The sequence below is a fragment of the Python bivittatus genome, unplaced genomic scaffold, assembly GCF_059951505.1.
Source record: "Python bivittatus isolate LINGU-HERP-01145 unplaced genomic scaffold, Pbiv_v1 ctg000070_np1212, whole genome shotgun sequence".
In the NCBI taxonomy this organism is placed as follows: Eukaryota; Metazoa; Chordata; class Lepidosauria; order Squamata; family Pythonidae; genus Python; species Python bivittatus.
Window position 1 is genome coordinate 5,011,848 of NW_028277034.1, and position 240,727 is coordinate 5,252,574.

At 37.5% G+C, this 240,727-nt stretch overlaps 4 protein-coding genes across 12 annotated transcripts; 2 read left to right on the forward strand and 2 right to left on the reverse strand.

The window, feature by feature from the left end:
- Nucleotides 1-7,762: 7,762 nt before the first annotated feature.
- On the forward strand, nucleotides 7,763-49,496 carry SLC7A2 (solute carrier family 7 member 2). 4 transcript variants are annotated; one of them, XM_007426906.3, is made up of 12 exons: nucleotides 7,763-7,957; nucleotides 31,267-31,657; nucleotides 33,649-33,804; nucleotides 34,775-34,940; nucleotides 36,685-36,821; nucleotides 37,932-38,154; nucleotides 41,805-41,941; nucleotides 43,552-43,654; nucleotides 44,424-44,626; nucleotides 44,884-45,050; nucleotides 45,978-46,086; nucleotides 47,328-49,496. In XM_007426906.3, exons 2-12 carry the CDS (start codon nucleotides 31,282-31,284, stop codon nucleotides 47,519-47,521), a joined length of 1,971 nt encoding a protein of 656 aa, XP_007426968.2. In that variant the 5' UTR covers nucleotides 7,763-7,957; nucleotides 31,267-31,281; the 3' UTR covers nucleotides 47,522-49,496. The 4 variants fall into 4 exon arrangements, with proteins under 4 accessions (XP_007426968.2, XP_007426966.2, XP_007426967.2 ...); XM_007426904.3 differs by lacking the exon at nucleotides 41,805-41,941 and adding an exon at nucleotides 41,378-41,517 and having other exon boundaries at nucleotides 7,765-7,957; XM_007426905.4 differs by lacking the exons at nucleotides 7,763-7,957; nucleotides 41,805-41,941 and adding exons at nucleotides 19,202-19,527; nucleotides 41,378-41,517.
- A 5,685-nt stretch (nucleotides 49,497-55,181) lies between these two features.
- On the forward strand, nucleotides 55,182-79,569 carry PDGFRL (platelet derived growth factor receptor like). Its single transcript, XM_088131293.1, has 6 exons — nucleotides 55,182-55,539; nucleotides 56,811-57,105; nucleotides 69,074-69,225; nucleotides 71,025-71,318; nucleotides 74,518-74,657; nucleotides 76,712-79,569. The coding sequence occupies exons 1-6, from the start codon at nucleotides 55,485-55,487 to the stop codon at nucleotides 76,898-76,900; spliced, it is 1,125 nt and encodes a 374-aa protein (XP_087987419.1). The 5' UTR covers nucleotides 55,182-55,484; the 3' UTR covers nucleotides 76,901-79,569.
- A 4,827-nt stretch (nucleotides 79,570-84,396) lies between these two features.
- On the reverse strand, nucleotides 84,397-182,919 carry MTUS1 (microtubule associated scaffold protein 1). 5 transcript variants are annotated; one of them, XM_007426897.3, is made up of 16 exons: nucleotides 182,703-182,919; nucleotides 157,801-159,941; nucleotides 155,399-155,579; nucleotides 144,396-144,575; nucleotides 140,017-140,148; nucleotides 138,479-138,583; nucleotides 136,374-136,424; nucleotides 113,748-113,965; nucleotides 104,322-104,388; nucleotides 93,104-93,318; nucleotides 92,140-92,245; nucleotides 91,843-91,916; nucleotides 91,401-91,496; nucleotides 89,899-90,015; nucleotides 87,318-87,415; nucleotides 84,397-85,989 (listed from the first exon to the last, which is right to left on the reverse strand). In XM_007426897.3, exons 2-16 carry the CDS (start codon nucleotides 159,808-159,810, stop codon nucleotides 85,773-85,775), a joined length of 3,867 nt encoding a protein of 1,288 aa, XP_007426959.2. In that variant the 5' UTR covers nucleotides 159,811-159,941; nucleotides 182,703-182,919; the 3' UTR covers nucleotides 84,397-85,772. The 5 variants fall into 5 exon arrangements, with proteins under 5 accessions (XP_007426959.2, XP_025021630.2, XP_007426960.2 ...); XM_025165862.2 differs by having other exon boundaries at nucleotides 182,699-182,919; XM_007426898.3 differs by having other exon boundaries at nucleotides 144,396-144,572; nucleotides 182,703-182,918.
- A 13,534-nt stretch (nucleotides 182,920-196,453) lies between these two features.
- Nucleotides 196,454-231,265, reverse strand: FGL1 (fibrinogen like 1). Of its 2 annotated transcripts, XM_007426896.3 has the most exons (8): nucleotides 231,188-231,265; nucleotides 227,151-227,226; nucleotides 219,237-219,429; nucleotides 216,455-216,614; nucleotides 215,542-215,639; nucleotides 213,441-213,529; nucleotides 212,406-212,593; nucleotides 196,454-204,371 (listed from the first exon to the last, which is right to left on the reverse strand). In XM_007426896.3, the coding sequence occupies exons 2-8, from the start codon at nucleotides 227,214-227,216 to the stop codon at nucleotides 204,212-204,214; spliced, it is 954 nt and encodes a 317-aa protein (XP_007426958.1). In that variant the 5' UTR covers nucleotides 227,217-227,226; nucleotides 231,188-231,265; the 3' UTR covers nucleotides 196,454-204,211. The 2 variants fall into 2 exon arrangements, with proteins under 2 accessions (XP_007426958.1, XP_087987433.1); XM_088131307.1 differs by lacking the exons at nucleotides 227,151-227,226; nucleotides 231,188-231,265 and adding an exon at nucleotides 224,651-224,672.
- Nucleotides 231,266-240,727: the final 9,462 nt, after the last annotated feature.

The window sequence follows — 240,727 nt, forward strand, 5'->3', positions numbered from 1 at the left end:
CTCTAACCTGTGTTCGGTCGGATTCAGTCTTTGTTTTCCTCCAGTGGTGCTCTAAACGTCTCTTAACCCTTTTCAGCACCCTCAACTCCTCCATAAACCACAGGGAGTGTAGGGGCCGATGTGGCAAGAGAGGTTGGATAGGCGCGATCCTGTCCAAGGCCCCAGCCGCCTCCCTATTCCAGGCCTCCGCTGGACCGTGCAGCAGATCCATGGGAATAGCCCCCAGCTCCCTCTGAAACCCTGATGGGTCCATCAATACGATTTATAGTATTTCATCAGGTGTACCTGACAGTTATTGTTTTTTTGGGTCCTTAAGATTGTTTTAAATATTATTAATTATCTCTGTTTGTCATCAATTTTCTTCTTAGGTAGAAAGTAGTTGGAATATAAACTTTAAAATTTAGTCACGTTGTTTTTAACCTTCTTGCTCCATTCAGTTTTTCTTAGAAAGGAGAAATTCACAATTGCATAGATGTGATTTAACTGCTGTAACACCAAAGGATGAATTTCATAGAAGAAGAGACTAAGTTATAACTGTGCCAGGTAAATCAGTGAAGGGCTTCCCTCGTAACTGAGTTTACACATTGCACTAGATCGTCATATTTGTTGGATTTAAACCCAGTCACCGTGGTTTAAAAATGATTTTTTCAGGTGTGTTATGCAAACTTAACCCATTGTGGTTTATTCAGTACACTGGCATTAAACAGATCATAGCTTTGCATAATGTGCAGACTCGGCCCCATTCTTCTTCTCCTGCCCTTAGCCAAGAAATGGGGCACTGTTTAGGCTTTGAACTAACATTCTTAAGCATCACACTCTGATCAAATGAGCTAGTTGGCCACACACATGTGCCTTAATAGGACAGCCTCAGAATTTATATTTACAGTCTGGGGCTCCTTGTTTTAATGTCAAATGGGAAGGTGGCATGAGAACATTTGTACTAAGCTTTTCTCACCATCCCTAAAAGATGTTGTTGCAGCCTTGCCTGACTTCCCACACAGACTTCCAAGACTTACAAAATAATTCCCTGTTCCCCCTTGGGACATTTTAATCTTATTGGTTAAGCACCACCTAGGCACAGAATCCAAAAGCATAACTCAATTATAAATTAAGTACTAGCTTGAATTTCCTACACTTTTGCAATAGAACAACTAGAAATAGAACCTAGGCTTTAAGCAGTCCTGTTCCAGAAGCTCAGAATGTCAGCCACCACATCAGAGGGTCATTCACCTGCTCATCTTACAGTGTGATATATGTGTCTGTCTGCCCACAGATGCTCTTCCGCAAAGAACAGACCAGTCTGTACCAAAGGATAAGACGACAAGCATCTGACCTCAGAAATGGCAATATTAAAAATATTGGTTAGAGAGCATTTTCAACTTCCTAGATGCTTCATCGCTGGCCTAAATGGATTAAGTCTTGAACAAAAGCTTCAAAGGGGGACTCCAAGATGAAAAGGTTGAACAATAACTTATTGAGTAGTTTTGTCATATCTGGTTTGAATCAAGACAGTAGATTCTTATGTTGTCAATGAGTTTACTAAAGACAGAATATTTGCACTGCCAGTACTACTTGGTGAATAGTCACTCAATTATTTTTATTCATTCAAACCATTTGAATGCATTTTTAGCCCATCTGCTACAGTCATGTGTGTCTTTAAGTGCATGTGTGTATGCACATTGCAAGCTTCTATTACATGTATCCACTAGCAGGGAGTTGGCAAAGCTTACACACTGTGATACGGTGATAACACATTAAAGCTCATACAGCATACTAAGCCAAATTCAAATAAACCATAATACTGTAAGGATGCTGAATGAACATCCTTAAAGTCATGCCTAATTTACCTGTCACACAGCCTATCTTGATTAATATATGTTTAAAGGATTCTTATTAATTTGAAATTATTTTACAATTACCTGTATCTTTATAATCTAAAATTAAAATAATAATTCACATCCACCAAACTCAAGATAACTACAGGAAATTCAGAAAAAGATCAAGGAAAAATCCAGTTTATGATCCAAATTACTGTAGATTTTAGGCCTTTCATTTTTTCTTAGCCTTATTAAAACATATTCATCTGATCTTAAAAATCATCTCATTCCCAAAATGGTTACTATTAGAATTAACCCCCTGTACTGCATTTATTATCTACTGGCAGTTTTTATGGAACACTTAATATTTGCTGGTATCATTTTTTTCATTTCTATTGGAAGCCTTGAACATTTGGACATTGTCTTCTGGGAATATGTTGAAACAGAATGTCCATTGTTCCCAGTGTGAGGACCATTCATGCTGATGTTCTGATGGTAGATGGGTCTTTCAGCAAAATTCAGCCAATTAGTACTCTCAACATAAGATAAACTTTTTTGAAAAGTACATTAAAATACATATTTATACATTTTTTGCCAAAGATGTCCAAATTGTTGAAACTTTGCATCTGATTTGACCATGTTTTCCTGTGGGAGTCTTACTTTTAAATTCTCTTAAAACAAAATAAAACAAAACTATCATCATTAACAGGCAACAGAAAAAGTCAAAATGAGATCTTGATTTTTCTTTCATGTCTTTACCACAGATGTACTCTGTATGTCAGCTAAGCTGAGACAAAGGTTTGGCATGGATGATGGCTGCTGTGTTAATCCCAAACAGTAAGAGATATATAAGGATGTGAAGATAATCCAGAGATTCATGATGGCCAAATATTAAAGCAAAGGGGATTCTTGAATAAAATAGGGAGGTATACACTGGAGTGCATCTGTTCTATTTTACTTTCTACTTTGAAGTGTAAATTGATACTCCACCAAATTTATGTCTGGTTATATTAGGGCATAAATTCAATGGTCCTTCAGGAAAAAAAACTATATAAAAATGAAATAAATTAAAGAAATAAAAATATACACATGATGGTTCTCCACAAATCTGCATTGTCTGTGAAAACTAATGCTTCACTGGCATCACAACTCAACTAGAACAAAGGGAGGCCAGATCACTGCTACTCCATGGTGAGTTTAACATTCCTTCTTCATGTGACCATTCAATATCCATATTTATTTTCCTTCAGAAGAGTGTATATTAGCTGGATTTCATTCCTACTAGTTTTCATCCCAGTATGGTTCTGTTAAAGTAAAACACTGAGTTGGGCCCCCTAGTAAAAACTGTGCTGAAATACTTTTACATATGTTGAAGAGGAAGCTGGAATTCTCTTTGATGCAACTGTGAAATATGCATAAGCACTCGCCTCTTTGAATTTGACCATATTACAAAGATGGACTCTGCTTCCATGTACTCCTAAATGGTGTTGAATAACCTCCACACCCAACGTTCACAAAAACTTGAGTTTATAACTCTCAAAATAGTACGTCAACACTACAGTCTAAATTGCAGCCATTCTAAAGAGAGTTCTGTTATCTGATCCCAAGGGCATCCAGACCTCTTTTGATCACAGTGTGAAAACATCCTTATCAGAGCAATGGTTCAATCATGATGGTCACTGAGGTGAAGGTACCATATCTAAAGTATTCACTAACAGCATTTTGTTGGAGGTGCAATAAGGACAATGCTTCTTTAAAACATGTTTTTACAATGTCCTATACTTATTAAGTTTTGGGAAAAAGTACTGGACTATATAAGTATGATTGTATGACAAAAGTTAAAATTTTCAGAGGATAATATTCTTTTGAACTATATACCCAATACATGGAACTTGACAACTGGACAACGTAAATGGATTCTCTGTGCCCTTACTGTGGCCAAAAGACTGATATTGCAACATTGGAAAGATAAATGTATGACCTCATTCACTCAATGGATTGAAGACCTGATTGCACTTGCCACTTATGAGTGGATTGCCTATAGATGTAGACTTTGTATGGACAAGTATAATGAAATATGGGAGTCATTTATACAAAATACACTGGGTTAAAAAAAAAAGTTATATAACTATCAGAAATATATATGTACTTGAATAATATTTGTATTAGATAACCATATATAGAATTGGAACTGTGTACTATTATAATGCTATATTAACTTTTTTGTTGTATTTTTTCACTTTTATGTTAAAGCACTTATGTACTTTTTCCTTTTTTGTAATTAAAAAAATAATAAAAAAGTATTGACTTGTCATGCATAGAACTACTGAGCAGCTGATGAATAGGTGTGACTGTAATATCCTATCCAATTTCAACCATTAGTACTCCAATTTTATTGTGTTCTTCATTTCCTTTTTGCTTTGAATTATTAAATTATTGCACTTTGGATCATTAATTAAAAAAAGATGTTATGTTAAAAAAAAAAGCCAAGAAAAAGCAACTTATGAATGTAGCAAGCTAGGGCAGCAACAAGATTTAAAAATGTATTAAAATCCAATCTATATACATAAAAATATGTATACCAAGCTGAATAGTTTTTTTGCCAAAGTGTATTAAAAAATATGTAATTAGTCAATAGGCTATTCGCAAGTCTGATTTGTTTCTGGAGAAAAGATAATAGCACCATTTCTGTAACTCTTTCTTGTAAGCTTCCTTTTTACACATTTGGTATTCTTACCTGCCAAATTTGATACTTACCATAATACATTTTGCTGAGGAAATAAATATATTTTGTTCACTTTCTTTTTTGTATAATGAGAGGGGAAAAAAACCATCCGATTTTCAATGTTTATATTTTCAAGTGGGAAAAAAATGCTATGAATTATAAATGGCAACTGTATCTATTTATAAACTTCTAATAATTACTTCCAAGATCTTGTAGAGTTACAGAGCGGAGATATATATACATAACCAGAAAAATTCCTGCTGAACACAAACAAATTTGTTCCCAAGTAAATTGTGCATAAATGCAGTCCGAGGGCAACTGAGTTTCCTTTTCGTTGCCCTCAGTTTGAAATCTACGTGCTCTAATTTGTTCTGTAGCAGGTAGACGATAAATTGCAGCTATACATAAAATTCTTTAAAAAAAGTTCCTTGTTCATTTTTCCCTCAGTGTGTATGAGATTCCAAAAAGGTTAAAGGACACAATGTGCTTGTTATATTTGTCTTATTTTTCAAACAGCCCCGTAAAAAATTGCACATGTTGTCCTGCCAAATAAATGTGTTTCATGCCCCAAAGGGCAATGCCTTCTTTTCTAAAAGAGATGTACTGATCTGACATGATTTTCCTCTCCCAGACATGACTGATTCAGAATCAGGGCAGGAGAAAAAGGTAAAATATATATTTTACTTGCAAAGCAGCCATTTCTCGAGAGACTCCTTGTGTTATATTGGATTCTCCTAGCTTCTTCAACTTATAGATGTAGGTAAATGTTGTACAGATAAGCTTCAGTTGCATGAAATGAGAGGAAGTACCAGAAACTCTCAAAAGGGCTGATTTGTTATTTAATTCATTTCCCAGTACAATGTTGGTTTCTCGCTTTACCTCCTAAGCCTGCCTAGCTGAGCAACTAGCAAGCTGTATATTGAAGAGGGAAGAAGAATAGGAGTTAATACTTGGATGGGAGGTGACTTCCCATTCAGGGAAATCCCTGGACAGACTGAGAAGCTGGGAGAATGTCCAGAAAGGCAGCAACAGCAAGCCACTTTTATACTGTGGCCAAGAAAACAAGATGCCAGGAGACAAGGCTAAATAATAGACTTTATTTTAAGGAACTTATCACTGAGTACACCTATCACACTAAGCTCTAATATGGGTTAGCTGGCTTTTATTATGTGTAGACAGACACTGGGATTTGTAAAGTTTGGTTAATGGCTTGGCATGTATAGTGAATCCAGCCAGTTTATTCAGTAGATCACAATTAAACAAATCATGGCTTGGTATGATTGGATGAACCCAGGTTGTGTATGTGAAGCATTTAGCCCACAAAGGCTGAAATCTAATATTCACTTATAACTGATCTAAATGGGACTTATTTTTCAGAAGCTATTTATAGGATCGTGTTGTAAACTGCTATGCAGTGGATAGTTCCATTGAGTATTTATAGGCCATAGCTTGTTCAATGGGCTATTCTATTCTGCACTGCAGTAGCAACATAACTTACATTATTGCTGGTTCGGTACCGTTAAACACAAGGTGTCACTCATGAATTTAAGGAAGGCTACAAGATCTGAGCTTGCAAAGTTACTGTTGACCATTTGATGGCAACAAAGAAATACAGAGAACTCTTGTGGCTGTCATATGGAGCTCATCTGGATTCCTGCAGTCCAGATGTGGTAGCCCTAGTGGAGAAGAGGTGTTGAAGGGAGAGTAAGCAATCTTCCTAGATAAATTGAATGGCCAAATAGAGTTTTTGCATGCCTCAGCTGGAGTGATTTGTGAACTGTCTTTTAGAAGTACCACCTTTGGTTCTCAGGATAGCATGCTGGAAAGAAATCTGGATAATGCTCTGTAGCAGAAGGAAGGGACTGCTGTTTTAAAAGTATTTTGTAGTAGCTAAGGTAGTTGGACAAAGCCTCCCTTTTTCCCATTGCATAAATCTAGATGACATGCTGTTTTAAGTCCTGTGGACATTTAATGCAAAGGCCTGGCAATCAGACTGGGAGACAGAGGCAAATGGAGCAGCTGGAGAACTGAAATGACAATTCACTAATAAATATGCAATTATGCCTTCCTATTATCACATATAATTATTATAAAATAAAATAATTACAATTATTAGACCAACTGAAGATTTCCAAAATAGTTAAGTTTTCAATTCCTTGATAAGCAAGATGGCTAAAAATCCAAAAAAGGAAGGAAACATTCCCCCCTTTTTTTCTGGAATGGTCACCGACCTGAATGGTCATTTATTGGAAACTCAGATCACTGGGCTATGAATTCCCAAACTTGGCAACTTTCAAATGTGTGACTTCAACTCCCAGAATTCCCTAGCCAGAATGGCTATTGCTGAATAGCTGGGAAGTCCCTACATCTGGAAGAGGCCAAAGTTGGAAAAACTGATGCAAGCTGTTTGTTTCTTACATTTGAATTAAGAATGTATGTAATTAGGAGGTTGTATGCCACTCAAAGTCTGCTGACTAGAGAGGCCTATGAGTCTTGTAAACTAACAGCCAACTTAATTAACAAAGATGTTTGGAGAATAGGTTTTTGTTTCTTTTGCAAAACAGAGAATTCTGCAAAAATCAAGGCAAACATATACCAGGAACTGCACTTCTCAGGAGTTCTTCTTCTTTTAAAACGTATTTTGCAAAGAAGAGGGGTCGGCGTCGGAAAACACCTTGCCTCCCTCTTCAAAATCTTGATCCTCCGACTATCTGCTTGTACTTTCCGCGGAGATAAAGGCTGATGCCACAGAGACGTCTCAAATTAAGTCTGCCTTCGATGGGATCTCCGCGATGAAAGCTTATCTCGTTGCGTCAACACAAGGCGTCCAGGTGCGTTCACAGCCCGAGGAATGTTTAGTACCGTACTACAGATTCAGTGCGTCATCACTGGATTTACTTTCCGTGAATGAGTAGCCTATTAATTCGGGAGGAAGGGCGGGAGAGAGGGCTGGCGGGCGTGTAGGCATGCCAATGAACAGGAAGGGTGCCGACACGAAACTCGCAACTTTTTAGGGCACTCCACGCAACTGAGTCAAACGACCCCTTCCCCGTTCCAGCACAACTTCGGAGGTCGCCCAGTTCCTGCGGGCGGCCAGCTCCGACAGCGCCCGGGGACCCGCCAACCACCACCTCGCCTCGCCTCGCTCCGCCATTGGCTAGAAGGACTGGGCGGACTCTCGCACTCATCCAGCTCTCCGCGGGGAGGGCCGGGCAGAGTGGGACGCGGGGCGGGGCCAAGGCGCCGGCCGGGGACGCGCCAGGGGTCCGGGATCGTCGCGCTCTTTCTTCGGCCCGCTCGCTGTCGAGTGAGCACGAGCGCGGGACAGGCTCCCCTCTCGAAGCCCCGGCTGCGCCGCGCGTCCGCTTGCCACAAGCCCGCCTCTCTCCACCCGCCAGCGCTTCAGACAGCTCGTGTGAGTGGAAGCATCTCTCCGCCCTCCCGCCCCTGATTCCGTTTTTTCCCTCTGCACACACGCGCGCCCAGATTGCTTTCTGCGGGCGCCTCGCCTAGAACTGTCGGGCGGCTGCAGCTGCGGAGCGAGGTTTCGCTCCCCTACGCTTGAAGAGGCTTCCCGCTGGGAGTTGGGGAGGGATAAAAAAGCGGCATTCCGTGGAAAGCCTTCTTCTCTCCATGAGCACGTGGGGAGAGTTTGTTTAGGCTCGGGAGGTGGCCGGGAGGGCTGGGCAGTGGAATGAGGGCGCGCTTGGGAAACGCGGGTGGCGTGGCAGGGAAGCGGGGAGAAGAAGGCGGGCCTCGCTCACGGAAAGGCTGAGAAGTGTGCAGGGGGATAAGTGCCGGGGTATAAATAACCTGCTGGGGTTTCTGAACTTTCTCTCTGCCGCGGGCCTGGATGCCGTCGCGTCTGGTCTTGTGCCAGCAGTACCCGCATGGCAGGCAGATGTTCAGCTGATGCAATTTCCCCCGTCGCTGAATCTTTGCGCCAGGGAAAAACCACCTGTCGAATCTGGGCTCTTAGGTCATTGATTTAAAAGAAAACCGGAAATTCCACCCCAGGAAAGCTGCCTAGCTTAGGATCCCCTGCAAAGATCCCGCTGGTTGCACTTTCTAGTCTGCTGCGCTGTTTAAAAAGCTTATGCTGCGAGGCACCCGTGCTGCAGCCAGATCAGAGGAGCGGTGAAAGCCAGGAGAGAGGCGTGCAAGTCCGGATGAAATGCATAAGATGGAAGGAATGTTAGCAAGGGTGTCCCCCCACCCCTTGTTTACGTTTGCTGAGCCTGATCAGTACTGTGGGTGAGGTGAAGGACAGCTTGGGGTGATTCGGTCCTGTTTTCAGGGTTGAGCTGGATCAGGCTGGTCACAGTGTATATTTATTGTTGAACTTCATGACAGCGTGTGCTGTTTATGCAAGAACCATGTTAGGCATTCATTGGCCTCTCTGATTCAGAATGGAAACTGTCATGTCTCACCTAAGAATGAAATAAACTACCAGGACATTTCACTTTAATCGGAAGCATGAGTTGGAGGAAAGGGAAGCCAGAAATATTCTAAAGAAAGTTCAAAATTGTTGTCATAATGACTCCATCCTGAAAGGTCCTATGAACTATTTTAACTAGCGGTTAGTGATTGTACACATCACTAAGAGGTATATCTGGCCTGGGGAAAGCTCTGTCTTTCTCTGGAATCTCTGTTCCCAGAGCAAGAACAGATAAATCCTTTTTCCTTGTTAGGATTGGGTTTGCTGGAGGAGATGAATTGTCTTCATTCTCCCTCTGAGGTACTGGGTCAGTTGGTCTTTGGGAAGCATAAGGCCACCCAAACCTGTTTTTTCCCCCCCCTTTAACCACAGTCCATCATACAGACTTTAAATAAAGAAACCAATGAACACAAAAGGAACCCTTTTAGGGATCAGAAAATTCCAGTAAACTGGTCTAGGTCTGTTTTGCAATAACCAAATTTGAAAAAGGATGTGAGAGAGGCAGATCAGTGCCGGAAATGACTGTACATTGAACAGCTTGTATTCTTCCTGTAATAAAAATACGTAATCTGTGTTTACCATCACAGCCTATACCACTGATTTTTGCTGTTAAAACAGACTACTTGGAGGATCACGCTTCCTGCTGAAACATAGATCATTTTAACAAGCCTTAGTGGCCTGGTTCATGCATGGTTCATAAAATGTCCTATAAAAAAACAGCGGCAGGCTTCACATACGGTACTCTTTCAAAACCAGTTGAGCAAAGAGTGCAGTGCGTTCAGCATTTTTATGAATGTGGTATGTGTGTGTGTGTATAGATAGATACAGATATAGATATTCCTTGTTCAATAAGAATCAAGCAACATGCACATAACTTACATTCACCTCTTTTGTATGTGTGCATTATTTGTTTTTTTATGAATACTTCAAGTAGAGTCGTGATTACAAGTCACATTGTTTATGTAATTTTGGCCAACCATACTCAGTGGCATTTCAAGTCATAAGGCAATACAATACTCCTTTGTTGAGGCCTGCATTTCTTATGTTTGCATTGCTTGGCCTCTTGGCAAGAAATTGGGAATAAAATCTGAAAGCTGTGCTAAATTTGCTGTAAGTCACCAAACCAAGCAGCTGGTGCGGTTCTCTTGAACACCTTGTTCAAGATGGTTCTCTCTGTTCCAGAGGGCAGGCCTGAGATTGATTTAAGTTGGAGTGTGTGTGTGTAGGGGGCAACACCCTACCAGTAATCTATCAGAATAATATATACAGTTCACCTTCTCTTAAGCTCTCAGAACAGAGAAATACAGATGTTACATTATGTAATGTCTGCATGTAGAAGGTTTTATATGACTTCAACCGCTCTCTTGGGGTGGGGGGTGGGGTTTCTCTATTTTTACACAGTGCATATATTCTGTTTTGTTTTGTTTCAGTTACATGCAGGACAAAACCTGTATTAGACATATATACTGCTCCTAACAATAAGAACAGTATAACATTGGAACCAGTTACTCAGAGAGGTGTTGTGTTCCCCTTCATTGGATATGTTCATATGCAAGCTGGACAGCTATCTTTTAATTTGGCTTCTGGCACTGAGAAAAGGATTGGGTTTGATGGCTTAAATAGACCACTGCATATTTGGTATAGTTTAATATAATTACTGGCCTCAAGGCCTTTCAGAATATATTGTGTTTGCAACTAATTTTGGATGCCACCCCCCCAAAAGCTAAAATATTTGCATTTTTGCCTGTGAATATGTTGCATTAATTTATTTGTTTTGTCCTTCTGAAAGAATAACCACATTAAACCATAATGCCAAAGCATGATTTTGTCTAAATGTGCAAGAACAAAGAAAGCGTACATTTGGGGCTAGGAACATTTTGTTTTTTTTTTTTAAATGAACTTCTTAGTGTCATCTTGGTTGCTTTGATGATTATAATGCAGCATCTTAAAATTAAGAAAAGACTGCTCAGTTCATAATGTAAACAGATCCTTTGGTTCTTTTGAGATTTACCAAAAAATCTCAATCTTGAGATTGAGTTCTATAATCTTGAACAGCTCATATGGTTGGAATCTTTATTTAGATTCAAAACATCATGATATTGAATATGTAATTACAAGTTTTATTTCTCACAAAATAAATTGTAATTTGATTAATTGTTACATATGTGAAAATGTATTTTCCTTTATGAAAGCCCAAATCCACATTATAAAATAGTCTTTAGAGATAACATGGTTTGGTTGTTCACTTGGCTGGTTAAGAACATGATTTCAGTAGGATTTCTAGCACTTTGGTGAATTTTTTTTTTTTTACCCCTTGTGTACTGACAGATGGGGGTTACACTTAGCCCAGTGAGCCAAATTAATGAGCAGAACTTGCATTAAATTACTGTTGATGTTGCACTTTGTGTAGGCACACAAAGATGATACAGAACTAATCTGCTTAAAGTGAATGTTTATACAGTATTTGCTTTCCCCTTTGGCCTGTCAGCCTAATTTTAGATACTGGGGCTGGCTGGGGTAGGTCTGTGGATTGGTAAGAAATCAGGATGTGAAATCAGACATTGGTAATGTTTGCAGTGTTTCTGCTTTACTGAAACCACCAAGGACAGCAGTAATTTCACTACTAGGTTGTTCCATAGTCTCATTGCATAGAACCAAGGATGCTATTTTTTTCTAATGTGTTATATTTATTTTTCACTGGGATAGCCGGAATTAATATTTCAAATCAATCCATCTTCTGTTTCGTATTATAGATTAAACTTTTAGTAGAAAATGTGATATTGAACAGGTGGCTTTTTAAACATTCTTGCTTTGACACCAGCACCTTCCCTGTCTCATAATAACAGATTCCCCCTTCCCCATTGAGAATTATCTCACTTATATATATATATGCTCTGTCTTCCTATAAAGTCATTTTTAGAAATTCTGTATGGTTCCAGTAGCAGTCTACTATCTGCTGTGCTATTTAGGTTCAAAATGACAGATTCATAAGCCCTTTTGGCATGTGTCTTTGGATATTGGCCAGTGTTTTAAATGTGGTTATATTGAACCATAAAACAACTGCATTTTAATTAAATTTTTAGGCTAAAACTAACTTAAAATGAACATGACAATCCACAGTTTGTGTTGTTTTCAATAAAAAGTAATAGTTCCTATCATTTTAAAGGTACAACTTTATTGAAAAATGATTGCATTTTTCTCTTGCTAAATAATAGGGCAGAGTTCCATTTTTAGAGCCACGTTCCAGAATCTGGGTAAGTTGGAAGGAGCTACCGTGATGTAACACGCGATAGTTTGTGTAACTGTCTTTGCTGAGTTCATAGTAGGGTGAGTTGAGCTGACCTTGCACAGTTCTAATAGATTATGATCCACCCCACCCCACTCATTTCCCCTAAAAAGCACAGAGCAGAGGGAGGGACCTGGACTTCATATTGGAGACTGGATCTTGGCATCTAAAAAGATAAAAGCTGTTTGAGTACTATAACAAATGGTGATGTGACAAATGTGGTCAATTTACAAACGTTTAAAGAGCCAATTGTGCAAAAACCATCTGAACCTGAATTGCATAACTGTCCCTTCTTTTTTACATAAACGTGTGTAGCTGTTAAATATTATTAAATCTGTTACCCAAGCAAACTCTGTCAAACAGGAACTTTGAGAAGAGTACAGATAGATTTCATTGCCTATTACTTTTAAAAAAGGCTTAGAAAATAACTCTTTGAAAATTAAATAGTTCACAGTCAATAGCCCCATCTTTCATTGTTCTTTGTCAATAGCTTTATTGCCAGTTTATTGAAGCTTCCCTACTCAACCTAATCTAAATATATCACTTGGGCTTCTGTTATTCCCATGTAAGTCAGGATTTAGGACTTCCATTAGTCTTTGTACGTGTCTATTAACCAGTTCAACAATTTATCTATTAAAATGCTTAATTACAGACTTGTTTTCAAAAATCTTCAGTAGTCTGAATGAAGATGTTTGTAGCAATGCTGCATCTTTCCAATATCCCCATTTACAGAACTCTTTACAGATTTATATATTAGACTGTGGCTTAATTGATTGGGACTCTATCTGCCTTAGACTCCAAATATGTTTGAAAGGACATCACATTGAATTTAGTGGGATTTAATGTATAAACAAACATGTTTAGAATTGATCTGCTAAATAATAATAACCACATAAATTTAATAATAAATAATAGACCATCAAGAAATATTTGAGGTTATATTTTTTACACATAGGAAATACTTGCAAATGAAATGTGATGGTGATTTTTATTTTCTGTTGCTATTTAGATACTTAAAATTTGATTGTCATAATCATGTTAAAGACTTGGTTCACATTATGCTGAATCATAATACAGTTAGCATGCTGTATGATCTCAAACAGTGTGATTTCTAAACCACAGTTTATCACATAGTATATTGTGTGAAACCAATCAATTATACTATTAACAATAAGCTAGTTAATCAAACTAATGTATGTATCAAGTCAGCATCTGTTTCAGATTAAAGATAATGATGATAAAATAGGAAATTTGTGTCACTGATTTTAATAGCCTCCTTTGCAACTTGAGGATTTTCCCAACACATCTCATTCCTCATGATCCCCCCTCATAGAATAGCAAAAAATCTGGAAAGTTTGATAAACAGATTGCATGACATGATCTTTAAACTTTCCTCTAATGTTACTCTACAAAATTTGTATGTTGCTCATTAATGTTTGGATGTAAGATAGATCTTGATGTATTTCTAAAATAATTCTTTGCTGAATTTTATCAATATTTTCCTTAGGTCATCTAGTACTAACTTTTGTGACATGCTGGATTTTGTCACAAAACATCCTTACAATATTGACTTTTGAGAATTACCATCTGTTCTTTTACTGAACAAGCTTATGCAATAATGAACATGTTATATTTTTAGATTCTTCTATACCTATGCCTCTAGGTGTGTTTAAATGCTATAAATATAAGCAATAGTTATACTAAATATGAACACACACACACACACACACACACACATTGTTTGAGCATCCTCAAGGCACTAACCACCCCCAGTGTTGGGAGCCCCCATTGGATCCCCAAGCTAGTCAGCAGAGCCAGGTTTTAATGCTCTTCCAGAAGGCCAAAAGAGTGGGGACCAATCTCACTTCAGGGGGCAAGATATTCCACAGGGTGGGGGCAACAGCAGAAAAGGCTCTCCTCCTAGACCCCACCAGCCAAAATTCTTTAGCTGATGGGGTCCATAATATGTCCTTCCTGCTGGACCTAGTGGGATGGGCCAATGTAACTGGGACAAGGTGGTTCCTCAGATAACCTGGGCCCATGCCGTGAAGGCTCTAAAGGTCATAACCATCACCTTGAACAGGACCCGGAAGCAAACCGGCACCCAATGCAGCTCACACAGCAGAGGTGTTATATGCACAGCTCTAGGGGCACCCAAAACTGCCTGTGCCGCCACATCCTCTACCAGCTGTAGCTTCCAAATACTTTTCAAGGGTAGTCCCATGTAGAGTGCATTGCAGTAGTCTATGTGGGAGATGACCAGGGCATGAGTGACTTAGAGAAGGGCTTCCCGATCCAGGAAGGGGCACAGCTGGTGCACAACACGAAGTTGAGCAAAGGCCCTCCTAGCCACAGCTGCCACCTGCTATTCGAGCAGGAGTTGTGAGTCCAGGAGGACCCCCAGATTGCACACTGGGTCTGTCTGGGGTAGTGCAGCCCCATCCAGAACCAAAGATGATAAAACCTCAGATACAGAAGAGCCCCGAACCCACAGCTGCTCCGTCTTACCAGGGTCCAGTTGAAGCCTGTTGTTCCCCATCCAGGCCCCCACAGCCTCCAGGCCCCGCGAAGGAACAGCCACATCCATACAATATATATAATGTTATATTAAATATGAATCTTCTGGATCACGGTTATTTAAAAATTAGATAAATCGAAATTTAAGGATATTTTGAAAAGCAAGTTATTAATTAAAATTCCAGAGTGTCAGATCTGTGTACTTTTATATGGCAAAGAACACAGTTAAATATATTACTTAATATTTAAGTAAGATTTATTATTCAAGTAATACTTATTATGTAATACAGTTTTGTTGAATTGAAATTACATTACTATATTCATGAAAAATGGCAGTCATGTGTGAATAGGAAAAACAATCACATGTTTAGGCTCTGTGCCATCCAGGACCACAAATTTGGTATCTTAGTTGGAATACAGTAATACATGAGAGTCCACTAGGACAGAGAAAGAAACATCAGGCAAAGAAAGAAAGTTTCAAGTTTTTTTTATTAGTAGTAGTTATGCTTGATGACTGATCTTTAGTGAACATGCTTAGAAATGCACAGACTTGAGATCTGAAGCTCACTGGTTCAATGGGAGATTGCTATGATTAACTTTTGCAGAAACATGCACTCTTGATGCTTCACTATGAAATTATCACCGTTCATATCATGCAAAGTGCAGCTCCTTTTCTATCAAACTGACGCTGTGTAAGACCTTGTATCAAATCTGTGTTTCATAGTCCGAATATAGCTGGCACCCTCCACCTGTACCTGGCAACCCCCAGAAGACGGGAGAAGAGGAAGACTAGCTAAGTAGTCCATTTGTCAGAATGTGCTCTTGCTCCTGTGCTTGGCATACTTCATTTAAGCCTCTCAGGTTCCCTGTGATGCAGTTATTTTACAGAACGTTAGCCTCTGACATTAAAAAGCATACATCCAGTCCATTCCTGCACATGTAATATGTAATAGTCATTTCAAGATAATATAAATTATCCTTGGAAGTAAAAGAAACATTTATTTATAACTTAGGCAACTAAAGCCAGAGAGTTCCATTTTCAAGATGCATTCTTTACTTTAAATAGCACTTAATATATCAGTAACATATGTGAAATATTTTTCCCTACCAGCCTAAAAGCAATTACTTGAATGTTCGGCTTCCTATACAAAGTTGTGAAATAGAAGTTGGGGTTCTCACTCATTTCAACTGTTACGTGCAGGTACAATTATATGGGTATACATTTTAAACACCGCACCTTGTGAAACACACTGGGAACTCGATCAGAGGTTTTCAAGCTGACCACATAGTGCCTGCGTCAAACGACCTTCTGCTAACCTGAGCATGTGTTGCAACTTTCTCCGCTGACTGAAATAACCATGGGGCAAGGCAAAGTACAGGATGCCTGCCTGGGGCTGAAAGAAGGCTACATGCATTGCATTCAATGCATAGAGAAAATGTTAGATTTGAGATCTTCCCATTACGTGGTAAAGATGCTAAGCATTTCATGAACCACATGCTATAGAAACAAATGATACTGTACCTCCAAAAGTGGCTGAAAAATAATGCTTACTTTGAACATCCTGTTTAAAAAAGATAGTAAGAAGTACTAAGGGAATCAGGATTTGAGCATAAACAAAGCCTGTAGAAGATTCTGTTCCCCATTCTACATCATGATTCTTTTAACAGCATACTCATCACATTATTACTACTACTACTACTACTACTACTACTATTTTTGGCTGCAAAAAAATAGTCTTGAGCGCAGGGGTGTGTGTGTCAAAAAACCCTCTTCTACATATGGCATCTAGAGGAAGCATAAGCTTTCACTTCTGTTTTAAGCTAGTCACAAGACTAGGTAAGGTCACCCACCCATCCATGGTTATCATTATGATTTGTTGAACAAGTCCTGGTGGCTTAGTTCACATATCATCCTAAACTGCAAGCCACCAGAATAAACAGAATAATCGTGTGGGGGTTATTTTATTGCAAGGATCAGCAGCATAAGGCCTACCAGGTTCCTGAAATGTATGTCTGATTCTTCCACTAGACACTGTAGCAGAAGGCATCTGGAATAAGCTGATATATGGTACATAAGTACAACTTGACCTCCTGAACAAATCACTAAAAGTTCCAAAAATACCATTTGAACAACAGCTAGTATACAGGAAAAATGGTGGTCCTTATATGATTATTTTCTTTTTTAAAAAATCACTCTATTGATTAGATTTTGCTGCCAGATATTCCATGTGAGATCACCATCATGTTTTTTTCAAATTAGATTGATTTTTTTAAAATGTATCAAAATGGTGGAATGATGAGAATGTGAGTTCTGTGCCAAGATTCTAATGGCAGTATATAAGATGTAATGTTCAGATATTTTTAATTATCTACAAATGACTTACTAGATCATGCTGTCTGCCCCCTTCTTTTTTTTCTGACTTGCCTCTTTCTGTCAGTGGAATAATTAAAAAAAAAAAAGACTGCTCTTTTCTAAAGGAGACAGAGATAACCTTGGAGAAGTTATGCGGAGACTGTCAGTGAAACATGGGTGGCCTGGTTTGGTTAGCAAGCCCTGGAAGCTGGAAGAATTAAGCATGAAGAATGTGGCATACGTCATTATTAGGTCAATATCCTAAAGAAGTATAGCTGTCAATTCAAAACACAGTCTGAATCATATAACTGATGTCTACCAATCACTGTTTTCTTTGCAATATTATTACTATTACTATTATTATTATAAATTATTATTATTTCTTCATGTTGGAATACAGTTGATTGGTAACACTTCACCTAAAATGGAGCTGACATGGGTACCTTTGAAGGAAAAAATATATTTTACTTGAATCAATAAATGCTATGAGATAACATAAATGAAATTTATGTCACCTTGTTTCTTGCTATTACCACAAATCTTCGGCACATTTGAGATCTTGCCTAGATTTTAATGGTTTCTCTATCACCTGTGGTCGGAAGGAATGCTTTCTTTACTGTATCCAAATCCAGCATATTTACAATAATCAACATTCCAACAAATCAATTTAAAATCTTGTTTTCTTAGCTTCTTGTATAGTGCTGAGGTTCTGTAATTACCTGTCAAACTGTGATCAAAGAGAACCTAAGACACTGGGAATAAAACAAAGCTGCTGACCGCAAAAAATGCTGTTATGATAACCCATGGGAAAAAAGAAGAATTAAGGAACTGGTCGGTAGTTTACCCAACAACTATACAGATAAAATGGTCAGGTAATTCACCAGCTTATCTGTATCAGGTCTCAGGATAACATCCACAAATGCAGGTACAAATAGTACAATGGAAATGCAATAAAAGCACAGTTAGTTCCTTAAATTTGCATGAAGCAGAAGTGATCTGTCACTGACTTTATCCTATTGTTTACTGCAATGTCAATAAACAATACTGTGAAAACACATTTCAGAAGCTTTTTAAATTTCATGCTGACCATGTAATTTTAGATATAGATGTAGTATTTGTTGGATGGACGGATGGACAGACAGACAGACAGATATTCCCAGAAGTTTTGCAAGAATATCTTTTCGTTATAAAAATGCCACTCTGTAGAAAATCATCACAGTGTAGACTATTATTTTCAACTACTGAATATTCCTAGAGAATATTATCCTCAGGCAAGAAGGTGAGGCTGCAAAATGATTGCCCGTGTTGCTTTTAAAGTTAAAACTTTTAAAGTACAGGCTACTGTTCTTTATGTTTGTTGGGAAAGATCACAGAGCTGTGACTGTTTGTTTCTGGCTGGCACATTCTTGTACAAAATATTTGGATTTTGCAGCTGATCTCATCCTGAAGTCCTAAGATTGGCTTCATTATGGGCAGAAAGGGTAAATTTAGCAGCTTACTAACTATTTTGCCATCTGAACTTGGTGAAATTTGTCACCACAAGTCCTCTTACTGGGATAATCTGGGTTCAGTTTCCTGGAATGAAAATGCATCTACTTCCCCCCCCCCCAACATCTTGGTTGACTAAATCAAAATTATATACAAACAGTGAAGGCAACAGAACCAACTTGGGGGTTGAGGGAGGGAATTACTATATATGGGCGCCAAAGTGTTATTCTGTTCTCGGGGTAGCAGTTTCTAATTTTTTTTTACTCCCTCTTCCTTGCATCACTCAGACCACAAGTTTTCCATTATGGTTTAAGTCAGGGTGAGCTTACTTGAACTTTCAGTTTCCTGAGCTTCTCCCTCCTTATTGTTACACATTTTGCCATAGGTAACATGTTTTTTGTTTTTCTTCCAAGTGGGTTTATTGAACTTTGACTACAAGGGTTTATTTAATGTCTGTGCCTTTAAATAGTAGTTCCTCCTCCAGCCTGATTTTAAAAAAACGTGGTGTGAGGTGGAGCTGAGTATGACACTGCCAAGAAAATTATAAGTAGTGGCCTCAGTTTGGGAACATCTGGAGCTTGGAGGATGATATAGTAGTGGTCTCTGTAGCTGATTTACATATCTTGAAAGCCAGAATAAATCACTGGTTTCTACAGTTTTGTAGCTTCTAGAGACTTCGGTCAGTGGAATAAATACTTTTTTTTCCCCCTGTAGAGGCAAAACTGCTGCCTAATGAAATAATTTTCTGAGATTGCCTTTAAGTTGGCAGTACCTCCTATCAGTTACGCTGTTGTGACTTATTTTTGAAAACATAGCCAAGGAAAAGGAAACAGCTTACAAGGTACCTTTTTCTTGCCCTGTTTATGACCAAAGAGAATTTGAAAGTGCAATTCGAAAAAATTGGTGAGTTTTATATTTATAATTTTGTTTGCTGTGTATCACAAAATGGGGGCTCCATTGGAAGTGGAACATAACAAATGATCTTGATTGCTGGAGGGTTTTTTTTTTTTTTAAATAAAAGAGGGAAACAAATGCTGTTTGTTCTGTGATCTGTACTAATTGTTCAAGTGGCGGTGTTGTATATAGGATGACATGATTACTATCAAATGCTGTTCCTTCACAGTTGACTTTCAGTATATCAAATTGAGTTTTTCTGTACCACATGATTACCACCTTATCTCTTTCTGAAATCAGTAGCATATTCACTGATTTTCACAATGGTACATTATAAGTCAGTGCTATTTTTAATGTTGCCCTCATTTATAAGAACTTTGGGCATTGGGTATGTCTTTCATTCAGGAGTTTTGAGTTTTTTTCTGCTTTGTTTAAATCTGAAGCAGGAGTCGTATCCTGAGAATGACTTAACTTTCACTGATTTCAGTGGAGCTTGCTTGTACAGTACATTGTGATATGTTTAACTGCTGTAGACATTTTAGCAGTACTAGACATTACATTGTGTTTGATTAATCATTTTCATTTCTGTAATGGCATGTCTTTATTGTTGCATGAGATACAAAAATGTTTTTGAAATATAATGGTTCTGGTACCATATTTTAAAATACAGTTTGAGATAGTAGGGGGTATAATGGATTTGACAAATCACAGTAATATTCTTTGTTCAGATAGTCCTTTTTGGGAAGGGACAGAGAAAAAGAAAAGCTTTGCTGCATGTATTTGTGGCAGAGGAAGAAAGCAACATATAACACTGTTAGGAATTTCTTTTCCTTGAGAGAAGTTGTAAGCCAAGATGAAGCAAGTGATATGGCTCATAGAAAAAAGCTTAAGTATCCCACTGGCCAATTAAGGAAACTATGCAGCATGGAGATCTTTCTTAAAGTGAGTCTGAACATCCTAGAAGCCTCTTACATGCAGAGTTTTGAAGTCATGAAGATCCTTCTTGGAGAATTACAAGCAGTTGTACAGCTTCAAAACTTTTGTTTGAAAAGTAATAAGTTGAGGCGAGATGAACAAGTTCATGAAATAGATTATCATCCTTTCACGAGACTAGATTATAAGATAGTGGAGGCAGGTTTAATAATTAAGGAGCTTTATCTTTCTATAATGGTGCAAAAGAGATAGGAAAGATGGGGGAAAAATCCTGTAAGAGTAGGGAGTAGAAGAGAAAAGCTAAAGATATGCATATCAGAAATAGATTAGCTGAAGCTATGAGAGAGAGGGAGAAGTTGGAATTTTTCCTCTTGTGTAACTCTACAAAGAGTATATACAGAGGTGGGAAATGTGTGGCCTGAGGCTACATGTAGTTCCTGATTACCTGTGTGGCACCCTACATTGTCCTATAATTGCCATTGCTGAAATTGGGGACACAAATCCTCACCACATTTAGGGAGGAACCAGATTGAAATTCTAGTGTATGTCCTACAATAAGGTTAACGCAGCTTTTAAAAAAGTAAGAAACCTACAAAAGCTCCCCAATCCCAAGCTAAGGGGATAAAAAAAATAGCTCCATTGAGTTTTCATCATTGCCCTTCTACTGTGACCCCTGGACTCCCAAACATGTGAAATCACCAGGAGGCTGGAGACCATTGCTTTAATGGATGGGACCAGGCTTCTAAACTTCAACAGTAAATGCTATAGCAAGAATAATGTCAGAGCCCCATGAATTATTGGGAGAGATTGACTTGGAAACATAAGTGACTAGGAAGATAAATGAAAAGAAGGATTGCTGACAGCTGATCTGAGTGGTTCAGTGCTTCTGATGTAGCCCAGTATGAATGTGAAGACACCCTTGAGCCAACCTGGAATGATACAGAAGTGGTGTACCATTGACTTCTTGATGGATTTTTTTTTTAACTTCCCAGTCTAGTCTACAACTCTGGAAGTATGGATGGACTCCGATCCATGTACTAACCAGTCCAATCTTGCTTAGTTTCTTTGTTGGACAAGATCAGCTAGAGACTTCTACCTGCTAAGACCATCATAAGTATTTATCAACATTTCTGGTCAAAGTATGGGATATTAGGCTGACTCTGATCCGTGATGTATTTCAATCTATCCCACAGCCTCTCTTCAACCTTGTAGTTCTCAGCAGGCTGCAGTCTATTTCTTCTTTGACATCCGCTGCATTTTTATGTTGATCTGGGAGAAAAAGATGCTGCCTCACTTACAAGCATAGAAGAATTCTGTATATACGTTAGTGCATGTGTGAATGGATTATTTGTATTGCCAAAAAGCCTACATGAATGTGTCCATGTAATCATCAGGAATCAATCTTGAGTGAAGGGACTCTTTACCCTTGTGGCAGTACAATGAGGTAGGGAGCGTAAAATAGCGATTGAGGAGTCTGTTTGTATATATTCTCTGCTAATAATATGTTTTTGAACAAAGAAATATTACAAAAGAAACCACTGTTTTTCAAAGGTCTGCTACCACAGTGTGTGACAGATTTTACACAATATAGCAGGTATGATTTTGCTAAAATGGGTAAAATTATCTCACCCACACCTTTAAAGAAAAAACAGTGTCTAAGGGGGCTGTCATAGAAAAGAAGGTGGATGAATTCTCTTCCTTTATAATTTAACCAGTATTGCCAGACCATGAATCTGCCTCCTAGAAAAGTCAGTATGAATGTATACATCACTCTGAAAAAATATGTACACAAGGAAACAGACTCATGGGGTTGGAAGGGATCTTGGACTCCTGATCCAGCCCCCTGCCCAGGGCAGGAATCTTCAGACCATATCCAGCCTTAGCTTGAAAACCTCCAATGATGGAGCCCCCCACAACTTCAGGAGTCTGGCTCTTCCACTGCTTCATGGGCTTTCATAGTCAAGAAAATCTTCTAAATTGAGTTTAGCTTTCTCTTTAAAAAGCTTCCATTCACTGGTTCTTGTCCTAATCTCAGGAGCAATGGAAGATAAATCCAAGATAAATCTACATCCTCTTCCCTGTGAAGATACTTCAAGTGTTTGAAGACTGCTATTATGTCATGTCTCTCCTTAACCTTTCCACCTTTGTGCTAAACATACCCAGTTCTTCTAATTCTCCTTCATAGGACTTAGCCTCCCGCATCCTCACCATTTTTGTTGATCCTCTCTATACTCTTTACAGTTCCTCAGCATCCTTGTATTGTGACAATCAGAAGTGGACATATTAGGAACAGTCTGACCAGTGCTGCTTAAAGCAGAACTACAATTTCCCATGGATTTTGATGCAGTGCTGCTGCTGATTCAGCCCAAGACTGTGATCTTGAGTTATGAAAAAAAAAAAATACACTGTGTATTGATTAATTCATCAAGCATTTTCTTATTCTAAAGGTAGTAGACACAGCATGCATGCTATTCTTGGAGAGTTTTTTCAAAGGATTCATTTATACTGCTTTCTTAGCTGTTAAATTTCAGAATTCTGATTTAACTAATTTAAAAGCTATATGCTATTCATTGGTTTCAAACCACTATGATTTGTGTGGAGGGTGCTGTAGCTCACAGAAATGTTTAGAATTTTTTTTTTCTGAGCCAACTTGTACTCAAAAAGCTGATCACTGGCTTAAAAATTTTAAGAAAACTGTGCATATATTATAACTGGAGTTACATAACTATGCAGAATTATAATAAGTTGCAAATAATAGGAAACTAGAGCAAGGTGACCTTGTGTATTTATTCTCATGATTGATATGATTTGGTGTAGTCTTATCTCCAAGTCTGAAACCATTCCAGATTTTATTGGAACTGCAAGTTCCAATTTAACTAAAGGTTATCTGCTTGCAAAAGGCTGATGTTGCTGCTAGAAATTGTTCTCTTTGATCACACAAACATTCATTTGCCTCTCTGTACAACATGTGATAATTCTTGTACCTTTTGAATCTCTTGATGCATTGTTAATCACTCATGAGCGGAAGTGGTTTAGTTTTTGGAGTTGTGTGAAGCATTTTAAAGATGCACTTTACAAATGTGATTTGCCAGGCATCTCTCATTGAACCATTACAGCAAGTCTTGGAAGGATCACACAGCCACTTCAGAGGCCTCCTGCACTTGCATGCATGTACAGACCTCTCCATTGCAGTCCCAAGGGAAGTGTTTATGCTCAGAGAAGTGGGGAAAGCTTTCAGAGCAGTAGGAACCTTCTAAGGAAGTGACTGCCTTAACACTTCAAGGAAAACCTTTTTCCACATGCTGACGTACTTCGCAGATCACCTTTGCAAACTCTTTTGTCTTCCCTCTTTTACTATGCTTGTTAAGGTTGCTTTCCTGCAGTGAAGAATTATCCTATTAGTACTACCCATTCTTTATCATCTTCAGTTTATCTAGAAATTGCTTGGAGCGATTTTCCATCTAGCCCTGTAGAAAGAAAAGTAAAAGATAACCTGGAATAGTAAATAACATTCTGGAGGTTACTCCTGGAATCAGGAAAGACAAAGGAATTTTTTTTTACGGAATGCTTAATTAAACTTTGGAATTCACTACAAGATGTGCTGGCCACCAGCTTGGCTGGCTTCAAAAAAGGATTGGAGCGATTCATGGAAGTTACAGGGATCAGTGGCCATTAGCCTTGATGGCAGTGTGACTGGCTCTGAAGGCCATCTCCCGGGAGACTAGTGGGCTTCCTTGTGCAGTTGGTTGGCCTCTGTGAGAACAGGCTGCTAGACTGGATGGGCCAGGGGTCCAATCCAGCAGGGCCCTGCTTATGCTTATGTTCTTACCATTGCAGTTCTGTAAATAAGCAGATCCCTCCTCATGACTACCGTTTTGTGAGAGTGCTTGTGACATTGCATAAAAATTCTTCTCAGTTGCCCCAATCAGTTGCCTTCCCAGTCCTTATCAACATTGTTGTACTGCAAACATGTTTAAAAGTGAGAGTTTGCAGAATTTCGGAGTTGTTGAGAATCAAGTGGCATATAGGTTTAATCAATTATTACTATTATTAAATATATACTTGTCTATAAAAATTGTGCATGAGCTGCACTTACTCCTAGTAGATTTCTGGTTTCAGTTCAAGGTCTGGTTCTTAGCTTTAAAACTGTACATGACGCAAGGCCAGGTTACTGTAGGACTGCCAGCCTCCAGTGGTGTCTGCTCAACCCACCAGGTCTGGCAGGGTAAGCATGTTCTGGATCACTTCTCTGAAACAGTGTCATCTAATGTGACCCAGGAGGGTGCCTTCTCTGTCACAACACCTGCCCTTTGGAACAGCCTTAAGATCTGGATAGTCCTAACCCTGTTGGCCATCTGGAATGCCTTGAAGACCTGACTTTTCCCTCAGGCTCTGGGGCCGGGATATTAGTGAAGCCTGGTATGTATGTTTTGTTGGGTGCTGTGAGACAGTTTCATGAGGAGCCTCAGTTATTTTGAATTATGTATTGCCTTATTGCTTTTATATTATGTTATTTTATGCACATACTTGTTAGCTGCCCAGAGTTATTTGGTTAAGATGGGCAGACATATAAATAAATAGGAATGAACAGAGTCGGGATTTCAGCTTGACAGTGAATTTCTGTACATACCTACTTAATTAAATCCAGTTGTGTTCAAAGAAATTATCCAAGATTGCCCTGTAAGATCACATGCATTAAGCAACTACCTTCAGTTAGAGTCTATAAGGATTAATTCCAGGTATGTTTGTTAACTACCTGGATTCCTAGAAATGACAGTAGTTCTAATTAAACTATGTTTTGGTATTTATTTAATGCATAATGTATATAATATCTTCCTGCAGAAACTGTACTCAAGGCAACCCAGATCAGTAAATGTATTAAAATAGAAGACACCTAAAATAATATAGAAGAGTCTGTATTGAATGGAAAACATGCTGGAATGAAATGCTGCATTGGAAGCATGCTGGGATAAAAATGTGAACGTAATTATCCAAGGATTTAATCTTAATGGAGGGGCAAAAACAACAGATGCTATTTTGCTACTCCCAAGATAAACATGACTGCAGTGGAACATTTTGATTGTGTGTGTGAGTGCAGTGGTGAGTTTGCCTTGTGACTTGCAGTCATTTAACAACTTTGTGCACTGGAAAGACTGTTTACTTTGTACTGCTTAAAAGTAAATACCTAGTTAATAGATCATTTGCTTTGGAAAAATTCAGAACTATTTGGGGGGAAACCTTGTATGGAATTGCTCTGGAAGGCACCAGATCTTACACCAGTTACCTGGGAGTAAACCCACTGAGGTTAGTGGGATTTACCTCTGAGTAGAATGCGTAAGTTAGAGTAAAGTCAAGTGATTTTCCAATACTTGCTCGGCACTGTTGACCCGGGTTTTAGTCTTCTGAATTTATGGCATTCAGATGAAGTTTCTGGGACCCTATAATGTGATTCTACCTTCCTGAAAGCCCTACTGGTTTCTTGTGACCTAGATCTGTATAAATGGCAGTTGTACAATAAGTTCTCATTCAAACTTCCCCTTCTAGCTCATGCGATTGATTTTTTTTTCCTAAAAAGAGAAATGGTTGAAGCAGTAGGTTGGGGAAAAAACTGTCAAATAAAGTTATTCTGGCCATGAAGGTTTGGATTAGTGGTGAGGAGAGAAGAAATTTTCTGGGTTATCTGCGTTAGGGATAAGCAGGGTCTGTTTAGTATTGTATGGGAGACCATTAGAAAATGCCAGGTTATAGGTTAGAAATTGGAAAAACATTCTGGAAGAAGACAGTGGCAAACTACTCCTGTATTATTACCAAGCAAATTACATGGACATGTCCATGCATCAGTCAGAAGTCAAGCTCATCTTGGAGTATTTACTGTTATATGCTACAATAAAACCTTCCCCTGACCTGATGACCTTCAGATGAGTTGACTTCAGTTCTCATATTCTCAATTAGTATGGCTGTTGGCTGCTATATTCCTTTGCACGGTTCTTAGTACAAAAACAGGAAGAGGCCCTTCCTCTATTTCATCCTTATTGTGCATTCGCTGTTCATGCAGATGGTAGATGTATGGTCATTGCAATTCTATGTTCAAATCTATGGATCCCCAGTTCATCATGCAATTTGTAATGATGTCTTAAGGATTTCTGCCAGTGCTAAAAGCATAGTCTCAAATCTATGGATCCCCAGTTCATCATGCAATTTGTAATGATGTCTTAAGGATTTCTGCCAAAAAAATGGCATAAAAGCATAGTCTCACTGACAATTGGAGGAAGCACCTTGCTGATTTTGTTTGATCTGGAAATTGCTAACCCATGTTAACCTGGTTGGTACTTGAATGGAAGGCCACCAGGAATAGCCTCATTTGGGAAGTGAGAAAAAAAAAAAAATCCCAGGAAGCAGTGGTGGGAAACCACTTCAGCTTGGCTTCCAAGAAAACCACTTGATGTGTCCATGAAATCTTCAGGAACTGAGCTTGACTCAAAGGAAACTTTATCTCACTCTGTAACAACTTTTCTCAACCTAGCATCCTCCATATGTCTTGGAACTGCAACTATAATTGGCTGAAACATCTGTGTTATGTGTGAGAACTTAATTGTTCTGTTCCATTAAAACAACAGGGGTGGTATCGTGGTATCTTTCTTTAGCATGGGAAGTTAAGAACTTTCTCTCTCCACTAACCTGAACTTTACTGCTTTTCTCCAAGTCTTTTGCTCTGATTCAGGCATACCTCCTCAGAAATGAGAGCAGGATCTGATGGCCCACAGTGGAGTAATCTTTAGGATGCTAAAAACTGATTAATGGCTAGAAAAAGTGTCACTTTTTAACGTATCTTTTCTTGACCACATATAAAGGAATACATACCTGCCACTTTTACTTGTAGCTTGGCTTCAACTGGCTGAAAGGCCAGATTTATTCCCAAAATATTTTGGGTGGCCTCACAAAGTCATTGTCTCTCCAGAACATTGCCTCCATGGACAACAGTGTTCAGTGACAATGGAAGAATCTCAATTGCCTCTATTAACAGATCTTGTCCTCCACAACAAAACCCAGTGTCTCTTTCTTGGTGACTCCGTATAGCCATGGAGTATATGGCTTAGCTTCTTTGCTCTGCAGATAACCCTTGGCTGTATGTTTTAGAAGCAAAATAGGCGTTTCAACGGACTGGATGGGAAGACCTCATCCAGCCTGTGGGCCAGAAGATCCCCAATTCTGAATTAGCAATAGGTAAAATATATTTATTAGATTTATACCTGCACTATAAAAATGCCAGTTATCCAAATCCATAGTAAAAAGAGCAGCTCCTCAAATTTTAAAGGGATATCAAATTAATATTGGGTAAGAGCAAGCAGAATTGGCTCCTGATTAAAAATGTAATTAATTTAGAAATGTAAATTATGAACACAGAATAGTACTGAAGAAGCCAAGATCTGTTTAGAAGTCTGTTTAAATAAGTCAGGGTTTTGCCTGACAGTGCGAGGCCATCAACCAAGGAAAATAATTGTCAAGCCTCATTATTTATGTTTGATAGTTTTTGAAGCCTAATGGTGTTGAACTTTCCTTAACAATAGTGTGGCAGCTCACAGGGGGTAGTGTCTTAGCATTGCATTGCTCCCCATAAGAAATTTATCTTCATGGTTTAGCACAACTGAGTATGTATAAGCTGGAATGAATTGTAGAGTGTTTATAGATTTACCAGTTCAATCAATTACAATATTAATCAATATTAAACATGCATAATTCTTAGTCTCACATTTGCGGACCTACATTTAACAAACGCCCAGCTTGCTTTTTAAACAGGAAAAGAAGCCGGTGTGGCTTCTTAAATGACTTAAATGAATAGCATAGCTTTTTTTGTTTGCCAAAAAGGTGGGTAAGGTCGGTGCCATCCAATCACCTGTAGCTGATTTTTCTCCACCCCCTGAAAGCAAGCAGCTTCACACAACCTACCCTTTCAATTTTTTAAAAGGCAGTTATCTAAGTAAAATCTTCCCGAAGCTCACATCTTTCTTACTGCTCTACGCCTGAATGATACAGAACTCTTAAAACTTGAATATTATTGTCAGGTAAGTAAAGGCTGGGCTCAAAATAAATCTATGTTGAAGTAGGTTTGCAAAAAAAAATGTCCCTTCTAAGTAAGATGGAGTGTTAAATCTCAATTTGATATAAATGGATCGGTAACTTAGAAATATTCATAAAACGGATTGCTGATAGAAAATAGCATTTAAGCATAAAGTTGCATCAAAAAAGAAAAATATAAATAAAATACTTTTCTGGAGATTCTCTTCTACCCACCTGCTGAATGTGGAATGCTTGCTCCTCCTAACAAATCTGTTTCTTCTAAAGATGTTTTCTTATTAATGTTGATTAGAAATGTGACATCTGGCATATTCATATTCTAGTATCACTTTGTGTAGTGTAAACATTCAAAAGAAGCAAAAATTAATATTTTAATCCTGGAAGTTTAAATTATTTCTAAATATGCTGCAGTTAAACTTATTTAAGGATACTACTGGAATGATTTAAAAGTTCTGCAAAGTTTTTTAAACATTATTTTCAATATTTTGTAAAGGGACTTTTTTAAACTCACTTTAGTAGACGGAGACTACTAAACGTTCCCAAGAACGTTTACTTGAAAATATATTTTACTAACCTCAGTGAAACTAACTGTAGAAGAAATTTTTTTAGGATTACACAATTGATATTTTATAGTAGCATTTAGTAGGATCAATAAATGTGGTACAATGGGAAATGTACAAACTATTTTGTAAATATTTTAAGAAAGACAATAGCTTAACAAATGAGCTTTGTGAATAACACTTCAAGCTAGCTTTTCTCCTATAACTTAAAAATGGGTTTGGTCTGGTTGGAAGATGTGGGAGAGGAGAAGGCTCAGGACCTAACAATTTTTAAAAAGATAACAGATTGATGGATTATGGGAAAGAGAGTTGTTTGCTAATGACACACATTTTATAGTAACAGCCTTGACTCATACAGCCATAAAACAGTCACATAATCACAATTGCATTCCCCTGCAAAGAGTTATATGCAGAATTATGGGGGTGTTTGTACAATTTGTATTTTACAGTTCATGTTTCCGTCCTTACTGCAGGGTTGTGGATCCTTTGGAATAGATTCTGGAAGTGTGAGAATCTGTTCCATTAAGAGAGATTGTTCTGTTGATTGAGAAACTGATCCCACAGATTACAATTTAAAATATTGATTTTGGATGCTAGAAAACTTGCTACATGTGCTATTTTGAGAGCAGGTATCTGAGACTCAGAATGGGAAGCAACAGCACTATTTATTTTAGCTGTTTGGGAGTCCCATGCTAGGGAGAAAGAGGACACAGTAGCTAGCTGGTTTAATCTAGGGGTTAAGGCACTGGATTAGAAAGAGAGAAACCTGAGTTCTAATCCTGATTTAGGCATGGAAGCCCACTTTGGGCCAGTCAGTCTGTCTCAGCCGCAGGAAAAAGACCACTTCCGAAAATGTTACCAAGAAAACTTCATGGACTTGTCCATGTAATTGCCAGGAGTCAAGAGTGACTCAAAGCTCCCTTCTCATTCTCTGCTATGATGTATAGTTTCTTATGAGAATTGTGTAGATTATATAATAGCTAGGTGTGAGAAGAAAATTATTTCATACTTAGATGATGAAGGCTGCAATGGGAATGTTTAATAAGCTACAACAGAGAGAGCTTTTTTGTGGTAGAATCATAGTCTTTTCAGTTTATAATTGTGACATAGTCTTATCTTACCAAACCACCCAATTAAAAGTAATGCAGGTAAAGCAATTAACTGTTTTAAAATGTTACAGGAATTATACATGATTTGATATGTGATAATCACTATTAACATAGTGATAATCACACTATGTTAAAATAGAGTGGATGTGTCACTCAGAATGACATGTTTATGTGCAACACTGCCTTCATCGCTTTGGTGAAAGGAGCAAGATCCTGCAGACTCAGGAAGCAGGAATATGTGAGCCTGTAGAGAATGTTTTTATTTGACACCATAATAAAAAGGAGCAGATTGTTGTATCATTGTTGAATATGGCTAATCAGGCTGTAGGTAATGGCTAAAGTGTGGTGCATTGACCTGGTCCATTTTGAAAGACCTTGGCAATAGGGATCGTAAATGTTTCCTCTTTCCATGCTCATTGAGAAAGGTTTTGTTGGTAATTCCTCTCTGCCAATGACATGTCCCCCAAATCCAGTTGCAAACGAAGCAGATCTTAAAGCCATTTTACACACTGTTGCTTTTGGAGTAGCATCTATAGATGCATACATTGTAGGGGAGACTTGATTGGATAGATACAATGAATTCCTGCTTGTGAAAAGAATGTGCATTAGGAAAAACATAATATGAGAGATTAGACCAAATGCTGAGCCACCAGTTGTCTTCTTAAGCTTCAACATATTAGAGTATATTTTCAGTAGTCAACCTAACTGAAAATAGGAATAATCACTTAATTTTGTGCCACTTCTTATTTACTGTGTGTAAACTATAATTTTACTTAACTATAGCAAACCTTTGATTGAATGGACCTTGGTTTAATAGACTCTGGACACAATGGGCAACATCTGTCCATAGCTAAAATCTTGTTCACCGTTTTAAACTTGTACAAAATATTTAAAACACTTGTGTGTAAAATCTCATTTGGATTTAACAGACATTTGGTTTTTACAGATACCCCTCTCCCCCGTAAGTCTGTTAGAACAAGCATTTGCTGTACACAAATTGTTGTGTTATAATGAATCTGAAGATGATATTTTGGGTTTTTTGTATTACAGTCATCTCCTTCATTTTTCAGGCTTTTTCATCCAACATGATGACCTGTGGCCCAGCTTTGTCATTTGCTCGGTGTCTGTTGAGGAGAAAAATCGTCACTGGGGACAGCCTTGAAGATTCCAAGCTATGCCGCTGTTTATCAACTGTGGATCTTATCGCTTTAGGAGTAGGAAGCACCCTTGGTGCTGGCGTTTATGTTCTTGCTGGAGAAGTTGCAAAAGCAGATTCTGGACCTAGTATTGTCCTTTCTTTCCTCATAGCAGCCCTAGCTTCCGTGATGGCTGGACTCTGTTATGCAGAATTTGGTGCTCGTGTTCCAAAGACTGGTTCCGCGTATCTATACACATATGTAACGGTTGGCGAAATCTGGGCTTTTATCACTGGCTGGAATCTCATTTTGTCCTACGTTATAGGTATGTCTGAAAGTTGTCAGGTTTATAGGGAAAATTCAACAGCAGCCTTCTGGCTTTGCATCCTGGCTGCTGCTGATTGCTTTGAGTAAGCCTCTACCGTTTCTGACTGATGAGGGAGCCAGAGGGGGAGAGAGGCAGATCTATACATACTCTAAAATGTATTTGACCTTGACCTGTCTGTTGGCAGTGGTGAGGATAGGACGGAACGCAGCAGGCAGCAATATGAGAAGGGCTTTAACTCATTATATGTTGCAGTGTTTCTCTGGGATGATGAGATAGAAACGATATTTGAGCTAAGTAGCAGATACTTAGAACTCAAATATAGGTCTTGAATTCCTGCAGAAATTCTGGAAACCAAATACCTTCAACACTTTGACTTTCTTAGTACATAGGATTGAATATAGTATATAAGTTGGTTACATGATCTGATTTTTCAGGCACTAGTGTGAATGAACAATTGATGTAGGATTTGTTATGTAGGATAGTGTGAATGAACAAAAATATGTAGAATTTAAAGTATAAAAGTAGCAGATTGTAGGAGGTACCATTATTCTTTCTGATTATTATTTGGAGCACAATGTTCATGTATTACATGCCATTCTTAAGAGGTAAGAAGCTTTTACAAATATATGACACAAATAAGTAAAATTGTGAATCTCTGTAGTCTGCTTAATATACTATATTTTTCCTTATCTCAGTGAGTATCTCATCAAGCATGATTTAATTAAACCAGCTTCAGTTACTAAAGCTATTTATTGTGGAATTTGTATGGGTCATTCACTCACATCTTGGAAGATGTCCACACATTATCAGTAGTGTGGTTACTGTTCCTATTTTTTCCGTACCAGAATAGATACAGCTTCACTTTCTCTTAGTTCTTCTCTTTTTTCTTTTTAAAGAAGTGTCAGTTTGACATGGACATTGCTCTGTTGGACAAGGAGCTTTCATATAATTCAAGACACATTCAGTATAGTGTGCAGTTGTTGTTTACAGTTGTGTATAGTTGTTTACATATTTTAAAAAAGTTTAAAGCTAAAATGTTTTTTCCAGTTAACACACCTCCCCCCCCCTGCTTTTTTACTTTAAATAGCATGCATCCAGCTATCTAAATCTACTGATAAAATAACCTATCCTCTTTGGATGAACCCCATCTCCCCCAAATTTGGTCAGTAAATTCTGTTGTGTGAGGAAAAATCTATTCATGTAGCCCGGTGTGGAATATCGGAGAAGTGAAGCAATGCTGTCAACTTATATCCCTTACAATGAGTTGTACCTGTGTGTGTATACTAAAGATATGAGGTCTGTTTCACGTTTGAACTGATTTTTTTACCAGAAGTGTTGGTCTTCACTTTCAAACGGTTATGCTTTGACTTTTAAAAGGTTGTTTTGATATTCATATGAATATTTATTATAAAGTAAGACTGCTACATTTATGCCTCTGTCCACTCTGAAGCAGCTTTTCCTAATTACTTCTGAAGCTCTGCGCAGCACTAATATCTTTATTTCTGTATCTGTATAAGGGATAAGCTGCCTACAGGCTACGTGTAGTCCTCATAGCCCTTATGCTATTTATTCACCATTGAAATTTGGTAGTGTAATCTGCTCCCAGTATTTGGCAATGAAAGAATTGCATTGTTCTTCTAGTGTTCATGGTGAGTGTGTCCATATGTGTTTCCAGAGTTTTGAGTTTTACATTTTTTATTTTCCCCATGGCCAATTACAGAGTCTTTGCACATAAAAGGTTGGACGCCTTTGGAATATGAATGAACAATTTACGGTTCCTTTTCATTTGGTGTCATTTTAGCAAGATGGTTTAGGCATAAGACTAGAAAGGTTTTTTGAAATTAGCGTGATAACATCATTATAGGATTTCATAACAACTTTAAAAGACTGGATGATGCTATGTTACTACAGTGAATTTGTTGTCGAGAGTTTCAGTGATGCCCTTGTGATCTGCCAAATATATCACATTTTTGTTGCTTATGTTAAAGGTACTTCAAGTGTCGCAAGAGCATGGAGTGGAACCTTTGATGAACTTCTTGGAAAACAAATTGGTTATTTTTTCAGAACCTACTTTAGAATGAATTATTCTGGTCTAGCAGAATATCCTGATTTTTTTGCAGTGTGTCTAATATTGCTCCTAGCAGGTATAGTACGCTTAATGTTCATTTTTCTTTTACAATAATCTCTGTTAAGTGAAAATCTTATTTAGTAGATGAATCTTTAAATTTTTAAATACTGCTTTGGCACATCATACATACTTTAGCATATTTTATATCGTTTTGCATGTACTATATATGGCATGTACAAGAATACAATCTGATTTAGGTAATTGCAGTCAAAATTCTAATCTTGTGCTGCAAATCTATGAATCAGTCCATTTTTCAAATGTATCCATTTACACCTGGATTATTCTACTGCATTAAAAATTAAGTGGTTAATTTTGTTTTTAATAGCAGTTTTAGGTAAAGGGCTTCTTTTAGGCCCTTTGTTTATTTGTCAATGACTGTGTTTGGGGTTTCTCCATATATTCATCAGAATAACAGTTGTATACAGGTAGTCCTTGTTTAGCAACCACAATTGGGATCAGGCACTCGGTTGTTAAGTGAAGCAGTTGCTAAGTGAAACTGCAACCCTGCTTATGATCTTACTCCAGCTTTCCTTTGCTTTACAGATCTGCAAAGGTCATAAATACAAGGATTAGTCATAAAGTTACATTTTCATCACCATTGTAACTGTGAATTGTCACTAAACAGGGCAGTCATTAAACAAGGCCTACTTGTATTCATAGCAGCTCAAAACCCAGTGCTGCCTATAGTATGGATAATGCATTATCTGCATCTGATGATATTAGCAGTCTGCATACCTATGTTTTCCACAGTCCTTCTAGCTCAGAGGTTAAGTGGCAGTATTACAGGAACCAGACACTATGCATATACATCCAATGGAGGCTTACATTGTGCATATTATATGCATGGACAAGTATATTTTTGTGTCCAATTTTCAGCTTAGTGAGTGGGTGTTAATAAGTATTAGACACACAATATGGTTAATTAATGGTAATTGTATTAGGAACATTAAGAAATCTTGTTTGTGATTAAAACATCTGTTTTATAGGACTTTTATCATTTGGAGTAAAAGAATCTGCATGGGTGAATAAAGTCTTCACTGCTATTAACATCTTGGTCCTGCTCTTCGTTATGATTTCTGGTTTTGTGAAAGGCAACATTAATAACTGGAAGAAAACTGAAGAATTTCTGATAAACTATACTGCAGAAATTAAGTAATATGGGCTTTTTTGTTCTGTATTCCCTTTCTTTTTCTCGTCTTTTCTGTTTTGAGAGCATTTACAGATCACACGAAAGTAAAAATTAGGAATCTTTGTCCACAGCCCAGATTTGGTTCATGTAGCCTCCCACCTGATATGGATGGTATACTGAAGACTGGGTGGAGGCTATGAAAATTCTATCTCTCATATTTGATGTCTGGTGATGGAGGATGCAGGGGAACAGGGATTGCAGATAGATTAGGAATTATGGGTGTAGGAATGGATTGTGACCCAATCCAGTAACATTATTTCTTCTTTGGAATGCAGTATGGCCAGATTTTCTTTGGAAGGCAGTGTTTTAGTTCCTCATTGGATATTGTAGGAAACCTAAGCAAAATACAAAGCTTGCTTGGCTGGCTCTCTCTTTCCCTTATAATAAGCCAGAGATAACATTCCTTTGGGTAGATTTTTAGCTTGTTGTTATATACAAATTGGGAATCATAACATAAAAGACAGTAGTTCTTATCAAACTACAGTAGTGGTGGCACCTGGCTGACCTTGAAAAACTAAGCAGATTGAGATTTGGGTGGGAAACTACAAGGAAATCCCAGAGCTAAGGGCTGGGTTGGAAAATTTAAAGTCTCAGAAGAAGGCAGTGACAAACCATTTCCATATTGTTGCCAAGAAGACTACATGGATGTATCTGTGAAGTCACTGGAGTCATGCTTGACCCAAGGGAGATCTTTTACCAGTGAATAACAAATCCTGGGTTATTTTGTAGGCATAATTAAGTAATTAAAGTTATGTTAAATTCCTGGTTTCAACTTAAGAATAAATTCAGGAATTTATATAATATCATTATTAGATATTAAATTCAGGAATTTACCCAAATGAAACTGAAGTTTGATTTATTGCTTCAAGTAGCATAAAGTGTGGGGGTGGGTTAAGGGACAAGCATGCTACTTTGTACAATCTTCTTTATGTTTTTGTGTGTACATGTTTTTGCCTTGTACATGCTAAATTACAGTGTTAATGGATAGTATCCCTTTGAAAAAATAAGAATTGGGGACATATAATGTACTCCCATTTACTTCACACAGCAAGGTTTGGACTGAAGTTGCAATTTTATTTGCCTGGACATGGGAAATACCTAGGGTTCCTGACCAGGCAGAAGATGGGACTGGGTTCGACCAATCATTTCAGATCTTCCCCCTCAACTCAGGGAAGTTACAAGCAACACTAGTCTTCATTTCTCCTCTTTGTTGTCTTACCACTAAAACTGGGAAGAATCCTGTGAATTAATACCCTTTGAGCTTTGTAATGTGATTCTGTTTTTCATTTGATAAGTCTTAAAAAGAAATCACAGCTGTTATGGAAGATCTGCCACAGATCTGCCATTCCCTTTTATAACAATGTATAGGCCCTCTTCATCTAGGTATAAATAATGAGAATTTGCAGGATTATAGAAAAAAATTGATGCATTTGGGGAGCACTGATACTCTAGACGAAACAGGGAAGAAAAGTTTCATTTCTATCAGGAGACTTTGCCAGTCATACTACCTTATGAAGTGGATTTGAAGATCCATGAAGAAGGCAGGAAACTCTGGTACTTGTGATATTGCTGGGTTAACATCACCAATATATGGAGTGCCACAACTGTTGAAAGAGAATAACATTCTACATTGCTTTAAGATGATTTGATAGCCACAATAAGTGATTAATAGCTAAAGTTCTTGTAAATTATTAATTGTATATTTAGGAATCTGTCATCCTCTGAGAATGTGACAAGTATATTTGGAGTTGGTGGCTTTATGCCATATGGCTTTACTGGAACGCTAGCTGGTGCTGCGACCTGCTTTTATGCTTTCATAGGATTTGATTGCATTGCAACTACCGGTAAGGTTTTAAAATTTTGATGTTTTAATGGAAATTGTAACTTAGATGTACTTGACCTATTGTGCGTATCTTCTGAACTCTTAATAGTTGCATATTTCCTCATATCTCGTTGGGGAATACATGCATGATATGCTCTTTGCTTTATAATATCTCAAGTTGAAGCAACATTAGCACTAAGATTGAGATCTCTGTCTGAAATGTTGTTGGTTGCTCCCAGAACCATGTTGGACGAAAGTATGGATGTGTTCTGCTTTAAGGGAGAATCCTATTTTTACACAGATGGAGGTCCCACTGAATTCCCAGTATGTGAAACTTCCTTGGGGAAAAAAAAATACCATGTATTACTTCACCCCACTGATAATTCCCCTTTTGAAAGAGCAAGGCTGGAAGCTCCATATCTTTACAACAGTAGTGATAATTACAGGATTAGCTGCTGTTTTTTAAATCCAGACAAGGAATAAGGTTGGAGAGGTAAATTTGCCACCTGGTATAATCTCTTCTTGGAAGACAGCAGTAGATTTCACACAGAGAGGCCATTGCAGTGCTTCAGTCTAACACAGCAAGAACAGCAAAACAACTTGCTGTCGAGAGAGCTTTGTCATTCTGTGCAGTTCTTTTTTTCTCCATAAAGGTTCTTCATGTACTTTCCCAATGCTAATAGTATCCAAGCTGCAATGACCAACTTGTTTATTTATTTGTTAGACTTAGGTCTCACCTTTTTCTTCTTTTCTAGAAGGTAGCTCATAAGCAGTTCTCCATTTTATTTCCACAACAGCCTGTGTGGTAGATTGTGCTGAGAGAGATTGAGTGGCCCAAAGTCAGCCAGTGAGTTTGAGAGTAGGCATGACCACAATGCGTCTTCTGAATAAACATGCATGAGGTATGTGCTCTAAATCAAATAGATGAGCACACTTCCCTGCTGTTTTTAGTCAAGAATATTTTTTAACCATTGCAACTAGAAATAAGTTTTCCAGTAGATTTGGATAATTGTTGTTCTGGGTACATCTTCTTAGATGTTTCTTTCTTATTGACCTTTTTTCATCTGGGTACTAAATCCCAACAACTTCCACATTTCATATTTACTGTAGTTGTATTTTTTTCTCTCCATAGGGGAAGAAGTTAGGAATCCCCAGAGGGCCATACCTATTGGAATTGTAGCATCTCTACTTGTCTGTTTTCTGGCCTACTTTGGAGTTTCAGCTGCTTTAACACTTATGATGCCATACTACTTAATTGATGAGAAAAGTCCTCTCCCTGTAGCATTTGAGTATGTTGGATGGGGTCCAGCAAAATACCTTGTAGCAGTGGGATCTCTGTGTGCTTTATCAACAAGGTAAAATAAGGAAAATTAAGAAATTGTCAGTAAATAATTTGAGTGAGGAAATAAGGCTGCTTAAATTTTTAATTCATTACATGTATAAAACAGAGTTGTTATGAATAGTTGTTATAAACATTGTACCTCAAATTCTGCTGGGTAACATGACGATAAGTTTTTAATCTCTATGCTACTTAGTATGAAGAAGTGAATGAGTGCACTATTTATTCAGCTAGACAGTCACAATCTGATAAATATAGTCTAAAAAGTATGCTAGAATAATACAAACTATGCATAGTGGATAGTATCAATACACTTCAGGTCTTTGCTCAGCCCCATTTTTTAAAAACTAAGAGATTGATTGAAAAGATCTGTCAAAAACTGCAGCAAAACCAGGAAGAGTCCAGTTCTTTTTAGAATTATTCAATGGAAATTCCTAAAATATTTGCTTTTAAGTGTTAATAGCTGCATCAGATTTTGCCTCAGAAAGTGCACATTCTGGTTGCATTGTCTGCTGATACAGTTTTCCTATTAAAAATATAAGGTTCAAAGCAACCCAAAGATTCTACATATTACTGAAACCAGCCCTCCTGTTTTAGTTTAAAGTAAATGTGGTTTCAGTTGATATCAAACAGAAATCTGAATTTATTTCTGAACTTTATTTCTCCTGTGAAAGACACATCCGTTTTTCTGTCTCATTTTCTCGTTACTGCCACATATACTCATTTAGTGTGGAATTTTTCTGATCACGTTTTTGAACTTTATGATTGTATTGTATATTTTTTCCTATTCCAGAACTTTCCATCCTTCTGCAGCCTCCCTAGCTGCTACTGCTTAATCTGGCAATACAAAACAAAAGCACTGGTTTTTTTCCCAGATGTAATTGAAAGGTGGGAAAACTTTAGGCTGTAGATCCTAAGGAGACAATCGTGCAATGAAATACAGGAAATACCTTGGCTATTTAACTTGGATAAATGCAATAACATGTATATCACCACTATAGATTCACCAAATTTTATTCTTCTTTGAAATATTTTTTTTAAAAACAATATTCCGTAACATTGAAGATTGGCTGGAAAAAATGTAGAACAAAGGTTCACTACAGTACTAGTCTAAATACTCGTATCTGCAAATTTGCAGATACAACGTTTGGTTTAAAATAGCAGCAATGCACTAGCTTCCTAATGCTTCCATAAGCCTGTTTGCTAATAATGCTGAGGCTATTAGCCAATATATTTTAAATTGGCATATGCTGTCAATATGTGTAAACAGTCTCTTCAGCATGCTAACATTAATTAAGTTGCCCATTCTAATGTAGACATGATATTCCTAATATATGAACCATAATGATAAGATTAGAACTTACAGTAATGTTATGGTCTCCATTTCCCTTGTTTAGATTGTTCTAACCATTGTGTTTCATTTATTTATTTCTTAATGTTAATCGAGATTGTCCTTGTAACCAGATTTTAATTGCAGTGACTTTGTAAATCCTGGTTAAAAGACAGTCTGATTAATGTTGGCACAAATATTGTGGAATTCCATAGTATGACTTGGAAAGGTTAGAAATGAGAGAATGGAGGCGTGCAACTTCATATCATAATATCAGTCTTAAACATGGCTAAAAAAAACCCCAGAAATGTTATGTCTGCATTAGATCAAAAAGTTTCCTTAGCTGTTTAAAAATTGCTTTTGTTATTTAAAAAGTATCTCACAAACCACGGTCAAAGAATAAGAAGTATAATTCTTTTCTTCCATTAATTATGCTCAAGTTCCATATAACTAGTAATGAGGAGAAATAAAAGAAACGTACTGCAAAATGAAACTTCATAAAGTTCACTGTTGATAGGATTAGTCTTCATTGAAGGTTATATAATAGACCATTCTATTTAAAGAGAATGGCATGTCATTTCAACTTATTTAATATGTCATTTGTTATTGATATTTGTGGGTAAGAATTTAATGACTGCAAGGATATTTGTTGCCTGTTTTTAATTCTGCTGCCTGATGCAATTGTTCAAGATATGATGATGCTTAATTACATTATTCCAAGATATATCCTATTGGTACATTATTTTGGAAAAACTACAGTGAAAACACAAGTTACTTTAGTTATTAAAGTAAAGCTTTAATTTTAAGGTAAAATTGGGAAGGTGTGTCCATTGAAGCTGAAAGTTGGTTAAAGCCAAATCTATATAAATTATCTAAACTGATTCAGCAAACACTAGACAGATCAGTTGTTTGATGAAACAGTATTCATATTTTGTCCATTGCACCCAAAGATCTGCTGAATTGGATCCATAAAATTGAGGTAGTTGTGAATATTTTATTGCAAACTTTATGGTTGTAGAACCAGTCATTATTCACCTTCAGAGAATTAAATCAAGATATTTCTCCCCAATTTATAAACATACTTGTAGGAAATATCTCATGTATCATACAGCATGTTCACAATAATTAATTAGGATAATCTCTTTTTTTTTCTTCTTAAAGCTTTTTGACCAGTCATCACAAGTCTGGTTGATATGGCCATAATACACTTACATTGGCTAGATGGGGGAAAAATAATTTGGGTTTGGTTATTGACACTGTCAGATGTGTTTTTATTTGAAACAAACTTTATTCATAGACCAGAATGATATAAAGGACAATATAGTAGATATCAACACAAACCTATACTATAATAACAACAATAATAATTTATTTGATTTAGGCACTGCCTGACTCCAGAATGACTCTGGGCAGTGCACAATAGAATAAACAAAATAGAATACAATATGAATAAGAAAAGAAACAAGATAAATAAGAACAAGTACAAATATACTACAGTGTGATATTGTCCAACATCTCCAGATGTTGAGGAAAATGTTAGCACGCATTGATCATGACCTACATTATATAGTCTGTATGATGAATGAGATTGGGGTGAATCTGATATTCAATCCATGAAAATAAATGATCTGAATCAGATGTTGGAACCAGACTATAATGCCTTCCAAAAGGCCTTAGACTATAATATAGGTCTGCATATTAATATAGTATTTTAGATACCATTTAAAAATCAATGGGAGATTCAGAGAACTTGTATCTTAACTGTAGTATGTCTTGTATACCATATCACCCTTTGCCAAAGTCACATGTTCCAAATCACTTTCTGTTAATTAGCATTGTTTCGCTTTTCTATAATGAATTGCATGAATTGGTGTTGGCCATGTTGCATGTTCTTTTGCTTTTTATTCAGTCTCCTTGGATCCATTTTTCCCATGCCTCGTGTAATCTATGCTATGGCAGCGGATGGCTTGCTTTTCACATGTCTAGCTCAAATCAACCCCAAAACGAAGACTCCGCTTGTTGCGACTTTATCATCAGGGGCTGTTGCAGGTGAGATCCTAAGTGAATGTGTTGTAAGGCTGCCTTCGTCCATTACAGCCTTCAGAGGGATAGATGGACAGTTACGATTGTGTTCTATTACAACTCAAATTATAAATTGCGATTCTCTGGGTAAAAATAATATTTTGCCTGTCACAAACATTGTCGTTGGAAATCTTGGATACAAGTGCATTTGACGGAGAAGGTGCACCCATTTCTACCCACGTCTGTATTTTGGGTTAGTTTTGGTGTTTAATATTATTACTGCAGCACTTGAACAATTACATTTTTTGTTCTAGTCTTCTGGGCTCTATGTTTCCTTTGCCTCGCATTCTGTTTGCCATGGCACGAGATGGTTTGCTCTTTAGATTTCTTGCCCAAGTGAGCAAGAGGCAGTCTCCCGTCGCTGCCACATTGACAGCAGGGCTCATATCCGGTAAGCTCTGTATATTCAGGTCTCTCACCGGGGACCTATTTTCCCGTGCTGTGTGATGCGATGGGCCTGCTTGCTAACTGTTCGTGCATGTAAATTGGGAACAGAAGTGCTGACTAATCAGAAGGCATGTTTCATTTCAATTGTGATGGTGGTGGTGGTGGTGGTGGTGGAAGAACAAGCTCCTTGGAGTCCTTCTCCAAAGCTTTCTCCAGTGTGAACAGTGACACTGCTCAGCACATGTATGAAATAAAGAGTAAGTGAATACCTCGATCCTTCCCTGTTTTTTCAATGTTGCCATTGCACTGTGCTTTTTGTGCAATTTCCATATACACTTTTCCTAAACCAATCTCTGCATCTCCTCTTAAGCCATGTTCAACAATTTAACTTTTGCAGAAGGAATGTGGCATGAAAGCTATGCTTTCCCCCCCTCCATCTGGCACAGTTGCAATCTCAGTGTATATAATGTCTCCAGTTTAAACAGTGTTAAGTTTAAATGTTGAATTTTTCATAAAAGTTGCCAGTTCAGATTTAAACAGTTGAAAAAAGTGCTGATTATCTTTTGCTCCCATAATATAGACCATGCATTCAACAGCAAAAAAAAAAAGCAGCCAACAAATAATATCATTATAGTAGAACTACAGAAGAACTTTTTTGTTATTTGAGGGATTTGTGCAGTCTCTCTAATTCTATTTGAAAGTAGTTGTTTTATATCCCTTCTTCACAACTTCCTTCTTTTGCCCTCTTAGTGGTAATAGTAGTTGCATGTTACACTTGAACCAACAGAGGCTGTGTTTCATCATAAACAAGAGTCTGATTCTGTGATTTGAAGTGTGATTGAAAACTCTGGCTAAATAGTATCTTATTTCTTTTAATCGTGGTACTAAACCACAGGAAATTTTAGGAAAAAAGACACTACTTGAAAATCTGGTTCTTGTTTCATAAACAAGTAATATGCCTGCAGAAGACAATGTGACTGATTTTCTTTATTCTTAACAGTCTGTCTTCCATGTCTTTAGTAAACAGCCCAATATGTTTTATCTCTTTTAACACTGTTTAAAGAGGGATGGTCTTTTATGAATGCTTGACAGTTCAAAATTCTTTGCATGAGCTTTCTGCAAGAAATGGAAGATTTAACATGGGCATAGTTTACCAGAATACTTCCTATCTATCTGTATCCTATCAAAATAAATACTATTTGATCCAAAATATTACTTAATTTGTTCAGATGGGTCATTCGCAATAGATTTTGCTTGAAACCTTTGCATGCTTTTTAAAGTTACAGTGGTTTTCATGAAGAATAGGGACTTGTTTTTTGCTTTGTCCACTTTGAAACCCAAACATTGCAAATGATTTTAGAATAATTTTTAACTCAGCAAAAGCTTTCATGAATGAATTATTTATCTCAAATATGTTATAAAAGATTGCTATCATGGACAAATGTTAATGGTCATAAAGCAATGCTTCATCCTATTCAAAATGTATAAGATTATAATTTGCCTGAGACTGCAAACAGTTCCAAAACTCTGAAAACAAATATTAAATGCTTAAGCATATGATGGTAAGAAATATATATGCTTTTTTAAATACAAATTATGTTTGTTTTCTTCTAGCTCTAATGGCTTTTCTCTTTGACCTAAAAGCCTTAGTAGACATGATGTCTATTGGTACACTTCTTGCATACTCACTGGTAGCTGCTTGTGTTCTCATTCTTAGGTGAGTTCTGATATTGAGTTAATTAAATAATTTGCAAAGTAATTTTTCTCTAATAAGTTCTTACACAGTTTTGTTTCTGCCTCAGTTATGGAAGCAGACAAAATATTTAAATACTGACCTTGTGCATGAGATCAACATAAAAGGATGTCAGACCATGTGTGGTTCCTATATTTCTGCAGATTTTAAAGTGAACACAACTATGTATTGATGGAGATACAACCCTGGGGAAAATCTGTACACTGAAGACAGTGGTTGTGTTACCTAATTATTCAGCTGACAATCTAGTGCAGTGTTTCTCAACCTTGGCAGCTTGAAGATGCGTGGTCTTCAACTTCCAGAATTCTGGGAGGAAGTCCACACATCTTCATGTTGCCAAGGTTGAGAAACACTGATCTAGTGGCACTAAAGGTGCCATGCTGTCCTCAGAAACTTTAGCTGGCATCTGCTGATCTTAAAAAATAAATTGTATAAGTGCTTTATGCTCTCAGGTGAGATTTTGTGAGATGGGCGGCCATATAAATTTGATAAATAAATGTCATAAGATTTTATCATTTCAAACTATCATATTAAAAGAATAAATTAAATTATTTTAAATGTAATTTAGGATTGTCCAGAATATTGCACAGTGGTCCTTACTCCCTGAAAATGTTGCTGATCCCTAATCTGAATTTAAACACTGTATCTAAACAAGTGCTAAGTAGAATGTATTCTAGAACTAATTTTGTTTTTACACTGATTTTACATAAGCAGCCTTTGTGTGCACACACAGGTACCAACCCAGTTTAAACTATGAGCAACCAAAATATTCAGCAGAAAAAGAGGCTCTTGCAGGATCAGAAAGTGAACATAAAAGTGAATCTCAAATTAGCATGATACCAAGACAGAGTTTTAGTCTACAAATGCTGATTAATCCATCAAGTTTACCAACCGAACAGTCTGCTACTGTGGTTAGCCTTCTTGTGGGTCTTTTGGGTAAGTCCAAATCTGTAACTTCTTTCTTCTTTCTTTAGCTATAAGCAAAGTGAAGGTAAAAGAGCAGTTTCATATATTTTATAGTAAATTAGTCCTTTGATTCAAGTCTGAAGAAGGGAGGGAGGAAAAGAAGGATTTGTGTGTTCTGCATATGAATCTAATATATGGTTCTCTTTTTTTGAAGGTTTGAACCTCTAGTTTTTGTATATGTCACAAATTTCCAGAGTTTTGAAATACTATTATGTCTTTTCTTTTAGCTTTCCTGATTTGTGGATTAAGCATTCTGACAACCCATGGGATTCATTCACTTGCAAATATGGAACTTTGGAGTATTTGTCTTCTTGTGTCTCTTTTCATACTATTTGTGATGATTATGTTTATTATCTGGAGACAGCCTCAGAATCAACAGAAAGTGACATTTATGGTAAGGGGTGCTTGTGGATGCCAATTTTTCATTTTTAGCAAGGAGGAGGAGTGTGACCTGTTTTGCTTTTATTTATTTATTTGGGGAAAGTTGCATGAAATGGTGCGATCACTTCTGCAGTTTTGGTGTGAACATAGATATGTAAATGTTAACAAATGTCATAACAATTTACTATTGGCAACTTTGGAGGTCCAGAAAAGAGCCAAAGGAGCATCTGAGAAACTACACATAAATCATCTTTGGTAAGGTCCTCCAACAGATGGTCAAGCAGCACGTTTCTGAGCATTTGGATAGGATGCTACAATTAACAGAACCAGTGTGGGTTTGTAGCAAAGAAAGTAGAGCCTCTAACTCAAAATGCACATTGTAGTATAAAATATGATACTATTCACCATATTAGATCGTTACTCCACCTAGACCAACTTTCTCTAAACATTTAAGTTGCCAACTCATAATTTTTCTATCTAGCCTGGGATTTTTTATGAATATAAAATACATCTGAAATCTCTGTTTTTGTGTGAGCCAATGGTGTGTCTTTGGACGCTACTGTGAAAGGTCTCCTGACATTCAGAAGTGGCTTCTGAATCCTAGAACACCCCAGTGCCTATGAAGGGCCTTGTGCACTGGCATTTGTTCCTCCATCCATGTGTGCTTCCTTTGCTATTTCAAGTGACATATTTAGGCAATTATTTCGCTGAATAATTTCTCTAGAAGTGTAATTCAGATTGGGATCATGTTTATGGCAGTCCTATGGAAAAGAAGTTGGTTCCGCTCTAGTTTTTGTGTTATATTGACATATCTGTGCTTCCATTCCATAGATTTTGAAACTAACGTTTAATTAAATGTTACAAATTTTAATATGAAGTGAAATTGCTGCGCATGGGTATTTTGGTAAAAAAATACATACCGTGAAATATTTATTCTTAGGTGCCATTCTTGCCATTCTTGCCATCTTTGAGTATCTTAGTGAACATATACTTGATGGTACAGCTAAGTGGAGAGACATGGATCCGGTTCAGCATCTGGATGGCACTTGGTAGGTATTCTTAAGAATTAAAAGATTTGAAGATAGCTTGGTTTATCAACATTTCTAATATAGCGGTAGGATTTGCTCTGCTAGATGGTCCTGGCTTATGATAATAGACAATGTGTTAAAAAGCAATATATTTGGTTTTAAGGAGGGATCCCTTATTGAAAGAAATCTTCTTGGATTTGGGAAGCTGTAAGCAAGACTCTAATCTTCCATTTTTTGTTAATGTACTTGAGGGCCTGCACCAATAACAGTTGATGTCTGGAGCCATTTCAGTATCACTTCAGGCTGAGATTTGATGATAACGTCGCTTTAGCCTTTCTGATAGATAGGAGAAATGGAGCTTGCCTCTCCTCAGTAGTATAATTATGCAATATTTATTATATATTACACTGCTTTTACTAGTATATTGTTTTTGTTGTTTTATAGCTTTTAGTATCACTCTGTAACTTCCCTAGAGAAATCAGATTGTCACAGAGTTATTGGGCAGATATTATCATCATCATCAGTACCAGTAATAATAAACCCCTCTTACTGGCTTTTATGCTGTAATTTTTTAAAAAGAAGATCCTGCTTAACTGCTGTTTGGAAATGTTTTATGAACGTGTTTAACCAATTAAATTATTTTAAAGTGTTCATGGAGATTTATTTCAATCCTTGCCTTTATGTAGATTTGTTTTAATCCTTGCCTTTTTTTGTACTGTGGCTTCTGGCCGTGTGCATGTGTTTACTACAAATATTTGCACGTATGTGTGATACGTGTGCATATTGTTGGGGAGAGGGAAATTTCTAGAACTGGTTTCAGCTGCCTTTGGCAACCATAAGCCAATAAGGTGAGGAAACTGGTCATGACATAAAATTTTTGTTTGTCTTTATTTTTTCCTGTCTGCTCTTTCTTTTGTGGTGTGTGTATGTGTATATGTCATAAATGTAGGGTTATCTTTCTTTTGCATAAATACAGTAAATACTCTGCTTCCAGTTATTGCTAAAGTTCATTTTGTATCGGTTTTCACCTATATGCTGTATGTTGATAGACAATAAGAATTCCAATCCAACAGTATATGGAGACCCTCTTGCATATAAATGTTAAAATAATATTCAGGTACTAGCTTGATATATATGGGAAAGAATCTGTATACCACAGTCAGAGCAAGTCCAAAATCAAATTGTAATCTTCAGTAAAGTTGTAGAAAGATAACTGAGCATATGACAAGTCTAAAAACTCATTGGTTGCTTTGTTTTGAAAGGACTCCTCATTTACTTTGCATATGGCATCCGACATAGTATGGAAGGCTGTCCCAAGGAGGAGGAGGAAGATGATGACAGCTGCTCAGAAAGAAGTGAAACTTCAGAAAAGAAGCATATGGGAGATACAAGTGAATATGAACATGCAAGTGAAAATGCTCAGTTTATTCTACATGAAAAGACAAGTGAATGTTAGGGATCATTGACCAATCTATTGTGTGTGCTTTCAAGCAGTGATGGCAGCAGAATGGAGTTGCTGGAGAAATGGTGAAATACTTGCTCCCCAAAAATCAGCAGTAACCCACTTTTGCTTTATGGAAATATCTGCTAGAATACATGAAAGATGATCTAAATTAGCTACTAGATGTCTCTTCCAACAGAGACGTGCCTCAAATGGTTGTGATCTTTAAAAAAATGAGCAAGAAAGTGGAGGGAAATAAAATTTTCAAGGGGGCCAATCTGATTCATCTGTCATGTTCAATAAGTTGGTGATTTCCTTAACAACATCCTCCAACTTTAATTGGCAGGTACTATATAACTAATTCTTTAGGAGTATCTAAAGAAGAAGAGTTGAATATTATGGTTTATAATACTGGAGTCATGTTCTTATTGTGTTTTTAAAATAGGGTAACATTGCTAAATAATCACACGACTACTTGATTTCCATCACTCTCTCTACCTTTCCACACCTTGTTTCTAACCCAGCCACCTCTTTTGTGGTATCTTCTTCTGTGTTATTGCTCCATCTTGTCCATATCCTATGAGTGAGAGCGGCTGAGGTTATCCTTAGCTGTAAATTATATCAGGGGCAGCCTCAAGCTGTATAAACTCAGTTATACTTTGTCATACATTACCTTCAAGGGGAGTGAGGTGATGGTCAGTGACTGGGAACAGAGCAACCATGACAGGATAAGGGTTGGCAAGAAAGATAGCAAATGTAATTCAATACAGTTTTGTGCTGATTTAAGGATGAGTGGAGATGACTTCAACTCAGCAGCAAGGAAAGTCCCAGATTCATAGAAATTCCTGGAAGAAAAATACAACTATCCAAGCTAACTTCTGCTTTGCCGTTATAAGGTAGTCCCCAGTTTAAGAATGAGTTCCGTTCCCAAGGTCTATTGCTAAGTCAGATTTGGATGTAAGCTGGAACAGTATTATTGTTTAATACTGTATAAGTAGTACTGTGTAATGAACTCAAACCATTATGTATTTAACCCAAGTCATTGTATATTTGACTTGAAATTTGCTACAGTAGGCTCTCTTCTTAACTATGGGTTGTCTTTCAACTGGGCATTCTTAAACCAGGGACTACCTGTGTCTGTAAGCAATATAAATTATGAACATCCTTTTGTTAAAAAAAAAAATTAGGAACAGTATTTGGAATGGATATATTTCATAGAAAAGCTAGTTTGAAATTCCGTTTAGATCAGTTCTATTCCAAGTTCTCCATCCTTGCCAGGAAAATGAAAAATGTGGATGAATGATTAATTCAAACAAATGATGAAGCACTAGCAAAATGGCAAGTCTGTGGAATTCAGGTTGGTGAAATGCTGATATGTCTGTTGACTTGCTTAATATATGAATATTCTGGGCTCGTTGATACTGCCAGAGTTTGGGCTGCAGAACTGTGCACCCCTATATTACTTGGTAGATTATTCAGTCAAATATAGAATATAAAACTTGTATTCCAAAACTGGCTGATTTTGGGATGTTGTGAGTAGAGTGAGCATTGAACCTACATGCTCTACTGTCCTGCTCCAGTTACAAAGAACTTGGAACATTGCATTTAGGTCATTAATGGCTGTTTGCACATTTCATCAGATCCTTAGCAAACTGTAATTCATGTTAACTCATTTAAAATGTCAGCTTCAAACCATAGTTTATAAAATTAATTTAAATAATCCACAGTTAATAGGAATAAAAGTGAAAGGTGAAACATGATGTTAGATTGGAAACGAAAGATTGTTCTCTCCAGTCACTTCAGGAGAGGGGAGCAGGCAATGCAACTTTTGGACCTATTACAGCTTGTCCTCATCACAATAAACTATGGTTTCTCTATGACACCCAAACACAGCCATTAGATTCTTCTTCCTATCTAGGAAATAGTACTCTTCAGAATATTCTTTTGTCATCATGATATAATATTTATTAAATAACTCATGAATAAATTTTTATTTTTGTGATGTTCCCTCTGTTTATGAGATAGAGGTATGTATATATTGGAGGGGGGGGGGGAATGAAAAAATATAGTTCAAAGAAGTTGTAGCAACACTAATATTTAAGCGTGATAGGTCTTTTTTTAGTTTAGATAGCTAAACATAGGTCTTTTTTTAGTTTTGAGATAATGTATGTTTACCAACAAATGTAGGCACCTTCTTCAGTGCTGGTGCCTATTGCTGACTTTACCTTTTGGGTATGATTGTGGCTTGACACAGTGGCAGACGGACAAGTTAGTTCCCAGCATACCGTTTGGGGTAAGGCAAGATACTGAACCCATTTTAAGAAGCAATCTATGTGTCAGAGTCAACAAGTCCCAAGGAAAAGATTTTTTCTTATGTCCGAGAGTGTTCATTTCCATCTTCCTTTTTGACCATGTAAGGATTTTTTTTTAGTCTTCAGGTTCTTTTTCCTTAAACAACCAATAAAAGACTAACAAAGGTAATGAATAATAAAAAAATCCACTTCTAATTATATGTTGCTTTAAGATACTTAGTTTGCATTGATTTTTCCGACTGCAGCCTTATTTATATGTAACTTGTGAAACCAATATGTCCTTGCAGACATTAGTGAGGATGGCAGATGTGGAAGCACAACTCTTTTCTTTAAAAATGTAAGCATACAATTTTAACTTAGCTTTCTATGCCCAAGCTTACATAAATGGCTACAGAAATATGCGTGCAGTGGGGCGGCAGTTTGAAGATAAACTGGGCTCTTACCACAGATATACTCAGATCAGAACACTGAAATTCTACATGTGCAAAAAACCCTATAAATCTAAATATATTACTTGTGTTATTGCTTATAAAACAGGCAAGCATACATGGGCTTTAAAAAGAGTAGTTTTTTTCTTTAAATGTAATTTAAAGAAATACTCACCTAACTATCTGAGAGGTACTTTCAAGGAAACTGGATTGAAAAGTAGAGAACTAGTTCTTTAAAATTTTAAGAACCAGGTCTGGAAAAACAAACAAGCTTCTGACTGAAATTTTGTGTAAATTATGTTATATATCATTATTTAGGACCATACAGTTTAGTTCTCCTCATCCAATTCCAAACTCTTGTAAAACTAGGTGGATGATTTAGTATGGGAAGTGAAAAGAAAACCAAGGAATTTTTTTGCATCTACATTAGCTTTTTAAAGTAGTTATTTAAAATTCTTTTAAACTATTTTTATACATTTTCCAGATATTTTTTCATAACAAATATGTCTTTGTTTTATTTAATTTTAATAGAAATATGTACATTGTAGATTACTTACACAAGCTGTGAGACAGAACAAAATTTAGAGAAACCTTCAAAAAGAAGGTTCAAAATATGCATATTCTGGACTGGGCCCAAAACTGATGATGAAAGAGCTTCTTAGACAAAATTCCTTCTAAATGAGAAAGGAAATATTTCTAATTAAATCTGTACATACATATTTTAATATTTTTTGGAAAAGGCCACAGTGAAAATAAGCATGGCACGCAGTTCTTTAGGAGTAAAGAATTATTGTTAGACTCTAGGTAATTATTAGAGTCTAGGTAATTCTAGATTTTCATCACTACAGAAGCACTGGAATACATTTCATGTGCCAATTTTTTCATCTTGCAAGTAAATGCCTCTCTACCAGGCAAATAGAAAATGTTAACCCAAATCCAAAAATGCTAGGGAATTCCTGGACACTTGGCATTCGGACATCAATAGACGCATAGAGATAAATCACATTTATTCACCATTCAAAAGAGACAGTAAAAAACCTGGGAAGGAAACAAAAAGACCACAACACGTCCACTCCAGCAGCCCACATTCAGATAAGCGGGGCTTAACACCAAACAATCAGGCTGCAAACAATATCCTAATCAATGAACCACCAAGAAGGAAACCATACCCCCACCAAAACTGACAGGGGAAACAACTTTATATAAACAGGCAGCAAACCCCACACTCATGCTGATGATGTCACCAAGTTGGGTAATGAAACTTCTGCAAGCAAACAACCAAGCTCGGAGAGCACCAAGAATTTCACAGAAAATGCTATATCTAAGACATATAAATAATCATGTTAGATCAAAACCTTCATACAGTTCTTGGAGTTCTTGATTTTGATGGGTTCAGGTGGCTTTGCAGTGACTTTACCATTCATTCCATTGATAAAAGCTGAGTGATATGCAATATTCCTTGGCAGAAAAAGATTTTCAGGCCCATAGTCAAGTACATCTGGGAGTAATCCCTAAATGCACATATTCTCTTATTAAATGTATTACCTAGTGATACTAATATATTTAATAAGAGAATATGTGCATTTAGGGATTACTCCCAGATGTACTTGACTATGGGCCTGAAAATCTCTTTCTGCCAAGGAATATTGCATATCACTCAGCTTTTATCAATGGAATGTTATCACTGCCAAAATGCTTCTCATTGATGACATACAGAGGAATAGTCATCCCTGAGCAATTAGATCTGTGAAGGGGAAAAATGGTTCCAAGCTAGGAACAAAACAGCCCAGCTCAAAGCATTTCATTGGAATGTTTTCAGTAGGTTGTATTCCACAGGGACAAAACTCAAAACTTTCTGCGTGTTCCATATAGGGAACGATGGGAACTTGACACAATCCCCTCACTGTCTCATATTTCACCCTACAGTTATGAAAGTAGAGTGCTACCTCTCACTCAACCTATAGAAAAATTGGGCAGGGAATTTTGTTGTTGTTCTTCAAATGCAAACATTTTAAAACCCTTATAGTAAACTACAGATACAACAGTCAAGCACACTGTTTGCACAAGTGCTTGCCATGGAATTGAGCCCAATAATGAATGAAGAAGTTGCAACAACAGATTGACCTTAGCACAGCCCGTGAGCAACAATAATAGCAAAGACCCAGCTCTTTGGCAATTATGTTGGGGATTCTTCCTCATGCACATGCTTGCACTGTGCACACACTTTGCACTTGGCAGCCTGAAAGCTCAGCACATGCAGAGTGCCCACTGCTGCATGTGGAACTTGCTTGAAAAAGAAACCATAACCCCATAAGACAACATATTATAACCCGTGAATGCTAGCTTCCTCATAGCTGAGATTATAGAAGAAGCAGTAGACTTGCCTACCAGGCAGGCAGCAGTCTTCCTGATGTTCACAGATGTTCTTAATCTGAATATGCACTAGACAGAGCATTGGACTAAATGATCTCCAGGGTCCTTAAACCTTACATTTTATGATTAATTCTGCTTCCCTCCCCTCTCAATCTGCCTCAGCCAGTGATAATATGGAGGGAACTTGTGTATGGTGTTTTATTGGCTAATGCACTTCCTAAATCTCAATAGCTAGGGGCTGTTAAAAAAATCAAGCCAATCATGGGATATTTGAATGCTCAAAACTATGTGAAATAAAATACCTTGTTTGTCCTGGGACAAAATTCTGGAATATGAAGTGTTTGTTCTGAGCTGAGAAGACTCAAAATGTCCTTGTGGAATGTATTTCACACTTCTAATTTAAATACACTTGATTCTCTTAATGGGTTCCTGTGCTGAGTGGTTACAGCTGTCTCTTGAAATTGCTCTAATTAGTGCTGTTTTTTAAATTAATTCTTCAATATTTTCCTGTATCTCATGACAACGATGATTCACTTGCCCTATCAAAAACTATAAGCCAAGTACCATTCATCATTTTCTAGTACCCAAAATGTTTCTGTGTTCATCTGTTACGTTACTGACCTGTGTCCAATTATTGGAAACACAAATGCTTTCTTAGGTTCATTTCCACCAAAAATTAATTTTACTTTAATTGTTGGTGGTTTCAAGAATGATGTCTCTTAATGTCCAGTCCATAATGTCCATAATGTAAGAGGAAATCATTTTGGAATTGAATGCACATTTGGATCAGTTTGGTAGTTTTCATTACTTGAAAATTATGGAAAACTTAAAAAGTGTTGTCAACATCCAGCCTTGTATCTTTTTCTCAACTACATCTATATCTACATATTTTTTGGTATGTATATGGAATTGGCTGAAATATTAAGTATTTTCTAAGGAACCAGGACAACGTAGAATGTTGAAGATCTCTATCAAAGGCCACTGTGTTTAAAGCAGGTCACAAAAGGATCCACAAAATATCACAAACCACTAGGATAAAAATGTGAAGAATCATTAATATAACCAGCTTTGGTTATATTTCTACACTACCCTGAGAATAAGCCCCATTAAAATTGAAGGCATTTACTTCTGAATCAACGTGCCTGCAATGCAATAAATAGTTTCCATGCGCTTATGGCTGAGCAATAATAGCTCCTCTGTTTTTAATAGAATAAAAAATGCATTTATATTTTGCCTGCAGTCACTCTTAAAACACGTAACTTTGGTTGGATTATATCCGATGTGATCACTTACTGTACTTACCTTGAATCAAATATTAGCACTATAAATGAGTCTAAGCGAAGATACACATATATAGATAACAATCTGAGGATTTCATAACTTTTCATAGCTTTTATTCTGCGTAATGCAGCATTGAGTGAAAAAGTGTATAAATTTATTTTATTTGCAACTGTATTGGCTGAATCCTTACCCCAGCTACAAGCCATTCTTTCAGAAGGTCCAAACATTTTTAAAGAGATCTGGTTATAAAACACGGATTTGTATATTGATTTTAAATTTCATTCTCTAGAAACAGCATTTTATATGTATACCCCTTTGTGTGCGTGGGAGGGGGGATTCAGTGTAGACATTTTACTATATAGGAAAGGATGTTTTCATACAAATATATTTTGGAGTAAATTTCACTATAATGGGCCTTGTGTAGGGTGACTTGTAGTAGATCAAGGTTTCTGTAAGTACCTTTTTTTCTTTCTGTTCCTGGCAAACCTCCCATAAAACTGAGCTGAGTGGGAAATTTGTGGAACTAGAATAGAAGGAACCTTGTAGCAGGTCACACTCTTGACAGTTCTAACATTTTATCCAAAGTTAGCTGTGTCACTGCCTCTGTATATATGAGTAGATAGATCATTGTAATCATTATTACTGTGTATATGTTTGTTGTTTACTAAAGGGGATAATCTTTTTGTAAACATTAGGCACAATCTTGTGTAAACTAGAGGAACTGAAGGAAAAGAAATCCACTTTTATTTATGTATAATCACTTGCAACATGTGAAATGGTAAATAAAAATAAATTGGTGCTTTGGGTTTTTCACGTTTAAAATAAAATGCCAGACTGAGAAGAAAATGTTCTTGCTGGTGTTGACTGTAAAATGCTGCTTGGAAGAGGGTTGTGCATTTGTTCTCTTATTTTTTAAAATAAAACTGAAAAAAAATAACGTTGCATAGGTCACTTCGTTGTCCTTATTTGAGGTTGGGGTGAAAGTTACAAAGTGGCATAGAGAAAAAGACATTTATGTTCAAATATTGTAAAAAAAAAATGCATAGGAACTTAACCAATGCTCAATAAGCTTTTGATTTTCATTTTAGTAGTTTGCCACCTTGTAAATAAGAAGAGTTATGCAAGCACATACTGGTGGTTTCATAAAGTATTACCGCAAGTGTGGCGTCGGTCCATCCATCCATCCATCTGTGGCTCGCCATATGAATTTTTTTTTAAAACGTTCAGGAATTGGAAGAATTGAAGCGTTGTCTCACAGCTGTCCGGGGTCTGTCTGTCTCTGCCTGCCTGCCTGCCTTTCTTCCCTCCCTCGGCGCTCGCTCCCCCCATGAAGCGGGGGCGCCCCGCGTCTTCTTGCTGCGTCGGAGGACGCCCCCGCCCTGAGAGCCCCTCCTGACAGACAACTCCGGGGGGGGGTTGGGGGCGGACGGGAAAAGGAAGGGCTGCTCCCCCTCCCCGCCCGCGCTCCCCGCCGCAACCCAGGCGCGAGTTCCCGTCGCATCCCTCGCGCCAGAAGGCGGCGAAGAGGCTTCGGGACGCTTTCCTTCCTCCCTTGCTTGCTTCCTTCCTTCCCTCCCTCCGGCCATGAAGCTGTGGTTCCTGCTCAGCCTCCTGCTGCTGCAGCAAACGCTTCAGAGTGGTAAGTCCAGCGGTGTCTCGGCCGGCGGGCTTGCCTCGCCTCGCCTCGCCTCCCTGCCTCCCTCTCCTCCTTCGCTCTGCACCCCGGTTCTTCCTTTCCCGCTCGCAGCATCATTTAAAAAAGTCTCTCGCCCCCCCCCTTTCCCACCACCTTTCCTCACACTTGAGAATAAATTTGGCCGGGGAGGGGTGATTTCTGCCGTGCCGAGAGGGCAAAGGGCGGCCGTCGCTGCCCGGGCCGGAGACCCCCTTCTTGAAACGGCGCTCGAAGGAGACGCCAAATTCTTCCGAAGTCGCCCCGCGCACAAGGGTGCCTAGAAGTAATGGAGTCGGATGACCGCGACCCACGCCCCGTTGAAGAATTTTAAGAACTTGGAAACTTCATTCTCATTTAGTCAAAATCAGACTGTACAGCGTAGGACCTCTCACTTTAAAAATTGATTTCCTTTTATTGATTTAAAAACTTTGTCTTTTTTTAATTATTTCAATAATGGGAACATTTTTGGGGAAAAGGAAGGGTGTCTTAGCTTTCTGGAAGGGCAGTGTTCAGTGTTGTTTATTTACACAGTTTTATAGCCCTCCGTCCAGCTGGAAAGGCCTCCAGCTTACAAATCAACCCAAACAAGACAGCCCCACTCTTCAGGTGCAACACAGAAGGAAGACGTGATGGAAGGAATGCAAGGAAATTGGGGCATGAAAAACAGGCTCCTAAGAGTTAAATAGCAGATCTTAGGAAATCTGTGGGAAATGTCTGTGATCTCTTGAGATCTTGAGCATTGATAGGTGGTTCCTGCCAAAGTAAAATTATTCTGATTATTCAGGTTTTACATGCACAAAGCAAGTTTAGTTATATAGCATTCTAAGCCAAATATCTATAATCTCAGTGTTTTTCCCCTATAATTTCATATTCAAGGGGGAAAAAACATTTTTGTGTTATTTTTCCTGTTTACCTCGTAGGGTTAATTGTTAATTGTTCATATCCACCCCTTAGGTAATGGTTCATATGCATGAGTTTAACTGAAATCAATTCAGCTTTAAAATTGTTTGTTGGTGAATGTCCTAGCTGATGTGGCAGAATTAATTGTTGTTAACAATACGATGCATGCCGCTTTGACCTATATAAAACCAGATTGGATACAAACTTTACATCAGATATAGATTAATTATGGGGGGAGTAGAATTGTACCCATAAGAAAATAGAATAGCAGAAATGTTCCTACCCACGTGGCACTGTGTTTTCTTTCTCCCCCCCCCCCCTTTTCTTTGTAATAGCTGTTGGTCAACCTGCAAAGAGCAAACATCCGAAGGAACCTGGAGAGAACCGGATTAAGCCCTCTAACAAAAAAGTCAAACCCAGAACTCCCAAATTAAAAGAAAGAAACTCCGCAGACCCTTCCCCAAAGGCCAGCTCCATAATGACACGAGTGATGGAGAAGGGCCACTTCCAGAAGCCCATGGCTACTTTAAGCCTTTTGGCAGGTCAAAGTGTAGAGCTGCGGTGTAAAGGGAATAGGATTGAATGGAACTACCCTCCTTACCTTGACACCTTTAAGGATGCCCGGCTTAGGTAAGACTTGCCAGATGAAAGTGGATGAAATGGCCCTGGCGCTTCATTGAAATTCTGAACAATCAAGGCAAACATGGATGGTCTTGCTCGGGTAAAATACATGGGATAGATAGAAAATGAAAGCTAAAGTAAGATCTGCTTGGTTTAGGAGAAAGCATCTAGTTAGATGCATCCCTCTTCAGGTGGCCATGGTAGCCAGGAATTATGAGAATTATAATCCAACACATCTGGAAGACATCAGGTTGGGAAAGGCTCCCAAAGCCTTTCACCTAAAGCAACATTCCGCTGAAGGGGATTGCAGTTTGCACCATTCTTTTGGCTTCCTCTCGTTTCCAGCAATATTAGACGAAAGTTAGAAAATTAGGATTTCTTTCCCAGTGGGCATGATTGCACCACGAGCCCTGAGGTGCATCGCAAATTTCAAAATTACATAGTAGCTGTGAGCAGGGGAAAAAAAACTGCTTATATTGTAGGACAGGAAAACACAATTTCTGAGTCCAGTGGCACTGCCAGGCTCTGTTTAGTATTTTGAAGGCTCGATCCCATTTGGGCAAGATTGTTTGCATGAATCAAATGTGCTCTTGAAAGTATCTGCAAAGTTACGGCACCCATTTTGCCCTGAGAGCCCTGCAAGCCCTCCAAACGGGAAGAAAGGGTGTCAGGTTTTTGGCTCCACCCAGCCTGGAAGGATGCTGGCAGGCAGCGTGTGGCCACGGAGCCTCACTTGTTGAACTCTTGTTCTAGGATACGAAGCCAGCTGCTCTTATTTGAACTGGATGTTCTTTGCGTGAGTACTTTACAAAGAATGTCAGTGCTACAATAGGGTTTTACTTTTTAAAGCAAAGAGCTAGAACTATGGTGAAAAATTAAATATGGGCCTTAACTCTATGGCTAGAGAATTAATGGTGTCCCTCACTGGATGCATTTATTTTTATTTATTTGACATTGCTTCTGTACCGCACCAGTGGCAGTTCTTTACCACAATTAATACAAATCACAGAATTGTAATTGAAGAATTAAATAAACCCAGCTGGAAGAAAATAGTAACCACAGCTCCCATATGTTAAGATCCAAATGCTTGGCAGAAGCATATGATTTTAAGTTCTCTTCTAAGTATGAACAGGGAGAGGGCCATCCTGATCTCAGGGATCAGCAACAGAAAAAGGGCATTTCCAGGCCCCGATTCCTTAGTTCCTTAGATGGGTGGGAACATATTTCTTACCTTGCTGACTCAGATTGTAGAATGAAGCCAGCCTTCAGCTAACAGGTAGAGCTGGATGCACTACAAGAAATCCAAGAACTTGTAACAAGTAATATTTGTTGAAGAAAGTTAGGAAGCCATGATGGAAAAAAATACAACTTCTGTAATTCAAGAACAAGCTTTGTGGGGGTGTATGTGTGTATGTTAAAGAACAGTGTTCAAATGCTCTTGCATTTTGCGTTTCTTTCCACCTTGCATAGCCAACTGCTTCTCCTCCCTTTATTTATTTACTTACATATGTAACTTATTATATTTGTTAAGCCCCACTCCCTATTTTTGGGGCAGGCTGGCCTATTTCTATCTGTCCTTTATTTCTGCAACCATTAAGCAGGACATACTTCTAATTCTCTTACTAGACTTTGAATAAAAGGTGTCAAGCGCTGAGCAAATGCAAGCAATGTTATTTCCAAAGTGTTTCACAAATAAATCCTGGTGATATGTGTAAAACCAACTGCTCTAGGAATGAAACATTCTGAGGAACTCAAGAATATTCTGTTGTTTTTTTGGAACATGCAGATCTGGCTGTTCTGAGGTGATTGGGTGGTTATCCAGAAGTTTTTTTTCCCCTTTATTTATAGTAAATACAGTCAGTGACCAGCAAGTCCAAAAATACAATTAAAGGGAAATAAAATACAATAAAGTACAAATATAATACAAGTAAAGATGAAATAAAAATAAAAATCTAAAGGGGGGGGAGAGAACTAGGGAGTAAAAATATCAATGGTGTCAATGTAAAACCAGTATTTTCTTTCTGACTGATAAAGCAGCCAATAAAAACTTAGCAACTCTATTTCTCACATTTATCTCAAAGTGAAATTAATTCTATTCATGAGGGGTATTAAAAGGGTAGTACATATGGTGTCACAGAAGAGACAGTGAAAAAGAAATGTGGGCAAAGATGTCAGGCAAGAATGGACTCTCTCCAAAGGGGATCTTCTGGAACTCCAGTATTGCTATGGGGAACATAATCTCTGAACCGGCATTCTGGAAGAAAGGGGAATGCACCCCACTGCTTCCAGTTCATAAAATTATGTTCCAGAAAATGGCAGGCCCAGTCCCCAAACATCCAGATCATCATGGTCTGGAGGAAGAATGGACCTTCTGGAGTTCCTTGGATCATTCTTTTCTAGGAACAATACGTTTTGCAAATCATATACCTCATTATGTAATATGATAATGTGGTCTGAGAAAGTAACCAATATTTTAGTTATTAATTGAAGCAGATGAAGACCTTTGAAGAATAATTGTACAAACAAACATCATACAGGCTTAAATTTAGTATTGTTAGAAAACAAAGACAACAATAGTGAGATCCAGCATCTCTTCGTAAAGCTCCTGGATTGCTTGTTTATTTATTTAATGTATACGGCCACCCATCTCACAAATACAACTCTGGGAGGCTAACACATTAAAACAATAAGAAACAATATTAGCAGAAATGAAAAACCAACCATGGTCACCAAGGATGAACCCAGCAAGACCACAGACAGAAACCTCTCAATGGGAATCTTGTTATAGTGGTGTCCTTCTCCTCCTTTTCTTTGAAGCCAGATTAGGCAGAAAGCAGCAAATCTAAAATAAATTAAATTACTGTCTTGCATACCTTTGTCCAAAATATCTGTGCTTTAATCAAGATAATTATTATTTTATTTTCATTTAGGTCCCTCTGGTGACTATATTTGACAAAGAAAGAAGAATCCTTGTAATCATGTACTATTAACTTCAGCCGGAATTTAATTGATAATAGCATCTTGTTCACTTTCTATACCCAAAGTTTCTAGATGTCATGGGGATGAATTGAATGAGTACTTCAGCATAAAGATGTTTGCAAATGAAATATATTGGAGCAACAATTTAAGTTAATAAAGAAAAAACTTAGGAGGACAAAATATGATTGAATGGGGAGAAAGAAATATTAGAGGAACTTTCACCTGGCAATGAGCAATAACTACTTTTGTACCATGAAGTTGGATTTGTTGCAGGTTATATATATTTCTGTAAAAAAGGTTTATTTGGAGGAAGTTAACTAGTTAAATAAAACTTTAATATTTCAGCCTGACCATTTATTAAATGACCTGCAGAAATTAGTTATCTTTCAACTTGAGCTATTGTTTTTCAACACTCATTGTGGTTTGGGGGCTAGGGGAGAGGTCCTCCCAAATGTGGCTTTAGTCTTTGTGTTGTTGTTGCTCTTTCTTAAACTATACTAATTATTATTAGTCTGTTGTGATGTACTTCAGCCAGAGTCTGTGGGTTGGGGCAGGTTACAAAAACTGTAGAATAACATTGCCAGGTTGGCTGTCTGCTGAGAATTATACTTCAGCTTTAAGGAAGATATATGCTGGTGTAGGCTTTCACAGCCAGTATCTGTTGGGCAGTGTTTAAGGTTTAGTGACCGTGTTCTAGACAATGATTTCCTGATGTTTTGCCAGCAACTGTGGCTGGCATCTTTAGAATCATAATGCCTAGCAGACCAAGATGCCAGCCACAGTTGCTGGCAAAACATCAGGAAATCTATTGTCTAGACCATGGTCACTAAACCCTGGAGCTCAACCCTATCCAAGGGAGGTGTTGGTTTCCCATCTCTGGATTATTTTTCTGTGGGAAACTACTAAACATGAGCCAGAAAATGTAGCCCTTTTCAAAAGTGTTGCACTATGTAGACATTTATCATATCGAAACCAAAGAAACTATTAATATTTTTGAATGGAAATTATGTTATCCAAAAGGATTTAGGGTTTATTTTACTGTTGGAGCTATAGCACAATGGGTCACTAGATGGCAGATTTCACCTGTAATACTAATCAGATCTGCCTTTAACCAGAGGACATGAACCTAATCAAGCTTTCCCAACTTGATGCCTACTTGGTGTTGGAATTTCTAGAACTTCCAGCGAAGGACCACATTGGCTAGTGATTCTCAGACCCCCCCTTTATAGAAGGTTGATAGAAAAATATGTGGCTTCCCTGTTTGTTTCTGGACATGTACTTCATTCAAATGTCCATATTCCCACCTCTAAAAGCAAGCTGCATATTTCAAAAACTTAAGGTTGTCTTTAGCTTGGAGATCCTAGTCTACATAATATAGCATACATATGCTTGGACTTTGGATGTGAATACTGGCTAAAATGTGTCCAAATTGACCAGTACTGTCCTTTCCATTAGGAGGAGATAATATGTAGTAAGGTGGTGGTGTGGTAAGGTACAAGTAATGTGGCAAGGTACAAGTAATATTCCTAGTTTATGCCATCCCTAACTTATTAAAAAGCCTTATATGAAAGCCTCAATTGACCAAAGCCATAATGAATGGTGGAGATCCATATGAGCCTATCTGGTGATGACTATGACATTTGGAAGATTGCAACTTGGAAAGTAAAAGCTATAAAGTAACAAGTGAAATAAAAGAAAGAGTTATAGATAAGTCATGTGTTTATGAAACTAAGAAATGTGAAACATTTAGATGATCTGAGTGAAGGTGACCTGATCCTAGGGGATAGAAGCAGGAAAGTGAAGGTATAGGTTCAAATATGAATGAAAGGGCTTGAATGTATGTCAGAAAGTATGAATTGTCTCATGGTTGTAAGTGTATATGAAAACAGGAATTTGTAGGTTGGTGATAGTAGCATTTTTGTTCCAGGGAATTGTGACAATGGAAGAAACAGAGATGAAGTTTGGAGAAAATTCTTCAATATCCTGAATTAATGTGATCCAGGAGTAAAAAAATGTATGTGTGAGGTCAACATGAATGGATAGGTAGGAAAAAGTGGTTTAAGGTGCTGGCCTAGAAGCCAGGAAACTATGAGTTCTAGACCTGCCTTAGGCATGAAAGCCAGCTGGGTGATTTGGGGCCAGTCACTCTCTCTCAGCCCATACCACCTCACAGGATTGTTGTGGGGAAAAGAGGAGGCAGGGGTATTAGGTATGTTTACCACCTTAAGTTATATATAAAAAAGACAGGATAAAAAAATGAGATAAAAGAGTATAGAAAAAGTAATTGAACCATGCAGAGAATGGGAAATGAATGTAAAGAAAAAGAAAGTGGGAAATGCTTGGAGTAGAATGAGAAAAATTACATTTCAGAGCATTAACTGGAAGTATGAAAAACAATGTTTAGTGGAATGACAAAATAAAGGAGGCTGTGGATGACAAAAAATGCATATAACAGAATGATTACTGCAAAATATGTGCATATACCTTAAAATGTTAGATGTCAACAACTGCTGGAACTCTTTTTCAGGCCCTGCTGTATATTTTGAGTTTCGCTAATTAAATGCAGTCTTATTAACATAATTTTCTGGAGGTAAGTAAATCTACAGTATACAAATATATATATATATATATATATATATATATATAATTGTTCCCAAACAGATTTAAATTCTTCTATAGTAAAACAATGTTCCTCCATTATGTTAAGAAATATCTTTTCCTTCCTAAGTTTCCTTTTCCTTTCCTTTTCCTCTAGATAACCTTCCATTCTTAACTCCCTTTCACTGTTTTCCAAAAGTTAATTTTTTTCTTTTTAATCTTTAAATTTACTTAAAACTTCTTTCTCACAGGATAGAAGGAAATTAACCTCGTATACAGCAACCTGCCTTTCAGAAAGTTTTTAATTTCCAAGTAAATCATTATTAAGTCATTTCTGATGTTAATTAAAAGAGGAAGAGAAAGCAAATCTCTGTCTCTTTGGGGGCTCCGAGCCGCAGCCTGGGTTTGATGTTTCCCACAACTCCCAGAGCGCTCAGCCTGCTGGGGATTGCAAAATTGTGATTTCTTCACAAGGAGCCTCTGTAAGGAGTACTCGTGGGTGACCCAGACATCCCCTTTGGCCAGAGATGGTTCCAAAGCTGGACCTTTCGCCGGCTTCTCTTATCTGCTGTGGTCATTGGCTCTGCGAAACTGAAGCCGCCTTTAATCTGCCATTACTCCCCCAGAGGTCTGACCAGTCCTGTACTTTCTTAAGGAGAAACAAGTCTTTGTAAAACCCTGGTGGATCACATTTGTGTAACGCCAGCATAGCAGGATTGCCAGGTCCTGAGGTGATGTCATTTAAAGCCATGGTCATTTAAAGTAGAGAGCAATCTAATATCAAACGTGCATCTAGATAGTTGCACATAAGACTCAGCAGAGGGTTGCAGGCTCTAAAAATTACGCTGGATTGCTCTTGAAATGGGCTGCTTGTATTGATCAAAAGTAACACAATTCAGCAGTTAAATTTATATTATTAAATTTCTATTCTTTGTTGTTTCTTACATTGAAATGACTACAGCTAAAACATTTTAAACAGATATGATTGATGGAGCAATTTTTCCCTTGATCCCTACAGTCCAATGTCTGTGATATTTATATATATAGGCAGCCACTGCTGTTTTATTAACTATTACATAAGTGTTTATAGTCAGATTGTGCATTGTAACCCTTCAGTCCCTTCCAAATTTTGCACCAAGGAAAACTGGACTCTGCAATATGCATTAAGTATGCTTTATTATTTGTATTGCATGGAGGTGAATCTAGTATTAGATAAAGCAAGGTAGTGGCCTCAAATGGCAGATGCTGCAAATCAGGACATAGTTACCATACACTAATTGTTTGCCTGGTTCCCATCCCCACTCCCAGCTAATTTGCTCCCTGCAGATGCGGTCCCTGTCAATCCATGGCGCTTCAGTATATGTAATGGAAATGCAATCTTGGTTTTATCTCAGGCAACCCTTGTTCTGCTTAAGATCTACTTTTACTAGTCACCAGAAGAGGCAAAGCACTATATGAATCTGAAGCCCTGCTTCTTGCTTGCTAGAAATCCTAGTATTCCAGTATTCTCCCAGTCTTTTCCTGGCATTGCCCTTCTCGAGTAAATGGTTGAAAACATGCAGAGAGAGAGAGAGAGAGAGAGAGAATTATTCAATTTATGACCACCCATCTCATCTAAGGAACTCTGGGTAGCTCACAACAGGTAAAAACAATCCAATAAAAACAAGTTAAAAATCAATATACAAACATGTAAAACTCATCCATAATCGATTTAAAACAGAAAAGTATGATCTATAGCAGAATATATCCTTGCAGAAGCTCAGCACAGCTGTAGCTCCCTACATTTGTAATAGCTCCCCACCACTATCAGACCCCCAGGCATGGCGGCAGAACCATGTTTTCAGGGCCTTCCTAAAGGCCAGGAGGATTGGCGCCAATCTAAGTACCAGGGGGATGATGTTCCACAGGGTGGGTGCTGTGGCAGAAAAATGCTGCAATTTCTATTATTTTGGGAAATTTTTACACAGCATTCACATAGTGCTTGCATAAACTAATTTTAAAAATGCATACAGGCCTTCATAGATAATACCTGTATACATCCGTATAAAAATCTCACTGTCCTAGGTTTGATATGATTAGTATGCTCATTGTACTTCAAGTGTACATTGCTACTGTGGGTTGCACCAGAAATGCAGACAATATCTTGACCCAGTGTCTGGAGGCTGTGTGGGTTTTGAGGAACCAAACAGGCTGAATCTGACCCTTAGTTGCTGTTTATCCAGCATGAGTTCATGATGTCTCCTGTTTTGTCACTTGACAGGGTGACATTGTCCCTGAAGGAGCAGGTTTGCAATTCAGGACTCCTCTTGGTCTCATGACTCTTCTAAAGGAGCAGGTAGAAGCCATGGTCCAGGGTAGGTTTGACCCAACTTTGGCTGGTACTCCAGTTGCAACTTTGTTCATTTGTTTCTTTGTTCAACTGATAAGCAGCCCGAGTAGTCCAAGTAAATTTAGGTGATTTACAACAGATTAAAAAAAAAAAACTAAACAGAAATCTTATCTGGAAGGAGAAGACTTTGTAACAGTGACTCATGTTTTTGTCATCACTGATGTCATTTGTGATTTTAACTTTTATTTGATTATATTGTGGATATTTGTAATTTATTACAAATTACTGATTATAACCTGCTAAGAGTCTACTGATTGCAATGGGCTAAAATCAAATCAATAAATCAGTGAATCTCCATGCTAATGACTGGCTTTTTAGTAGGATCGTTTAAGCTTTAGCAGCAGCTTTCCTTCAAGTACACAACCAATAGCCTATGCTGACTTTGTCATTTTACCTGATCTACCAGGAGAACCAGCAAGGATTGCTTTGGAGAAAAAGAAAAATTAGAATCAGGGAATAAGAGGGGAAAAGGAACTCTAGAAAAGATTATGCACTTTGAAAGTAAAAATAGCCTCTGTAGAGTTGCAGGAGAGTTTTTCTCTGAAGTCTGTTGGTTTTGTCCTCTATTTCAAGCTAGCACTTAAAAATTCTTCTCACCCCTCACATATTCCCTACAAGGAGTTTCAAATAAGAGTTTGATGTTGGGGCTTTGTTCCCTATTTGTCAATGTAATAGATATGACCTGCAAGCTTTAGTAATAAAGTAATAAAACTCAAGGAGCACAATGAAAAAAAATGGGACTAAAATTAAATATAAAGACAAACTAATGACAGAAGGTAGAACAATCGGCCTTAGAATTGACAATGAAGAAATCAAAGTGATATTTTAGGAATAATCATCAATAGTAAAGGAACAAGCCGTCAAGACATATGCTGCAGACTAGTACTTAGTAGGATATTCATGAAGGCCTTGGAAAAGATAAGCCATCATGTGACTATACCTACAAAGATCAGGATTGTGCAAGCAATGGTATTCCCTGTGACACTCTATGACAGTGAAATTGGGACTTTAAAGAAGTGGGGTAGGAAGAGTACTGACACTTTTGAGCTTTGGTGTTGGAGAAGAGTCCTGAGAATACCATGGACAGACAAGAAAACAAACAAATGGATCACCAAACAAATCAATCCAGAGTTCTCACTTGAGGCACAAATGACCAAGCTCAAATTATCCCACTCCAGACACAAATACCTAGCTCTCTAGAGAAGGTTTCAATGGTGGGAAAAGTGGAAGGAAAGATAAGAAAATGACCAGCAGCAAAATGGATGGACTCAGTTACAGCAGTGATGAGCACACCATTCAAAGAGCTGAACGACCACGTTAGGGAGAAAACCTATCTTTGCAGTCACTAAGAGTCGACACCAACTTGATTGCACATAATCATAAATTAGGATCAGAATGATAATACCTAAGATTGGGAACAAATTATTCAAACTAGGAGAAAAGTATTTTTCTTAGTGATAGTGGATAGATGTTTTATATGTCACATCTGCCTACCCACAAACTTTTAAAATTTATCATCCTTTTTCAATTGTGTAGGATGACTTTAGGATGGATATCATCATTCAGTGTTGGGCTTTGAATACTAAAGGCATAATCTAACAAACATTAGCCATGACTACATACAATTGAAAGGAATGGAATTACATTGTCTTGTATAAGTCCTCTTGATTTTAAAGGAGTTCATTTTGATTAATTTCTGTTGGAATGTGCCTGGTAATACTGTTGTTCTAGGCAATGCCTGTAGCTTCCTCAGTTCCTCGAAAGTTTTCATCTTAGTAGACACTGATTTTGTATTTATCCAAAGGCCTCATGGCAAATAGCATCAACTGCACATACCAGACAAAAAAGGATTGGGACTTGTCAGGAGAACAGGAAAAGGGTCCAAATGGTGCAACAAAACTGGATTTCTTGCATTCGTCATTTTTAGAAGGGGGCTCTGAAAAAAACGTTGAAGTACAATTCTCATTGGCTTTGCTTAAATGGGGCTGATGGAAACTGAAATCCATCAGTATCTGGACAGCCACAGATTCTTCAATTGTATATACGTAACAGCATCACTATATTAGTACAAATACTTTGTAATTAAAGCTCAAGAATAAACAAAAATGTAGATACATGTTCAACTACCAATGTCTCTCTCTTCTGCAGAACAGGCTGCTGATATCCTGGAAGACACCGATCTTTTTATTTCACATGCCTGCCCAATGTATTTCATCCCTTCAGCAAAATAGATTAAAAGGAGGTTGTACTAAGCCAAATAAATACTTTCAGTTTAAAGCAGGCCTACTCAGGTTAATGTTGCCCACTAGGTGTATTTATATCTTTTCTTCTCAAGATTATGAGAATGCTGTTCTCAACACACCTGGAGAGCATCAGATGGCAGAATGTGGGTTTAATGCTTAATTTTTTCAATATATAGTTTGTAAAAGAATACCAGGAGTCCATGTACATGCTGAAAAATTAGATTCTTTACCAAGAAATTAATAATGATTGCAGTATGGTTTATCTGTAGGCCCAGACACTGTAGTAAACTCATTAATGCTGACCTTGTCTCATCTAAGGGGCACTCTAGCCATTTTTAAAAGATTCTGCTAATACATGCAATCACAATTCCTCAGGCGTATTTGCATTTCCATAATGTAGATATTTGGCACTGAATATCATCCATTTGTCTTGCAAACATGTACTCACTAACTTCCAATTTTCAAGAAGTTGTGAGGAGGCTCTTAGAAAAATGTTCTTTTTACTGACTTTGCTTGATATCATCTACTCTTTTTTACTTGAATGTACAAATGCTAAATTGTCTGATAGCCTGTGCCAATTCAGTCATTCAGATAGTTACAGGCTATTTTTCTCCCCATACATCAAAACTATATAAAATCAATGATGGTTAATTTGGTATATGTGTAGTGCTCTTACTTTACATTTTTTTAGATTAAGGTTATGACTCCATGATATTTAATTAAAATAAAGATCATATGTATTTACAATTAAAAAAGAATTACTATTGTATTAAAGTAAAACTTAAAATAATAGAATCTTATGCATTGTAAGCGGTCAAGCCTCCTATGCTAGCCATTTTGAAAAGCATTACAAAGTACAGTGGTACCTCGGGATACGAACGCCTCTACTAACGAACATTTCGGGTTACGACCAGCTTCGGCAGGAAAATTTTACCTCGGGTTATGAACTTGCCTCTACTTACGAACCAGATCCGCGGCCATTTTCCCTGCTGTCACACAGTCGCGGCTTCCTGTGGGCGAGGTCGCGGTAGCAAGGAGATGTTCGGTGAGGCTCGTGGTGTGTTTTGCGGTGTTTTGTGAAGGTTTTTGGTGTGCGTGTTAGCATGGCTCCAAAGAAAATGCAGAGCAGGCTTGGCGGGAGTCAGGCTCTGAAGAGGAAATTGCCTCGGGTTGTGACCAAATTCGGGCGGAGGGCGGAACGGATTAACCGGATTTACATTGCACCCTATGGGGAAATTCGCCTCGGGTTGCGACCAAATTCGGAGGGCGGAACAGATTAACCGGATTTACATTGAACCCTATGGGAAACTTTACCTCGACTTGAGACCAACTCGAGTTGCAACCAGAGTCACGGAACGGATTAAGTTCATATCCCGAGGTGCCACTGTATTATGATATGTTGGAGAAAGATATGGAATGTTTGGAGCAAATGTCTCCATTTTCTGAAATTTTGATTGACATTTCACAAGTTAAAATTATTCAAACAAGTGTGGAAATATTCTCATTTATACTGAAAGCCTTGTGCAAATATTTCATGAAGGATAAAGAAGACAGTTGGCGCTTTTTTGGACCCAAAGAAAATATTGAAAACACTAAAATTGACAAATGGCTTTCCTGCCAACTTTTGTTCCACCTTTTAATGTGACATCTCATTAACAAAAGTGGATTAAAGTTACAGAGGAAAAATCCAAATAATAACACAAGGCAATAGGGGAACATAAGATCAGCAGAGGAGGCTGATTTTTTCATGTGTCTCTGTTTTTGCTAGCATCAAACAACATGAGAGATATGGTCAGCTGATCCTGGAAAATGCCACTGCAGCCGATACTGGTGAATACAGTTGCTGGCTCCTGCTATGCAAAGGCTACAGCTGTAAGAAGGATGAGTCAAAAACAGGTTCAACGTACATATTTTTTGCAGGTAATAAACTGGGCAATGATTTCCAAAGAAACCAAGATTATTTCTGTTTTTCCCTCTCAAATATTCCTCTATCCAAATCTAGAGCTCTGGTCTATCCTCAGATTGCTTGCATCTTGCTACTCTTAAGTAGACTGAATTAGCATAGTGCATAGGATATGGTTAAAATGCAGCTCTGTATTTACCAATTTAGAATATACAACACATGCTTTCAGATTTCCAGTAAACCTTTAACAATAACAACACAAAAACGTTCCTTCCCTCCCTTTACTAAATTATACTGCTGAAACGAAGAAAGGTTGAGTCAGCAGGAATGGGGTTTTGGGCAGAAAAAACTGAATTTCATTTTTGATACTCAGCAAATATATGGTCCCTTTTTTTTTTTGTTACTGCTTTGGTTTTTGTGCTAGACAAAAACGAAGTAGACCCCAGAAACCCAAAGTCTACCCACATAGTTTTAAGGGAAGAGAGAGAGAGAGAAAGAGAGAGAGGGGGGGACAGGGAGAGGGGAACCTTGTCTACCCAAGTGGAGAGCCATTTGATTAGCACATGTCAGACATGAGCTGGTTAAACCATGTACTTATCGACATTTTCTGAACAAGATTTGGCTAACTTCAGTCAGTTCACCCTTTCTTTGTTATAATACTGGAAGTGCTTCTAGGAAGTAATCTAAACCAATCTTAAATTTCATTCCATTCCTTAAATATTTAGCAGATACATTAAACAGAATGAGCAGCAAATGTTCAAGTATTCATTGTTTGCTTTTTCCAACCAGACTTGCTGTCACTCAACATATTGCAAGAGGTCTTTGAAATTAGGCTGTTTTAAAAACTTCTGACAGGGAAGTTGTGGTTCTGTGGAGCATGAGACCATATGTAATAAAGGACTTGCACTGGGGCTATAACTATGATTTTGAAGCCATCATTAAGACCTATTTCTTTTAGCAATACTATATTGCCTTTCTGTTAAATCAACAGACTTGAAGAACTGATGTCCCACTAGGTTAAGTATAGCTCAATAAACCGATTGTGAGTTTGTATATGCACACACACACACACACACACACACACACACACACACACACCCTTCCTCTTTGTTTAAGACTGCAAAACAATATTTGACAAGCACCAGACAGGCCATAAATACATGGCTGGCAGGGTGTTATTGCAAGCAGGCCAAGCCTGAATGCTGCATTTGAATTTGAAAAGTAATATACTTATTTCTGTCCCTGAGATATGATAGGCATTTTGCCCATGATTGGCAGCTAAATTAGAAATGCTACTGTTTAGAACGTCCTTGAAAATCTGGCTGTTTCCTCAGGCCTTGGGTTAAGGTGGGCGGTGAGCCCCTTATAGGCTCTTCTATGTTAGTTTAAATGTTTTTCTCTGGATGTACATCCAACTTTTCTAGTTTTGTTTTGTTTTTTTAATTGCTGTTACTAGTTTTAATGTTTAATGCTGCCCAGAGTCTTTATGGAGTTGGGGGCCTTCTAAATTTTAATATATATATAAATTTAGAAGGCCTCCAACTCCAATGTCCCCAACAATATTCTGATGGAGATATATAAAATATTGTTGTCTCATTTTGTTTATTTTTAAAGGAAACAACTGGTAAATATCATTAGATACGTTTATTGTTAATAAAATCCAGAACTGTGGTAATTATTTTCTTCCCTGGGGAAATTTAACCCAAACTTAACATTGTAATGAAGTGTACAATACTTACACATAATATACGCGCGCGCGCACACACACACAAACACATATATACACACACACACCTTGGATTGCTTCTTTATACAGATAAAGAAGAATTATTTGTTCCTGCTCCCAGCTATTTTGAAGTGGTCTACCTCAACCCAGATAAACCTGCTGTGATTCCCTGCCGAGTCACCAACCCATCAGCAAAAGTGACTCTTCACCAGGAGTTTCCAGCAGAAGAGATCAAAGTGGATGGAAGCAACGTTATCTATGATGCCAAGAAGGGGTTCGTCTACCAACACCCAACCTCAGATCAGAAAGGAGTAGTTTACTGCAGAGCTGAATTATGGGGAGCACCTCAGATTTCTATTAAATACCAATTGCTTTATGAAGAAGGTGAGTTAATTCCAAGAGACTTGGTGTGCAGTAGAATCCTTTTGATGTTAATCAGTGGCCGCGGCAAAATGTCACACTTTGTCCATGTTATTTTTCTTTTTTCTTTTTTTTTCTTTATATATCAATACTCAGAAAAACATCGTGTCAACTGGTTCCCTTTTCAGGTACATAAATCATTCACCCTGTTTTAACAACAACAACAACAACAACAACAACAATAATAATAATAATAGTAAGTCAGAGTATTGCTCCTTACATTGATTTGTCTCACATCATAACAGTTCATTTTTTACTTACAATATTTAAAGTGTCAGAGTAGTTCTTCATATAAATCATTGATCAACTCATAACAATAATAATAAGATTAATATAGTCTAGTAATGCTTCTATAATTAATAATCCTACCAGCTCATCTATCAATATAGATTGTTTACCAACTTTTAACCACAATAATAATAATACTTAAGCTATCAGGATAGTTCATGTATTACTCATGTATAATAGTCATCTTCTAACTTATAACTTCCACCTCTTTTATCAAGCCATTGATAAAATCTATCCCATATCAAATAATATTCTGTATCCTCTTTATCTTTTATTTTTAAAGTCAATCTGTCCATCTCCACACAGTCCAATATTTTCTGAATAACACTTTCATCTGTAGGGGTGTCTTCATTTTTCCAATATTGCGCGAATACAATTCTTGCTGCTGTCAATATGTGCAATATTAAATATACAGTTGCTTTGTCATAATGCCCCGGGATTACGCCCAGTAGAAATGTCTCTGGTTTTAAGTCTATATGTTGCTGTATCATTTTTTCTAACCAAATATGTATATGTGTCCAAAACCTTTTTGCTTTGGTACATGTCCACCACATATGATAATAAGTACCTGGTATTTGCTTACATTTCCAGCACTTGGTGGACATGTCTTTGAACATCTTTGCCAGTCTTGCTGGTGGCAAGTGCCATCTGTAAAACATTTTATATAGGTTCTCTTTATATGCCGTGGCCATCGTTAATTTATGGTTTCTCTCCCAAAGATTTTGCCATTTATCTAAATCAATATTATACCCAAAGTTTTTAGCCCAGACAATCATTGTTTCTTTCACTTGTTCATCTTCCATTTTAATGTTTAACAAATAGCCTTATAGCTTCTTAATCAGTTTTTCTTCTGTAGCCAATAAAGTTTGATCAAGTGATGTTAGCTCCTTATAGAAACCCCATTCCTTTGCATCTTTCACATATCTAGATTGTATCTGCGCATATGGCCACCGTGCTAAGTCTACCCCTTGATTTTGTAATTCCTGTCTGTTTTTCAATCCCCCTGTCTCATTCAAAATATTCTTGTATGTTACAATTCTTTCCAAATTAACCAGGTTTGGATGTGTTAATGCTTCCATAGTCGATAGCCAAATTGGTATTTTCCTATAGTTTTTTACCTTTATTTTTTCCCAAGTCCTAAGTAAAGCATTTCTCACGTAGTGTCTTTGGAAATATCTATGTGCAGTGTTTTTCCCATACCAGAGAAAAGCATGCCATCCCAATAGCAAGTCATGTCCCTCCAGCACCAATAATCTTTTGTGCCTCAAAGTTATCCAATCTTTCACCCAAGTTAATACTGCTGCTTGGTAATGCAACTCCTAGTCAAGGAGCCAAAGAAGCGATGGAATGATATCATGCAAGCCGGCAGACCAATTTTGGTAGTTTCTGGGAGTTCCTATTTTAATTTTCTTGTGGAAAACATAAGAAATCACATGTGCCAGGTTTTGGAGATCTGCCACCAAATAGCAGTGTGATTTTGAGACTCCAAGGGTACAAAGGAGATATGGGGACTACATAGGAGGAATCCCTATTACAAACCATGACCCAGTTTCACACATTTAACTCACCTTAAAAATAGCTCTTGTAAACAGAGCAGAAGGAGAGCCGTGTAAGTCTGTGGTGGCAAAAAAATCAGGAGTCGTCTGGTAGCACCTTTTCCAACTAACAAAACTTAAACCTTGTAATGAAATCTGTTAGTCAAAAAACTAAGAAATCAGGCTCCTTGAATGAACTCTTATGCCTCCAATAAATAATTTTGTGGCATCCTAAAAATTAAGCTTTGTTATTGCATAAGCATTTGTAGCTCACAATTCACTGCATCAGATCCATAGGTGTGGTCTTGAGAAATGAGCATTATATACAAGGGCTGTGCAAGCTTTCAGTAGAGGTGTTTTGCAGAGCACGTACATGCAAGTGATGCACTTGTTGATGCTTAAAGAAGCCACCTTTGGAAGAGTTATGTGGCTACTCCAAAGACTGCCTACCCCCTACCTAGGCTTCTGTTTTGTACATGCACAACAACACTTCTGCTGGGACAGTCCTCGAAGCAATCATGTTTTGGAGAATGCTTTGCATAGTCCTGTTATCTATATACAGAGTTGTTCTGGAGGGGAGGAAAAGGGATATGATAGAAGATGAGAGAAACAGTATAAATAATGATTATCAAAAAAACAGAGTTGGGCACAGAATTATTATGTGCTTAATAAAGGCACAGTTCTGTTTAAGTGCCCCCATAGTACAGTACAGGTAGTCCTTGGTTTATGACAGCAATTGGGACCATAAAGCACAGTGTCACGGGACTGCATAGCTTAGTGATGGCAGTTCTGGCAGTCCTGGTTGCCACCATTAAGTGATGACCATGTGGGTTGTTAAGCAAGGACCGCATGTGACTGCAACTTCCAAATTCCTGCCAGCTTCCTATTGACTTTGCTGGTGGGAAGCTGGCAGAGAATGTCAGAAATCACGATCACATGACTGTGGGATGCAATAACAGCCAGAACCCTGAGGACCAGTCATAAGTCCCCTCATTCATTGCTGTCATAAATTTGAAGAGTCGTTGAATTAATGAATGTAACTTGAGGACTACCTGTATAACCAGTCCTGAAAGCAGTATTATTAAAATGGGATATTGAATAACTCAGGTGTGAGACAATTCCAGAACTGTTTACTAGATTGGTGAAACCACATCCGCCCTTTCAGATTCTAACAATCTTTTGCACATGGTAGGAGTGTGATAATTGAAACATACATTTCAGTTGATCCATTCTTGTCTTGTGCAACCTAATTTTTAATCTATGGGAATATAGTGGGGCCACCTTCGAAGTAACCTCATCTTTCTTCTTTTCATTTTATCTCATCCTTTGCTTTGAATCAGTTCCTCGTGGACCTCCTTCAACTACAATCAAAGCATCGTCCAATGAAGTAGAAGGTGGCAGTGATGTTAATGTTTTGTGCACAGTTTTGGGGCAGCCAGATGTAGAAGTGGAATTTAATTGGATATATCCAGGGAAACAGGTATGCACTGTAGATTTTGTTTTCTTTGCTTATTTCTTGAAATCTAAAATAGAACTTTGTATGTATGTGTACTATTAACTGCAGAATGGATTTTAGACAATTTTGGAGACATAGCTATTCGCTGCAGAAATATACTCAATTGCTAGAAGAGGTTTCAACTATTTTATCAGATAACATATAAGATTAAATATTAACCTATGTTTCCATTACTCTCGGTCTAGAAAGATGATAGATTATTTAGCACAAGATGATAAACAAACTGGCTATCCCTGTTTTGGACAAGCCTAGAGGGAAAAAAACATCAGAAAAGGGCATGGAAAGACAGTGAGATTGCGTAGAATTGGCAGTCAAAATTAGATTATGCAACTGTCTTTCATGTGTATTTTACTGCTAGTCTTGCTAGAAATTATCTTTGAAGTTCCCCAACAATCATTATTTTCTTACAGAAAAAAAAATCATGATGCCTGCTAAAGTTTCTTTACCAGCAAAACAACTAGTAGCATAAAATGTTTTGTGTGTTTTTATTGCTTAAGTAGTTCTTTTGCATGCTATTATTGCTTAAGTAATGCAGTAGTAAGGCAGTTGTGGTAAAAATGAACTGCGTCTCATATAAATACTGAATTTGTGATGTTAACACAACTAACTGGACTGCACACCAAATCTTCATATAAAGATTTGAGATCTTTGGTAAGGGTGGAAGGTCGCTTCCAATTGTTGCATTCATGGGGATTTTTCAGTGGTGATTGATTTCAGATCTAAATCCCTTGATGAATCTTGAGACACACAAGCTTAGCTGAAGTCTAATTTAAGTATCTAAATCCAACAAAAAAGCAATATAAAGTCTTGTAGCCACTTAAAGACATCTGTGATGGCATAAGTGGTTGTATTGTTGCTGGGGTGCATTAATGGCTCAGTGTGGAAAAAAGGAACAGGCTACATGCACAGGCCCATTCTCACTTGTTTAAGCAATCTTTCCACTCTGTGAGGGGGGGAAAAAAAGAAAAAAAACAAGCAGTCTCTGTAGGCAATCTCTCCTGTGGGTGACCCACTTTTTTCTCTCCTCCTCGCAGAGCAGAGAGATTGGAGAGGAAGGGATTACAAGAGAGTAAGCAAGCACACAATGGGGATTACATGGGGCTGTTTGCATAGCATGCTCAAGGCGGCTGGTTCCACCACATTGCTTTTGAAGTGTATTCCCCATTGTGTCCCTCCTTGCTCTCTTATAATTCCTTCCTCTCCAGTCAATGTAAATACAAACATTAATTCTCTTCTTGCTAATTATTCCAGTGCCTGGTAAGCATTCCAAAGGGGCAGGGGGAGGGAAGCTAACATTGTTAGGAAGTAACATTGTTAGGAAGCAAACAAAAGCCAAAGGGGGATCTCGTCAGTTACAGGCAGTCACTGCGAGCCGGCTATCCCAGCACCAGAGTGAGCATTCCGAAGGGTAGGGGAGTGGGGAAAAGGAAAGCAGAGTCATAGTCACATGATTTCCGACTTAGCAACTGCTTTGTTTAATGACAGAACTGCTGGTCCCAATTGTCACTAAGCGAGGACTACCTATACTTGTGTACAAGCGAGGAAATATAGTTCCCCTTCAGACTTCCTGCCTGAATGTGTGGAGTCTGCAAACAAGAAATAGAAAGATTATTGCAACTTTAATCGTTACTCCTTACACAAAGCCTGCTGTTGGCCTTATCAGATTTATAGTAAATGGTGCAAAATCAAGATATGCATAATTTAAACACTGAAATTCTGAATTAAGTGGTCTAGATCTGGCATGAATACAAGGGAGGCCGCTCTTAAATTGTGTTATATTTTCCTTCCAAATATTAAACCTAATGTGAATTATCAAATACATACACACACACACACACACACACACACACACAGAATTAGCCAAATCATCTGCCTTAGTCTGCCTCCTTTATTGGTTGTAATTGAGATTAAAATTCCTATGTATGCTTTAGATTAACAGAAAATAATGTTAGCAAAATTAAAGGAGGTTGTTTTTTTGCAGAATTCTACACTAGGTAATGTATTTTTCCCCTTTTCAGTATAAAAGGCCAGTGGTTATCCAAGACTCTTGGAGGCTGATTGATAGAGGAATTGGTCATACTACAAGAATCTCTGAGAGCATTATTACTGTTGAAGATCTGGAAACCACTGATGCTGGAAACTACATCTGTATTGCTCAGAACCTTCAAGGACAAACCACAGTTGCTGCTCACATTGAACTGATCTGAGTTCTGCAGGCAGATGGAACAAGAAACGAAAGAGACTGCTTCTGACCAGCTTTAAAACTGGAACTGGAAATGCACCGGACCAAAATCTTAATATACTACATTTTTTATCATATATGAATTAAAACTGAGCATATAAATATGGCAACCAGCATAGTGCAGGAACATCAAAACTGAACTGCAGTGAGGAAACTTATAATTCAGAAGTTGCTTCTACTGTTCCCTAGGTTGCTTTAGAGATGTTGCCATCGGCATCAGTCTTTGCATAGCTCTTGCCATATTTTCATTATGGAAATGCTGACCTACTTTACAGAATTTGTTGTAAAGGTTTACACAATAATATATCTATCACTACAAAGCACTGAACTAAGAGAATAATTTTGTGTGTGTATGTGTGTGTGTATGAATTATATTCAAACCTTTTTCTCCAACAGTAATTTTGGGAGTTCTTAGAGGATAATGCTGAGTATACAATATTTTAGTTATGTTTCTTATTCTATTTTGCATCAGGAAAAGCAAGAGTAACACATTTGTAAGATTTACTGTATTATTTGCTGTCAAATAAGTATGTAACAGACTGCAATATAAGAGGATTTGTTTGAATCCTTTCTCATGGTTCAAAAATCTCATGGAACAGACATTGTCAAAGCTCTACTAACCACAGATTGCATTATTTACTTTCTGCTCAGAGTTTTGTAGTGTTTTTGTTCTATCAAGCCTGGGCTTACACGTCCTTCTCCTGAAATATGTCAATGATATGCTCTTTTTTACAATCATTGTCAATTTACATTTCTGGTGCTTGTTTGGGGCCATTAAGGCCCTGTTGGTTTGGGGGAACTCTACAGCTCCCTGCAGGGGGAGCAGATCAGTTACAGATATGCCTCATTTAGTGACTGCCTTGTTTAGCAACCGTTTGCAGTTACAACAGTGATGAAAAAGTAATTTTATGACCAATCCACTCATTTACAGTCTTCGCAGGACTGTCAAGCAAAGGAAAGCTGAAGTTAAGATCGTAAGCACAGTTGCAGTTTCACTTAGCAACCGCTTTGCTTAATAACCAAGTTGCTGATCCCAATTGTGGTTGCTAAACAAGGACTACCTGTACTTGCTTTTGCAAAAAAAATAACGGATCCTTCAAATTGAGCTCAAATGCTGGTGATCTCATGGGCACATTCTGTATCATTTTCTTGGCAACAATTCAGAAGTGAGTTTCCTGACTTCCCAATCTAGCCTACAAGCCTGGTATTTCCTGGTGGTTTCCCAACCAAGTACTAGCCAGGGATGTACACCCACACTGACAACTGGTATAGCTCTTGGAACAGCAGTATGAGCCCTGCAAAGTACAGAGCGGTTTTAATGGTTGGAATAGACCTGCTTCATTTGTGTTCCCAAATGTTTTGCACAGGCCTGTTTGAAATAGCACAGTGCGATCTCAGATCTTTAGGACTACACTGCATAACTAACTTTTGAACATGCAAGATGACTGTGCTATGAAACCCAATATTTACATTTATCTTCTTCAGCCTGATGTTCCTTTAGGAACAAAAACACTGTTTGATAATGCTTCTTACAAGTAATGTTGAAAAATGCAAATGAAGACATTTTATTTGTTTGAGTAACCATTTGTTGATTAGATTTCTATCTTGCCTTTCTTTCTTGCCCTCCTTTCTCTGATTCTTCCCCACAATAACCACCCAGTGAGATAGGTTGGGCTGAGCGAGAATGACTCGTTCGGTCTCCCGGTGAGCTTTTGTGGCTGAGAATAAACTAGCACGTGGGTCTCTCCACTCCTAATCCAACACAACAACAAATTACAATAAGGCTGCTTATTATTGAAATTCAACGAAGGAGAGGAAAGAACCTCCTGACGCCGTTTAACTCCTTTATTCTCTAAGGAAAATATGAAAAACAAATTAACAATTTGTCTATAGCAAGGCAATTTCATCATCTTCAGCCTAGCCGTGGTCCTTGCTGCAAAGTGTTGAGTAGAATATTCCAGATAAATTGCACGTTAACAGTGGGGAGAACATTTGCAGACGTTCATATGAACCTTTTAGCATGAAGTTCAGCAAACATGCTGTGTTGGGTGATCTATGTCCATGTTATTCACCAGGACTGCTTAGAAGAACAGTTCATTTCCCCCCCCCCCCCCCCTAAATCTCCTACGGTCCACTGCAGTGACATTTCTGGGTTTTTATTAATGTAGCCATGTACACAATAAAAGCATTCACATTCTGCCATGCATTCATGAAAGAGCAGTGGCATGTTGGTTATACGCACAATTAAAATTTAATTAACATTTAACCTTAGATCCTTGTTCACAAAAAGTGTGCATAATGAACACAGTTATAGCACATTTGCTCTGAAGGATTACAGAGGTTAATAAATATATTGATAAAAACAATGACACAAAGAAGGGAATCTCTATATATGTTGTCTCTATAGGGCAAAAATGTCTCTATGTCCTAATCAAAGTGATCAACTTGTTTGAGACATATTGAAAACACCAAAGGTATTCTAAGATACAGCTTTTGAGATTTTTTTATTAGCTTTTATTTGGGATTTATTGCACATATTTGTATTTGTATTCAAGTGTTTTTATTGTTTTGTATTGTAAGCTGCCTAGAGCTGTTTGCTTAAGATGGGCAAATACATTTCCTAAATAAACAAATATTTTAAAAAGTGTTTTGATAGATTTAGAAAGCCAAATCTTTTTGTCCCCTCAATTATTTTATCGTTTATTTGCATCACAAATACATGCTTTGTGTTAGAAGAAGGTTCAAGGTATACATGGAAGTTTAAAGTAAATATTGTATTTACCTGAAAGGCAGATGACCAGGAATTTAAGTCAGTGCCTTCCACTCCCACAAAAGGAACTATAGACAGAAACAAAATTTTAAACAGAGACAACCCCCCCCCCCCAAAAAAAATCCTACACAATGCTCATTTTCACCACTTTAACAAAAGGTTGACAATTCCAGCTAAGAATCATCTTGGGGATATCACCCTCTAATAAATATGGCCATGTGACACATTTCACTCTCTTTCAATGTATGTATTTTAACAGACCTATATGTTGTTCCATTCATGACTAACTCTAAGCAGCTGACATACCCAATACATGAATAAAGTTAAAGCATACCCAAAAATAATCAAAATGCACCAGGCATTGCTGAACAATTAAACCCTTAGCATTGAACCCACAGTATGCACATTCTTCCAGATCCCTCCCTCCCATCCTATGGTAGAAAATATGTCTAGCTTAGGGTGTTGGGTTGTATGAATTCTCTGAGCTTAATTTTTCATTTGCAGATGTTTCATTACTTGTCTAGATAACACTGAAGTTATATAGAAAGATAACAAAATGTCTGCAGATGAAGTTCTGAGAACATCCATCCATCCATCCATCCATCCATCCATCCATCCATCCATCCATCCATCCATCCATCCATCCTATTGTAGAGAACATATGTAGCTCCAAGTGTTGGAGTACTGAGTTACAGGAATTCTCTGAGTTTTGGATTTTTTTCTCCCCAGATGTTTCATTACTTGTCTAGGTCAGGGGTTTTCAAATTTTTCAGGTCACCAAATCTGTTAAAAAAACAATCCCAGAATGCCTGATCCAGAGGCAAAACTCTAATGATAGGAAATTGTCTGTATCTGAGTTAACTTTTTTTTGGCCTTAGCTTCTCATGGAACTCCAAGTTCTTCTGGAACCCTAGGGTTCCATGGAACACAGTCTGAAAAACTCTAGCCTTAGTGAACAAAAGATTTTACATATATGGGTAAAGAAATGCCTGAGATGAAAAAGCTAGCTCAGAAAACTTCTGCAATCAATCCAGTCAATGAATCAATCTATCCATCCATCTATCCATCCATCCATTCACCCACCACCCCACATTCCAAGGGAGATTAGATAGATAGATAGATAGATAAATTACTGCAAAATAAGGTAATTAAATGATCTCCATCTGCACACACCATCCATTCTGCATATATAATCTATTTCCATAAGTATATGCACATACTCCTTCCTTCCTTCCAGCAGAAACAGCAAAGAAGAAGAAAATCAAGATGAAGGCAATGCAAGAGGAAGGGAAAGCTGAATTGGGAAAGGAAGTAAACAAAGGGAAACAAAGATGTATGGAAAAAAATGACTGAAGGGATAATAAAAGAGAAAGCAGCACTATTTAGGCCTAATAAAAGGGTTAAAATTCAGTTGGCAAGCAGCTCCTTGCAAGTGTTATCTTCAAAGGAATCTGTACTTTTCAGCAGTGGTGTCTGCAGTCATTTTCATGCCCCAGTCATTCGTTTTTAATCAGCAATTTAAAACATCTCCCCACTTCACACTCATATGCACTTCTACACATAAGGTTGTCTGGATCTACATAACAACAACAGGCAAAGATTGTATATATACAAGTTATTATTCTCTAATCTGACATGGGATATTTAACTGCAGAATCCACTATCCATGAACAATGGGTGGGGATGTATGTCCCAATATATATATCCCAAGCTATTTCATAATGCTGCCACTTCATCTTCAACTTGAGTTGATCTGGGTGCCATTTATTACTCATGGGTACATGATCTTTTCCACCATGTCTGGATCTCGCTGGTCCTTGAAGATCCAGTTCTACAGGACAAGATTTGATGCATGAGATGAACGTTGGAATCCAAATAATTGGGAGGAGGGGTGGTTGCAAGATGGCCTCCACTATAAGGTATTTTTGCATGCCAATGTTTCCTCTGCATAACCTAGAAAGGCATTAGAGGAGCCTGTAGAGAAGTTGCAATTCTACTCCTTTTGTAACATATCTGGTTCTTGCATGTCTTAATCAGCCTATGCATTGTTCCGGTAGCTAACCTAGAACTTAACTGAAACGCAAATTGAAATACAGCAAGAAACTCCACACAGTGAACATATATAATAAAGTTTGATGTTCAACTCCCAGGATTCCCTAGCCTTGGGAATCTTGGACAATATATCAGCATATGGCTTGGTGGAGAAGATAACTGTACATTACCCTCAGAGAAATCAACTGGGTAATTTCGGATAAATGAAAGTATTTTTTCCAAGAATTTTATGAAGAGTTTTAGATAGAACAATAAAAGAATACAAGTGAAAAAAAAAGAAAAGAAAAAAAGTTGTAAGAAAACGAAACGAAACAAACAAAAAAAACCCTCTGCTCCCCTAAAAAAGTGACTTCCCATCCTCATCATGACAACTATAAGCAATTCCATAATCTCTTTACCTCTTATTTAGCCAATATACATCTCGTCACCCCATAACCCATCTCTTAGCAATAGGCAAATCAAATAAGTAACCTTTTCTCCCATGCACTTCTCAGCAAAAAGTCCAAAGCTCTATAATATTAACACTAGTTAACTTATATAAAATTCAACATTCCATATCTCCACTCTTAGCTACAACAAAATCTCATTTAAAAGGCATAAAATGGTCCCAATATCCCAATATAAACCAAGTAAAAGAAAGGTTTAACATAACAAGAGACCATTTACAAAAGACAAGCTGCAACACATTTTTACTCTAAATATCAACTTATCCCATTCTGATAAACATTCCATGTCTCAACTCTAAACTATAAGCAAATCCACAAAAGAGTGAAATTTAGCATAACAGAGAGAAATAGTTTCTCCTTTAAAGAAAACAAATCAAACTACCTTATTTTAAGTAAAAAGACAATGAAATACAAAGCCAGTTTGAGTACTATGAAATTAAAGTACATAAAATAGCAGGAGAGAATTTAAACACCTTATTAAATATAAACAAATCCAGCCTACCACATTTTTTTTCTGCTTAAGATATTTGCAAATCCAAAAAGAACCAGCCAGAATAACAACATAACAAACTTTCTCTGTAATCCATTCAGATGTTCGTTGACCTTTGTTTAAAGTACTGAAGAAAGTTCCAACAATTTCCCTTGTGACTCCAACAAAAAGAAATTATTCCAATTGCTCTCTAGGATTGTCATTTTTTTCCTTCTTAATTTTCAATTTCTCATCCAGTTTTTTCTTTATGTCTGGTGAAAAGTTAGTATTCAGATTCTCATCCATGTTTTCCTCAGGTAAGTTTTGCTGCATATCAGAAAAACATGACATAGCCAACATAATGGATTCAATATCACAATGCAGTTCCTCAAAGGCATCTCTAAACACCATTTTAAATCACTTATGTCTTCAGTCTCAGAAACAATTTCTCTTTCCCACAAATATGCAATTATTCTTTAAGAGTAATTTCAGAGTCTTAATATTCAAAGTCCAATTTCCAATGCTTTCTGAGCCCTTAATCTGTTTAAAAACTTTCTATAGCCAAAACCTTGTCTTATTTTTTGCTGTTTAAATTCTTAAAATTTATAAAAATAAATCTTCATATTCTTATATTAAGGATTGAAGGCACTCACAGGTTATTTTCCAGCCTTGTCACTTTGCAGGTATCTAACTTCTCTGAAGCAGTTAATAGGCTATTAGAAGTGTACACTCTTTGTGTCCTTCAAAAAAAGGCTGTTTGCACCTTGAACAATTATGGAGAATTCCCCATCTCCCAATTCCCACCAACCCCACCTGAGATTGCTGTCTTGCAGTCTCTCCATGAGAAAAAGGAACAATCATAAGGAGAAACAGCTTGGGCAACCTCACCATCTCTTTTATCCAGATAGAATTGTGATATGTTAATCGGCTCCTTATTAAAGTCCACAGACATCGGCTCCGCTTTACACGGAGCTGTCTTCAATCTGCTAGCCCCAATGAAAGCCTTTTTTTCAAAGGCTTTACGAAATCTGAAATTGTTTTGATGTCTGCAAATCTAAGCTCAGTCTAACAGAAACCACTTCTGTTTAAAAGACTCACAACCTGGAAGGAAGGCTTCTCATAGATATAACCTTATACTTTATGTTAGCATTTACATTAGTTCGGCTTCAGGGATTTGCTTGCGCTTAAAAAGGCAAGAGTCTTAAACCAGTAAAAAAAATTTATTTTAATTTTCAACACTCAATACATGTGATCAAATATGACCTTACCAAAGAAATAGATTGCTTCAAGACATATTTCTAAGCCAAATTTCAGCCTACAGCTCATGGTTATACAAATCAATCTCTGGACAACAGTTTATTTAGAAGTGCTGGCGTCTCTAGCTACAATGGCATGTACTGTTCCTTAAATGGGTTTGGGCAAGTAAAATATTCCATATACAATGCAGAATTAAAATATTTTATCTTTGACTTTTTCATATTACCAAGTATAATATGCTTTCATAATTACAAAATAACTAAAACCTTTCTCCTTTCAAGCCAACCATTTGCCCTCTAGACAAATATTTAATCTGACATTTTGTTTTCCATGTTTATAGAAAATTATTCCAAGACCCCCTTCTTTAATTTTATGAAAGGGACAAAGCAAATCTCTGAAAGATCATTCTTAACCTCTGACTAGCCCGTTAATCACTCAATAACAAAGAGATACCAGTGCATTGTTGGGTTGTACTACTGATAACAGACTGAACCATAGCACTTGCCAGTCCCATCTATATCAGAAAGTAGAGACAACTTTTAACTGTATTAGAGCTCATTTGTACATATAAGACATTTTAAATCTCAAAAAAACTAAAACTAAAAACTGAACAGGTCATTAACAAGAGCAGACATGCACTATGCTGTTTTTAAATTTGTAATGCAGAATTAAATGCTACCCAGATTTTAATTTATGAAAATCAAAGAAAGCCTCCTATCAAATGAAATTGAGGGTATTGAATTCTGCAGCTAATTGGAAAAAGGGAATAAATCTGTTACTGATGAATGTAGTGAACAGATTGCTCCTCATAGCATTTACTGATTAAAGTGCACATAGATAAATTATCAGTTCAGGATGTTTGTTACAAAGCAACATGGAGAAAAGTAATTGGTACATTTCTACAACCTCTTGCTCCTATTCAAATAAGCACATCAGCATTTTTTCCCCTGTACTCTGAAGTCCTGCTATCTTGAGTCAGATAAGACCCTGTAGCTGCCTTCTGCAGCCACTGATACTGAAAAGGACTGTAATGTTTGAATTTTCTATCACCCTGATGTGCTTTTTTTTTTTTTTTAAAGGGCTACATAATATAGCTAGGGGAAAACAATTTAATGCTGACATATATGTGGGGAAGATGAAAAATAATATTTTGGATGATGTAATTATACGTGGATAGGAGATGATCAGACTCATTACATTCCACAATGAAACAGGCAGACAATGATGAAACCAAACAGAAATAGCATCTCCTTTCAATCATTTACTAAACTGAAGTACAGAGATAATGGAGAACATATAGTACACGTGGCAGTTTTTCTTTAGTCCCAGGAAAGGGAGAAATCCTTGATAAAACATGCATAATGAGAATACTTTATTCATGAAGTACATGACCCTATTTTCTTCTGTGTTTGTCCTTTATCATATACATGGCAAAGGTGGTATGCTACATCTAAGTCATTTATGCACACCCAGAGTCTCAAGTACATATCTATAATGAGGAACATATTAAAGGTTGCGATCTTTTATTTATAAGCCCCTGAGCATTTTTTTTCCCTAGAGTTAGGTGAAAAAGGCAAAAGTGAACAAGACATTTCTTGCTCTTTAAGTGCTTTGTGCAACAACATTTGGAGAAGTTATTTCCGAAGTCCTTTTTTCTTTAACGAGGAGCAGAGTTTGGTTTCCTGCTCCTGTACCTTGAACATGTTATAGATATTTCTCAATGCAGTACTTTCCAGTTATATTTCAGACACAGTGAACTCATATAGCTTTCTGCTCCCTTAATCCACGTTTTCAGTTCTGCAGAAGGAAACGCTTGAAGGGACAGCATCTCTTCTCAGTGGTGTCATCTGGGTGACACAGTGGGGCTGGAGAAGGAGCTGGAATTTCTTGGTGACTGAAAAGGCATTGGTGGAGTACCAGGGGAGAGTTTTCTTGGACTACACAGGTCCCCGTTGTGTAGCTTCCACAAAAGTTCTTCATTCTCCATTGATAGGCGTTTATTTACCTTGGATTCTTTCTCCAAAGACTCTTGTAAAACTGCTTGCTCAGTGGAAAGTTGCCTGTTTAATTTAAAAGGAAAATTACAAGTGAGATCTTCTCACCTTCTAACAGATGTGCCCTATTCTTCCTTTAAAACATTAACAAGCTATAAAGGATTCAGTTGGACAATTGTCTAGTTCTCCACCCTTCCTTGATGGAGTGGTGATGGTTCTTCTTCCCACCTATTCTGTAGCTCCTGGAGAATTCAGAAGCTATGAAGTCCTCATTGGACTTATGGAACAGCAGTGGACAGATTATCCCCCTTTCAAAATTATTGCTTCTTTTACACTCTTGGATACCTCAAGGTTCAGCTGAGCACACTGATACTTTCAACTTCTTTCTCATTTTCTCCAATCTTATTGGTGCCTAGCTATCTGAGTACTATTAGAAGAAAATTATAATATGGCCATACTAGGATTTTCTACTCAGATGCTTGTAGTGCAAGTAATTTTCCACAGGAAAAAAGTGAGTTGGGAAACTTTATCATACTCCACTCTCATTCTTCTTAGCTTAAAGCAATACTACCATTTTCACCCTTAAGATGGAAAGGGGGCAAAACTGAGCCCCAGATGCCACTTTCCCATACCCCCAAATGATGCAGCAGGAAGCCTAGAGCCCCTGTAGTTACAAGAAGGGAATGCCCACATAAAATGCATTTCTCTTAGGTGCAAGAGATGACAGCAAGCAAAGGAGGAAAGAGCGAACAAGAAAATAACTTTTTAAAAGTTGAATTTAAAATTTCAATAGTGCCCAGCTACTTATGAGAATGCTACTTCATTGTGCTGGCCTTCAAAAGTTGCTTCTACTTTTAGCAATAATCACAATCCATTGAATATAGTAATTCTGCCAGATTGAAGCAAATGCATTTCTATGCAGATGGTGGTGCTCTTGTTTATTTGAATTTCAGTCCCACCTTATTATCCTAGATTTAGGATAGCTTGCATCATGCCTCTTTTCCTGACATACTGCTGGATCTACTAAAATTTAGAAATATCTGTGATCCCAGAGTCAAATGTACACCTCCCCACAGTGAATTTTAGATGTGGCCACCACAGCATATCTGAATTGTAAACTTTAATGGGCCAGAAGGGAAATATGATTAAATATAAGAATCATTATATTCCTCTATTTAATTAATTTAAATTCAATTAAAGTTTGTTTCATGTGACTCTTCTTTTTATTCATCCCGGTCCTGTCCATTTTTTGAATTACTATTCTTGATATTTCACTCAAAGTCCAGGGGCAATTCTGGAAAAAGGTTGCATGCACCCTGTTCTAAATTCCTCCTTCCCCCAATGAAGGATAGACATCTAGAGACTGGCCAACTAGAGCTGAACTTTTAAAGTACCTGGAAAGCTCCATGTGTTTGTCCATCCGAGCTTTTAATTCTTCATTTTCTTGCTGAAGTTTTCGCATTTTCTCTACCAGGGCAGTGTTGCTCTCCACCTTGGATAAAAAGTCAAATTGCAGATTTTTTTGTTTGACAAACACAAGACTATTGCATTGATTTTGTTAATTCTATGAACTATATTTTAAAGCATTTTTGCCAATTACAATCAAAAAGTTACCCTGAATGTGTGTTTCTAAAGTGTAACACAATAAAAAAATCTACAGCCTCTAGCATAACCCCAATGGTGATAACTCTGTTAGCCTGTTGCTCTGACAAAGGACACTCTCGTCTGTGAAGGTTTTTTCCCACTACCTTTAGTTTTTAAACTGCTATAAAACCAATGGTTTCAATAAAATCCAAAAGACTAACAGTGACTTTTCTGCATTTAAATGGCTCTAGTCCCATTTAAAAGACCTGGACTCTTAATTGAAAAATATAGGAAAAAAGGTTTAGATTCAGTTTATCCCTGTGCTCATGAAAGTTGGGAAGTTAATCATGAGTATCTGTTTGAGAGAGCGGTAGCTCAGGTTCATTATACATACATCTTTGTTGGTGGCCTCTGGGCTCACGGAGATTAGCACCAAGGTGCAGCCCATGAAATCTGTTCCACATAGAATATAGATTGAATTCCACATAGAATATAAATTGATGTGTCATCAAGTTGTTGACTCTTTACAACCACATAGATAGATTTTCTTCATGATGATCTGTCCCTAACTTGGTCTTTCAGGTCTTCATAAACAATATATTAATACAGTAAGGCAATCTCCACTTCTAGACTGTTGCGCTGAGGAAGCCTCATTGGAAGACAGGGCAAAATGTTTGCTGAAAATGTGATCTGCACCTCACTGCTGATGTCCCTGAGCCCAAAGGGCAACAATGAAAAGGTATGTGTAATCATGAATGTCCTCTGCTACCATCTTGTGTGGAAGGTTAAAGTCTTCTGCCTACCAAAGTGCCACCAAATCAAGCAAGGACTTTCCACTGGTGCTGCAGATGAGTCCAAGGCCAGCAGCTCTGTGATGGGAGTCGTGCACGTGCAAACGTTCTCATAGTTTCATTCAGCAGCGTGGCAGTGAAGGAGCCCCGAAAGGGTGCAGAGCAACAGAAAGGCAATCTAGGAACATCTATCCAACCAAAGAAGTCTCTGGATGCCCTCCACTCTGAAGCAATGTGAGGAATCACTAGCTTCTGCAGGTGGGGGTGGGGGTGGTCAGATGAAGTTTCCCCCCAAAAGGCAAAGTCAGGAAGCCCTTAGGAAAGCTGCTCATTCCCAAGTTGCTGGGTAATTTCCATTCTCCCCACCACTGCAGTGAAGCAGTACCAGACATTCTCCAGTTGAGCTGTGTGTATAGCACATAGATATGTATGCATGTGGTGGTGGGGAGAAGAGAATGAATGAATAGCTGGGATTTAAACATAATTGTAGCAGTGAGAAAGCCTTCCATCTGAAACCCTTTCTATCTGAAAGCCTTCTGGTCCACTGAAAAGACATCAAGCAGGCAGATGTAAGCTCTAAACAGCACCAGAACCCATCACAGAAGATAGGGAAACTCCCAGTAATTCCTATTCCTGCTCAGAGTTTGCAGTAGAAGAAAAAAAAGAAATGAAATTCAGGACAAGCGTCCCAGAATCTATATACACTTTGTCTTGTATTTTTTTATGGCATTTGGAAACTTTTGTACTTGTTAAGTTAGTATAGTACTGGTTTAGTCTAAATATTTTGTCCTCATCAATGCTATTACAATAATGCAGGACAGATACATATAGCATGATTCTTTGAGTTCAAGCCATGAATGCAAAATAAAAATATGACTCTGATAGACTGAGAAATACCACTACTATATACTATAATTTTCACCTGTTTTTAGCAAGGAAGCTAGCTGTTCAGGGCCTCCTGCTGAATACTTTTTAGACTATTTAATTTCAAAAAGCCAAGAGCAATTTGATCATAACTTGGGTGGTGGAATTATGGAATGGATGCATATTTGGCCCGAAGACAGAGTACTGTGAGCTCAAAAGTCAGCTAATTAATGAAGACAATTCTCCTTTCTGATAAACAAACTGGAATTCTTAGGCCAAATAATTATCGTTTTGTTTAAGTTATCTGAAAGGAAGAAATAATTTATACTTCACATTTTAAACAGAGAACTGCCTGTGTTTTATCTCCGTAATCTTTAACCAGCAATGTTTATGTTACAAAAAAGGGTGAAGTGGATAGAGAATCACAGTTGGCCTCCAGGCACATTGCAGATTCATGGCTAATAATGAAATCTGAACCAGGGACTTCCATCTCAATTTTAGCTGGTGCAATAGACAGGCTTTAGATGGGATCACAAGCTTGTGCTGAAAGCTTATCCTCTCTCAAGGTTAACTTTCCTTCCTGAAATTAGCTACAGGCTAATTTATATGCATTTGTTCCATATTAGAGGAAATTTTTGGTGCCCCTTTCCAATTTTATGCTTCAGTGATATAAGTCCTTTTGCATTATCAGCACAAATCCAGATTTTGGAGGCCAGCACTTCAATGAAAAGCTCACCAGTTTTTCCATCTTCAACAGTTTGATATCTTGCTGATGCAGTTTCTCATTCTTGATCTCCAATACTGCTTTCAAACTTTCCAATTCTTGTTCCAGATACATAATCTGAGGGTTTTTCTGAAAAAAAATATTATACACAGAGATGTTTAGGGAGGCCCCTCAACACTGCCATGTGTTTTAAATTATGTTTGTGATATATTGACTGGCTATGGATTTTCTTGGCCATACTTGGGGGCAGGGGATGGGGATCAAAATACAGACACTTGCATACCACTACAGACCCCTTCAGGAACACTTGCATGGGATAGAGAAATACATGAAAAATGTCTTTGCATTGGCTGCAAATATCCATACATTGCCCAGTTCCAAACAAATGGTGCTCTTGCAAAATGTGCAGGGATTAAATGCACTGAGTGATAAGGCCAACCCAAATGACACAAAATAGTGTTCAAGCTTTTGAGTTATCCAGATCTTTCACCAGGCAAGAACTCAAAAGCTTGCACACTCTTCGGTGCCAATTTGTTTCTTTAAAGTTATATAATTTTGGATTTTCTCCTGCCATCCCTCCATCAAGATGGCTAAATAGTGTTTTATCTATATACAGATCATTTTCAGTTGCTGAGGCATGTGCCATTGCACAAGCTAAAGATCTAAACTGGAATTCACACGTAACCCTAAATACACTTCAAATGGAGCTTCCTGGTTTTAGAGATCTTCCTGTCAGTGAGAGAACTAAGCAGGAGCGTTTGAGCTGTGCGCCCATGTAACCAATGTGTGCTATTCTACCAGATGGTGGAATGCCTCAAATTTCATTTGGATGAGATGCTTCAGAAGAGGGAGGACAGAGCACCCTGCCCGAGACTCATTAAAGCAGCCACCTCTGTTTCTAGGTTCATGAGGCTGCAGCAGAAACATTGCCCTATGATTCTATCCTCAAAATAAATATTTTGAATTCAGCTATGCATGTTTAAACATATTCATAAGCATACTGAACACGCACCCATTTGATAGTGGCTCATTGATATATAAAGGGTGTAAATGTTGTTCTTTCCTGAAAATGCTATGCTTCTGCATTTGTATCACCTGTCCTATTTATTGAAAACTATGTAACACTCCTCAATATTTAGGACAAAAAACATTTTTGTTAGGCCAGATACCTCCCACTAGCTTTTGCACAGAATGTTGAGAGCCAAAACCTAAAGTAGACAGGAGCAGGATTTGGGTTACTTGGTGGTGCTGGTGGTGGGATTTTAGTGGTCTTAAGGGATGAAATTGGTGCCTTAAGCTCCTACAAGCTTTATGCAGTCCCTAAATGCGCCCATCCCCACCCGAAACAAAATACAATGAGTTTGTAGTCTGGAATCTGTAAAAGGATGAAATGAATTGCAGCTTCTGGGCTGTGTTTTTGCACCTGGTCATAGGGTCTGAAAAGTCCCTGGCATCAGTGAAAGACTTCCACATTTATAATATTTACAATATCTACAATCCAATATCTTACTTACAGAGTTTGCTTTTTCTTTGGCTATTCGTTTTTGTTCTTCCAACTTGAGCTTTTCATTCAAGCAATTGTTTTCACTTTGTAATTCAGCTATTTTTTTCTGAAATATTAAATACAGCCCAATATAATAACCAAGCCTCTAACATAAAGCCAGAAGTCTTTTTAAGAAATACCATCAGAATAAAGTAAGTTGGCACAAGTCAGAAATGAAGATGTGCCAATATTCTTAATACTAAAAGTTGAGTACCAGAGTAAGACAATCTGTTAAGCCAATTAGTATAAGCAAGAAATATATGTAATAAAAACAAAACTGCTATGCCATATTAATAAGGACCAAGTAGAAATACAGATTTTTTAAAAGAGCAAAGTAAAGGTAAGATTTTCAAGTGGCGGATCTTGAAATGGATCTTAGAATGTATTAATAAACTTAAAGAGATATTTCAGACCTCCAGTTCTTCTTGTTTCTCATGGAAAGATTCTTCAAGTAACTTTCTTTCTGATTCATGGGTAGCCTTGAGTTCTGAAAATATTTAGAGGTTTATTATTATGCAGGTAAGATTCCTTAACATCCCATTAGTTACTACAACTCAGCCACAGCAGCAAAAGTTCAGATTAAATTTCTGTTAAAAGTAGTAAACTTCTCTGTATCAGGCTGTTGAAATGATTTTAGATGTATTTATTTGCATATCTTTCTAAATATAACACCCTTAGTCACAAACAAGGAAAGATATGAGACAATTTACCTGAACAGGAAGATTCGTATTCCTTCTTCAACTCCTCTATCTTTTCTGTATGACTGGTTTCAAGTTCTAGCTTAAAATTTTCATGTGTTATATTCAAGTTGTCAACCTAACAAGTAACAATATTTTAAAGATATATAAGTGAAAACAAGTTCTTATTTGGGGGTGAGAAATAAACTTGTTTTCTTTTTAACCCAACATAAATGGAACTTAAAAAACAAATTACAAAGGCAAGTCAACTAGCCAAAATTAGACTAACGCCATGTCAGCATGCCAAGGGGTCTGCATTAAAGGAGATCAGCTATTAGCTTCTCCAGATGCTTCAGAATATTCTCCTAAAAGGCACCTAATTCTGGAGGGAGCATTTTTCTCATCAATTTAGAGGAGATCCTAAACAAACCAAAAGATACAGTTTGGTGCAGTGGTTAAGACATTGGGCTAGAAATTGGGAGAGCATGAATTCTAGTCCCACCTTAGGCATGAAGCCAGCTGGGTGATCTTGGGCCAGTCACTCTCTCTCAGTCCCAGGAAGCAGGCAAAGGCAACCACTTCCAAAATCTTGCCAAGAAAACTGCAGGGACTTGTCCAGGCAGTCACCAGGAGCCAATACTGTCTCCAAGGAACATGTACACTAAACAAAACACTTCTACAAGTGTTTCACAAGCCCACCATATATATTCATACGGCTTTGGCTAAACAAAGTTCCACCATGGATTGCAATGTGAGGCCATCCTAGAAGGCTGCTGCATTCCAATCAGTGAGGTTGTTAACTTTACTGCAAAATGAAAAATAAAGTTGACTCTCTGAAGATATATACACACACACTTTTAAACTCCCTTCCTGCAGAGGCTCCAGATGAATGCATTAATGTAGAAGTTGACACTTGCTTGAAGAATATTGCAACAATCAAGCATTATGCTAAAAAATGCCCTTACAGCATCCCCCATCCAACTCCAGCTCCACTAACCTGCTCCTGAAGCTGCGCTTTATATTTTTCAGCTTCTTCAATGCAGATACTCTGAAGTTTTTCACACTCAGCTGTGTAGAACTGTTTCAACCGCTCTTCCAGTTCCAGTACATCACTTTGGTGCTGTTGGTTCAACTTCTGCACAAACCCTTCATAAGCTGCTTGTAATTCAGTTCGGTCCTTCTCCAATTTCTCACAGGCAGTGGTAGTAGTCACTTGATGTGACAAATAACAATAATTTCCTTTTACAATCAAGTAATTTTACAAACGCATCTTTCGGCTGTTTCAGTACTTTTTTCCAAAGAAGATACCTAACACAGTCATTTTAAAGAAAGCTGCCAGTGAGGAGAGAAATGGTATTATCTTTAATTTACAGAGGGTTAAAGATTTCCAGGCTTAATCCTAGTTTAAAGGGTTAGATAGCAGGTAATGGGAAATGCCTTGCTAGAAAACTTGAAAAGCTATTGCCAATCTAGGCTAGCAAATAAACAGTCATATAAATCAGATTCTCATTTCCAAATACACAGCATCTGTATCCAGAATAATACAATTGATTCAAAGACACATCTCAAAGAAAGCTTTAACAAGCAACAGGTTTTTCTAGCAAAGCTAGAAAACCTTTCCCAGTGCTATCAAGTTGCTAGAAACTGGATTTGGGACTTCTCCTTAGAAAGCACATGGTCTGTCTAAATGATGTTCTTGCCTTCTGGGGTCTGTTCAACTTCTCAGTAGCTTCCAGTACTATTGATCTGATCTTGGCAATAATTCTACTGCAATGGTCCCAGCCCTTGTTGCAGATGCAGAAACCAATGTTGGGGAACCCATCCATATGGGACACTGCAAGGCTCCAGTTCTTTCTCATACTCTTTTACATCTCTGTGAAACTGCTGGGAGAAATTACCAGGCCATGAAGGATAAGGATTTTTCAGTAGAAGCTGCTTACATTGTGAAAAAATTTTTTTTCCAGAAAATATGCAGCCCTGCTATTCAAAACTGTATGGGAGACTGCATGTATTTCCGATATATAACTTTGGTCTCTGGTGATTATTCTACACTGACAAAATTATATTTTAAGCTGTTCTTAATTCCAAACTTCTGGTTCAGCAGTAATGCTAAATATAATCCTATGGTTTAATATATGTCTATTACCAGGAGCCAAACATGCTTCAAAAGAGACTTAAAATAATCAGTTTGAAAAGACTTAATCTTGAATAGCAGCTTAAAATTTTTAAATAAATCACTTTAGTTAGGAACAAAATTACCCGCATGAAGTCTTAGCTATACATAGTAGGTTTAAAGTTTGTCTTTACTTTGACTTGAGTAATAAAGGCAAACAGCTTGGAGCTAAAACTCAGAAGGAGAAAGCCCTGTGTTCTCAAATTGGCTTATTCTATATTACAGAATTAAGATGACATCAGATCCTAGCTATAATGTGAAAGCCTCCTTTTCTTTCATTTTGTTACTAGAGAGTGAGTATAGAACGCCAGAAGTCAGTAAGTATGGCTAGCACACCTATTTCAGATAGCAAATTTATTTATTTTTATTTATTTACTTATTATTAAACTTGTATGTATGGACTGGCAATTTGCCACTTTGGGGTACAGGTGGTCCTTGTTTAATGACTACTTGTTCAACGACCATTTGAACTTCCAATGGCAATGAACGAGTGGCAGTTATGACCAGTTTTCAAAGTTCTGTCAGGATTGTGATCTAGGTGCTCAGCAACTGGCCCAGATTTCCCACCGTTGCAGTGTCCTGTAATCATGATTTGTGACCTTCGGCTTCCCACAAACAAAGTCAATGGGGAAGCCAGTAGGATGTTGGAAGTCATGATCATGTGAGGTCCTTGCTAACAATGGGGACTGCTGGAACTGCTGTCACTAAGAGGCGCAGTCATGCTTTATGACCGCATCGCTTAGTAACAGAAATTCCGGTCTCAATTACTGATGTTAAGCGAGGACTACCTGTTTTTTCACTTGTTAGGAATGGAGAACTGAGGCGCAACGTATCTTAAGATTTGCTAGCAAAATAAATTTACTCCCCTGGTGAGGCATTTTTCTAGACTACCTACTATCTATGTAGGTATCTTTTCAATGCCAAACAAGACTCCTTTATTTTTCTAGGTTTTGACCTATGAGGTTTTAATGCCGATTTAGACATTCTATCTTGGTATCATTTGTTATACTTCTTCTTTTATAACTTTTATTTTTAAACTGCTCCAAGCATTTGTTAAAGCATAGTTTATGTTTTGGAAAACTATTCTGGTAATTTGTTAAAAAGTATAGATAACGTAATATTAGTATCACTGCAATTGGTAATCTTTTAAAAGGAAAAAAAGAAAAAGAGAAAGTAAAAGAGGAAACAATTAAAAATAAATATAAAAGAGAAAATGCAATAATAGGAAACTATAGAGTTTGAAATTTCCTTCCTTTGTCCCCAACTGATAATTGCATCAACTTATTTATAAACATTGAAATGGTTTCTAATCACTTTCTTTACACTGATTGTTTCCCCCTTAAAAGCCACACTCTAAGTGTTTGCCTTGTTGTATGACATATGAAATATGGGGGAATCATTCTTGCTTAAATTTAGTCAAACTTTTGCCTGAATGTTTGTTCATGGAAAACTATTCTGGTAATTTCTTAAAAGAGAGCCAGTGTGGTGTAGTGGTTAAAGCATCAGGCTAGAAACCAGGAGACCATGAGTTCTAGTCCTGCCTTAGGCATGAAGTCAGCTGGGTGACCTCGGGCCAGTCACTGTCTCTCAGTCCTAGGAAGGAGGCAATGGCAAACAACTTCTGAAACCTTGCCAAGAAAACTACATGGACTAGTCCAGGCAGTCTCCAGGAGTCAACTCGAAGGGCACACATACACAATTTGTCAGAAGGGCAGAGATGTTTACTAAAATACAGAAACAGGGAATGCCATCCCTTATATTATAGTTACAAATCACATGATCAAGTTATGGCATTCTTAGTGCTAATCTAGTTGCTTATCCCTGGCTAATGTACTCTGACAACTTTCTGAAGCCCTCCCTAGTGAAGCCCAGATTTCACTCTATTAGTCTAGCAGAAGCCTTCAGGCTTAGAATGTCACTTGTATTTATCTTTGGAGCTCTTGTTTCATATTCTACCAAGAGAGATGTTGCAGTGAGATAAGGCAGTCTTTTGGGAAGCAATTCTCCAAACTTTTAAGTGACTGATATATTTTTATTCTGCTTTTCCTTTAGTTCAATTATTATTTATGGATTGTGCAATTGCCAAGTTTCTATGCTTTTCTGGGCTAAAATATAGTGTACACACACAAACACACACACTTTTATTGATAAGAACAAACATTTTAAAAGCTGCCTTGAATCTTTCCAATTTGGTAGCCATAGAAGTCTAATAAATAACAATATTTTTAATAAATTTAATAATGTTCCTTTGCCAAAGGCCAACTAAAGAAATGTCAGCCAAATGAATGTGATCTTAACCTAACCTCTTTTAACCTATTTAACCTATGTTAAATAATTTTTTCAGGGGATGGACACAATGTTCAGCTGTTCCTGACAAGCATAAATCAATAAAATTTCAACATCTAATCCAGGAAAATGATTACTGAGTGGAAATTACTATATATTCTCTTCAAATGAATACAGCAGATTTCTACAACATATTAGCTAACAAGCAACTGAATGTGTGTGTACAGTTCTGCTATTCAAGGAAAGGTGACAAGTGATGGCAACTGTTATTATTTAAACAGAAATGAGATGTGACCTCATATACCATCAGCGTTTCGAGGTAGACCAGTTCAGGAAAAGGACATGAGAAATACTAGGATTCTACTTTACAGGTGCAGGATATAACAACAGAATCTTGAGAACCTGACAGTGTTCACGCTTTCCAAATATTTCCTGCATATTTTCTTCAAGGCCTTCTTCCCTACTCCTCTACACAAATGGAGGGAGGGATATCTGATTTTTTTCCCAAATCTCTAGCTTGCTGACAGTGGCATAAAAATTGAACTTCTGCTTTCAGCATGACCTCAAAAGCTGAAGTTATTAGAATACATCAGCCAGATGTCCTAAACAGGAACAAATCTCAGTTAGGGCACCAAATGGTCTAGCGCTATAGAAGTTGAAAAACACCTGGAGGGCACTAGGCTGCCTGCCCCTGATTACTAGATATTATCAGAGACATCTGGAAGGGTGCAACTTCCTCAAGAGGAAAGGAAGTGGACGTGAAACAATTTCACCATTCTGGGATGCTTTCATATCTTTCCAAGATAAAATTTCATGCATGTTAAAGAATAAGGAGGACAATACAAAAGTTAAGGGTTTTTTTTAAAAAAAATATCTGGTACAAAAAGCTGGAATATGCTTATTTATTTCAGAAGGCACCAGTCCAGCCTTGAATAAGCTAAGTTGTTTGCAGGCCAAAAAGTTGAGTTGCGGGAATTCTTTTGCCTCTTCACCAGGGAAACAGAAAATATTACTTGGCTTAATAACCAGTCATCGTGGTTCCTAGCTATCTGCTCCATGAAGGCCTTTGGCATATGAAGAAGGGTTAGGAAAGGATGGGCTGCTTCTTTCATTTGCCATGGAAACTGAAAAAGAAAACATGACTATCACCTGCAGTTTGGAAAAGAGCCCTGTTGTTTCTTAGCTTTTCTAAACTAGAGAACAAATTAAAAAAAAAAAAAAGAGGAAGAAGGATATGTATCTGCTGGGTGACCTTTAGCTAGAGAAGCAAGGACATCTGGCTTGGCAAACCAATTTCAGGACAACTATCTGAAAAAAGTACATAAATCAACAGAGGTTTTTGAATCAGAAAGCCATATCCCAACTATAACTGATCTTAGCTGAGGATTTGATCATAGCATTTTGGGCCAATTAGAAGTGCTGACCGTTTTTTCAAGGAGGTTGCAAATGGAAAAAGCTATACTAGTCCGAATAGGATGCAGCTAAAATAGGCTTCACTGTAGACAGCTCACAGATCTCTTAGATGTTAGCCCAGCGAGGTAATCCAGACAAGAAGCACAACCAGGATACTAGCTCTATCTTTATTGTGAGATTACATTGACAGAATCTTGCAACACTGAAAGTATTTCTCCCTTCCTTTCCTTTTACTCTCTGGAAAACTAGGGAGGGTCCCTTCTGAAATATTTCCCACACCATCCTCCCTTCTGTGGGTTGAGACATCTTTTACAATGGAGCAAAAAAGTATTTAGTCAGCCACCAATTGTGCAAGTTCTCCCACTTAAAAAGATGAGAGAGGCCTGTAATTTTCATCATAGGTATACCTCAACTATGAGAGACAAAATAGGGAAAAAAATCCAGAAAATCACATTGTCTGATTTTTAAAGAATTTATTTGCAAATCATGGTGGAAAATAAGTATTTGGTCACCTACAAACAAGCAAGATGTCTGGCTCTCACAGACCTGTAACTACTTCTTTAAGAGGCTCCTCTGTCCTCCACTCGTTACCTGTAGTAATGGCACCTGTTTGACCTTGTTATCAGTATAAAAGACACCTGTCCACAACCTCAAACATTCACACTCCAAACTCCACTATGGTCAAGACCAAAGAGCTGTCGAAGGACACCAGAAACAAAATTGTAGACCTGCACCAGGCTGGGAAGATTGAATCTGCAATAGGCAAGCAGCTTGGTGTGAAGAAATCAACTGTGGGAGCAATAATTAGAAAATGGAAGACATACAAGACCACTGATAATCTCCCTTGATCTGGGGCTCCATGCAAGATCTCACCCTGTGGGGTCAAAATGATCACAAGAATGGTGAACAAAAATCCCAGAACCACATGGGGGGACCTAGTGAATGCCTGCAGAGAGCTGGGACCAAAGTAACAAAGGCTACCATCAGTAACACACTATGCTGCCAGGGACTCAAATCCTGCAGTGCCAGATGCTTAAGCCAGTACATGTCTGGGCCTGTCTGAAGTTTGCTAGAGAGCATTTGGATGATCCAGAAGAGGATTGGGAGAATGTCATATGGTCAGATGAAACCAAAGTAGAATGTTTTGGTCTAAACTCAACTCGTCGTGTTTGGAGGAGAATGCTGAGTTGTATCCAAAGAACACCATACCTACTGTGAAGCATGGGGGTGGAAAAATCATGCTTTGGGGCTGTTTTTCTGCAAAGGGACCAGGACGACTGATCCGTGTAAAGGAAAGAATGAATGGGGCCATGTATCGTGAGATTTTGAGTGAACACCACCTTCCATCAACAAGGGCATTGAAGATGAAACGTGGCTGGGTCTTTCAGCATGGCAATGATCCCAAACACACTGCCCAGGCAACGAAGGAGTGGCTTCGTAAGAAGCATTTCAAGGTCCTGGAGTAGCCTAGCCAGTCTCCAGATTTCAACCCCATGGAAAACCTTTGGAGGGAGTTGAAAGTCCGTGTTGCCCGGCGACAGCCCCAAAACATCACTGCTCTAGAGGAGATCTGCATGGAGGAATGGGCCAAAATACCAGCAACAGTGTGTGAAAACCTTGTGAAGACTTACAGAAAATGTTTGACCTCTGTCATTGCCAACAAAGGATATATAACAAAGTATTGAGATGAACTTTTGATATTGACCAAATACTTATTTTCCACCATGATTTGCAAATAAATTCTTTAAAAATCAGACAATGTGATTTTCTGGATTTTTTTCCCCATTTTGTCTCTCATAGTTGAGGTATACCTATGATGAAAATTACAGGCCTCTCTCGTCTTTTTAAGTGGGAGAACTTGCACAATTGGTGGCTGACTAAATACTTTTTTGCCCCACTGTACATGTTGGTTGTTCTGTCTATGGCTCTCCCTCTTGCCTCCCAAGGTCATTCCCACATACCTTTACACTAGGTGTAGGTGCAATTGGCATCCTAGCATTAGTCACAAGAAGGCCCTCCTAGTCCGTGTCAACCCTGGCTTTCCATGTTGACAGCTCAGACCCACCAGCATAGCCAACCAGCAAACTTGAGTCTATTGCAGGATTATAATCCCATCTAGCCCCTGTTGAATCCCTATTCTCTTACTTAACTGTCCAGAAGCATCTCTGATTTATCTAAATCTTCCATTTGTTTGTTTTCACCTCATCTGTTACTGACATCAAAAACTGATTTAGCATATGAACAGCTTTTTTGGATTTCTATGGGAAAAGAGATATAGAGTTGGATATCATTTGCAAGCTGGTATCACAAAGCAATAGGCAACCTCACAGAGTATGGGTTTATATATCATAGCCCCAAAGACTGACATATATCCTAACACAAAATCAGATTCTTCCAGCATCCCTTTCTACACTGTCCCTTTAAACATGACTAAGCTTTTGCTAGGGATTCCAAGATCTTCCAGCAATCTTGACACCAGAGACAGAAAGAAACTAAGTGAAAGTTTGAATGCTTTTTCTACAGTGTTGGTGCCCACAAGACCAGGAGTGCATCACTGGTAGTCTGAATCCTCAGTTACTGCTTTGTCAATGGGGGAAAGAAGGTAGTATGGGGCGAGCGGGGGAGGAAAAATCGATGGTGGTGGTTGTGATGGTCAAGGACAATGGGTAGTTGCAGGTTCAAGAGAGCTCACCAGAACATATCCAGAGAACAGAATGGACAGCTGTTTCTGTCCAAATAAAGCCAGGAACAAGTTTAGGCAGGACTCCAGCTTTGCACGCACAGACCTAACGCATAGAATTGCCCAACCAGTACAAAAATCCCCACCCAACTTGAGAAAGATTAATTCTTCCAACAGCATTTGATATTCATATTATTAATATTACTCTTATTATCAAAGTCATTATCTGTGGGGGGTCATAAAGATTCATTTATTATTCTAGGGATTGTCACCGAACCAGAAAGTTTGAGAACCCCTGCATAAACGTTTTCTCCTCTTCCTCCTTTAGCCTTTTTGAAAAGAATAAATCCCAAAAGGTGTTGATTTCCCTTTAAAGCCATTCAAGCAAAAAGGGACTATTTGCAAAGTGATTAGAATTCAGTAGCACAAAAATGTATTAGATATTTTGGGGAAAAATATTTTTAAAAGCCTGGTATCTCAAAGAGGGGGGAAAAAACACTCTATCTGCTAATTAAGAAATCTACCAAACATTCATGATCACAATGCCATGCTTTGACAAAATTGTCCTCCCAAGGCAATGTAAGCACTATTAAGTCAATACACCGATTAAGTGAAGGATAAAAATTTTAAGCAATTTCACACTGCAACTTGTTTCTTTTAAGAAACAAATCAAAGCTATCTATAGATGTTCATAAAATAAAAGATTTATGTTTTATGGTAATATACTGGAATTTTCTAAGTGAGTAATTAGTTCAGGGGCTTAGACATTCAATTAGCCAGTATTACTGCAATAAAAACAGTCAATTTTTGTATCTACTGCAATAGCATCTTTAAGCATACATAAAGTAAACATATTTACTTTTAACCTTGTAATCTAGGAGAAAGTTTTTTTTTAAAAAAAAAAGATGTACGCACCATCATTAATGAGAAATGGAAGTCTCAATCCAACTCTTTTCACTGAATTACATTTTGAAAATGCTATTCCCATCCTCAAGCTTTCCAATTCTATTCATTTTATTCTGTACAACTCAGCAGGAAAAAAAAAAAAGCTTGTTCTTACTCAATGGCCGTACCAGAAGTTCGCTGGTAGACTGGTTAATACAAACCTGATTTGGAAGACACTTGCTTTCAATAGACAATAGTCATGCTACAACTTCAAAGAGATCATTCTCTCACAAAGCTCATTCAGCTATTCCTACCACCAGCACGTTTCAGGACACATATGCAGTCCTGCCATATAGTTGGATCCTTTTGCCACTGTCCTTGGTACTCCAACGGAATAAGAGCTGAGAAGAAATAGGTCTGCCATGTAAACTGTGGGCAAGGTGGACTAATTCCTCATAATACAGGAATTAACTATTTAAAATCTCATATTTTAATGGTCATATTCATTTTGACTGTAGTTGACCCATAAGCCTCTGAAACATTATTCTAGCATGTTTTCAAATAAGCACATGTTTTCAAATAAACACAAACACACACTAGAACATAAATTAGGGACCACTTACCCCAAAGAACGCACACATAACAGAGCCTGTTCTGATTTACAAAATTAGATTTGCAGCCTAGGTTGGCACATATATGCAAGTTTTAAAATGTATTTTCTAATATACATACAATTTTAAATGTATTGTTAAGAAAGTCGCTATAAGGCTTTTAGGAAGACACTGAAGACCTAGCTCTTTCCTCGGGTCTTGGGGTCAGAAGTTGAGTTCCCAACTGATGAAGATTTCGGGTCTAATCACCATCTTGTTGTTTTAGTATGTTTTAATGAAATATGTTTTTTTTAATTGATTATGGTTTTCTCTTCTTTTTTGTACACCACCCAGAACCACATGGTTTGAGTTGGGGAACCATATAAATGCTTAAATAAATAAATAAGTAAACAAACAAACAAACAAGATGGACTGTCACAAACTCGCAGTTTGAGATCTCTGAAATAGGTGTTATGGTGTTGCCCACAATAAGATCTGTATCAGGTGACCAGAAGGTATTTCAGTTTTCATTCACAGATGAGATTTACAATTCAAAAATGCACCTTTCCTTTCATCAGCCTGGACTTCCCATACTTCATATAAACATGGCCTCTCATCAAAAGTGACACACACACTCAAACTTTGCCATTCTTACTCTTCATTCTATAACTCAGAACTGTCTCAAAAAATCAGTTTTCTCAAAAGACGGAAAGGACTTGATTTTTTTAAAAAGTTGCCATCCCTGCCTAATGCTTAATCCACTGATCCAAGTTGGGCAACATTTGTTACTCAACACCTTCATATTATCAATGGGCAAGGGAGTAAGAGAAGAGGGAATGACCTCCAAGATCAACAGACACACAAAATATTCTGTTTGTACAAAGTAAAACAATTAGAACCATGAGTAGCTAGCAAAGCCAATATTTCATTCTCCCATGTACATAATTGTATTACTACCACTTGAAAAATAATCCCTTTCAAAATGTTATGCTTATACATGATTTACATAAAACATCTTTTCAAAATATTCATGACCCCAATCAGAAAAAAAGCCTCTTTGTTTAATCTACTGTATGCTTCTAGTAGCAGTAATCATTCAATGCCAAGAGTTGATAACGTATGAATCTTCTTAAATATACTAAGGTAACACTTCTCCAATCTGGCACCCTCCAGATGTCTTGGTATCTCCAAATAAGTTCAGCCATAAGTCTGGAAATGGTGGGTATTGTAGTCCACATGCAGTGAGACACCAAGATAGAGAAGGCCACATGAACAATGGTGAAAAAATATAACCGTTGCTTAAAACATTGACCTGCATTAAACTTGTGATAGTCATTATTCTCATAATAAAATATCTGAAATGAAAAAGGGACTTCAATCAAGTTTCACGGGCTGAGTGTCAATCAACTTACAGAGCAAATTGCTTAAGTGTTTCACATACATGATCTCATTGACTCATTCCATTAATCCATAAAGTAGGCCAGCTTCAGCTCTGTGTTACAGAATGGCTGAAATTAAATGTCAGCAGCTTGCCTTAGGCCAGCTAACAAGCAACAGAGAGGTAAGATATAAAGTGAAACCCATTTTATTCTCTGAACCATAATGTTATAACCAACTCATGATTTAACGTTAAACATACTAAAGCTCTCGTTAAGATGCAGAGCTCCTCTTGGCACATTTAAGCTGAATCTCATTTTGGACCATTTATGGTTCTCTGCCTTGAAGCATTTAAACTGTTTACAGAAAGTGATGTTTTCCTATTTTCTTGCGCACTTTAGTTTATTGTGAACAGGCTCAGCGTGATACACCACAATGAATAAAATATAGCATATGTTACCATTGTTTCCTCAATGCCAAGAGGAAAATAATGCCTATATAGCCTTACCAACAAAACCAACAAAAAAGAAAAATGTGAGTTGCACAGCCTATCTCACCATCCACCTTCTCCACAGTGGATGTTTGGACCATCAGAGACATGTTTCCAGAAGCAGTTCTCTGGAAGCCAGATGAACTCAGGGTCATGCAACCAAGGCTCTGGAGAAATGTAGACCACAAAGATTTGAACCAAATGAAGTGGGGGGGGGGGTCTGAATGTGCTGATTCAGGTCTATGACCTTTTATGACTCTGCCTTATTGCTGCATTCATTGCTTAAAAAAAAAAAGAAGGGCAGCATGGATTAACACTCACCCAGTTCTCCACGCAGATTGAGAAGTTCTAGTGATAACTCTTTACGCTGGGAAAGCACTTCCTCTCTCTGTGGGAAGAACACAGCACAGAGGCATACAATGTTATTGAAAAAAACATGACACTTTCCAGTAGTTACATTTGCAGGCTATCTGCTGAATGACAAGAGATGGAGGAAAAAAAGATGCCAATGTATGAATCATCCAGAACAGCAGCTTTTTAACACTGGAAAAACACAGATGGTTCTGAGTTAAGGAAGCAGATGTGTTTAAATAAGGTTTTCACCTCTTGTTAAGTACTTTAAAGTTAGTGAGACCTTAGTTTTCAGGTTAGGTGTGGACTCCCTAAGGATTAAATTAACATCTTCTAACTGTATTCAACAAACTTGTAGGACCTCTTACTCATAACTTTGAGGACCACATGGGTGACAAATAAAGTGTAAAGTACTTTGTAACAAAGGTAAATAGAGCCTGAAGTCTTCTACACTTAATGCTGAGTCTTCTACAGGCTGATAAAGCCCAGTTACAAAGTTTAGGAGCAACACAGAATGTGTCAAGATGAAGTCAAAACGTTCTCTTTAGCAGGATTGTTTTTTTCTTAATGCGAATGCTGGTGCACTTTAAACATCACATAAGAAGCCATCTGCTTTTCTGCCTATTTCCAATTACTGAACAAGTTCCAGGACACAGCTCACCCTGGAGTTCAGCTAGACAAGAACCAAGCAGCCCCCCACCCCTAACAGAATTTATAAGGTGCAATGAGCCCTTTGCCTCCTTGATGCGATCACTACTTAGAAAGCCCAATGGTGCAGAGATTCCAAAATCCAGGCTGCCTGCTGCGGGAAGCATTTTCACCTTGCTTGCAGCAAGCCCCTGCTCAAAACTCCTTGATATTATTCCAGAAGAGCACTACAGAACAAATACCAATTACCTTTTTTGCAGCACACGGAGAATACAAGCATAGTTTGCTGCTAGAGCAGCCCATTGTATAGCTTCAGTCCCCAGCTTGTTTTCTGTCCCCAGCATACGCAGGCAGGAGTGTACAGGTGGCAAGCAGTACCACAAAGCAAACTGGTTGGGCCACATTTAACTCACAACCAGGTCGCACTTCATTGGCCACTGCCTCAGCTCGACTTCATCATGCTTTGCAGTTTACCGTAGTCCTTCTACTGGTTTCTCCCAATACAGAGACACACTCGCTGCAGCCTCTGCACTTGGCACAAGCAGCCAGTGATTACTTAAAGCTACAGCTCTTTCGTTTCTGAAAAATGAGAACCAGACATTACGAAGATCGATTGCCACTTACTCAAATATCAGTTGGTACAATGCCTGGGAGGGTGGGGTGGGGGGGAGAAGAAGGGGGAGAAAACATCCTCCTGACCACCTCTATGGATAATGGCTTTTATTTTTAGCTTTTCTGAATTAGTTATTCTAGGCTTTCACTCTTAATTTATCAGAAAGGCTGGTGGGGAAATGACATGATGTAAGCTGAAAAGAGAAAAAAAGAAAGAAACCTTGCCAAGATTTGCTGCATGCTTGTCATGCAGCTCTACCAAGTATATAACAGCAAATGAAAGAGACATATCCCTGCTCCCAGGAGCTTCCCACTGGGACAGCAGGGGTGAAAAGAGCAGCATGAAAAGATGCACTGATACTTTCATCTGTATTTTAACCTCAGTTCTATAGATACTCTCTGCTTTAGGTTGACTGATGATGCCCATTTTGCAGATGGTCAATGACAGCCTTACTGGAGCCAGTTTGGCCTAGCGGTCAAGGCATCAGGCTAGAAACCAGGAGACTGTGAGTTCTAGCCCCACCTTAGGCATGAAGGCAGCTAGATGACCTTGGTCCAGTCATTCTCTCTCAGCCCTAGGAAGGAGGATTCAATGGCCAACCACTTCTGCAAATGTTGCCAGGAAAACTGCAGAGACTTGTCCAGGCTGTTGCCAGGAGTCAACATTGACTCGAAGGCATGAAAAGAAAAAAAAAGGAAAAAAAAAGGTGACAGCCTTGAGTTGATCTCATGAGGGTTAGGGATGACCAGGAGTCAAATCCAGCCTTGCATTTACTGGCTGGGTGAATGGGTGAACTTGGCCACCATGATTAAATGTATGTATGTATGTATGTATGTATGTATGAATGAATGAATGACTCAGCATAGTGTGGAAGCCTAGCCATTTTCTCTAAGTTTAAAAAAATGCCTGATATTCTTAAGGACCAACATAATAACAAAGTCCTGTGACTGTGGAATCTTTTTCTTTCTCTAAGGGACTAACATGGTGACTTGTTATTTCAAAATCAGGATTTATATTGCATCAGTATTTATTCTGCATACCTAATCAGTATTTATATTCCAAAGCATGAGAGCTCCTGCAATCACATTTGGGCTGTTATTATAAACAGAGTGGGCTCTTATTGGCTGTGAACTGTTTGAATAGGTTGTCATAGATCACACCATGATCCATGAAAAACTATGCAATATAAACTAATTAGTCTTAGAGGTTCCATAAAACTTCCTGTTATTTGGGGAATAAGTCAGTCTTCTCTGCCTCTGTTCCCCAGGAATATATAGGCAACATTAAAACAAGAATATTAATGACTTATTTACATGGATTAGAATGCACAAAGGAGCATTGTGTGCATACTCTAAACTCTATATATCCTAATTTTATTATCAACAGTCTAAATAATTTATAAGCAGCAAGTATACAAGGAAATACGGTAGTTGAATTCAAGACAGAGGAACTACCTTGCAAATAGATAAGAGAGAAAGCCCCACCTTGAGAATATATTTGTTATTTTTGAGATATTTATTCAAGTGCAAATTAGTTTAGACTCACAATAAGAGAAATCCACTTATCTGATAAACTGATTAGTTAGCCAGGAGCTCCTATCAATTCTAGGTAAGAGCAACAATTCTCATTGTTTTAGGAACAACAGAGTTCCATTTCCTAGGCTGAGAAGAATTTATGTTAAAATAAAGGACCCAATAAAAGCCAATAAGTGAGATAATCAAAATCACTGAACCAATTACTAGAGACTTGACCCAAAAACCCCAAAGTGCACCAAAGAAACCAACATAGAATCAAACCCATCAGTAGGTATTGGATGGTTCATCTGAGCTGCCCAAATCAAGAAATGTTAAAGGGCCCCTCAAAATATTTGTTAAATTGAAATACAGGCACTGCACTGCAGAGAGCAGAATGAAAATGAATGCTTCATAGGTTGTTAGGAATAACTGGACACTTTAAATTTAGTAAGCTCCAGAGGGCTGTTTAGCAGGGAAGTATGCCAACCCAATGGACTATTGGGGTGGGGGTGGGATTAAAAAAACCCTGAAAATTGATCACCCTCCATTTTAAAAATAAGTGTGCTATCAAGGGGAGGTAATTCTCCTCAACAGCTTAAAGGTTCTCTTGGAGAGAATTGTTCCACCTAGTCCTTACATTATTGACATTATACAAAGTACAGGAGGGCCCAATGCAGCAGAAATGGAAGCATGTGATTTTATCACTCACTATCAGTATTTATTTTTCAGGGTTTATAGGCTGCTCCAATTACAGCTGACTCTGAACAGCATACAATTTCCCTTCCATAATTTGATTCAAGTAAAACAAAATACTATCAACAAATCAGAATGATAACAGCATAATATAAGGTCCCAGGATTAGTTGCAACCCTGCTCCCCCCAATTAAAATAATGTCCATTACTAGGAGCACAAACACCTCGTTTTACCTTTCAGAGTTTGTTCAAACAGCTAAGTCTTCCTAGACCTTCCCAAAGCCAACAGGGGTAGGGCCATTCAAATGCCTGGGAAGATGCTCCAGGGATGCAACATCATTAAACTTGCTGATACAGTGGTACCTCGGTTCACAAACTTAATTCGTTCCACAATTCTGGTCGCGAACTGAATCAAATTTCCCCATAAGATTCAATGTAAATAAGGTTAATCCATTCTGACCCCTACGAACATGGTAGCCAACCGAATCAGATTTTCTCATAAGGTTCAATGTAAATAAGGTTAATCTGTTCTGAACCATATGTATTTTTTTTTAACTACAAAAATATGAAACAAAGTACAGTACAGTACAGTATGAGGAGAGAGAACACTAACCTTGCTTGAGGTGACACCAAAAAGCTTCACAGCAAGTGTCTGTCTGCGACCGCAATCTCGCCTAGAGGAAGCCACGACCACGTGTCAGAGCAGGGAAGATAGCTGCGGGTCGTGTTCGTCACCCGATGTGGAGTTTCCGAACGGAAGCAAAATTTTGCGAATGCTGCTGTTCGCGAACTGAATTGTTCGTGAACAGAAGCGTTTGTGAACCGAAGTATTACTGTAATTTATCTCAATTACTGTGCTATTTTCAAAAATCTTTTTGTATCCTTTTGCTTATCTATAACTGATTTGTTTACTGCCCAGAGAACTGTAATCACTGGGCAATTGAGAAATATAATAAATAAAACACAGTCAAATTATACTTTGTTTGTATAGGTTAACAGATTCACAGCAGAGGGAAAATCATTTAAAATAAGCAAATGGGATAGAGCCTTACAAATAAAAACATAACAGTCTTATTTTGGCTATGCTTTTATAGTTTTGTCATATTCACGTTAGCAAAATTCAAACTGCTGTCCATCTTGAGAAAAGATGGAATTATGTTTAAAATATTATTTCTTAGCATACATATACTACCCAGAGTCTGTTAAATGGGATTGTAAATAAATATTGCTAAATAAATACAGTACATAAATAAATAAAATTATGAGTTTGTAAATAATTAAAAATAATTCATGCTTGGCCCTAAAAGTCATTACTTGCACTGGCTGTGAATAGTATGACTTTAAAAATTGCTGTTTTCTAAAGTAAAACAGGAGTGGAAAAATATGAAACAACATTCGAAGTCGATTTCATACGTCACCAAAACTACAAGAAAACCGATGTTAGTGTTTTGCTCTTGATTTCTTACACATCTAACCTGCTCATTTAAGTCTAATTTGCTCAGTTATGAGAACAAGAATCCAGATTGTAAGATCAGCAGGTTTCCAGAAAACTAGAAAATTTATTCCAATTTTAATTTGGATGCTTCAATCCAAATTAGTGTTGTGCCCTGCTCATTACTGTATAGGACAGTATCACTACTTCCTGTAACAGCTAGAATAAAAAATGAGTGTCAGTTTGTCATAATTTTGTATTGAATTTTTATAAGATGCTGATTTAATGTGTAAAGGCTGTTATTAAAATTCATTTATTTCTTTAATAGATGAAACCTACCTTCCACTTTACAGTCCTTTCCTAATCTATTCCTACAGGGGGTAGTAAAGAACTGGTTCGCATTTCTAGAACAACCAGGCTGACACTTTCCCACAAAGTATCTACATATTGTACTGAAAATCAGGTAGTCATTGACATCCAAAACATGCATTTCAGCTGAAATCTCATAGCTGTTCCTATGCAAAGCCATGTGCATCAATTTGCAAGGAGGTGTAAAAATGCTCATTAAGTGGCTTCATTTTTAGAGACAGAAGTAACCTTGTTCTCAACCCATATAACTATCTACTACAGTGTAACTGCAGGACCATGGAATGACAAAAGGTATTGTGTTTGAAATATACTGCTGTAGGGTATTTCCCACAAAACAAACTAAAGATGTTCATTCCTAGTTAAAGGGAATCGTACATCAGCAATCCAAAACCCTTTTATTCTTCCCATACCTGGAATCCTCTATCTCCCATGTTACTGCTACCTATTTTTACTGAATCTGCCGGACCTTGCTGGAAAGGGATGGGGTAGAAACAGCTGTCAAGAAAAAAATGGCATTGGCAACAGGTATCCGTTTTTGAAGGAAACCCAGCATTATTCCTATGTGTTATTATTATTCAACTTCAACCGTACAAGAACATAGTGAAATATTCTATCACCAGATAATGTATGATAGAAATGGACAGAACAATTAGTTTTTTTCTTCATGTGAAAAAGGTATTATCACATGTAAGGAAGCCTCATTTGCATTTGTCCTTAAGATCCTTAAACAACAACTGATCAGGTTTGGTTACATTTCTATGTTTCTACGTACGCAAATCACTGAATATTATTGTTCCTTTACATGGTACAAGAAACCTAGGTTGAAAAATATGAATAAAAACTGGCTTTCAGATGCAAGAATGGCCTAATGTATAACGAGTACTCCAGTAATTTCTTTTAAAATGAAAAAACAATCACTGCAAGGGACTTACCACTTCTTTCTTGTAGCTGGATATGGAATTCAAAATGGTTAATTGATCAAATCCCAAGGCATGGAAGAGTTTTGCAAGTTTGCAACCCATGAATTGTAATACAATTATTGATGAAGTAGATACAATGAAATCTGAATAGCTCAATAAATTCATGGGCCTTTAATATTATATCTCAGAGGTCTGACACATATAATTTCAAGATTAAAGCCAGACCCATGCTCTCTGCAATTCCTTGATGAAGAAGCTGTTATATATTCCTAAAAGGCTTTTTCAAGGAAGTAAGCATTTACATTTGGACAGTTTTATAGCCATGATTTAATTAAAAGAGTATGTTTAAGCAACAACAGCCCTTCCTCAATCTTTCCCCCAAGATCAAGGTAGTGGGGGGAAAAAAAAGACTGTGACATCAAAGTTACCATGACAACAGAAGTGTCCCTAGTGCAGTACTATGACCTCATTACCTTTTTAAGTAGAAGGTTCAACACTTGTTCTTTTGAAGACATGGTAACATAAGAAAGCGCTTTTTAAACGAGTGTTTCTAGCAACAGTTAGTCTTTAAAAAATTGTAACTCTTCCTGAAAAAGTTTTCTTCTTGACACTCAGATAAACAAGCAGGCAGATGTACTGACTTCTGTAATAATGGTATCCTGGGCAACACTGTTTTCATTACAGGGATATTGTCTTTTGGGAAAAATAGATTTAAAATGTACAATATTATGATACTGGTATGTTGATTTAAATGAAAAGCTACAACTAGCTTTCAAAACTGAATTTGTGACTAAGATGCAACACTTTGTTTCAGGGTTAAAGGAAACCAATGTTACATGAACAAACCTCCATGAAATCTCAGCACTGCTTGTTTTATCCATCTCACTTTCACAAATCCAAGATAAGATACCAGAGGTGGGTATTAAGTAACATTAAATCAGAAGGAGTCTAATACCACCTTTTCCAACTAACAAGTTTTATTAAAAGGCATAAGCTTTTTTGAGTTGTAGTTCACTTCATCAAGGGTGTAGAATGACTGATGCAGTGTTTAAACTGGCATTTGCAGAAACCCAGTGCTTGCTCATTCTCATTCCTATGACAAGAAATGGGTTTCTACCACTTCAAAATATCTAAGTTTTGTTTTCTCTGAAGAAGATTGGGAAAATATTTGATTTGAGATCAGGCATGACAAATATAAAGGTAAAGTCTCATCTGAGTTGAGCAATAATACAAAATCACTCTGCCACTTCCTTCTTCTAGGGTGCTTTCAACTTCCCAGTTTAGTCTTCAGCTCTGAGATTTCCTGAGAATCACCAGGTATTAACCAAGTCAAATCTTGCTCTACTTTTCAAGGTCAGCCAAGGTGCCACCCCCTAGCTGGGTACAATATACACGTATGGTGGAAAACTGACTTATTGGAAATGCACAGAGCATCCCAACCTAAATTTCAGCACTTGGCTTCAAAAGGAGAGTTACTTCGATATAAGGCTGCACAGTGTGTGATAACAAAAGCAAAGCACTTGTCTTCAAAAGGTTAAAGTAGCCTTGTCTTCCAGAAGGCTTACAAAGCTGTAACAAAAGTGCCTCCAGCTGTCCATCCATGTAGGCAGAGAACATTTCTGCTGGGACCACCACTGAAAATAAATAAAGCAGCTGTACATACACCCACATCTCCAGACAACCAGTCTTCGAAAGAGTCATGCAAGCTTTCCAGGGGACAGTTACTTTAATGCTTCAGGCACAGGGGCTTCAATTGCACTACCAGGCAACTATAAAGTATTTCATTTACAATTACAACTAACATTCTCAACAAACCATGTGTTCAAGGCATACTTCCACAGTTTGGGAGTGCTCCTTGATCCCCAGCTGTTGTTGGATTTGCAATCAGCAGTTGTAACAAGGAGTGTATTTGTACAATTATGGCCGATCTGCCACCTCTAATCCTTCTTGAAAGAGCCAGACATTGTGTTAGCTATCCATACCTTGGTTGACTATTGCAATACACTCTATGTTGCATAAACATATCCAGAAATTGCTACTGGTGCAAAATGCAGCAGCTAGGCTGCTGGTGAGTGCAAAATACAGGGATCATATAATGAATCCCTGCACTAGCTGCCAGCTGCACATCAAGAACAAATCAAAATGTTGCTATTTGTTAATTTTTAAAACTTATTTAGTTAATTTATATCCCACCTTTATTTTGTATATCTCAAAGCAATGTACATAACGCAACTAAGGAGTTCTCTGTTGACCTATAGAGCCCTAAATGGCTTAGAGCCTGCCTATCTGCAGAACTGCCTCTCTGACAAAGGACTTGCCCAGCTATTCAGATCAGAAGCCCTTCCGTAGATGCCTTCACTACAACAAATTCAACTATCTAGCTTTCAGGAAAAGCCTCCTTTTCCCGGCTCCCAGGCTGTGGAATGCACTTAGAGGGATGTGCTTGGCCTCTACCCAGTATTTAGGAAACATATTAGGAAACAATAAAAAACATATTGCTTCCACCACTCTTTTAATGCTGATCATGTATTTATTTTAGTGTTTCATTTAATCTGGATTTTGAGTGCAATAATGCAGTTGTCCTTCCATGTTGTATGTTCTTCACTGTGGCAAGTGTTTCAATTAGCAAATAACTAGAAAGACAGGGTATAAATCCAATAACCAATAACTAAATCATTTGAGGCCAACGTATTTGGAGGGTGCCAGATTGGGAAAGGCTGTTCTAACATGCACATGGGATTGCTCCTATCCCACCAGAAGACTGAATAACAGAAACACAGAAGACCCTGGGAAACATCCCCTTGTCCATCTCCTGCCTCTGGAGGGATGATTGAAAGAGCACACAGAAATTGGGAGCGCCTGCAGTGATTTGGACCTCAGCATTTTCTTTGAACAATATCTCCCCTAGTAGTTCAAGTAACTACTGAGACAAGTAGTTTAAGCAAGACCTAAGTTCAGCCCATGCAGGAATTCCAAACTTGGCAATCATGTCCCTATACAGCAAATGGAGTGGGATAGGAAGTCAACATCCCTGGAAATGTAATTTGCATTACTGAGCTGTTCATTCAGGCTTCTCATTTATTTTGGAGTTTTTCTCCTGCATCTAGATTTAAATAAATAAATAAATAAATAAATAAATAAACAAACAAATAAACAAATAAACAAATAAATAAATAAAGCATGTATAAATTTGAAATGAAACCTTACCTCAGACTGAAAGTGCTGGATCACAAGAGCTAATGCTTCCAATTTCCGATTGCTGTTTGCCAAACATTTCTTCAGCTGCTGGATAATTCCACTTTGGTTTTCACATTTTCTTTTGTATTGCATCAACTCGTGTGCTTTTGTTTCTGCTGAATGCACTTCCTTAGAAGCCCGGGTTTGTAGACATGAATTCTTGGGACTCTTCTGCTTACTCTGGCCAACTGCAGCAGGGAAAAGGAAGTTGAGATCATGAATACAATACAAATTAAGGCGACAAATCAAAAGTACTCACAGCCGCAGGTTTGAGCATTCTTTTGATAGTTACAAGGAAAATACCTCATAAATTCAAGTCTCTAAAGACTCATTATCTGTGTTTGCAAGTATCTCATTAAAACATTTCATTGCTATTTTCTGCAATTAATATTCAATTCTATCAATTACCTTGATCTACTAAAATCCTATTTTCGCACATTTCTATTTTAAGAAATTTACAATAAGTACTGGAAAGTCTTTCCAGCACACACGGATGCATTTCAATGCTGCAGTCTCAAATATGACAAATTGCAGGTGCACTTCATTCTCTAGACAATACTGCAAGCATATTCGGCATGCAATTTGCACAGTAAGCATTTCCATGGATGCTTTTATGCTCTTAATGACTTTTATAATTACTGTCTTAATACTGACATCCAACAGAAGGGCTTCCAATTAAATGTAGCTATTATCCTTTTTATAGTATCAGAGTTTATACTGGAAAAAAATTGCTTCCAAATAAGGACAAACATCTTTTTATCTAGAGCTTATTTATTTAACTACATTTCTATTCCTCCTTTTTTTTTGACAGCTGAAGGCGACTTACACGTAGGCTTTCCCTCCCTTCCAAAAAATAAGTACCCTATGCAGTAAATGGGAGTTAAAAAAACCCCCATCCAGTTAGTTTTATGGTCGAGAATTGTATCTGGGTCTCCCCAGCCGATGCCCAACACTTTAACCACTGCAATGATTTCATAGTTTTATATGGAAAAATATGGTTCCTGACATCAATGGATACCCAAAGTCCATGTAACAGTATTGCTTAATGATCCAATATACTGTACAACATGGATTGTGGGAGACATGACACTATCAAGTCCCTTCCTACAATTTCAGAACTGTATTCTGGGTTTTTCAGTTTTACGAACCTGTTCTCTGACAGTTATAAAGCATTCATTATTCACATCAAAGATGTAGCTTTTCTGGTAATTTAAGCAACATATCTAATTAAGGAGATTGCTTGAACTTTACTGTTATCTATCTTACTGGAGATTTACTCGCAAATTATTTCCCAAGAAACATTCTTATGAGCAATAATAGATTTCATCTCATGTTTTTGGTAAGTGTCTTACACAATGTTGTGTCTAGACAGGGAAGAAAAAAGCTTTATTGTAGCTGTATAATATTATTACACAAGCTATAGGTTGTGATTGCGTTTGCAGAATTATTTGAATTTTTATACTTTTATCAACTTGACAAATAAATGCTGCTGTCAAATAGCATACAAGGTTTGCTGCCCAACTATTATATGGGGTGCAGCTGAGACACAATTCCAGTTTTGTATTGTATGAAAAAATCCAGTCTGATTTCTGAAACCCTTGTTTATAACACCCAGTGCAGCACTGAGACTAGATGCAAGACCCCTAGATGGAGGCTAGGACTTGGCAGTGAATTCAGTTTGTATGATTAATGATCACCCTAGCTCTAACTGGCTTCATTCCCCTAATTTCAGGGAATACGTTAAATCTAGATAAAGGATGCACAAGCTAAGTAAAATGTCCCTAGTCAGTCTGTCTCCTCAGTTTCTGCTAAATTGGGGTATGAATAAGGCTAAGGAATTAAAAAACGGATTGGTGGTACACAGGTATAATATGAAATGAGCTATATTGCAAAGTTTTTCCAATTGCTGAGGGAAATACAGAGGCTTGCGGCTGCAAAGTATTTATATTCTTTTACTCCCATTACAGACAGGCCTTTACCAGGACTCATTTTAGTACCCTCCCTTCTGCCATCCTGGAGGGTAGATTCCAGAACATTCCAGCAATGTCCACATATATGAGAGATGATTGAATCTATGGAGTATATTTTTTAGGTTGTGCTTTTTAATGTGACTGGAGATGATCACTACTTCACCTATTGCTAAAGAATTTCCCTAGTCACAATGAATAATTTTATGTAAGTTATCTTATGGCTGACAGAAGTCTTGAATTCACCTATTCCATGGCAAAATGTTGCTAATTAATAACAAGGATACTCCATGAGAGGGGACAAAATGATCACCTGTAGCAATTTTGTTTGTATATGTAGACTGTGGAATGCTTTAAATGTTTAGAGTTTGTTTGTTATACTTGATCTCTGGTCCAGTGTTTTTCAACCTCAGCAATTTTAAGATGTGTGGACTTCAACTCCCAGAATTCCCCAGCCAGTATGCTGGCTGGGGAATTCTGGGAATTGAAGTCTACACATCTTAAGTTGCTGAGGTTGAGAAACACTGCTCTGATCAATGACCATAAAAAGTTTAAAATTAAAGGACAAATGCACATACTTATAGAAGTCCTATAACAACCCAAAGAAATCAATAAATACAGAAAATAAATTCCAAAGTTGCATTTCAAAGCAAGCTAACTTTCCATACTTTGTTATTGCATGTAATCTAAAGCATGCTAAATTAGAAGCTTCAAAGAAAAATAGTTTGATATCAGTAAATTAATATTAAGAAAAGGGCTGAAGAACAAATCTTTCAGTAAGCCATATTGTCTACCTTAAGAAGTATGTGAACTAAATATCAAGAGTGGTAAGATCTGAATATCCTAGGCTCAATGAAGAACCATTACATTACAACCTCAGGAAAGGGTCAACACCTGGCTGGGTTTGGAAGCTAAGCAGAGTCGTTCCTGGTTAACACTTGGATGGAGGACCTTTAAGAAATACCAGGATTGTAGGTTCAACTGGAAGAAAACTTCCTGGAAGAAGCCAGTGGCAAGGCCACTTCCGTATTAGAGGTCACTAGGAATTGAACTCAGCTTGAAGAAAATGTTGCCTTTATTATGTAAGATGTATATAGGTAGCAGATCTCAATTCATCTAATATCTCCATTTCCTTGGTCTTAAAGTTAATAAATATAGCCCTCATCTTCTAAATTCCAAAAGAAGGAAAATGTAGTTTTAAGGTTAAAAACATGATGAATTTACAGTATCAATTGAGCTCTACAGAACAATATGCTGCCTATTCTTGGTAGATGTTAGTCACCAAATTATTGCTTTCATAAAGTTCAAGTTTACACTGTGTTAGCCTAGTTAACACCCAATAAGCTCATCTCTACAAATGAATATCTGTCTTTTATAAGAAGCTAATCTTGACATTCCTTAAAACCTGAGCTACTAGCACATTTTTATTGTGTCAGATTCTCTGTTCATATAAACTGCATGAATGACATTTGAGCTGATTCTGAGACACATTTTGCTACTAGGTAAATTTATATGCACATACACTACATACACATAAAAATTATTATTCATACTGAGTCCAGACTATCTTATGATGAGTGAAGAGTTAAATTATGAAATATAACACATTTGGTTAAAAACTAAACCCAGAAAGCTTGCAATAATTATGTTCTGAAGATGAATAGATTTAAGTTTCAGGAAAAAAAAATTGCAGGCTTTTGAAACAACAAACTTAATCGACTCTATATTTGAAGAACAATTAAGCTACCAATATGCACAATCTGAAAGAAATATATATTTCTTTCAAAAAAAATTAAGAAATATAAATATCTGGCCCTTCTTTGATCCACTTTGTCAGTTTATTTTATACACGTATTTATTACAGTAATTTGGATGCTAATGTATGCCTACTCATCAGATTCCAGTTTGTTGGCTTCATATCTAAAGATTAATGAAAAAGGTGTAATAGGAAATGTAACCTGTTTTTATAATAAATATTTTACATAATTAACAGAAGAGAAAAAATATTTCTTGGATTGGTACACCTAGCCATGAATTTTAATAAAACTCCAAATGCTGCTGCCTGACTTATTAAATTGTGCTTTGTAAACTTCCAGTGTCATTCAAAGTGGCTTTATTTGGAAACTTAGCCGTTAGGAAATTAAAGAAACTGAGGTGTCACCTCCTTCTTTTTAATTTGATAGTTGTATCAATTTGCTTATTTTCATCAAGATAATCCCACTATAAATTATCAAGGGGCGCAGGGAACATATAACTAAATGAAACGCTAGGGGATATAAAGATGAACTAGTCTATAACAGAATGTTGGAGGCTCAATAATAGTGTTGATTGTAGCTAGAATTATTACATCCCTACTTGGTTTTATCACTATCTTGTCAGCACTCCCTTCATACAGTAAAGCATTTCTTCATCACAGATGCCAACACTTGATTCCAAGTATTGCCAGATGTTACAATTTGCTTACGATTAGATATGCTGCCCCAAATACAGATTATACGATGAAGGTATTTAATTAACATAACGGAGTTCAAGTGCTACACAGAATCAGTGAGTATTCAACTATTTTACTAGAAATGCCAGTTTTGTTGAAACTGTCCATAGAAATGGGTTATAAACTATTTGCTGAGTTACCAAGTGTTCTTGATGCGTCACCCTCATGAACTACATTAGAAGTAAACACAGGACTGCAGAGAAAGTCATTAGAGTGTTCAGTGTTCACATAGTCAATATGTAACATTCTGTGATTAAGAACCACAACCTCTAAAGAATGCTAATTATCTAAGCCCAGAGAAAAAACACAGAGCCACAGATTCTGTGGATAGATGAAATACTTTTGCATTCTGATACAAAGTTCCAATTCAGTTGATGCTAAAATAAAAATACCTATAAGTGTCAATGATTGTTGAGAAGCCGGGAGAGTTTTTAGACATAAACAACAAAAAAACAGAGGAGAACATTGGTAGCTTATCTTATAAATAGCAACTCAGCAGGTGGCAAGAAACCTAGGAAGAAAATTTTGAGATCATTCAAAGGGACTCCACTCATATATACAAAGGGTTGGAGAGTCCTTGCGGATTCTATATTTATTCCAAGAATAGTGTTAAAGATACCTTACTGAAGTCTGTGTAATTCTTGCTTTCTTGAGCTTGCCAGCTATATGGAGCTTGACAACAAGGCTATGTAGAGGTAACTAATTGAAATATTCCTTTGAATTAAAATAAATGGTTTTATTTCAGCAGAATGTTTAATTAGTTGTCCCTAGATCAGTGTTTCTCAACCTTGGTAACTTTAAGATACAGTATGTGGACTTCAACTCCCAGAATTGCTGGCTGGGGAATTTTGGGAGTTGAAGTCCATATATCTTAAAGTTGCCAAGGTTGAGAAACACTGCCCTAGATAGTTGGACAACTCATATGACTAAAAGACTATAGAAAAAAATTAATCCCCTAGCAATCCATAAGCTTCATTCAGCATAGAAAAGTTCTTTCCATTTTATTTTTTCCCCTGGTGACTTGAGATGTTGACCAAGGACAAAGTATTAAACAGTGCTGTGGACAATACTATATGATTATTCTGAAAATTAAATCACAATAAAACATGAGCTGAACGTTTCAGCAAGACAGCCAGTACTTTTCAAATATTTTGAAGAAAAGCTTGAGCACCTATGTCCTAAAATATGACTAGGACAACACATTACTGAATAATCAACAGATACAGTATTGAAAATCAATCTAATTCTTTCATTCACTCTATCCATAAGAGAACTCTATCACACAAGCAATGTATTCTTTATCTTCATAATACAAAAGTTATTTCTACAATATAGCCGCATCTTTACCTATTTCAAACTTGGCATTTCCTGCATTCCTTAGTCATATTTATTCTACCAACAATTCTTTTTTCAAGTAAATTTAGAATATGTTCTTGCTGACTTTACATCATGCGCTTTACATCTTAGCACTTTACACATTACAAAGATTTGGGGGCATCAAAATCTGTAGAAATCTGTTATGTACTAGAATTGCTGAATCAAGATTGCCATCATAGAGCCAAGATCAAATGTAAATTGCTATGATGTGAGACATTACAAACATAGTTACACATGTTTCAGGCATAGAGGGTGCATGTTTAAACGATTGTTCATGTTCTCAGACACATTTCCATCTAGCATTGTAATTAAATTAAGAATTTACTATGAGCTAATACGTGCAACTCAATCAGTCTTAATCCACATGTTGAAGAGTTCCTTCTACATTTATTTATTTATTATTGAATTTATATGCCACCCATCTCCCTCAGAGAGTGACTCTGAGTAACTTACAATTAAAAATCCAGACAATAAGAACAATAAAAATATAAATACCCCCCCCAATTAAAACACAAATAACAAATCTATAAAAGCAATATACAAATCAAGAAGATGGGGGAAGCAGCATCAATCATATGTGTGGTAGCATTACCTACACTAGAATTTCTTAACCTTGTTTCCTCCAAAGGTGGTTGTTGGCCTTGGTGTGGGAATTAGGGGAGTTGAAGTCCAACATATTTGGAAGACGCAAGTTGGGATTTTGCCATTTAAAAATGAAACAAAGAAGTACTTTTTCAAGTTAAGCAAAAACAGCAGTTAAATTACACGTTTGCATAGATGAAGTTTTCTCCTAAGTACCCAAGAAGAAACTAGATTTTTTTTTCACCTTAGTGTTATTGGAATTACAGTTGTTACCTTACCGAAAGCCAAACTCCTTTCATTTTCCTCACTCCAACTGCTAGCTCCACACCTGCCAATATTTCCAACCTTCTTGCCCAAGAACTGGAATGTCTGGTCTTGATCATCTCCAGCAACACAAATCGAATTGGCAGGAATGTTCTGGCTCTTTCCTATTGCTTGAAAAACTTTAATATTAGTCAGATTCTGGCTCACATCCTTCATCAACGTCACCAAATCAGCTTGAGTATTTAATCGTATTTCCATTTCCATCCATGCTTTCTTAATCTCTTCAAGTACAGATTTCATTTCCAGCCGACCAGATCTGATCTCTTCTTTAATTGACTGCTGTATCTCCTGTAAATCTACAGTTGTCACCATTCCTCTTCTAGATTCTATCATGATGTTAAATTCCTTTTGTTCACCTTCACATAGTTCCTGGTTTGTTTGAGTTTCTCCAAAGGTCACAGCTAAGTCATCCATCACTATGTAAGCATACTTTAGATGCCACTTTCCAAATCTTGTATACAGAATACAGTACTATTTCTTGAAGAAGAAACAATCACTTATTAAAACATCCTTATTCAGATACTTGTCTATGGAACTTTTTCAGTATAAGAATGTAAGACACTGGGTGGAAGAAGCACATCTTCTTAGTTCCTGAAGTTCAACTTAACTGCAAGCCTTGGCAAGAAAATACCACTGTAATAAATGGATGCCTGACATGGCCACACCCAAACCAATCAAATCCTTTATTTCAGATTTGTAGGATGTCCCTCAAAAATTATTGTCTGTCATTATACTTCTGTGTGTCAGGAGAATATATGTGGGTGTTGTCTTACACAGTAAGAAATCTTCTTTTAGCAATACAAGAGAATATAAAGAAAATCCATTCACATTTTGAAAATTTTCTGTAAAATTTTCGCCTTCATTTGAAAAGGACATTTAACTGGGTCTTTACATCAGCTACATGAATTCACTGTTTTTGCCTTATTACCAATACTGGCATTTCACTTAATTTCATCTCAACTTCAGAATAATAAGAAAGCAAGAATGAGCAAAGTAAAACTGTACTTTCAGCTACATCAAAATGTAATATTAAAGACACAGAACATTTACAATACAACATTGTTTTAGGATTTGCAAATGATTAGATGTCATTTACCAGAGCAGATTGTTTCTATATGTACTAGGTTGGAAAGGAACACATGATACATTACATGCACACTCTAAAATTGTTTCATGTTTTACATATAAATGATGTAATCTCTATGAGAATATGTACGGAGGGAAAGAAAGGCCAGGAACAAAATTTTGGGCACGTTTCAGGGAGCCTAAACAAGTTCTTGATAGTAAAGATGACTCATTTCAAACATGATACGTATCAGAAACATGCTGGAAACATGGTTGTTTTTTAAAGTGTGACAGCCTCTCTATAATGCAGTATTTTTATCTCCAAGTAAAGAGGTTATAAACATAAGTATCATTATGCAAATTATTTCACCATCTACTATGGGCAATCGGTATCTCAAAAATCCAAAAAAAAAAAAAAGATATAACTATCTACCACCATCTTCATATAATTTCTCAAATAATGCTTCAAGGGATTCAAATACTGTTTCAGTAATGTTGTTGACCTAATGGTTAGGATGAAAAACATGGGGAAAGGAGAATCTTTTTATAGCAGATTAAGTGCATAGAACAACTTTTTAGAGTAGAGAAAAGAATCAGAAATGGGATATGCTGACAGTCTACTCAAACGCAATGTTAACATTATAATGCTGAAAAGACTGACTAATTCAACAATAACCAATATGTCTGAAGTCTTGTTTTATGTATGGAACTTATTTTCCATGCACAGCAAAACCCTAAGATATTGTTTATCTCAGTTGATTCAGGAAGAAGTAGTTCATATCAAACAGGATGTAGCCAAGGTGTGTGCGCAGTAATTACCATCAAGTTTAAAAGATGTGTGGGAGTTTTGCATAAAGGCTGTTGCTAGGTATGTAAACAAAGACTTGCAATTTCTTTATAATGCCGTTTCAATACTTTAAAAGAAATAATTTAACTATTAAAAGTCAAAAGAACTTTAAAAATGAATATTATAAGTACAATTAGAACTTAATTTTCTTATTATACTATTCTATACTTCATAGACAACCCAATATGAAGCTTAGGAAGACTGAACCCTATGTTAACTAAGAATACATTTAGACTTCTGATAGCTTTATGTCTGGGATTAAAAATCAGGTTACTTAATATGTGGAACTAATGAACTGAGAAATCTAATTTTAAATTTCAAACAATCTATATACTAAAAAAACAAAAATGAAAAACTCCTCCTATGGTTACCCTTATAAAATATAGGTACAACATGTCCGCCAAGTGCTGGAAATGTAAGCAAATATCAGGTACTTATTATCATATGTGGTGGACATGCACCAAAGCAAAAAGGTTTGGACACATATACATACTTGGTTAGAAGAAATGATAGAGCAACATATAGACTTAAAACCAGAGACATTTCTACTGGGCGTAATCCCGGGAAATTATGACAAAACAATTGTATATTTAATATTGCATATATTGACAACAGCAAGAATTGTATTCATGCAATATTGGAAAAATGAAGACACCCCTACAGATGAAAGTGTTATTCAGAAAATATTGGACTGTGCGGAGATGGACAGATTGACTTTAAAAATAAAAGATAAAGAGGATACAGAATATTATTTGAATAGATTTTATCAATGGCTTGATAAAAGAGGTGGAAGTTAGTAGTTAGAAGATGACTATTATATATGAGTAATACATGAATCATCTTGATAGCTTAAGCATTATTACAATTGTGGTTAAAAGATGGTAAACGATCTATATTGATAGATGAGCAGGTAGGATTATTAACTATAGAAGCACTACTAGACTATATTAATCTTAGTATTATCGTTATGAGTGGATTAATGATTTATATGAGGAACTACTTTGATACTTTAAATATTGTAAGTAAAAGATGAACTGTCATGATGTGAGATAAATTAATGCTAGGAGCAATACTCTGACATATTATTATTATTATTATTATTATTATTATTGTTGTTGTTGTTGTTGTTGTTGTTGTTGTTAAAATAGGGTGAATGATTTATGTACCTGAGAAGGGAACCAGCTGACACGATGTTTTTCTGAGCATTGATACATACATACATACATAAATAAATAAATATATATATATATAGGTACAACATATAGGTAGTCATAGCTTAACAATGGTTCATTTAGTGACCATTCGAAGTTACAACAGCACTAAAAAGGTGACTTATGACTGGTGCCTGGAGTTATGATCATCACAGCGCCCCTGCAGTCACGTGATCATGATCTGGGCACTTGGCAACCAGCTTGCACTTATGACAGTTGCAGCGCCCCGGGGTCACATGATCGCTATTTGCAACCTTCCCAGCCAACTTCTGGCAAGCAAAATCAATGGGGAACTGTATGATTCATGATTCACTTAACGACTGTGGTGATTTGCTTTAATAACTGCTGCAAAAAAGGTAGAAAAATTGGGTCCAGTCACATGATGATTTGCTTAACAACCACATCACTTAGCAACCTAAATTCCAGTCCCAATTGTCATAGTTAAGGAAGGACTACCTGTAGAGCAAACCGCTTTAAAAGATAAATATCAATATAATGCATGAAATACCATGGAAACGTTTAAAGTGTGAAACAGATCAATATAAAACAAAGAGCAGAATCTGGGAGGGAATCATACAAAGCCAGTATTACATATTGGACGAAATTGCTCTAGAATTTATTGCACAACCCTTCAGATGTGGTAGATCCCACCCCATTATCACAACTCACAGTATTATTCTAGGGTTGCCAAGACAGACATACTGGCATCCCTTATTAGCATCTGAGAACTGAAAGAACTACGGTACATAGTAAATGCAAAAGTTGCCAGCATTCAATTAATTTTCAAATAAATAGCGACATGTTAATTCCTATCTCGTAAATCATATTTTGCTTTGAGAAAGGTTAAAGTAAATTAGAATATACAGGGCACACCAAAAATCAGGCCCCATAGGCCAATCACAATATGTTTTATGAATATATTTTTTGAGAGAAAATGTTCAAAGATCATGCATCAAACGAGTATGGAAAATGGCAACCGATTTGAACATTTAATGTAAATTATATAATAAACTATCTATAGGGCCTGTCTTTTGGTAACCCTGTATATTTTGGATCAGTTCTCATTGCAAAGTTAGCATTATATATTCTGTAAGAAATGTTTTTACTTACCTTTCAAAAGTTACATACATTTTAACATCTAATCACTTTCTTTAAACTCCTTCTTTCCAAGGATTTAATTTCAGATTGTACGGCTGCAGGGATGAGTCTATATCTTGTTTCTTTTCACCTTCCCCCACTTATCCATATCATAAGCTTTCTAAAACATACCACGCCCCTCCCATTTTTTTCCTGGCTAACAAATCAGAGGCTGAAAATCCATCAGAAATCTAGAACCCTGCTTGGTACATTGTTCCCTAACCTATTACAGGATACCCAAAGTTATAGCCCAAAATAATTTGAAGCAAACAATTCTTTGAGCAACCAACATTCAGTAAGCAGTGCGAAGTATCTACAAAAACAAAATTTTAGACTGCACCAGGGGAAGCATAGTTTTTAAATCACAGGAAATAGCACTGAATCAATCCAAACTTGTGCACCTGCCATATTTAGTTTTGTTTTTTTTTAATTTGAATTTTTAAACAACTGCACATAAATAGTAAGCATCCATTCAAATCTGCAAAAAGATGTCTTCATTTTTGTACCACGTAGAGGACCCATACATCTCTGTTTACTTAAGGATCTGCTGAAACATACAATTTGACCAGCAATAGCTAAACTTTTGCATATATACTTACTGGGGAGATTGTGACAACATTCTCCCTTTCTGTGTCGTTTTGTAATGATTTACTTTTAAAAATAATACCCAACACAGAGATTTATGGCCATAGTTCTGCTTAAGTATCCCTTCAGATGGAGAATTTTTGCAGAATGCAATTAATTAACTAAAGTGCTTTGCAATTCCTTCTGGTCAGTTATAAATCCTTTAAGTACTACAGAACTGCAAGAGCAACTGGAATTAAGAATTCAGCAAATAAAGAAACTGGTTTTCCTGTGAATTTCTAAAAATCTCTTGATCTAATTCATATATTCATATAAATATTTGAAAAAAAGACTTATAACCTACTGTTCCTCAAAAAGTGAACATATTAGAAAGCTTACTTTTCTAATGCATGCCATCCGATGAAGAACTTTCTGTGTCTTTAAAACCAAGCTATTTTTTTAAAGTTCAATATTTAGCAACTACCTAAAAAGTAACACCCTGATAATTTATTTATATATACATATATACATACAGAGTGGTAAAAGTAAGATATCATAAACCATTTCTTTTTCTTCAAAAAATGAAAATTGCAACATATAAAGGCATTTATTTTCTTTAGAAATACTTTTCTTCATATAAAAATCAATTAGCAACCATTATAAATTGATTAAGGTAATTCCAGTTGGGTGATACTTGGATGGATGGATGGATGGATGGATGCTCTTTCTGCAGCCCTCTACAGGCTGATTTTGTACTATGCAAGAAGAACTTGACTGTAATGCTATTTGCAAGCAAGCAACAACTAAAATCTATACGATCCAAGTACACATTACATTTTTATTTTTTTTAAAAGGGGGAGGGGTCAAGCAAGTCTGCCTACTTTCCCCAACCAGTCATCTTGCCGATGTATTAGGACTGCAACTTCCCAAATCCCTAAAAGTGTCTGTCTGGAAATTATGTACGATGCAGTCCTGACATAATTGGAGATCACTAGGTTGGAAAATGATAAACAACGTAATTAATACTCAGATGAAATGTTAGTGCTTTCTCTCACGCTCAAGTCTATTTTGAACAAATATCAACCAGTTTCTTAAAAGTGGTTTTTTTCCTCTCCCAATAATCTGAAGGACCAATTATCAGATTACTTCATGTTACATCACACTGTTGACATTTACATGCTTGCCGTGTTTGTTTGTCTAATACAGTATAGTAATAGAAAATAAACAGCTAATATTGGTATACAGATTTATCCCAGCATTCCCAAGGATGCTACCCTCTAGAAGTGAGTGAAGGTCCCAAAAATCTCTGTGGGTTTGGCAAAAGGAATTCTAGGAGTTGCAGACATTTCTGGAAGATGCTGGGAGGCACAAGACTGGTTTATTCTATTTAATCCTGATGAAGAACATTCCCACACAGCTTCTTGTAGTCAAAGTCAACTGCTCTGCTTATTTTATCATACTGACACTCAAAAGGCAGCAAAGAAACTTCTGCAATATTCACAAATGCTCATTTTATTTCATCAAGAAATCTGTTAAACAAAGCCACCAATTTTGGATAACCTTAGCCATAACCAGGGCACATCTTCCCCTGTGTTTATATAAATACCACCCACATTTTAGAGAAATACAAAAATCATCATCTGTTTATAAGCAGAACAATACAGCACATGACTGCTGACTTTCATTCGTAATTTTAGGACATGACATCTCTTTTAAAATAGAGGTAACAAAGGCCAGAAAGCCGTTTCCCGCAAAGACCAACTAATCAGCATTACAGTTTTACCCTTTGATGCATTTCTTTCACCTAGAAACTGAGTAAGCATTGTTTAGAAGTATTTAACAACAACATGCAATGCAACTCCATCTCTGATAGTTATAAACAGTAGCACAGCAGAATAACTAACAGCTATTCACAAAAATAGCATTTCCTTGCTTACTTCAACATTATAAGCCTATCTTAAACATGCATATGTATAAATTCAACTTAGGATGTAAAAAACTGAAGCCACAAGGATAATCTTAATGCCCTCCAGCACCATACATGGGGGTGGGTGGGTGCTACGGATATTAAACACTAACAAACAAATGTCAAAGAAGGGAATTTGGTATTAAATTGAAGGCTGACTCATTTCACAGGCTTGCCCTTTTCCCTTTTCATCAAGTTAGTCAATTCTTCAAGATGGAAATATAGTTGCAAATGCTTGGGACTGTCTGTAAGTGCCAGTCCTCTAAACTCAGAATAGCTTTCAAACCATAACACTAAAATATCTCAGGTGGCATGCCAGAAGCAAATCTTTATGCCTGAAAAGGATTCTGAACTGAATTTAGATTGCAATCCTATACTTAACAAAGAACTCTGCTGAATTAACACTATTAAATTGATAGAACTGCATCATGGGAGGAGTGGATAACTGCAAACCTCTTACTGGTGAGAAAGAAGCTACTTTGTCAGCATTACCTACAAGATGGCCACTGCCACAGAGCATTCACCACAGTTCAGTTATCTCAGGCACAAAAAGGGCTGACCTTCCTGACCGAACTAGCAGAAGATTAAGGGCTTGATGAGACTATGCAAAGAGGCAGGTTCACAAGAAAGAACACTTACTTTGCCTGGAGGGATGGGAACAAGCAACAGAGCTGGCCCTGAATCTCTCAATCTGTATTTCTTTCTGCCTCCCTTTGGGGAAAATTGCAAATGCAATCTCTTATTTGAGAGTGGTTTTTTTTTAATATATTGACTAAAAGAATATTTTTCTGTTTGTTGTTTGAATAAATGTTTGATTTGTTTTGTTTTTGACAGAGAGAGACAGACAATTAACACACCCAGAGATGTGACAGTGGGAGGCTGAACTGAGGACCTAATTATTGTGTTACTCCTGGACTCACTGTGGTCTTAATCCAGCCTTACATCACTTATATAAACATGATAGCACTTCCATAGAGACGGGAAGCTAGCATTTCTTCCTACTCATCTGAACTTCAGAACATGCTTTCCCTCATAACCATGGTCAATGTTCAAGTGTAGAACTACCAGATTATGGATCTGAGGTGGCCTTTCTTAAACCAGATTCTTATTCTTGCCAAATACAAGAAACCCAACACAGCCAAGTGTACACCCTTTATAGCTGTATTGATGGGAGAAAACTACACATACATTCCTTTTCCTTTAAAATCAAGCAACCTGCCTTTGACAGTTTTTTGTTGGTTACATTGATAGCCCACTTTCCCTTCAGGGGCTTAAGGCAGCTTACACGAGGACCTCCCTTCACTTTTACCCCTAGAACAATAACCCTGTGAGGTAGAGAGTAACTGGCCCAAAATCACCTAGTGAATTTCTAGGACTGAGAGTGAACTTGAACTTGGGTCTTCCCAGTCTTGGTCCAGCACCTTAAGCAATACACCATACTGACTCTTGATATCAAGCTCAGTAGGAAAGTACAAAACATACTAGTATTAAATATAGAAGGTAAGCAAATCCATTTCCTGGAGCTATGCCAAGTTATTTAAAGGCAAGTTATTTCTAACTGTGTGGGATGCTTTCACCTTGGATCAACAACTGTTTCCATAAAAATAAACTTTCCTTCTATCACAGGAAGGATACCAGCTTTTGGTTATTCAATTCAACCTTGCAACCAGCAGATCAATTTCATCAGAAGTGTGCAAAATATTTCAAATGCAAACTGTTTTGAATTAAAACCGGCTATTCTGATCTCAAAGTGTTCTGACTTGGAAACATGACCATTTCACAGCTAAGTCATTCACAGCTAGATGGTCCCACTGAGAATTTGTGATACTTTTGGTAACATCAGAGTAGTGCTGAAATACACTCAAAATGGTGAAACAACCAGTTTCAAGCTAAGGTACTTGTTTCAGCTTTTGGAGCTTCACACAAACATATTCACTCACACACTGGCTATGTTCATCCCAATTCAGTCTACATACAACATTCTTTTTTAACTAGTTTATAAAATGTAAAACTGTTAACACTAGGAGATATTAATATTTATAATAAATAGAAACTTTTCTAGTTCAAAATCTATAAAAATATGACAAGTTAATAATTCAAAATAGATGTTATTTTCTAATGAAGACTTCATATGAATACACAGCTTTAGAAGTAATTCTAGAGGTTATCCTTTAGTTAACTTGGTACCCTAAAATAAGCTTGCATACAAACCATAAAACTGCTGTAGAGTTAGAACAGCAAACTCTACAACATGAAGTCAAACAGCAACATGAAGTGAAATTGAGTCCAAATACTCAAAAGACCTCTATTATATAGAAAGCTAAAGAAGTTTTATTTTGGCATCAAATAATGATATGAGGAGCTGACAAGGAAATTAAAGTGATAAATTCACACAACACTCCATAGCAATATCTAATTCCACTAAACCAGTAATCCCTGGGAGAATTCTGGGACCTGAAGTCCACACATCTTAAAGTTGCCAAATTTGAAAAAAACTGCACTAAACCTATCTCAAAGTTCCAACCTGCCTCCAATATTTCCTCAGAACCTCATCCTATGGAACATGTTTTAACTTCAATTAGAAGCTTTGTACTTTTTGCTTCTATATTATAATTGCTTCCTGTTCAGTGAGGTAGCACCACTGTTGACAGCATGAGTTCTTTACAATTCCTGCTTTCCACCGGAAAACACCCAGGCTCATTGGTTTCTTCTCAATTGTTTTTCATTGCAACTTCTCCCTCTTCTGTAATTTTTAAAAGAAAATAAAAGACTTAAGAACAAAAATGAATACTTTCCACAGAAAACACATACTGTTCAATTTATCTGGAATTGATTTATCTCCACATAAATGCTTTTGGCATTTTAACAAAATTAGCAAAGACAGAATTCACCATTTACTAATAGGTTTTGTGTCCTAGATATCTGATGCCCAAGGAAGTTTTTAAATATTCAGGAACCCTTGTAACATTCTAAAGACCATTTTTTAAAGTTGCTGGGAGAATACATATTTACTGTTATATAACATGAGAAACAGAATATACTCTTCTCAGTTCTCAGCAGTGTCCCCCCCAAATAACAACAAATTAGATCAGTTCTAGAGGGGCACTACCTGTATTTCTTCTTTCTGTCTGCAGTGTGTGTGTGTGTGTGTGTGTGTGTGTGTGAAGTAATAAAATATAGAATAAGGAAATGTCCTTCTGGATGCTATGCTTGATAGAAGCTCCAATGCAGGAGGCCCTTGGAAGAAAGTAGGATAGGATTATCCTGTCCATAATCACATATGTGGCGAATATTCAACAGCTACTTACAATTGTTTAGGCAATAGATTTCAAAGATGCCTTCAAATAACTAGGTGGCATAGATTTGAAAAACATAATAAAGTACTTTGGTAAAAATAGAGGTCACTATTACCACATTCCTTCCCCTCTCATGCTGGAGGGAATGTCTCTTCCAAAGGCAGAGACAAGGAAAGGCACACTTCACTGATCAATTATGTTTTGATGGCGTATAACCAGCAGTGATTTATTTCAATGGACAATATTAACCCTGTACTAGGTATGTTATTTTAACTACAATTCAGTGGCATATAATCAAGCTCATAATGCAACTTCATGAGCATTTATGCCATGATGACATCAACGACAGAACAGGGACTTATTTTCATACAAGCCAGTTACAAGTATTTAGACATGGATTAGGCAGAACAGTTCTGTTCAGATTATACATCTCTCTTTCTCTCAAACACACATACACAAACACACTTAAATTGCACTGACTCACATGCACAGCAACATCCACAGTCACTTCACTTTAAATGGAGGAAAAACATACTGCAACCATTGCTGCATAAATCTATCAAGATTTGAATCTAGGCTCAAAACACAGCCAAGCTCCTTGTGTTAACAGCTCTTACCAGCCAAGCTTTTTACCTGCAAAGATGGCAAAACAGAATACTTGAACCCAGGTATTTAACAAACAGTAACTATGGCCAATGAGGCTAATGGTCTGTTTCTATATTTTGGGAACTCTCCACACCATGCCTAACACTATTTAGCCTGCATGTTACAGACATGTATTCATAGCCACAAAGGCCATTGCAATATGCAGTCCTCTGTGAGATATCTTTCCAGGGTCTGTGGATAAACCTATTATGTTGAAAAATGTTGTAAGCACATTTTGAAAATTCACTTGTGGTTCAGTCATATCAGAACAGAACAAAGGATAGCCAATGTTCATATAATTATATGCACAGCAACCTTGACATATGCAGTTATTCATTTAATATATAATACATTTTTACAGCTGTATTGTTTTCTTTTGGTATTCTAATTATTTTTCCAGCACCCTATGGTCTGGAGACTATTAAACAGAAAGTGTACAAAGCTACTTGAATAACAAGTTTTAGTGTTTCACATGCAGTCCACGTCACTGATTGGATGATTTACTCTCCTAGGATACATTCAAAACTGTAACAATTAAGCTCTATTATGTGTTCAGACTGACTGTTGTGCTACTGAAAGGGAGCACAAATAGTCCTTTTCTGCATGTGCATAAACACAGGGAAAAGACTAAAGTAGCCATGGGCACTGCCATGCTAACCTGCATGTGAAAAATACCCAAGAGACTCTGATGTTAGAAGAGATTACAGTACTAGGTGCCACAGCCAAGCTGAAAAAGAAATATCCACAGAATGTGGAGAGAGAAGTAAGAAGCAGAGCCGGAATTTCACTGCCTGAGAATACACATGGTAAAACAATAATAGAAAGCTTTGAATAATTTACATAAATTCGTGTTGAGTATTTTAAAATCTGCATGCTAACGTTCCCATAACTGCATTTTCTTTTTACTCACTATTCAAAGGCAGAAAAGTACTGAACAAAATGAATCCGTCCATTTTAGAAAAATTAAGCCCAATCCCATTAATTGCAACTGTGAAATTTCTATTGCCTAATGACATGCCCTAGAACTGAGGTTATTCCTAATGTAAAATAATTTCTTCTCCAAATTCAGATACAGACTTTCAGAATTCCATGTAATATCATGCTAAAGAGATGAAGATAGATATAGAATTGAAATTCAAAATTCTTAAACCTATAGATGTCTGCTATGTGAGCACGGGAAAGGACTGCATATCATACGGTACAAACATTCACCTTAAAATGATGATTTTTTAAATTTATAAATAGATTACACATGTGTCAGGTTTAACATACAACCACCATACATGTACACACACACACACACACACTCTCACATTATACTCTGCTAGTAAAAAATGGATTAATTGGTCTGACAAATACTTGGTTTTCTAAGGGCTAATGTTGTGAGAAAGAAAGGCACCCTGCACAATTCATAGTTGCTATTAACAGCCACAGAAGTCAACAAGATGTCCCCCAGGAATACAGGAAAAAATACTAACCTGCATGAATAATAACTGTGCTTCTCCTATATCCAGAAGGAAGCCGAAGATTTCGGAGTAATCCTTTTGCAGTTAGTCGAACATGCATGTTGGATAAGGAGAATTTTGGGGACCATAACATGTCTTTAGATGAATTGGAAGAAAAACAGCCAGGAAACATTCTCCATATACTGTCACATACTATCTTTGCAACTCAGCTCTGAAGCCATGAAGTAGCTGGACAGATAAACCAACTCACAACATATCAAAACCTCTCTTCATTTCTCCACTGAGATTCCAGAATCAGATTAACCCTACAAGAATCCAGAAAGGCAGATACTACATCCACGAGGTAAACACTGCTGCCAGCTTCGTTGCCTACAAACAAGAGGCTTTAAAACATAGCTCGCTCTGAGAATAAAACTGCTCTGTGATTCATAAGCAGCTCTGAATTACATCACACTGTTCAGGTTTAATCAAATGTGTGATACAGTGCAACAGAAAGTGGGAGGAGGAGGAGGAAGTGGGTGGTCCCCCAAGCTGAATATATAAACCAGAATATCACAGATCATGTCATTCATTTTTCAGGACCACTAGAGGAGAAGGTTTAATGTTCCACAAGATGGATCAAGACTATTCCTCAAAGAGCTTTTAGTCAATCAAATGTGATGTTCATTATTCTGAAATGCAATTGACCCAGCAAGAATAGATAATAATATTTTGATTCTTTCTGATCACATACAAATTGATTTATTGTTTACTGCTGTATTGATATTTTCTGTTTGTTTATAAAAACATTAAACAGAGTTCTTTGCATATAGGGTTAGGCTAATTTTGCAGATTTGTATAATTAAACAAATGCTTCAGTTTAGTGATACTATCATTAAGTAACCAGTAGTCATAATATAGGATAAGTGCTTTAAGCAGTATCAGTTAGGAACCTGTCACTTTAAAGTTCCAGGTGTATTTCAGAAGGAAAAGGAAAAAAAAAAATTAAACCAACTTTGTATGCCATGCAGGACCCACAAATTTATGATTCACTAATTCTAATTTTCCAGATAGGAAAAGCTGATTCAAAAGTGCTGAATTGCTTATAAGGAAAAAGCAGCAAAGTGGCATGAGGAGATGCCCTAAATATAAAAAATGGACTAATTTCAAGATATGCAGAATATAGGCTTTGTTTAACACTGGCATTCCCCTATGAAGAATACATCTCAAGCCATTTGATCCTTATTTCAAACCCATGGAACAAGTGATTAGAGATTCAAGGCTAGCCCTACTTTTTTTAAAAAAAATTACTTGCTATATAACAAGTACATCACCAGAGAATAAAAAAAAAATAGCCTAAAATCTGCCAAGGCTTTAACAAGATCAGTGATGTAAGAGGTGGGAAATTCTTCAAGCACATTCAAGAAAACATTCAGGTCTATCAAATGCCAGCACCAGCTTGTTTTAATCAGTTCTTCATGCCAGCAGAGATCATCCTAAATACCATCAGCCTAAAGCTGAACAGACAGCAACCTATTACAAGAGAATTACAGAGAACTCCTTCATTTTCAGATCACCCATTCCACCCATGAGAATATAAAATCTAGCCTATATCCTGCTATATGCATGAGGCCATGTATTAGTTAGTAGGGTTATATAACTAATTCAAAAGTACATTGGTGCAAATGAAATGAATTGGTTCTTGAAGCAGTAAGAAAACCACTGGTTTGTAATGTCTTTCCCAGATTGGGTTTACATGTGTGCACACATACAGCTGCTTCACATATAAGGCCCATGAGTCTTTTGCATCCTGGTTATCATAATGTACATGAAACCCTTTTGGTTTTGGGTTTTGGGTTAGCAGTCTCAGTATGAATACTGAAATCAACCAGGGCAAAAAGTCTGAGCTGACCAAATACCATGCCTGCAATCAACACATCAAGTTCAGGAAGAAAGTACTTCAGGTAGCAAAGTACATGGGATACCATTTTCATGATACTAGAATTGTTTTTCTCTCCATCCCACTTAGATCAAACAGCTTTATTTCGGAGACAGAGCCTACTAGTGCCTCATTAATGTATTGAAATTATTCCTACTTTTTTTTACAGCTAAGTGGGCGGGCTGGGGGGCCTGAATTTGCAGGGACCAGATTCTCTTCGTGTCTAGTATTGTCTCTTTTGTTCCCAATTTAAGTTAAAAGGAAAACATTCTAGGATTACCATCCAAGAATTATTCTCTTTGATGCCTGCACAAATTCTAGATTCATTTGATTGATTTTAACACACAAGAAATGCATTTCAGAACAAGCAGTCTTTTTGAGAGCTTAGAAGAGTGAGCCATGTTCCAGAACCATTTTAGATATTAAGGCAGAGGGATCACTGACAGTATTCATTCAGCAACGCAAGATTACAATTCTTGATGAAGATTGTTTTGAACAACTAATTGATTTATATTTTGAAAAATGGAAGAATCAACTATTGGCATTTGTTTCTTTGTTGCAGAAGATGGACTGTTAATGCAAGCTGAAACCATCATGGCACCTCCCTTCCATTTCTGTGTTAAGTATGTGACAAAATGAAGACTCTGTGGTTTTAACACTAGATTTTTTCTTCTTCTCCCATCTCCACTTATTTTGTCTGTAATCCTAATGAAGAATTCTGAGAACTGAATTGTTGAGATGGCCCAATAAAACATTAACACAATTAGTATCTCTTACTTTCCTTGTGGGCAACACTGCTATGTTTTGAATAGTTGGCCTTCTTGAGTTTTTCACAGAAATAATCTGAAGCACTACAATAGTTGCAAATTTGGGCCATAGCTGGATTTACTATTAATATTTAAAATATATTTAGACCATCAAATCAAATATGAATTACGGTCTATCACTAGAATACAACTAGAGATGCAGACAGTAAAAATAAATAAATAGAGTCATGACTAAGACTTCAGTCCCATTGTACATCCTGGTCCTAATGAGGACACATGTTCCTATGAGCCCAGATTGCTTAAGAAGCAGCAGCTTCTTCATAAAATACATTTTTTATTATATAGGTAATTTCAGGGACTCTGTCTACCAGTGAAGAGCTTATATAATGTGCATCAGTGCCATCTGGTCACTTTTTTAATAAGGCCTGAATTAATTTTGTCCAAAAATCAGAATAAAACATAGATCATAAGAGAACATATCCAATCAACATGACCTCCTTAAATGTGATGATGATGATAGCTTTAAATATAAGCATGAACTAATCATGTATGGAGCTAATGAGACGGGTGGGAACAAGAAGGATGCTGAATTGTTTTCTTGTACTCAAAGTGGATCTCACCACCAGATATTTTTTTTTCCTTCCAGCTAAATTCTAGTTTACAGAATTAAATCTAAGTAGATAAAAACATTCAAGCCTCTATATGACTAACCCAAGGGGGCCAAGTAATCCATAAATGTTTGGTCACAAAATGGAAAGAGAGTATGCAGCTTCATTCAGCACATGTAAATTAACTCTAAATGTGAGACCTATGCATTTAAGCAGTAAAATATTACGCAAAAAAAGTCCTAAGTTGTGTACTTACACAATCTTAACATTTCCAAAACACCTACGTATGCATTTCAGGACTGGAATCTTCTTGATAGCATAAAGCATTTAGGAGTTAGTGGGGAGGGAAAGATTAAACTACTCACCAGAGCTGAATGCTGACAATAAGTGCCTGGGTCCATTTTGTGCCGAAGGCCCTGCAAAAGATAAAATTCTAATTTGGCATGGAACACATCTACAAAATGAACACATTAGAAGAAGTTTCCATAGATCATATTACATGTTATCTGCAAATGCATTTAAGTATGTTTGGCTATTAATCTTGAAGGCAATGTATTTGTCTCGGTATCAGCTACCGAATATTAATGGTAAGAGATCAAAAGCTGAAGATTTTATTTCACTTATTAAAAGTTGTGCTTTTAATAACAGGGAGACACCACTTCTGGAACAGTTGTGAAAAGATAATCAGGAGGGATTTGGGCCCTTTTCCACTCAAAGCATGCTACTCCATATCAGGCAAGTCTTTCTGAATTCAGAGGCGCTGATTACTGTGACTCATGCCCTCGTACACTAAGAGTCCTACATACATGGAATTAATCTTTTGTTTCCCCAAGAAGCCTCACCCATACAATCCTATTCTATAAGACCATACCCAGGGGAAACTAGTAATTTCTTCAATCATTCACACACACACACACACAAACACAAACAGATCATTAGGAAGGTGGGTTTGGCTGCCAGGTAAAATTTCTGGATGTAGTCATTACATCAGAGATGGTTCGTTTTGCTTGACTGGGTATAGGAAGAATCTGTCTCCCCAAAAGGATGGTTTTCACTTCTTTTCCACATTCTGTAAAATGGTGAGAACAGTATTCAGAGAAAAAGAAGAAGATGCCTTCATGTATCTAAACAGGAGACCCAGATGACCTTTCTCCAACCATACTCTCTGTTATGAACTTTGGATATGTGCTTTGACCCAATATCTTATTCAAGCAGATACTATGTAATCCATACAGATAGGTTGATTATACTGTTTTGTTTTTAATTTTTAGTGTGAACATTTCCTTCCCTTGTTTTTTCTTTCTCCCCATTCTCCCAATATACTTCTTCTGAACTCTGGAGCAGAGTTTTTCAGATTCTGTTCTATGCAATCCTAGGGCTCCACGAAATCCCATCAAGAGACAGGAATCCCATCAAAAGACAGAGTAAGGGCAAAAAAAAAAAAAAAAAAAGAGGTTCATTTGAATGCAGCCAATTTTCTATTACTTGAGTTTTGCCTCTTGATTATCGGTTCTGGAGAGGCATGAGAATCTATCTATTTCTCTGTCTATGACCTGAAAAAGTTTGAAATCCTCTGATCTAGAGATTTGGTTTCATTTGTGTAAAAGGGAAATTTCCATTAAAATCTTTCCTACATGCAAGATTATATTGTTACCTTCTTATTTTCAGGATCTTAGGTTCCGGTGAGTTTTGCAATTTATATCTTTGGGCAGGAAGAAACAAAGATCCATCTTTTCTAAAGGTAGGCTGAACAGAGAACATTTTGGCTGATAGGGTTAGGAACTCCCTGGACAGAATGTAGCAGGAGACTTAATCCAATTGAATCCAATAATCCTATCATAATTATTGTTTAGTGGGAAACCCTTAGAAAAAGAAGCCTACCAGTAAGATTAAATTTACTTCCTCCTTTCCCATTTGAGACAAGGGAAGGGTGGAACCTTCTCAATTAAATATCTTCATATGAATTTTCAGAAATGATACAATTATAGCTGAGATAAAAATTCCCAAGTTGTAATAATTGTTTGTTAGGTTTATAACTTATCCTTCCTTCAAGAAAGGACATAGTAGATTATATAGTTTTCCCACCTTCCATTTTCCTCCAACAACCTACCTGTGAAGTAGGTTGGACTGAGAGTGACTGACTCAAAATCACTCAGTAAGCTTCTGTGGCTTAAGGTGGACTTCAATCTAGATTCCCCAATGCTAGTTTAGCACCTTAATGGATTTTGCAACTGATATACTAAGTCAATGACAATGTAAACCCCACCATGAAAAAAAGGTAGAAATCCTTCCGTATTAAGTAAAATATACAAAACCTAGGTTTAATCACATAGCCCAACTTAGGTCTGATAAGTTGAACAAACACCATACCAATTAACTGATAGTGACAAAAAAGAAATCAGAAAATACACAGATCATTATTTCACCTTAATTATACCACTACAACACAAGAATGAAATGATCATTTTACCTAATCGTTGACTCCCTCTTAGATCACCCGCTTTCTTCCCTGGAAGAAGAGCTCCAGCAGACTTGGGCACACATTGGTTCACTAAGCCTAATTTATTTTTTGCTCCTTAAGAAAAACAAATCCACAAAAGAATTATGTTAGAATATGACATAAGTAAAGTATCAAGCATACCTCAAAACTATAGATGAACAGCAGCTTGTTTTTTTTTTTTTAAAGTTAGCAGAAGCATACTACATACCCAGCTTTCATAATGGCTATGCTACCTGGGAGTGCTTGGTTCTATACCCAAACACATTTGGAAGGCACCAGATTGAGAAAGGCTTCTTTAGTTCAATGCTATAAGGAAAACCCAGATGCTGCTATGCAGTTTCTGCTCTCCTCTCATCCCCACATACGCAAAGCTGCCCCTTCAATCAATGATAGGAGATGAACATGGCACAGTTCCCATTCAGGGATTCCATCATGCACTGGGTCCACAGAGAGCAATCTTCTCCAATCTGGTATCTTCCAAATGGTTACTGAAGCTACTATTCTTCAATTCCTACGATTGCAGAATGAAGGATGGGAGAAGACCCAAATTAGCAGCAGATCCTTCTCTTTTGTTAGTGGCCTAATTGGACACTTCAACCTTCTCACAGAAAGCAAGCCAATACTCCTTCTGTAAACAGAAACACCCGGATGCAGTTTCTGATCTTTCCTTTCACTGCTGATTTCTAAAGTGAGATCTGGAATAATTGTCAGGTCTATAGTTCTATTCTCCTGTTCAATCTATGTAGAGAAAGTAACAGCCAAATGTCACCCAAACAGGCCCAACGTCTCTCTTTTATACTGATCAATTTGTAGCCAGTCATATTTATTCTTTAAGTGATTATGTTCTGCTAGGTTCCAATCTACATAAAGCAGTCAAGTTACTCAGCTACCATGGTGATAGTATCTCTAGCAGATCATTAACCAAGGAGATAAAGAAAAAGCAAGACATTTCATATAATTTCCAAAAAAATCAACTCTCAGATAGGAAGTTACCTACAGTTGATCTCAAACTGTCTTTAAGTTACCAAGATAGCCAGTGCCTGAACAAGAAAAATCACCTTCTGGTTTAAGGATTATAAAACCTTTCTGCCTATTAGTGCAATTACAATAGTTCCAAAGGTTATTTCCAACTTTAAAAAGATAACCATTGTGATTGCAAGCTGAAGTGTCAGTTTTCAATCAGCCCCAACTTTTTAATATAAGTTGATGTCCACAATCCTTTTTTTATCAGAACTGTGGACATAAAAACAGGCAGCAATAGACCTTCAAAAGGATTTAACAATCTTCTGCTAACTTCCCAGTATGTTTCTCACTAATGTCAATTACCATCAGCCTATCTGTCTTGTATATCCTTGCTGAGGGAAAAGATGCACATAGCTTAGAAAAAAACCCTTTATATTTCCTTTTAAGATTACTTATTTAAATTCTGAATTCCTTGTAATATGTAGGGCAGTATGTTCTGCTTGAAGAAAAAAAAGGTATGCCAGCTACCATCAGGGATCAAATACCTTTGGGTGTACTTTTCAGTGAAAGGACTCGTGGCCTGGGCACTGGCTTTAGAGAGATGGATCCGGCTGTACCATTCTGACATGCATATTTGGAAGCCCATTCTCCGTTCTTGATAATGGTAGCACTTGTAGCTATTTAAAAAAAAAAAAAAAAACATAAACCACAAATTTCTTAATACATTTTGAGAATATTCAAAATATTCTATAGCAATTATACAGCACTGCTGTAACATTGGTACTGCAGAAGGTGTGATATATGACAATGAAGACAGCAAAAAAGGCTTAAAGGTCTTAAAGAGTAACAGACTTTACACCATAAGCTTTTGTGCATTAAAGTCTACATCATCAGCTATATCAAGTGTCATCTTTAATCGGCACCTGAATAGGTAATAGATGTACACTTTTTAAAAAAAATAAATGGACACATTAAACTATGCTCACAAGGAAAAAAGCTCTAGCATTAGAAGCTGCAAACTGAAGTGCCATCAATATGCTAACACACAGTTCTGCTGCTCCCTGGTATCTAAGTCCAAGGAAACACTTGATTCCCTTAACCATCCTGATGGTCAACAATGGGAAAGAAGGTGAACATGCTGAAGTTAAGCCTAAACAACCCAAAATAGAAAACCAAATTCTGAGATGGTGGTTCAGCTTCTGGTGGATGAGTCTGTGCTCTCTTGAAACAGCAGATCCTCCATCTGGAAGTTCTCCCCAAATGCCAAATGTATTTGCAGGTGGTGCTGGCAGCAATACAGATTCAGTTTGAATCTGGTGCATCAGGGGTCGTACAACACAACAGGAGAAAGTTATAATTGTGTTGAAAAACCTGCACTGGTTGCCAATCATTTTCCAGCTTTGGTTTTTACCATTAAAACCTTGAAGAGCTTGGGGCCTGGCATGAACCTGTTCAGCCATTAAAGTCAGCAGGAGAGCCCCTCTTAAAGATATTCTCACTTTCTCATGTCCATTTGTTGGACACATGGAAGAAACTGTAAAATGCATTCTCTTGCGAGATGTGCTTATTCTCCCATCCTTCTATTTTCGTGAGAAAAAGTCAAAACTATCCTCTTTAGGCAGGCCTCATTTTTTGTTTGAATTAGTTAAAATCTTATAAAAGCAATTAAAATTGTTATTAACTGATTAATTGTGCCCTGGACAGAAAGGCAGGATAAAAATTAAACACACAAGCCAATGTTGCTTAAATGAGAAAAGGAATTGCTCTTTCAAGTAAACCAATACTGTCTTACTTGAAAGCCAGTGTGGTGTAGTGGTTACGGCATCAGGCTAGAAACCGGAAGACCATGAATTCTAGTCCCGGCTTAGGCACGAAGCCAGCTGGGTGGCCTTGGGCCAGTCACTCTCTCTCAGCCCTAGGAAGGAGGCAAGGGCAAACTACTTCCGAAAAACCTTGCCAAGAAAACTGCAGGGACTAGTCCAGGCAGTCGCCAGGAGTCACAACAAAACAAAACAAAACAAAACAAAACAAAACAAAACAAAACAAAAAACTGACTTGAAGGCACACACATGCACACAAAAAAAAGAGAAATATCAGGCCCAACACGGTCTAATGGTTAAGACAATGGGCTAGGATGGGGGAGACCTGTGTTCTAGTCATGCCTTAGTTACAGAAGCCAACTGCATGGACTTGTCTATAGAGTTGCCAGGAGTCAAGATTGATTCAGAAAAAGAAAGAAAGAAAGAAAGGAAGGAAGGAAGGAAGGAAGGAAGGAAGGAAGGAAGGAAGGAAGGAAGGAAGGAAGGAAGGAAGGGAGGGAGGAAAAAATATTTTGGTTTATGATGTGAGGTATACTAGCCAATTAACAACACAGACTGCTGCCTTATTTTATTTGTCTGAAAGATGCTATTCGCTTCTCAATAATTAGCATATAGCATATTCATTTTTCTATACAGTACCTGTTTTATTAGCTAGGGTGAAAACACTCATCTGATCCTGATATTGGCCAAGTGTTTCTGATAAATACCATCATAATCTGAAGGACCACACTTCCTTTATAAGCTATTTAATATAAATTTATATTATATTTACATAAGAAATATTTACATAAGCTATTTCTTATCTGAGAAGCTTTATGGACAATGAACAGCTTGTTGATAAGTTTAATTAGCAACATGAACTATAACCAGCAAGATCACAAAAATAATGAAAACTATTATTTGTTTAAATAATTACATTTAATTTAATTATTTAAATGTAATTTAAATGTAATTCAATTTAATTATTTTATCATTTCAAATGGAACTGCTATGTTCAGAGTTCACGCTTTTGCATTTGCTTGCTACATGGCTATTCCTGTGCAAGGAGAAAGTACACTTTAAATGCTTAACATTCTGATCTAAAATATGAAAAAGGCAGAGGACTTCCCCTTTTTCTTTTCATCTTTTTGTTCCAGACTGTTCCACTATAATCTTCTTTACACTTACATTTCTGAGGAATCATGCCAGGCCACAGACAAAGGCAGCTGTTGAACAATCTCATTTTAAATGGTACAGTTTTAGGGCAAGATAATTGATCAATGTTGGGGGTTATGGAGAAGAAGACAACAGTCTAGTATAAAAACATGCTCGAAAACATTGCAGGACCTGCACAATTTATAAGCAAATAACAGAAAGCACTGAGCCTATATTAAATGAAGAGCTGTTACTCTGAACTTGTTTTTTTTTTAAGAGCCCATTTACAATCATGCAAAATTATACATTAAGTTTTAATTTATAACAGTCTCACTGAAGATGCTTGTTACTTAAACCTTGACAGGAGGGAATTCTGTAGTGGTTATTGCAGACAATTTATTTAACTCCAAAGTGTACTGAGCAAAGCCATGCAGACACTGATAAGGGGGAGGGTGAGAGCAGAGATTTTTAAAAAGTATATACTTATAAAAAACAGGTACAAGATCATCTGGAGCACAAAACTCAACAGCTGGAAATGAATTTGGCTAATGTATTTTCCAGATTTTACTATGGCTCTAGAATATGCATCAGGCATGCATTACTTTATTAGAAATTAAATACATTCCTCCCTCTCTTATCCATCACAATTTTTTTTTTAAAAAAGACAGAATGGAAAAAAGCATTTCATTTGACACATTCACTTCATTTATGAAAACAAGACATGCTGCCCCTTTTATCCATCTATAGATAGATGTACATGGGTAGAGATATAAAAAGGATGGTCACCTACTTCTTCTGCCAGTAAATGTGGCTAACAAAGGAATGATACAAAAGCTGTACGATCCCACTACCAGCAAGGTCAGTAAGGTAACATCGTAGTGGCTTCCTGAATCTGCCGGTGGTGTGAGGGTAGAATTGATGAAAATATGAGGAGAGAAGTCGGTTTCTGTGCAACTGCGAAGTCCTCCTGGTACAGTCATTTAAAATGATCAAAGCAAGCTCAGAGCTTGGAAGACTGCAGCCATGTTCCCCCTTGCGTATTCCCCACGCTTGCTCTTAGTGAATTACAATCAAGGGTGGGCGGCGGGGGGGAGGTAGAGAGAATAGTAAGCTTCAAGGCAGGAAACAAGAACCGATTAATCCAACTAGCAAATCAGACTTAAGAAAAGGTCATCAATTGGATCCTTAATCTGGAACTGGAGACCATGACATCTCTTTGTTAAAAAGCAAAACCCTTTCCTTTGTTAGGAGTAAGGATAGAATTGCACAGACCGTTTACAACCTCCTTAGGTGATCCAGGCACTGAAGTAAACAGACGAACCAGTGGCAGGCAAGTGAGCCAACATGGCTGTCAGTACAGAGCCAATCTGTGGGTAGGAGAAATGCATGCTGCAAAACTTAAACAGCAGGACTGCTCTTTTAAAAAGCATTACACACAGGGGATATTTTAGAATTGCAAGGGAAGCAAAAAGACATCATTATAAGCTTCTTGATGCTGTATTACTGCTTGCCTCCTTAGCTCATACATTTTAGCCTAATATTGCTCTTCTCCATATGGCAGGTTTGTCTTCCTTTAATATGTCACATCTTCCTTCCCCTTGGCAAATCTGTACATTGCTTAATTTACTCATTTCAATGCAGTAATAAAACAAGCAACAATAACTTTTATTAGAAGGCTGTGCAATACTTATTCCTTCTGTGTATCAGCCAGGTGTTTGTAAGTAACAATTTGTTAGGAAATCTAACAAAATGAGAGGATTTGCTGCTGAGGATAAATTAGATTTCAATTATTTGGGCCAAAACATTGTCTAAAACTATTGAATGGTGTAACATAGGAGTTCAAATGGTATGGCCATTCTGGAATTACTAGTTACTACCTTTGGCTGAGGAGAAAAGCAGTTACAATGAACCACTATGGGTTTTATCCAATTATATGTTAAAACAAACAATAATCCCCAAAATGGACTTACAATTATTGCTGCAAGTGCTTTGGTCACTCTGAGTGCTGCTGACTGAAGAGATGCTAGAGGTTCTCTGAAGTCCTGGTCCTCTAATGGGCACTTTTGAATTGAGACCAGAACTAGCTGAAGATCCAGATAAGGCCTTGACAGAAGTAAGCCTTCCTCTGGGAGAAAGAGTTCCTACTCCTGCTAGTATAAAGAGGGATAAGTCAGCAATAATGCTGCTTCTTAGATAAAGAAACAGTACTTTCCAAAACAATTCAGTCTTCTTAAAACAATATTTCAACTTTATTTTCTCCAGCCAGGTAATACTACATTTGGGACATCTAAGAAGCAAGTTACAGCAAAGGAGGAAGAGATAAGGCCCTTGCACTTGAGCACGGGTATAGTTCTTCTGCATAACTGTTTGCATTAATATAATAAAAGGAGATTCAATAGAGTAGGCAAAATCAGCTAAATTTACATTATAGACAGTGATGTCTCAATTATGTTTGCCATCTATGACTTCTTGCAATGCATTCTGCAGAAACTCAGAATGCAGGTTTATCTTCAATATATATCTTGCTATGTGGACCAGAATATTATTAATTTCATGGCTATTTGGTAAGCTTGACAGACTACTTGATCTGGAGATCTCTCAATGATTCTACACATAACTTTCTTTCATCTCAATTGTTATGGCCAACAATAAAGAAGAATGCTATAAGCTGCAGCTGTGCAACATCTGGATTCACACCTGTTTTTCCTATCTTTCTCAGTGAAGTACAATCTTTACATCATCTGTCAGTGACTTCCAAATGTGGCAGACTACTACCATAGTCATCCTGTTGAGCATGGTCAAGAGCTGTGCTGGCTAGGGGGCCAATGAGAGAAATATCTGAACAGATTTGAAAGACATCTGTTTCAGGAAGAATGGTCTAATCTGTTTTTTTTTAATTAAAACACAGTAGAGCATTCATAACTTTTGTACAACTTCTTTTGCTGACAGTAGTTAATCAAAGGATGGTCAAGAATGCCTTTGTTTCGCCCTGCCCTGTAGATCTTGCAATAAGCAAGATCCTTGCAAACACTCATCTCTTTCCATGATTCAATTATCAGAAGGAATTATATTATTCCAGGACTGAAAGTTTCCATTAAATGTCAGCTACCTGAAGTATTTAAGCCAGCCAGTAAAACACTCATTTGAAAGGGAGTTTTTACCATCTCAAATGTATGTGATAAACTATTACAAAAACTAGAAAATATTATACTGCTATTACTCTCCTCAACACCAGGTGGTATTATAAGATAGTAACTTGGAAAGCAACTTGGAAGAGTTTTGCTATTTTACTGATAACCTACTTATACTAGCTAATTTATTAGTTAGTTGCTTAAAGATCTAGGCAGGTATTTACTTTTTTTCCATTGACAACCCAAAGTTTCTCCAGATAAATTGGCACTGATTCAGTGAACAATAAAGCCAGTTGTCTGAATAATTAGCCAAGAATGCAGATAACCTGCATCATTAAAACTAGACCACATACTAAGTAATTGATATTACACACACACACACACACATACATATATATATTTGCTTATTTAAAGCATGTTTATCTCACTAGTCAGCCAAAAAGGCTCTCAGGGTGATTTTCATAAGAGTGAGTGTGGGTTTTGCTATGCTCAGCCTTGACTATGCAATGGCTGCATTTTATTATAGTAGTTTTGCATTTATGTTTTGACTTTTTTATTTTTATTGATGTACCGTGCCTAGAGTCACAAACTGTGAGTGGGGCAGTCTAATAAGCTCTTTAAATAAATAAAATATAATAAAATCCTATCCTCGGGATTATATTCTAAAATACACAAAACCATGAAAAGGGTTAGACGAGAAGTGGTAGAAAAAAAATCTGATGATGTAGTTGGTTCAAGTGCCCAGATAGATAGAAATATTGTACTCAAGTGTTCATGGCATTTTTTTTTTTTTTGTCTCTTCACTGGTCTTGTTTTTTGCTGACCTGGTTCATCCCCTTTCCATTTCTTTGTCTGTTCTTGACAACCAAGTGCGTCTGCTTCCCCTTTTACCCATTCAGGATAAAAAGATTCCTTAGAATTCCTTTTAGCAAGGTTTAGGAATCTTATGATGAAAAATATGCAACAACAGAGTTGCACATAGAGAAGTTTAACATTCCCAGTGTACATTTCTTCTCAAAAAGCTCTCCTGAAATTCTTATCTCACCCAGAAACAAAATGCATTTAAGTGAGAAAGCCTGCTGGGCAGGTAAGTTCAACAGGTAAGAAGTTACCTGTTGTAAATGAGTGTGAGGGCATTCAGTAAAAAGTATTCGAAAAAAGAATCTGCAGAATGTGTTACTTTAAAAATAAAGTAACATATCCTATAACTTCTTTTTTCAAGTATTCTGTACAAAATTCCGTCACATTCATTTACACACTTTGATTTTCTGGCAGTTTAACATACATTGCAATTACACAGACCTCAATAGAAATCAGAGGAATGAGTTTCAAAAGTTATATATTAGAAAATAATCACCACTTTATTTAATGCTCCAAGACATTTTGCAGAACAAATCCTGTGGGTAACACCTACCTAAGAACAAAGAAGTATTTAATACAAGTGTTCTGGACTACAAAAGGCCATACATTGCCAAAGCAGTCATGAGCCACCAAGATAATGCTTCAGATCCAACATGAAAGGAAGCATAACTGAAGGCAGTTTACTTCCACAATGCTAGAACTACATAAGGGACTGTATTTATTATATGAATGTTGTTGCACTAAAGACATCCTCTCACATAGACTCACAGGTCTAATATGGCTTTTTAAAAATAATGATTGAAAAAACAGAAATGGCATACAATGAAAACTGTCAAAAACACCCTTATCCTGAACAAAGGATACAGGGGCTTACAAATCTGAGCTTTTCTCCACACATGGAGAGACAGCATCTGATGCTTTTATGCTGTGGGGAAGTGGTGAGCCTCAACAGAGGGAGAAGCTCATTATCTTATTCCACTAAGCTCCAACAAAAAAAGAGTAAGCAACATCATGGCTTAAAAAATTTCTTTGAGCATCAGTGTAGCCTTAGAAATACCCTTTTATTCCCCTGTGCTTCAAAAATCAATGTGACATCAGAAAGATTTTTACTTTTTGAAGCATTCTTTCACAGAAGCAAAGCATATATTGCCAGTGAGAAACTGGCAAAGGCATTTATGGGATACTGATTCTATGGCACAGATTAAGACAGATTCTCTATGGACCTGAATGCTTTCCTGATGAGTAGAAATGAACTCTACAAAAAATATGTATCACTGAATTTTTAGCCTGGATCAGATGATGGGAAATCTGTTTATTATGTTGTTATAAATCTTAATACAATTGTATTGTTTCGATAGAATGTTTATGCAATATTAATTGAAAAATTATTGACATTTAATTAAATTTAGATAATTTAGTATGCTGGAAATAGAGAAAGGAGAAAAAAAGTATTCTATCAATATCAATTACAATTTAGGATGTCAATATTAAAAGCATAAAATGATTTGATTTTTTTCATCCAGAGTTAACATTAAAAAGAAAAAAACGCTGCTGATTGCATGAAAGTATTTGCGGTATGATAAAGGTTTAGATCTTGAGCTGATTACTTAGTGTTAAGATCTCCATCGTATTGTTACTATATACTCTGTATGTGTGTGTGTGTACACGTGTGTAAAGATATACACAAAGGAATAAATAAAGCATATTTAGCAAGAATTAAAATTCCCCAAAAAAGAAAAGGGAAGAAGGAAGAAGAAAAAGAACTATTGGGTTTCTAACTTCCTTCTTTTTATACATCTGCTAATGGAAATCTATCCTTGAATCATTAGATTTGAAAGGTTTATAGAAATCTCACTAAGGGAACAGGCACACAACTAGCTTTAAATGTAGATGTATTCCTAACATGGGTGGTGTTTGGACAATTAAATACATGCATGATATTCCAGATTAAGTGCCCTGTCCCTTCTATTTCAAATTTAGAGTTGTGCCTTTAAGAGCCAGGGTTTTATATTACCCGAAATTACAAATGATTAGTTTGTTTCTTCTTCTCATAAACTTTGGCAGAATACAATCCTATTTCTAGGATCCTGTTAAGCCTCAATTTTCACAGATCCTGCTATATTCCACCAGCAACTTGATACAAACATGGATTGGATTACCTTATTTCTGTCCTGCAAGTGTGTGTCAGTACACTGCATGTACCTCCTTGCTGGTGGGATATGCACAGCAGGATGTTGGCTTCCAAGGCAATCTCTACATTAGAAATCCCAATGTGCATAGAATAGCATGGACAGACTTGGGATAAAACCGGACTTGTGGAATAACATGCCCAGACTGACTAATTCTGTTCTTACATTGAGCAGAGAATGCTGCATGTGTAATGCTGCACTGATTACTATGGAAGAGAGCCTAGCCTGGTCTATACCTTTTAAAAAAGCATTATGTGAAACCCTCAGAAATCAACGATAGGTGCCAGAAATCAGTATCAGAGTACCTATCTGGTGATGATGACTATTACATGTGGAAGACTGTGACTTAGAATGTAAAAGGAGTAAATAGTAAAAAGCACAAATTAATAAATGAAGTGAAAGGAAGAAAAATAGTTAAGTTGTATGTCTGCAAAACTAAGAAAAAGGGGAAGAACATAAGACAACTGAATCAAGGTGGTCTGATCTCATGGAGTGGAGTTGATTGAATAGATACAAGGAAGGGAAAATAAAGATTTAATTATGAATGAAATGTATGTCACAAAATATGAATTGATGCTATCTAGGTTATTGTGGGTGCATATGAAAGTAAGAACCATAGCTTGGAGACAGTTGTATGGTATACTTCTATAAATGGTGATAATGAAAAAAGTAGAAATGAATTTGGTGGAAATTTCCACAGCATCCTGAATTAATGCGATCTAATGTAACTAGAAAAAAGAAAAATATTCAGTGAGGTGCCAAGAATAGATGAGCGGAAAAAGAGAAGAGAAATAGCAGTTGGGCTATTCAGAGACCCAAGAATGAATGAGGATTACAACTGCTTGGGGAGCATCTGCTTAAGAAATCATTTTTATTAAGTACATAGTTTAAACGTAAGTATATTCATAGGTAAAGATGGAAAAGTAATAAATACAAACATGATTTCGCATTTATGATGAAAGGCAGAGAATTAGTAACGAAAACCACAGTGAGAAGAGATTCTGAATATTAGGATCAGGAATGAATCTTTGGGAATAAATGGACATGGAAGAAAAGGAAGGATAAGAAAGAACCTAAAGTTAAAACAGAATGACTGCAGGAAGCGAAAGTAGAACTCCTGTATGAAAGTGTAGTAGAAGATATATTAATATCCCAAAAAACGAATGGCAACTGGATATAAGCAGAGGTGTCTGCAGGGTTTAGTTAACAAAAAGTGAAGAAGGCAGTCGTGACTGTGTCAGTAAATCTCTGCTCCCTTTTTACATGCATGGACACAAGAAAGAGGGTCTGAAAGCATCTTGGATGTAGTGAAAAGAATTACAGAATGCAACGAAAGAATGCAGAGTTACACTAACAGGAAGTAAAAAAAAAATGATGCATGGTGGAATGGTGAAATGAAAAAGGCTGTGAATAAAGAACCAAATGCATATAAGAAAATGACCATTGTAAAAGAAGAGAATGGAAGCTATTGTTTAATGTGAAGTAGAAAAAAATACAATTCCAAAGAACATAGTGAACAAGATCAACGAATGGTTAAGATCAAAAGAGGCAGAAAAAATGCAGAGAGATTTTGATGGAAATAAAACTTATTTGGAAGTGAGGGGCTGAACAAGGAGACTCCAGCAGAATGAAGGGAATTTTAAAAAACGTTATAAAATAATTTGGGATAGAACTAAAATTGAGTGAATGCTGAAGAAATATTTTAGAGATTTGTATGGAATAGTAGTCCTATGACAGTGAGTGGACTTTAAACAAATAGTATTTGTTAGTGCTCAAGAAAAAAAAATAGCAAGAAAATAATAAATGCTTTGAGATATTTAAAAAATGGAAACGCTCCAGGTATAGATTGTATAACTGGAGAAATGTTAAAATATGGGTGCAGTTTGCTTATGGAGTGGCTGTGCAACTTACTAGTTTAACATGTGTGTGAAGACTGTAACTATGCCTGACGATTGGAAGAATGCTGTTATTGTTCTGTTAATCCATAAGGAAAAGTAGCTAGACTGAATGCAAAAGCTACAAGAGGTTTAGCTTGTTAAGTATCCCTGGGAAGAATTGTGACTGAAATGGTAAGAAAAACCACAATGAACAAAATCTGGGACATTCTATGTGGCTATTTGTGTTGGGCACGGAGTGTGCAGATCACATTTTTGCTGTTTCTCAGGTCCCTGAAAAACACATGAATATATAAAAGACACTTTATTATATAATGATAAACTAAATAGGCTTGTGTGATGGAAAGCTTTGTGCAAATATGGACAACAGTTGATATTGCTGAATACAAGAAAAGTGATACATGATGGAAGTTAAGCATTTATGAGAATATATGGAATGCTTAGCACATGATTCAACACTGAGGAGAGGAGAAGGACATGTGATGTCTCCTTTATTACTTAATGCATTTATGGATGTGTAAGGAATACTTGGAGTGTACTGGCTGGGGGTGTGAATTTTGTACTTTTGAATGTAGACAATGCCAATTATTTGCAGTGAATATTCACGTAATACGATGCAGTGAGGATCTCAAAAAATAACATATCCAGTACCAGGGTTTGTGTTTGACATGGAAAATGGAGTGAACAACTGCAAGTTATACAAAAACAGATAAAAATTAGAGCAGGAAAATGGATTTGTGTACTCTGGTAGGAATATTTACTAAAGATAGATGAAGAAATTTTAAGACATGCAAATACTGGTAGACATATAGTGGGTAGTATGACATCTGTTGTAAGGAATGTTAAGTATTTCTCAGAGAAAGGAAAAACATATAAAAAGCATGGTTCAGTCCATTTTGTTATATGAAAGTGAGAAAGCTGAATGCTGTGGAAAATGGTGTGTGTGTGTGTGTAGTAAACAAGAAGAGGTATGATCAAGTACTCAGAAGTGGTTTGGACAACTAGAGAAAAAGAATGAGGAGTTAACAGCAAAACAAATATAGGGAGGAAGTGTGAATGAAGCAAGAGAAAGAGGTAGACTGAGAAAGTCATGGTTGGCCTGAATCGAGTGTGTAATTTCCCCTCAAAGATGAGAGCTTTAAAAAACATGAGAATATATTTTGTATAGAGTTGGTGTAAACTCAAATTAGCAGTATTTCTTTTTCTCTTCTTTACCTAATGCCTTAATTTCTTTGTCTTACTACTTCATGCCCTGTTCTGTGCTTTGCACAACACTGCTTTTCTCCAAAGGGAACAGTATGATAGATATGCTTTTGGGGAGTACTTAACCATCTTGGCTAGTGAAAAGTGACTACCTCCACAAAAGCTTGAAACTTTCAGTTGGACTAATAAAGTGTGTTAATATGGGCATAGCTTATTTTGAATAGAAAAGTCAACCCAAGAGAAAGGCTGAAGTCGCTGTTTCTTTCTGGCTGATATGTTGTCTCCCCAGGGAGCCAGCCTTTGGATTAAAAGGGGCGGGGGTGGGGAATGAAAGATACAGGAGTGTCATGTCTAGCTTAAGCAACAACATGAGCCAAACTCTTTAGCTATCATGAGGTGGGGGGAAAAGAGCTGTCTGTGTTATTATCAAAAGCCAGTGGATATGTTTAGATTTAATTCCTCTCAGTTTTTTCTATAAATAATGAATCATAGCTAAACATCAGATTTGCTGTCAGCAGTGCAGAACATGATAGCCACACACCATGTATGCACCAGATAGGAATTTCAAAACGAATGCTAATTCAGAATGCAAATAGCCAACTTGCTTGGGGAGAGCAGCAACTGATTCCTAGCTAACATTTTAACAAGATGTCGCAGCACGGAACTGTTTAGATATCTGCCATAGTATAAAGGCTAGCATAAAGCATACTATTGAAGCAGACATGCAATCTCGATTTCAGCCATTTTTTAACAATAAGCAGTCTGCACAGTATCTGCAGCAATTTTTCCATGCTCATTTTTAGCTATGGATGGAATGCACTGCATTGGCTCACACTGCATCATGTCTCTTAGCTTGAAACTAATGGCCTTTTAACACTTAGCAAGCTGTATCTGAGCAAGGGAGCAGAGATATCTGTTCAGCCCCCGTGCCTTAAATTGTACTTAAAACACGGAGACAATGAATACAACGCTGCACAACCAAGATCTTGGACTTTGATTCACTCTCTATTAGTATCAGGAGGAGGCATTCAGATTCCTTGGCTGAGCTTTCTATCAAAGAGATCTAGACCTGTGAATGGCTCTCTCTCTTCTCCAAGAATTATCATGTTTACTAAAAACATGTTTAGTATTAAGCCTTGACCAACCAAGTTCTTTCTCATATCTACAAATCTCATATTGTTTTTCCCAGAATGTCTAGAAGGGCAGCAGGTTAAGAGAGACTGCTCTGACTTATCTCTGCTGCTAAATGATGGCATTTGCTCAATTTTTATTATATTAAGTTTCTTTTTTTATATATCTGAAATTATGGAGAAAATCTCTGCGTCTTAATAGTTAATACCTGAGTTGTTTAAAGCTCTTTTACCCATTAAACCCTGCTAGTACATTTCAAAGAATTTTCTCTTTATGTAAGCAATGGCTTAGAATGCCACCTATATTATAATGAAAAAAAAAGTTTGCCTATGGCTATACTAACTGGCTTTGAAATTGGAAATAATGAAATCATCCCTTATTTGTAGATAAGATGAAAAGTCTTTAATAAGACAGATTTAGAAAGAGGCCACAGAGATGAACTTGCACAAACAATCAGCAGCCACTAAAAATGCCTACTACTTACACTCCAAAGAGATTCTGCAGCAATCAAAAGGGTGCTGAGCCAAAAGGGACCAGAGAAATTGAAGACGGTAATCTAGCAAGGTCTACAAGATTAAGTGGGAGAAATGCGCATAATAGCTATGATCAGTTTGAAACACCATGAAGACTGGGGCACCTACCATTTTCTCAGTAAGAGCCAAAGTCTAAAAGATAACCCAGTTCAAACTCCCAAGTTCATTATTGCAAACGCTACAAATGCAAAACACCATACGTACTACCCCTACTCTTTAAGATCAGTATCTTTCTCTCCTCTTCTTAAAAAGAAGAAAGTGATAAAAAAATTGGATGGAGCACATAAATTATAAACTAGTGTGCTTTTTTGTATACAGTAGAGTATAAAAAGCTAAGGTTACAGTTCAGTTTTTTATTTTCTATGATTACCTCCCACTAAGCCATTTTTATGAATAGGGGAGTTAAATTGGCTACTTAAAGACATTACACCAAAGCTCAGGATAGGAAAATAAACAGAGACAGCATGTCTGAACACGAGAGAGAGGCACATTGTTTTGGAATGCTTCCCATTTTACTGAGGGTGGGAAAGCCAGACCAATTAAAACAGGTTTTTCTAGATAACAAGTCATTAGCATGCTTTCAAAATGATGACATGTTTTCAAAGTTATGCTTTTCATGTCCAGACCAACCATCTAGTTAATAATGGTTAGAAAACTAGGGAGGAAACAAATAGCAATATTTATTGTGAAGTAATAAAGAACTCTTTATGTTCAGATATTCAGGATTTTAGTCTAGTACAGACCATGCCAAGAACAGGTAGATAAGCTAACAACTGAGTCCACTTCAAAGACACAACAGTCCAAAGTACTTAGTGGGCTTTCAAAATGGGCATGTTTTAGATGGTAGTCTTTCCAGTATATTGTCCTGGCGGAGACCTTAAACACCCACACAAAATCTTGAAGCATCATCTTGGTATGCTGAGCTAGACTGCTGTTCATATCTGCAGGGAAGCCAGCTTCAAATCATTTTCTCAGTAGAGAAGTTCACCAGCTGGAACTAACCACTATTTCCCACCTTGATCTCACTGCCTGTTGATCAATGTTTGGTTTGATATTATCAAACAAGGGGGGAAAAAATCACAGTATAGTTAAATATACACAATAACCAGGACAGTTGACATCAACCTTCTGTAACTAGGTTCCCTCCAGAGGGATTTGGAATTACAGATCCCCAAATTCTATCAATTATTCATGCAAGTTCAAAGTTGCTGGTTTACCGAAATAAAAGATACTCCAAATGAGTTAATATAAGCTTTGGTAAAGGTCTGGTTTAGACTCTAGATTTAAATAAACAAGTTATATTTTCAGTTCCCACCCCCAGACTTTCCATAACATTTATTTGTGTTACTTGGTCCCACACTAAACATTAAACCTCTTGAACAATACAACCTCCTAGCAGCCAAATTACATGATAGTTATGTACAGATTTAACATGGGTTTATATTTAACTTTTTAAAAACAGAGCCCTGGATTTTCCCAGCAGCGTACAGGTGGAGAGGATTTAATTTAACTCCTTTCCCAGGCAGTGTGGTGCCAGCAAAACACCTGCAACCTGGCCCTAGAAAGAAATGCAACTGTGAATCCTGGGACAGAGAGTTGAAACTCCTGACCTCAATCTACCATAAGAGTAAAAGCAAGACAAGTCAACTACATATAACTATTTAACATAAATGCCAAGTTTTTCAAAAGGGTGGCCAACAGTGCTTACATGCTTTCTTTTCTATCCTCCAGCCTAATCTGGAATCATACCCCAATTGAGTCAACATAGTAGACTCAATTGCAATAGGGTATGCCAGCTCAATGGCTTGTTCTAACAATGATTAAAACAAATTATGGCTTAGTACAATGTGATACAATACATTTTATACCCAAACACTTCAGAGTACACACAATTGCAACTAGATCACTAACTTAGGCTGCACAGGAATGAGTTCAGAATAACACTGACATTTTTCAAACTCATACTAATTGGAACACTCTGTTGTCATATATTCTGCGCAAAGAAAATAATAGACAAAAATGTTTCTCACCAGAGTTTGATGATAAAATTAGTCTTTGAGGAGATGAAAGTTTGGTTGCATGAGTATTTTTACTCTCACTTCCTCTCCTAGAGTGGAATGCAATTTTAGATGGTGGTACACTCCTTACAGGAACAGGACTGCCTTTGGGAAAACTTTGCCCTTGTGCTGTGTCTGCTTTAGACAAAGAAACCTGTACAATTTAATACCATATGGAAAAAAACAAAGAGGAGATAAGGAGGATAAGTCTAGAAGCATATATATTCTTAGCTTATTACAATGCAGAGCACAAAGCAACCACTGCTAATGAAGGAGCATACAATTATATGTGCTAGAAAGATCTGTCAAATTTTCCATACTGTAGATACACACTTTTAAAAAAATGATAGTTATCTATGTATTCTTGTTTAAGCAGAGAAAGCAACTATGGCCATAAGATTGCAACATCATTTCTGGCACTTATTTGTTAATTGTGTGTGTGTGTGTTCTTTTAAATAACTTTGGAGTACGATAAGCTCCTGTTACAAAATGATCTAATGTTGTGGTTAACTATTTGTGGTAAGCATCAAGCCTTTTCCCTGACTTGCAAAAAATTTCCTTGGATGTACTTAAAAGCTCTTTGCACAAAGAGTTGCACTTTGGAGAAGCAATGGAAAAACTCACAGTACCTCCACCTTCTTCAAGATCCAGCACAAAGTCAAAGAGCTCTCCAAGTTCTTCTGAGATGAGCAAAGTTATAGCTCCTTTTATCCTATGCTTCCAAGTAGAAGAAAACATCACGAGTCACTCTGAAATGTTTCTCCTTCCTCCAAAAGATAGTTGGAGTGAAAGTTTCTCCCATGAAATCTCAGCTGTTCATGGAGACCCAAAGGGCTTGGAGCTCAGCATTCAGAGTATCGAGCTATCAAAGAGTGCAAGGGTAAACCCTACTGGAAATCTAAGTTGTGAATGTGTATATAGAAGTTTTAAATGTTAACACTAATATTAAGGTTGTAATACTAGCATTCTATCAATTTTATACCAATATTTAAGACGGACTCATCCACATAATTTTTAACTAGCTTCAGCAAGTTTGCTAGAAGCTTGCTAAAAATTATCACTGAAGTCAGTTCTTGCAAAAAATAATTGGCTGCAAATTACCAACTCAGTAGTTTCATAATGTAACATTATTTACTCATATTTCTTCTTTCAGTAGAACAGGATTTGCAAAATAAGAAATTATTAATTAATGCTGAACTGAAAGCTAAGAAATGTTATTTTGCAGCACTATGTTGTATTATTGTAATTGCATTCTTAAAACAGCCTATGTTCAGCCATAAATAGATTACAGTAAGATTAGATAATTAGATTAGATTCAAATTGTAAACAAACTAGCTCTTTTGTATTAGGCCTTTAGCGGATGGACAGATCAGATCTTTAATAGGATGTAATTTCACAGCATAAGGCTCAATAAAAAAAATAAAAGAAGGGTTCTGCCTCAAGGAAGAGATGCTGACTAGTCTGAGAGTTCTGTGTGACAAATTCTCTTCGGTGTTTAGAATAGAAACAGCTAGAAGACAATCATATGTAGCTTGTAGCTATTAAATTACAAACCAACATTGCATGGTGGACATGTGAAAAAGCAAAAAAGTACTGGACACAAATACATACGATGATGCAACAAATTTTACAAACTATATTCAGATGAAACCAGAATTTTTTTATTAGGACTTGTGGATATACAATTAGAAAGGACTCATGGATTCATGGTTTTATATATGGTAACTGCAGCAAGGCTACTACATGTACAAAGATGGAAAAATATAGAAGTACCCACAATGGAGGAGTGGATTGTGAAGATGGCAGAACTTGCAGAGTTGGCAAAACTGACCTGTTTGATCAGGGACAAAACAATAAGTACTTTTATAAAAGACTGGAAACCTTTTATGGACTTTTTGCTGAAAATGGGTAAAAATGAACCAATAATTTATGGGTTTGCTCGTTTAAAATGGGTTGAATACGGTAAGAAGGAAACTATATAATTTAGTTGCAAAGGGGAAGAAATTATAAAAGTTTGTAACTGGCGTAAGAAAGATGGAAGCTACTTCTTTAACTTTATTTTATTCTCTTTCTGTTTCTAGCACTTTTTCTTTTATCTCAAATCTTTTTCTACCTTTCTTTTATACATTTGTTATTTATCTTTTAATCATGTAAAAACTTTCAATAAAAATTATATTAAAAAATCAAACCAAAATTGCCAATATTTGTAATAAATACTATTTAGGGAAAATATGTTTTTCCCCTTCTACCTATAAAATCAAGGTTACAACCATCATATCCTCAGAAATAAAGAAGCTTTCAGTTCAGGAACATACAATCAGTGAAAAACCTGGCTTGAAGATAGGGTTAAGAATATATATTTTTTAAAACCTTACCGAAGAAAGCTGCACTAGTCCAGGAGCATTGTTTGTTACCTCTTGGGTAGATGTCTCAGTTGAAATCCCTGCACAGTCATTTGAATGCTTATTTTCTTGAGCTCTCTGGCAGCTACTCACAGACCAAGGCTGAATCCAAGTTTCTGCACTACCCATTCTGTCACTTGGTGGACCACCATAGTTCTGAGAACACGGTACAGCCACAGGGAAGCATGTTGGGCTAAGATGCTTTGCTCTGTCAACCTGATCCACATTCTGCTTTAACGCTGGTTGTAGAACCTTGTGAGAAACATTTTCAGAATGAGTTGAAGCATGCAGACCTTGGCTAGGAAGGTGTTTATTAAAATGTTGCTTATGAGTCTTATTCATTGGTGTTTCTGCTTTGGTGCCTTTATCCAAGTCAGTTTTTTTCCTCAGTGCTGCAAACAAAGATGATGGTTGCTTTGGTGAGGAAGACAAGGAAGAAGAGGAAGCAGTAGATAGCTGAGGAGATCTTGGAGTTGTTTTTAGAGCAGCACTATCCTTAGATTGTGACACAGGCCTGGACACAACTTTTGGCTTAATGTTTTTAAAATTTGGTTTTGGAAAACTTACTATTTCTGCTTTCCTAGCTTTGGTTATAGTAGCTGTAAAGGGAGATCTCTTTGTTGATTTAACTACAATTCGTTCAGAATTATTTTTAAGTGAAGGACTCCTGGGGTGGTCTTTTACCAAGGGAGCATTCTTTCCAGGTTTAGATCCATCACCAGTATCATCTGGCATGGAAAATACAGCAAAAGTTGCATTTTTTGATCCTGTGGTGGGAGGAGAAGTTAAGATATGTTCATCCGCTGGGGAGCTATAAACAACAAAAGTTGCTTGGCAGTTGTGCTCAGACAAAGCAACTCTTTCTAGCTTTGGTATATCGTTTTGTATTTGCTCAGATATTTCATCAGGTCCCTTCAGCAAGGCCTCATTTCCTTTGGAAAGATTCTGTACTCTGGTCAAGATTACTTCATCTTCACGAAATTCCTGTTCAGAATTCTCATCAAAGCTTTCAATGGCTAAAGGGCAAACACCATTTACACTATCATCTATCCTAGACCCAGCTGGCCATTTATGTTCATCTTGCTCCGGAGTGCTATGCATATATTTCTTATGTTTGTCTTTGCACATATTGAACTGTTCTGGTTCTGGTAAGTGCTTACTGCAAGAACCAGCATCCTGCTGTCCTTGCTTTTCAGGCTGTTCACTATTCTGCGAAACTAAATCAATATAATTGGTGACCTCATCTCCTGCCAATGAAAGGGGAGTAGGTTGCACACCCTTATCCAGATATGTATCTGGTGCATTTGAACTGATGAAAGCTTCTAGGTTAGGAGAGCCAGCATGGTATCCACAGGTGAACGTTTCACCTATTTCCCCAGAAGAGACAGGAACACATGCCACCTCATAACATTTCGTTATTGTATCCCCCAAATTTATCATTGTAATCAAAGATTCATTTGTAGTAGCATCTTCCTGTTCCATTTGGGCACTACCTAATGCATATTGGATTTCAATAGTGCTCCTTTCCTTGGAGGCAAGGGGTACTAAATTCATGAGATCTGTCTGGCAATAAGGTACTAATTCCCCAGAACTGTAATTCCGAAAAGGTTTTGTTGCAAGGCTTTCTTTGCTACAGCTTTCTGGCTCCAGGAAAGTCCGATTCAAGGCATACATGTAAAATTGTTCCTTTGAAGAAGAGTCCTGTGTGGCTTTCAGGTCTGAAGTCCCCATGCAAATATAATCACTGGCAGCTTTTTGCAAGTCTTGCTCTTCAATGCGCTGGCTTGAAGTAGTGTTTTTGAGCTCACCTGTATCTTTAAATATTTTACAGCCTTCATGGTCTACTCCTTGGTGAGGATGACTAACAGTGCTTCCATTCAAAGAGGCTGACCCAATGGGGTTACTCACACATCTGTTGCCATTTTCATCCCTGATGATTAAAGGTGTCTGCAAGACCCTTTCCTCTAATTTTTCCACATTCATTTTTATTATCTTTCTATCCTGTCATTCTGGTAATCTGTAGAATTGTCTTTGGTTTATTTTTAAGAAGGTCTTCTCCAGTTTAATTCATTTTTCTTAATTGTAGGATTCCCAAATATATTCACAACTCTGATCTAGAATTGGATAAATTGAAAAATTAGGTCAAATTCTTGGTTTTTATTTTACAAATCACAGTGTCTAATCTGTTCTACAAATTGCAATGAAATTCAGGGATAAGGTGTATATTATACTAAGCACATATTTCTGCAATATGCTTCATGTGGCACTTGTGCAAAAGCAGCTTACAAAACCCCTAATCAGGTTTAGATGACAGCACAGAGTTTATTAAATATTTTCTTATTTGTGTGATTTTCTCATTGAGAATTACACCCACACAGAAGCTGTTTATCCCCAAAATGTGCAATTTCCAGTCAATTATATTTTGGAGGGAAGTAGTTTGATGGGACTTTTGATGGAAATAATGGCAAAGGACAAAATAATAATAGTAATTAAAGGACGTAAGAGTTAACTTGCTTTCTCACAGTACCAATATAGATCAAACTCCTACACTTTTTTGGGGTGGAACAAAAGTGTCCAGTACAAACTCATTCTTAAGTACATGCGTTTAAGACAAAGTGTAGTTTGACCTTGAGTCACTGTTAATGTTTAACACTCTTCTGCTCCGACCCACAAAAAATAGTTATTTAATTATAGAATTGTATTTGAGGACTAAGTTTTCAAGATCAAACATTAAAAACCAATATCTTCATTAACAAACACAGGAAGAATCCAACATTTCCCTAAAATCTTCTGGGTGAAATTAGATACTAGAAATTAAAAATATAGAACAGTGAAATGTAGGTATGAACCAATTATTTCGCTTATTTTGTCTTTCAGAAGTTTAACTTAACTTCTGAAAGACAAAATGACTTTGTTAATGTTTATGTTGTGCTTACGCTGAAGAAAAATGTTGCCTTAGCTAACAATCAGTCTGATGCCCTTCAGAAACAGCAGGTTAACTGTTTGCATCATCCCCAGGTAATATGGCATGGAGGAAGGCTGGCTTGCTATAGGATCTTAGCCATTCCTCTCTGAGTCCCTTGAAACCTGAGCAGGCCTCTTTAATTTATATGTGTATATATGTGTGTGTGTGTGTTTATAAATATATATCACATTTATATAGCCACCCATGTGTGTGAGATCACAAGGAATTTAACCATTTTCCTTCTACCTTAAATTTAATGGGCAACACAATAGGAGGATGGGAAATTACATTCTATCATATTCTGTTCATATTTCTCTGGATCCAACCCAAAGTGAGGGTTTTTGGATCCCCTAACCAAGGCTGGGAGAAACTGGTGTTATCTATTTTCTGGCTTAGTAAACATTCCAAACAAAGCTACATGATATTTAAAATTGTTGTTATTAGAAATTCTCAATGTATTACGTTCAGTGCTGTGTAAAGCAATGATCAAGTTACCAGGAATTTAGAAAATATCATCATTTAATCATGTCAGATAAATGAGGAATTTCTCATTTCACCTTAGGATTTTTGCTGAATTTCTCTCATTCTTCCATTATGTTATAATACTGCACAAAACTGAAAATAATTAAGGTTTAGGAACCCTGTTGTTTAACAAGATATACATACAATCCTACAGATGCTAGATCTTTAATTCAATTTAGCAACATTCCTTTTTTTAATCCTGCCTTTATTATTTTTATAAATAAGGTGGTGAACATACCTAGTGCTCCTTCTTCCTCCTTTCCCCACAACCACCACCCTGTGAGGTGAGTTGGGCTGAGAGAGTGACTGGCCCAAAGACACCCAGCCGGCTTTCATGCCTAAGGTAGGACTAGAACTCCCAGTCTCCTGGTTTCTAGCCTGGAGTCTTCACCACTAGACCAAACTGGGTCTCAGTTTTACTTTTATTTGTCCTCAGACACTCATTGCTTAAGCAGCTAACTTATGTTTATTATAAACCACATGAATGGCCTTTTGGGCAGAAATCTTGCTATAAGCATAGTATTTTTTAAAATGAGATTTAAAAAGTTTCATTTGCCAAAGTAGATAATCAAGATTTCAAACCAAGAATAATATTACATTTTTATCAATGATTCCAGATAGCAATAAATTGGTTTCACATAGGAACACATGAGCACCCTGTTAAAAGTAGTACAGCATATTTATTAATAAGCAAAGGCAGTTTTCAGAAAGTAAAGCAGACCCCCTATATAATCCCAGATCACTATGTAGCAGAAAATTAACAGCACTTTTTTTTTTTTAAGAGAAACCTTCCCATGGGAAAATGCTGTTGATTACCAAAATAATAATAATGATAATGATAATGATAATGATATGGGACTTTGAAGGTTGGATGGTAGAGGGAACCAGTAAAGATTATAATTAAAGGAGAAAAGACCCACTAATACAAAATGGAGCAAAACAATCTGACTTTGGAAGAATTCAAGGATATTTGGGAACAGTGCACTCAGAAATTACTCGTAAGATTGCCTACTATTATGAAAACAGATTTAAAACAGGTTATAGAAGGGGAACAGATTTTACTGGACAAAACAGAGACTGAGGCCGATTCGAACGTGGATCTAAAAGTGGATTTAAAAATGTCAGGCTACAAGAACGATATGGAAAAAGATGTTACACTGGATTTACAAATGAAGCCACCTGATATCTTAATTAAAAAGGATATACAAATAACAATCCAGAAGAATGACTTGGATAACTTTATTTTGGATTTACAAAAGAGACATGTTAAAGTTTTGAAGGAGCTTCTGAGATGAGACAAAGAGAAAATGAAAAGAAATCAAGTTCTGAGACACTGTTTAAAGAGAGAAAGATCACGATTGTTAAATGCAAAGGGTAGGACTGTAAAGTTGGTTTATCTGATCAAGGTAAAATATATATGTTGTTGTTTCTTGTAACTCTTACTGGATTTTTGCTGACCAAGACTGAGTGACAAAGCTTTAAAGATTTGCTAATAGACAAGAGATGAGATATGGAAAGAAGAGATATTTTGTTGCATTTTTAGAGAAAGTGATGTTACTGTGTTAAAAGGAAAGGAAAAGAATATAGAGTGGGTTTATTTGATTGAGATTTATATGTATATGTATATGTATATGTATGTTATTTCTGGTAACTCAATGGACTTTTGCTGATTAGAACTGAATGAAAAGGCTTTAAGAATTTGTTTATAGATAAGAGACGAGATATGGGAAGAAGAGATCTTTTGTAGTAGAATCAGAAAAGGTGATAAGTTACTGAAATTGTTTGCACTTGTCATGATGAAGGGGGAAGTTATTTCTTTTTATATCTCTTTTCTTTTTTCTTACGACAGTCTTTGAGTTCCAAGGAAAAAAGCCATGCGCTTAGAAATTGCACTGACAACACTATTTATCTCTTTTACAGCTTGCAAAGTGCAGGATTAAACTAAACTCTGTGTATATTTACATATGAGTACAGGTGGACTAGAGATATTCACATGGAAAGTATAGCATGAAGGATGAATTAGCTTCCATCCAACAGGGAGTAAGATAAAATAAGCTAGCATACTCATACTACATACAAAATCTTGGAACTGGATAGTATAGAAAAGTTTATAACATGTAATAAATCAATTCTGGACAAAGTTTGGAAATTTATTAGGAAAAAGCTCTTATAGCAAACATTTAGTGTGGCCATAAACTTTTGGAGTTTCTCTTCACTACTACCATTATTGAGAGCTAATTTGGCAAGGTGGCTAGAAACTGTGAGTTCTAGTCCTGCCTTAGGCACAAAGCCAGCTGGGTGACCTTGGGCCAGTCTCTGTGTCTGTCAGCTTTAGGAAGAAGGAAATTGCAAACGACTTCCAAAAATCTTGCCAAGAAAACTGCAGGGACTTGTCCAGGCAATCACCAAGAGTCAAGACTGACTCAAAGGCACAAAAGAAAAAAAAAATATTTCTCCTGCATCAAATGCTTGAATTATAAGACATAATAAAAGGTGGTTCTTTATCGTTCAAGTGTTGTATGTCAATATTACTGAAAGAGGTACCCAAGCAGAAACATGAGAGCGGGGCTCACAATTTAACTGCAACATTTTTACCTCTTTAGTATGGTTGGCAGTTCAGTTTGTTAAAACAAAACCAAATACTCTAAGGATGTTTTCCTTTTCCTAATATCATCATGACAAGGTGCACAATTTTTCCCTCTAAATTGTTTCAGGGTTGATGCATTTAATCCTGGTGGGACTATAATTACTAGAAATCCTCCTCTTCCTTAGTTCTCTTGCAGCCTCTTATTTCTTTCAAGCTGAACATCTATGCAGAGATCATGTCCCTTAACAATCCTGTCAATTCTGCCATAAGTTAGTTAGGAAGCAGACACATTTGTGGAAAGGCCCACAAGATTCCAGCCATATTTTTGTAACAAATGTTTATGAAATATGCACTTTGCTACACCCTTGTTGTTGTTGTTTCTTGGTACCACCTATTCTTCTCCAACACCTATTGCCTGAGATTCGCCAAAAGCATTCTTATGGAAATGGTTTCATGAACTGTCTTTAGAAATAATATCCCTCCTTTGACAATAATTTACTTACTATGTCTATTTGATCTTGTTCTTAGATTCCAAAATGTTATCCACTCATACTGTAATCTTTGGATAATGCAACCTAGCTGGGTTTGCACAGCTAGGAGAAAGCATAAAAATGTGCTTACCCACATCAGTAGGAAAGAAATTAGGCAAAGGTTCAGTCAAACCTGTTTAGATTTTAGGCTTCTTGCAAATGGAAAGCTAATGTTGCCTGGGCCAACTGATTACCTATCAGGACACCAATAATGCTTTGCAAAAACATAGGCACGTGGAAGTAATTTAAATGTTTAACAGTGCCAGTGTAATACAGATCCAGAAATCAAGATATTTTTTGCACAGAGATGAAATGTCTGAAAGATCTGCACAGGAGAAATATTGAGTCAAGAATTGTAAAGTATAAAACCCAGTTGTGAAATATTTGTAAATCAGTTCCTAGAATGAAATCATGCAATAATGCCAGCAGAATTATGATTACATTAATACCATATCAATTCCAATTTGCATTAAGGTAACAATACCTTAATAGTATAGAAGGTTCTTAATCTCTGTTGGCAACATAGGCTTTGGGGTGCTTTGCATATCACGTGAAACAACAAGAAGATGTAATAATCATGAAGTTAGAATAAAGCCAGAAATCTTGAGCTAGCTAAGAAACATTAGTTCTATTTATCCAAGAATTCACATTCATCAAAGACCTTAAACTCTTGCACTCATTTTATAAAGTGCACTGAGCCTGAGAAATCCCATTGGAATGATACTTCAAACATTTAAATTCCTTGGGGAGCTTATTCAAAGGTCTCAGGATTTACTCATACTTTGCTTGCAAAGGAAAAGAGATAATATTTTATTCCAATAGTAACCCTGCATTACTAATGATGGCCTTGGGAGAATTTTTAAGGGTTCTTGCTTAAAGAGGAATGAGTCAAAAGGTTCTCCGCATGGACCAAATACTTTGCCAACCGGCCCCCAGTCAGAATTAAAAGCTAAAGACAAGATTCTTTACTCGAATATATAAAGAGCAGCCTATTTCCTTTTCTTTGTCGTCTTCTTCTCCCACTCAAGGAAAACTTTTTGAAAGAAAAAAATAGTAATAGACTTGAAACAAATTTTATCCAGAAAATAAGAGATGCTTTTGGAAAAGGATCGTGGATTTGTTTCTGATCTTTAGGAAAGAAGTTTTTCTTATTGTTCGAAAACAATGTGACAAGTCAAGGCAATATACTGACAAAATACTGTAAGCAGAACTGTCGAAGTACTTTTCAGCTAAGTCTTTATCTGCAACCTTCAAGTGTTTCAGCTGCTATATGCGGAAACCAGTCATTTATAATATGTCCAGTAAACTATACTGGTACTATTTTCTGCTTTCACAAACGCTTCTTACCACCCATTTCTTAGCTTGTCAAATGCAACAGAAGACATGTTGTACGCATTTTAAGTATGTTGAATTATTCTGTTGAAAACAGCTACTTTGGCAATCGTGTCCAATTCCCAGCTCCTTGTAGAAACGGAAATTAAAGCATTCCTCACCAGTGGCTCTCTAGCTTCAACTGAAACAAATAAGCCTTTTCCTTTGGTAATTGGTTCCATTGTCAACATTGTTCTTTATCATTAGAAAGCTTTCCTAATCTGTCTTCCTGTCCTGTATGCTGGGGTGGCAGAGAACAGGTCTTTTCCTCCTTTTCAGTAACAACCCTTTAGGTACTTGGAAGGGAGTAGCATATTCTCACTCTTCGCTCTGCTGCCTTCTCTCAAGGCTAGTCGAGGCTTCCCAGTCTCATAACATAAACATTAATTTGCAATTCTATACAACCTGGTTGCCCTTCCCTGACATTCTTTCAGTTTCTCTAAATCTTTCTTAAAGTAAGATGCCCAGAAGTAGAAACAGGCATGGTTTGACCACTGGAGAATACAGTAGAACCATTACTATATGGGATTCAGAAACTATGCTTCTCTTGATTCAAAGAAAAAGTGGGTGGGTAATACTCAAACACATGAACTCTGATTTGCCAAAAAGGAAGGACTCTCCTATACCTTTCACACTTATCCTGGATTGCAAGTCCTTAGAAAAAGGCCTAGGCATGCCATAGATTAACCCTAAATTAGAGCTACGGACATCCTGCACTCCAGCTTCTCACAACAGTGAATATTTTGAAAATGATCTAATTAAAAAAAAATATTAAGAGTAACTGACATCTCATGTTTGTGCAGATGCTAAAAAGTTAAAACTCATTAAGTGTCCTAGTTCATGGTGTTCTTAATTCTTTGCCAAAATCTGATAGAAATTCTCTTAGTTGGAGAAACTGAAGATACTTTTATAGGGCAGCAAGTGATGTTTGATGTTCCTATTAATTTCCATTATCCTTAAAACATTATGTTTTGTAAATAGTCTACGTGGGAGGGATCACTTACTTCAAGAAACATAACCTTGATTCCTTTATACAAGTTTCAGTTGGGCTTTTCTCATCAATGAAGAATGACAGGATGAAAAATAACATTTTTAAAAAGCAGAGTTAAGCTGCAATCTAATAAACAGTAACCTGGGAGAAAGTTCCTCTGAATTCACTGAAACTTTATTTTGATAAGACATTCATGACTGCACTGTAAAACATCCTCTGATCAATGCAACAGCTCTGCATATTTCTGTGGTTAATCACTATTTTTCAGTCTGTGGCTACACCATGACTGTTTATTTGATTATATCCTTCTTTTTTAATCGAACCAGAATGAACAATGTGGCTAACAAAAAATGATAAAAGATATAAACATTAAAATAATCATAAAACAATTTTAAAACCTTAGTTAAATAGATCAACCTTCAGAATTTGACTGTAAATGATACACATTCTGTATCTTAGAAATAGCTCAGAAAAAGTACTCCAAAAGGATATATTTGAAAAAGTGTGTCCTTTGCATATCTTACTGGTCACAGATTCAAAACAAGTGAGGTGACATTTCAGGTAGATAGCCCTAAGATATTTAGGATTTAAAATACAGATAGTTCCCAGTTTAAGAACGTGTTCTGTTCCCAAGGCCTGTCCTTAAGTTGAATTTGTACGTAAACTAGAACAGTATTATTGTATAATAACGTATAAGTAGTATTGTGTAATGAACTCAAATTTTGCTATAATAGGCTCCGTTCTTAACTATCAGTCATTCTTAAACTGGGTGTTCTTAACCCAGGGACTACCTGTATCAGAACCACTGCCTTGAATTGCCCTAAAAAATAACTTAATTAACAACTTAATTCTAGCAGAGCTACTCAGAAATTTCATTAATTTCAGGGGGGCTTACACTTACTTCCAGGTAAGCAATTATATGACTGCAATCCAAGGAATTTAACCCTACATATGACTAAAAAATTGCCTTGTGAATCATGATATAATTGGATGATTTTTTTTTATTAATGCTTAATGTGTATGATTTTCCTAATATAATCTGCTGCAGGTTTTAAATGCTCCCCCCCCAAACAAGTGCAACATGCTATTATTACCCATAAGAATTTCTGACATGGCATTTCTGACATCCCATTAATCCAATTCTCTTTTACTTTGGCAAACCAAAAACCAGGATATGAACTGTCTCTACAAGTCCCCATACACCAAACTGGGTGAAATTACAGTATTGCAATGGAACCTAAAGGGTACTACCAATATTATCATACTTTATTTCTTCCAGAAAACCTACTAGTACTCACCTGGTTCTATATCTGGTGGCTAGAAAGGGGATTTAACAACAGATGAGCCTACAATTCAGATTTGGATGACACACGGAGCCAAGACCAAAGTAATCAATCATAAACACAAATTGGATTGTAGATAAGGATCTTCACATTAATAATAATCTAGATCCACTACATGGTTCAGTCAACATGCTATGCCCAGCTACAACATGGTTTAGCAAGTATACATGGTGCCATTATCTAAAAAGTAGATCAAATAAATGAACATAAATATTACCAATCAGGAATACTACAATGTAACAGGACACTCTTGCAGGTGTACATCCTGTTTTGGGCAGTAGCACTGAGGACTTATAGTATACTTGTGAAAAGAGTACTTGAGTAAAATGTTGCTTTAGAAAAATTGTAGCCATGTAAAGCCTCGCTTAGCAACGAGCTCGGTCAGCAACCATTCACAAATATGATGGCAATAAATGGCAATAAAAAAATTCATTTTCTGAGCAATGTGTGCATTTACGACCAAATTTTGGGCACTTGATAACAACGCACCCCAGAGTGAGAGTAATGCAGGCATAGCTGTACAAGAGCATTTTATCTGAATAAGACAGCAGCAACCAGTGATCTTTGCAGCATCTCTCTCTCTCTCTCTGTCATGTGTTCACTTAGCAACTATTTCGCTTAATGACTTGGTCTTTGGAATGGAAAGATTCATCTCCAACCTCTTTACAATGTGCTGGAATACAACTCTCAGCCCACTTGGCTTAATGATGGGGACCTGTAGTCCAACACTCTGATTGGGAAAGGCTGGTCTAACCCAAAAGATGATTAACGGAGCACGGCATCACTAGTAGGATTGAAGCACATGGCATTACCAAAACTATTAGTAAGATTTCAAATCTGCTACAGTATTGCCCAGATTTTCACCCAGTAATAGATGGTTTGATTGATTCCTAAAATAAAAATCTGTCATTACCAAAAAGAGAGAAATAAAGTTGCTGAGATATGTTTATGTTGATTTACTCCCCAATATAAATTTGGATGGAAAGTTTCTGTAATCAGATCTCTTTTTGCAGAAGGTAAAGTCAAGACAACTTCATGTTGAGCTCAACTTTTAAGACTTTTCCCACCCCAAATCAGATGGAGGTTTGCCTAAGTTTAAGTTAACTCTTCTCTTCTCCAGCTGCTTCCTATACTCCCTATCCTGTCCTATTCAGGAGGGCTGCCAAATCCTGTGGCAGACCTCTTCAGGAACACAGGTGGTTGCAAAGCAATGGGAAGAATTGTTATATTGATTGATCACAACTTCAGCACCATTAAGAATATAATCTTGCATAAGCACATGTGAGAGATAAAAACAAAGTCTTATATGATTCTGCTACCTATTAATGCATTTTTATTTGGCTTTACGAACCTACTTATTTCATGTAAGCTGTCTTACACAATTTTGATAAAAGAAGGTAGAATATAAATGAAGGAATTTACTCTTCATAAATACTCAGAGGATCAACATGGTATTTTCCCTGTACCAGGGAATGATCAGTTGTTGATTTTATGACTTGCCCTCTAATCCAATGCATCATAGGACAAACCTGTAGATATCATTCAGTAACCATCCAATGTGTTGATTTCATAGACTTTTTCAAATTTCCTCAATTTGTGCAATTACCAGTTTTTCTCATGGCAGCTATAAGGACAATGAGATGCTTAATGAGTCTGGCATGTTAGAATTTGAAATAAACTAGTTGCTGGCCATTTTTAGAGATTTATACTCAATTTGTAGACTTTCTTCTTCCTAATCTGAAGAACCAGATTATCCCAGTTCTTATAGAGGAATCAGACACTTCAAGAATATTTATTTTCAACAACAATATGATGTATTAAACTGTCTAATTCCTATAAAATAGTTTAATAATATATGATCCTAATAATGCTTGGTATTAAAATTGTTTTCCCAATGTCTAGTTTCACGAAAACTTCCTAATGAGCTGTACAGCCTTGTTAGTTTGAAAAATACAGACCACAGTACTCTTCATAATTTTATTAAATAAATTTCATGATAGATGCAACAGAAGTACTGTAGTATATTCTCCAGTGAAATTAGACACCAAAAGTAAACCAGACACAAATTAATGATTCTAATATCAATATTTAAATATGAGTAATTTTACTCATGATATTTCCATTTCCTCCCAAAATCTGTATTTGTTTGACTACTCTCCAGTATGTAGATTCTATTCCTAGCATACTTCAGAACATTAAAAAAAATACTAGAGCAAGAAAATGTAGATTCTTTTTCTTTTACAAAGGCTCCTCTCATGAGACTGGGTGTATTCAGCAGTTCAGTGGTGCAGCAGCAACAAGGCAGAATTTAGTAACTTTTTTTTAGCAGAAGAATTTTCCTGGGACTTACTGCCAACCCTGCATCAAGGGCTAGTTGTCTGCCAGCAGTATGAGGTCCAGTAATTCTTGCAAAGCCTTTCATGGCTTTTAAGCAAGGCTGTGACACATAGATATCCAATAGTGTCCAGCAACTGCTAACCCTGCTATTTTACATGCAGTAAAAGAAAAACAGCTTGGCAAAATGAACACCCTTTACCCATTTAAGCGGCACAGGACCGCAGACTGGAGTATTCCATGTTGTTTACCAACTGCTAGAGATGATTTACTAAACTTTTGAATCTAAGGGAGGGAAAACTAATTTGGTGGCATTGTGCAGTGTTTACATTGTTGGTCCCAGGCAAACAATCATAGCAGTTCTTTTAAATGGCCAGACTCTTTTCCACAGAATTATGTATAAGGTACAAGATTGAGTGTTAGCTATCACCTTAAAAATTGAGCCATGTTAAGCCACTATTGCTCATGGAAAAGGGGACACCCATTTTATTTTCCAGAATAAAATAGCTGTCTTGGAAAGATGCCAGCTGCAGTACACAAGTCAAGAATGGGCTTTTAAAGCATCCGAAACACAAGAACATAAAATGAAATCATTTTCAATTTTGCCCATGCACTTCTCTCTTCTACACACAGCCACACAAAATGGTTTAAATAAGTAAGATTCCTGTCACTTGCTCACAAAACTCAATACTGAGTTTTGATTTACGCCCTTCCTCTCTTATAACTGCTACAGTAATTGGAAGGAATTCGACCTGTACATGTAAACTGTGCATACATGTTGGAAGGATTGGTAGATCCTGAGTCCTCCCCCAAAATAAGTTAATTAAAAATGGTTAATTCATTGAGATTTTGCATGCAAGCCCACACATATACATCCCACATTCTTAATATTTATTCCTTCTGCTAAGGAAACCCTAGTATTCTAATTAGGTTAATAATTCTCTATTAACTATGATTTTTCAGGACACTTGGATGGAGGAAATAGTCCATTAGAAAGTAAAAATAGTAACTATATGCCAATATAATTTATGAACCTTTCATGCAGGGGCATCGTGTGTTGTGTGTGAACAGCATCAAAATGACAGATACAACCCAGCAATTGACGCTCCGATCCTTTTTATGAATATGCAATGCATGCAACATATGTTAAAAAGGGGTGGGCCTTTGATTACTTAGTCATACCCACCATTTTGATCCCCTCACAGACGCCCCTGCTTTACCCAAAAACATTCTAGAGCGGGAATATCATTTAAAGACCCATTAAAATAATTAAATCCCATTCACACCTACTACCAGTGTGACAATCCTGTTCCCATAGGACTACCTACAATTCACTACTCTCAGAACTACATACAACTGAATGTAGGCATCAGCTGGAAGCTGACCAACACATAAAACATCTCTAGACAGTCAAATTCCAAACTTCAAATTCTCCTTTAAATAGAAAGTCTAGCAAGATGATAGGTTCAGCTGAGTCCTATTTTGTTTCAGTCTTAACATAACTTCTTCAGTGCTTTTTGTAAATAAGAGCTCTTGAATATCACAACTGCTTGCTTTATGCATTTTAAATCACAAGGCCCTGGAATTTAGAAGTATTAATATACTGCTGAATTTATTAAAAAAACAAATTTTGTTTTAATAATTCTTCTCTTCTATTTAATCAGATATTACCCAACAGATTTTTACACAACAGGTCCCCATTAGAATCACAGATTCAAAGTCGGAAGATACCTCTGCTCAGTGCAGGACCCATTACAGCATCTGACGGATGACCATCCAACCCTGCCTGAGCACTTCCGATTGTGGAAGCCTGTTCTAGTGTCTGACAGTTTCTAGAGTCCTGAGACTAACCTGAATCTCCTTCTTTTAGTTTTAACCCATTTGTTCTAGTCCTGCCCTTTTGAGGAGTAGAGATCAAGTCTACTCCCTCTCATATGTGTGACGATCTTTCAGGTATTTGAAGACTACTAGCAATATAGTCCTCACTCCAATTTACTATCTCCTTAAAATATGGTGCCCAGATCATTAATCATCTACATATATTGGTGGGTCACCATAAAGAAAGAAGAGGAGATCTCTCTCCCATGCACCTTCTTGATTGTGTTACTATTACCACACCACTTGTCTCTCATAGATTTCAGATGCGGGTCTGGGCAAAACCCATCTTTTTCATAGGGAGATTTGCCCCAGGGATTCCATGTGCAGATCCCTTTACTTACAATATTCTAACCCAATGGTCTTTTCCAAATTTTGCAAATATACATCTATTATAGGTCATATGATTTGTAGTAAATAATTAGGAGTCAAAAAGGCTTCTTAATTTAATCAGCTTTAATTTAATAAATGTAGCAATTTAAATACAAATTTAATAATTTAGCAGCTATCAGACTGTACTATTTAAAGACTTTGAGCGTTTAATTCTAGCATTCAAAACAGGTTCTTGGCTCAGCATTGTTTAATCTCAAGCATATCCTCTTTGCACCAGTCCAACTGGTAAATTTTGGGTTCTCCAAGAAAATTAGATTATATTTGAACCCTGCTCATGCCTATTTTGCATAGATATTGTATCTGAGTAAAATATCCACAACTACTTTATATATTTGCAAAACATTAGGTACTTAATTCATTAAGCTTTGTTTATTCTTTATATAATCTGTATGGATAGGGTTTTTTTTACTTTAGCAAGCCAACAAGCAGGACTTCATTTTGCAAGGCTATAGAAAGCCTGCTAAAAAAGTTGTATTTTACTGTTCAGCCTGATGGTTCACATCCATACATAACCATAATAGTAGTGGAAGAGGAATAATTCAAATGATTCTTGAATCAGTATCTATGAGTCTGGGAGAAGCAATATTACTATATTCTTACTACAGAAATGGTTACTCCCTCATGTTACATATAAATAACTTAACTATATTAATAGCAGCTTTACTCTAACTGGATTCTGTTATACACAAGACCTAAATATAACTTCCACGGGTATTACTGAATGACCTCTACAGAATCTTTCCCTCTGCCACCAATGTGCTTAGTCCACCTTTACCTGATCAAACTGTATAAAGTCTCATGCAATTTTTACTTTAATTGCACCTCACATCATTGCAGATAAAATATGCAGAGTAATTGTATAATTTCATATATCAAAGAGCTGCAATGCACACTTTACATAATCATTTCAAGTCAGCATTAGCAAATAGCCTTGTGGTACTACCAACTGTCTTTACATTAAGACGCTCAGAGTTATCATCAATAGCAATGCCTGAACATAGGAACAGAGAAGAAATATCTCAAGAAATATTTCAACCAATGTAATAAAGTAAGGCCCTTAGCAGAATGCAGTATCACAAACTTCAGCAGCATAAATTAAATATCTTTAATCTGGGATAGAGACTTAGGAACTGCTACAATGCAATCACAGAGCTTGCACAAGTCCCATGGATCTTGGTTATTATCTTCTGTTTTTTAAATTCTGCATGGTTTTAAAACTGCCAAACAAAGGAGATGGGACTGCAATCTGCTAATTTAACTCTGCAGCCATGCTCACTAATTGCAACCAAAAAAAAAAAAAAATCCCCATAAAATCCATTTTTTTCTCACAGGTAAACCTCCAAACTATAAATTTATTGAACAAAATAACATGCTGGTGAATTTATATCATATCACTTATTAGGCTTATTAAATCTGATTGGGAGAAGAGAGGTCATGAAGGCCTGTATATGATAAGTGAAACTGGAGTCAGCAATCTGACCTAGAAATGCTTACATACCTGTCTAAATATGTTTATTTTTAGTCTCATATAGTCTATACCTTAATATGTACCACTTCTTACTGAACAATCTAAATATAAAATATTAAAATAAAATTTTACAATGTTATTTCAGCTCAAAGCATTATCTATATGGGAAGTAATAATTAGTTGAGGAAAATGGAAATTACTTTATTATAATTATTCCAATTAACTTTGGACAAACATGAATATGAAAAAATAAGTATGAATTTGAAAGAGTTGTCTGGGAATTGGCAACTGACTTTATAATAGGATTTATTACTTACCATCCAATGAAGCTGTATATAATATAAATGTACATAAATGTTGCTCTCGTATAGATTTTCAGTCATATGGAACTGTCCACTCCTTAGGTTAAAGTGGATAGTTCCATATGACTGAAACATCAACAATCATGTACAATATATCTGTACATGAACAAAATTTCTGACTTCAGTAAAATGGTGTATAGCAGTCTAGCCAAGAGGAGATTGTTTGAACACAGAACTACAATCAAAGCCAATAATAAAGCTATCAGAAGCAATAGATTATATAGTAGTCTGTCCTTACTCAAGACACATTAGTACGAACTTATGGATAACATACATGGATTCTAAGCTGTTGATTACAGTAGAGACCTAGTTATTCCAAGAATGATTTCATAAACTTTTATAGCAATGTTTTCTAGTAAAATGCAGTGATACAGTTCTGACAGTTATTTGCTAAGCGACTCCTTAAAATTTTAAAAATTTGATCCAATGTTTTAACCTAACTTTTATCACCCTTTTGCAAATATGTTTCTAGTGTTAATACATGGACTTGATACAAAAAATATTTTATTCTGGATAAATAACAAAGAATGTAAACCCATTCATAGCTAGTTGACACCATTTTAGAAACTTCAATCATAAGTGGGAGAAAGGATGAACTTGTAAACTAAGGCAGAAATGTGATTAAATTAGGAAAAAATTAGGAGTGAATGAAGAAGAAAATGCACTCTATTTTGAGTGATAAAAATACTAATTATTTTTGTTCAAGCAAAAAAATGATTTTCTAACTAATTTCTGAACAAAAAGTGAACCAGTCAAAAAAGCCAAATGCCGCTACAGAAGAAAGCATGGAATTAAATACATTCAGGGATCAAATTTTGGGATTCTAGGTAAAAAAGGTGGAAAAGGTAAGACAGACCAGGGCTACATGGCTTTATATATTTGATTAATAATGCCCTCAACTGCATTAACATTTTTTCAATTAGTCTTTTATATTAGTTGCAAAAGGTTTATGAAAAGAAAAAAAATGATTTGATGAGGAAGATATACTGTAGTTCAAAAGCAAAGACAGGGAACATCTATTAGGATGTGAAAGAAAACACAGACAACTTGTATTAAATTAAGGGAAAATGATGGCCTAAATAATTTTGAGAGTGGAGTGAAGAGCTGGATGGATGATCACTGCAGCCCATTCATTTGCAGGATTTTGAAGTGAATAGCTTCCCCCCTTTCAATCGCATTTTCTTTCATTCCAGCTACTTCCACTAAGTGACTGTAGGTTGCTTTCATGCCTGTGCCGCATCTCTCTGCAGCCAGACCATCACTCCTCTTCAAAAGAAATTGTCATCTCAGCTACAGCACAGAAGAGCTGGGAAAACAATTTTGTAATTTAGTGACAAGTTACTTCCCATTGCTGGAAACTCTCCTTGCACCCCACCTTCCAGCTCTCCCCCTCTCTGTTAAGGCTAATGCTTAAGAGCCTTTCCACTGATATTATTAAACTAAGTAGAAGGACAACTCTGGTGTTCTTCCTCAGATTGTGGGGTTTATTTCAAATAATCATAGAAAAAAACCATCACAAGGCAAGCTAAGGACATGGATAGAAGAGACAGAGTGCTGGCTGGCTGGCTGGCATTTTTGTCATCCCCTATCAGCCTGCTTGGAGGGACAACTGTTTCATCCACAAGATCTTAATGTTTTGAACATGGTGATAGTGAGGGCAATAACAGATTAACGTAAATCAGTTTCAGAGAGTAACAGGACTGAAAACAGGTTTTCAGTAACAGGACTGAAAAGCTGTACAGAATCAGTTTACTAATGCCAATTAAACTAACAGAAAATGTAGTAATTTTGAAAATAAGCCAGGTTAAATGGGCTGGTTGGAGGAGTAACACATGAGAAATTATCCACACCTTGTCTAAATTTTATCTGCACCAAACTCTCTTCTGTGTTACTTAGGAAATATCGCCACTGTGGAAATGAATAGAATAGAATAGAAATCTTTATTGTCATTGTACAACTTGTACAACGAGATTAATGCCACCCCAGTGCAGCTTTAAAAATATAAAAACCATAAAACACATAAAACACACAACACACATAAAACACATATAACACAACCTTCACATTCCATATTGCACAACCCCTGATGCTGCATTAATACTGCACTATACGATAGAATGCAGTATAATTTTTACTGGGTAGCAGTGAGAGATTCTGATAGCGCTGGTATGAATGAGAGTATCAGCATGTTACAAACAGGTTTCTCTACAAACGTCATTCCAAGGATCTTGAGCAAAGCCTTGTCAACGTTTGCTTCCTTCCTTTGAAACAACAACAAAATCTCAAGCATTGCATTATGAGAAAAATTAATCTCAACTACAGAGAATTTATTTGATCTTTATAGCAGGGACAGCCAATAACTTTTTCATCACACTTCAGCAAAAACTCAGTGAAAAAAACGGCAACAATCTTATATTCAACCAGAGTTTAATAGCTTTGTTGAAATTACTCACAATTGGATTTGTTTTTAATCTGGTCGTTTTAGAACTGTAGCTTGTACATGCTTTTCAACAAATCAACATGAACTGAAAATCAGCTTATCTGTGGCTAGTATGCACATCAGGCAAACCCAGAATGCAGTTTGCTTTGTTTTGAATTGATATGCTGTATGAACCACCAATTGTGGCTTGTAAACCATGGTGTATGTTTAAAGTATGTTGTGTGAGCCCCGCCAATGTGCTTTACTAAATAAGCCATGGCTAAGCAAACTACATGGCACGATGTCTGACTTTCCAAGAAGCTTATAAGTGTTAACTGGGTACATAATTATTAGAAAATAACAGAAATATGGAAAAAGTTTGTTTAATCAGAAATGAGCCCCTTTCTCTATGCTACAACCTGAACGCAGCACTCCCCATACAAACAGCAACCAAACATTATGAGATACTGAGATGGCAGCAATACTGATATTTTTCATTTTAACACAATTTCTTCCTTGATACTGGCATACGTCAATAAGATTAAAACCTATAAAGTAACCTTATTTTTAGCTACAAATCTACAAGAAGTGCCTGGAAAATGTTTAACTCAGTGGCATTTTATATGCCAGCTTTCTGAATGCATGGCACTTACTGTTTAAAGTAAACTGATGAAATCCAGTTTATTGTATTCCTGTCTTCAAAGGGTGATTAGGTGTTTGACTAACAGAGTTTAAAAATCATTTCTGATCCTTTAACTTCTTCAGGAGCCTCAAGAAGTCATTCAGACTATCCCCCTTGCGGTCTCAGAACAATGGTATCAGATTCAAAGTGAGTGCCCTTTCTGGTTCCTGTATCTTTGCCAGCAGGGTTTTATATAAATAGAAACAAAAGGAAATACAAACACTCAAAGCAACTGAGCATTTTTCCAAAGCTGCCTAATCAAACTACCAATCAAAAAGCACAACCATTTAGTACAAGTTATTATAATTAAACAGCTGACCTACTAGCAAAAGCCTTATTGATTATATTTTAATCCTACAAGAAAGAGGCAAACAATTCAAGATCTCTTTTAAGTATGTCTGAATTTATTTATTTATTTTGCAAGCTACTGTTACTCCAAGGCAGTGTTTCTCAACCTTAGCAACTTCAAGACGTGTGGACTTCAACTCCCAAAATTCCCCAGAGAGCAAAATAAAAAATCAGACCACCACATACTGAACCCTTCTGATGCCTGTGGGTGTGTTACGGGATCCACAGTGATACCATGAGGCATCGACTACTATGAGGTTTAGTTATTGAAAGACTCCAGAAAGTTGTCCATGTTTCGCAAACAAACACCCAAATAAAGCACATCATAGTTTCATGTTCTTACTGGAAATGTGGGTGGTCTCATGATACAATCCACTAGCATGTCATAACTTACTGAATTCTCAGAGTTTAAGAAAGACAGGATTAAATTATGAGAACGATCTAGTTATACTTTGAGATTCCCCTCAGGTTAAGGCTACGGCCCTTGATTTATTGGAGAGGAAAACATGCAAAGGAGAAGGACGTGTTTGGGAGAAGTTTTTCTGCAGTTTATAGACCCTTTTAGAAGAGATACTTGTTTAAGAACTCTTGCTGCTATTTTTTTAACCAGTCAGTGCATCTCTCATATATAAATTTGTGAGACCAAGAACAATTGCAATAATTTGTGTTCTATATAGTACAGAATTGGCAAACTTATTCTAAAAGCAAGTACTTAAGGTGGGGATTAATGAGAAAAGGAAAAATTAGGAATGATTCCAAATAAAAATAAATCGTATCATCACGCTCTTTATACTTTAGTTATTAAGGATAAAATCAATGCTTGGCTACCTTGGTTTAAAAATAATTTGACTTTTTAATTTCTTAATAAGCTTCAAAATTCATTCACAAGCTATCCCCCATGTTCACAGAACAATACCTGACTTGTCAGAAACCAATATATGAAATGAGTAGTATTTAATTCAAGTAGACCACATCTCCCCAAATATGGTACGAGTATTAAGTTCCTTAAACTTGATTAAAGAAACAGACGTTACCAGCTAATTTTGTAGTTCTTTTAAATCAATTCTATTGATCTACATGTTTCTATCACTAAAATGTTTTCAGTCCCTTCCATTATACTATAAATAATAAAGCAGGGGAAAAAAATCAGAGACAATATTCCCTTCCAGAAAGGATAAAACAGGTTAATCAGTGGAGACCAACCTCCTTATTTATACACTATAATATGCTATCCCATGAAGCCATGGTTTATATGCTACAATGGCTAGGTTTACAAATCCAGTGCCAAAACCCAAACTTTATGGCTTAACATAATATAGGAAACCAGCCGTTAACTAAATCAGGCAGGCAACTATGAATGAGTCAAGCATCAAGTTATCAAAGTACTTTTACAGGCTTATAGGGAAAATGAGAAATTAAAAGAGAGGTAGTTTGCCTTTATTCATGAACAAAAGCTCACTTGTTTTTTAAGTAAGAGATCTGTAAATCTTTCATTTAGACATTGATTTTCCATCTACAGGTTCCATATAGGTCCCAGCTAGTTGGGTACAAGCCTACCTCTATTATATTATTATGGTTGGTCATACAGTCAGCCAGATGTTTAGTCTGGATTTGGCATTTTTATCCACTTATTGAGTCCTTCCCAAGGACCTGGGATAGGCAGATGGTGTTGTTGGATGGTGTTAAAGGTATTGTCACAGGATATAAGCTGTTCCAAGTAAAGCTGCCTTTTGCAATATTATATTATTTTTATCTACATCATTATTATTAAAGTTGTCTTTTTTTCAAGGAAAAAGGTGTCAGAAAGCAAGAGCAGAGGAAAAGTATAGACATTACAATATTGAACATTAGAAGTGGTTAAGAAGATTGAAAGCTACATTGAAATTTTAGAGAATTATACCTTTTATGCCAATTTTTATTTATAAAACACTTCAGATACTATGAACAGTCTACAACTGCATGTCCAGTTAGGTTTGCAAATTAACATATTAATGTATAAGATACACAAGGGCTTCACCAATCCAAGTTTCTTTCCTGCTACAATACCATGTATTTTGCAAAAGTTTTCGTAAGCTAAGCCAATTAGCTTCCAACTCAACTACTGCTCCAGCAGAAACTTTTCAAAAATAATTTTGCAGGACTTCATCTGGAATTATAGAGAAAATAGTTTCGGAAATCCGACCTCAGCCTGGTATTGAAAACTCAAGGTGCCACTGAGCTTCATCATTATTTCACACACACCCCGCACCAACTTTCTGAGTTGATCTGAGGGACTGCTTTTCTGCTCTTCCACAGAGTGGATGGTTTGTTCTTCACTATGAAAACAAGCACAACCAGAAAAACAGGCGTACAGGGGCCATTTTCTGCAAAGTCCCTTCTCTGTCGGCCAGCTGAAGACAGCACTTATAAGTTTCCTTATTCAGATGCAAGGTGAGGACACCAGTAGTGTGGTCAATTGTGAGGATCCTACTGGAATTGCAGTCACTATTCCATATTATGATCACTGTTGCAGCACTGCAGAATGCTTAGAACAGTAAGGCAGATCTGAGTTAAGAATGCAGCTGTCTCTGTAGCAGAAAGGACATTTTCACTGGATATGAAAGAAACAGAGTACAACTTGACACTGTTGAAAAAGCCAGCAAAATTGCATATCTGACGATTTCTCTCAACCAGAAGCAAGCAAGCATATCCAAGCCACTTGACTCAAGGACACATTCATCCATAGCCTGAAGCATCACACAAAGCAGATTTCCTCTCACAGTTCAGTTCACAAGCTTGGTTTGCAGCCCTAAACAAGTCACCTTGAAATTGTCTCCCCCTTCCACAATCTCTAGAAATTCTGTTTCTTGTTTCTAAAATTCTGCTTTGTTCCTCTGAGCTTTTCTGCATATGTTAGATGTTAGACTGGAGAGATAAAATATCAGTTAATAATCTGGCTATTTTTACCAGGTTCAGCACAAACCCTGTCCCAGCTATCGTGATGAGAAAACCTGATCCTCATCAGCCTAGCTGAAAGGAAGCTGCACAGAAACAATTTGATGTGAGAACAGTGTGGGGAATATGGAGATGCCTTTACTCACTGCACTGTGTTTAAAAGGTCCCAGAAACTTTCCAAGCTAAAAGCTGTCCAGAGGGAGACTAAACTGTCCAGAATCTATATTAAGGAGATCAGCAAAAAGGGGGAAAAAGAGAATTCTCAGTACCAGAATCACAGATCTTTCATTCTTACAGTTATCCCACAAGGGCAGCACCAACCAATTCAAAACTTGCTAGAATGCAGACCTACTCAGTTGTTTAGTGGTGCCACTGAACTCAATGCAAATATTTTATTATTTTGCATACTGATTCTAATACATAAAATGCTTCATACTCAAACCATAATTACTCTTTGCAGCAGCCACCCTTCAAGAAAAACAAAGGAAAAATCCATTTTACATGGAAAGCTGGGGCAGGAACTGTTAAACTCAACCTTCCTCTCTCGGTCCAAACTGAGACCCTCTTTGAACCCCTCTCACGAAGACCATGAGAGTATTTTTAGTGGATGACTGAAAGCAAAAGAAAGTGAACCGATTAATAAGCCAGATGCACTTCCAGCCTATCTAAGTTTGGCAGATGTACCTTACAGGAAAAAAAATAATAATAAGAGCTTTTAGGGAGGTCTAAGAGGAGGATGAAATCTGAACCTCTTCTTGGCAAACGCGGGCACCACTTCCCTTCACATTCCTCTCAGCACCTTCCTGCCATGTACGAAAAGAAAGAGGGCAGGGTGGGCTCAAAGGGAGAAGGGACAGCGCCTTCTAAGCTCAGCGACTACAACACCCTCCAGTAACGCACGTCGGCTCTCAATGAGGCACGCCAGGGTATTCTTTTACTGAGTGGATTAGATAATTGCTTCCCTCTCTTTTTAAAAGCAGCAATAACCGGCGAGGTCGCTTTCCACATACTTCGCGGCTCCGCGCAAGCGCAACAGAGCGCAATCCGAAGAGCCCTTTGGTCAGCCGCGACATCCTTGCCAACTTTTCTCTTGAGCGCCTGGCACTGCCTAAAGCTGGCGGCGGCGAAGGGAAGCCACGGCTTGGGTTATTCATTTGCGCGCCCTCTTGGACGCCTTCAGTTTGGAGGGCGGCGGCAGGAGCTCGGGGCCCGGCCAGCCGAGCCGAGCCGAGCCGAGCCGAGCCGAGCCTGCAGACCCTTCTCCAGCCGCAGCCGGCCGCGGGAGCTCCGAGGCTGCCAGCGGCCCCCGGCGAAGCGCGAGGCAAGACGCAGCGCCAGCTCCGGGCGAGCGGCAGAATCCGAGGCTGCCCCTTCCAATGAGAACCCCCCGCCTCCGCCGCCGCGCTTCCCATTGGCTCGCCGGCGTCTCCCAGGAGGCGGGGGAGGCGACGGCTCCCCGCTCCAACTTGACCCGAGGCGAGCGACCCTCGCTCGCCGTCGCCGCGGCGCCCGCCCAGCCGACCCGAAAAACTTTCCCTCCCTCGCGAAAGTTCAGCCTTTGCCCGGGCAGGAGGACGCGCCAAAGGCACCTCCAGCGTCCCCCCCTCCCAAGTTCCCCAGCAAAACTTCAGCCCCCGTCCGCACCCGCTGCGGCGCAGCCAGCCCAGCCAGGGGCCAGAGGATGCAGGGGCAACCAGGACATCCTTCTCCTCAGCCCTGGCAGCCCCCGGCGGCCGCAAGCGCTCACCTACCGCGCCCGGAGCTGCTGTCCAAAGCGCAGCCCTGCAGGGCTCGGTTTAGCTTCAGCAGCTACCGCAGGACGCTTCGCTCCGCGCCGACTTCAGAGCTGGTGCGTTGAGCCCGTGCGCGCACGCGGGGCGCGCGCGCTCGCTCGCTCTCACTCCTTCCCCCCTTCCCTCTCCCTCTGGTCCGCTTTCTGCCTAGTGCGCGTGCTCAATCCCGGCCGGGCACTGGCAAGGAGTACCTTTTCTTGTGCCTTGAGGGACTGGCAACACCTGCCTTCCCCGGTGACGTCACAGCATTCCTCGCTACCTGGCCCAACCAGAAGCAGGAGAGCGGGGAGGGGAGGGGGCTGTCCTTTGCAGCAACTGAGGGCAATCGATGTAATTGAGACGTTATTAAGGCAGAAACAATTCGTATTGCTTGCCAATTGATAAGACTGTCTAGGGCCAGATTTAAATATAAATGGTTCCTGTTAAGTTGTGGGAGAAAATTTTCCCTCCGCAGGGATCTGTTCTTGCTTCTCTTATTTATAATACGCGATACTAGAAACGAAGCAGCGAAAATCCTGAAAAGGAACAGTGGCAAGTCCACCGGTGGAATTGCAAGTTTGGATTTAGGAAATACAGATCCATTATGTCCAACTGATAGCTTATTTTTAAAAGGAACCCTCCCCCCAAAAGGAAGATAAACAGACAACATGGTAAAATTAGTCACAAAATTTAAAGGCATAGTTAACTATATCAAAACGCTGTGCTGTAAAAGAAAGTAAGGATACTCAAAGCTCTCCTACCATGCAAAATTCCACGTTTCCCTAGAAGTAAATCAGTACAGAGGCATTTGAACTCTATAAATATTGCTCCATTTTCCCATACCTGCTTACCACCTGCAAGCAATGCTCAAACTGCGTCCTCTTGCAAGGTTTTAAACAGTCTGGCTGGTGTTTCATCAGTTTTGGAAGCTTTGTAGTTAGCAATTCTCTAGGACCATTTAATTTCACTTTCCAGAATGGAAGTTCAGTGATCAAATCTTTGTATCTTCAATTTCTTCTGTACGGTCACACCGTCTCTTTTTTGCATCATTCTCCATTGCTTTCTTTGTCTTTCATAATGCCCATCTTTGCATAAAGGTTTCCCTTTATTTCTGTAATTTTCTTAGGATCTTGTCCTGCCCATTTCATTATAATCTTCAGTTTCTTTGCCTTCCTGATTCATAACTCTATGTTTCTTTTTGCTTTTTTCTGGAACTCAGCATTTATTTGGGCAAATTTTCTTCTGCTTTTTGCTTTCTTTAGATAGTTTCAACATATCAGTTGAAAGCCATTTTGCTGGCCTTTTGCTTCCTGCATTTTGGGATAGGGTTCCCCCCCCCTTCATCTTTGAAGATGTCATGAATTTCACCAGTGCTTGAGGTACTCTGTTGATCAAATGTAATCCATTAAATATATTATTTAACTTCACCACACAATCATATGGACTATTGCTGAGGCTGTATCTTAATGATCCAGTTGTTTTCTTTAAGTTATAATTTTGCAAAGAGGACTTTGAGCTGCAGTCAGTAAAAATCTTGGTTTTGCTGACTGACTAAAGCTTCTCCATCTTTGCTTACAAAGCATATAATCAGCTTGATTGATCAGTTTGATCCATCCAGAGAGGTCCATCTTTTAGGTTGTTGGAAGAAGGTATTTACTGTAAAAATGAAATTTTCTTTGCAGAACTCTTAGTCTGTTTCCTACTTATTTTTGTAAACTGAAGCCAAATTTTCACATTATTCAGATGCTATTTTACTTCCAACTTCCAGTCTCCTATTATTAGTACATCTTTTTTTGGTTCCTGTATTGCAATTTACCTCAGAACTGTTCAGTTTCTGCCTCCTCTGTATTTTGTTTGCCTTCTCTTGGACTCTTATTGAAATCATTCCATCATCTGGAGGGTTGTATCTGAGGACTGACTGTGACATCCTTTTATTAATATTGACGGTTACCCCATGTCTTCTATGGTTTTCTTGTCCACAGTAGACAATCTGATGCTTCTCTGATGTGAAGTGACTTATTCCAGTTTATCTCAGATTGTGGATTCCCTGAACATTCCCAATGTTCAGTCATGACATATCTGTTCTGATAACATCAAGTTTGCCTTGCATCATGTCTTTTATATTCTATGTTGCAGAATACTTATCTTTCCAGCACTGAACTTTTGCTTTTGGCCACATCAGACATTGGCTGTTTTTTCAGCTTTAATCCAGCCACATTGTAAGTACCAATGCTAATTTTACTTGCCTTCTGCTCTTCCCTACTAGTTCATTACAGGTGAAACTCAAAAAATTAGAATATCGTGCAAATGTTCATTTATGTCAGTAAGGCAACTCAAAAGGTGAAACCAATATATGAGATAGACGCATTACATGCAAAGCGAGATATGTCAAGCCTTACTTTGGTATAATTGTGATGATTATGGCGTACAGCTTATGAAAACCCCAAATTCACAATCTCAGAAAATTAGAATAGTGTGAAGAGGTTCAATATTCTAGGCTCAAAGTGTCCCACTCTAATCAGCTAATGAATCCATAACACGTGCAAAGGGTTCCTGAGCCTTCAAATGGTCTCTCAGGCTGGTTCAGTAGGAATCACAAGCATGGGAAAGACTGCTGACCTGACAGTTGTGCAGAAAACCATCACTGACACCCTCCATAAGGAGGGAAAGCCCCAAAAGGTAATTGCAAAAGAAGTTGGATGTTCCCAAAGTGCTGTATCAAAGCACACCAATAGAAGGTTATGTGGAAGGGAAAAGTGTGGTAGACAAAGGTGCACAAGTAGCAGGGATGACCGCAGGCTAGAGAGGATTGTCAGGAAAAGGCCATTCAAAAGTGTTGGGGACTTTCACAAGGAGTGGACTGAGGCTGGAGTTAGTGCATCAAGAGCCACCACACACAGACGGATCCCGAACATGGGCTTCAAATGTCGTATTCCTCTTGTCAAGCCGCTCCTGAACAACAAGCAACGTCAGAAGCGTCTTACCTGGGCTACAGAAAAAAAGAAGTGGTCTGTTGCCCAGTGGTCCAAAGTCCTCTTTTCTGATGAGAGCAACTTTTGCATCTCATTTGGGAACCAAGGACCCAGAGTCTGGAGGAAGAATGGAGAGGCACACAATGCACAATGCTTGAAGTCCAGTGTGAAGTTTCCACAGTCTGTGTTGATTTGGGGAGCCACGTCATCTGCTGGTGTTGATCCACAGTGCTTCATTAAGTCCAGGGTCAATGCAGCCGTCTACCAGGAGATTTTGGAGCGCTTCATGCTTCCTTCCGCAGACGAGCTTTATGGGGATGCTGACTTCATTTTCCAGCAGGACTTGGCACCTGCCCACACTGCCAAAAGTACCAAAACCTGGTTCAATGACCATGGGATTACTGTGCTTGATTGGCCAGCAAACTTGCCTGACCTGAACCCCATAGAGAATCTATGGGGCATTGCCAAGAGAAAGATGAGGGACATGAGACCGAACAATGCAGCGGAGCTGAAGGCCGCTATTGAAGCATCCTGGTCTTCCATAACACCTCAGCAGTGCCACAGGCTGATAGCATCCATGCCACGCCGCATTGCGGCAGTCATTGCTGCAAAAGGGGCCCAAACCAAGTACCGAGTACATACGCATGCTTATACTTTGCAGAGGTCCAATATTGTTCTATTTCCAATCCTTGTGTTATTGATGTCATAATATTCTAATTTTCTGAGATTGTGAATTTGGGGTTTTCATAAGCTGTACGCCATAATCATCACAATTATACCAAAGTAAGGCTTGACATATCTCGCTTTGCATGTAATGCATCTATCTCATATATTGGTTTCACCTTTTGAGTTGCTGTACTGACATAAATGAACATTTGCATGATATTCTAATTTTTCAGGTTTCACCCGTATATGCCTTCCAACCTGGCAGGTTCTTCTAAAACAATGATGTTGTCGTCCTGGTTGCATACATGCCTTTAATTTTCTTGACAAAATACTGGAGTGAACTACCATTTCCTCCTCCACAGGATCATATGTAGTCTGTCCACTCTTTTATGATCCACCCATTATGGGTGACTCTTCAGGAAGTGAACACTCCCAAAGTATAGTCCAGCATCACTGGAACATACCAGTTCCTTCACCACTACAAAGTAATGACACATAAAGGGATTGTAAGTACCTCTCTTGATATCAGGAAATTTCTCTGAATAGTTAGCTGAAATCTGCTTTAATGCAGTTTCCTACGAGTCTCCCTATCTTAGATCTAAATTCCACATGGGACTCTTCACACAGAAGATTGTAAACTGCTTTTTTAACAAAAGAATTGAATGCAATGTTGAACACCATAGGGGCCACTATGATCATTGAACCAGGATAAACGTGAATAGAATGTGCTTTTGGCTTATTTCCACATGAAAAACAACTAAGTATATGTTTATTCTGACTAGCTCAGGGGGGAAAGAGCATAAAATACCTGCATAAACTGTTACGTCATGATTCCTGATACTTGTTAGGTGAGTAATCACCTAACTTAGACGTTGCATTGATGGAGAGAGAGAGTACAGAAGTTAGGAATTTTGACCTTTACATGAAAGTAATATCTGAAGATTGAGGCTTGCATTTAAAAAAGAGTAATCAGTTTCCTTAACAATTAATCTTATAATTTAACCACAGAGCAATCTAATAAGGAAAGAAAGAACAGGAATGTTAAATAGACTTTTTGATGCGATAAAGAACATTGATTTCAAAATTCGTGTATGTTAAGATCATGGTAGTTTTTTTATAGAAAGAAAACAGAACAATTGCACATTATACATAAATGGGAAAACACCTAGAGCAAGTAGATGAATCTGGGTACCTTGGTAGAATGTTTAGTAAAGATAGAAACATAAATAGAGAAATTTTAAGAATTTTAATTTTAAAATTTAAAATTTTAAGAAATTTTAAGAATTGCAAATGCTAGTAGAAAGGTAGCAGGTAGGATTGGGGCTAAGGTTTGATGAAAAAAATTACGTTGTTAATGGAAGTAAGTTGGATATATTAAGAGAAACAAACAAACAAAAAAAGATGAATGCAGTGGCATGGGGTACCTAAGAAGCCTATGTGGAAAAGAAGTGATAAGGTCAAGAATGAATAAATCCTGAATGATTGTAGATTGAATACAAAAGTGAGCACCCAGTATGAAAGAAGTACATTGAAGCTGTTTGGTCATGCAGAGTGAATGAATGAGGACTGAATTGCAAAACAAATACATAAAAGAAAAGTGAATAACTTGAGAGAAGGGAGACCAAGAAAGTCAGGGTTGGATGGAGTTGCTGAAATCCTAAAAAAGACACAAGAAGCTTAAAGATTTGAAAACATCTGCAATAACTGTTTCAAAACTGATTTCATGCCACTCAAAACTGACAAGGGAACTTGAAATCATGTATTCCTGGAGATGACCCTTTGCAAAAGTTTGCTTTCATGCTGATAATATCTCTTCAAATCAGAACAACAGTAACAACAAAACCCCCAACAAGAAAAACCTTCCACAAACCCTTAAGCTAAATATGGGCTTCATTCAAGACCTCCTTTAGGGATATTCAAGTCCCTGAGCTTGTTCACTGAATCTGAAGTTACTTCGGAAGTTCTCCCAGTCTGGGTAGGGATGGGAATATTTTTCTGAAATGAAAAGAAAGGGTTTCAAAATGCCATCATGTGGATGGAGCTCACTACATTGTTCTCTGAACCAGAATAAACATAGTGGACCTCTGAATGCCTTGCATAGAATCATCACAATTTTTGAGATTGTAGCAGCCATAATATAACTTAACTTTTGTTTTGTGTGTCCAAAATATGCAAAGGTATGGGTGTCTCAAGTACTGAAATAGCACCAAACTCGAATAAGCTGATTTGCAGTGTAAATTGGTTAAGGTGACCCTTTAACATTTCAAATGTTTAGAGCTGTGCAGAACCAAAATGTATTGCTACACATTCGATGTGCATCATTATATGCTCTATTAGGTAGAACATGGAGTTTGAGGCCATCGTAGTCCAAAAGTGTTCTAATTTTATTATTAATTTTATTATTTGTAAATTATTGTAATTATGAAATTAAATAGGAAGCTAAAATGGGCCTCAAAAATAATTTTTATTTCTAAGAATGCTTCTAGACCTCCAGCATACCCTGGGGCCTTCTTAGAACATAAGCGAAAAGCGCGTCGTCGATTTTATATTATCACTAGCGCACGTTCTTGAAAATAAAGATTTGTTGGAAAATATTGCAATTAAATTTAGCTAGAAAAGTAATTTCGTATATATTTAGGCCCAGGTACCTTTTTTTGCAGTTTTTTGCTGCAGTTTTTCTCTTATTTTTGCCAGGGATGCCAAGAAAGTTAAACAGTGTGTCCTCCTTTCCCCCCATTTGTCCTTTCCAATTGTCCAGCTCCTCCTTTGCCTCTTCTGCTAGTATCCACTAACCCTAGCCAGTGCTAGGAACTGGTAAGTATGTAGACTGCCACATTCTGGGCCAGCTGCAGTCTCCAAGTAGCCTTCCAGGACAGCCCCATGTAAAGCACATTGCAGTAGTTCAACCACTAGGAAAGAAGGCATGAGTTATGCCTTAGTATGATGTGTTCTAAGTCACCGAGCCAGCTAATATTTTAGGTTGAAATCCTGCTCCTCTTATTTGAGAATGAGTTCCATTAAGCCCCAAGAGCAGACATCTGCAGGACTGTGAAGTGGCTGCGACTCAATCAGAGATGAGAAACAACAAAAAAGAAAGAAGAAGTACCACTATGAAAACTGTGGGTGGAGCTGCAGATTCCAATGGGTATAGCAAGCACATCTAGCAGACCAGGCCAGATTCCTTCTTCCTTGGGGTTTTAGAGAGTTTGGTATCATAGAATTCCAAGAGCCATTTAGACCACCAAGCCCAATCCCTACCTAATTCAGGAAACCAAATTAAAGAGTTCCTGATGGTGGATGTTGAGCCTCAACTCAAACCCATCTAGTAAAGCAGAGGTTGATGCACTGATGCGCATAAAAAATAGGTGGAGCTTCAGTTGCACCATGGCAGCCTCCATCTTGGTTTTTTGACACCCCTGCAGTGAAGGGAAGTCAGTACTTCTCTTATAATTGATTCCACTGGCAAACTCTTGTTAGGAAGTTTTTTTCTAACATTTAACCAGAATCTGCCTTCCTGTAACTTAAATCCATCACTCTGTCTCTGGCCCTCTTTAAAGGTACCAACAAGTCTTGTTGGGTAAGGTCCTGTGATGGAAGACATGAGCGGGGAGGATTCTGGAATGGAGCTTCAAGGTTGCCAGGAGGGGGAAGAGAGGTTCCAGGGAAAGCACCTCCTCAGCCCCCAGCCGGAGTGTGGGAAAGTCAAGAGAAGGAGACTGGCCCCTTCCTAAAGGCATCATGGTTATAGTTGCTGTTGTTGGGGATTAGAATTAGTCTGGCGAGATTCTGTCTATTAGGTGTAAGCTAATAAAGGAGCTGAACTGATTCTGGGCTGTCTCACTATGTTCTTGGGTTGAACCTGACAGATCCTTTCGGGAACTTGAAAAGTGCTATGGGAATCATATAATGGCTAGTGTGCTGATTTTACTTGGCCTCTCAAGCTAAGTAGATAAACTAGTGCAGCAGGTTTTATTCTTCTGTTTTATGCTGATTGGGCTTTATGAATTTTATTGTAGGACCCCCTGGAATTCTGTGGGATGAAACATCTCATCACTTCTAATAAATCTTTATTATAGTCATAAACAACAGAAAACATCTCATCAGTTCTCATTATGGAGGGGAGATACTAACTAGAAATTTAAAGTTTTGATAGTGAACCTGACTTTTGTGTACTTCTAGGGCCTGAAAAGCAGTTTGGAAATATCCAGAGAAAACAGCTACAGTACGTGAAAGCAGCTTCCTTCAAGAGTAGGGAAAATGGATCTCCTAGAGGCTGTGTAAAAATTAATCCCACTTACAACAGATGGTAGCACCTCAGCTCATCTTGAGAAATGAACTGCATTGGATGTGATTTGTACTTGGATAGGACTTCACTGGGAAATATCAGAGCTATAGGCTAGATTGGGAAGATTAAATTAAACAAAAAACAAAAAAACAGAAGGCAGTGCTGGAAAGCCATTTCCACATTGTTGCCAAGAAATCATGTTGTGTAGACACTAAGATTTGAGTTTGAGGATGTTTTTGCCTTGCAATAGTTGCATTTAGAAATCAGGAATTTGGGGATAACCATGAAAAACAGTGTGCTGATGCCATCTGCTTAATCACTCCCTGACCATAAAAGAGTTAGACAAACCTGCAAAGCTCCATCTGTGGTTTGCTTGATGTTATGTATAAACAGGGAATCAATGCTATTTCATATCAAATAATCCAGAAGCTGGATTCTTACATAATATTTGGCTACAGAGATCCAACATTTTCCAAACTAAAACGTGAGCTACAGTTGGTTCAACTTTGCCTTCAAGTGGTGTGTTGGGGAGGGGGAGAAAGCAAAAATAGAGTGGAACCAGGAGAAAAACTAGATTGGATATGATTTCATTCATATCAAAATATAAACAAATGTGACAAATGATTATTAGTCATGTATTTTTTTCTAAAGATCTCCTCCGTCACATTAATAATTTGACTTGGTATCAAAGTTTGGATGTTGTTATTGCTGCTGCATTCAAGATTTTGGGGAAACGAACGTACCCTCAGGAAGGCAGGCTGGGCATCTTTATGCTAGGATGCCATGAAAAAGTACATTATGGCTTAGCATGACACATGAAACTCACCAGATTTATAAACCGTGTTTTCTTCTTGGCTTATGAATTTGACTTGTTACAAGGGAAAGAAGCCAGAAATGAATCTGCTTGAGTTTGTTTAGCTACACTTACTGGCAGGAAGAGTTGTGAGGTATAATAAAGTCTAGTTTCCTGCTATGATTAAACCACAGTTTTAAGTTCAGGGCAGTGCTTCTCAACCTCAACAACTTTAAGGTGGGTGGACTCCAACTCCCAGCATGCTGGCTGGGAATTCTGGGAATTGAAGTCCACTCACCTTAAAGTTACTGAGGTTGAGAAACACTGGTTTAGGGTGTTCTTTCCAGCACTGGTAGAAACTAATTCTATGCATGTGTATTCAAAGGAAAGTCCCACTGACTTCAGTCAGTGTTTTCCCCAGATAAATCAGTATGAACGTTCAAATTATCCCTGGAAACAAATCCCACTGAATGGACTGCAGTGCATGGGAATTTAAAGGATTTTTAAAAGAATGCTCAGTTTCCATGGAATACATGCACAATAATTTTATTTTATTTAATCCACGTTTGGAGATTTTGAAACAATACAAACCAGCCAAACCTGTTTACTGGAATGATAAGTAAAATAAGCATTCACACCAATCTCCCTAATATACCTTCACCTCACTGAAAACAATAATAAACTATTTCAAGCTCCTGCTTGTCTTCCAAAACCACTTTACTGGTGTCCTTGTATAAGTCCCAGAACCACAGGAGTTGTAACATATGCTTTTAATTCAGTTGTTGAACACAATGGATTGTGTGTCACATCAAATGTTACTAAAAAGAGGACAGCAGAATGGAAATGTTGAGTTAAACCAGAGGATAAAATCTCAAGGGAGATCAACTGATTATCTCATGACAATGACATTTGGTAGAGAACAGCAAGTATATTTGCTTCCTGCATTTAAGGCATGTTACTTGGAACTCACTTTGCAAATGGAGGTCAGGTTTATACATATACATATACAATACTGCAGCCGTCTTGTTCATGAGAAAGTGTGAAAATTAACAAGATAGAGAAAGCACACTTAGCATGGGTTCTGGAATTCTGTCCAGTCCCTTTAGTTGCAGCGGCCATAAGAACTGTCTATACCAGTGTTGTCCAAACTTGGTCACTTTAAGATGAGTGGACTTCAACAACCAGAATTCCCCAGCCATGCTGGGAGGTGAAGTCCACTCATCTTAAAGTGACCAAGTTTGGACAACACTGGTCTATACTTTCTTCTGTATAATGAAGTAATGTATTCTTTGCATGTGTTGGTATGCATGTGTGTACTTTCTCCCCAGGGACTACTAAGGATGTGTGCATATATGTTGCCTACAGTCTGTGAGGGTTTAATCAGGATGGGTTCATATGTGTTGCTTCTGTGTCTCTGTGTGTGTGCATGCACGCACCCTTCTATAGTCCTCTCATCTTGTGTCTGTGTATGTGTGCATATATGTGTGCGGTGTGAAGCACAGGGCAGGCTGTGTATGCACTATGTCATGTGACCAGGAGGAAGGGGGTCAGAATGGAGCAGTCAGGAATATTCTGAGGTTCTGCACAATCATCTCTCCCGTAGGAATTCATTGGGTTTCTCTCCCCCCGCCTCTCTCTCTTTCTAAACACTAGGCTGACTGGCCCATTGCCAAACCTGATCTTTCAGAGAATTATCTGCTGACAGATAGATGGACAAAGTCTACCACAGCTCCATTGCATAATGTATTTCCAATATTCTGTTAGGAAAGAAGAAAAAGGGATAATAAATGTAAACAATGACAAAGAATCAACTCTTATACCAATTAGACTCTATGTGTGCGCGCATGCAGGAAACCAGCACAATTTTAAAAATAAAAACTGTCATCTAAATTGGCTGTAAGTGATGGGAGCAACTCAGAAGTTCCACAAGATTTACACATTACTAAGTGTGCAGTGCCTTGAGCTGTACACAGTTGTATACAACTGTTTGCTTGGAGACTTGAACCTTCATATTTTCTTCCCTTCAGTTTGGCTGTTCTGGGAGCTGCCTTGGATTTTAAAATCCTCGGATTTTTGACTTAGTTCTTACTTTTTGGGGTCATTGCTTCAAGGAATGCAGAGGACTGTGTTTATAGGTTTCCATCCTAGAATGCAGACAGTGCTGTCACCACCAAAGGCAGGAAATGTTTTTTGCTGTTGATATCGAAGCAGAAGTTGTTGTGGGTTTTAAAGTAAAATAATACAATGCTATATTTATTGTGTTTGTTCTACTCCCATAACTGGCTGTGACATCAAAAAGTAACATTTATTGATATTAAAAGTAGTAATTTGTTTGAACTGTTTCTGAGCTGGCTTTTATTCTCTCTCTCTCTCTCTCTCTCTCTCTCATATTCCCTTCCTCCCACCCTTTGGGTTTTTTCAAAGTGGGATTTGATGGCACCTCCATTCCTAGGTCCAATTAGAAGGCCGATGGCCATGTTTTAAAGCTTGTAGGAAATCTGCTGTCTTTATGAGTCAGTTTAATGTCAAACCCTCTGCAAAATAGCACTTTAGACATTTGTAAATAACTGTCAATTCCTCGCACACCCATTACTTGGGAAAGAGAAAAGACAGAGTTGGAAGGAAATAGAGAATGAGTAGAAACAGGAGGGGATTCTTGATTCCTCTCACATTGGAGGAATCCTGACCAAAGATGAAAAATGAGCATTGGACAAGGATTCCCTCATGTCAGAAGAAGTGTATTTGCTCGAGGCCATGGACTTAGCTGTGAATTTATGGGCAAAGGTAATGTTTTCTGCTTTTGAACTTGCAACACAGACCCTTAACCTTGAATATTCTCCTCAACCTCTAAACCTACATGTGCAGCATCACTACTGGCTAGGACTATCTATTCTGGGCTGCAAAATGTGGGATGACCACTAGATGGCAACAAAGGGGTTTTTTTCCTGTTACTGTTGACATATAGAAATCATCCAAGTTTTGCAGCCTAGATATAGTAGCCTCACCGTTGCCTAGTGGAGCAATATATATTGAACTTACAAAGAAATACAGTACCAGGTTTTAAGGCTGTGCTCTTTGGGCATAAAAGGGATACTCAGGAGTCAAGATTTTCACCAGAGAAAACCATGTTCCATGAAATTAATGAGTTCCAGCTGAATTTGGGTGGAATATGGCTGCTGAGTAGAAGGCAGACAGTTGTTGAGAATGTATGTTAACCACTTTGCATTAGATTCATAAAAGAGATATTCTCCACAGTTGCTGTAGTTTTGGTTGTTTTGACTTTTGGTATGGATTTTTGCTCCTCCTTATTATATTCTCCCCACTCTAAGTATCTCTGGTACACCAAGTTTGGCTTCTAAAATCATAGCTTCTGCTTGTAACTTTTAGATAGGATCTGTATCTGAGGGAGAATGAACATCTGCGCTCATGTTTCCCTCTGCCCTCAACTACAGTTTGTTCCAGTCAATCCATCATTGGGATGGAGTCCCCCAACACACAAGATAACTTTTGCTAAATGAAAGACTCTCCATCCCTATTTTACAATTGCTGTAGTTTCTTGATGTAGTTTCTCAAAGGCAAGCTACATGTGTAACTCATTACAGGACATTATTAGAGCTTGAAAAACCCTGGTTGAGCAATTAATGTAGCATAAAAGCATGCACTTACTGTAATCTGAAAGTGCTTAAATTTGATTTTTGTGTTATAAGTACAAGCTGATTTTAATCAATAGAGCTGCTATATTAAGGTCAATACCATTTGGAACAGAATCTACTGTACTGCAGAGAGTACACATTCTGGGCATGTCTAAGAGTATAAGTAAGGAACCCTTAAGGGGATCATTCTGCATTCCAATATCACCACTGCGAGAACTGGCTTCTCCCATAAGCATTAAATTCTTGGAAATTATACTAATAAGATTATAATTGATCAGTATTAAGATCCATATTCATAGGAAGTCTGCTGCTGCCATTTGACAATGGCAATATCAAAAACGGTTCTTACCCTGTAGGACCTGGGTGCAAATATAAGGTCTGCTTGCTTCTTCTGTGAAGAAGATGAGCAGGATGATATTAGGGAGTGGAAGGAAAGTCTCCTCCCCTTGATAAAAATCCACCCACTGAAACAATTCTTTCTTCCCTGTAGGAAATGGCACAGCCTTGCTTGTTCTTCCATAGAAACTTTTTTCAGAGTACCACTTTCAGTCTTGAATCGCTTCTTGACTCCTAATCTGTGGCAATGTGATCTGCATTTGAAGATATTCCATTTTCTTTGGCTACTCTGTACCTAAGTGGCATTCACAGTCACATTTTGTAGATGGGGAAGGGACTTTAGGTAGGACAGACTGAAATATAACTGGGCTCATAACCTTTTACCATTCAATTTATTAATTGGCTCAGAGGGCAGAAAGAGAATTCTAAAGCTTTGGTCTTTGGTGAGACTATTCAGAAGAGAAAATGGTGCAATGCTCACCTGGCAGGCTCATCACAGCTTAGTTATAGCTCCTCTATAGCCTTGACATATGGTGTAGTGCCATCATAAGGCTCTGTTTCTTCTAGAGAAGATCCATCCACCCAATCTAATGAAATTTATCCTGATTGAGGATAAGGTTGCCAAGGAACAACAAAGAAGATTCAAATCATCTGGGAAACTGACTCACTAGCTAGTGGGTTTATGCCATGACCTACCATCTTCTTATTTCACCTTATCACCATGAGGGCAGTGGCAACGAAATGCAAATTAGTTGCCACTTTTGTGGAAAAAAGATATGGTTTTAGTGTGCTTTGTTATGTCTAGAAGGTAATTGTAAGGTCTGGATGAGATGGATATTTCTTTTCAGCATCTGACCTACTGAACCACCATTGTTATTGTTTCTTTGTCATATCAATTTAAAAGATATACCGTCCTACACTTAAAACCTCTTCCCTTTAAATGATTAATGAATGAAACTCTATGAAGGCTCCTTTTGCAGAAAGCATTAGATTGGTTTTCACTGAAAGGAGATGACCAAAAAAAAGCACAGTAGAACCTTTATTGAAGTTGACTTCCCTTGAGTTTCATTTTACACTCTTAGAAATTGACATTCTGAATACACTTGAGTGAAAGGAAATATTGTAGATAGAAAGAAAGAGGCAATAGTTAGGCAGCTGGTAAGTGTAACCCACCACTAAGTGATGGAATGATACCTATATGTAGATCACTCATGAATTGGACTTGTCCTTTCAAAGATGAAGTCCAGGCTTAAATAAATAATCCACAAATGTTTAATTCATAAAGTAATTTTGGTATAGATAAAAGAAACCAACACATTTTTGTCAAAATAGCCTACGTAGATCATGGTGTTGCCCTCTTAGAAAACTGACAGTTGAAAATGGCATAGAAATTAAATAAATACAGGAAGAAAAATAAAATTAAGGAAGGCCCAGTGTAGAGAGATGTAATAGATACCTCAAACTAGGCTGGTGTTAACATTGTAAAAACAAAATTATCCTGAGATGCTTTACTAGACCCTTTTCTATTTTGTGCTAGTGTTTAATGTATTTTTTCATTGTACAAAGCTATTTTTAGACCACACAACACCTGAAAAAGATAATTTTGCCAGGTGAAAATGCAGTCTTTCAATAACTAATTTTACCATTCAAAAATTCTGACAATCAGCCTAGAACTCAATTTAGGGTGAAATGGTTTGTGGTCTAAAGAGCAGGGAATTGCAAAATGTTTAAAGCTTAAAACATTTTCCATACTGCCACTAAAGAACACCAATACATAAAAATTGGGCAAGGAACCCAAAAGAAAAATGGTAAGGCAGACTTTACAGATTCTGTTTATTTTGCCTAAATCTCTCTCTCCCATCAGTTCATATTCCATATTCCATAACTAGACATCAAATAAATAAAAGCTGTGTTTATGAAAGGCTGAAATATTTTTGCTGATTACTCGCTTTTGTATGAAAAATAGATATGTTTCTTTGCATAATATGAGCTATTTAATATATGAAGTATGTTACTGCAAACTAGAAAAACCCATTTGCAGATGTTAATTACATATGACATTTTGCTTATTGGTTAATTTATTAGACAATATAGCAGAGATGCAATGTGTGTAGCTCTAAAATCTAGTAAATTGATTTAATGTATTAAAAACACATCACTGATTAATAGCTGAATTGTTTTCAGAAGTCTCTTTCCTTTCAATCCAGAAAGAGCATCCAAGATGATTTGAGGTGCAGTTTTATGACTTGTAGGCCACCAATCAGAGAACTGGTAGGGTTGATGAATTTCTCTGTGAGAGACAGCCAGCACTGAATCATCCTTGTGGCTCCTGCCATGGTGGCACTTAAACATCTGACTTGACAGTGCAGATCACATGCTTTGTGGGTTTCCAGTTCTTTATTTTTTTTCCTCCTCTTGGAGAGGGGAAGAGAAGGCCAGAACTCATGCCTAGACTAGGAGACTGGCTTTGTAATTTTCCTCTGATGACATGATAAGAGAAAAGGGGGAAGGTCAGAGTCATGATTCTGGTGGATAGACCAGACCTAAACTGACAAAGTATTTCCTTCCTATTTTCTTTCATCGGAACAGCTCATTTTTAAAGAAAAGATAAAGGTATCCTTCCAGCTGAGTTGGACTTCTGGCAATTACCCAAACACATCCATATAGGTTTTTACTCTTGGCAACAATATGGAAGTGATTTGCCATGGCTTTCTTTTGAGGAGTTTTTTCAACTTCAGTCTAAATTACATTTCTGTATCTCCTGGCGGTCTCCTGTCCAAGTAATAATAAGATCCAATCCTGCTTAATTTTGGGGAGATTGGTCCTGCCACCTCCTTTTGGGCAGGGGCTTTCTTTCAACTAGTTTGGTGCAAGAGTTAGAAATGTTGGAGTGTTCCTAAAAAGCAGATAAGATTGCTCTGCTTACATTTAAAAGCTTAAAAATGTGCTTACAATAAAATGTAGAATGTGGAAAATGATTCTTAGAGCAATAGAGCTTTGTATCTATCTGTTTCCATCCACTACCAGTGAAACAGATTCCTTATCCATTGTCCTCCACAGAGCTGGGAAATCTGTTTTGTAAGATTGAAGGAACTGCTGGAGTAGATTGGTGGGATGTTTGGGGTGGATGGGGATCAGAGCAGGGGAAGCGTGGGGGGATATTCCCTCTTTAATGAAGAATGCAATATGGCAACTGGAGCAAGTATATTTCAAGCCACTAAAAGCCCATCTAAAACAGAAATGTCAGCCTGTTCCCAAGGGGATGGTCCACAATCATTGCACAATCTGCATTAAGAGGTCAGATGACAAGAGGGAAACTGTTGTGGAAGTACTATTTTATTAGGAAATAAAGGTCAGCAAATGGCCTGGAATCCTGCCCAAAATCAACAGGGGGAGGAAACTTTTCATAATCAACTCATGGCTGGACTCATCCTGGAAGCAGCAGCTTGAGACCATGGGAAAATTTACAACCCTATTTCTTTATGTAACCGCATAATTGCATTCTATTGGATTCAGAAAGACACAGGAGGAACTTCAGGAAAATGCTTTCCATGGTAAAAATATTTTTACTCGGTAGAGCTAAATGTAAACATTCTTAAAAATGCTACCAGTGAGAAGACACACAGAAATGACCTAAGCAGCAGGGCTTGCATTAACTGTTTCATTAAATAGGATCTAAAACAGAGCTCTAGCCAAAGCTGTGGAGCCATAGGACACTCTGCATCTCACAGAAAGCTCCTCTATGTGGAATCGGGTCACCGGGTTCCTAGGGCTTACAAGCCACCAGACAGTATTGCCATTTGCTAAAGATTCTGGAGCAGAAATACCTTACATGATGAAGGATTAAAGATAATTCTTTACGACCATTAAATCCAGTGTCAAAAATGTCCACATTGCAGCCAAAACCAGTGGTATGAATTTGAGCTGCCTGTGGGCTGAACTTATAGCGGGTGGAACATTTTTCCCCCTCCGTTTTACTGCAAACTAGTCCTATTGCAATCAAGGCTGATTTAAGGTGAGGAGGGGGTGGGAGCAATTTATTTATTTATTAGATTTTTACATCACCTTTTGAACAGGAGCTCAAGGAGGAAGCTTCCTGCTATTTTTTCCCCCCACAACAACAATCCTTTCAGGTAGGTTGGGTTGAGAGAGTGTGATTGGCCCAAAGTCACCCAGTGTGACGGAAGGCTTGAGCGGGGAGGATTCTGGAATGGAGCTTCAAGGTTACAGGGAGGGGGAGTGACATTCCAAGCATCTCTTCAGCCCCCAGATGGACTGTGTGAAAGTAAGGAGGAAGAGACTGGCCCCTCTCTAAGGGCCTGATGGTTATAGATGCTCTCATTGGGGAATTAGAGTTAGTCTGGCGAGATTCTGTCTATTAGATGCGAGCTAATAAAGAAGCTGAGCTGATTTCCGGAATCTTTCATGTGATTCTTGGGCTGAACCTGACACCCAGTGAACTTGCATAACTGGACAAGAAATAGGATCTCCCCGCTCTTGGTTCCATATCTTATGCACTAGCATTCTATGCTTTTCCCGGCTCCACAAGAGAAGCAAACTCCAGTATATGAAATGATCCTTTTAACAAGACAGGAAAGCTAATAAGTTAAAACATAATCCAAATACAGTAGACGAAAGCACTGTTTGGGTTTGGCTTAGCTTGCAAAAATTTTTTTTAAAAAATGACACTGTTATTTTGTAATGGCATTATAATAAAATAAAAGGATGGGAAGGAAATTGAAATAAGTATTTTGTCCTGGGCATCTTAAGTGTCTTTAAAAAGCCCTGAGAATACCAGTGAATTCTCTTCAAGAATTATTCAGGTTATTTTTAAGCAGGGGATTCAAAACATTGCCTAAACACCCCAGGCAAGATGGGGTGGCCTCTAATTCAGAAACCAAACACTTGCTGAATGGGATCAATTTTGACTCTGGAAGAGATGGCGCTCCATATGAAAAAGCAGTCATACAACCTGGGGAACTTCCTGGATCCCTGGCTCTTGTTCAAAGAAAGTAGGAGGCTGTGGCCAGCTTCGTCTGGTGCACCATTTGTGGCCTTTCTGGGAGTAGAGGAGCACCCCGAGTCAGCAACTCATACTTTATCACTTCTTGCTTTACATGGGCTGCTCTTAAAGGCCACCCAGAAATTTTAATGGATACAAAATACATGTATGCTATCTGGACAGTCATGTTACTGCCATGAGAGCAATTTAAGGTACTGCAGTTGCCTGTAAAGTCCTATACGGCCTGGGTCCTGGGAATCTTTGGAATTGCTTTCTAGGTAAAAACTGCTCACTGCAGATGTACTACGCTAAGTTGAACAAGAACTGTTTACAACTGGTTTAATGGTGGGGATATAAATCAATTGACTTGAAAGGCAGGGATAATGCTTCCTCGGAGAGGTTGTAAATCAAGAGCCAGGAGATATTTGGAGGAGTTCCCCCCCCCCCTTTTAGTCAGAGCACATCATTGAAAAGTACAAATACAGGTCAAAGCATAGAAGTCCATGGATCAAGAGCCAGTGGTCTGAAGCATCCAGTCCGGGTTGTAGTTGAAGTTCAAGTTGCAGGGCAAAGAGGCAGGGATGAGAAGCCAAAGGCTTCTGTAGATCTGGAGATAGGAGAGTTGTTTCCAAAAATCAAAAAGGAGCCACAGGCTGCTTTTGTGCAGCCTCAGTTGCTGATGTGGCTCAGTGAGGGAGTTGCTGCCATTTCTTCTCAAGAAAAGCTGAACAACTCTTCTCTGCTTAGTAGTGGCTGGCATGTACTTGAGCTACAGGGTTAAGCACCCTATCAAGATCAGGCCCCTTGTGATCTGAGTCAGCCCCAAATGGTCAGGTTCATCATCTATGGCAGCCACTTCAGAAGATTGCCCACCAGGTTGATAGTCCATCTGGTCTGCTTTTTTAGCCTGAATTTCAGGAGAGACCATAAATCTGAAAGCCTCCATATGTCAGGAGTTCTGACAGGAGAGGACTCAGAGGTACAAATAAATAAAGTTCCAGATACATTTTCTGCTCTGGCTCAGGTAGGATGGTGTTTCTGTATTTCTGAATATGTAAAGAAACACATATGAGCTTGACTCTTCCATTCTGTATTTACCTTATCATCAAATCAGAGGAAGTCTAAGTACTTCATTTAACTATTTTGTGGAACAGAATATCTGAGTTTTATTCATTAGTAAGACATGAAGTACTCATTCATTCTTCACAGAGCTTGTGTTTGTTTTTAAAACTGTACAAATTCTTTACGAGATATCTATAAGGGAAGATTGAAGAGATTATTTTTGAGCTCTTCATGGTGCTAAACAACTGTAACGGCGCCTTTGGTTGCATCGTGAACGGCACGGCATTCCTTCTGGCTATTTCTCCTTCTTCTTTATTTACTTATGTGATGGTAGTGTGGGGTGATAAATTCAAGCCTGGGCACTTTGCAGGAGCAATAAATATGCTGATCATTATTCTGTCATCATGCAAGAAGTCCATTACAATGCTCTGCAGAAAATATCTGGACTTTGGCAGGAAGGCAATAAATGCTACCAGCTAATTGCAAAACTTGCCCTTCTTGTTTTTACTGATTCATGAAGATTTTTCCCTTTAATTCTCTCAGTTAAAAAGCTAAGAGAAACAGCAGTTTCATTCAAACTTACTTGAGAACAACCCCATAAAACTCAGTTACACATATTTCTAAGTAACAACATGTAGAAATGCAGAAGTTAACAAAGAGAGTTGCACTAGCCCATATCACTATGGGCTAGTTAGTCACATATAGAGGACATTCTTCTACCAGCTGAATGGGCATCTATGGGGAGGAGCCAAGAGGGGAACAAATCATTGTACGTGTGTCATGATGTCAGCATACAAATGATGCTATTTACATACTTGAATTGGATATCATGATGAGGTATTATATGATCACACCATTTGCACAGTGATGTAATGATGCATGTATTGTCATTTTGACTTCATCATGGCATGCTACAGATGCTGCTGACCAGTTGCATCACTTTGCCTGCAATTGTCACTAATGTCTAAGCAATAATTTGGTTTCTTAAAAAGGACAGGTATAGTAAATGAAGAAACTGATTCATCACCAATGATGTCATGAGTATTAGCCAATTAGTAGGTGTGCCATATTGAAGTCATACGAAGTACATATTTTTCTGAGTTTAGTTGCAGCACCTTTTGTGATGTTGTAGATTGGAAAAACAATACACCTTTCTCTAGCTTTATTTAGAAAATATCCTCACTGCAGTGTCCCTATTCTTGAATGATTACAAGTTACACCAAAAATTAATTGCAATCTAAAACAAATGGTACTGTATTGGATACCCCTAATTAGATGTGACATTTAGCCACTTAACTCTATCTACTCTGGGCCATGTACCGTGCATTACTTCTGAAATTCGTCTTCATCGGCCTTCTATCCCACATAAGTGCAGCATGACTAATTGCACATAGTATTGCATGTAGTAGTATAAGAATAGCAAACTATGTGTGATAAAGCTAAAATACATGTAACTCTGTAAAAAGCATTTTCCATATTTCAGAATATTTTTAGTGCTTCAATGTATATAAAAAGGGAATCCAAGTGAACAGATAACACCAAAGGTTGTGGCTTCTTTAATTTATGTCAGAAACAATAGTGATGGAATGACTTTGAGATGACAGTCAACCTTGGGAAGATTCATTGTCCTAGATCTTCTCCAGTTCAATACTTGGACTGTGGATCCCTAGAGCTTGAGAAACTTTTTGTAATCTTTTCCAAAAGATTTCCATAGGTATTAACTACGTTTTATGGAAGTCTTCAGACATTTCTTTTGAATGGGGTATGGCATGTCTGTAGAATCTGGGTTCTCATACAAATGGACCTAGATATTCCTTTAACTGAACTGGGTAGGATCCTTTTTTTCTCATTGCCACATTGAATGTTGGGTGACTTTGTTTATGAAATGAAAGCAGCATTAAATGTTAGTATTATTTGTCCATTCAGACTCTCTTTATATATTTATTTTAGTAGATTTAGTAGATTTGAGTAGGATCCGCATGAAGGTCTCCTGTAATAATGTCTAACAGCAAAGATAGGCAAACTTTCAGAAAATCTGAAAAGAAGCATATAGTTTTTTACAGATCCATAGGTCAACAGTTTAAAATATCTGAAATACTTAATTTCATCAGGTGTAATTTTAGAATATATTCTGCTTGTGAGGAGGGGCAAGTCCAAAATATGGTAGAATTAATGTTTTTAAAGACAAATGAATTCTTAAATCTAGTGATGCAGCCATTATGGAAAAGGATCTGAAATACCTTTTTAGCTAGTGACTGCTGTAAAAGACACAAAACTATGGAATTAAAGACCTCATGTTGTTTAAATATCCACTCATTTTTTTCTTACCAATTAAAATATATAAAATCATTTCGCTTGCCTGAACATTATGTACATTTAAGCTTTTGAAAATCAATGGGTTCAATGCTTAATCCTATTTTGGATTATTGTTTTATTGGCTGATCTTAAAAAACCTAAACAGGGTTAGACATGGTTAGAGCTTCAATGGAGGAGCATCAGGACATCCCAGGGCTGTAAATTAGACCAGGAAGTTAAAAAGACCTTCTGATAAAAAGGTAACGGCAAACTGCTTCCGTATTGTTGCCAAGCAATCTATATGAAGTGTCCATATACTCCCTAATGGCTGAGGTTGACTCAATGGATTCTTTATCTAAGTGAAGAGAGTGCCACAGTTCGGGCATGACTGATTTGATTAAAAAGATGAATATGGGAAGCCAACTTAAACTACATTCCGACTGACGTTTGATGGCCTGACTTTCATGACAACAGATTTCAAGGAATACCACCATCCATGCCACGTGTACCACACAATCCCATTGTCTGTCCTTGCTGAATAGGGTCCATTATGGTACAGGCCATTCAGGTTGGCAGTATGACATCTAGTGGAAGAGAAGAACAAAAAGAAATAGAAGATATCCATTAGATTTAAACAGAATCATATCTTCCTCGGACTGTTTGCAAGTGGAAAATGTGGCCTATTTTTTTTTCTATGCTCACTGCATCTTAGCCCTTGAAGCCTGCGTAATCTTCACTCTCTAGGACTAGGACACAGTTCCTCTTCATCTCCACCTGTTTTTGCTTTTGGAGATGCAGTCACCTCCAACCCTTCTCCAATGGGTGATTGTGATTTTCTAGTCTTCCATGGGCCCTGGTTTTGAAGAGACATTACCACCTTCTCATCATCGGAGGACTCTCTGGGAATAGTCCTAACAGGAATGTCACCAGCTCCCCTTTCCAGTCTAATAATATTCTGTGACCTCTAGGTCTAGATCAACCTAATGATATAGAGCTGTACTATAGTGACAATATCATCCTTGTAATATATTTTACTTTGTAAAGGGCAAATGTCCTTTAATTGTCCTTTATCTTCTAGACAAATTCTTGTTTATTTCATTTCTCCCCAAAGTCCCAAGAGCTCCTACTTATTCCCAGCCACTGGAATACAGTAATAACAAATAACTGTTATACTTTTATGATACCTAAAATCCACTGAGTGATTGCCTTGATCTCCTCAGTGATCAGCCTGATAAAGAAATGGCCCATAAGATAAGTAAACAGCCCACAGCATGTGTGTACATACATAAATGTTATAAAACAATAATAATAGATAGGAGACCATACAAGGTACCAAAATGATCTAGTCCATAAATGTTTTTCAAATATTGTGGTTTTTCATGAAGTGCAACTAGTTTAATACACAGGAATGGTAATTATCTCAGACAATTATCCTAATAATACTTCTGGATGGATGGCTCTGATTACAACCAAATAAAGTCCATCTTAGAAGATTTTTTTTGTGGGAAGGAAAAAGGGAAAAAGGAAATTCTGGGAAAAAGTGTTAGAGGTACAAATGGATGTTCATGATATTTGCTCCCACCCTGCATCAAATGAAATTACTGGGGCAACATGACTGCACAGGCACAGCCTCATCTGGCATTATCTAGAGATAATGAGCATTGTTTTAGTTTTCCTTCAAATGGATTCATCAAGGGTAGATAACCTACAATCTTCCTTTCTGGGGAAACCACTGGAGTTTCTTATGATTACATCATTGAAAGTCTGTGGTAAACCACAGAATAAAAAGTTTGATCCCCTTGCCTCTTGCCAAGTAACCAAAAATAAGAAGTAGAATATATGGGTTAAACTTATTTAGATGTTTACCAAAATAAGGAAAAACCTCATAACACCAAACTCAAAATATTGAATTTACTGATTAAAAAGAGTTGTTTATAGAAGAAAGGACCAAGATACATAATTTAATGGTAGTGGAAATGGTAGTGACTGCCAATAGCGACTGCATAGAAGATCGGAAATCGCTTCTTTAGATATTTTTCTTTTCTTTTTTCTCTGTTTCTCATTTTCTCTTTTTATATCTTTTTCTTTTTTCAACTTTTCTAAGTTTCTATAGTCTTTTAAACTCTGTTTAAAGTTCTTTTTCAATAAAAATTATATTAAAAAACCTCCAAGAGAGGCAAAACATTCTGCCCTCAGGATCTGGAAAGGAAGGAAGTCAGTCAGTCCTGGTTATATACAAAAAGGTGTGGTTCCAGATTAAGTTATAAGGAAGAGCTGCAAGATTTGAAAAACATTAATTTAAAATGCCAAATAAATTTTACTCTACCATACTTTGTCATTATACTACTGAGGAGAAAAAGAAGTGAAGGAACTAGTTTCTCATCACTGAACGTTTTGAGGGTTATCAAAACTTTATCCCTTTATCAAAATCCTTTATCAAAAAGTAACAGCTACTTATTAGTTGTGCAGATAATTTTTCAAGTCACTTTTCCATCTTATGGAGTATGACTTATAGCTCATTCTCCTTTTTGCTTCCTGAATATTCTTTGCAATAGAGTAGAAATACAGGTAGTCCCTGGATTAAGAACGCCTGGATTACAGAAGACCCATAGTTGAGAATGAAGCCTATTGTAGCAAAATTCAAGTTACATTTACAATGATTTGAGTTAAATACAATGGTTCGAGTTAATTATATGATACTTATATAGTATTATACAATAACATTGCTCCGGCTTACATACAAATTCGATTTAAGGACAGACCTTGGGAACAGAACTTGTTCTTAAACTGGGGATTACCTGTATAGCAAGAAAAAAACAAAAAGTATTTTTCTTCCTTTGTTGGTTGATTCAGTACTAATTGTTTTCACTCTTTGCCTGCTAATCAACTTCATTTGAAAAGAAAAATAATTTCTTGAAACAGGAACACCTGGCAATGAAAATAACCAAAGGCATGTGTTCCTCCAACAGGCTTAACTATGTTTTATTCCACTAGTGCAATTTCCTCAATTCAGACAACATAACTATATTGGCTATGAAAAGGGCCATATTAACCATAAGGTAAACATGAACAAATAGTGTGATGCAGCAGCTAAAAAAAGACAAGAACACACTTTTGGGGTGTATTTACAGGACCAAAGAGACCAGATCACAGGGTGTATTTGTTCTACTCCACTCTGCCCTGGTTAGACTCCACTTGGAATACTCTATCCAGTTTTGGATACTAGAGTTCAAAAAGGACAGAGACAAATTGGAATGAGTTCAAAGGAAGGCTACCAAGATGGTGAGAGGCCTGGAAACCATGCCTATGAAGAATAATGAAAAGATACGTGTAAATGTAGTCTGCAGAAGAAATGATTGAGGGGAGATATGAAAGTAGTCTTCAAATATTTGAAGGATTCTCTATGGCTGTAGAAGGCAGGACTAGAACGAATGGCTTTAGTTTTAGCAAACTCATGCTAATCATCAAGAGGAACTTTCTCACTTATGAAGTGTCACAGGGAGTGATGAAGTTTTTTTGTTAGAGATCTTCAAACAGAGGCTGGATGATCATCTGTTAGAGATGTTCTAATGGATCCTGCGATGAGAAGCAGATTTTCCATGATTCCATGATTCTATTTACATGTTATTAGCAGAAGTAGACTGATCTCAAGAGCAAAGCAGCATTGGATTTAATTAGTACCTGGATGAGAGATCACCAGGAAATACCAAAGCTCTAAGCTAAACTAGGAAGGAAATATCCTGGGAAAAGGCAATGGCAAACCAGTTCTGTATTGTTGCTAAGAAAATTACATGGACAAGACTAAAGAGTCATCAGGAGTCAAGCTTGACGCAAACAAGACTTTACTTTAAAATAATTTAAAAAGATAATACACTCTTGCCACTATAATTAACCACTAGTTTTGCAACTGAAGTCAGAAGTGGCTCTGGGTGTCACAAAAATTGGGGTGGCAGACTGTATAAGTCCCTGGAGCCTCAGATCGCCTACCTCTGCACTAGACCATAATATGATCTGCTTGATTTTGGCTTTGTACAATGTGCAAACTCAGTCATGGATTGGATTTATACTAAAGAAGTTTATAGTTTGTTGCAACCATAATGCTAAATCAAAGCCAAACAAGTCATATTACTGCTTAGTACAATGTGTCCTGAGCAAATGTGTTAAATCTCATAAGTCGTAATCTAGCCAGCCTTCATTGTTATTCTTTTCTACTGCCTTGTTTTTAAAACCCCAAAGAAGCTCTATTGTCCAGTGATCTGATTTTTACCAGGTAGGCATCTTTGACAAAGCAGCCCAGGGAACTCCATTGTCTTTCCTTATGCATATGTGATGAGGACCTGTGATTGATGCTTTCCCTTGTCTGTGCTTGCTGGTTTTGTTCCTGCACGCACACTGCTCCATTGTTTACAACAAAAAGCATGGTTTAAAAGAAAAAAACCCAGAAAAGAACTGGAGAATTGGGCACTGTTATTCTTGCAAGTATCGGTGCTGCATGGCACAATCTTCACATTCAATAATCATGTTGTTGGCTCTTAAAGAGATACCAGATCTTCACCTGTAGAACACAAAGCCTCTGATCATGGTACATTAGCATGAGGACCTAGCAAATCTGATCATGCATTTATTCCTTTATGGGTTTGCAATGTTTATGCTAGGCAGATTTATTTCTTCAGTATCAGATTTGCTGCAACTACAGCTCCCAGAATTCCTCAAGATCATGTTGGCCAGGAATTCTGGAAGATGTATTCTCACTGCATCTGCTCAACAATATTATAATGATGTTCTTATGGTACCTAATTGCTATGAGATGAAAATAGGTCTGTGTAAATTATGTTAATCACTGGAATAATTATTAGGCACCATATGTCATATAGGCAAATAAGGTCTGGGCATTACTGGCTAACAAGACTGTAATGTGGAAAATGTGCATATCCTAAAAATAACATTATATTTAGAAGAATGTGAGCAAATGTTGGTCATTTAGGGTCATTTCAAGTTTTATACCAAAGCCTAAGAATTGTCCAAATTTTGCCTATATTAATATTAATATTATATTAATATTAATTAATATTATAATATTAATCTAATATTCTTGATCTAATAAGTTCAAGAAGGACATGTTCCCCCATATCAAGACCCTAGGAGAGGTAATCAACTTCAACAACCAGTACCATTTCCATCCCTATCTGAATAATCAATTTCAATTAAAAGTCTCTGTAATTGATTTCCCATCACCTTCTCAACCACCTTCGCAAGGAAAAGAGTCTGGAAATTGGGAGAAAATTGTAAAAAAAGCAGTCCTTTTTTACTGTGGAATAATTTTTCATGGATCAGAATTTACTTCATTATATGACTACATTTGGGTGTTTTTGGCTACTTTGCCAAAGTGGCTGCACATTGTCAGCTAGTGGAGGAAAATATTTCTCTTTAGAGAAACATCCTTAATGCAAAAGGCTTTATTGTAAGAATGGCCAAGAGATACTAATCCTTTTCAGTACTGTTGTGCTGAAGTTATCTCATTGGATTAGGCTTCTCTGGACTATTTTATTAATCTGGCTTTGTCAAACGAGGGATCTACCTTTTGTAGCATTTGAAGCCAAGACTGTGAATCATTTTTATGCTATCAAAATCAAACTGAACGAGAGTCCAGTTATAGTCAATCCCATAGTTAAAATACATTGTGGTTCAGGATGTGCAGTCTGCAGCTAAAAACAAGACAATTATTTCAGTTTCTCAATAATAGAAATAGAGCCACTTCCTTCCCTTTGTGACTGAGGCACATTTCTGAGATATGTAGGATATGACCATTTTCCACTTATAAATCCTGTTAGGGAGTACTATAGCAGACTACTTGCTTACACGGCATCCATAGCCTAATAGTTCATCCATCCATGTACATAATTTATTCACAAATTGTGACCGATTATGTGAGAACCCACTCATAATGAATCCATAAAAATATAAAATCTGAATTAGATTGCAGTCAAGTGTACTCTTCTAGGTGGGAGAGAGCCCTATTAAGTCCATGAAGACTGAGCTTCACCTTTCTTTCAACTTTTCTTTTAACATAGCAAATACTCTATGACTTGGCTCTCGAGCTGTACGTCATTCACCAAGTTCTCCTATCAGCACTTCAAATTTCACCATTTCCAAGGGAAGCCCAACCCCAAGTAGGGGAGAAGGAAGTCCAGAGGGGAAAAGGGTAATAATGATAGGTTTACAGAATGAATGCTAAGATATAATTCCATGATTTGTTTGAAACAAGTAATGAAAACTAATGAGAGCTGGAATAATGCATTTATAATAATTATTCTGTGACTCAGAATAATTGGAATACAGTATATTCAGTAATGATTCACCAGAAACGAATGTGACTCTAATGTTTTCAGCAGTGACAAACTCCCATCTGAAGTTAGTGGAAGCTTTGACTTCACTGAAAACAGGATTTATACATTGTCTCATTTCCTCCTTTTTATCAACTTAGCGTTGATGAGAGCTGAAACATACAGTAAACTTGGCTTCACCTCAGTCCAACTCAAACTGCATCACAAGATGCTTGCAGTCATTGGGGACAGCTTGTGAATATGACAAAGGGATAGACAAAGCCAAACAACTTCCCTGAAGAAATCCAGAACAAAGGAAAAGTACAATAACAGAACATTGAAACTGCTTCTGGTTGGCAAAATCTTCCCAAATGTATTTGATGGCTCTCAAATGGTACAAGGCAACTGGTTTCCTAAGAATTATGCATATTGTTACAGTGGCTATATAAATATACTTCCTTGCTATATTTATTGTCCAGTGTTGACAATAATTATTTTGGAAGCTGTCATTAAAGTTCCCTTAGATATGCAAGTGCACAGGTATATTTTAAATGCAACCATTTAAAAATATTTTTCTATTCATTACGTTCTGTCTGATCAATGCTCTGCAGCATCCCAGAATGCTGCAGAAAAGAACAGGGGTATGGAAACAAACAATTAATGTTTCTTAATTCATTGCAAACTTGCTTATAGTCCATGCAAATGTCACATCTTATCTGGCTGAGGGTCAAGCAAGAGATGGCATTTTATCCCAGTATCCTCCAAATACATAGGAATGTTTTCTGATTTCTTCTAATCCTATTACTTATGGAGAAAGACTAGACTAGTTTTCCCCAATGTTAGGTTTTCCAAATACATTGGACAATAGCTCTTAGCATCCCTGATGGTCATGCTCAAAGTTTTAGTTACTTTTATTATTATGGCTAACAACCAAAGTTAAATATAATTTTAAAACAATAAGACTAAACTAAACCAAAATATTGTAAAAATAAAATTAGAAAATATTCCCACTCATGATGAGCTACTTAAGTGATGGCTCTAAGAAGATAAGCATGAATAAAGAAATGTAAACTTGTTGGCTATTTCTGATTACTACTGAACCTTTTAAAACTATAAATTGACAGGTTTATGATTCTGCCCCGATGGCTCATAAAATTCTAAAGAGGAGAGATGATGCTGTCTTGCAGCAAACAGCAGTGGTGATTAAGCAGAGTTTAGCTACTCTCCTGGAGGTCACATCTGAGATGTCTGCTAAGAGAGGGAGGATAAGCCTGGCATGTGTTTTGCTGTGCTTGGTGGTCAAAATAGATCTTGACAATTCAATACATCCAGAATATACAAAGCCAGGGAAGGCAAGACAATACAGCAGGAAATACACATGATCTCACACTTTAGTAAAGTTTTCTCTTGGGGTATTATAATAGGAGGGAGTTAATAGAGTTCTTTGCTGCAATAACTTTCTGTGTAGTGCAATCCTACATGTGTTCATTCAGAAGTACCATTCTCACAGTAATGCAGTTTATCTCCAATTAAGTTGGCATATGGCAAAATACAGGTAGGTCATGAATAGTTTGAGTTCAAATAATGCAATATTTGATTTAGTGTAAATTGTAAACTGATTCCAGGTCATGTTTAATGCAACCCAAAATTCAATTAATGTGAGGCTAGTGTGTGTGTAATTAAGGATAGTGCAGGTGTAGTTGATGTTGGGGTTTGAGATGCCGCTAATCTTCGTGTGTGCAAAATGGAGAAAAGGGAAATTCTGTCAGACAAAAACGAAGAGGCTCGTTATTACATTACAGCAAAAATTTGAAGTAACTGAATGACGTGGACATGGTCATGGCAATGCTAAAATAGGAGGAGATGTTGGAATGCCTGAATCTATAGTAGAATTTTTTTGTTTTTAGTTTGCTTTCTATAACTACTCTGTGACTTTGTTAACCATAAATTTAAATTAAAAGTATATTCTCTTTAGCCTTTAATGTAATATTTCATTAATATACATAGAAAATTGTTTAATTTTTTTCATTGCCTATTTCCATTGAGCTACAATCAATTACTAGATATTCCCTAGAAATATCATGTTAATAGTGAAAATTCGAATAATGTGACTGTTTTATGGGATTCATTAGCTGAACTAATTGAGACCTATCTGTAATTTATAATGGCAGAATTAGTGTAACCATTTAGCTGAGTTATTGATGGCTACTCAGATCCAGAACTTCTGTATTACTATACATGAGTTTAGACAAAATTAGTTATTCCAAGTCAAAATAATGAGAAAAGATAGCCAACCTGTTAAACCACCAGCCAGCTTGATCTTCTTCAGCACAGTTCTTTTCATAGTTGTCATTATCTCTGTCTTTGGTACTGAATTTCATCCCTTGGTGATTTGCCCACCATTTAACTTCAGGGTGAAATCCCCCAGTGAGAGAGTCACCAGCTGTTCCAGAATATTGCCCACAATTCATCATGTAGGAATTCTAGCAAAGAAGTTGGAGAAGGAGTAAGAGAATTATATAAGTGGAGCACAAGTCTAGCACTTAAGAGAGATCTTCAAAAAGGAAAACAATGCATGCAGTGAACAAAGAAATGAATAGAACATGCAAAGGTTTTATTCATGTGGTAGCATCTAACAGGCAAGATTAAGCAGAAAACGTATAGCACAGTGATTCTGTTACACCTTCTGCAGGGAACTTATGCAGGGATTTCCCAGTTTTTGAGGACTGTCCATTTAATGAACAGGAAGTCAAGTCTCTTGAGCATATTATTCTATACCGATTTTTTTCACACTGGAGCCCATAATGAAAGAATTTAGCATACTGTGAATTCCCATGATTTTAAATTTGAAAATGGGGAGGGGTGTAGTGTGTGTTTACTTAATTGGGCGGGTAGTCCCTCCATTTTCTGAATGCCAGAAGTTTGAGAAATTACTGCCTTTGAAGTTGAAATGCCCATTAAAAATAGTATTTACTCATCTATTTCCTCCTTATACCAAGAAGTTCAGATTATCTATACAGTATGAATAAGGTTATCTCCCCACAGCAACTCTGTGAAATTGGTTAGGTAAGAAAATGTTCTCCTTCATAGATCACACTAACTTCCCAAAAATACATTATGGCTTTAAGTGTTACATGTAATTGGACCCTCTTGACTGCCCCCAATTAATGAAGTTCACAGCTGAATGGAGGTCATGTAGTCTAACATACTATAATACACACTCTCTCTCATGCACACACAGAATTCTGAATGATACAACAGTTGTGAAGTACTTGTTTTCTTATGCTATGGATTTAGAATTCCAAATTCTAATAAAGCTACTTTTACTACCTGCTCATCTGCAACCCGAAACTTTTCATACTGTGCAAAGCGTTGTTCACCCATAAAGTCAGACAAATCGATTCTCAAGGTATAATTCCCTGAATAAATAACAACAAATGAAGGCACGACATTCAGAAGAGACGAAGGAGAACTTCTATTCAATTAATTGCAGGCACTGAGAGAATTCAGATAGTGTTTAGCAGAGTTTGATTTTCCTATTGCTTAGTATGATAGTGACATACTTTGATTAATCATGGCAGGTTAATATGGAATTTTCTTTATAATCTATTAGCACTATTCTTTAAAATAAATTTATTGTATAATTGTAATCAAAGATCTTGCTCTTTATAGTCTGCAAGTCAGCAATTTATTCTGTACCATGCAGTAGTGATTCCTTACCAATGATTCTAACCATGTGCTCAACACGTAAATTATATTAACAGTGATTCTTTGCTTTGTTCTGACTGTGAGGTCTGATCAGCTTGCCTGTATATATGTATACAGCTATGTCCTGTGTTTACTCATTCCAGGCTTGAAATTAGCTGTTGGATTATAAAACAAAACAAAACCTACAACTGAATGCGTTTATTTTTTGATAAACTCTCTCTTGTCTGGGTAGGAAAAAAAAAGTGGGAAAACTTGCTTCCCTATAATTCCAGATTGATAGAGTTTGTAGATGTGGCTGTGAGTTTCACTTGACGACAGCCACATTGTTTCTCTCTTCTGTCTCAGTTTGACTCAGTATCCAGAGCAGATATTTCAAAATATGCAAGCTGTAATAATCAAATTGGGATTATCATACAAGAACCAGCAAATATCATATAGGAATGAAATGCTGGAGTGTTGTGTGCTTTTTTAAAAACAAAATAACTGCTCTACCTAAAGTAGCTTTTATTAGCCAAGTGGCCTCTAATTCTGCTGAACCACAATACCTGTTATCCCAGGCAATGGAATGAAGAAAGCTGGATTCCAACACACATGGGAAGGGACACCAGGTCAAGGAGAAATTGTCTGGAGTCTTGGGACAGATAACTATTTTTAAGGGAGACTCAGCTGTTTGCAAATATGTATTTTGTCCCACACATTCATCTCTGAAGAGTGCATTTCTCAGAAATAAAAGTGAATCCTGAAAGCAGTTAAATTCTCTTCATTGCTTTCCTGGACATGCTTGCTTAGAAAAAAATCCAATATTCAATAAGATTTAATAAGGGACCCTTGAGAGAGTTACTTATGCCCTAGTCACCCCACAGCTCGACTATTGCAATGCGCTGTACACGAGGCTGCCCTTGAAGACCACTCGGAAGCTTCAACTGGACTAGAATGCAGGAGTGCAGGCAGTGATGGGTATGTCTCGTTATGCCCAGAAGACACCCCTGCTCCAGGAGCTGCAGTGGCTGCCAGTTTGCTTCCAGGTGCAATTCAAGCTACTGGTTATGACCTATATAGCCCTACATGGCCTAGAGCCTGGTTATTTGAGGAACTGCCTATCTCTCATGATATCTGCCCAGATGATAGAGTGGCGGGGTGGGTGTGCTCTGGGTTCCTTCAATTAAACAATATCATCTATCCAGACACAGAAAGCGGGTCTTCTTTGTCATAGCACTTGCCCTCTGGAATGAGATTTCCCTGAGACCCGGGTGGTTCCCATCCCGAGGGCGTTCTGGACAGCCTTAAAGACATAGCTGTTCTAGGGTGGTTGGAGCCCCCTGTGGGATGTTTTTTGAGTTGTTGGCAGGATTTGCCATCTTGTTTTTTATTTTAATTTGTTTCTTACTTACCTTGTGGGTTTTTTTTTTCTTTTTCATATAATACTTTATTTTGTCTGATACATTGTGAGCTGCCCAGAGTTACTCTGGAGTTGGGTGGCCCCTAAATCAAATAAATTAAATTTATTCCCTGGGATGTGGCTACATCAGAATGTATCTAATACTGTTAATAAACTTAGCAATAACTCCCAGAATAAAACACGCTCAGAGACACCCTAATTTGAACTACAACTGGGAAGAAATCCTATTGGCTTCTAGCCTTTGTGCTCATTATTACAAAATCAGTCAATCTCTTATTATTAAGTTTTGGTTTTCCTAATGAAAATGTATTGTGCTTTTCTTACCCTGAGAAGTCAGATAGTGCAGATTTTTATTTCCAAGCCAGTATTCACCATTTGCTGAAGTAAAATCTCCAAAACCCTGTTCATATTCAGTCCAATTTCTGGAAAAAAAAAAAAAGCCTCTGATCTGCATGAATCACAAAAGATTATCAAATGGCTTTAAAACAGTTTGCACAGTTCTCTGACAATAACAAATTACAAAGATATATTTGTGATTTGTTTCCAGGCCAAAAAAAAAAAAAGTAAATTCAGTTCATTTTATAGATTTGCCTTCTAATATGTACAATGACTACTAACATTTGATTGCAAATTCAGGTCCTCCATCAATATCAATCAATAAACCTTATTACACTCTCAAAGCAGAATCATTATGTTGCTTCAGATTATAATAACAAGAAATATAAATCTTAAATAAAAATTAATTGAATCAGTGTGAAGTACAATAATAAAAGAGAAGACCACTGATTTCCATCTTCCTAAACGTTCTGCTTCTTCGTGTAACAGGGCCTTACTCAGTAAGCAACCAAACAGAATTTTGCTACTTATCGCATCATTTTAGATTCTTCATCTGCAAGTAAATAGCTTATCTAAGAATCATCCAAAGCATCTGGACATTTTGGGTATTTGAGGGAACCTCAGGCTCAGCCTTTTGTGTCCATACAACTCTCTCATGCATTCAGTTAAAAAACTATTCTGTCTTGATTCTATAATAAACTATGTCTTAACTAAGAACCGTAAGAAATTTTGCAATGAGATACATTAGTCTGAGTGTAAATTCTCCCAAAGGATACATTTTAACTTGCCCATAAGAATAGGAAATTCTAAATTATTTTTATTTCAAAGTACATAAAAACAAGACTGTGGGAAAGGCTGAGCTGAATCTAGAGATTTTAGGTTTTTTTACCCCAAAACTTACCTATCAAAATTTTGACTCCCATCTGACCGTCTCTGAAAGACTGTCCACCCACCTCCTTCTGACATATCACAGTAGGCAAAGAATCCATTGGGGCTCTTTAGTGGTTTCATCTTGTAAAATCCACTTTGTGTATGACCAGCATGATAGATCTCAGCACAATCTGAATCATGACAAACATCAGTAGATTTAGATAATACAGTTTAATTACATTCTCCTTCTTTCTATTTACATAGTGCTGGCCAAGCAACTTTTAATTCAATTAGGCAAATGCCACTCACGGATCATATATTATTTCTTGCCAAGTGTCCTGTTCTTTCTTTATGTGAGAGTATTTGCATCTGTACCCCTAGACTAGGAATAAGTCCTAGGGTATTTATTCAGAGATAAAAGAAGAAAACTGCATATGAAGTCACTAGGGTTAAATTCAGCTCCAAGGAGATGTTGCTTTAAGGGAAGGAAGCTTGGCTAGGTGGAAGGATCTAATCAACCTTGACTGATATCAAAAAGCTAAGCAGAGCTCAGTCTGGTTAGTACTTGGATGGGAGACTACCAGAAAATCTCTGGACAATAGGCTAGACAGAGAAGTCTATTATTACATAATAATAAACCTTGAAAAACCGAACAATGAAAGAAAACCATACAAGGGATATCTTTATTTAATTCTAGTCACTATTTATAAGTGTATATCATGTTTATTTGTACTTTTGTACGAATGTTTTTCTGGAAAAAATATTGCATATGGATGTTTAAAATGTTCTTAAAATGTTCTTAAATGTTCTTAAAATCACATATCATGCATGTATATATTTTTGTCCTCCCCAGCCCCAGCCCCAACCCCAACCCCCATTATCCCTGGATTATCTGTATTTTCAACATTGTAATTCTTAATTTTTTACTGAAAACTTCAAGACAAAAACCTTTATCAGCAATAAAAAAGCAACAAAACAAAATATAATATTTTGTCCTACTTTTAGGACTGCACCTCCCTGAGCCTGGAAAAAGTTACGCATTCCTGACATAAAGAATTACTAAGTTCTAAAATGGTATAGTTAGGCAATTGTTTGGCTTAATATTAGTCATAGTTAAACTTCAGAAGGTAATTATGACTAAATGTTATTGATTCTGCATGTGAGTAGCTTTACCATAAACATTGGAAGATGAATTACTGCTGGGAGAAATGAGAAACAAAATAGACATAAAATGTTGATCAGGGTTGGCCTTTTCTGTTAGGTACAGGCTGATCTGAGCTATCCCATCATGGTTTGACAGCAAAAGGACCATGAGGTAGAACTAAGGAAATACTTACCAGAGTTACAGTTCTAGCACAGAACAGCCGGAGAGCAATGATTTTAACAGAGCCTAGTAGCTTGATGTCTTCATTGAATGACTCAATGATAGAACACAAAGCTTATGTGAGTTGGCTGAAATGAGTTGCTACTGATTACTACTCAGACATAGAACTGCAGTTTGGGTTACCCAGTAATATTTACTAAAATGCTTAGCCAGCATTCATTAACTGTTTTGGATGCTCTTGCTCCATGTTACGTCTTGGCTGAATCATTTCTATGAAAGCTTCTGGAAAAATTCAAGATATATAATTCTACAGTTAAATAATTTAAAACAGTCCTGCAAATACACATCCTGCGAATACTTTTTCACAGTTATTACTAACTCCGTTTCTGTTTCAGGTCAATGATTGATGGCAAACATTTAAAAAATCTACTTCCCCCTTTATTTGCAGCTTCCCTAGTCAGACTTAATATTGATATTCTTTAGTTTCTCAAGATTGGACCATACTACATGGTTGCCAACAAAAAGTTTCAAACTTGAAATCTGAGTTTCAATGCATGCCAGAATTTAGCATGAAGGAAATTCTAATAACTATCTACTGGTTTACGGCACAACTTGAATCACATTTAATGAATTACATGAAATCACTCCCTAGTAAGTGCATTTAGAACTGCAAACTACTGTTCAGATTATTGCAATGTAATATAAGTAATTCTTTCTAACTGGAAGATTTCTGTTAAAAATAATGTAGTAAATCATTATACTAAACTCTATTTATGAAGAGTAAAAGTCCCATACAAAGGCCATTGAACAAGGAGAAGGGGTGGGGCTTAGAGATCTGCTTTCTCACGCACTATGCAGGATAAAATGCTTTGTGCTGGCAAATTAAATAAAATTCTCATTACTATTATGGGATAAAATCAAGCCCATAGCTGGGAGTAGCTAGGGAAATGTTCCCCCCCCCCATTTTCTTTACCCCCTATTTTTTCTGATTACATGGTATGGCCCAGAGCAGCTTAAACCCCAATTCTTTGTCTACTTTTGGGTTAGCTACATGTACAGTAATCATGTTTATACATTAGGGGTAAGGTTAAAGATATTATTTTTTCTTCTATTGTAATATGGCTGTAATAAATTTTGGTCATTATGCCAAACTGTTATGTTTAACTATAGCTGGTGCAGTGTCCAAGTTGACAAATAATGTCTGATGGAAAATCACATGAGAGACCATGATCTGAAATTTACTATGATATGGTTTGATGACTAAATGGACAGTGATGGCTACCATTCCATTCATTCATTCAATTACATTTACAAAGTATATTGTTGAAAAGTTGAAATGAGAGTAGGCAAACAATTCAAAACAGGTGGTTCTATATAATGTTTAGAAGTTGAAGGCATGGTATAGATTCTATACTTTGGTCATCCCATAGTTTTCTGAAATGGCTGGCTTGAGCCCACCTGGAGAGCAAAGATGAGATTCATTTCTAACCTTTGTATTCCATTTCTTCTCCCAGATTGATGATACTATTTTCACCTTCTTTATCTCTGCTCTGAATATCCCTCTCCATTAAGAGGTTCACAATTTTTGCCTGTTGTTGCTTCACGCTGTGTTCCAGAAGTCTCACCTGGGCCTGGAGTCTCAGCTGCTCTTGGAAACAGCTTCCTACAGTCCTCTGGAATGCCTTGAGGAAGGAAAGGAAAGACATGGGGCACATCAGTGAGTTGCTTAGTACTGCAGTGCCAGATCATCACCAGTTCCTACAAAATCCTATTACATTCAGCCACTGTTTGAAAATATGGAATGTGCTTTCTTAATAAATAGCTTAGCCCTTAAGATTTTGTTTATTAATCCCAGTTACTCAGGAAAACTGTATGGGACAGATTCCTTTTGTTCCTGAAAGGGTGCCTAAGCAAGAAATATAGAGCTCAAAGAAAATGTCGGGCTTCCAAGATATACAGAATAATGTGTTTTAGAAATCCCTCCCTTGACTCTGGTTTTTAAAAGTGACAAAATAATTTAGCAGCAAGTTGAGAAAGGGTTCATTTGATATCAAGTAAACCAATAAAAAAGCAGCGTGTACAACATTATCTTATTTTTGCTACTCTAAATAAATGTGTTGCTAAACGACATACATTCTCCAATATTCATGATTATTCTGTGCTGCTTTTCTCATGTTTAATTAATGCTGATTCATGATGTGTAGGTTTAAACCCTAGAGAGAGAGAAACTTTTGGCACCAAATAATGGGCATTTGAATAACTGGTGTATCACTATCATCAAAGTGGGTAATGCTGGGCATTACACAGGCATACTTGGAGGGCAATTGAGGAATGAGGTAGGGGGTAACCATTCTGTCTGTTCATATTAGAGTGCCTTATCACAGGAACCTGACCTGAACAATGCTTAATTAAGCAGGTTTTATGTAGAATAGAAAGGATATTTATTTACAGGAAATTCTTCATATGGATAGACCAATCCTAGGACCTAGTTAACTACATCCTACAAAGAGGAGGGTCAAAAAGCATGTGCTCTGTTCCTGTGTACCTGGGAAGAAAGGCAGAAGGAAGTGACATGAGATTAGCAATCTTCCTAGACAAAGCGCAGGAAGAGGAAGAGACAAACTGCCCTGCTATGTCCCCATTCCAGGGCCATCAGGAAATCATGCCACTTTAAATCCTGCCCAAATAGGGTGCCATTACCTGAAATAGGACTCTGCTGCATTGGCCTCCAGACAACTTTAACACATGACATTCTAAGGGCCATGACTGGTGATTCCTTCAGATGACACTCCAGCCCCCTCAACACTATCTACCATATGAAAAACCTCTTCTAACTGCTATGCACAACACTGTAGTTACTCCATGGACTGCAATGATTTCCCCCCCATGGTCATACTATTAACAGATAGAACCTTTAAAAAAAATCCTTATAAGGTGGCAGCAAAGAGTCAGTTTTCTATCTATCTTGGCCATCATCCAGTGGTCGTCTGAGTTCATACAGCTGAAATGCAGCTGCTGGAGCCATGTTGAACTGTAGTTTGAGAAAGTGGGCTTGCTGTAAGGATCACTGTGGGAGTTGCAAACTGCAGCCACTGTGAAGGGAATGCCATACCACACAAGCCACAGAAGCACACCAGTGACTCTTTTACATTAAAATTATGTTTTCAATTGCATGCATTCAGCCAGGGAGAGGCTAGTCAGTTCCAGGATTTTGCACTGTCTAGGTGAACCAATCTCCCTCAGAGTCAAATCAGCACTGGAGAAGAGGTGCTGAGTCTTGATACAGGATAGAAAAGCTGTCCTAAGTAGAAATGTAGGACCAACTGGGGCCAACACATTGCCACCTCCAACTACATCATCTCAAATCTTTTCTTCCATGTGCCATGGATGGCCTGGATGCAGGGTCTAGAGCCAGAACAAAAGGGAAAACATGTCTTACAGAATGGGGCACCATAGTTCACCTTTGATCTGCCTCAATTATGAACTGACAATGAGATACAGGTGCTAACCTTTGGAAACAGTTAGTGGTGTGTCCTTGAACCAGGGAAAAGGGGCTTTGTGGATATAGACCGGCAACAGAGTAAATTCTTAACTTTCTAACCTCCTTTCCCAATTATGGACAGTGAGTTATAAGTTGCTGAACAGTCAGCGCCATTGGATCCACATTGCCAACATTCCCAAGTTAGAGAGAGGGCCATCCTTCTCCTGGTAACCACCAGGAAACCTATCTTTTTTTTTTTTTTTTTAGTATCAGTTTTAAAAGGGGGAAACTAGCATACCACAAAGCAAACTAAAAGCCTCATGCATAATCTGTATTTCCAATAACCTCACCAGTTTGTCTTCTGCTAATTTGGGAACTGAAGTTATGGAAGCCATTTTGTGAACAAGCCTCAATGTTCTCTAAAAATTCCAAATATGCCCACAGGACCAAAAAGACCAGACTTCTGGCTTAAACTGTTACTTTTTCAGTTCCAATATTTGCAGGGGTAATATCTGGAGATTGGAAAAAATGACATATGCTAAAGGCGAGGGCTCCCCACCTTTGCTTTATGCAAGTATCTATTATATCATGTCCAAGATCACATTAGTTGGTTAATGTTCTCTTTCTACTAAGCGACAGCACCAGAAATTATTTTCTTGTAATTGTGCATTTGAATTTCATTAGTTTACAACATAAGCCTACCCATCTCTCAATTTAATTAATTTTGGCTCAACTTAAAAGTAGGAGATTACCACAGCCAGAAAACATATACACAAATCTAGGTCATAATTACATACTGTTACTTGCGGTAAAAGAGAAGCTTAATCTGGGGCTAGACTTTTTCCCTCCCTTTTTTCATTCCAAAAGGCATAATTCAGGGTTGTTGAACAACAGCAGGAAATGAACCAGATGAGAAGGCAGTGTTGGGTGGATAGGTAAGACTGGTAACAAGATGAAGAAAATTATTATTTTTAAACCCAATCCTTCTCATCTTTGGCATTCATTTCTAGGCTGCCTTAAATAAGCATTTGTTGCTCAAGGCATGTTGATTCTGGAGCAATCTGGAGTGCATGTTCACTGTTTAAATATTTGGATTGTGTTTTAGATTTTTGTTTTTCATTTAATTCCTGCCCTTGAGTGCAATCCAATCTATGGCAGTGGAAAACATGTGCTGGGATTAGGCAGCTAGTCAGAAGAGTATTCCAGAGGGAGAGGCACAATGCCAGTCCAAAGGAGCTTTGCTAATTTTCTAATAATCAGTATAGAAGGCAGCTTTCCTGTCGGCCGTGTTGGTGGGTCAGGATAAGGAATGAGACCTTTCTGTGATGGAGGAGAAAATGCACAGAGAGAGGAATGCCCTGTGGCGAGTATGTCACTCTTCCATCCCTTAATGTACTTTCACCATTAAGGAAAAAGATGGAAGCAACTTTGCGGAAACAGACAAGCATACAGCCCTTGTAAAATGAAGGTTAATTAGCCATAATGATGCTAATAAATGCTTATCTGGAAGCACCCCTAGTCTAATCAAACAAGCCTCACAGGAAATGGACTTTTTCCTTTTTAATAATATAGGTTAACGTTGACAGGGTGGGAACCCATGACCCTCAAGCCAGAAGGAACTATTATTAAACACCAAACAGATCTTTTCATTCAGCCACCTCTATTATATAAACAATCCTAGGCAGCTAAGAAAAAAATACACAAATAATAAAAACACCAAGTTAGAACTCCTAACACACCACCAGTGCCATAATAGTACCCTTGCAAAAAAATGAAAAAAAGCGCCCTCCCCCAAGTTTTTAAAAAGGGCTGGGCTCACCTCCCATCCTGACCTAATGCCTGAGAGAAGAGCCAGTCCTAATGGCCTTTAAGAAGGCAAGGAGCATAGGAGTGTATCTCAGGGGGAGGCTGTCCCATAGGGTAGGCACAGCTACAGAAAAGGCTCGCTTCCTAGGACCCATCAGACAACAACGTTTGATGGAGGGGACCTGAAACGAGCCTGCCTTGTCCAATCTTTTGTGTATATTTTCTTTCTTCAGCTCTGTAAAGCAACTTATCTATTGAACTGTGTCAAGGGCTTGAAGCTTCTGCTGTTTCTGGAGGGTTGGTGTTTACTACTTCTCTCTCCTTAGTCTCTCTCTCTCTCTCTCTCTCTCTCACACACACACACACACACACACATTAATCTGTTAGATACTCTAGGCCAGGGTTCCTCAACTTCAGCAACTTTAAGATGGGTGGACTTCAACTCCCAGAATTCCCCAGCCATGCTGGGGGATTGAGGAACCCTGCTCTGGGCGCTAGCTGATTATGTGGTCTTTCTCTTAAACTTTCCTCAGTAGGATTTTTAAAAACACACACTCTCTACTTTGACCATCCGTCCAACTGCAAAACAGCCAAGCAGGAAGAAACATTCTGATCTTTTTTCCTTAAATGTGGACTTCTTAACAGATTAAAAAGGATTTTTTTTTTTATTATTGGGATGCAACTGAGAATAGTGATGACAGATAATTGTTTCAATTGTGTGTAATTTCCACCTGGAACAAGAGGTGGAATGTCTAGTTTTGAGATCAGAGTCGCCATATCACATCTCTTCTCCCCACACGGTCTTGCCTCAGTCATTTTTTTCCCTTTCCCACTTATGATACAGGACATAAAATGGGCTGGTAAAAAAATGTCTGAAATAGACTCCATGGAAGTAAGTTGCTGGAGAGGAATGAGAAAGTACAATTTATTGTGTGCCTCTGTTACATCAGCCTCAGTTTCCCATTTGCCTTAAAATATATATATTCGGCAATAACAAGCATAAATAAAATCACATTTCTGAGTGCCGCACCCCACCCCTTCAGTTTTGCGATGACAAGAAAGAAAGAAGGAAAGAAAGAAAGAGAGAGAGAGAGAGAAAGAAAGAAAGAAAGAAAGAAAGAAAGAAAGAAAGAAAGAAAGAAAGAAAGAAAGAAAGAAAGAAAGAGTCATTTCCTTGTCCCCCAAAGAAAAAGAAAGTCTTATCATTGGTAGCATATCCGGAATGAAAGTTCTGCATTTCTATTCTTATGCATTAGGGCTTTTGCTATTGATATAAGAAAACCAAGTAAGGTTTTGGGACTTTTTCTGAACAATTTACCAAATCCCAAAGCCTCTAAGCATCAGGGAGGGAGTGGATCAAACAATCCATTTGAATAAATTGCATCAGAGATAATCATCAGCTTCTTTCCCGCCCCCTTGATGATCTTTGAACAAGTCACGTAAGGGCAACAGCAGATTTCTTGAGTTAAGAACTCCAAATTTGCTTCTTCAGGGAAAAGACATTTTCTGCACGTTTGCAAATACCACAACAGAAGTCAGCTGCAAATTCTATGCACCATTCCAAATTATTGCTATATAACTATAATTCACAAATAAGTGGAATTAAAGCCACTAACCTGGAACACTACAGAATTCTAAATTTTAAAGTGATTGAGGATTGTCTCTTAAAGCCCACTGAAATAAAATGCAAAACAAAAACATAATTATTTGGGGGGGATGCTATTTGGGTTTGGCTATATCACTAATTGGAAACAGACTGTATGTAACTGACTCTGCCTGCTTTACTGAGTACATTTAAAAAAAAAAATCTAAATTCAAAGCCAGGTATTAAACAGCTGTCAAATCCTTTGGTTTCCAGGCATATAACTGCATGCTTGTCCCAGTTGCTATGATTAATACATATACACCTACACGCTTTTATTTTATAATTTATATGGTAAGTTACAAGCTAACAATTATATCCAAGTAATATACTATCTTCTCTTTACAAAAAGTGTTACCGTCCTTTTCATTCTCTTTCTCTCTTTTACATGAACCCCAAGAATACAGTTACAAATGCTGATAATTTTGAATGGGAATATTCAGCACCTAGACAATTACAGACAAAAACAAAGATGTTCCTTTGTGTCTCACATCTTACATTTTAATTCTTTTTGAGGCTAATCCTATGTGTTTAATGACAGCCAAGATCAGTCATAGTAACATCCAGTTATACTATTCGAGGACAAAACAGTTCCTTCTGATGATTCCTTGATGTAAGCTTTTACTAACATAGTAAAAGAGCACCCCATCAGCAAGTCCTGAGAACATTGTAGCTGAGTAATTATTAGCAAAACTTAAGAGTTTTCTGCCTAATGAGATATGAAGAACTCACAAAAACAAACAAAAAGATTATAAAGCGCATGTAAAAAATGATTTTGTTGGTAGCTCCCTTTTTGACACTGGAATGCTCCAGTAAGTGACACCTTTGTATATTTCATTTATACTGATGCAACCTAGTGATTTGCAGGGAAGTTAGGAAAAATTAAAGTTGTATGCTAAATAGCTAATCTGCAGAACATAGGAGATAAGACTTTCTAAATCTGAGAGGTAGGTAAACCAACCTCCAGATTTTGAGAAGGGATAGGAAGAATTTCCTGTGAGATATGCTGATGACGGGTTATGGTTTAAGTAACTGCAAACCTAAAGGTCAGGCAACCTGGGGACAGGAAATGGAATGGAGCAAAGGAAGCTAGTTTGTGAAGGGACAGAGAGCTAGCTTAGAAACATATAACACTCCAACTTGGGTCTGGCAACAAAGAGAGAAATAGGGAGGCAAAATGAGAAAGGAAAGGAAGAATGTTTGGAACTAGCAGGGAGCATCTGCCCTCTGCTGGCAGGACTACCTATGAGTGAGAAGTGAAGGAAGGAAGGAAGGAAGGCACATGGCTTTGTGTCAGGAAGACCAGAATAACAAGTCAATGTGAAGTGAAGAGCTGGAAGTTCATCTCTGAGGAGAAGCAGTTTGAAAACCTGTTCCAAGAAGACAAAGATGCAAGTATGAGAGGGAGAGGAGAAAAGCAGATCAAAGTCCTCCAGCAGGCAACCAGCTACAGGATCCCTCAGCAGAGAGAGTGAGCACATTATGGAAAGATGGAGGAGTAAAGTCATAGAGTTACTGGACTGTTAATTCAATAGCTTAGTATGAAGTTCCTATTGTACCACAGTATATACTGCTCATGGGTCTACATGTTGTAATAATACATGTAAAAGCTGTCCAAAATCATGATTAGAGGTGGGATATTCTTTTTCTTATTTGATGACCTAGAAGAGTCACCCCACAAAGTTCCCTCACTGGTGAAGGGTTGGCAGCAGGCTTGATTAGAATAAATTCTGGAGAATCAGAAAGAGATCCTCCTTGGCAAATCTCTGGGGAATTCAGCTCTCAAACGCAGGACCAGCTCTAGTGCTATATATGGAGCTACTCAGATCAGACAAAAAGTTCTGAATACTGATATTTATGTAGACCAAACAACTCTATCCATGCAAAAGAGGTACATCAGTGGAGTGAGCAGCACTAAGATATAAAGAAAGACAAACAAACTTGAGAGAAAAAAATTGGGACTCCAAAACAATTCTGTGAGGACCGAGCATGCATGGTAGCTATAAAAGCCTGAGTATCTGTTGGAAAAATGAGGGAGGGAACCAACAGAGCATTTAAAAATATATAGCTGTTGGCACCATGAACAGGAGCTCAACCATATTTTTGTTGAGGTCTTATTTGTGAAAAAGATAATGAGGACTACTGGGGCAAAGCGTAAGGTTCCACTTTACCTCTTAGCATTTCACCAACCTTGCAAAAATATAACAAAGCTTTGAACTTGCCCACTCTTGGAGGCTCAAGGGGTGCTATCAAGTCAGATGCAGCCTACAAGTTCAGCTTTTGTCCCCTTCCCTACCAGATGCTTTTAAAAGTCAAATGCAGTTCGAAACACTTAGGAGAACCCTGTTCTATGCAGCTCATTTCTGAATCACTGCATCCCCTTTGTGAATGCTATTTGTGCATGGCTTTTTCACTTTGCTTCTCCCTTTTTAAAAAAAAAATACACAAACTTTCTTACAAAGAGTAAAACTTACCGAGTCAAGAGAGCATGTGACTGTTGTGTGTAGAAATAGTAAGTAAAAGAAACTCCACTCTTTCATTTTGATGAACCTGCAAACAAAAACAGCATTGTCTGTCAGCAGAAATGCAAGCGCCAGTTCTCAGCACTTGGCACTACGTTCGTAGAAGCCATTAGGGATTGGCTGTTTGTTTTCTCATCGCTCTGCGTTGTGTTGGTAGGGTGGAGATACGCAGTGACAGAAACCAGATTACTTCAAAGTTCCAGCCAATTTTAAGCAAAACAGGGGGAAAAAAGCATATCTTAAGACAAACTTAAGGCTAAAAATATTTCTCAACCAGGTGTCACCCAGGAAAAAGAAATCACTCTAATTTTTTTGTAATTAGTGCAGTACAGAAGGGATTAGGACCCACCTGTGCTAGATGAGATGCCATTGATGACTTCTTTATCAGCTGAACTACAATTTTTAATTGTACATTTATTAACTGATTTGGTCTTTAAGGCCTGAACTGTATGTCTTGTCATATACTGGGGAATAAACCACAGCTGGATGGGCTCCTACATTATGATTTACAAAATAGAAAGGCTGAACTCACACTACCTGCTGAGCCAAAATCCAATAAATTATGTGACATTTTTGTGATCCCAGTTTTCTTGAACCTGGATTGGTTTAATCTAGTTGTCCTTAAAATATAAGAATAAAATAATGACTGAAGTCCCACTGATTTCAATAGCTTAACAACGTATAGTATGACTAAACCTGCATCCGATGCATTGTACATAGTATCACCACATTTTTCTTCACAACAGAGAATTTAATTGTTTTGGATTTTCTTTAGGGTGGGAAATGGCATACAAATGAACATACCTTTTTTGTCATGGTGTCTGCCCTATGGAGCAGCTTCCCCCCTGAAATACAGACAGCCCCAACCTTGATGGCTTTCTAGAAGGCTGTAAAGACCTGGTTTTTCCCCAGCACTGGGGTTAGGGTGATAATGGAGCTGTGATGTGGGTAGGTGTGACATGTTGGCAGTTAGATTTTTATAGGGCTCTCAATCTGATTTTTCTTGGTTTTTCTTCTAATTGATCAAATTGTGTATTGTTTTATCTTTGTTCTCTGCCCATTGGCTAGAAGGGCAGCTATATACCTTTGTCCAGTCAATCTCAGAAAGTTAATATGGCCCTGATTTACAGTATCTACTTGAGGAAAAGATTATTGTGCATCTCCATGTATATTTTCTCAGATTCTAAAATGTTCTTTCAGCAACAATTCAGTAACATTTTCACTGTGGACAAATTAAAGGCATGTAGCTATTTGGGGAAGTTCAAATGTTCAAACTAAGGACATTAAAGCACACGTTTAAATTGTGCTAGCTAAATAATAATTTGCATTTTTATTTGTTTGCTAATGAGATTCATTCTTATAGGTGATAGCAAAACAATAAAACAAATGGTATGAAAGACTGTAATTAGCTAGATAGCAAAACAAACAACAGTCTTTAGTGCCTCATTACGTTGCCAAATTAATCTGAAAAACACAGCTACAGCTGGTCATGTATTAACTAGGGTTGGTGTTATTTTGCTACCTACTGATATTTGCAAACGAAAACAATATCAGTTGCAAGAAAAGCTACATAATCTTATATAATTTCAATACGTTCAGTGGGACTTATTGTATAGTACATATAGCCCCAAATAGTAGTCTTCGACTTTTTCCAACCCATGAGCACTTCCTTCCATTTAGGCACAATGGAACTGATTTTAACCATATTTATTTTGGTGATGCTGCTGCTATTATAATCCATGCCATGTCAGGTTGCAACTCAGAAGTAGGTATTAAAGTTGTCAAGTGTTCTAATGATCATTTCTGGCAGTTATTGAAAGCCACAGAAAACTGATATGGAAATTTCTCCACCGGTATACCTTTTAAGAAATGCATAGACTGGTTTTAATGGTGAGGAAGCAACAGCACCTATGAAAATGGAAGCATTTACATGGCAGTAGGAATATCTAACTATATCTAAGCAGTTCACGGCAATGATTCATGGTAAAATCAACAATATAAAATACAACAACAATAATAATAATACAAAAATAATAAGGGTAATATAATACAATAATATCCTCCGTCAACATTCACTCATGGCCCTGCTTTCTCTAAACAGTCTTACTTCTGGAGGCAAGATGTTCTACAGGAGGGGAGAATGCCTACTCGGAGGCCCCTGTTGTTGGACACCCCAATTTGTGGGAATTTGCAGCAGGCACTTTCTGTTTATATGCAATGGATAGGCAGATCCTACTAGGAACAAGTTTCTAAGCTGAAAACATCAGCAGCACCTTCAACTGCACTCAGAAACTAACTGGCAACCCATACAGCTCTTGTAGCAGTGGTGTCACATAACATGCTTGACTGGTAAACATAGAGTTGATGTTTCCAAGTGGTCTTTAAGAGAAGCTACACATAGAATGAATTGCAGGAATCCAGCTGAGAGGTGATAAGGGTGTGAATGACTATCTTCAGTGCCTCCCACTCCAGAAAAGGCTGCAAGTGGCACACCAGCCAAAATGGGGCAAAGATCCTGCTGGCCACAGCCCCCACTTGCTCCTAAGTTGTGGCCCTACTCTTTCAGGGGAAGCACAACCCCCAATGGTTAACGTTGATTTAGTCCTGGAATCAGTTGGCTTCTGGTTTAGCCACCAATCCATCTTGCTTGGCTTGTATCTGAAGCTCTTCCTCCCTGTTCAAGTGCTCAGTCAGGGCTCCTACCACATCTCCCATTTGGCTCGTGGTTGAGTTCTATAGCAGGTATCATGTGATGATACTTCACCCCAAATCAGTATATCACCCGTCAGCTTCATGAAGATGCTAAGTAAAATGGGAAAGGGGAATGAGCCTTGGGAACCCCCATATCTAGAAAAGTTATTACTAGACTCCTTCTGATTTAGGACTAAACTGCAGTTAAAATTGCACAAAAGGAATGCAATCAACATAAACATAATACAGTTACAGTTACCTTGAAAATACTATACAATACAGTATTCAACCTAAACCTACCAACCATCTAACTTTACTAATACGATTTAGACAAAAACAGCTTTACTGTCATTGTAGTCATCTGCTCAGTACCCCTTCCAACAATCAGCCTGCTACATTGAATAAATCAGTTTTCAAATCCTTCTTAAATGCATCAAAGAATGTGTAAAGCCAGAGAACGGGAGAAGAAAATTCCATAGTGTGATAGTAACAGCAACTACCATTTCTCTCTTTTTCTGATAAGTATTTTTCGTACAAAAACAAAAAATATATACAAAAATAGCCACATCAAAGTCCAAAACATGCTAAAGACTATATAAATGTGAATACAATTCTAACATTTACTGTTCTGAAAAAGGAAATAGCTATATTTCAATATGCTTATTTATCTCTTTACATTATTAGATATAATTTAATAGATATAGATGGAACAATTTAATTGCTATGCCCATTTTACAGTTGCTGCCATGATCATGCTTATATTATCATATTAACAGTATCATCTATAATCTTGCAGTATCTAATACCTATACATTTAAATATCCCAATCAAAAAGGATTGGGCAATTGGGCAAGACTGGGCAATTCCAACATATGTAGTGAAAACATATCTTAATCATGTTCCTGTCAGTTGTAGTAATAACAGGCAAGGACGTTGTGGGTAATTTTTCTTTTTGGTAACAGAACTGCCTCTTCTGATGAAGAAATCTGTCCTTCGAAGGCCACATAATAGATTAGTGCTCGCATAGTGGTGAAAAAAAAAAGCTTTTGCTATTGTTGTCTATGGAAACACATTCACATTCTTTGCAAGAAAGTCTCAAATGCTCAACCTCAAAGCCACGATGCAGTGTTATCAATGCTATCTTATGTGAATTTACTGGAGATTCCCCCTGAACTTACTTTTGTAAAAAGTTCAGTGAAACATACACTCTGTATGCACGTTTAGAATTGCAACCTTGCTTCCTTCCCCCATCTTCATCATAATACATCACTTTTACTCTCAGAACGTTCTTGTTTTACCTCTGAAAACTGGAGAAATCCTTGGAAAGTTAGTATCTTCAGAGCTGATGCAAGCTTTTCCCAGAATGAGACAGTTTTTGCCTTTATTTCTGAACTGTTTAAACTACAATGAGTCAGGAGGGAGGAATGTTTGGAGGAGCTCTCCTTGTCAGTTATAAAAGCAAGACTAATAGAATTAGCCTCAGCCATTTAAGAAAGGGAGGATATATACAAATCTACAAATGTAATGGAGTCTGTTGTTAGCAAGATACACCATGATGTGGTTTGGTTATACTTTAGTATGCTGTATGATTACAACCACAGTCGTCCTCAAGAGTGATGGAGGACACAGTTCTTATCAGTAGCCTAGACCTCAACTGCCGATCCAGTTTATTATAGTTTCTAAACGCTACTGTTAATGGTGTTTCAGTGTAAAAATATTATACTTCTAAGAAGGGTCTTCAAAGCTATAGTGCCAGATTCCCAACATTTTCCCCACCCCCTTCACCTTTGGCCTGGAGGGCTCCATTTGTGAACCATGGACAACAACTTGTAAACTTTCTCTCTTTGGGGATTAGTGATTATAGGGCAAATTTTAGTGATACTGAATGTGTATACCTATGAAAGATGCAAAGCAACGATCTGCTCATAAATAAGGAAGAAGTAGGGGAAAGGCTGCTTCTGGCTTTTCTCTTGCATTCCCTACAGGCTGAAACATTACAAAAGAATACAATTCCTAGGAACAAAAAGTTGCCCATTCCTACTGTATACACAGATGGATTTCTCTGTAAGTATTTATAGGATTGTGTTATTTATCCCTGAGAAACGTTCTCAGTAAAGAAGTAAACTATTTAAATATGATGATGCTTCTAAAAGTCGTTTCTCTCTTCCTATACAATAAGCATACCACCTGTGTTTTTTAGTTGCTTCCTAGCAAATAACACCATGTGCAAGAACTACTACAGATAAACAAACCTTTCCAATTTTTTTTGGCTATTTCCAGTAAAAGATCTTCTTCATCAGAATTATTTCTTACGTAATTTGTTTTTAAGACTGTGCTGGTCCTGCTTTAGTATTGTATTTGGCAGCATCTCAAGATTTGGTAAATTTTCTGTGTTTGCAAGATAATGTTACATATCTGCCCTTCAGAGTTCCATAGACTAGCACATTTTCTTGCTCATATTATATTATTCTGAAAAAATAAATAAGTAAAACTTTAAGGTGTTATTTTACTTATTTACTTTTTCGGAAGGCTTAGTTCTGGCCTGCAAAGTTTGAAATTGTCCTGAGCTGTCATGCAAAATGCAGAGGTCAACATTTGTACAAAATAGTTGCGCATGGTCTGTTGCAAATTAATTGACTTACGTTTTCCCCTAAGCCCCTAACTGTGGAATGTGAAGGACAAATTGAACTAGACTTGATTTTTTAAAATTGAACAGAGCTTAAAACTGTTCCAAGAAGACCATGTAAGACTGCAATCCATGCTCTGCTGGTAGTGGATCTTTGGCTATAGTGCCCCCCTTTGGGGGTTAAAACCCAACACACGTGGAGAGCATCAGACTGGAAAATGCTACTCTTATTCTTCTCCCTTTGTTTTTTAAAAACTCCATCTGGTTGAGGCTTCTTCTACTTATAGATATGTTTCCTTCTAATAAGCAACTGTAGAAATGAAAGCTATTAATAAACAATTGCAGCCTATTTTTTAGGATTCATTATTCCAAGCAACCTCATAGTTCTCTGAATCTACAGTCTCTGTAAATGTCCTGGAGCTCCTGTTGGCCTCTAATTAAATGTATTTCCTCCTCCTCCAGTCTTCATCATCAGCTTAGACATTCAGCAAAACAGCAAGCTTTTAGCAGAATCCATTGTAGTCCACATCATGACTGCTTCAGAATTAACACAATCCAGGTCATAAGAGGAATGGGTTGACATTTCACTTTAGAGGCCATGTAAAAATGAACAATCCTTCTATTACCGATCAGCATTACTGCAAACAATTTGTATTACAAATGCAAAAACGGTTAGAAGATTGTTCTTGGAAGTCAGTACTATCGTTGATATATTATAAATTCCTGAATTGTTGTTGTTGTTCAGTCGTTAAGTTGTGTCCGACTCTTCGTGACCCCATGAACCATATTGCGCCAGACCTTCCTGTCCTTCACTGCCTCCCTGAGTTTGCTCAGTTTCATGCTCATTGCTTCAGTGATGCTATCTAACCATCTCATCCTCTGCCATCCTCTTCTCCTTTTGCCTTCAATCTTTCCCAGCATCAGGGTCTTTTCCAAAGAGTCCTCTCTTCGCATTAGGTGACCAAAGTATCTGAGCTTGGGCTTAATTATCAATCCTTCCAATGAACAATCAGGGTTGATTTCCTTTAAGATTGACTGGTTTGACCTCCTAGCAGTCCAGGGGACTCTTCAGAGTCTTCTCCAGCACCACAGTTCAAAGGCATCAATTCTTCGGCGCTCAGCCTTCTTTATGGTCCAGCTCTCACAGCCATACATTACTACTGGAAAAACCATAGCTTTGACTATGCGGATCTCTGTCGGCAAGGTGACATCTCTGTTTTTTAATATGCTATCTAGGTTTGCCATAGCTTTCCTCCCAAGGAGCAAGCGTCTTTTAATTTCATGGCTGCAGTCTCTGTCTGCGGTGATCTTGGAGCCCAAATAAATGAAGTCTGTTACTGCTTCCATTTCTACCCCTTCTATTTGCCAGGAATTGATGGGTCCAGATGCCATGATCTTAGTTTTTTTAATGTTGAGTTTCAAGCCAGCTTTCGCACTCTCCTCTTTCACCCCCATCAAGAGGCTCTTTAGTTCTTCTTCACTTTCTGCCATTAGGGTGGTATCGTCTGCATATCTGAAGTTATTGATGATTCTCCCTGCAATCTTAATTCCAGCTTGGGATTCTTCCAGCCTGGCATTTCTCATGATGTACTCTGCATGTAGGTTAAATAAACAGGGTGACAGTATACAGCCTTGTCGTACTCCTTTCCCTATTTTGAACCAATCAGTTGTTCCGTGACCAGTTTTAACTGTTGCTTCTTGGCCCGCATACAGATTTCTTAGGAGACAGGTAAGATGGTCTGGTACCCCCATCTCTTTAAGAATTTGCCACAGTTTGTTGTGATCCACACAATCGAAGGCTTTTGCATAGTCAATGAAGCAGAAGTAGATGTTTTTCTGGAACTCTCATGCTTTCTCCATGATCCAGCGAATGTTGGCAATTTGTTCTCTAGTTCCTCTGCCTCTTCGAAACCCAGCTTGTACATCCGGTAGTTCTCGGTTCATGTACTGCTGAAGCCTAGCTTGTAGGATTTTGAGCATAACCTTGCTAGCATGTGAAATGAGTGCAATTGTGCGATAGTTTGAGCATTCTTTGGCATTGCCCTTCTTTGGAATTGGAACGTAAACTGACCTTTTCCAATCCCGTGGCCACTGTTGTGTTTTCCAAACTTGCTGGCATATTGAGTGCAGCACTTTAACAGCATCTTCTTTTAGTATTTTAAATAACTCAGCTGGAATACTGTCATCTCCACTAGCTTTGTTGTTAGCAATGCTTCCTAAGGCCCACTTGACTTCACTCTCTAGGATGTCTGGCTCAAGGTCAGTGACCACACCAGCATGGACATCAGGGACATTAAGATCTTTCTTGTATAGTTCTTCTGTGTATTCTTGCCACCTCTTCTTAATCTCTTCTGCTTCTGTTAAGTCCCTGCCTTTTTTGTCCTTTATCATGCCCATCTTTGCACGGAATGTTCCTTTGATATCTCCAATTTTCTTGTAGAGATCTCTAGTCTTCCCCATTCTATTGTTTTCCTCGATTTCTTTTCATTGTTCATTTAAGAAGCCCTTCTTATCTCTCCTTGCTGTTCTCTGGAAATCTGCATTCAATTGCTTATATCTTTCCCTTTCACCCTTGCTTTTCACATTCCTTCTTTCCACAGCTATTTGTAAAGCCTCATCTGACAGCCATTTTGCTTTCTTGCATTTCTTTTTCTTTGGGATGGTTTTAGTTGCTGCCTCCTGTACAATGTTACAGACCTCCATCCATAGTTCTTCAGGCGCTCTGTCTACCACATCTAATCCTCTAAATCTATTCATCACCTTCACTGTGTACTCACAAGGAATATGATCTAAGTTATACCTGAGTGGTCTAGTGGTTTTCCCTACATTTTTCAATTTAAGCCTAAATTTTGCAGTAAGAAGCTCATGATCTGAGCCACAGTCAGCTCCTGGTCTTGTTTTTGCTATCTGTATAGAGCTTCTCCATCTTTGGCTGCAAAGTATGTAATCAATCTGGTTTCGGTATTGACCATCTGGTGATGTCCATGTGTAGAGTCGTCTCTTGTGTTGTTGGAAAAGAGTGTTTGCTATGACTAGCTTGTTCTCTTGACAGAAGTCTATTAGCCTTTGCCCTGCTTCATTTTGTACTCCAAGGCCAAACTTGCCTGTTATTCCGATTACTCCTTGACTTCCTACTTTAGCATTCCAATCCCCTATGATGAAAAGGACATCTTTTTTTGGTGCTAGTTCTAGAAGGTGTTGTAGGTCTTCATAGAAGCGGTCAACCTCAGCTTCTTCGGCATCAGTGGTTGGGGCATAGACTTGGATTACTGTGATGTTGAATGGTTTGCCTTGGATACGCACTGAGATCATTCTGTTGTTTTTGAGGTTGTACCCCATTACTGTCTTTCCCAGTCTCTTATTGACTATGAGTGCAACTCCATTTCTCCTAAGGGTTTCTTGGCCACAGTAGTAGATATAATGGTCACCTGAATTAAATTCACCCATTCCCGTCCATTTCAGTTCGCTGATTCCCAAGATGTCGACGTTCAATCTTGTCATCTCATGTTTGACCACATCCAGCTTGCCTTGGTTCATAGATCTTACATTCCAGGTACCTATACAATATTGTTCTTTATAGCATTGGACCTTCTTTTCGCTTCCAGATACATCCATAGCTGAACGTCCTTTCGGCTTTGGCCCAGGCGCTTCACTCTTTCTGGAGCTACTTGGAATTGCCCTCTGCTCTTCCCCAGTAGCATATTGGACACCTTCCGACCTGAGGGGCTCATCTTCCAGCGTCATATCTTTTAGCCTTTTAACATTGTCCGTGGGGTTTTCTTGGCAAGGATACTGGAGTGGGTTGCCATTTCCTTCTCCAGTGGACCACATTTTGTCAGAACTCTCTGCCATGACCTGTCCATCTTGGGTGGCCCTGCATGGTATAGCTCATGGCTTCACTGAGTTATGCAAGCCCCTTCACCATGACAAGGCAGTGATCCATGAAGGGGAAATTCCTGAATACAATGAATTAAATTAATGTATATTAAACACATTAATTACATTCAGTTAGATTAAATCCATAAAGTTTAAGGGGAAAAATAGTCCAGTGGCAGAAGATTTTCAAAATGGAGAAGAATGATTGCTATCAGATGCAATTTTTAATTTTTCAGTTGTTGAAGCATATTGTCCCTGCAAGCTTTTGTTTATGGAATGGAATCCCAGAATCTGACACTTACTGATCTTTTCCTATGAATGCTTAACTGGATTGGACGTACAGTAATCACACACTTGTATGTGAGAAAGTATTTTGGCTGAAATGAGATGATATTTCCAGGATCCTTCTGCCTGACTTTGCAAACGTGACAGGGACCAACTTCAGTTTTCCACTTTACATTATCCTGTCAAACCGAAAAGAACTATTCCTTCCCCTAATCCTGCCCCATCCTTTCCTTGTTGAAAAGAAATAATTGCTCAGGCTTAACAAAGGCAGAATGAAATTAACTACAGGCCTTGAAGATGCAGCTCCCTGGGATTAACTAAGGCATGCCTAATAAGGAAATTATACAAATTGCCTGATAGGGCCTAGTCCCATCAAATGTCCCATGGCTATTTACAGTGCCCTGCCACCTCTAAAAAGTGCAGTGTTTCTTGGCAATAAAACAGCTCACCTTATACAAACTTATCCAGTTTTCCATACAGTATATGGCAAGATCCTGACGTCAGATCAGAACCCTAGAATTTCCACCCCACAATTCAAAATCCTTATAAAAGATTTCCCTTTCTATTATTCTCTGTTCCTCTTCCTTTGTAAGCTGGAAGTGTGATCTTCCTCCTCAAAGGTGTACTCCATCTTCTGCATCCACGACAAAAGCAATATACAAATCTTTATTAGGACACATTCTGTGAGTGTAATTGTACAAAAGCTTAAATGTTATCCTTTTCCCGTCATCAAAAGTTGTTTGCAATCCCACATATGCTTTCTTTGATTCTCTTAAATGTCTTTTATTAGAAAGAATCTTACCAAGTTTGTTTCCCAGCCAGGAATAAAATACGCAGGCAATTGCTTGAATTAGAGGTGAGATTTACAGTATTTCCGAGAGCAAATGTACAGACTCATCTGTTGAGGTGGCCGCAGCGAGCCTTCCCCTTTAAGCCCTTTATATAGAGCAGGGTTCCTCAACCTTGGCAACTTTAAGACGGGTGGACTTCAACTCCCAGAATTCCCCAGCCAGCAAGGGTGGGGAATTCTGGGAGTTGAAGTCCACCCGTCTTAAAGTTGCCAAGGTTGAGGAACCCTGATATAGAGAATGCCTTGCTATTGTTCCTTGAAAGCATGCAAAAATGCACCCTTCAGAATTCTGAGAAAATGCACTTAGCCGGCGTTCGGAGAAGAAGCCCTATGCAATTAAGGCACCCTGCTAAATTGTGGTTTTCCACTTGCTTAGAATTTGTTGATTGAAATGGTAATCTCCTTGGGGAAAAGATCCCTCCTTATAAGATCAAAGAGATCTCCTGTTAAGTCTCAGCTAGGAAAGAATGTTATTAGCTTGGCGTCTCTTGCTGCATTTTAATCTATGTATTTGGCCCATTCTAATTGTAGTTTGTCACTTTTGCTTCCGGCAGGAAGACTGCATGGCGGGGAGGAGGATTTCCTTCTTACACTTTAATAAAATTTATTCTAAAAGAGGGCATTTTCAAGATGATTAAAAGTTTAATTTGCAAGACCCCACACTATCACCTATGAAATATGATTTGAAAACCCTAATTTACCATTAATCTGGAAGGGGAAAAATAACAAAAATCTCAAAGCCAACAAATGAATAGAACAAGAGGAAGAACCAGATGTATATTTAATTTATTTTTCCAAACTCCATCTCCAATAAAAAGCTTGCAGTGGCCCATTCTGAGGTCAGAACTCCTGCATGTGGGGTGGGAAAAGGCTCCTTATTCATTCAGCCCCCATGTTTTCCAACTGAAATCTCCCATGTACCTGTAAGATATGAAAACAGAAGAGTAAACCTACCACACGCTGCATCATTTTTGGGAAGACTACCGGCTGCTTAACCATAAACTAATCAGTAGTCCAGGTTTGAACACTAAAACTAAAGGAAGCTAATCTTAAATTCTGGTTAAGGATTGTGCATAATAACAATCTGATCTTGGTCTGGTTGCACATAATATGAATTTAAATTAAGGGACTGCCTCTCCTCAGTTGTTTCTATGGACTCCTCCTATCTGGTCCATGGGGGGGCGTCATGCTCTGGGTCCTGTCGGCTAAGGAATGTTGGCTTGCAGGGCCCACAAGGCAAGTCTTTTTGCTGTAGCAGCCACCCTATGGAATATTCTCCCTCCAGAGATTAAGTTGGCCCTGACCCTGTTGGCCTTTGGTAAGGCCCTAAAGACCTGGTTTTGTACCTGGGCTTGGGGCCCCAAGTGCCTTCATTTGATTTTTAGATATTGTTCGCCACTCAGAGTCATTTGCTGAGATGGGTGGCTATATAAATCAACTAAATAAATAAATATGTACAGTAGGCTCAGTCAAAATATGCATTAGTGTACTGGGTGATCCTGATGTGTTTCAGTGTTCCAAGAAACTATTTAATATTCAGCTCAGAATATTGAGAATTATTAGATATTAAGCTGATAACTTTAGGAACCTAAGCATGCATTCATCTGACTTTAGCTATAAAGAGAAGAGGCAATTATTATTGTTTTTTATTCTTCCCCGCCTGATTTTATTTTTCAAGAAAAAAAAAATTAAATGGGAAGGTATGCAAAATAGCAAACCCAACACTATTTTCAATAACGTTTCTGTTCTTGACTATAGCCCAGGGACATTCTAAGAAAATAAAAAATAGAGGATTGCACCCCAGTGTGTACTTACTCTGATAAACAAACAAACAAGCAAGCTATGAAGCATCTTAGGATGCTGATGTTGGTAGTGGAGAACAATCTCACCAATTTCCCCAGTGAGAAATGGCTATTTTGTGACTAGACAAGCTCATTCCCAACCATCATGTATAAGCATTTTGTGACAGCTTCCATAATATGTTCTTATAATTCCATATGAGCTTACTGGCTGTAAAAGTTGGAAGCCTCTGACCTATGTGAACAAATTAACTGGAACTTTTCTTTTGATATAAATTGAATAATCTCTTTTCTTCTCATAATGATAACAGCAGCTAAATCACATAGGCATTTGTATGTAATTATACATATCAACCTAAATTAAGCTCATTAGTTACTTTAGAGGAGCTATACTTTCTTAGTCCACTTATGATGTATCTTACTGCATCATTCTATTCTTCCTGCATCATCATATTCTTACTGAACATTTCCAGCTTTTAGTAAATGCATATTGATTCTTGTACCAGACAAACATTTAATGTATTTTTCTTACATATGTCTGCCATCTGCTGGAGAGATCAATTTTACACACTGGTGCAAAGCGATTAGAAAGAAAGGTATTACAGTACTACAAGCCTCTCAGCTGGCAACAACTGTTCGCTAACCCAGACTCTGCGTGCCTTGAATCCAGACTTCAAATCCCATGACTTTGGCTTTAAACCTGAGACCGGCTGACAAACTTTCTGTGATGCTTTGTTCCTTGGACTTCACTTTGACTACTCTTGCACCCGTTGCCTTGGTCTTGGAACTCTAGTAAGACATGCCAAGAGTAAAGCTTAGAACCAGCTCTTCGTGTGTTTCTGTGTGTTTGGTCTGGGACAGAATAGTTTGCTTTCTCTGTTTCTTGGTGTTTGTCAGTCTGTTTTTACATTCATCTTAACAACTCTTTTGATTTCATTTCACATTTCTCTGTTTTCCTGTCAGTGAGATTTAAGACTTCAAAGCGATTCCTGATTTCTCTTGAAAATGTGGGTGTATGCTGAAGATCATAAGGTGGATTGGGCATGACAGTAAAATCTGTCAAGCTCTGCATCTATTGTATCAATGGCTGGAGCATAAATCTGGACAACTCTCTAATACAGTGTTTCTCAACCTTAGCCACTTGAAGATGTGCGGACTTCAACTCCCAGAATTCCCCAGCCAGCCAGGGAATTCTGGGAGTTAAAGTCCGCACATCTTCAAGTGACTATGGTTGAGAAACACTGTATTAGAGAGTTGTCCACAAGATCCAACTGAGAGAGCCTAGCCCAGTGCTGTGGAGAAGATCAGTTTAAAACTGGAAGGAACCAGGTTATGCAAGCTGTACGTTGCTGGTTCTGTCACTCTTAGTTGCATTACAGGTTTTCCACTACTTCTGCCAACG

Coding starts and splice junctions, on each gene's coding strand:
- PDGFRL (XM_088131293.1), top strand. CDS start 55,485: ATGAAGCTGTGGTTCCTGCTCAGCCTCCTGCTGCTGCAGCAAACGCTT. Junction 57,106..69,073: donor TTTAAGGATGCCCGGCTTAG/GTAAGACTTGCC, acceptor TGTTTTTGCTAG/CATCAAACAACATGAGAGAT. Junction 74,658..76,711: donor GGATATATCCAGGGAAACAG/GTATGCACTGTA, acceptor TCCCCTTTTCAG/TATAAAAGGCCAGTGGTTAT.
- SLC7A2 (XM_007426904.3), top strand. CDS start 31,282: ATGATGACCTGTGGCCCAGCTTTGTCATTTGCTCGGTGTCTGTTGAGG. Junction 33,805..34,774: donor TCTAATATTGCTCCTAGCAG/GTATAGTACGCT, acceptor TCTGTTTTATAG/GACTTTTATCATTTGGAGTA. Junction 43,655..44,423: donor GCTTGTGTTCTCATTCTTAG/GTGAGTTCTGAT, acceptor GTGCACACACAG/GTACCAACCCAGTTTAAACT.
- FGL1 (XM_007426896.3), bottom strand. CDS start 227,216: ATGAAAGAGTGGAGTTTCTTTTACTTACTATTTCTACACACAACAGTC. Junction 216,615..219,236: donor AGAAGAAATGGAATACAAAG/GTTAGAAATGAA, acceptor GTCATGATTCAG/ATTGTGCTGAGATCTATCAT. Junction 215,640..216,454: donor GGGAGTCAAAATTTTGATAG/GTAAGTTTTGGG, acceptor TTTTTTTTCCAG/AAATTGGACTGAATATGAAC.
- MTUS1 (XM_007426897.3), bottom strand. CDS start 159,810: ATGAATGTGGAAAAATTAGAGGAAAGGGTCTTGCAGACACCTTTAATC. Junction 104,389..113,747: donor TCCAGCACTTTCAGTCTGAG/GTAAGGTTTCAT, acceptor TTCTTCCCACAG/AGAGAGGAAGTGCTTTCCCA. Junction 85,990..87,317: donor AAACACATGGAGCTTTCCAG/GTACTTTAAAAG, acceptor TAAATTAAACAG/GCAACTTTCCACTGAGCAAG.